This window comes from Carassius auratus, chromosome 20 (assembly GCF_003368295.1).
Source record: "Carassius auratus strain Wakin chromosome 20, ASM336829v1, whole genome shotgun sequence".
NCBI lineage: Eukaryota > Metazoa > Chordata > Actinopteri > Cypriniformes > Cyprinidae > Carassius > Carassius auratus.
This window is the reverse complement of record NC_039262.1, coordinates 28,308,526-28,596,883: the sequence shown is the minus strand read 5'-3', so window position 1 is coordinate 28,596,883 and position 288,358 is coordinate 28,308,526. Positions and strand designations below refer to the sequence as shown.

Genomic DNA, 288,358 nt, shown 5'->3' with positions numbered 1-288,358 from the left:
CCAACTGACTTTATCAGATCAGAGATCAGAGATCGAAAGATCTTACTGAGAATTACAGAGATTTAGATGATAATGTTACTGTTTCGTTTGACGTTACCATTGTGGAGATCAGTGTTTCTTTTAGCACCCCTGCTGCCAGTAAATAACAGTAAATAACCTGCTGCCAGTAAATAACAGTTTTTCTACAGTTTCTTGCCGTAAATTAATGGTTGCTAGCAAAAAAAGTGTTTTTCTAAAGTTTTTTGCCGTTAAGTCAAGGAAAAACAGTAATATACTGTAAAATGTAAAAGTCAGATTTACCAAATGAAAAAAAAGTTAATTTAACCAAAAAAAAAAATATGCAAACTCATACACTGATAATGAGAGTAAATACTGAACTCGACTGTATTAATGTATTAATGACTGTATTAATGTCTGTTTGCACAAGAGAGATCTGTTAGTTTAATGTAGTTTTGTAGTTCACCATTGTGCTGGAGAGTAGAGCCTGTGCTTCAGTCAATGATGAGCCACAAATTCTGATCTTCTGCTGCTTTATATTAAGACAGTAAATGTGGAGTCGCTGATACAGTGGTGATCTCTGTGTTAAGTACGTCAGCACATACATGTGTGCTATAGCTGACAATGAGCCGCAGTGATTTGAGTAAAAGTCATGTATTTACTTACTTTATTTCTGCACATTAAGTGTTTGCATCTTTATATTAAGAAATACTCCTTCTCAGTGGAATTAAATTAAGTAAGTTCATAGTACTAACATCGTAAGAATGCTAGTTTTTAAACTCAAACTGTTTGAAGCAGTGGGAGTGGAGTTAATTTCCATGGTAGAATTTATGGTAAAATACTGTTAAAAAAAAAAAAAATAAGAGTGGTAAATTAATGGTTGAAAGCTGTAAATTAACAGTACTTTACTGGCGCCCCTGCTGCCAGTAAATTACTGTTATTTAACGGCACAATTTTTTACAGTGCACATAGACTGCTTGTGGTCACAGTCTTTGTATTACCAGTGGACAGAAGGGCAGTTAGTGGTCACATAGGCGGTGAGAGTGACAGATGGGCTGTTTGTGTTGACACAGGTGATCATTGGGACAGACAGGGCCGGTGTGAGATTCTGTTTCGCCTCTTCCGTGGCGCGGAATTCAAGCAGCGGATACTCATCTGTCAATCATTCGCTCTGAAAGAGAGGAGATGCATTTTACGATTGGAGATTTCTTCACAAAATTGTTTTGTTTGAACAACATACGCTGCCAAACTCCCAACAAGCAGGTAAAGTGAATTCTGTGTTTCTCTAAAAAAAAAAAAAAACGTACAATTAATTACTTCCCAGATAGCATACATATCCGGGCCTCATCTGGGCCAACTATGGCACATCTGGCTCAGTTCTGGCAGCGGCAGAGGTTATATGGACCATCTCTGGACCACACACATCAAGCCGGTTTTAGTTTGAGTTGTGGCATGCTGTGTGTGGGCCAGATCTGGCCCGTGTGCAACAAACCGGCTTTAGTTTGAGTCGTGGCTTGCTGTGTGTGGGCCAGATCTGGCCCGTGTGCAACAAACCGGCTTTAATTTGAGTCGTGGTTTGCTGTGTGTGGGCCAGATCTGGCCCGTGTGTGACAAACCGGCTTTAATTTGAGTCGTGGCTTGCTGTGTGTGGGCCAGATCTGGCCCGTGTGTGACAAACCGGCTTTAATTTGAGTCGTGGCTTGCTGTGTGTGGGCCAGATCTGGCCCGTGTGTGACAAACCGGCTTTAATTTGAGTGGTGGCTTGCTGTGTGTGGGCCAGATCTGGCCCGTGTGTGACAAACCGGTTCTAGGTTGAGTTCTGGCTTGTTGTATGTGGGCCAGATATGGCCTATACCAGGTGACCAGATGTGCCATTTTCTGAAGACACGTCCTGGCAGATCACCTTTCTTTACCAGTCAGTGGTTCTAAAACTATTTTGAGTACTGGACGCCCATAATATTTTAGGACACGTAATATAAATACATACACACATTTATTTGACCTACACGGACCTGTTATGAAGCTGCAATGTAATTCGATTTTTTTACATTTTTGTACCATGTCCTCTGGTGTGACACCATGTGCTTTGAACTTTTTTGGAACCACTACAAATTTTTTATGCTTTGTTGTGCATTAATATGACACCCCTAAATTATATATATATATTTTTTAATTAAAAAATGCATGTTAAGCTACATAATCCTAGAAAATTTTGCAAATGTGTCTTGCTTGCCACTAATGACAGGTAAGCTTGGAATAGCAAGGTCATTAATTGACAGAAAAGGCTGAAACGTCCTTTGGTGTAATAAAAAAAAAGTCCTCCATTGTAACACCTGTACTGTCACACCACATAAAAAATCATTTTAAATAATTAAATAATATTTGTTTAACTCCTTTTTTATACTTTTAATTGCAATAATTACATTCATTAAATTAAGCTCTAATCATCCAAAAAAAAAAAAAAAAAATTATGAATCTTTAGAATATATGAAAATTTCACTTTTTAATAAAAAAAGTTACAAAAAAATGAACTTTTTTCATAATATTCACATTTCTTCAATATGCACCTTACACACACACACACACACACACACACACACACACACACACACATATATATATATATATAAATATATATATACACACACACACACATACATACATATATGAGTGTTCGTAAAAGCAACAATACAAAATCTTAAACTATAAAAGTGCCACTTTGTCCCACTATTATGTGCAGGCCTGGCATTTTGCACTGGGCTATAGAACTACAAAATGAATTTTAAATTAGCAATATCATAACTGAATGACATTTTGAATTGTGTAGTGATCTTATTCTATCCACCAAGCAATTGTATTCAATTCAATTCAATTCAATTCAAATTTATTTGTATAGCGCTTTTTACAAAATAAATCGTTACAAAGCAACTTTACAGAAAATTATGTTTCTACAATATTTAGTAGTAGCTAGTAGTTTGTGCACATTTGACAGGATTTTAGAAAAAATAATAATAATAATAATACAAGACGTAGTCAGCTAGACGATGAACTATCAATATTATTAATTAAGTTATTATATGATTCAGTCACACATTTAGCAATAATTGTTAGTTCTGTTTGTTGATTCAAGGTTAGCATCATCTGAGGTCCTCTGAGGGTCAGCATCATCTCTTCTCAGGTGTTCTGGATTCAGACTGGAGCTTGTTTAAATCCTAGTTACCACGGGATGTAAATCCCGTGGCGAAACATAGAAACAAAATACAGACATCATTAGCATAGCTGCTGATCCAACAAAGTAAAATTAGTTTAACCCAAGCTAATGAATAAAAATGCAACTTTGAACAGATGCAACTACACTCTTTGCAATTGTATGTGAATGTGTGAGACTTATGGTCATGGTTATAGGGAAATAACAAGAAGAACAAAGTGCAGTAAACGGTAAAACTGTTTGCACTACAAACCAGTTCGTTCATAATTAAGACAATACATTAAAAATAACATAGTAAGATACAGCAGTTTGCAACAGTACAGCAGTTTGTACAGCTAATATAGCTGGAATGACACAGAGAGCCAGACACATTAAATGTACAAATGTCCGCGCCCCCTCTTACAGAAAAAAATAAGGGGCATATGTTTATTCATATGTTTATTTATGTAACGTAAGCGTGTGACTTTTAATTCGTGACGTGCTTTCATGGGCGTGCGCGCGGACCGGATGGAGTTGCCATGGAAACGGAGCGCAACACTGCAAATGTCACGAGGAAACACCCCGTTTCTCGCTGATTTCACTGTTTTCAGGTGAGTTAAGTCCATAAAATCACACAAATATTACTTATAACTGTTGTTGACACTTCTCTTACTTGTATTTGACTCGCTTCTGTTGTTTATTTACTTTATAGGAATGGTTTAATGTCTTCGAAAAGTCCGTTAGCATTTCTACCGTTTTCAGACGACGTATCGTCAGGTATGATAACTCTATTGTGCTCTTATTTATTAAAGTTTGGGCTTTTAATCAAATCTTCATCTGTAGATGATAGCTTTTGACTGTTTTGTTGGTAATCTTTCAATGGATGATTGGAAATTGCTTAATTTATTTATTAACATTTACACTTTACTGTTTATCGATGACGTCACGTAACGTTATCAAGGAGCGCGAAAATTGGCAGAAAACTAAAGTTGTTTTGATCTTTTATGGTAAACATAAAACTGTTCTGCGATTTCAAGAGTGACAAAATAAACCTTCTACAACAGAAGGGAGTGTCCAGGATTTTAATATTTCTGAAGGGAGCTGCTGGCAGAGATGTAGGAAGCGCTGAAAAGGTTAAGTAATCTAATATGCATGTTTTTCACAACATATATCGCAATGAATTTGTTATTTTATTCATTTATTTTTTGCATTTCACCTGCTCTAGCTGTTTCCATCTAATAAACCTGGAACTGCAGACTAAATATTGTTGGCTCTGTGTCAAATTGCTTGTTTTGTTCCTAGATTCTCCAGTGCTGATGGCCTGCTGCATCCAGCAGAGTCGGAGTGAACCTACTGTAAGACAACATCTCCAAGATGCTATTGACCACAAGACTAGTACAGTAAGTCAAACCTCAAATATACAGTACACTAGTGTTCAAAAGCTTGAAGTTGATACAATTTGAAATAATTATCTTCTGCTCACCTCTGTAGTAATTATTTGATTAAAATATGTAAAAAGAGTAATATTGTGAAATATTATTACAATTTAAAATAGCTGTTTTCTATGTGAATACATTATAAACTAATTTATTCCGGTGATGTGCAGCTGTATTTTCAGCATCATTCCTCCAGTCTTCAGTGTCACATGGATCCCTCAGAAATGCTGATTTGCTGCTCAAGAAACTTATTATCAGCGTTGAAACAGTTGTGCTGCTTCATTTTTTTTGTGGAAACCGTGATGCACTTTATTTTTCAGAATTCACAGATGAATACAAAGTTCAAAAGACCTGCATTTATTTATCCATTTATGCAGACACTTTTATCCAAAGCGACTTACAGTGCATTCAGGCTATCAGTTTTTACATATCATGTGTTCCCGGGGAATCGAACCCCCAACCTTGGGTTTGCTTGCTTGCTAACACAGTGCTCTACCAGTTGAGCCACAGGAAGACTATTTGAAACAGATGATTTTGAACAATTTGATGCATGTAACAGCAACATTCAAATGTTTGGAGTCTATGTAACAACGAATCCAACAAAAAAAAATTCAGCACATCTGTATTTTAACATTGATCATAATCAGAAATGTTTCTTGAGCAGTAAATCATCATATTAGAATGATTTCTGAAGATGTTTCACTGAAGACTGGAGTAATGATGCTCAAAATTCAGCTTTGATCAAAGGAATAAATTACATTTTAACAATATTCACATAGAAAAGAGTTGTTTTGAATTGTAATAGTCACAGTGTTACTATTTTACTGTAATTTGATTCAATAAATGGAGCCGTGGTGAGCATAAGAGATTATTTATAAAGGCATAAAATATTTTACAGACCCCAAACTCTTGAATGGTTGTGTAAATTACAGTTATGATGTTCCTCCCAGTTAAATTTTATTAAAATGTATTAAATGTTACTCTGGCATATGCAGTCCATTTTATAGAGACTGTGTCTGTTCCCCAAAAAAAGACAACAAATAATATGTTTATTAAGGGATCTAGAAAAATTATTTCAGTTTAAACCTACTAGATTAAAAATAGTACTCAATGTACTCCATTGATGAAATAGTAAAAAGTGCACATTGCCTGAAATGATATGAACAGCAGCTATGCTAATCTTTCTCCCTTTGCCTTCCTGTTTCTGCAGATGTCCATCCCAGGGTTATTAGGCACATGACTTGCAGGACGTGTGAGGACTTCAGATGATACCAGTACTCAAAAGACCTTAGATGATGGCAACTATAGATGGACATTCAAACTACCGCCACTGCAAAAAAGGTAATGTTAATTTGAAAGAGCTGTCTCACAGTATCAAGGGCTCCCTTATCAGTTCTGCTTTCAGTACTGGAGAGTAAAATATTTATTTTTTTTTTTTTATGTTTTTTGTTTGTTTTTATTAGTACATATACGTTATCTTGCACATTTTATCTCCCCAACAGATTCTAATTTGAAAGAAGTTTATAATGCATGTTCGCTACTCCCAATTATTCTGGATGAATTACATATTCTTTTGTGTCTAGAAAGGGTAAATACGGGCCATATCTAACCCAGAAGTCAGCCACAACTGGGACGGATCTGGGCCACATCTCAGAAATGGCATGGTTGACATCTGGGCCAGGTGTCGCCTATGCCATTTGTGAGATGCGGCATGGATCTGGTACAGTTGTGGCTGACTTCTGTCAGACAGACTCAGGTTGAGTCATCGCCGTCATTCCGCGCGGTATGTGGGCCAGAAGAATATGGGAGATGTGGGCCAGAACTGGGCCACATGTCATTTGCTATCTGGGACATCTCCCATATTCTTCTGGCCCACATACCGCGCGGAATGACGGCGATGACTCAACCTGAGTCTGGCTGACATATGTCAGCCACAACTGAACCAGATCTGGGCCACATCTCAGAAATGGTGTGGGTGACATCTGGGCCAGATCTGGCCCAGTTTTGTCTGACAGAAGTCAGCCACAACTGTACCAGATCCATGCCGCATCTCACAAATGGCATAGGCGACACCTGGCCCAGATGTCAACCATGCCATTTCTGAGATGTGGCCCAGATCCGTCCCAGTTGTGGCTGACTTCTGGGTTAGATATGGCCCGTATTTACCCTTTCTAGACACAAAAGAATATGTAATTCATCCAGAATAAAGAAAACACTCATGTAAACTGCTTTATTAAAATATAAAAATTAGACAAATAAATATACATACATGAATACAACTGCATGTATAGATATAAAACAAATACATTTACATTATTACAAAATAAAAAATACAGATAAATATTTATAAATATAGTTAAATACACATTAACATTACATTTACATTTAGCAGACACTTTTCTGTCCAAAGCAACTTACAAATTAGGACAATGGAAGCAATCAAAATCAACAAAAGAGCAATGATATACAGGTGCTGGTCATATAATTAGAATATCATCAACAAGTTGATTTATTTCACTAATTCCATTCAAAAAGTGAAACTTGTATATTATATTTATTCATTACACACAGACTGATACATTTCAAATGTTTATTTCTTTTAATTTTGACGTTTATAACTGACAGCTAAGGAAAATCCCAAATTCAGCCGCGGCAGAGAGGAGAGAGTATGAGAAACATTCAGATACACAGCCTGATTCAGTCTTCTGAATTGGGAGTAGCGAACATGCATTATAAACTTCTTTCAAATTAGAATCTGTTGGGGAGATAAAATGTGCAAGATAACGTATATGTACTAATAAAAACAAACAAAAAACATTAAAAAAATAAATAAATATTTTACTCTCCAGTACTGAAAGCAGAACTGATAAGGGAGCCCTTGATACTGTGAGACAGCTCTTTCAAATTAACATTACCTTTTTTGCAGTGGCGGTAGTTTGTATGTCCATCTATAGTTGCCATCATCTAAGGTCTTTTGAGTACTGGTATCATCTGAAGTCCTCACACGTCCTGCAAGTCATGTGCCTAATAACCCTGGGATGGACATCTGCAGAAACAGGAAGGCAAAGGGAGAAAGATTAGCATAGCTGCTGTTCATATCATTTCAGGCAATGTGCACTTTTTACTATTTCATCAATGGAGTACATTGAGTACTATTTTTAATCTAGTAGGTTTAAACTGAAATAATTTTTCTAGATCCCTTAATAAACATATTATTTGTTGTCTTTTTTTGGGGAACAGACACAGTCTCTATAAAATGGACTGCATATGCCAGAGTAACATTTAATACATTTTAATAAAATTTAACTGGGAGGAACATCATAACTGTAATTTACACAACCATTCAAGAGTTTGGGGTCTGTAAAATATTTTATGCCTTTATAAATAATCTCTTATGCTCACCACGGCTCCATTTATTGAATCAAATTACAGTAAAATAGTAACACTGTGACTATTACAATTCAAAACAACTCTTTTCTATGTGAATATTGTTAAAATGTAATTTATTCCTTTGATCAAAGCTGAATTTTGAGCATCATTACTCCAGTCTTCAGTGAAACATCTTCAGAAATCATTCTAATATGATGATTTACTGCTCAAGAAACATTTCTGATTATGATCAATGTTAAAATACAGATGTGCTGAATTTTTTTTTGTTGGATTCGTTGTTACATAGACTCCAAACATTTGAATGTTGCTGTTACATGCATCAAATTGTTCAAAATCATCTGTTTCAAATAGTCTTCCTGTGGCTCAACTGGTAGAGCACTGTGTTAGCAAGCAAGCAAACCCAAGGTTGGGGGTTCGATTCCCCGGGAACACATGATATGTAAAAACTGATAGCCTGAATGCACTGTAAGTCGCTTTGGATAAAAGTGTCTGCATAAATGGATAAATAAATGCAGGTCTTTTGAACTTTGTATTCATCTGTGAATTCTGAAAAATAAAGTGCATCACGGTTTCCACAAAAAAAATGAAGCAGCACAACTGTTTCAACGCTGATAATAAGTTTCTTGAGCAGCAAATCAGCATTTCTGAGGGATCCATGTGACACTGAAGACTGGAGGAATGATGCTGAAAATACAGCTGCACATCACCGGAATAAATTAGTTTATAATGTATTCACATAGAAAACAGCTATTTTAAATTGTAATAATATTTCACAATATTACTCTTTTTACATATTTTAATCAAATAATTACTACAGAGGTGAGCAGAAGATAATTATTTCAAATTGTATCAACTTCAAGCTTTTGAACACTAGTGTACTGTATATTTGAGGTTTGACTTACTGTACTAGTCTTGTGGTCAATAGCATCTTGGAGATGTTGTCTTACAGTAGGTTCACTCCGACTCTGCTGGATGCAGCAGGCCATCAGCACTGGAGAATCTAGGAACAAAACAAGCAATTTGACACAGAGCCAACAATATTTAGTCTGCAGTTCCAGGTTTATTAGATGGAAACAGCTAGAGCAGGTGAAATGCAAAAAATAAATGAATAAAATAACAAATTCATTGCGATATATGTTGTGAAAAACATGCATATTAGATTACTTAACCTTTTCAGCGCTTCCTACATCTCTGCCAGCAGCTCCCTTCAGAAATATTAAAATCCTGGACACTCCCTTCTGTTGTAGAAGGTTTATTTTGTCACTCTTGAAATCGCAGAACAGTTTTATGTTTACCATAAAAGATCAAAACAACTTTAGTTTTCTGCCAATTTTCGCGCTCCTTGATAACGTTACGTGACGTCATCGATAAACAGTAAAGTGTAAATGTTAATAAATAAATTAAGCAATTTCCAATCATCCATTGAAAGATTACCAACAAAACAGTCAAAAGCTATCATCTACAGATGAAGATTTGATTAAAAGCCCAAACTTTAATAAATAAGAGCACAATAGAGTTATCATACCTGACGATACGTCGTCTGAAAACGGTAGAAATGCTAACGGACTTTTCGAAGACATTAAACCATTCCTATAAAGTAAATAAACAACAGAAGCGAGTCAAATACAAGTAAGAGAAGTGTCAACAACAGTTATAAGTAATATTTGTGTGATTTTATGGACTTAACTCACCTGAAAACAGTGAAATCAGCGAGAAACGGGGTGTTTCCTCGTGACATTTGCAGTGTTGCGCTCCGTTTCCATGGCAACTCCATCCGGTCCGCGCGCACGCCCATGAAAGCACGTCACGAATTAAAAGTCACACGCTTACGTTACATAAATAAACATATGAATAAACATATGCCCCTTATTTTTTTCTGTAAGAGGGGGCGCGGACATTTGTACATTTAATGTGTCTGGCTCTCTGTGTCATTCCAGCTATATTAGCTGTACAAACTGCTGTACTGTTGCAAACTGCTGTATCTTACTATGTTATTTTTAATGTATTGTCTTAATTATGAACGAACTGGTTTGTAGTGCAAACAGTTTTACCGTTTACTGCACTTTGTTCTTCTTGTTATTTCCCTATAACCATGACCATAAGTCTCACACATTCACATACAATTGCAAAGAGTGTAGTTGCATCTGTTCAAAGTTGCATTTTTATTCATTAGCTTGGGTTAAACTAATTTTACTTTGTTGGATCAGCAGCTATGCTAATGATGTCTGTATTTTGTTTCTATGTTTCGCCACGGGATTTACATCCCATGGTAACTAGGATTTAAACAAGCTCCAGTCTGAATCCAGAACACCTGAGAAGAGATGATGCTGACCCTCAGAGGACCTCAGATGATGCTAACCTTGAATCAACAAACAGAACTAACAATTATTGCTAAATGTGTGACTGAATCATATAATAACTTAATTAATAATATTGATAGTTCATCGTCTAGCTGACTACGTCTTGTATTATTATTATTATTATTTTTTCTAAAATCCTGTCAAATGTGCACAAACTACTAGCTACTACTAAATATTGTAGAAACATAATTTTCTGTAAAGTTGCTTTGTAACGATTTATTTTGTAAAAAGCGCTATACAAATAAATTTGAATTGAATTGAATTGAATTGAATACAATTGCTTGGTGGATAGAATAAGATCACTACACAATTCAAAATGTCATTCAGTTATGATATTGCTAATTTAAAATTCATTTTGTAGTTCTATAGCCCAGTGCAAAATGCCAGGCCTGCACATAATAGTGGGACAAAGTGGCACTTTTATAGTTTAAGATTTTGTATTGTTGCTTTTACGAACACTCATATATGTATGTATGTGTGTGTGTGTGTATATATATATTTATATATATATATATATGTGTGTGTGTGTGTGTGTGTGTAAGGTGCATATTGAAGAAATGTGAATATTATGAAAAAAGTTCATTTTTTTGTAACTTTTTTTATTAAAAAGTGAAATTTTCATATATTCTAAAGATTCATAATTTTTTTTTTTTTTTTTTGGATGATTAGAGCTTAATTTAATGAATGTAATTATTGCAATTAAAAGTATAAAAAAGGAGTTAAACAAATATTATTTAATTATTTAAAATGATTTTTTATGTGGTGTGACAGTACAGGTGTTACAATGGAGGACTTTTTTTTTATTACACCAAAGGACGTTTCAGCCTTTTCTGTCAATTAATGACCTTGCTATTCCAAGCTTACCTGTCATTAGTGGCAAGCAAGACACATTTGCAAAATTTTCTAGGATTATGTAGCTTAACATGCATTTTTTAATTAAAAAATATATATATATAATTTAGGGGTGTCATATTAATGCACAACAAAGCATAAAAAATTTGTAGTGGTTCCAAAAAAGTTCAAAGCACATGGTGTCACACCAGAGGACATGGTACAAAAATGTAAAAAAATCGAATTACATTGCAGCTTCATAACAGGTCCGTGTAGGTCAAATAAATGTGTGTATGTATTTATATTACGTGTCCTAAAATATTATGGGCGTCCAGTACTCAAAATAGTTTTAGAACCACTGACTGGTAAAGAAAGGTGATCTGCCAGGACGTGTCTTCAGAAAATGGCACATCTGGTCACCTGGTATAGGCCATATCTGGCCCACATACAACAAGCCAGAACTCAACCTAGAACCGGTTTGTCACACACGGGCCAGATCTGGCCCACACACAGCAAGCCACCACTCAAATTAAAGCCGGTTTGTCACACACGGGCCAGATCTGGCCCACACACAGCAAGCCACGACTCAAATTAAAGCCGGTTTGTCACACACGGGCCAGATCTGGCCCACACACAGCAAGCCACGACTCAAATTAAAGCCGGTTTGTCACACACGGGCCAGATCTGGCCCACACACAGCAAACCACGACTCAAATTAAAGCCGGTTTGTTGCACACGGGCCAGATCTGGCCCACACACAGCAAACCACGACTCAAATTAAAGCCGGTTTGTTGCACACGGGCCAGATCTGGCCCACACACAGCATGCCACAACTCAAACTAAAACCGGCTTGATGTGTGTGGGCCAGAGATGGTCCATATAACCTCTGCCGCTGCCAGAACTGAGCCAGATGTGCCATAGTTGGCCCAGATGAGGCCCGGATATGTATGCTATCTGGGGTGGGCCAGAACTGGGCCACATGTCATTTGCTATCTGGGTTATTATATTATCATATAATCATATTTATGTGATTAATTATAGCAACTGTTTTGAATGTTATGTGATTTTCAAGACTTTAGTGCATATATATATATATATATATATATATATATATATATATATTAAAATAACTATTTCCTATTTTAAATTAACTTTATTACTGTGATTTAAAGCTGAATTCTTCAGCATCATTTATGTGATCATATGATCCAGAAATCATTATCTATGATTATTTGCTCACAAAACATTTCTTAGTGTAATCAATGTTGATATTATCATTGTCACTATAATGATGAAAGCACATTATTTTCAGAAGGTTGACGTGATGCTGAAGACTGGAGTATTAATTCTGAAAATTCAGCTTTTCATAACAGGAATAAATTACAATGATTAGAAAATATATTCAAATGTAAAAAAAAAAATTAATTGTACAAATAAAATATTTCCATTTAAATATAATATTACAATGGTATATATATATATATATATATATATATATATATATATATATATATATATATATATATATATATATATATATATATAATGAATTATAAAATACATTTGATATATTTAATTGGAATCTATATTTCAGGAATGTTTAGATGATGCATGCTCTGTCAAGACCCATCCTCCACAGAGTAGGTCACCCTAAAGAAGGTCTCAGTCCACCAAAACATCACACCAGACACTTTGTCAGTGGAGGATCAAAGGTCAGAAGGGTTTCTTACAGATGCAGGTAAATAAATAATTCATACAGGCACTTATGTGTGTAAACTCTCTGTCTCATATGTGCACACAACACCAAGACATTATATTTCAATAAAGTAATCCTGTTCATCTTCCGTAGAACATCACACCATCGGCCATAACATCGGCCCTCGTTCAGCTCACACTGGACCCCTCAGAACGGCTGGTCCTTGTGTTGGACCATAGATGGACAGATCTGTTGAGAATTGCCCGTGAACATCTCTTGGCAACGCACCATAGGAGCAAGGATCTTCTTAAACAGGTCCAAGGCTTGTTTTTTTTCTGTGTTTTCCACAATGTTAAATTGTATTATTATTAATATTATTGTAGCTGTTGTTGTTTAATCTACAATTTTAAATTATTTAATTGATTTCCATTTGTTAAATAAAACATCAGAAGTATTGGCCTTTTTTACACTGTACTTTAGTGTGTTAATTAATTCTATCGACTCTGTATTGTTATTTTATCTTGCTCAGTTTTGTAAACACTAAATGTTGGTAATGGCTATTATTAAACTAATAAAATAAATATTTTATTTAAAATACTCTACCAATCAAATGTTTTTCAGCAGTAAGATTTGTAATGTTTTTTGAGAAGTCTTTTCTGTTCACCAAGCATGCCTTTATTTTATCCAAAGTACAGCAAAAATAGTAGCATTTTAAACATTCTTACTATTTTAAATCAGCTGCTTTCTATTTCAATTCAATTCAATTCAAGTTTATTTGTATATCGCTTTTTACAATACAAATCGTTACAAAGCAACTTTACAGAAAATTATGTTTCTACAATATTTAGTAGTAGCTTATAAGTGGTGACTGTCAGTTTGTGCACGTTTGACAGGATTTTTAGAAAAATTAATACAAGTAGTCGTACGTAGTCAGCCAGACTATGAACATTATTAATATTATTAATAATTAATAATATAATTATTATGCAGTCACACTTGTAGCAATATTTGTTAGTTCTGTTGTTGATTCAGGGTTAGCATCATCTGGGGTCCTCTGAGGGTCAGCATCATCTCTTCTCAGGTGTTCTGGATCCAGACTGGAGCTTGTGTAAATCCTAGTTACCACAGGATGAAGATCCCAGCAGAAACAGAGAAACAAATAGAGACATCATTAGCATAGCTGCTGATCCAACAAAGTAAAATTAATTAGTTTAATCAGATAAAGAATAATAATGCACTCACAATTTAAGAGACACATTATTTGAATGCTTGGCAAAAGAGTTGCGTTTTTAATCTAGAGTTAAACAGAGAGAGTGTGTCTGAACCTTTTTCATCTTTATCATCACTTTTAATCAATTTAAATCATCCTTGCTAAGAACAAGGCATTAATTTCTGTCATTTCTTTCCCCCCAAAAGAATGGTATAATCTATATTGTTAAGAAAGCTTTTTAACAATGCAGATCTTTGGATCTTTCTATTTAAAGAATCCCTGGGGGGTTTAAAATATTGATGATGATAGTAATAATAATAATAATAATAATAATAATAATAATAATAATTTTTTCTTGAGCAGTAAATCATATTATTCTGATTTCTGAAGATTATGTGACACTGAAGACTGGAGGAATGATGCTGAAAATACAGCGGAGCATCACAGAAATAAAATACATTTTACTATATATTCAAATAGAAAGCAGTTATTTTAACTAGTAAAAATATTTCAACAATATAATTGCTTTTACTGTATTTTGGATCAAATAAAGGCAGGCTTGGTGAGAATTAAAAATCTTACTGTTCAAAAACATTTAACTGGTAGTCTAATATTTTTTTTCTGTGTTCTCGACAACTTTAGATTTTATTATTGTTCTTGTTGTTGAATCTATACATTTAAATCGTTTGATGTATTTCAATGTGTTAATTAAAATACTATAAGCATTTGGCCTTGTTTGATCTGTATTGAACTGTGTGTTAAGTTTTTTTTTTTTTTTTTTTGATTAAAACATGTATACATGTTGTTGATTTTCTTTTCTTTTTTCTTTTTATTGATATTACATTTTATTGACTTGCTCAGATATGTAAACACTGAATGTTATAACTGTTACTATTAAACATACATAATTATTTAATGTAAAACATATTTTTATAGTTTTTTTTCTGTTCTCCACATCTTTATTTGTATTATATTTGTTGGTGTTGTTTAATAATCTATGGTTATTTTATGTATATTTATTTAATTATTATATATTTTGGTTAATTTTTCTTTTCATTTTTAAGTATATTACTCTTTTATAAATAAAATGAAAAACTTACTTTTTTGTTTTATATATATGGGTTTTCTGTACACATTTATACAAATATAAATATATGTCTCTTTAAAAACAAAGGCCTGAACCATTATCAAAATGTTATTTTTAATTATTTAATTTTTTTCTATATTTAAAATAACTATTCCCTATTATAATGTACGTTTATTAAGATTGTTGAACATTTTGTACATCCTACAAAAGAACAGTTATTACAAGATTTATTTTAGTTGTTCACAAAGTTCGTTTATTATATGTTAATCATACTATGAAAAAACGAATACAAACTCATTTTATGGTATTTGTGGCCGAGACGGGATTCAAACCTCTAATGCTGTGTATTTTACTCGTCCCGCCTCCCGGGAATTTCCTTCGTTCCTATTGGCTAGTCAGCGCTCTACACCTATCCGCGAGGACTGGCCCCCACGCGTGAGGCAAACATGATAACCACTTCACTACAGAAACCCACATCCCAAAAGAAGTCCGAAATCACTCATAGGCTGTCTTTGGTCACAGTCCTTACATTACCAGTGGGCAGATTGGTTGTTGGTGGTCACATAGGCGATGAGGGGGATGGATAGGCTGTTAGTGGTCACATAGGTAATAAGGGGGATGGAAAGTCTGTTTGTGGTCACAGTCTTTAGATTAACAGTGGACATATAGGCTGTTGGGGGTCACATAGCCTCATGAACAGTTAAATGTTCCCCACTTATGCTTATGCAAAAAAAGTGCAACATCCTTATATTTATTTGTTACCCCTCCATCCTAGTACATCCCTGCATCTTTTTCAATCCTATCCCATTATCATTTATAGCACAATTGTTTATACACTTATTTATTTGGCTAAATTTTTTTTTTTTTTTTGTCTGTGTGTTGGTGTCTCTGTGTACTGGAAGCTTATGTCACTAAAACAAATTCCTTGTATGCGCAAACATACTTGGCAATAAAGCTCTTTCTGATTCTGATTCTGATAGGCAGTGAAAGGGACAGAGAGGCTGTTTGTGGTGACACAGGTGATAAGGGGCACTTTTAGGCTGTCTGTGGTCACATTCTTTAGTTTACCAGTGGGCATATAGGCTGTTTGTGGTGACACAGGTGATCATGGGGGACTTATAGGGTGCTTTTGGTCACAGTCTTTATATTAACAGTGGGCAGATGGTGGCCAAATAGGCAGTGATAGGAACAGATAGACTGTTTCTGATCGTACAGGTGATCAGGGAGAAATAAATTCTGTTCGTGGTCACAGTCTTTAGATTACCAGTGGACATGCAGGCTGTTGGTGGTCACATAGATGGTGATAGGGACTGATAGGCTGTTTGTGCTCACATAGGTGATCGGGGGACAAAAGGACTGCTTGTGGCCAACAATAAACCTGTTCAGGTTAATCCTCTCCTCCACCAGAAGAACATAGAGGTGTTAAACCCTCCGAATTCCCCTGACCACAGACAGCCTGTGTATAAAAATGGGATAGATTGCAGGTTGTACGTCCTAGAACTGTGACATTCCAAGCCTGCGTGGCTCCTGTAGTCTACACTGAAGACATAGAGCGCCCTCTCGCGGCTGTAGACAGTAATGTTTTCTCTTGGTTCTTGGTTCTAAATAAATGCGACTTATAGTCCAGTGCGTCTTATATATGTTTTTTTCCTCATCATGACTTATTTTTGGACTGATGCAACTTATACTCAGGTGCGACTTATAGTCCAAAAAATACGGTTGTTTCATTTAATACTTAACTTTATCCTGATGCTTCTGCATGTTTTTATCTACAGATGTTTTCTTGGAATCAAAACACGCACTGGATACAAGATAGAGGCAAAACAAGTGGAAAGTTCTCAAAGAAGAGGGAAAACCCTCATGTGTGTGCTCATCTCAGAAGGTTGTTGGACTTTAAGTTTGTATTTATTAAATTGTCTTTTGCGGGAATATTCTTATTTTAATATAACATAAGCTCAAACAACAGAATTTGTGATATAATGTTGATTCCAGCATTTTATTTGAATCCTTTTCTTTAAAACAATTTATACCAAAATTATACAAATTCTGTTGATTGACCTTGATTTTTATAGAAAGTTAATGTTCTACTCTGAATATGGCTTTTTTTTTATTTTACAGATATTTGTAGTTATTTTTTGATGCTATGTTATTTTTATGATAAGATTTTAACTGTTAAGACTGAAAATTTTATTTTACCAGTAAAAGCCTTGTCTTTCTGCCAGTTTAAATAGATACTTATTTGCAACATTGTTGACTTTTTAGTAATTTCAAAGTGTATTAAGATAATGATAATGCAATTATATCAGTATTTTAGTAGTTTACTGTTAAAATTATTCTTTCAGCAGTTTCATTGTTAAATTATTACAACATCATCTTGGATTTAGGGGTATTTACAGGATTTTATTGGCAACTTTTGTTGCCAGGTAAGTACTGTAATTGAACGAGAAATTAAAAAATTAAAAGTGCGGTAAAAACTACAAGTTTAATTCAATGTTACTGTAAAAAATACTACAAATTACTATTTCACATATAGCAATTGACCCATACTCGGAATTCATGCTCTGCATTTAAACCAACACAGGGCAGCCAATTATGCTGAGGGTTTGGTGCCTTGCTCAAAGGTACCTCAGTCATGGTATTGAAGGTGGAGGGAGCACTGTACTGAGAGCACTGACCTACTATCCCTTCTGGTTTGAGACTTGAAAAATCACTGTCTGGGGCTCCCGAAGATTGCCTTTTATTCAGAATTTTGGAAAATTTTCATCAAATTAAAAAATCACTCTCGGGGGTAAGTAAAATTTTTTTTTTTTTACATTAAATTCAGTTTTGATTTGAAAAGTTTTTTGTAATATGCTAAAATACATTTGTTGCCATATGGCAACTATATGCAAATATGGAAACGTCCTGGTGCATTCAACCTAATGGAGTCCCATTGACTTATTGTCAGGAATCATACGACAGAATCCAGTAGTGAGTAGTAATAAGGTTTATTGAAACAGTAAACCAAACAGAATTGCTGGCAGACCAACACGGGCACCAAGCAGGTCCTAGGAAACACGACAACTGCAGTGTAGACTCCAAGCAGGGCAAACCAGAAATGTGATGTGCTGCGACGATCCTCAAACATAGGCAGACCACAGTTCAAGCAGACATATAAGCTGGATCTCAGAGCAAACCAAGAGCGGAACCAGAACTGACCAGAACTGCACAGAACAGAGATCACTATAGAGACAGCAAACCAAATGGTCTGACACTGAACCTAGTGACACAGCCTCAGCACTCTCAGAGGGTCCTACCTGGCGATTGTAAGCATCGATAAGGGAATGATCCAATATGTCCCGGGCAGGAACCCAACACCGTAACCCTCCCAGTCCACCAACTACTGGAATCCACATCCCCTCCAGGATACAATTAACCAAATAGGATGGTTCCCCGTCTATGATTTGCGGCGGTGGGGGAGCTGGGACAGGCGGATTAATAGTCGAACGAAAAACTGGCTTGATTTTAGATACGTGGAATGCGGGGTGAATTTTCCGGGATGCCGGAGGGAGTTTGAGGCGGACCGTCACCGGACTAAGGATCTTGGTGATGGTAAACGGGCCGATAAATTTAGGAGCTAATTTTCTACAAACGGAGCGTAGACGGAAGGTTTTGACCGGTGGCGATCGATCTGGACCTTAGTTGGCAAACCCACCTGGAGAAGGGTCTCCCTGGCCATTCTACAGATGTCTCTGCACCCCTGGATGAATTCATGAGCAGAGGTGACGGTGACTTCAGATGCCAGACTAGGAAAAATTGTTGGCTGGTACCCTAAACTACACTCAAATGGAGAATGGCCCGTGGACGACACTGGTAATGAGTTATGCGCATACTCAACCCATGAGATATGCTTACTCCAAGAGGAGGGATTCTGTGACTCTAAACATCGCAACATCTTGGTTGGCCCGCTCAGTCTGACCGTTGCTCTGGGGATGAAACCCAGAAGAAAGACTGACATTCACCCCCCATTCAACCGACAAAACTCTCTCCAAAATTTGGATGTAAACTGGGGACCCCTGTCAGAGACCACGTCTGTCGGGAGGCCATGGATACGAAACACGTGGTCTATGACAGCAACTGCTGTCTCTCTGGCTGATGGTAATTTGGGCAGAGGGATAAAATGCGCAGCCTTCGAGACCCTGTCCACCACAGTTAAAACCACTGTGTTACCCTGTGAGGCAGGGAGACCTGTAATGAAATCTAGCGCAATATGTGACAAGGGTCTCGAAGGAACTCAACAACGGTTGAGGGGAGCCCAGCAGGAAGGCGAGTGGAAGACTTACAACTGGCACAGATGGAGCAGGCCAATACAAAACGACGAGTGTCACGAGCCATAGTTTGCCACCAGAACCATTGCTTAATGAGAAAAATGTTACGATTGACTCCTGGATGACACACCAGCTTGGAACAATGACCCCACCGAATGACGTTGGACCTCAATTTCTCTGGCACAAATAAACGACCCGGTGGACATCCGGGTGTTGGCACTACCGCATCTAAGGCCATGCGGACCTTCGACTCGATCTCCCAGGTCAACATTGTATAGCCGCACTGGGTGTACATATGATTGATTATGAAAAATAGCTCAATTGGGGACTTCCGGGTTTCGTTATGAGTGAGTAGCACGCACTTCACGACGGCTCCGTAAAAAATAAATATAACATTGTCAGAACATCTCTTCAGCAATTGTGAACATTGATAAAATTATAGTCTCGCATCCTAGAAGCTACTAGACGACTTTAGGATTTAATTTGTTCAGTTTTCTAAACATGCCGGGCAAATCTCGGAAAACCACAGACCAGGCCGCAAAACCTCCGGCACTAATGTTGAAGAAGCGCCCGAAGAAGATGCTTCAGATGCGGGTAGTGCAGTCATCCTCAACGCGATCTCGTCCCTTCGCGCGGAACTTCTTTCAATCAAATCAGACATTGGAGAAATAATAGACTCAAAGATCGAACAACTCGCTGTCGCTATCAGAGGAGAACTTTCGGCATTTAAAAACGAGGCCAGCACGGCAATCTCGGAGATTAAAGTAACTATGGACGATATGGACGATCACTCTGCGAAATTAGTAAATCTGGAAAGTTATGCTTCCACTTCTTCTGACACAGTGGCTAAGTTGGAACAAGATCTGGGAAAGCTAAAGCGTACAGTGGAACAACTTACAGAAAAATGCACTGACCTAGAAAGCCGCAGCAGAAGACAAAATATCCGTATACTGAACATTAAAGAGGGCGCTGAATCCGGAATAAAGCCTAGAGATTTCGTTGCCCGACTCCTCGCAGAGGTCCTATCCTTAGAGAAACCCCCGCACGTAGACCGAGCCCACCGAGCTCTACGCACCCGTTCTGGAAATGATGAACCACCCCGAGCCTTCATTTTGCGCTTGCATTATGTCCACGAGATGGAAGAAATAATGCAAAAGGCGGCCAAGATGCAGCAGATTCTCTTCAGAGGTGAAAGAATTAATATCTTTCCGGACTTTCCGCCTGCTGTGGTAAAGCGACGCGCACTTTTTAAACGCGCGAGGGAGTTGCTGAAGGATAAACCCGGAGTCAAATACGGACTGCAATACCCCGCTAAACTGAGGGTCTCGCACAACGGTAAAGAATTCTATTTCACCGATCCAGACAAAGCAGTCAAGTTCGCCGAAAGCAACTTTGGAATTTCAGAACCAGTGTAAAGGATATCGTTGGACTGAGTCAAAGTAAGATCATAATAATGTGAATGCTGGTGAGCTTCATTCAGCATCGACTCTTTATATGACTGTTCACATAACTCTTGGTGTCATGTTATATTGAGATGCTCCCCTTGTACTCCTTATTACGGAGCTGTGTTGATACGAGTTTTTGGAAGTTTAAGGTTTGATATTTTTTTGAAGGTATTTGCTAGATTTTTTCCTTATTTTATTATATAATTTGTTGTTATATTTTACTTCTTGTGTAATTCCGTATCGCACCGCGTGTTCTAGTTAGTCGGTTAGATGGCGGGATTATTGTTTATGTTTTGGGGAACGTGGGATGGGAGCCTGTTTAAAATAATCCAAGGTTCTAAACAAGCAGTGAAGATGATTGATCTCATTTTTAATCAAGCAAAATAACTACTCAAAGTAACAGAAAAGGTCTTAAATGTATTTCATGGAATGTTAAAGGATTAAATCACCCGGTTAAGAGAAGCAAAATATTATCACATCTAAAATCTCTCTCATCAGATATAATTTTTCTGCAGGAAACTCATCTCAAAGTGGACTCTAAAGACAAATTAAAAGGTAGCTGGATAGGACAGATATATCAATCTAATTATTCGGTTAAATCTAGGGGGGTTGCTATTTTATTAAGAAAAGGAATTCCATTTAAACAAAATGCTTTGAAAACCGATAGGGAGGGTCATTACATTATTCTATCTGGTGAGATTTATGGTTTCCCGATTACGTTAATAAATGTCTATGGTCCAAATAATGACGAACCAGACTTTTTTAGGAAGGTATTTTCTCTTATCCCCAAATTGTCCCAAACAAATCTTGTTATAGGAGGGGACTTTAATTGTGTCTTTGACGCTTATCTCGATAGATCATCGCTCAAAATTCCTTCACAGTCTAATTCAAGAAATTTTTTGAATGCTTTTGTTAATAATTATAGTTTGATAGATATATGGAGACTTATGCACCCTACTGATAGAGATTATACGTTTCACTCACATGTACATAATGTATACACCCATATTGATTTTTTTTTAGTAGACAACAATCTTATTTCCAATATCCTAAACTCTAAAATTCACGATATACTGATTTCAGATCATGCCCCAGTTTCATTTGAAGTTGTTTTTGACCAAACATCTTTTACCCGACCTCTATGGAGGATGGACCCTCAGTTAATTGATGACCCCAAGTTCATTGATTTCATGAGTTTACAATTGGAAATATTTTTCAATAGCAACGATAAGCCAGATACATCATCAGGTTTGCTCTGGGAAACATTAAAAGCATTTATTAGAGGTTGTGTTATATCATACCAAGGATCCCGGAATAAATTATACAAAACAAAATTAATTGGTTTAGCAAATCAAATTCATCAGCTAGACTTTGAAAATGCACTAAACCCCTCGTTAGACACTTATAAGAAAATTTTACAATTAAGGTATGAATATAATAATATAGTCTCTACTAAAATTAATAGAACTTTTCATTTTATTAAACAAAAATACTTTGAATTTGGAGAGAGGCCCCATAAATTACTAGCCAGACAATTGCGTAAAATAGATAGTGAAAGGACAATTAATAAAATAAAGACCAAAGGAGGGACGCACTTTATTGCATCGAAAGATATAAACCAATGTTTCAAGGATTTTTACTCAAAGTTATACTCTTCAAACACTGATTTGGACCCTCAGGTAATGGATACTTTTTTACGTAAATGTAATCTCCCCAGGCTATCTCCAGAAGATAAGGCATCTCTTAATAAAGATATTTCTTTAGAGGAACTAAAGAACACTATAAATACTTTGAAGAGTGGCAAAACCCCCGGTCCTGACGGACTGCCAGTCGAACTATATAAAAAATTCACCGACACTCTTACTCCATATTTGCTTAAAACTTTTCAACAAGCGTTAACAACTGGACTACCACCAACCTTTTCTGAAGCTATTATCACAGTAATCCCTAAAAAAGGTAAAAATCCTGAAGAAGTCGAGGCATATAGACCTATCTCCCTTCTCAATGTTGATCAAAAAGTATTATCTAAAACTCTTGCTAATAGACTCTGCAAATTAATTAATAAACTGGTTAACACAGATCAGAATGGATTCATTCCAGGAAGAAGCACTATGCATAATATTAGACGATTATTTAATATAATTTATCATCCTAAGGCAGTCCGAGACAATTTGGTTGTGATCTCATTAGATGCCGAAAAGGCGTTTGACCGAGTAGAGTGGCCTTACTTGTTCGCTGTCCTTGAGAAATTTGATATGGGAGATGAGTTTATAACCTGGATTAAAATTTTATACAGTAGTCCAGCAGCACGGGTTTTAACAAATAAAACAATTTCAGATTCTTTCTCTCTTCAAAGAGGAACCAGACAGGGCTGTCCCCTCTCACCCCTTCTGTTTGCGTTGTGTAGAACCCCTTGCAGAAACCATTCGTTCTAACTCTTGCATACATGGCTTCAGTACTTCAAATACCATTAATAAAATATCGCTGTATGCAGATGATATTTTGCTTTATATTACTCAACCACAAGTAAGCCTTCCTGTTATACTCAAGACCATCACTACCTTTGGGAAATTTTCTGGCTTTAAAGTTAACTTGGAAAAAAGTGAACTCATGCCCATTGGTTTGAAGGATTTATCCTTAATACATTCTTCCCCATTTAAAGTTTCCAAGGAAAAAATTGTATACTTGGGAATTGTGGTTACTTATAAATATTCTCTGCTCTTCAAATCTAATTTCAACCCCTTGCTGTCCAAGTTACAAAACTGTATACACTACTGGAGGACTCTCCCGATCTCCCTAATGGGCAGAATAAATGCAATAAAAATGATATTTCTTCCTCAAATATTATATTTATTTCGTAATATTCCAATACTTTTGCCAAAGTCCTTTTTTAAACGCCTAGATTCGATTATTCTTCCCTTTCTTTGGAATTATAAGAGTCACAGAATCAAAAAAGTTCATCTTTGTAAATCTAAACATGAGGGGGGTTTAGCCCTTCCAGACTTTCGCCTTTATTATTGGGCCACTCATTTACAAGTTTTTTCATTATGGTTGGAACAGTCTGCTGTTGCCCCGGATTGGCTCCAGATAGAGCGGGATTACTGCCATCCTTATGATCTTGGAGCAGTGTTACTCTCCCCAGTGATATTAGACCAAGCAGCAGTTAATAATATTGTCATAAAAAGTCAGTTACGCGTTTGGAGACAGATGAGAGAATACCTTAAGATAAAATCTCTCTCTCTTTTAATTCCAATTGCAAATAACCCCTCATTCCCCCCTTCAAAGTTGGATACAACCTTTACTCAATGGAAGGAATTGGGTATATGCACAATCAAGGACCTTTATCTTGAGGGGGCTTTAGCTTCCTTTATGCAACTACAACAGAAATATAATCTCCCAAAAAAATCATTTTTTCAGATTTTTACAAATAAGGAATTACCTACGTACATATAAAGTTTCCCTAGACGAGGCCCCTCCCTCAGTCATTGATGATTGTCTTATACAGTTCAGAGGAAACAAATGTCAGCTATCTTTAATTTATGGAAGGTTACTAGCAGTTACTTCCCCTTCTACAAAGTTGATCAGAGAGGAATGGGAGCGAGAGTTGGAATCTCTGAGGAGGTTTGGCAGAGTGGCTTGGAGGATATTGATAAACAATCGGTCAACACTAGACTATGCCTCATTCAATTTAAGGTTCTACATAGATTACACTTCTCTAAAAAGAAATTACATAGGATTTTTCCCAATATCTCTCCTATTTGTGATAAATGTAAAAGAGAGGATGCTGATTTGGCTCATAGTTTTATTTTCTGTCATAAAATACAGGGATTCTGGTGTGAGCTATTTAAAGTGCTTTCAGATATTCTTAATGTGAACTTGGCTCCAGACCCTGTGCTCATTATATTAGGGCATTCTAATTATATATCTTCATTGAACAGTGCTCAACAGAAATTCCTTACATATTGTTTGATAACAGCCAAGAAATTGTTATTACTGTTTTGGAAAAAGGTTAATCCTCCCGCAATCAAACTATGGCTTGAGGAACTGATATCTACTCTGCACTTGGAACGAACCAGATATCTTTTAAAAGGCAACATTAAACAATTTCACAAGATTTGGGACCCTTTCTTCTGTTACCTCAAAAGTAATTCTATTCCTTAATTCAATGTATTGTAAATTAAAAGTTATTTTGAATCTCACTGTATTGTATATTAACAGGCTTGGGATGGGGTGTTACAATTTTTTTTTTTTTTTTTTTTTTTTGTGCATATAAGAAAATTAATCCAGGATCATGTGATTATTGTAAGGTTTTTCTGATAATCGAATAAAATTTATTTGACAAAAAAAAAAAAAATAGCTCAATTGCATATATCAATAACTCATTACAGGGCACTGTAATTTACTCATTAATATGTCAATATTCCATTCTTCATATCAATTATGGTGATATCTCTTACTGTAAATTACCGCAAATCAAACAGTGGTTTGTCCAGCAAACGGCCGTAAGATTAACTTAGCAATTTTCAATAAAGTTTTCACTTCTTATAATTCAAGGAAAAATATTCTCTGGCCATGAAAACATTATCCTATCATTATGATGAATTGAGTTACTCAAAGTAAAGCTTGTAGCTAGATCAGGCCTTTCATTGACTCGTAATGTGAGTGTGTTAGACAAAGGCAATCATGAATATATATTGGTCTTTAATAATTAAACTAATAATACATCAAACTACAAATCACACAGAGTAAATACGCGTATGACAATACAGACAGTAAACTTTGTACAAGACATAGCGGAATCCAAATGAGGGAGAGAGAGAGAGAATGAATGAGAGAGAAAGGGCGAGAAAGAAGTGAGAGGGAGAGAGAGAGCGTGATCATAGACTAAGTTATGCAAACTTACAGACAGTAACCCTTGAAAGACAACAACGAATCAAATCATAGACAAACTTTAAGCAGCATTTAAATCTCCATAGAGAATGATACTTGCACATGTCTCTTGTGATGCTTTGTGCGCTGGAGCAGCATGAGCGTGGTCTCTGTGGCTAGGCGGGTTCTCTCGTGTCTTCCGGGGCTGCTGCGGAATTGCGCGGTATTTGAAAGGTCCAACAAAGCAATGTTTCAGAATTCGTCTTCCTTTTGTGGAGAGGCGAATAGTTGAATAAACTTAGTAAAGAAAATAATCAAAAACATTGATAGGAGAGCACCCCAAGGCCAGGCAGAGGGATGAGAAGAAGTGCGGAAGCGAAGAGCTAAGAGGATCGAAGAGCAAGAGGGCAAGAGAGCGAGGAACTTCCTGGGTCAGCTCTTATGGCTTGAAATGGTTCACGCCCCTGTTCGCATGTACAACCAATGAACGTACGTGATCTGAAGCGGGAAAAAGTTCCTTTGTCTCTGTGGAAACACCCACCCTAATAAATTAGGGCTTATCAGATTTCAACAGGGATATTCTAGCAAATTCGTAATTCCAGATTAATACATTTTTTCATTAATTTCCTTTATATAAGTGAAAAGCATGTCAAAGCATGACGATTAAACAGATCCCAAAAATAACATATATAAATGATCAAAACATGAAGTTACATTCAAATGCAGAATTACACACATTTAAAGTTTGATTAATACAAGATAAAACTGCAGATAATCCAATTTATAAGGGGAAACATCTACTGCACAAAAAGGCAATACTTAATGCATTTAGAATACATTTGAGTACATTTTACTATTCTCTTTTCTAGGAGTTAGCTTTCCTATCCTGTTTCCCATTGGGATCATAAAGTTTTATGAGCTGCTAAGGGGGTAGAGTTACACACAGATTCTATTTGAGAACATTCATCCCAAAAATATTTCCCATTTACCAGTCAGCAACTTATAGTTCTCGCATAATAAGGATTAACCATTTTATGCAATACACAAACATGTTCAAAATACATTTTATCAAGGACTTACATAAAGAGCTTAAATAAAAGGAGTGTTTTAGGAAAAGTGTTTAGGAATGTGGGGGTTTCGTGTCTCCTTTGATCGTGCTCACGTCTGGAATTTCTTGTCGTAAATAATTTAAACCCAGCCAGGCTGGCGCCAGGCCAGGCATTTAGTGTAAAAAGGTTTCATTTTATATGCCTGAATTCAACTCATGAATCGATGACCTGCATTGAAACTGACATGTTACAATTGAAACCACACAATTATGTGGAACGATGGACTCGGGAGAAACCGGGCATTCAGATTGGTCAAAAATGCAGGACAATGCATCAGGTTTGATGTTCTTGGAACCTGGACGATAGGAAATGGAAAAATCGAACTGACCGAAAAAAGTGCCCACCGAGCCTGCCTAGAGTTAAGTGGTTTGGATCTGATGTATTCAAGGTTTTTGTGGTCGGTCCAAACAATGAAAGGTACCCTCGAACCCTCCAACCAATGCAACACTCCTCCAAGGCTAACTTGACTGCCAACAACTCTCTATTACCAATGTCGTAATTACGTTCAGCGGAAGACAAACAATGAGAATAATAAGTGCACGGATGAACCTTGCCGTCCACAGAGGAGAGCTGGGAGAGAACCGCACCTACCCCCACCTCTGACGCGTCGACCTCCACCACAAACTGATGAGAGGAATCAGGAGCAACAAGAATGGGGGCTGAAACAAAGCAGTTCTTGAGTTTAGAGAATGCAACATCAGCTGCACTAGACCACCTTAAAGTCGTCATGGTGGAGGTCAAGGCTGTCAGAGGCACGGCTAGTTGGCTATAGATGCGAATAAAACGCCGGTAAAAATTGGCAAAGCCCAGAAACCTCTGCTGGGCCTTCCGGGAATCTGGAGTTGGTCAATTAACCACTGCCTGAATCTTGTCGGGATCCATGCGCACCCCCTCAGATGACACAATATATCCTTAAAAAGGAACAGACTGTGCATGAAAAGCACATTTCTCTGCCTTGACAAAAAGCCCATTCTCCAACAGCCTCTGAAGCACTCGTCTGACGTGTTCCTGGAGACTAAGAAAAAAATCAATATGTCATCCAGTTAAACATATATGAATTGATCAACTATGTCTCTCAGCACATCGTTAACGAGTGCCTGGAAAACCGCGGGGGAGTTGGAAAGACCGAAAGGCATAACCAAGTATTCAAAGTGTCCCCCGGCGGTATTAAACGTGGTTTTCCACTCATCCCCCTTCCTGATGCGGACCAAATGATAGACTTTACGTAGATCTAACTTGGTGAACCAAGAAGCACCCTGCAGCCTCTCGAAAGCTGAAGACATCAGCGGCAAAGGATAAGAATTCTTTACCGTGATGCTGTTGAACCCTCGGTAATCAATACCGTCTTTCTTGCACCCTGCAGGAGAAGAGGAAGGACGGATGAGTTTAGCTGCCAGAGAATCAGAAATATATTTCTCCATGGCCTCCCTCTCCGGAGTGGAAAGAGTATAATCTGCCCTTAGGCGGAGACGTACCTGGCAATAAGTCTATAGCAAAGTCATAAGGACGGTGCGGAGGAAGAGAAGCAGCTCAGGACTTACTAAACACTTCCTACAGGTCGAGGTACTCCCCGGGCACGTTAGACCGATCCGCATGCTCATCCTGCAACACAGAACAAGACACAGAAGAACACCCAGACACCAAACAAGATGCATGACAGTTCTCACTCAAAGACATGGCAGAGTTCTGATGCCAGTTTATGTGAGGGTTGTGCAGTGTGAGCCAGGGATGTCCTAACACCACAGGAGACAATGCAGAGTCAATGAGGAGAAAGTGAATCTCCTCAACGTGGTTACACGACGTGATCAGACTCACCGGTCCGGTGGAGTGGGTGACCGATGACAGGAGTTGTCCACCCAGTGCGTTAACTGAGATGGGGTGAGTGCCGGGAATTATAAGTACTCCTAGACAAAGTGCCAGGTCACGGTCCATAAAACTCCCCTCAGCCCCAGATTCCACCAGAGCCTCACATCGATGATAAGAGGAGGCCCACTGCAGTCTTACTGGAAGGAGCATCGCTTCACGACAGGATTCATCCTAGGATATGCCACCCATCAGTAACCTCGGTTCTACTGACGGGTATTGGCTTTTACCGGGCACTTAGATGCAAAGTGACACCCGGCTCCACAGTATAGGCACAGTCCTTGCGCTCTTCTGCGCTCCTTCTCCTCCCGGGAGAAATGTACTCTGCACACCTGCATGGGTTCCGGATTTTCTCGACCTCGCTGCACCCGAAGACTTCGACGTTGCAACCTTGTGTCTACTCTGATAGCTAGATCAATCAATCCATCCAAAGTTGCAGGTAACTCCAGAGTGTATATCTCATTTTGGATTCGGTCGGCCAACCCATGCAAAAACATGTCCCACTGCGCCTCGCTGATCCACTTACACTCTGCAGCTAGTGTCCAGAATTCAATGGAATAGTCAGTAACTGAACTGTGGTCCTGACATATATCTGCCAACACTACAAAACTTTCTTGAGCTCGGTGCTAAAAGTCTGGAAAGACTCTAAACAGTCATGTTCCTGCTCCCAAACAGTGGTTCCCCACAGCGCTGCTCTTCCAGATAGTAGGGTAATGACAAAAGCCACTTTAGATTCCTCAGTGGAAAATGATGAGCGCTGTAGAGAAAAAAACAAAGACCATTTTGTCAAAAATGATCGACATAGATGTGGCTCACCAGCATAGGCAGCAGGAGAAGGCAGACGGGGCTCCGGATTGTAGGCGGGACGATCAGTGGGGGGAACAGCGGGTGGTGGATTAGGCGCAGTGGGCACGTGGGCAGGCTCGACTCTAAGATGTTGCAACTGCTTGGTTAATTCAGATACCTGTACCACCAAGGCCTGTATTGCTTGACCAGAAGCCATGATCTGTTCGTCTTGTCGATCAAAACGCGCATTATTATTAGTGGTTATTTATCTAAAACAACCAAACAAGTCAAAACCCAGATTTAAAACAAAATACATCAGACAAGATGCTTGTCAAATCTATGATGTACTTTACAACTAACTACAATTTAAAAAATTGAGACTGTTACTGACAGAGAGTTAAACAAAAGAAAAAAAGATCTCACAGCAAAGTGATAACGTATCTCCGTTGAGTCATCCTCACAGCACCTATGACAAACTTAGAATGAGGCTCGGGAATGCCCTGGAAAAAAACACGCCTCCAGCACTAGAGACTGCCCTGCTGTAGGCGTGATAGCAGCATCAAATAGATTTAAATGTTAAAATAATTAAACTAAGTAGTTTTTAATAAATAGACATCAGTCCTTAATTAGTGAAAACTTTATATCCGTTTAAACATAAGACCAATCTTTACTTTTTAAAGAGGTAGCTCTATACGATTTTTATTTACTTTTAGTCTTAAAAAAAAAACGTAGTCGAAAAAGCCTTATTTGTTTTTAATTTATTAAGTTAATTTCTCTAATCTACGACTAGTCTAAATCTCGACTATCTCCGTGATATATCTTTTATTTTTGTCAAGCTTAATTTCTCAAGCTATGTCAATTAACACACAAACACACACACACATACAAACACACTTTCCTTCTGGCAAGTTTGTGTCGTGTTATCTAGTAAATAAAACACATATGTAATGAAAAATACTCGGTTTAACAATATAGCAGGAAAGAGATGTCATCTCAACCACTGAAACGCGAATATGTCCGGCATCTGGTGTCTTTGTGATTACTGGCGCCTGCATATCAGTTAGACATCAAGCGGTTGTAAAAACATCTAATGGGTTTTGAAATGCTTGTAACTGGCTTATGAAATAAACTAATTTCAGAGGATGTTACAAACATGTAGTTAAAAGTATCCCCATTTAACAATATAGCAGGGAAGAAATATCTCGTCTCAAGTTGTGCATCGAAACGTGACTGTGTCCGGCATCTGGTGTTGTCATTTAACCGCCAAAAACCCATCCACTCATACACCCAATGTTTGTTTTACCAAGACAGAGGTTGGTGTATGTATATATATATATATATATATATATATATATATATATATATATATATATATATATATATATATAGTACAATTCAAATTTATTGTAATTACATTTATTTTTCAAGCATCAATGCAAGCATCAATGCAGGACTCAACACACAGACACACACACACTTATGAGATTTTTAATTTAAGACTTTGACTTATTGACTTTTGACTTATTAAGATCTTTGTAAGATGAAATAACTTTGAAATGCAAATGATTCGCAATACTTTGCGGGAGACACACTACACAGATATCATCGCATTGATTTTGGAGTTATTAAAACTCCGTGCATTTCAAACAGTCGAAGTTAATGGCGTATCTAACAGTCAAGATGAAAGGCCATCTTTACGCACCAGGATATGTGATAAAGGCCAGACGGTGTCTGGCGCAGATCATACCGGTAACAGATACATTCAGTCAAGTTGTAAAAATAATATACATAAATCAACGTGTATGAGTATTAAAGGTTTATGTTATTAGGGTCTCCTCTACTGAAGTTTATTATATTTTAGAGTTGTTCTCAAGAGACGCCCACAGGGCTACCCAGCCTTTAAAAACTAAAATTTTTGTCATGCTCGTTATCTGCAAATTATCTTCAAGCCGTGCTACGTTACAAAACCAACAATAAACGAAACAATGGCAGACAACTACCAGGGTGAGATTTTTATATAAATGATTTAAATATATTTTAAAGTTAATATTTGTTTAATGTCTCATGGATGATTTCTAGGTGGTTTTGAGAATCAGAATTTCGATGAAAGTTTGGAACAGATCCTTGAAGAGTTATGTGAGTATTTTCCAATTTTATTTTATTAATTCAATGTCTATGTGGCGAGGGGGGCATGGTTTAGCGGAATCTGCAACAAGAGAGAGACGAGGGAGCAGAGCGAGGCGTAAGTAGGTCAAGTGCAAATAACGAACACGTGTGTTTGATTGCAGTAATTGGCGTGGAGAGACCGGATATAAGCCGAGTCACCGCAGAGAGAGAGAGAGAGAGACACACTGGGACCTCGTGCTGCGCTAGGAAGACTCATCAGTGAATTCTGAGTTATTGAATGTGATTGTGCAGTATTATACTGATTATTCCAAGAGGGCATCGCTATTTATTTGTATATGCAAAATAAACGAGCTTCCCAGCAACAAGCCGACCCCTGTCTTCTTCCTTCCAACTAAGACTGTGTTGAACCTTGTTACACTGGTGCCGAAACCCGGGAAGGAAGAAGATCGTCCGCCACCATGCAATCTCCGTCAGGTACGCCATTTGCGGACATCATCCAGTCGCTCGCTGGTCTTCATCAGGAACAACACCAACACATGCTGGCGATCAAGGAGGAGCAGGACAAATGCTTCGAGGCGCTCCTCCGGGCCCAGCATGAAGACCGCGAGCTGTTCCGGAGCTGGGTAGACCGAGAGGTCCGGGCCACACCCTCGTTCAAAGACAGTACATCTCTGCCGCTCAACAAGATGGTGCCTCATGACGATCCGGACGCCTTCTTGGATCTGTTTGAAAAGTCGGCAGAGACTCGAGGGTGGCCCTCTGCAGACTGGCCCATGCGGCTCATTCCCCTGCTGTCCGGAGAAGCGCAGGTAGCCGCTCACCAACTGCCAGTCCAAAACCTCCTGGTCTACCAGGGCCTCAAGCGTGCCATCCTCCAGCGGGTCGGTCGGACCCCGGAGCAACATCACCAGAGGTTCAGGACTCTGACCCTGGAAGAGTCAGGCCGGCCCTTCGTGATGGCACAGCAGCTCCGGGACTCCTGCCACAAGTGGTTGATGGCCGACAGTAGCGACATGATCAATCGTGGGGTACTGGAGCAGTTCGTGGCCAAGCTGCCGAGGAAGATGGCGCAGTGGGTCCAGTGACACCGCCTGACGTCGCTGAACCAGGCCGTCCAGCTGGCGGAAGACCAAATGTTGGCGTGTCCAGGGGTCGGCGACCCCTAACCATCTGCCTCTCTCTCTCCCTCTCTCTCTCCTCCCCTCCCCTCTCTTTCTCCAAATCTGTCCCTCTCCCTAGGTCCCGTGGAGGGCTTCCGCCGAAGCTAGCCCCGAGGTGGAGGATGGGTTACGGGGGCGAACCAACAGCGGGGCCCAGGGCTCCTCCCAGGGGAGGGAGTTCGCCCACGGGATCCTTTCCCCAAGCCACGCCTTCTCTGCTCTCTCCTCGCCAATCGCTTGACCCACTTCCTGCCGCCAGGGCGGCGGTAAAGTCTGGGCCGGCCTGTTGGTGCTGCGGGGACCCAGGGCATTTTATTGAAAGGTGTCCATTGATGGAAGTGGGGATGTTGATCCGGGTCCCCGACGCGCCAAAGGCTGCCCTCGATCAAGCTGGCCTATACCAAATACCAGTGAGTATCAAGGGGGGTACATATCAGGCTTTGGTGGATTCAGGATGTAACCAATCCTCCATCCATCAAAGTCTGATTCATCCGAGGGCATTGGATAGTAGCCGCAATGGTTAAGGTTCGGTGTGTACATGGGGAAGTGGTGAATTATCCTATTTTGCCTGTGGATATTAAATTTAGGGGAGAAAAGCATAGAATAGAGGTGGCAGTTAATCCGCACCTCAGGCATCCGATAATGTTGGGTACGAATTGGCCCGCGTTTAATAAATTATTGGGGTATTTGTGTTCGGATGTCTCTTGGGGGAAATGAGAGAAGGATAGAGTAGCGGTTGCGCAGGTGGGAGAGGCTGAACCAGAACCTCTGGAGCCTGTTGCAGGGGAACCGAGTGCTCGAGCGGAACATCCTCCCTGAGTGCAATGATTTTCCCCTGGAACAGTCCCGTGATGAAACGCTGAAAAATGCCTTTGATCAGGTTCGTTCGATCAACGGGCAGCTTCTACACCCTGACCAACCGCTCTCTTATCCTTATTTTTCAATTTTAAAAGATAAGTTGTATCGGGTGATCCAAGACGCCCAGACAAAGCAAGATACAACCCAGTTATTAATACCTAGATGCTAATGCTTTTCCAGGCGGCTCATTGTAATCCAATGGCCGGGCATTTAGGGCAAGCGGCTACACTAAACCGTCTCATGGCCCGCTTCTTCCGTTTATGTCACGTACTGTTCGCGAGCTTTACGAGTTATTGGACATTAGATCGATTCGAACAAGCGTCTATAACCCACATACAGACGGACTGGTCGAACGATTTAATCGCACATTAAAATCCATGATTCGTAAGTTCATTCAGGAAGATGCCAAAAATTGGGATAAGTGGCTATAACCCCTCTTGTTCGCTGTACGGGAGGTCCCGCAAGCCTCCACGGGGTTTTCCCCCTTCGAGCTTCTTTATGGGCGTCAGCCCCGCGGGGTCCTTGACGTCCTTAAAGAAACTTGGGAAGACAGACCTTCTAGTAGTAAAAATGAAATTCAATATGTCATGGACCTGAGAACAAAACTCCACACGTTGGGGTGGCTGTCAATGGAGAATTTGTTGCAGCCTCAAGACAAACAGAGTCGGTTGTACAACGGGGGGCTAGACTACGTCAATTTGCACCGGGAGATAAAGTGCTTGTATTACTCCCTACGTCTAGTTCAAAGTTACTCGCGAAGTGGCAAGGACCCTTTGAGGTCACACGGCGAGTTGGGGATCTTAACTATGAGGTAGCTCGAACGGATAGGGGCGGGGCACATCAAATATATCACCTCAACCTACTAAAAAAATGGTCTGAGGCTGAACCAGTGACGCTGGCGACGGTAGTGAGTGGGGAGGAGGATCTCGGTCCAGAAGTGAGTTCAAAATCCCAATCTCTCGCTCTGGCCCCTGGAGGAGACCACCTCTCGCCCTCGCAGCTCACTGATATAAAGTCCATTCAAGCAGATTTTGCTGATGTGTTCTCGCCCCTGCCAAGTCGAATGGATCTCATTCAGCACCATGTTGAGAACGAGCCGGGCGTGGTAGTTCGCAGCCGGCCGTATAGATTACGCAAACATAAAAAAAGTGGTTCAAGGGGAGTTAGAGGCAATGCTAGAAATGGGAGTAATAGAAGAGTCCAACAGTGACTGGGCGAGCCCGATAGTCTTAGTGCCTAAAACAGATGGCTCCGTGCGGTTCTGTGTGGATTATAGAAAGGTGAATGCTGTGTCGAAATTCGACGCATATCCAATGCCCAAGGTGGACGAATTGCTTGATCGACTAGGCACTGCTCGCTTTTATTCGACGCTGGACTTAACTAAGGGTTATTGGCATATCCCCTTGTCTCCCATGACCAAAGAAAAAACAGCTTTCACCACGCCGTTCGGTTTACACCAATTCGTTACTCTCCCGTTTGGGTTGTTCGGGGCTCCAGCCACTTTTCACCGTCTGAAGGACAAAATTCTCCGTCCGCATGCTGCATATGCCGCCGCCTACCTGGATGACATCATCATCTACAGTGGGGATTGGCAGCAACATATGCAGCATTTGCGAGCGGTCCTGAAGACGCTGAGGAGGGCTGGGCTTACGGCTAATCCGAAGAAGTGTGCAATTGGGCGGGTGGAAGTAAGATATCTGGGTTTCCACTTGGGTCATGGACAGGTGCGTCCCCAAATAGATAAGACTGCAGCAGTTGCAACGTGTCCAAGGCCTAAGACCAAAAAGGAGGTTAGACAGTTCCTGGGGCTGGCAGGTTATTATAGAAGGTTTGTACCTAATTTTTCGGATACTGCTAGCCTGCTGACTGATTTAACTAAAAAGGAGGCACCAGATACAGTCCAGTGGACGGAGCAGTGTCAGCAGGCTTTCATCCAGATAAAGGCTGCTCTGTGTGGTGGACCGCTCCTGAATGCTCCTAACTTTTCTCTCCCCTTTATCTTGCAGACAGACGCATCGAACAGAGGGTTGGGCGCAGTCCTGTCCCAGGAGGTAGAGGGGGAAGAACGGCCGGTGCTGTACATCAGTCGGAAGCTCTCTAAGAGAGAGACGATGTACAGCAACCATAGAAAAAGAGTGTCTGGCGATCTGATGGGCTGTTCTTACCCTCTGGTATTACCTCCTGGGGTGGGAGTTCACCGTCTGTTCGGACCACGCTCCCCTGCAGTGGCCCCAGCGCATGAAAGATACCAACGCGCGGATCACCCGGTGGTATCTCACTTTACAACCTTTTAAATTTCGGGTGATCCACAGGCCGGGTGTACAGATGGCTGTGGCTGACTTCCTCTCCAGGATGGGGGGGGGGGGAGGCTGCAGGCCTCGGGCGGTGGGGGTACGTGGTGAGGGGGGGCGTGGTTTAGCGGAATCTGCAACGGGAGAGAGATGAGGGAGCAGAGCGAGGCGTAAGTAGGTCAAGTGCAAATAACGAACACGTGTGTTTGATTGCAGTAATTGGCATGAAGAGACCGGATATAAGCCGAGTCACCACAGAAAGAGAGAGAGAGAGAGAGAGAGACACGCTGGGACCTCGTGCTGCGCTAGGAAGACTCATCAGTGAATTCTGAGTTATTGACTGTGATTTTGCAGTATTATACTGATTATTCCAAGAGGGCATCATTATTTATTTGTATATGCAAAATAAATGAGTGTCCCAGCAACAAGCCTTGTTACAGTCTATTAATAACGTCAATAACTTTGCTACCATTCTTACAGTTGATGAGGACGTGTTGTTTGACTGTGATGAATCCGGAGCTGTTAATAATGGTAAGGCTTTTTCTCAATAAGTTAAAAATGAAGTTTCACATAACATGCTTGCCAGATAGAGAATAATAATGAAATGTTTTTTTTTTTTTGATAGACGAGCAAGCTGTTGTCAACAATCAAGCGCTGATAATTCCTCCAGAAAGCGTTGCACAAGAGGTTGTGATTAGTGCCGAATCACAACACGATCTAGGACACGTCACGAATCCCGCCCCCACCGATGCTCTGGCTCCCGAAGGAGCTTCTCACAATCTCCTAGATGTCTCAAGCGTTTCCACCGAAGTTAACGATTCGTTTAGGCTGTGCCACTCGGGAGGGTCAGGGGGTAAAACGTTTGATGTTACGGAGTGGGAAACGGACGATATTCCAACCACCAGTCGTTTAAGGACTTCGGAGAATAACGGTATGTATTAAAGCAGAAAAAACTTGCATTCAACAAAATAATAATAAAACCTTTATCTACATTTACAGAGCAAGGATATGACTAACAGCCTAGACCGATTCTATGGTGAGCGCCTGGGATCATGCGTCTTTTAATGATTCGGCAAGCGAGGATGAGACGGAAGAGTTACCTAACGAAAATCCTCAAGAGCTGTTCCGTGAACGTGATTTAAATAGAAGGCTTGATTATGATATGCTTCACCATGTTAATCGACAGTTTGGTGTAATTAAGAAAGTTACAAGAGACTGTTTAATGTAGAATGCCTTTATTTTGAAGGTGTGTGTTTTATTTTGTAATTTAGATTTCCTGTGAGTGAGATCATTTCCTGTTGTGCTTTGTTGCAGTCATGTTGAGCAAGCACATGTTGTAGTTAATCCCATCTCTATCAATCCATCTTTTGTTTGTTCATGGGGCATCGTCAGTGAGTATATTTAATTTAATAACTTAAGACCCAATTAAGGAGTAATATATTATTTGTTTTTTGCTGAATATTTTTTTGTTTACTTATTTGTATTTTGTTATGTGTTTGTTATTTCAGTTTTACCTTTTCTTCATTAAAATTACCTGCCAAGTACAACACATCGCCTGTTCATTGGAGGAAAACTTTTTGAAGGAACGAGTTTAGCTTGCTGTTTCATGTTAGATGAGAACAGTAAAGTAAAATGACGTCCTCTGAGAAGAAGATGGTTTCAGAGAAAGAACCTCAGTCTCAAGTTTCAATGAATGAGACCCCAAAAATACAAAACAATATGAAGAACGCTGATGCAAAATCACACACGTCATCTAGTGCAAGTCAATCTACACGTTCTCACCGATCTGTGGTCAGCGTGGCAGCTGCTACGGCATGGGCAGAGGCGGAAGCACCAAAAGCCAGAGCCTCCTTTATCAGATGGGAAATGAACATTTAAATCGTAAAACCTCGTCTAGAGGCAGAATTAGATGCGCTCAGGCAGGAAGCAGAAGCAGAGGCAGCTATAACGAAGGCCATTGTCATGGAAAATGCTGCTGTCGAATTAAGCTCTCACGGGAGCCAGCGGGACATTGAGTCATTACCATCGCAAAGTCCAAAAGACAAAGTGAGTGAATATGTGGAAAGGCACTCACAAAGGGATGAATCTCACCCAGATGAGCAGTTTGATATAAGCCAACAGAGGCCATCTGCCCTGTTAACGTTGGATAAAGAAGACGGATCCATTTGTAAAGCATTTGAGACCCTCAGTCTTAAACCACACCACTCTTATGGAGATTGTGAGATGCCAAAACACTCAAGCCCACATCAGGCACATCTCCATCACTCTGAGTTATGTCAGCCAGATAGCTACCAACATACCCCTAAGCTAAATAGCCAGCAGCGTTCCAGTCAGCAATTCCAAAGCCTAGATCAAAAAATCAAAGTTGAAGAAAGGCAACAAGTTGATACTTCCGATCATAAAAAGCAGCAAGTGTTCAGCCACTATACTCCTAATCCCTCTTCTAGTCAGGACCTAAATAGCAATACATCAGACTTGGCTAAGTTCTTAATAAGAAGTCAGCTGGTTTCAGGGGGTTTAACCAAATTTGATGATCGGCCAGAAAACTTCCTTGGCTGGAAGTCAACATTTATAAGTGTCGTGAAGGGACTTGATATCTCTGCCCACAAACAAATTGACCTGCTCATAAAATGGCTAGGTCCAGAATCGAGTTATCTGGCTCGCAGGATGAAAGCTGCCAATGTCCGTCAACCATTGGTGGGTCTCAACCTCATTTGGAAAAGACTGGATGAACTTTATGGAGCTCCAGAAGCCATAGAGAAGGCTTTGTTCGCAAAACTGGACAACTTCCCAAGAATAGGCAACCGTGATAACCACAGACTTCGAGAACTTGGGGATTTACTGTGTGAACTTGAAGCTGCTAAGGAGGATGGTTATCTCCAAGGATTAGCTTATCTGGACACAATTGTAGAAAAATTGCCCTTCCATTTACAGGATAACTGGATGACAGAATGGATGGATGACATCAAAATATAAGGAAGATCACAGGGTACATTTCCCACCATTTTCAGTCTTTTCTGATTTTGTAAGGAGACAAGCCAGGATAAGAAACGATACAAGTTTTTATGTGACCAATACAGTTGCACCAGCCCTGAGAAAGGAGAGAATGGGGAATCTCAATTACAAGAATCCTGTTTCTGTGCACAAGACAAGTGTGAGCAACGAGGGAACGACTACTGATAGAGAGGGGAACCAAACAGAAGACGTGAACATGCTTTGTCCCATACATAAAAAACCACATGCACTTAAGAAGTGCAAGAGCTTTCGAGCTATGCTCTTGGATGACAGAAAGAAATTCCTCAGGGATAAGGGAGTGTGTTTTCGCTGCTGTGCTTCAGTCTCCCATCAGGCCAAGGACTGTGGCGCTTCTATAAAATGCGCAGAGTGTGGAGGTGAACGTCATGTGACTGCTATGCACTTTGGCCTTGCTCCAAGAGAGTCAAAGGATCTGATATCTTACAAGGAGCAAAAAGGTTCCAAAGAAAAGAGCCCTTCCAAGGTTCATGGTGGGGAGCCAGTCACCACACCCAATGATGAACAAATCCTAGCGTCTAAACCACTGTGTACACAAGTTCGTGGTAAAGGCTTCAGAGCAAAGTCATGCTCGAAAATATGTCTGGTTAATGTTTATCCTGAAGGTCAACCAGAGAAGAGTAAAAGGATGTATGTGATCTTAGATGATCAGAGTAATGTCTCATTGGCCAAGACAGAATTTTTTGACGCCTTCCAAATACAAGGACCACGAATTCCATACATCCTGACTACATGTGCTGGAGTTGTCAAGGTGACCGGTAGAAGAGCTCATGGTTTCATGGTTGAGGCACTCACAGGAGAGCTAAAGCCCTATTCGGACGGGACTAGTTTTCTAAACTACGTTTGAGTTTCGATTCTTACCACCTGACGTCTGTGATTTTCATGTACCAATTCGGACGGGACTAACATCTCCGTGTTTATTACAGAGGTGGGAGGGTCTGATTTGTGCATCTGGGCGTCACAGTGACTACGTTTACATGCAGCCAATAACCCATTCAAAACCGGGATATTAGCAATAACCCGGTCATGCACGGCCATGTAAACACCGGCAAAAACCCGGATATGCTCAAAAACCCGGATATGCTTTTTAAAAACCGGGATATTATACCTGGGGTACCCCTTTTCTAACCCGGATATTTGGTCTTGTAAACGCGTTTCGGCATATCCCCATCAAAATGTGTGTTCTGCGCATGTTCTATTCGCAAGGAATCTTGGTCTTTTGAGTCTTTGGATACAGGAAGAAGAATCGGAAATGACGCATATTGCGTATTACGTCCAGACGCTAACCGTGCGTCGCTGTTTACATCGGGATACTGGCGACCGATTACACATTCCATGTATACAGGAGTAACTCTCTCTGCTCACGCATGTAAACGGGTTATCCCGAATGTTTCAGAAACCCAAATAGTGACCTTAACCCGACCATAACCCGAATTTTAACAGCATGTAAACGTAGTCAGTGATCATGTGCTTTGTATGCGTGCATTGCATTCATTCAGAATGATTGCCATTAGTTAAATTACACAATAAATACTAAATGGCTAGTATAGGAAAACCATGTTAATGTGTGGTTCCTTTAGTTTAACTTGTTTTCAATTTTTTTATTATTAAATGTAATTAAAACATTATGTAACTGAGTACATAAATGAACGTGAGTAAGCTTACCTGATGCTGATATTACAATAGCAGGTATTAACAGTTTACTTGATCTTGCTCTTGATTTTAAATTTTTTTTTTTTTTTTATTATTATTATTTCTTTGCCGGTAAGCAAACATATCAAACATGCGCGCGGTAAGAGCATCTACGGTAATTCACGTTGGCCAAAACACACAAGGAAACGCGTTGTGAAATAAAATATCACCGGCTATTACAGACATTCGCATTCGGACGGGATTAGTTTTCTCAGAGGATCACTGAGTTTGCTGAAAAACAGTAGGTAATTTGCTCTGGAATTATCACAGAGGTTGTGTGAGAAAAACACAGACGTGGCAGATTCAGACGGGAGTAAAATCACCAAGTACGTCTATGAAACACATATTTCTCTAACGACCCCCTACAAAACATACAAAAGTATGCATAGGGTCCAATCCCACAAAGAGCCTCAGAAGTATATCTCAGAAGTATACACCAGATGTGAGTGACATTAGAGGTTGTGGGCATAGACAAGTCCAAACAGGAGGTTTTCTACAGGTTTGGCACACCTTTGACCATGGGCTGTCCTTCTACTGTGATAATCCCAATCGTGTTTGGCTGATGGCACGTGTATATTTTCAGTGGGGGACTGCCAAGCTCAGCGTGCACCTCTGTTTCATCATGACTCTATTGGGGAGACAAAAAAGAATCAAGAGTTTGGTCAGAAAAACAGGTATTGAGATGAATATAGCAGACTGTTAGAAGACAGATAAGACACAAAGTCAAAGTTGTACTTTTTAGTTGCTTAAGGTGATGGATATTAGATGGATACTTTGACTAGAGCATGTGACCAGAGTGAAGTCTACCATGACAATGTCATAGAGTGTTGGTACTATACTATCATGATCTACTAGCATGGGTGTTGTCTTTTCTGGTTCAAAGGATACATTACAATAAAACAATGCAATTTTCCTTGCCTGTACCTTATTGGTCATCACATTACTGTATTAAATATATTTCAAGAACAAAGTAATTACCCCATATCATCACAATAACATACAGACAGAAATTAGATAAGTAGCTTTAAGCCCAGTACATACATAGTGGACACTGATGAGGTCTTCCTTTCCCTCCCACATGTAATCAGTCAGGCATCTCAGTACCACTTCTCTTCTTTTCTCCACATAGCCAGACGGATCCTGTCAACAAGTAAAATCTGATCAAAATTCACTGCCTGATGACAGTATCACAAATCAGAGAACCTCTGTATTTCAACCATGCAATTGATGTAAAAGGTTGTACTATACATACACCACTACCACTGTACTGTACAAGATCTCACACTATCACCAGCATCTCACAAAATTGAGATTTAACTGACCATGTAGGCTGTATTTATCAGTATGAATCAAGCTTCTATTAGTGCAGTAGTAGAAGGAGGCAGAAAGGTGATCATATCTGCCTTCTATTGGTGGTTGGTACATAAAACCTACTTCAGAAATGTAATTGTATGGAGCCAACACTATTGTTTGCAATTTTACCTATGTTTTACTTACCTGGGAATAATTATAGCTTTAACTGTATCTATTCTGAAGTTTTTCTTACCTGTATCTGAAGTCTGAAGACCCCAGGTAACAAAAACGCTTGGTTACCTAAAGACCAGAAAAAATATGCATGTTAGAATAAGTTTAAAAACCAGTGTTAAATGTAAAATATTTAAGTAACAGGTTAAAAATAGTTTTATGGTTTTGAGCCAGTGCTATCAAATGCGCTTACAACTCTGCTGCTGATAACACGAGGACCCCACGACAGCTGCATGCCCCACAGGAGACTGTGTTATTAAGATGAAATTAAATAAGTCAAGTCACCTTATTTACAGTACACAGCACTTTGAAATATATATATATATATATATATATATATATATATATATATATATAAACCTACATTATAAGAGGAGTTCTGACCTTCGTCAAAAAAGTCTTCTTTGTTGCCTTTTTCTCTATCACACTTTAGAAAACATTATATATCACTTGAAAACATAGAATCTCAAAATTCATCCTTTGAAACCCATTTTAAATTCATCTACCATGAAAATTGTACATTAAAATCATGTTACAAAATGTTTTCAGTCGTGAATTATAGGTTTGGATCATGCACTTTCAAGTCTATGTTCAAAAATGTGAATGGCAGTTAACAGGGTAAGTTAAAGCTAACTAGTGATATTAAGAAAAGTGATATTATTGGTAAAATTAAAGCCAAAGTAGTCTTAAAACATAATAGGCATTACTAAAGCACTTGTTTAATTTCATATTAACAACACGGTCTTAACTGCTGTCTTCTGATCGTTGAATACAAGACTTCACTGCTTGGCACTGTGTAGCCAACTTAGCTTGCCATGTGTGCAGGATAGCTAGCTATACAGTACAATTTGCAAACCTTACATTAGCTTCCTAGTTGAGGGAACGATTTTGCGTGACTTTACATCACCAATAAATTGCCAAAACTTGCACATCTTACCGTGTTAATCAGTCTGTGAAATTTAGATCCGCTGCAGCTTTCAAACAGTTAAAGTGCCGAGGAAGCATCTGCCTTGGAAAGTCCCCGCCAGTGAAAAAGGGATAAATCCAACTTAATTTTTATGTGTTTTTGATTTCAAATATTTAAGTTTGATGAACACACATGCCACATCCACAGCTGCTCAAATAAATTGTGTATGTCAACTCACTTTTATAGCATTTCTTGTACACAACAAACTCATACAAAAAGCTACCCAAATAAATTGCTATTGTTTTATTTAAAATATATTGTTTTGAAAAAAGTGATGTATTTTAAGTAAAGAGGAAGTATATTTATACTTTTTAGTATAAAACAAATAAAATAAACTAGATTACAACTATTTAAAATATATAAAACCTACTGTGTGGGTGTAGCACTTTTTACAGTGTGTAAAACTAGTCATGTCTGAATAGGGCTTAAGAATCCCCCTTCCAACTCTAATAGAGTGTAATAATGTCCCAAACAGTCGAGCAGAAATCCCAACCCCAGAAGCAGCGTACCACCACAGCCACATGCGATCTATGGTTGACCAAATACCTGCTCTCAATGACGCTGCAGACATCTTGCTCCTGTTAGGGAGGGACATTCTGAACGAGGTCTTGCTTCAGGGGCCCAATCTCAACAATGGTCTTCTGGGAGTTCTTCTAAGGTTCAGGAAGGAACCAGTAGCCATAACTGCGGACGTTAGGCAAATGTTTTATTGCTTTCTGGTCCAGGAAGAGCATCGAGATGTTTTGCGCTTTACAACATAAAGCTCCAGAAGATCACATCAAACAAGGTCGATGTTATAAATGCCTTTCCTAAATAAGATCGAGCCAGGGGCATGGAGATTCTGGACCTTGCAAGGTCTTAATCATCTGAACATCAGTCACACCTATTCTACATGTTCACTGACCAGGGCCAAAGCTACAGAGCTATGCGTCTTTTCTGACGCCTCGGTAAAGGCCATTGCAGCAGTTGCCTACTTAAAGATGGAAAATGATAAATGTCACACAGAAGTCCGTTTCGTACGTGGCCTCTGGCAGAGCTTACCATCCCGAGACTAGAACTCTGTGCTGCAGTGTTGGCCATAGAAATTGCAGACCAGATCAGAGAGGAAATAGGGCTTAAGTTGGACAGGATCACATTCTTCACAGACAGTAAGGTTGTGTTGGCATATATAACTAATGAATCTCGAAGGTTCTACGTATATGTGAATAACCGTGTGCAATGCATCAGACAGTCCAGCCATCCAAGTCAGTGGAGATATGTAGCCACCGAAAACAATCCAGCCGATCTCGGCTCAAGATATGTGCTTGCAAGTCAGTTGCAAGGAACCAGTTGGTTGATGGGACCGAGATTTTTATTGGAACCTGAGGAGTCATCAACGGACATTATGGCCTTTGAACTGGTCAATCCAGACTCGGATGTGGAACTTCGCCCAAAAGTCACAGCGCTTTCGACAAAGGTCTCAGGAGAACAACTGGACACCAAGCATTTTGAACGCTTTTCGTCATGGAGTCGAGTGACAAGAGCTGTAGCTCGACTGTTACATGTGGCACGAAGCCTACTCAAACCAGCGCATGATGCAGAATGTGTTGGATGGCACTACTGCAAGACAGGCATTACAAGTGCTGAGTTAACCAAGGCAGAACACGTCATCATAAAGAGTGTGCAATGCGAGGTTTACGCAGAAGAGTTGACATGCCTTGAAAGCAAACAAGACTTACCTGGTAGTAGTCCTCTAAAGAAGTTACATCCTGTGAGGGACAAAGAGGGTCTGCTACGTGTAGGAGGGCGCATTACCCATTCAAACCTACCTGCGGATGAGACTCATCCCATTCTTATCCCTGGCAAGCATCATCTTGCTGTATTACTTATTCGCCATCACCACGAACAGGTTAAACACCAGGAAAGGCATTTCACAGAAGGCGCTGTGCGTGGAAGTGGCCTATGGATAGTGGGAGCAAAACGAGCCATCAACAGCCTTATATACAAATGTGTGACATGCAGAAAATTGCGTGGCAGGTTGGAATAGCAGCAGATGGCGGACCATTTACCTATGTAGGGCTGGATGTGTTTGGGCCTTGGGAAGTCGTAGCACGTCGGACCAGAGGTGGAAGTGCCAACAGCAAAAGGTGGGCGATATTGTTAACTTGTATGTCCACTAGAGCTGTCCATTTGGAGGTGATTGAGTCGATGACTGCTTCAAGCTGCATAAATGCCCTCTGCAGGTTTTTCTCGATCAGGGGACCAGCAAAGCAGATTAGGTCATATCACGGGACAAATTTTGTTGGGGCTACCAACACGTTAAAGCTTTCCCCAGACGCTCAAGAGGACAGTGTCAATGCATACCTACTCAGTCAAAAGTGCACATGGGTCTTTAACCCCACCGCATGCATCTAACATGGGAGGCAATTGGGAGCGCATGATAGGAACAGCACGGCATATCCTGGATTCAATGTTGCTCCAAGAAGGGAGGTCGAAGATTACCCATGAAGTCCTTTGCACATTGATGGCAGAAGTAATGGCCATAATTAACTCTAGACCATTGATTCCAGTCTCCTCAGACCCGGAAGTGCCTCTAATACTTACTCCAGTAATGCTGCTTACGCAGATTATTGGGACTCCACCAATTCCTTTTGGGAACTTCTCGAATGTCAATCTATTGAAACAGGAATGGAAGAGAGTTCAGGCATTAGCAGACATGTTCTGGGCAAGATGGAGGCTTGAGTACTTGAATACACTTCAGATCAGACAAAAGTGGCATACCAAAAAGCCAAATCTCAAGGATGGAGACATAGTGCTGCTAAAGAACAAACAAGCAAGAAGGCATGAATGGTCAATGGGAGTAATAGCAAAGGCTTTTCAGAGTGATGATGTTAGGAAAGTGGAAGTAAAGGTGGCCTCCCACCAACACCCCAGGACTTACCTGAGTCCAGTCTCTGAGGTCGTTCTACTCTTGGAGTCAGAGGTGGTTTAGGTTAAAATATATATGGCCTCTTACAGATGCCAGGCGGGGAGTGCAGTGTAATTAAGAAAGTTACAAGAGACTGTTTAATGTAGAATGCCTTTATTTTGAAGGTGTGTGTTTTATTTTGTAATTTAGATTTCCTGTGAGTGAGATCATTTCCTGTTGTGCTTTGTTGCAGTCATGTTGAGGAAGCACATGTTGTAGTTAATGCCATCTCTATCAATCCATCTTTTGTTTGTTCATGGGGCATCGTCAGTGAGTATATTTCATTTAATAACTTAAGACCCAATTAAGGAGTAATATATTATTTGTTTTGTGTTTACTTATTTGTGTTTTGTTATGTGTTTGTTATTTCAGTTTTACCTTTTCTTCATTAAAATTACCTGCCAAGAACAACACATCCCCTGTTCATTGGAGGAAAACTTTTTGAAGGAACGAGTTTAGCTTGCTGTTTCATGTTAGATGAGAACAGTAAAGACAGTTTGGCACACTTTTCGATTTGAGCGGTAAAGCATTGTCCTATCGGGGTGCAGAAGAGATCGTTGGTAGTGCACAAAGTGATGTGGTGTCGATTTTGAGGAACATCATAGAGTGTCAACAACAGCTCAATGAATCCTTGCGTCACGCGGCTGAATTTTGGAGAAGTTGCCACGAACAGCTATATGGTGAATTTCGACAGTTTCAACAGCGCATGAGCGGGGTACTGGGAGAAATACATCAGGGACATGTTGAACAAAATTTATCTATTCATGCTCTTACTCTGATCACAGAACGTTTAAATCTAATGCAAAGAATGTTATCAGATTTGTACCAGCGTGATCGCCCTTGATATGTATTATATTGTTGTTTTTTATTATTATTATTATTATCATTAATTTAAAATGTTGTTTTATTTATTTTTTTGGCTTCTATTCGTTATTACCACCAAAAACTTTTTACATTATTGTTTGTTATTTCTTACATGTATTATTGTTTTGTTCTTGGTAGTGAATTATCATTATCATTAGTTTCTTTCATTTATTAATATTTGATTTTGTTTGTTGTTGTCATTGATTTATACCTTATTGCATGTTATTGTTTCCCATATTGGGTGTTGTTTTACTTGCGGAGAAAATATGTTTTGAATTCATACCTGCTGTATGTTTCTGTTTTTTTTTTTCATCTGATTATGTTGCATTGTTAATCGGTGTTGGTGTTTTCAGGATTGTGCACGCTCGTCTTTAAAATTTTAAAAAGGTGTGTTTTTCAATTTAAAATAAATAAAATAATAATAATTCAAAATGAGTAGTAAAAGATGTCATGATGATTTACATACCCACACTCCAGAAGATGATCAGAGACCATTAGGACCCAGATATGATTTTCAAAACAATACAAAACAGTTACATGAAATTATTAACAATCATTTACAGATGTTACCGCCTAATCCTCTTAACATGATAGATAGATTACATGAGCTTATAGACGAACAACACAAATGGTTGGGTGCCGCTATAGAAAGCGATGATCAGGTTGGTGCAGGACCTTCTAATAACATCACCATTAATCCGTTGCCATTTTGTCCATTATTATTATTATTGTCATTATACGATCTTGATAGAGCACTGGTCACAACATCGCTAGCTATATTTCTAGCACCAGTTTTTAGATGTGGTTTTACTATACTAAAACCTCTTTTCAACAGCGGTAGTGCTGTCCTAAAAAGAGATTTGAAGATGCCACCTATGCCTGCTCCGTACATAACAGGAACGCCCGCGTATCCTGGTAACCCGTTACCCGCCAGGTTCCTGTAGTATGTAACATATCACTCGGGGTCCATAGTTGCGTAATAGTTTTGCTAAAACTAAAACTTATTTCACTTGTCTGAAGTGAAGTTTAGCCGCAACTTTACCATAAGTGAAACGCACGTGTTTGTTCTGATTGTCTTTAACCTCAATGCAGATATCTGTAATATTAGATTTATTCACAGGTACGTAATGCGGCTTGTCGAATCTAACACTGACGCTATCATTAGATGTACCGTCTATATGTACAGTTCTCAGTAGCGGTATATACAAATCACCTGCTGATTGATATTCGATGATATCACTGTATATGTACATGCTATAAAATGCACCTCTTATGTCAGCTTGATGCGGTGCGTATGTGACGACAGGTGCGCCGTCAGAACTATTTTCGGGTTGCTGTTTTGCAGTTCCTAGAGACACACCAGACTTTAATCCTAGAATAATAGCCAACTTCCCATAAAATATCAAAGATGTGTTTGTCGGTGGTTTTAGAAATATCCTGTTTTTGATGTGATCGTAACCAAGTGTGACTTTCGGTGGAAGGTTGGCGTTGATTTCTCTAACCAGAAATAGTACATCTTCATAATAACCCGGTTTTCACGTATTGCACACTTTAGATACATTTTGTAGATTTTTTTCTTTTATGTAGATAATCACATTACTGTCCTCTTCGTAATGCCTCTCATCATATCCCAGTATATTAGGGTCGGTGTTAATAATAAAGGCGGCATCCTCCTCTTTAAATGTATACCAGGAAATAGGATAATAAAATTAGATTAAACCGACTTCCCATTGACTTCTTGCTAGTCTCGTTTTGTAATTTGAGATACGATTGTCAGGGTAAACATCCATAGATGCATTACAAGGTAGCGTGATATAAAAGCCGCCCTCACTCATGGTGTAGTTTTTCACAAATGCTACTTATGACACCTCCGGTTGTAACTTTAATGGATTCTGTATGTCCACGATCTCCTTTTCTGGTAACCATGAGGAAAACTTAGTAGGCCAGCCCAGCCACTTGACAAGACAAAGCACTTTGCGACCACTCTTTTTTCGATCTAAAATCTTTTCTATTTTAAACACAATGGTTCACAATGATTTTTTGTAATTCTTTTTCATAAAAGCAACCGTCGATAACATCACCGTCATAATCTTGTAGTCTGTACACTGGAGGGTTTCGTAGTATACGAGTGGCTATAGTGAAATATTCCTCAGTGTAATTCTGTTCATAACCCTTCGAAAATAACCCTCTAACTTTTGAAACTCTAACTACATCTCCTATTTTATACTTAAAGACAGGTGTTCCTTTACGTAACTTTCCATGCAGATAATTGAACACATCTGTCTCATTTTCTTTATTAACGTCCAACGGTCGCATTTTAATACTTTTGTGATAACTGGCGTTATATCCTTCTATAAGATATTGTAAGATATTGTAGTAATGCTTTGAATTGATAGCTGTTCAAAAACGAGCCATTTTCGATCTAAATGTGCGATTAAATCGCTCCACACAAGATGATTTTACATCACTTGCTGTAGCAAAATGATGTATGTTATACTTTTTCATCAGTTGTTGGAAATGTTTGTTGAAAAATTCTGTACCTTTATCGGTCTTTAATTTTTGAGGTATACGGTTTTCTTTGAGTATAGAGATGAATGCTTTAGTTACCTCTGCACCTGACTTATTCTTCACCAGATGCACCCAAGCATACTTGCTAAAAACATCAATACATGTCAGTAAAAATTTTGATACCATCATTTACTTTCAAATATGCAGACATGTCAACAAGATCTGCTTGAAACTGTACACTGTAAAAAGTGAACCTCAACTTATTTAAGTTTCCTCAACTTAAATAATTATATTTTCTCAACTTAATTTAGGTCAAACACACAAGACTCAAATTGCTTTGGAGATATTTATTACCATTAATTCATTTATACGTTAACAGTGTTTTCCATATTACAAACTTATTGCACTGCATATTGCACTGCATATTTTTATAAAAATAAATATAAAAAGTGGTTATGCCCTTAAATGAGCCACCTAAAAACAATTAAAGTGATTGTTCAATCAAAATTTTTTCAAGTTGTTCCAAACCTGTATGAGTTTCTTTCTTCTGCTGAACATGATGTGTTGAAAAATGTTGGTAACCAGACAGTTAACCGTACCCATCAACTTCCAGCAGGAAAATAAAAGATTGAAAGTCAATGGGTACAGTCAACTGTCTGGTTGCCAACATCTTTTGTGTTCAGCATAAGAAAGAAACTCATACAGGTTTGGAAAAACTTAAACAATTTTTGGGTGAACTATCCCTTTAATATTTTTAAAATAGAACCACATAAGTGCATTTATAAGTGCTTTAGAACAGCTTACAGGTAGTGCCCTAAACTGAGCCATGTTTATATATATATATATATATATATACAGTATTGTTCAAAATAATAGCAGTACAATATGACTAACCAGAATAATCAAGGTTTTTAGTATATTTTTTATTGCTACGTGGCAAACAAGTTACCAGTAGGTTCAGTAGATTGTCAGAAAACAAACAAGACCCAGCATTCATGATATGCACGCTCTTAAGGCTGTGCAATTGGGCAATTAGTTGAAAGGGGTGTGTTCAAAAAAATAGCAGTGTCTACCTTTGACTGTACAAACTCAAAACTATTTTGTACAAACATTTTTTTTTTCTGGGATTTAGCAATCCTGTGAATCACTAAACTAATATTTAGTTGTATGACCACAGTTTTTTAAAACTGCTTGACATCTGTGTGGCATGGAGTCATCCAACTTGTGGCACCTCTCAGCTGTTATTCCACTCCATGATTCTTTAACAACATTCCACAATTCATTCATATTTCTTGGTTTTGCTTCAGAAACAGCATTTTTGATATTACCCCACAAGTTCTCAATTGGATTAAGGTCTGGAGATTGGGCTGGCCACTCCATAACATTAATTTTGTTGGTTTGGAACCAAGACTTTGCCCGTTTACTAGTGTGTTTTGGGTCATTGTCTTGTTGAAACAACCATTTCAAGGGCATGTCCTCTTCAGCATAGGGCAACGTGACCTCTTCAAGTATTTTAACATATGCAAACTGATCCATGATCCCTGGTATGCGATAAATAGGCCCAACACCATAGTAGGAGAAACATGCCCATATCATGATGCTTGCACCTCCATGCTTCACTGTCTTCACTGTGTACTGTGGCTTGAATTCAGAGTTTGGGGGTCGTCTCACAAACTGCCTGTGGCCCTTGGACCCAAAAAGAACAATTTTACTCTCATCAGTCCACAAAATGTTCCTCCATTTCTCTTTAGGCCAGTTGATGTGTTCTTTGGCAAATTGTAACCTCTTCTGCACATGCCTTTTTTTAACAGAGGGACTTTGCGGGGGATTCTTGAAAATAGATTAGCTTCACACAGACGTCTTCTAACTGTCACAGTACTTACAGGTAACTCCAGACTGTCTTTGATCATCCTGGAGGTGATCATTGGCTGAGCCTTTGCCATTCTGGTTATTCTTCTATCCATTTTGATGGTTGTCTTCCGTTTTCTTCCACGTCTCTCTGGTTTTGCTCTCCATTTTAAGGCATTGGAGATCATTTTAGCTGAACAGCCTATCATTTTTTGCACCTCTTTATAGGTTTTCCCCTCTCTAATCAACTTTTTAATCAAAGTACGCTGTTCTTCTGAACAATGTCTTTAACGACCCATTTTCCTCAGCTTTCAAATGCATGTTCAACAAGTGTTGGCTTCATCCTTAAATAGGGGCCACCTGATTCACACCTGTTTCTTCACAAAATTGATGACCTCAGTGATTGAATGCCACACTGCTATTTTTTTGAACACACCCCTTTCAACTAATTCAACTAATTGCCCAATTGCACAGCCTTAAGAGCGTGCATATCATGAATGCTGGGTCTCATTTGTTTTCTGAGAATCTACTGAACCTACTGGTAACTTGTTTGCCACGTAGCAATAAAAAAATATACGAAAACCTTGATTATTCTGGTTAGTCACATTGTACTGCTATTATTTTGAACAATACTGTATATAAGGGCTGCACGATGTGTCGTTTAAGCATCGATATCGCAATGTACGAATTCACAATAGTCACATTGCAGGATGTGCGATGTAGGCTGTCGTAGTTGATCCGTTATTAACTGTACGGCCCTTGACGAATGTGATTGGCAGATTAATTTCACAGCAGTTTTAAAATGTTAAGTCCTGTGAGTTTAACAGGACAGAGAGAGACAGAGCGCGAGAGCCCCGGCCGCACGCTCACCATCTTCAAACAACACGAGCGCCGTCTTGCTCTCTCTCCCTCGCACATATTAACCAATTAACACAATGTTGTCAATGTGTAAATCATTTAAAATGAGAATGTAACTGTGCTCACCCCATTTTTGTTTGTAAGAAAAAATTTGATTAGATTTCATACCACAATATATATCCCAGAAAAATAAAATATCGCAATGTATTTTTTTCCCAATATTGTTCAGCCCTAATATTTATTATACATATATACATATATTATATATATTTATATATATATATATATATATATATATATATATATATATATATATATATATAAAACCTTAAACCGCTCATGGAAAATGTTTTGACAGCTTAGTTATAGGTAATTAGCCTTTCACCAATGTTAAAGGAACAAATCAACTACAGATTTGAACAACTACACACTAGACATATGAATGAACAAATAGATAGTCTTACAATAAGAATACATGCCATTCAACTAAAAAAGAGACATTGTTTCAAACACATGCACATTCAAACATTACTGCAAGTTAACTGTAGTCTCCCGAAAAGACTTTGAAATTTTGGTGTCATCTTGTGCTGATCGAGCTGCAAGAGAACTTTCTGGAATACCTCGAATGTAAAAAAGTGTTTTTTGATAAGCCAGATTGATGATTTATATCATTCCGAGAAGCAAGGCACAAGCTGATGTGGACGAAGACAGTTCATTAAGAACTTTAACACCCTTGATGACGACACCTATGTCAGCCTGTGGTTCGTGATGTTCTCCCTCCTCCTTCCGAATAACATACACCGCCATGGTGAGCTGCTCCAGCTCACCCTCACAATCATCTGCTGGTTCTCCTAAAGTAGTGTACATTATTATTATCATTATTACTACATTTTTCATTCATAACTACAAAACACATTTTGTACTTTTTGAAAATCTAAATACAATTTGTGTACTTTCAACTCACAAGATACTCCTTAAGGATTTCCCCCCAGGAAAACGATGAGGGCCTTCAGGACACACTCTCTTTTCATGTGAATGTTTTCAGTCTGTGATAAAGCAATCGATAACAATTAGATTTACACCCTAATATATATAATCATTCTTGATTAAAGGGACACAGTAATTCACCCAAACATTCTAATTTGCTGTTAATTTAGAGGCCATCCAAGATGTATGTAGACTTTTTCTTCATTACAACAGTTTTTTTTTTTGCTGAAACCATAGTCCACTGTGATTTATATAATGCAAGTCAATGGCTAGTCACTTTGAGAGTAAAAAAATAATACTTCTTGCATAGACCGAATCGTTTCACTTCATAAAACCTCAATAAATTGTCAGGACCCACAGGTATTAATTTTGTTTTGCCTGTATGTTTTACTTTTTTTTTTTTTTTTACTTGAATTAATTAAATAAAATAAATTAAAAAAACTTTACTGTTCTACTGAAGAAAAAAAAAGTCACCTACATCTTGGATGGTAAATTAACAGACTTTTTTATTTTATGAGTGAACGATCACTTTTAAATTATCCATTTTGACTGGGTGGTGATGACAATTTCAAATTTCCATGCTATGCAACAAGTATTTAACAACTAAATGTTACTGTAAAACATACTGTGACTAAAATAAGATTGTGTAGTTGATATTAATGTAAAAAACACAGACGTACCTGATGCAATATGTGAAAAATTGCAGCAGTCTTCTCAGGGGTTGCTCCTCCTTTGGAACGGATTACTCTGATTAGTTGACTCATGTATACATCCAACTGTGCAAAGAACATGTCTTCCAGTGGAACATCCATAAGCCTATGTAACTCTGCATTGATCTGAGAAAAAAAAAAAAAAAAAAGTCAAACACAGTTAAACTGCAAATGCAAAATTGTATTATATAATACTATAGAATTTTACCTTATTTCAATACCTCGTAATGTCTGAAAAGCGCAGGCCACCTCGCCCTGAAATTCCTGACACTGAGCTCCTGGTTCACTACCTCCTGTCGTCTGTAAGCAAATGTGAGAGACATTTTCTCCTTGACAACACTTTCATTTTTCCTTTTTTCAGTTAGGGCACTGATCAGGGAATCAGTCAATGGGCTAACTCCCGGGATTTTATCCAGTATTTTAATATTGCCTAAAATATCCAGGTTTTGGCTATTTGTACTGTGCAGATCGTCGTGTAACATACTTGAGAGCTTCGTTTGACTTGAAGCACTGTGGCGCCCTTTGTTTTTTGGGGGGGCGGATTTGTTTGCAGCGATGCTTCAAGTCAATAGAACGAACAAACGCATATTTTAATTGCTTTGAACGTCCCCTCTAGATCTCGCCTTCTCACACGCAGCACCATGATTGGTCGATTATGTACAATATCTGCATGTTATTTGTCAAACTGCTCTGAATTTTTTTATGCATTATTAAAATCATGGCTGGGACGAGTCCTGTATGGTCACCCTAACCCAATGACTTTCATCATCATATTTCTGGGCGAAAAAATGTATAGAAGAATGAATCAGAGCTAACGTTTTCAAAGACAAATAAAAGAACAGACAAACATTACATTAAAATCATACTCAATACTTTAATGCAGGAAATCAAATTCGAGCATTTTATCTCGCTCTCCAAGCACTTCCCGCCCAACGCATTTCCAATATCTCACGTGCAAAGAATTTCACAAACATTAAAACATTTTTCTCTATCATATGTTCAACTAGCATGTCAATAATTTTATATACATCTATCGGATCATATCTTCACAACAACATTACACACACATCGGTTACATAAGTAGAAAGACATAAAATGTTACCTATTTTAAGACTTTCTTCACATTCAGGCATAAGTTCAAGAATATTTTTAACAGTCATTCGTGGGTTATACCTGTTTGTGAGGCACAGAGTTGTCATAACACACCACTCCTCTGACATGCCCCTCACAGCTATGTAGCAACAATGAGTTTTACAGAATAATTAACTCAAATGATATATAGGGAATTTGAATAATTAATCAGGAATATGATTAATTTATATCTCAGATGACAGTTACATTAAATTTGATTGATTATGAAAAATAGCTCAATTGCCTATAACAATAAATAATCACAGGGCACTGTAACTTACTCATTAATATGTCAATATTACATTCTTCATATCAATTATTGTGATATCTCTTACTGTAAATTACTGCAAATCAAACCGTGGTATGTCCAGCAAACCACTGTAGACCAATCAATTTTCAATAAAGTTATCACGCCTTATAATTCAAGGAAAAGTATTCTCTGGCCATGAAAATATTATCCTATCCTTATGATAAATCTAGTTTCTAAATTTAGAGCTTGTAGCTATAGATCAGACATCTCAGTGACTCGTAATGTGAGTGGGGTGGAGTCCAAGCCAATCGTCAGTATATGGGTTTTTAATAATTAAACTAGTAATACATCAAACTACAAATCACACAGAGTAAATATGCGTACGACAATACAAACAGTAAGCTTTATACAATACATAACGAATCCAAATAAAAGAGAGAGAGAGAGAGAGAGAGAAAATAGAATGAGATCACATAAGGAGCTCAGGTATGAAAATCATAGTCAGTAACTTTTGGAAGCCAACAACAAATCAGATCATAACAACACTTTAAAGCAGCATTTAAATCTCCATAGAGAAAGTGATACTTGCAAAAGTGTCCAATGTGAGCGTGGCGTGAGATCGGCGTCGAGCTTGTGAGCTTTGCGCGCTGTTCCCGTTGAAACAGCCATGTGCCATGAAACGGAGGCCATGTGACGCGCGTGCACGCTGCGCTGGCTCTTGGCGTGAGCGTGGAGCACGTGGTCCTTTGTTCTGTCCTCGCGCGGTATTTGAAAGGTTCAACAAACATTGTTCCAGAATTCGTCTTCCTTGCGTGGAGAGGCGAATAGTTGAATAAACTTAGTAAAGAAAAGAACGAAAACGAAAGCTTCTAAAGGAGCCATTATAATGGCTTTTTCTCTCAGCCCCTGTGCTGAGGGGGGGGGGGGCTGAAATGAGCGCGGCACGAGGCCGCGCAGAGGGTCGCACAGGAGAGCAGCGTGTCCGAGAACCAAGAACGAGAAGAAGAGGAAGAGCAGAAGAAGACCTTGTTTGGTCAATTCTTATAGCTTGAAATAGTTCACACCCCTTTTTCGCGTAAACAGCCAATGAAAGTCCGCGATCTGAGGCGGAGGGAAAAGTTCCTTTGTCTCTGTGAAGACAACCCCCCCCCCCCTGGAGATCTAGGGCTTGTCCAAATTCCAGGGATTATTCTAGCAAGTTTGTAATTCAGATTACATACATATTTCATTACTTTGCGCTAGATAAATGGGTCTGTCAGAGCATGACGATTAGAACAAGACTAAACATAATAGATATATGTGATCAAAACATGAAGTTACATTCAAATGTAGAATTACACATATTTAAAGATTTGCTTAACACATGATAACACTGCAGATGTTGGGAAACATCTAAATGTACCAAAAGGGAATACGTAAAACATGTATAAAACATAAAAACAGAAAGTTAATGAATACATTCCATAGAATGCATTGTTCAAAAGAAGCCAGTGATTTGGCTTCTCTCCTGTCCTGTGTGGTCGTAAACTTTTACAACCTGCAAAAGTGGGGGTTGCAGAAACATGGCTCTCTTTGAGAAGGTTAAAGTGAGGAGAGACATTTCCTAAAGTATGAGCTTGCAACTTATACTCTTCACATAATGCTGTTTTATAACAAAGTTCGGGAGGAACAGTCGCAGTTCATTAACCTGATTAACACAAGTGGAGACCAATCAGTAATCAACTCATGACAAGGTATAAATAACAGCAGAACCTATCTCTGTTCATCGACGGTTTTCAGCATCCCTCCTCCACCCCATTTCTCCTCACTTATAGATCCATCTACTCTTACCACAACCGGGGGGAGTACTCTGGGTTCGGGCCACATCCCGAGCTCGGAGCCCTCCACCCGGACAGCACGCCAAATACGCATAAACTTACGGTATTAATATACGTAGATGTGAACTCGTGAAACAAGGATTAACCATTTTATGCAATCCATAAACATATTTAAAATACATATTAATAATAAAATGAAAGTAAGGAACTTATACGAAAGGTTTCCTTTTGAGTATGTTGAAATGTGGTTGGGGGTTTTCATTTCTTCTTTGAAGCTCGCATGGGCATCGTAAATAATTTAAGTCCAGCCAGGCTGGCGCCAGGCCAGGCACTTGGTGCAAAAAGAGTTTCATTTGGAAAATCTGAATTAAACACATGAATCGATGATATGCATATCCGTTACACACTTCCCCCTTTCGTCAGATGAAGTCCCTGTGTGGACATCATCGGACGGCAATCATCAGGATGGGCAGATGACAGGTGAATCGTGATGGTCATGCAGCAGGTGGGTCATGATGACAGGTGGTTCCTGAAGCTGAGGATTCAGCTTGGTGAGGTTCGGTATTGTCTTTGACTTTGCGTCCCTTTTCCGGGGATTCCATCGGAGACCCCCAGCCACAGTTGTCGTGAGTTTGGCTGTAGAGGTTTGCATCTCGTAGAGTATCCTGTATAGGATGAAGGTCACGCCAAGAGTCAGGGCGGGACCACTGACAGTGGAGATGCCCCGTGCAGTGTCGGCAGCAGTCCAGGCTAGGACCGCAGATGACTGGTTCAGAATGGGCTGTCGAGACAGTGCTTGGAGGGCTGTGTCGACAGGAGTAATGTCAATGTGTTGGGTGGTACCTTTCAGTACTTGGTCCAGCAGGTTGGCACGGGTGGCGGTGTCATGCTGGTCGTAGGTCAGCGTAGCTGAGCGCACAGGAGTGTTGACGAGCCATCTGTTACCCACAATCTCTGCTTACGTTTCTGTGACTTGTGTACGAGGCTTGGCTTGGGCAGCGCAGCGCGTATCGCTGACCCAGGGTTGCAGCTCGCAGATTCCTTCAGAGTTGTGTCTGAGGAAGGGTTTGCTAAGGCAGAGATAATGAATGTCTTTGGTTAAAGTACACATGTGCATGTTTGGGGCCAGGTACAGCTGTGTGTCGCCGTCGTGGTAGGCCACCACATTTGGAATGTGTGTTTTGGTGTGGGTGTTGCTCTTCCACATCCTGACACTGACAATGTCTTTAGGTCTGTAGTTGGCTTGACTCGCTGATGAGTTGGTTCAGGAGCACGTTCACTTCTCTCTGTTTGGGGTTTACGTGCCGTAGGAAGGCGCTATCCAGAGAGTTGGCCAGGTGTATTTGTAGCAGGTCAGCTGGCATGGTGATGGCGTAAGACAGCACAGTTAACACAAGGCTTAAAGGTATCATGTACGGTGGGGTTTTACTCGTGGTTAGGCTGTCATTGGAGGAGCTAACCTCCCACAGCATGTCTGTTGTTAATGCTGTAAACAGCTGAGTCTGGGTAAAGTCCTTCTGGAAGACAGTAAACAGTGGTTTCAAGGAGTTTACAGTCTGGTTCGCTGCATTGACACTGGACATAACAATGTTAAACATTCTGGCGGCAGCAGCGGCTCTAAGCAAAGCTCCCGGGAACTGTTTGGAGCGGTGGTGGTGTCCACTTAACTCCATTTGTGTAACAGTCACTTTCTCATGTTGGCTGAACATGTGTTTTACATCGGCCTCAGTGTGAGTGAGGGAGTCCTCTCTCCATCGGAACCTTGTACAGCTGTATTCGGTTACAGTGCTGGGGTAGTGTGCCCTGTCATCGGTAGTCAGGAGTCTCAGCGGTTTTCTCGGTGGCAGCTGTCCTCTCTTTGGCTGACAGCACGGCACGGCAAACCACAGCAGCATCCTGGTACAGATAATAGGGAGCGAGAGAGAGAAAGAGGAGAAAGAAACAAACGAGGGCTGTCTTTGGTTGGACAGGGCAGCCTCTTTGCTTAGTGGGCGGCGACTGGGTTTAGCTCGCCCTCGCCCATGTTTTGCCACATCTTGCTGCTGGCATGACACTTGCTTCAGTGTTTTGTCAGTGGCTCTGGTGCTGCGTGGTGCAGCACATGCTGCGTCATGGAAATATATTGGCAGTATCCCCCTTTTGCTCCGTGGCATTACAAGCCCTGGCATTGTGATTTCAGACGGTGCACAACCCACAATATTGTTCTGGGCACGCAGCATGGTTTGTGTATCATGCAGTGGTCTGGGGCTTTGGTTGTCAGTGACTGTAGACTGGTTGCCAGGGTGGATGGAGGGGTCAGAGAGGTGATAAAGCAAAGTCATTATCGAGGTTTCAGAAGCCCGCATATCCGCTATGTTGGTCTGTGTAGACAACGGAGCCGGCGTAAGCGATTCTGATGTAGGCAGGTTAGCTAGTAAAGTTCTTGTGCTGTGTGTAATCACTTCAACCTTGAATGTGGGTGGGTGGGTTGGGAGTGACCACAGAATGTTGTTTAGTGTGCCAGTTTTGGCAAGGGTGTCAGTGTGATCTTTAAAGTCCTCGTCTAGACTTGGTAACTTCGAGTGTCCTTTTACCTTCTTCCAGTACACGATCACATTGTGTGTTTTTGTGATGTTATCACATTGCTGGAACAGGTGTTGGTGTTTGACATGCTTGTTGTTTGCAAGTGTGAGTCCGAGTTCCACACATTCAGGTGAGGATTGGAAGAAACCCAGCGTGTGGTGTAAGGTTTGACCACCTTGCAGGTTGAGCCGAACAGCGACCCCTTTGGTGTAAGCTGGTACCACCGTACCCTGTTTGTTGACTAAGGTACAGAGGCTTGAACTTGGGCCTGTTGTTAGGGCATTGTACTCATGGCTGGCTGCTGGGGTTCCCGTGACCTCTGTGACCTGACCGTCTGGCTCTGTGGGAGTTCCCGTGACCTCTGCGACCTGACAGTCTGTCTCTAGCAACCTGTGTGGCTGGAGAGAAAGAGGTTCTCGCACTTGAGCAAAGTCTTTTAGCTGTTTGAAGTTCAGAAAAGGGTCAAAGTGTTCTAGCAGGTCTTTGTCGATGAGCAATGTATGAGTGTTCATTGGTGGGACATACATGGGATGTATTAGACTCATCGGAACGAATGTCAGGTGAATGGAAACAACCTGTTCAAACTGGATGTCATCCTGTCTGTACACCTGTACATTCAGTTCATAAGTTTGAGGTGTAAGAGTTCGATCTTGTCTCTTAGCTTCAAATTGGAGTCTTTTGAAAAGGTAAGATGAGATCACCGTCAGGTTTAATCCTGTGTCGATCAGGTCTTCCCTGTTGACTCCTTTTCGGCCCACCCCCTTTTTGACAAGGCTGCCCAGGAATGTTGGCATCAGGGCAGGTGTGACGATCGGTGGTTGGTGAGGACCGGTCTTGTGTAGCTCGCTGCGAAGGCAGGTAGTCAAAACAGCATTTTCTGGTACCTTGTGTTTGTGGTACCTGGTGTGAGGACCTGTGCTGTCTCGTTCAGGGTGTGCAGCTGTTGACTGTGGAGCTTGGGTGTTGTTGTCACTTTGTGCTGTAACAGTTAGCTCTGTGGTCTGTAGATGACGGGCAGTGTTCTGGGTGCTTGGCTCATCTTCCTTGTGAGTTTTCATGTGAAGAAGCACTTTCAGCACCCTCAGGATCTCTGCTGTCTCAGACGTGGCTGCACTGTGTTGCCCTCTGCTGGCTTGGAATGGTATTGACTCTCTGTAAAAATGTCTGTGACTGTGGTGTTGTAGGGCGCCATCTAGGGTTAACTCCAAGCAGTGCTCAGAGACAGAGACTTTGGGTTTTTTCACAGTCTTTTCACAAATAGTCTTTTGCTTGGTGCAAGCTTTGTGGGCTAAGTTCCGTAACTCTTGTGTAGTCCTGTTACGGGGACACGCTGGGACTCTGAGATGAAAACTCCAACTGGCATGTAGGTTTGGGAGGAACAAAGTTTTTAAGTTGACATTCTGTTCCATACCTGGTTCGTTGCATGCTCCGAAGTAGGTGTTTCGTAGCTGACTACAGAAAGTCTGTGGGTTTTCAAATCAGCCCTGTTTGAGGTCCATAGCAATAAGGAGCCCATGGTCTGAGTTTGGATCAGAGAATTCAAGAATCAAAGTCTGTAGCAGTTGCTGGTAGTACGCTTTGACAGTCTCTGGTTGACGATCCAGAAAGCAATGCACATCACGGCTGGCCGTGATTTTTAACAGGTACAATGTGTTCACATCTGTCACGTTGGCGACAGTTTGCAAATGAAAGTCAGTGGCTTGTAAAGAAGCATGAACATCATGTCCTCCTGCAGGATCTGGAATGAATGTAGAGATGCTTCTGGCTAGCTTGTGAAGTTCTCTGTGAGCAGTGCAGGGTTTGGTGACATGCGTTCTCTGGAAGGGTTCTCTTCCCTCCGTTGTTGACAGATGTTCTTGTAAGCTGGCTGGTGATTTCCTTAGAAGGGAGATTACACCCCCTTTTCCAGCTCTGGGTTCTTGGCTGAAAGGGTTGGAGTGGCGGCCCGGGAGAAATTTTGTGGTGTGCGTTTCTCCGATCCAGCCACTCTGTAATCTGTGAGATTGTCTCAGTTCGGTGTGAACAGTGTCAAGTTCATCTTGGAGCTCATCTCTCTGCAGAGTAAGCTTGTTGAATTTAGCTCGGGCCGCTTGCAAGTGTGTTTTGCAGGCCCAGGTTTTATAGTCTCTTTCTTTCAGTTCAGTCTCTGCTCTTTTTAGGAGAGCGTCGCCTTGCTGTAGTTTTTTGTTGAGTTCTTTTCTGGCTTCTCTCTCCAGCTGTTCTCTTTGATCTGTGTCGAGGCGAAGATCTGTGTCGTCCTCTTTCTTTCGCTGGTTCTGGGTCTCGAGGAGGAGCTGATCAAGATGACTCTGGGTTGGGGCCTGGTCCTTTCAGGCCTCCTCCGCGATGTTGCTCCGTTCACTGAGCCGTGCCTGGGCGACGAGGATGTGAACTAGGCTTCCGAAGATCCTGGCGAGTTCTCTGTAGTAGTCACTTTGGTTTGGATCGCGTGCCATCAGTTCATCTAGCTCGGTGTCTAGTTGCTCTGGGTGCTGCAGGTTACTGGCGTCCTTGGGCAGGAAGGGGGTCGTCACTGCTTTCAACCATGTCGAGAGGTTGCCCCCGTGGACTGCTGGACTGGATGCCTGGAACATCCTGATTCTCTGTCGGTGAGAGAAGCACAGCACACACACACAAAAAGACCAATGCAAGTTCGTTCTACATTTAACGAGCTATATTCATACGGGCTGTGCCGTTCATGAGAATTTTGGGGCTGACTGATGCAAACAGTCAGACAGTTAAGTAGCCAATTAACTTGGGTCAACGAAGGACCTGAAATGGAGATTTGACAGGCAGTAGCCTAGCGGGTCGTGTGATGACACTGGCTGCTGGTGGTCGCTCTACTATTTAACTTCGTTGGTGGCTCCCAGGTTACTGTCTCTATGTGAAATGAAAGAAACAAATCACAACAGAACAGAGGGTAGAAAAAGATCAAAGTGAAACACAACACTTGAAATGAGATGAAAACAATAGAAACACAATGTGTTAGTGAGAATGAGGAGGCCTAAGCCTACTGCTAGGTTTTAAGATAGGGCCAACAGGTGAGTGGGCTATCTGGGTTGGAAACCTAGAAATATGGTGTGGCTTAAAGAAGCAAAAGGGTCAGAACACTTAAAATATATCCCGGGGAATATCTAATATTCTGTGGCTTATAATAAGTGGATAGGTTTTATCACTTTTGGTTCACCTGGTTGAATTGAAGTCATTCAGGTGGGAACCAGTGGCTTGGTCAACCTCCCCGGTGCTCCCCAAACACTGAACCGCAGTGTCCCCGGTCCTCCGTTACTCTGGCGTGGCGCCGTCTCGAACGGCTTGTGACTTTTAGCACAACCTTTGGAGTGCCAAAATTTCTGATGTCTCTTGAGACAAGAGGAACACCGGTCGGGCAGCCTTGCTCACTGGAAACCTGAGATGACTGTCCAATCACCGAGGGAGTTCTACAATCAAATACACAAAGGATGAACAAAGGAAACTTAAAGTTAATTAAGGTTTGGTTTGTTTAACATCAATTGAGTAACTATATATGTAGAGAGGAGAGGTAACAGCTTTACCTAATAATAATAAAACAAAACAAAGGAATTATGATAATAATGGTAATTATCAAAATAACCTAAGTCAAAAGAGAGAAGAAAAATAATAAACATCAAATAAAACAGGAATGAAACAAGGGAGAAGGAGTAGCTGGTTTTCACCCCAAGGGGGGGGGGAAGTACTGCTTCTCTGTCTTTAACCTGCTGAGCAGAAAACTTAATTCAAATAAAAAAAATTCAAAACTGGTTTAAATCAAAATTTAAAATAAGCATGTATGAATTAAAAGGAAAATCTGAATAATATCCTATAATAACCATTGATAGCTTGTAAGTTATCATTAATGATCATGAAATTAATCAAACAGTGTGAGATTAATCAAAGAGGGTAAAAGTGGACATTCAATTCAAAACAGAATGGAAAAGACATAGGTCTGTTAGTCGATTTAACAGGAGACTGCCACTAGATGGCTTGCCTTCTAAGTGGGTCAATCAGTGGTTGACCTGAAACATCTAGATTTCCACTATTAAACAATTACATTTTAATTCAAATCATGTTTGAACTAAACTCAAAGTAAATGTAAACAGTCAAAGGCAGGGAACATTCTTTTGTTTCCCTGTAATAATATTCACACGAGCAAAGCTGTAAATGCAAATATTTATCGAGAATTTAGACATCTAATTTAAATACATCAAGGGGAAAGATTAGCAATTAGAGTGCATTATCTGAAACAGCCACGGGATGGCAACTTTGCACTCATGCAAGCTGGAATCAGAAAGCAGGGCGTACCCTGAAATTTTTAACCCACACGTTCCCTCTGGTGTTTAGATAGCGGAACTACAATTTCAATATGACTTAGAAATTATCTGATCGTTTGTCAGGCTGATTTTCTGCATCAAAAATCACAAGTAACAAACCAAAGGTTTTCATATCTGAGGTGCTATATTAACATAGGTTGAAGAAGGATCCGTTCACTTCCAAAACACAACTGTAATAAAAACAGGAATTTTCCAACTGTTGACTCCAATAAACATTTATCAAAATAGCACTTATGATTTAAATGTTTTAGGTTTAAAAATCGGGTAGCTAAGCCAATTTTAGACCAGGAGTTTTTATCGTTTTATTTTTGAATATTACTGTGGTTTACCACAAATTCAATAACGATATTTAATAAGCAAGGCCTTTTTAACTGAATCAGAGGAACATCGCTCAGGTTCAGATTTACATGTTGCAACTATTAAAAGATTTCTTTATCTTTAATTATTCATATTAAAATGTTCTCACTGTAAAAAGATTTTGGTCTTTCTTAACAGGATACTTTTAACATTATACTGCAGTTTACTTTCATTAAAAATAACAGTGACTATACTGTTAAGTTTCTACAAATATCTAGCGCGCTGACTGACCAGCTTTTTGCCTCAGTCAGTTGAGTGAGTTCGCGTCTTGCGACTTATCTCACAAGTAACGTTACATAATTTCATAGCGCACGTGCAGAAATGATTAAAAACCATATACATAGATTGATTGCTCACAAAACGAAGTTTGAAATGCCCGCGTTCCTCCACCAATTCATGTAGCAACAATGAGTTTTACAGAATAATTAACTCAAATGATATATAGGGAATTTGAATAATTAATCAGGAATATGATTAATTTATATCTCAGATGACAGTTACATTAAATTTGATTGATTATGAAAAATAGCTCAATTGCCTATAACAATAAATAATCACAGGGCACTGTAACTTACTCATTAATATGTCAATATTACATTCTTCATATCAATTATTGTGATATCTCTTACTGTAAATTACTGCAAATCAAACCGTGGTATGTCCAGCAAACCACTGTAGACCAATCAATTTTCAATAAAGTTATCACGCCTTATAATTCAAGGAAAAGTATTCTCTGGCCATGAAAATATTATCCTATCCTTATGATAAATCTAGTTTCTAAATTTAGAGCTTGTAGCTATAGATCAGACATCTCAGTGACTCGTAATGTGAGTGGGGTGGAGTCCAAGCCAATCGTCAGTATATGGGTTTTTAATAATTAAACTAGTAATACATCAAACTACAAATCACACAGAGTAAATATGCGTACGACAATACAAACAGTAAGCTTTATACAATACATAACGAATCCAAATAAAAGAGAGAGAGAGAGAGAGAGAGAGAGAGAGAGAAAATAGAATGAGATCACATAAGGAGCTCAGGTATGAAAATCATGCACGTCCTGATTTTGCCAAGTCCGATGTGTTCCTAGGTCAACATATTTTGTTGACCCTGGAACAACATTTTACTCCAAAAATATATTCTTAACCATACCCCTACACCTAAACCTAACCTTAACCATGAGTAATCCCTAAAATCAGAGGAAATGATAGATGAATGACACTGATGTACAAGCAACAAACACTGATTTTAAGCATAAACTTCACAAAATCTATAAACTGGTTCTTCAAATCTGATTGGTCAATCACAATGTTGTTCCAGGGTCAACAACGATGTTGTCCCAGGAACATGTCTCACTTGGTAAAATCAGGTTAGGCGAAAATCATAGTCAGTAACTTTTGGAAGCCAACAACAAATCAGATCATAACAACACTTTAAAGAAGCATTTAAATCTCCATAGAGAAAGTGATACTTGCAAAAGTGTCCAATGTGAGCGTGGCGTGAGATCGGCGTCGAGCTTGTGAGCTTTGCGCGCTGTTCCCGTTGAAACAGCCATGTGCCATGAAACGGAGGCCATGTGACGCGCGTGCACGCTGCGCTGGCTCTTGGCGTGAGCGTGGAGCACGTGGTCCTTTGTTCTGTCCTCGCGCGGTATTTGAAAGGTTCAACAAACATTGTTCCAGAATTCGTCTTCCTTGCGTGGAGAGGCGAATAGTTGAATAAACTTAGTAAAGAAAAGAACGAAAACGAAAGCTTCTAAAGGAGCCATTAAAATGGCTTTTTCTCTCAGCCCCTGTGCTGAGGGGGGGGGGGGGGCTGAAATGAGCGCGGCACGAGGCCACGCAGAGGGTCGCACAGGAGAGCAGCGTGTCTGAGAACCAAGAACGAGAAGAAGAGGAAGAGCAGAAGAAGACCTTGTTTGGTCAATTCTTATAGCTTGAAATAGTTCACACCCCTTTTTCGAGTAAACAGCCAATGAAAGTCCGCGATCTGAGGCGGAGGGAAAAGTTCCTTTGTCTCTGTGAAGACAACCCCCCCCCCCTGGAGATCTAGGGCTTGTCCAAATTCCAGGGATTATTCTAGCAAGTTTGTAATTCAGATTACATACATATTTCATTACTTTGCGCTAGATAAATGGGTCTGTCAGAGCATGACGATTAGAACAAGACTAAACATAATAGATATATGTGATCAAAACATGAAGTTACATTCAAATGTAGAATTACACATATTTAAAGATTTGCTTAACACATGATAACACTGCAGATGTTGGGAAACATCTAAATGTACCAAAAGGGAATACGTAAAACATGTATAAAACATAAAAACAGAAAGTTAATGAATACATTCCATAGAATGCATTGTTCAAAAGAAGCCAGTGACTTGGCTTCTCTCCTGTCCTGTGTGGTCGTAAACTTTTACAACCTGCAAAAGTGGGGGTTGCAGAAACATGGCTCTCTTTGAGAAGGTTAAAGTGAGGAGAGACATTTCCTAAAGTATGAGCTTGCAACTTATACTCTTCACATAACAAGGATTAACCATTTTATGCAATCCATAAACATATTTAAAATACATATTAATAATAAAATGAAAGTAAGGAACTTATACGAAAGGTTTCCTTTTGAGTATGTTGAAATGTGGTTGGGGGTTTTCATTTCTTCTTTGAAGCTCGCATGGGCATCGTAAATAATTTAAGTCCAGCCAGGCTGGCGCCAGGCCAGGCGCTTGGTGCAAAAAGAGTTTCATTTGGAAAATCTGAATTAAACACATGAATCGATGATCTGCATATCCGTTACAGCTAACATTTGTTTTTTTAATTTCATTAAACGTTTATTGTCCACATAACATTTACTCTCATCATCTATAATCTTATACAATAAAAAAAGTTATTTCACTCTTAATTCTTTATTTAAAGATGAGTTTTTCCAGACAGTTTGTGCTGCAGAGGTTACCCATGTCCTCCCCACGGTTAATCAGAATCAGCAGGTGTACTCTTCTTCCAGCTGTCAACAGCGTCGTAAATGGCCTTCTCGTAAGTTTCATCCACAAGTTTCGTCCGGAGTTCTGCCAGACCTTCCACTATGTACATCTCATCTCTGAGCTCGCACAGAACGCCATTGACAACCCCCTGAATTCTTTGCTGATGCGGTGTTAAACCAAACAGTTTCAAGGTTTGTGCCAGAATGAGTTTCAGATCAGGTTTACACAATTTATGCAAGAGTTGTTCAAAACATCCCAGAAAATAGTACGCAGGTGCCTCAAAGAGACATGAATTTTGTGTTTGCGAAGGATGATCGACCTGACATCCGTAACAGTCTTTCTTCTGCTGCTTGTCAACCAGATGTTCCAGAATTATGGCAACAACAGCTTTAATGATCTTATGTCCAATCACCCCGATGCAACCGTCGATGGTGTCCAAGACGTTTTCAGAATTTGCTGTGCCAGATGGACCAGCGTGGGGAGGTGGTGGATTGTACTTTGTGAGGAAGGCGAGGTTATGGTATCCGAGCTCTGTACAGAATTTGTTCATCCAGGCATCTTTGTCCGTCGTTGACCACGGTGCGGATGCGTTGTCATCGCATACATAGTGTGGAGCTGGCGAAGTATTTTCTTGAGTCATGTTGGTGGTGGTGATGTCGCTCGAAGTCTATTTCCACAGAGATTATAGATGGTAGGTGGGGCCACATGAACCACTCTCCGGCTGGCCACACACCATTCAGGGTGTTGTTGTATCTGTCAAACGCCTCGCACCACTTAAACATTTTGTCTATCTTTCCAAATATCTCCTCTAACGCAGGCACGTCTTTCCACTGAAACAAAAATTTTATGTTATAGTATTTAAGATGGTCCTCTTCAGATATTGGCCATGCGCGTTCAGGTAAATCCAGAAGGCAGTCGCTGCAAAGAATATATATATAATCATCAGCATACTTGTTAATGTGATCCCCGAGCACTCTGTAACGCATTCCTGGAGTGACACCGTTCCATTCGCCTATCAATAGAGGATCATCACCTCCATTTTTAAATCACGCCAGACATAATTGTAAAATAAACACCAATCTTTTACTGTGAAAAACAGATCAGGATCCTCGCTCGTGTCGTACGTGACCCTTTCATCACTGTCCACGGTGCTCAGTCTGACCTCGCGGTTGCTCCTGTCAAAATCGTAGCTGCAAATATGATTACCGGATAGATGAAACTCACGCTTAACATTCCACGAACATAAGGTTCGTGGAGGAAATTGGCCAGACACGGACCATGTTTTATCTTCCTCGGTGCCAGCATTAGCTGTTCAATAGATAACTCAACACTCTTCTCAGGAGTTTTAGGTGATGATGTTGTGGCCATTGTTACAGAATAGTTCTCCAATTTTTCCAATTCAAAAAAACACCTTTCGTATTTTGCAACTAGGTGCGGATAAATTAGCTTCAACAAAACCCTCTTTTTAAACACTTTTTACAGCCAAATTGACGCTGCTATCACGCCTCCAACTCTAGAGAGGGGCAGGGCTGTAGGCGTGGTTTATTTCCGGAGCTTTCCCGGGCCTCATTCTAAGTTTCCTGTGCTGTGAGGTCGAACCAACGGAGATGCATTAACACTTTGCTGTGAGATCTTTTTTTCTTTTGTTTAACTCTCTTTCAGTAACAGTCTCGGTTTTTTAAATTGTAGTTAGTGGTAAAGTACAGCATAGATTTGACAAGTATCTTGTCTGATGTATTTTATTTTAAATCCGCGTAAAAAACTACCATCTTTTTTCTTTTGTTTTAAATTTTTCTAACATCGTGACGAGCACCAACTTTTCTGGTTTGTATCCTTACTTTACATTCACTTCTTTTTTTTAGTTTGAGGTAAGGTATAAATGCTATAAAATGCTGTAACCTAGTTTTCTAACTGGTAACAAAAAATCTTTTTTAAATTATAATGCTACAAGCTCTCGCATCTTTTTCAGGTGTTGCTTAACGAAACATATCTGATGTTTCTGATCTGTTTTTGACTTGTTTGGTTGTTTTAGATAAATAACCACTAACCTAGTTTTCTTTTATTTAATTTGTTACAACTTTAACAACGTTTTTACATTGTTTCCATTTCGTATGTGTTTATAACCTTTTTTCTTGAAATGCACTGTGTATTTAAAACCTTAATAAAAACTTCCCTTATGGGAAGGGTGTGTACAAACAGGTGTCCAGAACATATTCCTTTTATGACCCTCATCAATCAAATTTTTGGAGACAAGGGACCCTGGATCCTCTCTAACAGAGACAGCAAATCAAACGATCTGACACTGAACCTGACTGACACAGCCCTACATATAGGGCTAATAAATGAGACACACCTGCAACTGATCTGATTGCTCATCAGCACAGCTGCTCACAAAATGAGCAAGCAAACCTGCGAACCTTGACACTTACATAGCATGAAACTACTCTGAGACTATGTTTACAAATTTAGCTTATATTTTAAAGGTAAAAACATTATAATTTTTATTATTTTGTAATTTAAGCTAGATCCTGTCTGCAGAAACCGCACAGACCACTGGCCCTTGCATGCATCTGAGAAGGGCAGATGCAAAATGCGAGGATGCAAGGGCATTGTGAGAAGCAAGTGCTCCAAGTGTGCAGTTTTCCTCTGCTTCACTGCAGAGAGGAACTGCTTTGTTGACTTTCACAAGGCATGAAGAGAATGAAATGAAATGAAACTAATGAATAATGTATTTCAGTGAGACAGGTTCCAGGTTCCAGGTTCGTGGTTGACTACGTTTACATGCTGTTAAAATTCGGGTTATGGTCGGGTTAAGGTCACTATTTGGGTTTCTGAAACATTCGGGATAACCCGTTTACATGCGTGAGCAGAGAGAGTTACTCCTGTATACATGGAATGTGTAATCAGTCGCCAAATATCCCGATGTAAACAGCGACGCACGGTTAGCGTCTGGACGTAATACGCAATATGCGTCATTTCCGATTCTTCTTCCTGTATCCAAAGACTCAAAAGACCAAGATTCCTTGCGAATAGAACATGTGCAGAACACACATTTTGATTGGGATATGCCGAAACGCGTTTACAAGACCAAATATTCGGGTTAGAAAAGGGGTACCCCAGGTATAATATCATATGAGCATATCCGGGTTTTTGCCGGTGTTTACATGGCCGTGCACGATCGGGTTATTGCTAATATCCTGGTTTTGAACGGGTTATTGGCTGCATGTAAACGTAGTCGTTGTTATTACCAGACATTTCAGATAATTGTTGAAATTATATAACGTTTTCACTGTATAAATGTTTGTTTAAACATTTCACTAAGTATGAGATGGATTTGTTGAGTATTGTTTTAAATAAAATTAGTTTTTTGAAATATTTTTTGATTTTATGGTACTTTCCACAATTGCATATTGTTGATCCATATGATCCATATGGCAACAATTTACCAACGACCCCCCTTTAAACTTGAAAAAAAAAAAAAAAAAAGATATATCTGTTATTTAGCTAATTTTAAGAAATGAAAACATGCAAAACATTTTTTACCATGTCTAAGTAATCTTTCATGCAATAGATGGCTAACCATTTGCCCACAACTTCCCCCAAGAAGAGATTTAGAAATTAAATTATAATTTTTGAAATGATTATGATCAAATATCCCTACAGAGAAATCACATTCAAAACCTTTGGAAATATTCACACATAATGTATAGCTGCACATAATCACAGTTGTTTAAACCAATGGTCATCAAGTGTTGTCGCCTGCCAGGTGTTTCCCATCACGCCTGAAGTCATTAAGGGTATCCGATCTCCCATTTTTTGTTTTTGTTAGCAATGATTTCTGTAAGGGTGAAAAGGAAACTATTTTTCGTTCATTTTTTTGTTCATTGTGTACATATAAAAATATGTTTGATTATATGGAGCCTTTTATAAAGATTAAAGTAACATTTATCTGCAGGCACGTGCACAGGTAGGGCTCAACCTGTGCAGAGCACATGCCCTTTTTGCCCTTACACTCCGAAGTGCCCTTTTTTTGGTGGTGTTTTTTTTTAATTTTTTTATCAATGCTATTGGTCACCCTTTACGTCTGTCTGTCCTTTTTACAAATATTTAGCAAATGAAAGTTCTTAAAACGAGCTTGTGTAAATCTTATTCGATCCTCAAGCTGTCAGTAAGCTGATAACTCCGCCCCCTCTATATTCATTGAATCAACTGCAGTTCCACAGCAGCCGCACAGTAGACAACAGCTGAGCTGAACAAAGTTTTGCGAAGGGTAAATAAATATCTTGTTGTTTGCGTAAGTACTACTAAACACTAGGTCTATAAAGGCTCATATTTTATTTATTTGATGTCTGACTGACTGACTGACTGACTGAGACATGTGGGACGTCGCCTGAGGGAGAGAGGGCTAGCATTTGCCATCTAGTCATAGCCGATACATACCAACACTTAAATAGCCTGTGCATACAGTAGCATTTCATCTTTTATAAAATGCGATTTTTCCCAAATGTATTTTACCACAGGAAAAACTGAGCGCTCCGTCTATATAGCTACAAATCTAGTTTGTAACCTGTAGATGAAAATGTAATGTGATGCCGGCAGTGGCAGGCGACGTCGCCGTTTTAATGACGGCCAAAAAAGAAAATCACATTACCACACATTCGCTGGTCAAAAACGATATATTGATAAGTAATACAACAACATATAATGTTTTTACCATCGGGAAATCATAACAGGTGCGCCCCCCGGTGTTTCGTACTGGAACTTACACAAAGCGACGAGTGATCCTCGTCATCTACATAACATATTTTTCTAAGAAATTTCTGTTTTGATTTATGATTGCTGATACACTTAATTAATTAACATTAAGGCTAATCATGTTATGGTATACTCTCTGTATAAAATGTAGTAAAACATGGTTTTACTACAGTAATGTAGTAGTAACTAAATTTTTTTTTTTACAGAAGATCACTGTGAAATCTTTATATTTTATCATGCAGAATGTAATTCATGATTCATTCCAAGGCTTCATTTATTTGATCCAAAATACAGCAAAAACAGTAATATTGTGTAATATTTTTACAATTTTAAATCACTGTTTTCTATTTGAATATATTTTAAAATGTAATTTATTTTTATTATCAAAGCTGAATTTTCAGCATCATTACTCCAGTTCAGATCTCTTCAGTGTCACGTGATCCTTCAGAAATGCTTTTCACTGCAACTGTACTTTTCACACTATTTTTTTTTTTTTTTTTTTCATTGCTGGCTTATTTTAGGGAAAGTGTAGTGAATAAGAGACCTTCAAGAGACCAACATCCCTGGTCCACCACAGTATCAAATTTTTGCCAGGTAGGCGGATGTTGGATATGTTATAGTAACGGTATGGCTATAGTCTCTTATAATCTTGAATTTAGTTGGACATAATTACTTAAATTATATTTCAAAAAAGTTTGTCAAAAATACTTGACTCATTGATCACCTTCCCCTCTTCTCAATGTCATAATCATGTTAACCAAATAATACAAATTAGCTTATAAAACCAAACAGAATAGCTAAAAATGAGAATATATATAATTTTTTTCTTTGCAAAGTTCATAAAAAAGTGCATAAAGTTCAATAAAAAAAGATTTTGGTTTCTGTTTGGTTTTATAAGCTAATTATTTGGTTAACATGTTTATGTATGATTCAAGTATTTTTTTTCTCTATAAATGCAATTTAAAAAAAGAGGGAGTACACAAGAGCTGTTGTAATTAGGTTTAAAGAAGCCCTTAAAACCCTGTTTATTTATATTATCTAATATTATTATTATGGTTATTAATCATGAATAAATCTAAAGCTTTTGAGACTATTATTTTGTGTTAATTGAATTTGTCATGAAGATGTGACCATGTCTTCCTTTTATGCAGGCTTATTAAATAATCTTGATATAAAAAAGGGAGGGGGAGCCCTTTTTCAGTTTCAGCACATGCCCCTCAAAAGGTCTGTGCACGGCCCTGTTTATCTGCAGTTGTGTGGTATTGATGTAATAATGCACTTAAATGATCATGGATTTGATCAGGATTGCTATTGTATAAAGTGAGGCCCTTTTTATTTTTTTATTTTTTTTTTATTTCTGTTACTGTCCTCTGGCACGGTTTCATTTATTAATGTTTAGGCTATCGTTTTTTGTTTTACATTTGAATATTTCTCATGGTGCAGTTCTGATGTAAGTCATTAACAGCAACAATAATAAGAATAAAGAAGTCAGCGCTGTCAGAGGATTCTACTTGGTGGTTCTGCAGAGATTTTGCTCATCTCAAACAAATTCTCTCTCTCACCTGACTCAAAAGACTAAAAGGAACGATGGTGATACAGTGTTCGTTCCTGATAACGCTACGCAATGCTCACTAGACAGCACACATGTCTGCAAGATGCTCCTTGAGGTTTTGTGCTCTTCAAAATGTTTGATTTTAAACTCTGATATGATGTTTTCATAACCATTCCGAAACACGGTGACAGTACATTGTCTGTGTGGAATTGATCATTGTTGTAATATAGTTAATTAAGCCATTTAAAACGAACAATGCAATATTGCATAAAAATAAGAATGTCCGTTTTTAATTAATGGTGTCTTTAAGCTGTCTCGCAACAAGCGGTTTTCTGCTCTGAAAGTACACATTACGGATCGTGAGGGCAATAGTCAACCCGATCTGGCAACCCTGGGAAGCACTTTGTGTGTTTTCCCACATGTGGGAGTCACATGAAATTGGACACCTTCCTCAGCGCACGGGACGCTCGACGATTGATTGAGGCAAGAATATATTTGCTCTGTACACAGAACACAGAGAAAAACGTTGCGCAGATCTAATGTCCTTAAAGCACGGCAATAAAACCGAAGCCTGAAGTTTAACTCGCGGATCTTTGCGCTGCTCTCCTTCAGTGAGCATCAGCTTGAGCGAGAACCTGCGGCTCTCCTCCCACTGCACTCCGGTAATGGCACAAACGGCTTGTTTCTTCTGCTGATGTGATGTCGCTCAGAGTTGACAGATCAAATGTTTTATGTACGTTCTGTAGACGTCTTCGGTTTCTGTGCGCGTTATTGTGGAGTTGGGTTTCTGTTTCGTGACCCAAAAGTGGTTGCGATATTTATACAGGTTCTGTATTTTCTGTTAGTGCACGTTTTATGTGAAGTAAATAATAGATAATCGGTGCAATTCTGCAGAAATGTTTGCATTTGTCTGCTACTGGAATGTCACCGCTTTTCGTATCTTGCGCGATTTAAGGAACTAAGATGGTATATAGAGGAGATGTTATGTATTTGGCATCTAAATCTATATTATATTCTTAATATTGCAACAGTGTTAGTCATTTGAGATTTTGTTTGCAGAGATGTCACCCTTTTTTCTTAGCGTGGTTAAGTTAGTTTTAGGTTTTATATTCGCTGGATATTCGCCTAGGTTTGCTTTAGGGACCGTCTGCAAATTTACTTCTCTCTACAAAACGAAGCCCAATAATTAATACAAATTATGTTTCCAACGCCACAGTAAATGCCTTCTGGGCAAACTAACAGAAAATATTTAACCAACATGTCGGCTACAGACAATATCTCCCTTACTGTATGTACAGTACGCACAAATTATTTTCTTTAAAAAATTACCATAATTCACCATAATGTTTTTATTGTTTTATTTTATTTTTTTATGTTCCATAGGTTGTATGTTTGTAGTTACAAGACTGACTTACTATATTTGCGAGGTTGTAAATATCAGCCTAACTGTACATGCAGTACATAATCTTCAAAAACCATGACTGTAATTGACCAAAAGGATTTTATCTCGTTCCAAAGGCTGTTGTACATAATAGACTGATTTACTGTAGGTGAAATTTCCCATTTCTATCGTACTGTACGCACAGTAAATAATTATTCTTTGAAAACAATTTGTGGTTTGCAGGGACTCTTATAGTTTTTATACTAGCTAAACAATTTTCCATCACCCTACACCAACACTACACCTAAAGGGAAGTTAGGAAGTTAGGAAGTTGTGGCCTAGTGGTTAGAGAGTTTGACTCCTAACCCTAGGGTTGTGGGCTCGAGTCTGAGGCTGGCAATACTACGACTTAGGTGCTCTTGAACAAGGCACCGAACCCCAACTGCTCCCCAGGTGCTGCAACATGAATGGCTGCCCACTGCTCTGGGTGTGTGTTCACTGCTGTGTGTGTGTGCACTTTGGATGGGATAAATGCAGAGAACAAATTCTGAGTATGGGTCACCATACTTGGCTGAATGTCACATTGACTATACCTACCCCCTCACAGAAAACTAATGGCAACTTTTGAATTTCAGAAAACACCGTTTTGTTAGTTTTTTTTTTTAAGCCTTTTGTTTTACTGGCACACAGGAAGTTTCCTCATGTGGTTTTACTAACAAAGTTCGGGAGAAGCACGATCAGATAATCATCCAATTTGGCACAGGTGCATCTCGTTTAGCTAATCATCTTATAGCTCGCAAGCGTATATATATCCAGTCTTCCTACCTCCTGTCCCACGACAGTTTTTCGGCATCCACTCGTCCGCCAGATGTCGGAACTCGAACTCTTCCCTTCAGACAACGAGCTAGAAGCTCCCCAGCAAGCCACCGGCTCTAAAGCAGCTTCCTCTGCTGACCCCATGGCACCTCCTTCTCAACCGGGATGCAGCGCCGAGCCCGAGGCCTCAGCGCGCGGGCGAAGACGAAATAGGCCGGATTCGCACACACCTCGAAGTCTCCGTTCACCTCCTCCATCGAGACAGCCAATCCAATCACCATCAACATCACATGCATCGGCTTCACCATCCATCCCACCCATTGGAAAATGGACCGTCGCAGGATTAAGACAAGCGCTGTCAAATTCGGATGTCAGGTTTTCTCGCAACATGAGCAAAGCTCAACTCTATGAGCTTTATAGCACACTAGGAAATAATCCACCTACCTCCAAAAAGGTAACCAAAGCCCACAGGTCTAATCAACGTGTCACACAAATGTCATCTTCTTCCAGCTCAAGTTCCGGCTCCCCCCAAGCGTCAAGACATAGCAGATCATCAGCAGGTCGGGGCCACGCCCCAAACTCGGCCGCTCCTCCCATCGCACTGCCTCCCTCTTCACAACCTATCTCTGCAGCTCCTTCAGCTGCCTCGCCGCATGCAACAGTGCCTACGGGCGCGAATTTCCAACCTCCACTGCTTTCCACTTTACCTTCGGCTGCAAAGACTAGCGCGAGGCTGCCTCCGCTAGCCGCTCAAGCTCAGCCTCCTTACTTTTACCCCTCCACTTTTTCTTTCCCCCACCAATGGCCAGCAGCCCCAGTTGCAGACACCCAAGCTGGGAATCCTCAGCTAGCAACACAAGCAGGCTGGCCTCCTTCCTCCTTTCCATCTTCCTCTTTCTCTCCTTACGGGCTTCCCCAGGCACCGGGGTTCAATCCATGCGTGAGGATGCCTCCGCAAACGGGTGCAACCCCTCCCTTATTTCCGCCTTTCTCCTTCTATCCTTCGCCCTACGGGCCGACCCCAGCTCCAGGGGATAATCCGTGCGTGAGGATGCCTCCGCAAACGGTTATGGCCCCTCCTCATCTTCCTTCCAACTCCTCTACCCAAGCTAAACCGCAGTATACTCTATTCACAGCGACCCCTCTACATACTACACACTACATATACATTTTCAATCTCCCATCTCCAATTCAACCTTATCAGGCTCTCGTCTCTTATATCCAGTTCAGGAACGCCCAATCCAAATCCGCACTGGACCCTCTCTTTGTCGACGACTCCAACCATCCCGTTACACGTTTTTGGTTCCAAAAACATTTAAAGCTCATACTTACGCAATCAGGCTTTCACGCAGAAAATTTTTCCAGCCACTCATTCCGCATTGGGGCAGCAACTACAGCAGCTCAGAAAGGACTCTCCCAAAATCAAATACAGGCTCTGGGTCGTTGGTCATCAGAAGCTTTCAAAAGTTACATCAGGTACAATCAAAGCCACATAAAGGCAGCCCATGCAGCCCTGATCAGCTGATAGATTTAAAAAAAAAAAAAAAAAAAAAAAAAAAATGGATGTAAGTGCAATTACCTATTTTGATTCATTCAAAAAAAAAAAAAAAATTCCTCCTCAAATCATGTTGCGTACTTGAATAATAGAAGCCTCTCAGTTATCGTTTCTTCGGCCAAAGTAAGGGCCCTCCAGCCATCGTAACAATCTCCTTGCCTATTTCAGCATCGGACAGGGCTCTCCCTTCCGGTGCAGCTGGGCAGTGGCTCCCTTCGGTCGCAGTGTGAGCCTTTTCATCTGTCATTGAGTTGCGCTGCGCGCTCAGCGGCAGATGGGGGTATCCCTCCCGGTGCAGCAGAGCCACAGGCCCCCTTCGGTCGTTGTGACAGCCCTCCATCCGATGCATCAAATTAAGCCGCTTATACAATCGCAAGGGGGACTCTCCCTTCCGGTGCAGCAGAGCCGCAGCTCCCTTCGGACGCAGCGAGAGTCCCTCCATCAGTCGCGTTTTCTTGCCTACTCCGTATCGGACGGGGCTCCCCTACCGGTGCAGCAGACCCACGGCTCCCTTCGGTCGCAGGGTGAACCCCCCGTCTGAGTTATGTTGCATGCTCAAGGGCGGACCGGGATCTCCCTCCCGGGGGAACACAGCCGCTGGCTCCCTTCGGTCGCAGCAGGAGCCCTCCATCCGATACATCAAACCGTGCCTCGAATCTTCTTGCCTATTCTGCATCTGATGGGGCTCTCCCTTCCGGTGCAGCAGACCCACGGCTCCCTTCGGTAGCAGGGTGAACCCCCCGTCTGAGTTATGTTGCATGCTCAAGGGCGGACAGGGTTCTCCCTCCCGGGGGAATAGAGCTGCTGGCTCCCTTCGGTCGCAGTGAGAGCCCTCCATCAGACGCATCAAGCCATGCCTCGCATCGCAAGGGGGACTCGCCTTTCCGGTGCAGCAGAGCCGCAGCTCCCTTCGGACGCAGCAAAAGTCCCTCCAACAGTCGTATTCTAGTTAGCGTCAATCAGGGCTCTCCCCTCCGGGGCAGCACTCCTGCTGCAGAGTTGCGAACCCCCTACGGAGGCTGGGAGAACCCTCAGAGGCAAAAAACCGTGCCTCCATAAACCCGCAATGGGGGACTCCCCCTTCCGGTGCAGCAGAGCCGCAGCTCCCTTCGGATGCAGCGGGAGTCCCTCCAACAGTCGCGTTTTTTTGCCTTCTCAGCATCGGACTAGGGCTCCTCTTCCGGTGCAGCAGACCCACAGCTCCCTTCGGTCGCAGTGTGAACCCCCCATCTGAGTTATGTTGCATGCTCCACGATGGCTAGGGATCTCCCTCCCGATGGGGTACAGCCGCTGGCTCCCTTCGGTTGCATTAGGAGCCCTTCATCCGACGCGCCAAACCACGTCTCGAATCTCATTGCCTATTTAGCATCTGACGGGGCTCTCCCTTCTGGTGCAGCAGACCCACGGCTCCCTTCGGTCGCAGTGTTAACCCCCCGTCCGAGTTATGTTGCATACTCTATGGCGGCCAGGGATCTCCCTCCCGATGGGATACAGTCGCTGGCTCCCTTCAGTCGCAGTGAGAGCCCTCCATCAGATGCAACAAACCGCGCCTCGTACTCAGCCGCAAGAGGGACTCTCCCTTCCGGTGCAGCAGAGCCGCAGCTCCCTTCGGAGGCAGCAAGAGTCCCTCATTTCTTGATATCTGGCATCGTGCTCCTCCCATAAGCGGCACGGAGGGCTCGCCGGTAAGACGTTGCGAGCCGCAGCTCTCGTCGAACACTGCACGGCTCTCCAGGTCGCTCTGCATTTTCTTCCCAACACGCATATTTTGGGGGGCAACTAAATTTTATCTCTCTGGCTGCTGTCCTATGGCTTTAAGCTTCTTTTGGGGAGTTATTTGGGTTCGGGCTATGCTCCGGGCCCGGACCCCTCCCCCAGGACAGCACGCCAAAATATGCCTACTATTTGCCTTCAGATTAGATGTAAGGGTGAACTCGTGAAATGTGGTTTTACTAACAAAGTTCGGGAGAAGCACGATCAGATAATCATCCAATTTGGCACAGGTGCATCTCGTTTAGCTAATCATCTTATAGCTCGCAAGCGTATATATATCCAGTCTTCCTACCTCCTGTCCCACGACAGTTTTTCGGCAACCCTCCTCCACCCCAACTCCTCACTTCTAATCTATTTATCCCAAATTGGGATGGGGGGAGTTATTTGGGTTCGGGCTATGCTCCGGGCCCGGACCCCTCCCCCAGGACAGCACGCCAAAATATGCCTACTATTTGCCTTCAGATTAGATGTAAGGGTGAACTCGTGAAATAACCCATGTTTATGTTGTAGTAACCATGACATTATACACATTTGTGTTCTCATAAACCATATATACCAGTACACACAAATAAATAAATAATAAATGAATAAATATGAATATAAATATAAATAATCTATTGTAGAATTAAAAAAACAACAACAAGGAGCATACTACAAGCTTTAGAACATGAAAAAAGTGAATTAGGTGAATTTTTTTATTGAAAATATTTGTGTGCTGTACAAGCAGTAAATGTGTTATTGTGAAAATGTAACCTTTAGTAAGTCAGTCTGGTCCCTACGAATGTACAGCAACCTTTGGAAAAAAACACTTGGTAAATGTCAGTATTTTTTTCTAAGAATAATTATGCACTGTTTGTACAGTAATGGAGATATTGACAAAATTTTACTTGTATTAAGTCAGTCTTGTAACTAGGAATATACTACAGCCTTTGAAACATGAAAAAAAAAAAACCTCTTGGTGATGATTTTGGTAATTGATTTTCAGATTTTATATTTAGGAATATGTACTGTATGTACAGTAAGGGAGATATTGGAAAAAGTTAAACTGTAGTAAGTTACTTGAAACTACAAGCATACCACAACCTATGAAACATAAAAAACCCTTTTGGTCAATTACAGTAAATGTATTGGATAATTAATTATGTTCTATATGTACAGTAAGGGTGATATTGGCAAACTTTCACCTGTTGTAAGTCAGTCTTGTCACTAAGAATCAGTGATGCGCAGGTCAATATATAAACAACCCGCACCCGACCGACGTTTTCAATTTACCTGCCGGCAACTCGGACCGCAAAAAAATAAATTTTGTTTTTTTTTACCCGACCCGCTTCCTGACCAGCATTTTTAAAAAGTAGTAAATGCGTCGCCCCTTTATATTAATTGAATTACTTAAATATCCAGGATAATAAGGGTTATGACCACACACATAAGACTTGCTACAAAGAACCGGTTTAAGTAATGATTATTAATGCAATTAGCAAGGAGACATTAAATTGTTTAGTAATAAACTGGTGTTTTCTGTGTCGCTGCTAAGATGAAGTTGACGATGCGGACTCGCCATGAACTCCAGAGAGAAATGCACATTTCATATGGATTACTTAATCAGAGAGTAGCCTATTTATTTTGGTTGGAATATTTTCGTTTAAAATAGACATTTCAAGCTTTCTGTAATATATTACCTATATTCCTTTTAAAACCCACCAACTAAAAGATTAAGACACTACCTGACCAAATTATCACCCAAAGTTTCTACAGCTTTTTTCTTAGCTATTTCAGAATCTCTAAAAGTTACTGGGGCTAACTTGTTACTGCAGTCGAACAATATGAATGTGTGTGATGTACGGCATGATAAATGCTCGTCACTTCTGCTGCCGAAACTTTGTCAGCCTGTGGGTCATTTGGTTTATTGAAAAACGATTGCACTGATTTGCATGTTTCTTGATGACATGCTTTTTTCTGTGGTAGGCTACTCACATGCACCATGTGGCTTCACATTGTATTCTCCACCATGTCCCACAGAAAAACTGCTTTTGAATAAAATGCAAAAAGCTCTCTTTGCTCTCTCTTTGTATGTTGCGGTCCATTCGCTATTAAAAGCTTAGCTAATAAGGGAAAAAATTTTATTTCATAGTTGTGATTACCTGCATTCTGGTGCATTTTAGGACACCCATGTCCCTTGCTTATAGCTCAAACCAGTCAATACCAATGGTCTAAAAAGACAATATTAATTGAACTGCCATGTAGAAATCAACAGTTTCACAGGTAATGATAATGAACAAGTTGCAAGTTTATTATGCTCCGTGTCCAGATAGAAAAAGTGCAAACGCATAACAATAAATTATAATAGGGAATACAACAATCTAGTTCTTTAATCAATCCCCAACTGTAGACTACATATCTTTAAAAGTTCACTGTAGACAAATTGGATAACAGTCTGTGTTGATACTAGAGAAAGAGAGAAGGCTCTCAAAGAAAGGGTGGGACAACATCCTTGAAGAACACCAAGTATGAGAAGAGAGAAGATTTCAACATTTTAACTATTATGGAAACACAGTAATCCAGCTCAGAACTTCAAAACAAAAAAAGCAAACATACGGTTACATTTCATATTGAGATCACTATTTTAATTGCAAATGTGTGTGAAATATGATGTGTGTGAGTGAGTGAGAGACTGAGTGAGTAAGAGAATGACAGCATAAAAATGAATAATACGCTATATTTACAATGTAATCCAAATAATTTCTAAAAGGTTTCTCTTATACAAAAAAGAGAGACACAGACATCAAGAATCAGCCTGTGAATCTCAACAATGGTGACAATTATAAAGCATGTTGCAGTGCATTCTGTGCCCAGAATGCACTGCAACATGCTTTATAACATCATAAAATGGATTACATTGTGAAAGTTAAAAATATTACGCCGTACAAGGCCAGTGCTGCTATAATTACTAAAGTTAAACTAACTCAGAAGTTAATTAACTCTGCTCGTTAACATCAGGTGTCTTCAATGTTGGCAATAAAAAATAAAGAATTTTTAATTCAGATATTTGTGTTTAAAAAAATGTATACATTTTATTCATTTTAAATGGTTAACTTTTAAGGAATTAATTTAATGACTAAATTATATTTTTTTTATTTAATCAATAATATTGATTGTAATCTGTCGGAGAGATAGATGGGAGGGTGAGAGAGAAAGAGAGAGAGTAAAGAGTAGAGGGAGACTAACACATGGTGTCTGTGACAGTTAGATTTGTGTATGAGAGAAGTAGATGGAGTGAATGTGTGAGTGAGAGTGAAGGGGATGGAGAACTCTTATTTGTACAGGAACTTTGCTCGTCTGTCTTTCTGAGTGGCAAATCTCTCAATGACCCTTGTGTTGAAATCTGGAATGTCCCATGTGAGTTTTTTCTCTATAGAGAGCATAGCCAGAGCGTTGAGGCGATCTTGTGCCATCGTGTTCCTAAGGAAAGTCTGTATCCTCTTTAAAGTAGAGAAGCACCTCTCTGATTCTGCTGTTGTCATTGGTGTGGTGATGAGGATCTTGAGAAGACTTACAGTTTCGGTGAATGTGTCTTGAAGGTTATTTTCCATTACAACCTGAAAGAGAGCCAGTGCACCACTGCAACCCTGGAAGTCCTCATTTTCATAGATCAGGGACAGTTCTGTTTTAAGTCTGGCTTTGTCCAACATGGGATAGGCATCCACCGTGGTTCCTAGTGCTGAATCCGGGAACTTTCTGCTGTGTTGTGGAAACAAGTCTCCTTGCAACAGAGTGGCACTGATGAGATGATTGGTGAAAGAACACCTCTCCTTGGCATGGCTCATAATGGTATCACATACCTATGCAACGATACATAATTGTAGAAAAATAAGCACAAAACATTAAGTTTTCACATTTCTCAGTTCAACAATACAACAAAATCAGCATATTCACAGCAGTTACAATTTTGTTATGAACAAGTAAGTTTTATTAATTATAATTATAATACACACACTAGCTGTCATTCTCTTATCCACTCAGTCTCTCTCTGTCTCACAAAAACACACACACACACACACTCGCTCGCTCTTTCTCTAAGCTTTATTGGCTGTCTGTGTCATTCTCACACATACACACCATATACACAATAATTAATAAAAGCACAATTGTGAAAAAAAAAAATCATAATTTCTGCATTCTCCAGTAGATAGATATGTCTAATAATTACAATTCAGAATACAAAAATGTTCAAACGAACACGAATACATATAGGCTAATAGAATACAGAAATAGAATTTCTGTTACTGCTTACCTCTATTGCCAGATGCTGTTGCGTTTCTTCTCCCATTGCCCTCTGTTTCTTCAGGGGTGGTTCCTGTACAGGTCCCCTATACTCCTCATCCTCAACTAGAGAAGGAACGGAGTCCCTGATCCAAAATAAGTTTCACAAGTCACTGTCCACCCTGAAATTACTGTATCAGAAACCAATTTGCTGGAGATATAAAAATAATTTTAATAAAATTGTATTAAAATATGTGCTATTGTTGTGTTGGGCCTAGTCAATGTTATCTAGATTCATCACAAATAAATTCACTAGTCTAACATGTTGGTGAAATTGTGATATTTATGATAGGCTGTATTGTACTCAGCCATGTGGATTTATGATTTATTGTTTAGGCTACATAAGCATGTTTTCAGCCAATATGCAAAATCATAGCCTACCTGATGGCCTGAATGCTGTGAGTGAACCTCTGGGTGATCCCTGCGATGAAGACAGAGTCTATGTTCCTCTTCTGCAGATGGTTAAACAGCATGTCTACATGTGGCATGATTTTGTGGAATAACGCCAGGATGAAACAGAAAACCTCATCTTCCAACATTCTCATACAACCCCCGGCCTCTCTCTTCGATATGGCATCAAAGTCTCCTCTGTCTCGAATGGTTTGGAAGCACTTAACCAGTTTGTCTTTGTGCTCGTAAACGGTGTTAACAGCTCGACTGTGGAAGTTCCATCGCGTTGTTGAAGCACCTGGAAGTCTGTGTGCCACCACTTCATCCAGCACTGCCGTTCGTTTGAATGACTTGGAAAAAAATGTAGAAAAACCCCCCTACATCTGAAAAAAACTGGCCGATCTTTGGGATGTGGGATTTTGCCTGCTGCATAATGAGGTTCAACTGATGCGCATAACAGTGAACGTAATATGCACACCCGTAGACGTCTTGCACTTTACGCTGCACTCCACCAGTAGCACCCCTCATCACTGCGGCACCATCATAAGCCTGGGCAATTAATTTTCCCTCTCGTCCCGCAGGAAGGATGGTGCTCAGTCTTTCCAATAATGCAGTGGAAATCGTATCAGCAGTCGCATTTGGAAGCGCGATAAACTCAAAAAAGCGTTCTTGAATGTTGTTGTGGCCATCTATGTACCGTAACACAAGCACAAGCTGACAATGAGTGCATATGTCGGTTGTCTCGTCTGCCTGAATGGCAATATAATCCGACTGTTTCACCTCTTCCAGAATGCGGTCTCTGAGAACTGACAACATGCAGTCTAACAGTTCATTCTGCACGGTTTTCAAAGTGCCTTTAAAAACAGTGGCATTCTCCAGGTGCACGTCCAACTCGCGGTCGATTGAGGCCAAGAGATCAATTAGACCCAGGAAGATGCCAGGGTTTTCTGAGGCTTCACTCTCATCGTGACCATGCAAAGCAAGTTCAAAGGCACCACAAAATTTCACGGCATCAATGATCTTTGACAAAATATGCCGATTCCTGTCCACCTCTTCGTTGTGCCTTCTTATCGCAACGCGGTGTCCCTCATCTAGCTGTGTGGCTATGCTAATTCGGCCTAACATGGCTAGCTTCACAGAGTTGTCCATATGCACTCTTGCCCGTTCGTGTTTCTTAATGTGTTCTGACATATGTTTCAGGTCTGTTACCCCTGTCTGTGTCCACGAGCTATCACAAGCACTTGATTTAAACAGTAAGCAAGGAAAGCAAAAGATTGCATTGGCGTAACCACAGCTAGTAAGCCAAAGCTTTCGATTGAACCAACCTCGGGAAAATGATCTCTTGTAGGTTTTCTCCTTTTCTCGCGCCTGTTGGGTTATATTCACTTCTGGCTTGTCTGGTCCGAGTTCTTTTACAATTAGTTTTTCCGCTAATGTTCTTCTTTCAAATGGATACAGGTGTAGAGATTTAACTGAATTTGGGGCTAGCTCAACTCCCACGACTTCATTAATGCTACTCGACTTCATCGGCGCCTCCATACTGCACTCGTACTCCTCTGAGGTAAATATCCCGTGGTGCAGCAGGTGCACTGCTCTAATCACGGGCGATATTTTCAGAGCCCCCAAACCATAAAATTTGACGACGATGATTGGCAAAATATAAACTTTTTTTGCGTAGCAACAGGGTATCCATTGGCTTAAATTCCAGCACTGTTGGGCTGAGCGAACTGGAGCCCAGGGAAGACAGCCTATTGGCTACTACTACACCAACATGAAGTGAATGCAAATATCATTCTGGAGAGTTCTAAACACATTCTAAAGTAAAACCATTAATAGCATGTCATTAACACAGATTATTTTTCAAAATGAGAGATTTAAAAGCTTATTACTATTAAATAAAAAAATTAATAAAAATAAAAACTGACAGGGAGGTCGGCGCCCCAGCGCCCTCTATGGGCGAGCCGCTGCTGACTGTATGTACATTTAGCATTTGGCAAAATGTCACCTGTATTAAGTCAGTCTGGCCACAAGGTTTGTTATTCAACCTTTGGAACATAAAAAAACCCTTAAGGCGAATTTTTGGTGAAATACAGTAATTGTTTTCTAATATTATGTACTGTATGTACTGTAAGGTTGATATTGGCAAAATTTCACCTGTAGTAAGTCAGCCTTGTAACTACAAACATACTACATCCTTTGGAACATGAAAAAACGCTTTTGGTCAATTACAGTAATTGTTTTTGAAGATTATGTACTGTACATACAGTAAGGGAGATATTGACAAAATTTAAACTGTAGTAAGTCAGTCTTATAACTACAAATGTCCTGCCACTTTTGTAATAATAATAAATAAATAAAAACTTGATGCATTATAGTAATTCTTTAACCAAAATAGCTTGTTTGTACTGTACATAAAGGGAGATATTTTCTGTAGCGACATGTTGGTTAAATATTTTCATTTAGCGAATATCAAACCTAAAACTAACTTTACTGTGCCTTTTTAGCGAATACATAAGAAAGTAAGGTGCACATACATGCATACATACACATGTAGAAAAATCCCAAAAAACATTGATTTAACTTGGATCGTAATTGCAGATTTTAGCAATGTAATGCCATGAATGTAGAATGTAACATTCCATAGCAGAAAACGTGTAGAATGAGCAAAACATAGGCCAATCTAAATAACCCCAGTGCACCAATATTGATCGCCCAGAATGTTCCTATCTTATGACATGGCTAAGTGGGGTCCTTTATCAGCATTACGAATGAACCTGTCCTGTCTCAGAAGTCACTGTAATGATGATGACGATTGCTATTTTACTTTAGTTTTGAAACAGAATGCTGCAACAAAGATATGCAACTTCTCATGTAAGACACAGTCAAAAAAAAAAAAAAAAAAAACTAAGACAAATATTAGAGACAGATGTGGGAACAGAGAGAAAAGGAGGTTTGCTGAGCAGTGAGGTTGGCCTTTTTTTCCCTGGTCTCCATTATCCAGTAGATTTACAGTAATCGGAGTTGCATAGCAGCCACATGAGCTCACAGCGCTGTCCACACTTTGTGCCAAACTGTCAGTGTGCACTTGTATAATCAGAGAGACCAGATAGAGTGCTTTTTAATGACATTTTCAAACTGGCCTCTGTTTGTTTTGCAAGTAGACAGTGGTTACAATGGCAATACAAGCAGAAGTGTATTTGTCAAACTTTTCTTTTGTTTGAGCTTTCTTCTCATAGTAACAATGTGCCAGTATTGCAGTGATGGAGAATAGACCCATTTTTAACTATATTATAATGTTACAACATGCACTATATAAATTAAGATTGTGATCATGTTTAATCAACAGTATGTTCTTTTGTGTATATTTCCTTTAAGGATCAGTGAAGGCATGCTCATTTTGATGCTCTAAACCAGGAATAGGCAATGTCGATCCTGGAGTACCTATGTCCTGCAGACTTCCACCTTGAAAAAAACTCCACTTCTAAACACACACACACACACACTTCTGTAAGCATTTCCCCTTGGGGGAATATCGCTGCTGCCATTTTGAAGTGTGTTCCATGTCGCAAACTGGACAAATTAAGGTAATATGGACAAACCCTCGACCCATCGATTTTTACAGAGGGAGCGAGTCTGTTTCGTATGCACACTTCAGGCCGCTCCATAGAACACAATGCAACTTTTTTCTTTTTTTAACTTTTATAACAGCCCAGACATACCTATTTACATATAGAATACTGCACCAAACTAATTTGTAAGGGGAAAAAGTAAACAACTAACCAACAATATAGTGGATTTGAAGTGTTCAAGGGCTTAGGACGTTAAGTCCATTGCAAGGGTTCTGAAGACCTTGATTAGCTCGTTCAGGTGTGTTTGATTAGGTTTGGAGCTAAACTCACTCCAGGACCAACCTTGCCTATCCCTGCTATAAACAAATGCTAAATATAAAACTAAGTATAATTTATAAAAAATGCATTTAATGACTCAACTATATAGTCTTTAAGGATTAATGCAAATATTTAATATCCTGCAATTCAGGAAAATATTTTATGCTTGTCATGCTAGATAACTTTCCACACCTAAAATAAAAACAAATTTAGCAGCAGTAATAAAGTAAAATATTACTATAAAAAAGTAATATTCTTTTAGCATGTGTCCTTACAAATGAAGGACACTATGAGCAATTAGTATTGAACAGGTATAAACTTTTTTTTTTTTTATATCATATTGTTTTCCTTATTGTTAGTGCCCTGTTAGATTTTTTTAATTGTGTTGGATGTCATGTGGTTTCATGTCTGTTATTAGTTTAAATGTTAATAATTATCATACATCACACATGTAGTCTAACTTTGCAGTTTATACTTAAGTATTTTTATAAGATATGGAATAAAATCACTGTCAAATATAATCGTACGTAATTCAAAACATTTATGTGTAATTTTAATATACTCGTGCGTAATTTAAAACTATTGTACGTAATTCTGTTTTTTGTCAGAGTTGGATTCCAAAATCTACGGCCACGACAGTTTACAGATACGCGATTTTGTGTGTTTTTTAGAGTACAACTCTAAAATGTACGACTGTGACAGTCTACAGACACGCCGCTTGTTTTCACAATAGCTCTGTTACACACACGACATGCGAATTACGACCACGAAATGCGGTGTGCGAAACGACTGTCAAAAATACGTCATCAAGGTCACAGGCATTACTATTCGAGGGAAGATGAATCGATTCAGCGAAGAGTCATACTCTTAATCGCTATTGGCCTATAGATTCATAGAAAGCGATAAATTAAACACATGATCCTATAAAACAAATTTCAATTTATCCAATGTAAAAACAGCGTTAATGATGTAAATAATATTATTTTAAATTATTTTCGAAAGTACCTTCAAAACGGCTTACTGACGTAATCACCACCGCACGTTTAGATCTTAGTTCATCAATAATCAAAAACAGATTGACATTATTTTTGAGAATACAAACGTCTCTTAACACGGTTAGTCGCACTTGATGTTCTTAAGTCAGCTGTATTTGTTAACATTAGTGAACTAAGAAGAACAAACAACGTACAGCTGTATTTTTATAAACTAACAAAGTTTAATAAATACTGTATCAAATGCATTGCTCATAGTTAATGTTAGTTAATACATCAGTCAACAAATTAAACTTTATTGTAAAGTGTTACACTAGAAAACTAGGTTTTGCCTGATAGAGAAAAATTTGTTAAAAAAAAAAAAAAAACTAATAAATTTAAAAATTAGTCTAAAGACTTTAGTACTCTTGTTTTAAGTGACATTAACCAATTAAGCAAACAGACACAGGTTTATCCACTAAAACATTTATTTAGCTTTCAGTTTCAGTCACCAATTCAAGTAAAAAGATAGATAGATAGATAGATAGATAGATAGATAGATAGATAGATAGATAGATAGATAGATCGATAAACCACTCATTCATTAATTCATTCTGTAGTAGCAGTCCATAGAACAGAATCCAGCAAACTCTTTGTCTGAATAGAAAGCTGTGAAGATGCCCTTCTTTCCAAGACCACATTATCTACAGCATCACACATCTGCTGAGCTCCAGCTCCACTCTGTGTCTTCCTCACATCTGGACTGACAGACTTCCAGTCAACCATACCTACACAAGAGAAAAACAAAGGTTGAGAGATTCAAACAAGAAGTAACCAATAAGTAGAATAAAATATCCAATAAAAAAAGAAGCGCAAGTGTCTGAGAGTGCAAGTCTGTAGCCAGACCTTCTCCATTATATTATAATACAACAATACTGCTGACTCTTCACTGAGTAACAAAAGTACATACGCTTCCTGTGCATGGTTTCTAAAAGAATGGAAACAGAAAAAAGTTGACTGGCACTCATCTATACCACAGGTTATGCTAATATTTACATTTATTCATTTAGCAGACGCTTTTGCTTTTATTCAAAGCGACTTACAAATGAGGACAGAGTTGAAGCAATCAAAAACAACAAAAAGAGCAATGATATATAAGAGCTATAACAAGTCTCAGTTAGCTTAACACAGTACACGTAGCAAGGGCTTTTAAAAAATATAATAAATAACAAGAAAACAGATAGAATAGAAAAAGAATAGAGCAAGCTATTTGGTTAATGTGCATGTACCACTCCAACATGTTGGGTTAACTTCAAAAGAGTGAATGTCCTTCGAGTCCACTTTGGGCAATGGTACAGTCAAGGCATGAGGATCTAATACAAGAGGCTAATCATTCAGAGGAAAGTTACTGACAGAGCTCGTCTCCATCTTCTAATGTTGACAATGTGCCTCTGAAGGAAAGTCAGTGTCTTTCTCTGGTGTGGTGGATATGCAATGTTGAAAACAGAATACATCCAGAAGGCTGTTATGAAGCTTCATCAATGGCACATATTTAATTAGATTATGTACCATTTGTCCATGTTAACAAACGATTAATATCTCTGTAATATTGATACTCTCTGTTATTAGTTATAGCTAACGTTAACCCTTAAACACAGGGGTCAAGTTCGGTCCTGGAGGGCCCGTGTCCTTCAGAGTTTAGCTCCGACCTCAGGACCGGCTGGAACAAGTTTGATGACCCCTGCTTAAACATGTCAGATTAAAAAATTATAATAATAATAATTAACTTAACTGAGACGAGGTGTGAGTGGTTTAAAACGTTGGTGGGGCGCATGCGCAATTCGTCGAATCGATTCATCTTCCCTCGAATAGTAATGCCTGTGACCTTGATGACGTATTTTTGACAGCCGTTTCGCACACTGCATTTCGTGGTCGTAATTCGCATGTCGTGTGTGTAACAGAGCTATTGTGAAAACAAGCGGCGTGTCTGTAGACTGTCACAGTCGTACATTTTAGAGTTGTACTCTAAAAAACACACAAAATCGCGTATCTGTAAACTGTCATGGCCGTAGATTTTGGAATCCAACTCTGACAAAAAACAGAATTACGTACAATAGTTTTAAATTACGCACGAGTATATTAAAATTAAAAACAAATGTTTTGAATTACGTACGATTATTTTTGAAAGTGATTTTATTCCATAATAAGACAAACACAGTGAATAATTGTATTTGTATAATTCTGTTTTTCATCATTACAGAAGAAAATCAATAATGGGTCTTTTTGTTTTTCAATGATTGATCGATCTTTAATGTCAATTTAGAAAATAATCAATTACAAGTGTCAATATTTAATAATATTGGTTATTTATTTTTAAATTTGGGGTGATCAGATGGGTTTGTAAAGAATATGATTATTGGCCTACCATACAGCCTTATAAACCTAATACCTTGTAAAACACTAGAGTAAATATGTATTCTGTAGATTGATGCTAATTTTAAAAGGCTTTACACATTTAAAAGTTAGTGATATTATTGTGAAGATTCATCTGAATGGTGTACACTCATGAGATGGAGACCGTACTCATAAATGTTTAATATAAAAAGTTTTAGTGACCTATGTGATTGTGTACTTATACTGCAGTCAGAAGTTCGGTTACACATTCTTTAGCGGTTTATTTTCATTTTGATTATTTTCAGCATTGTACACAGTAAATTTCAGAGTGTTAAATTAACACTGCTCGAAGCATATATGGCACGGCTATTCAAATCTGACCTTGGAGGGCCAATGCTGTTTAGAGTTTGGCTCCAACTCCAGTCAAACACACCTGAGCATGCTAATCAATGGTTTTGAGATAATTAGAAAATCAAAATCACAGCAGGTGACTCTGATCAGGGTTGGAGCCAAACTCTGCACCGCATTGGCCCTCCAGGGCAAGATTTGAGTAACCCTTATATATGGTCCCACTCTAAAAGAGTGTTTGATTAAAACTGAAGCTGTGTTAAAGTTAATGAGATAATTAAGTGATTAATAAAGTGATGATTGAGCATTAGTGATGAACACCTGCTGTTAACAAACAGAATCACTGATGAAAAGAGAGACAAGAACTACAACTGACTTCTACAGAGCCCTGCCCATGCCATGCAAGATAAAAAATAATAAATTGTGCATACGTTTTAATAATTCATTGCCTTAATGTACTAAAATGTGCACACAGTTGTGTTCCCTCAATTTGCTAAATTGTGTGCACGATTTATCAAATCGAGGGAGGGAACCAGTGTTAATTTCGTTGACTAAATATTTTCGTCATTATTTTCGTCACAAATATATTTTTGCGGACGAAAACGAAACGAAAACTAAAATAGAAGGCACTGATGGAGACTAAAACTATGACTAAATTGATTGACATTATCATCAACGAATAAAGGACGAGACGAAAATAGACTGTGACGAAAATCAAATCAGCAGACGGGAGAGATGCGAGGAATGAACAAAAGAACCGGCAAAACGGAACAGGCGAGACTGCATGAGAGAAGAGAACCAATCAGAGCCTGACTCATTGAGACGTGAAGCGAAGGTTTTCAGTTTTTAAATGAGCTCCCGGGAAGACGGCATTCGAAGAGGTGATGTCTAAAAAAGCGACAAAATGTCCACAGCTCACTTCACGTTTGACAACGAACAAAACAAAACAAAGCGTAAAGCACGCGGATCGCTCATTTGTGGCAAGAACACAACCAATTTGAAAAGACATTTACAGACGAGCCACCCGGACATTTTCTCAAATGTAATTTCACAACGATGTTCTTTTGTTTATTGAGCTAAGCAAAATTGGAAGACTGCAGTGCGTAAATGTTGTAGCATTAAATATTACAAACTGAAAAGTACTGTAAAATAGCCCCTTCAAGTTAGATGAGAGCACAATACTAACTACATATTATTATGATACATACATTTGATTAATACTAATGTTTAGTATATTTTATAATGTTCTACTTGTTGACAATATCACAAATATTTCTATATTAGTCATGTGAAACATGAATGTTCACATCCTATCATTATACATACAAATCTAGCAATATTGTTGTATTTAAAACATACAATATTGCTAGACAAACGAATACCTTATAAAATCTTGTTACTTTTTTTTATCCACCTAGCTGCCAACTTATTAAATATTTACTTTAAATGTATGCACTCCTTGTTCAGCTCAGCTGTAAGCTTTAAGGTCCTGGACCTAACTTTATTTTTCTTTTATTGATGGTCAATTGGCAGCTAGTTAATTGTTTACATTATCATGACAGTGTTTGTTGCTGCATAAAAGCTTTTGAATCAAAATAAAGACACAGTTGTGTTGAAATAAAGTTGAATTTGTGTTTTATATATTTTGGTTAAGTTTGTTTCCTATACCAGCTGTAAAAAATTGTCTAGTAAATCTGTTATTGATTTTAGTCTTATTTTAGTCGACTAAAATACCAAGCAATTTTAGTCGACTAAAATACCAAGCAATTTTAGTATTTAAAATAGGACTAAAATTAAAACAAATCAGATGACTAAAACTTGACTAAAACTAAAAAGAATTATAGTCAAAAGACTAAGACTAAAACTAAATTAAAATTTTGTGTCAAAATTAACACTGCGAGGGAACTCATTAGCAAATTGTGTGCACAATTTATAAATCGAGTGAACGAAATAGTAAACTGAGGGAATGCAATAGTAATCGTATGAACATTTTAGTACATTGAGGGAACGAATTAGTAAATCGTGCACATGATTTAGCCCACTATTTCTTCCTGCATGTCATGTGCGGGGCTCCGTAAACTTCAGCCACAGCCTTAATAAAATAAAAGAAGACATTAAATCTCTCAAGATCTCAGCAGAAGATGATTAAACAACTCCACAAACACCATCACCAATTTCATGCATTACTAACCAGTTAGATTATCTAAAACAGAAGTTCTTTATTGTGAATAATTTTTTTTTCTTACATTTTTGTGAATAGTGGTTACTTCAGCTGCATCTTGACATTTGACTTTTTAAATTTAAGTGTCTCTTTGGCTGTCTCAATTTAGTGTATTAAACACATATGTGATGATAAGGATTTTATGATAAAGTCATGTATCTGAGTCTATTATTGCAATTTGTCCAAAACTGTAGTGCATTTATGCTTTTGACGTTGTTGCAGTTTAAAATGACAAAAATAAAAATGCAGCTGCATAATTTATTAATGTTGCAATGCATCTAAATCTCTGTTAATTCTTAATACAAAATTTTTAGACAGATGACAAACAGAAATTCAAACTGTTTAATAATGTGTGTAGTTGGTGATGCTGTTTGTGGAGATGATTCATTGTCTTCTGCCGAGATCTTTAGATATGTTATGTTGTCTTAGGCTACGTCCACACAAAGACAGAGCTTTCCCTATCTTTTTTTTTTTTTTTTCTTGTCTCAAGAAATATCTACGTCCACACGAAACCACAAAACGATGTAGTATACAGCACATGGCACTGTAATTCTGCCACAGAGATACACTAAAAATGGAGAAGAAGACCTAGACTATGCACATAAACATTGCGCGTGATACACAAACGAACATGGAACAATACAATTATTCATGTGTGTTAATATTAATTTATAAAGACAATGATTCAGTGTGTGTTCATGTTTTTGTTGCTGTTACGTGACATAGAGATGTCTGATTGGGGCAAAACATGGGTTAATGATGTATTGTTTCAGAAAATATACGGATTCGCTGTCCACATGAAAACACAAAGGCTCGTTTTCAAATTGATCCATTCTGGGACCCAGTTTAAAAAAAAAATATAGTTTTCAATTTAATTAATTTAACACTGGATTTTACTGTATATTAATAATGAAGTCATCCAAACTGTGAAAGAACATGTATGGATCTATGATCATTAAAAGTTGCTACAGTACATTTAGAGTTGTCATCTGGAATGGCTTTCACTTCACAGGTGTGCCTTGAAAAGTGTTCATTTGTGACATTTCATGCCTTCTTAATGTGCCTTAGACCAGTTGTCTTGAGCAGAGTAAGAGTGGTTACAGAGTCAATAGCCCTATTAGTGCTACTACAACTACTGTACAAATTCATATTATGGCAAGAAACACTCAGTTAAGAAACTAGAAAAGAGAGTCCATCATTACTATAAGATACAAAGGCAGGTCAATCCCAAGAAATCTCAAGAACTTCTAAAAGAAAATCTCAAGTTCAGTCGTCATCAAATGCTATGATGAAACTTGGGGTGCTTCTCAATTCTTATTTGTGCATCCTCGTTTCCTTTCCTCGCTTCCTTTTCTCGTGTCTTAGCTCCACTCTTCAGGATGCGAGAGACGCAAGAAAAAGACGTGAGGATGGAGGACTTGAATCTAGTGAAATGATTAATCCTCGCTCCCTTCAGTGTTACTTCAAAGTGTCATCAGCTGTGATTAAAGGGATCTGCCATTTTGTTGTTAAAGTTTGTTAATTAAGACATTCATAATAAATATGTATAAAGCAAGATGCCCTGTTTGAAATATATGACATGCATGGTTTATTTTAAGTGGAAAGGTAAAATATTTAAAAAAATTATTACAACAGATGTGAAGGGGGAGGAGAATTTATATGTGCGTCACGTTAAGTCGATAAAAGACTTCCGCATTGGATACACCTGTGTATCCTCGCACATTGCTCCTCAGGAAGCGATCCTCGCCTCCTCGTGGTGCAATTAGAAGGCGTTTCTCAATGTCAAGGATACTTCCTTGATAGGACTGATCCTTCCAAGTCACTTCCTTCAGAGGCTAGGCGAGAGTCCTCTTTAGCATTCGGAGAACACGTAAATGGAACAGGCTAGCAAGTGCACGTAATTGCGTCATTACGTCAGTGAAAAGCTCCGTTTGAATAACGCTGTGAATGGTATCATTAAATTACTTTGGACAACTTAACTAGTTATTTATAAAAGAAATGCCGTTGACGCAACCAATTGTTAAATGACAGGTCCGGTTCAGTTAACAATTTGTATTTGTATAATTTACAATATCAATACGGTAGTAATTTGTACTGGCATTTAAACGTCAAACTTTACTTATATTTACTACAGTTATAACAAATGTTTGGTAACGTAAATAAAAACCGTTAACGCTCCGACTACGTTAATGTTCGACATTTGAACTAACATTAGATAGCAAAGCTGCGCGCATAGGATTGTGGGTGATTTGAGAGCGCGAAGACCGCGAAGGATACACATATGCATCCTTTCCTGTGTATGGGATATTTTTCGAACGAAGGACTCAGTCCTTGGTTGAAATTCCGAGGATCCTCGACATTGGAACAGTCCTTCGACGGATGTCAATGACGTAGCATCCTCGAAATACTGGCTTCCGAGGATCCTTCCTTGACATTGAGAAACACAGAGAGAATTGAGCCGTCCTTCAAGATGGCTGTGCTCAATCGGTTTCCGGGTCATATGATGGAGGACGGAGGAGCGAAGAGACGGGGAGGGATATTGAGAAGCACCCTTGCTCTCATGAGGAGCGACCCAGGAAAGGGTGACCAAGAGCTATCTCTGTTGCAAAGGGTAAGTTTTTTAGAACTACCAACTAGGGCTGGGTGATATGGAGCAAAAAATATATATCGATATATTTTGCTATATCTCGATAAACGATATATATATCTCGATATCTTTACAGGACAAATAACCCCCCAAAACCTACTGCAAAAACAAATATGTCAAATATTACATGTTTAGGGGCCTATGAAACATTTTATTTTTTTTCTTCACCATATGTTTTATTGGTACCTAATTTCAGTGTTTTAGCATGTGTAATTATTTAAATGCATAAAAACAACTTAATTAGTTAAAAAACAAAAATCTTAAAATAGCCTTATGTGAAATGTTTTTTTTTCCCCTTCAGAAATTCTGTGTATTTACATTTTTCTGGTTATCAAATGAATGCATACAACATTCATTTAATTGATCTTTTAATTATTTTAAATTAAGCAAACTTTATTTTTTGGTAAACAAAGGGGATTTGCTATTACAAATAAAACATGGAAGAAATGTTGTGTGATTATTCCTTAAAAAAATATGTTCGTTTCATTTTTATAGTAGTAGTGGGCTATGTACATTCTGCTGATCAATAGTGATAGATTTCTGTCAAATACTTTTATTTTGACGGGTTTACCTTTACAGTTCTGTGTATGTGATACTACAGTCTATGATGTGATATTTGACGCTAGTTTTACTTAAATCAAACGTTCAAATGCTCATGAAGTGACTCTCAGTGCAGTTCTGGAGACGTTGTTCATGTGTTCACGTCTTAATTTGTGAGAGGAAAGACGCTGAAATCACCGCGAGCGTCACGTGCGTTTCCGTGTGTTTAATGAATGAAGACGCGCTTCTGCTCCATTCATTAACACAGACACGCAGAACATGCAGGATTCATATTTAAAAAAGAATTTCCGGGTTAATATTTGCAGATATTAGTCCATATCGCGATTTGATGTAAGTGCATGACCTACTTTTGATTAATTCATTAAAAATTTGAAAATTCAGTTTTTATGACTGGATTCCGCGATTCCCTCCGCGTTTTCTGCATCGCGGAAATCATAGGCCCTACAGTAGACATCTGCCTGCCGTTCGCCCTACGCCTTAAAACCGAAGTATCTCCAGATAATGGAGCCAGTTGTCCTTTTTTTTTTTTTTTAAGACTAGTTCTCTACACGCGAGGGGGGAGGGGACAAAAGCAAGGAGGCGGGGGCGAGCACAGCACAGAGAAGGCAAACAAGCAAAGTGGTGGAATCAGAATTAAATATAAACAATATATCAGTATGATATGTCAAAATCCATATCGTGTTTAAAAAAAATATCTCTATATATTTTAAATATCGAGATATCGCCCACCCCTTCTACCAACCTCACCTCAGATTACAGCATAATAATCTGATATATAAATGAGTGTAATAGTTAAAGAGACAAACATAATTCTCCACTGTTCAGGGGAGACTGTATGAGTCAGGCCTTCAGGGCCCTATTGTGGCAAAGAAACCATTATTTCCTAAGACAAGCTACAATCTTGGGCCAAGAAGCACAAGGTTCCTGAAAGTGTACCTAGTGAGACTGACTGAGAGAATGTCACAAGTGTACAAAGCTGTGTAGCAACAATCACTTTCTGGGGAATAATTAACTCAAATGAAGTGAATATTCATGAGTCTATGAATATAACGTGCTTATTGCTTACAAATATTAAATTACCCAAAGAGGGAATATTTAATCATTTAAAGGTAACCTTTACTAGAATTAATATAAGTTACTCTAGACAATCTGTCCATCCAGCGAACTGGAAGCTAGACTTCCTTATCAAAATTCAATAAAAATACCCTTCTTACAAACTCCAAGAAATATTAATCTTCTGATCAGGAAAAAAACAATATTTTCTGTGTCTGTACTACTAAGATTACTGAAAATTAATTCATATAAAACAAAGCTCGTAGCGTAGATCACACGATTCAGGGACTTCGATCTCAATGAGCAATAAAACAATTCAATTCAAGCAAATTATAAGATTTAATAAAAACAGACTAAAGAGTACATAACTACAATTCACACGGAGTAAATATGAGTATATAGCAAAACGAAAATACAATTTAAACAAAGTAAATGAACAAGAATAATAATGAGATAAATGAGAGAGAGAGATAAAGAGAGAGAGAGAGAGAGGGAGAGAAAGTGAAAGTGAAAAGCAATCTCAGCGTGGCAATTTCCAACAGTTAACTTTGCAAGAGACCCCAAGTCATTGAATGATTTCACAAACATGGAATAGCCTAGACAACCTTAAACAGCAATTTTAGTTGCGATATAAGAAAGTACTTGCTTTGATCTGGCTCTTGTGCGTAGCTGCGCTCAAATTGTCCGGTCTGTGCGGCCTCAGCGTGGTTCTTTCCAGAGCAGATGATACGCGAGCTCGATGGTTAACGCGAAGGTAAACTTTGCCAAAAGATGACTAGACTTAAGTTCGTTTGGTTCGTGAAGGCAATTGAACGAAGTCGAATATCAGCAGACAATAAAGAAAAACTAGAATGAAACGAAAAGTAAAGAAGAATAAACGGAGAACTTCTTGAAGTCCGGTTGCAAAGCTGGGAATCCTCTTTTCTCTCTGGCGGAATGCCCAGAATACAGGTTTCCCTGAGCTTTTAAGTAAATCTAGGTTTACACCTATTTGTTTAGTATGAGCCAATGAAGTGTAAACAAACTAAGGCGGGAAAAATCTTCTTTGTTTGTTGATCTCCGCCCACTGGTCTAATTTATGGCGATGTCAAAGTTAAACATTTTTCTTAAGCAAGATCATTCCTCTGAAACAATGCATCTTTTTGTAATTTGCTATCAAGATTCGTTACAGTCGTGTTTTTACGATTATACAGACACCAAGAACTATGATTTTACCAGTCCCGTATCCAAAGGTACAGAGTTATTCTTAACGAAATGCATATAAAGTTTGCATTAAACACACAGTAACATTCATATATTCCACTATGCCGCATACATACATTTGAGCACAAAAAGGGAGACATTAAAATACATTTAGAGGTAGTTTTAGTAAAAGAAGGTCCATGGGCCAGCCAAAATGCTTGTGCCTGTTTTTGAGTGTGTGTGCGTCTCATGAATGTGTGTGCGTCTGTTTCACTGGAATGTGCGATCAAGAAGGGGGGGTGTTTGTCTTCCCTTTTGAAGTTCGATATCGCATCTCTGGATAGTCTCCAAGGTGTTATAACTCTCATCCCCGCCAGGACGTTGCTGTCATGGTGGCGCCCAGAGTGGTGAGTTATGTTGTAAGAGGGTTGTAAAACGAAAGTCCTTGTTTTTTCTTTAACTCACGTTCTGGTCTTTGAGTGTAGAATGTGTCAAAAGGGTCAGGATTCATTAATATGGAACAGATGGTTGAATACCATCCGCTCATTGGTGTTATATTCCCCCTTTGTGGTCGGATGATGCCCTGTGGTCATTATCGGACAACACCCACCACCATGGTCGGATGGCAGGTGAATCCTGACAGTCGGATAGCAGGTGTTTGTTAGGGCTGAGGACTCAACTCGATGAGGTCCTTATCCGTCTCTGGTGTGGTACCTTCCCTTCGGGGTTTCCATCGGAGACCTCCAATCCTAGTTGTCTTGAGTTTAGCTGCAGAGATTCGCATCTCGTTGAGTTTCCTGTATAGGACTAAGGCCACGCCAAGGGTCAGGGTGTGGCCGACGACCATGGAGATACACAGTGCTGTGTCAGCTGCAGTCCAGGCTTGGACAACAGGTGAGGTGTTCGGGATGGGCAATCGAGACAAGGCTTGGAGGGCTGCGTCGACGGGAGCAATGTCAATGAGCTGAGGCCTGCCTTTTTCAATCCACAGTTCCAACTCCAGACCTAGGGTAAAGTTGTAGTTCTTGAAGAAGGATGGGATTTCTAGTTCTGATTGGTACTCTTCACTCGGAAGATGGTATAAGGCCAGATCGTCGAGGTGGAGGATGGCCCCTCGTGGGACTTGAATCCACATGCTCTGGTCAAGCAGATTGACACGGGTGGCTGTGTCATGCTGGTCGTAGGTCAGTGTAGCGGTACGTACTGGAGTGTTAACGAGCCATCTATCACCTACAATCTCAGCTTGCGTCTCAGTGACGTGGCTGCGAGGCTGGGCATCGGCAGGGCAACGCGTGTCGCTGATCATGGGTTGCAACCCGCAGATTCCATCAGTATTGTCTCTGAGAAACGGTTTGCTGGGGCAGAGGTAGTGAATGTCTTTAGTTAGGGTGCACATGTGCAGGTTTGGGGCTAAGTACAGCTGGGTGTTGCTGTCATGGTACGCCACCACCTCAGGGGTACGTATCTTGATACGAGTGTTATCCTTCCAGAACCCCACATTAACAATGTCTTTGAGTCTGTAGATTCGGCTTGACTCTATGATGGGTAAGTTCAGGAGGAAACTCATCTCCTTCTGCTCAGGATCCACGTAAAGGGGAATAGCACTACCTAGAGAGTAGGCAAGGTGGATTTGCATAGGATCAGTGGGTGTGGTGATGGCGGAAGCCAGCACATTTTGCACCAAGCTTAGGGGTATCAGGTATGGTGGAATTCTTCCCATGGCTAGACTGTCGATGGAAGAACTCACTTCCCGTAACATGTCAGTCATTAATGCTGTGACCAGCTGCGTTTGGGCAAAGTCATTCTGGAACACAGTGAACAGCTGTTTCATGGAGTTCATGGTCTGGTTCAAAAGCATGCTGTGGGTGTTGAGAATGACCACCGTTCCTTTCAAAGTCTTTCCAATGGTTTGCAAGGATGCACTCTGTGTAGTGAGTTGCTCTTTTAGCTGTGGAAGTTCAGTCTGAATTTCAGCCACATGCCGTCTCACAGTGGCTATATTTACTGCATTGACACTGGACATACCAATGTTGAACAGAGTTCCAACAGCAGCGGCGGCTCCGAGCAGCGCTCCCAGGAAACGTTTGGGGCGGCGGTTGTGTCCACCTAGTTCCGCCTGGGTAACAGTCATCTTCTCAAGTTGGTTGAGCATGTGCTTGACATCGGCCTCAGCGTGCTGGAGGGAATCCTCTGTCCAACGGGCACCAGCCCAGCTGTACTGGGCTACTGCGCGGGGGTAGTGTGCTCTGTAGACGTTGCGGGGGTCGAGTCGAACGTATACTTTCTGGGTGTACGTCCGACAATTCGTGATCAGGAGTCCTGGTTGCTCTCTCAATACAATGCCCGAGGCAGGACCCGGTGTGATAATGTCTGATGACGGCTGGCCTCTGGTTGACTGGAGGCACAGGATGAGAATCCACAGCAGAATCCTGTTACAGGCCAGAGAGAGAGAGAGAGAGAGAGAGATGGGGAGGAGAATGGAAAAGAGAGAGAGGGAACAGGTCAGTGAGGTTTGTCCCGAGTTGGATGGGACAGTCTTTTCACTTCGATGGCGGCGGTTGGTGTTTAGCTTGCATTGGCCCCTCCCTGTCTTTCTCTGCTAGTGGCCACATGTCTCTTAATCTGGTTACGTTGGACCCATTTGAGAACTGGTTCTCTCGATCCCCGACTTAGCTGGATTTGGTACGCAACTGGGGAGAGTTTGTTCATAATCTCATGAGGTCCCGTCCAGTGTGGCAGGAATTTCTTTGACAGCCGCTGGGGGCCTGTCTGAGTTGGCGGGGTGAAGCGGTAATACAAGACCCTGTCGCCCACATTCAGTTCCTGGTGTGATGCTTTCCGATCATAGTATGCTTTCTGGCCTTCAGGGCTTTTTTGCAGGTGTTGCTGGGCAAAAGCAAACGTTGTTTTCAAGTGTCTATGGAGCTCGTCAAGGTACTGGACTGTGGTGTAAGCAGTGACAAGGTTGGAGTCTCCTGGTTGATACAGCAAGTGTAGTGGCAGGGTCATCTGCCGCCCAGTCATGAGTTCAAAAGGGGACACCCGTGTTGATTCCTGTGGGGTGGCTCTGATGGCCATCAACACAAGGGGTAGTTTCACATCCCAGTCTTTCTGATTAGCAGACACATACTTTTTCAGCATGGCGACCACCGCTCGGTTCGATCTCTCTACCTGGCCGGATGCAATTGGATGGTGGCTGATGTGTAGTTTAGCTTGTACCCCTAGGCATTTCCAGATCTGTTGCATGATCTCGACCGTGAAGTGGGTACCTCTGTCTGAGTTGACTCTCAGTGGCAATCTGAACCGGGAGAAGATATGGTTCATCAGGAGGTATGCAGTGGTTTGGGCAGTGTCATTGGGTGCTGGCAGACACTCTACCCACTTGGTAAACTGGCACACCACCGTGAGGAAGTACTTGTTGCCTCTTGTTGATCTGGGCAGGGGCCCTACCCAGTCGATTTGGAGGTCTGACCACGGGAACGTGATCCCTCTGCGTTGCAGTGGGGCTCTGTGGTTTGGGTTTGCTGGTGTGAACTGGCAGCACACAAGACATTCTCTGACGTACTCTGCCACATCTTGTTGCATGCCGGGCCAAAATGCTACCTGTCTCAGTGTGTCATACGTGGCTCTGGCACCGTGGTGTCCAGCACATGGTGTGTCGTGGGCGTACATTAGCATTACCCCCTTTTGGCATCGTGGCACCACGAGCCGTGGCGATGTGCTGTCATCAGGTGCAAACCACAGAATGTCGTCTTGCACACGTAGCATGTGTCTGGTGTTATACAGGCGTCGGAGGCACGAGTCATCATTGAGCTCAGCTTCAGTGATAGGGTGGTTGGAGGGGTCAGAGAGGTGGTTAAGAATTGTCTTTATGGCAGTGTCAGAGGCTTGCATATCCGCAATGTCGTTGTTGGAGATCTACGGAGTTAGCGATAGCGACTGTGAGGCGGGCACTGCCACAGGTGAAGGTCGTTTGCTGCGGGTTAATACTGCAACATCGGGGCTGGGTGTGGGTTCTGGGGGTGACCACACCTCCCCGTGTAGTGCGCCTGTTTTGGCGAGGGCGTCGGTTTTATCATTTAAGTCTTTGTCCAGCCCTGGTAGCTTAGAGTGTCCTTTTACCTTCTTCCAGTACACAGTCATATTGTGCATTTCGGTGATGTTATCACATTCTTGGAACAGGTGTTGGTGTTTGACTGGCTTGTTGTTTGCCGTTTTGAAACCATTCTGTTTCCAGCCGGTAAGGTGGCACACAAAACTGAGTCTGGCATAGTTAGAGTCTGTACAGATGAGGATTTCTCTGATGTCATGGGCTGATGCGATCTGCAGAGTTATGAGAATGGCTGCTATTTCTGCATATTGTGATGACTGGGGACCTAACTTGAAGTGTTGTGGGGAACACGGCTGGTCGTTGACCCACAGCACTCCTGCACCTGCCTTAAGGATGCCATCGTGGTTGTAGGAGCATCCATCGACGTAGGCTGTGAGCATGCCCTGACACGCATTCTCTTCAAAGTACCTGTGACAGGTCGGTTGTTGCTGTTGGGGTTCTTGCACGCCCATTTCTTCTGCAGATATGTTATCAGAACAGTTTTGGCATGCGGCCAGGCCATTGCCCAGTGCAGACTTGTGATTCTGTGCATACCGTGCCTCAACATTGCGTCCTTGGAGAGCCATTAACCATGTGGCTATGCGTGAATTGGTGACCACGCCATCTCGGATTCGCTGGCTGTTGAGGAACATTACTGGCTGGTGGCAAGTCTCTATGATAACTTTCTGTGCCCCAATGTAATTGGAGAATCGCTGAATGGCCCATACAGTGCAGAGCAGAGCTTTTTCACAGTCTGAGAACTTACACTCTGGTGGAAGCAGTGTCTTGCTGGCATAGGCAACTACTTTCTTGTCTTGATCATGCTGTTGGTACAGGCCAGCACTGAGACATTGGTTGGAGAACCCAGCTTCCAGGTAGAATTCCTTTTGTGGATCGGGGTAAGCAAGACACGGAGCTGTGCATAAATGTCTTTTTAGTAGATGAAGTGACCCCAACTAAGAAAGCCAGAGGTGATGGCGGCAAGGAACCGAAACTCCATCAGTGACAGAAAGGAGAAAAAACCTTGGATGTAGAGGTCTTTTCTAGGTGCTGATCCACCATCTGGTCTGGATACGTACTGGATCCGGGTGACTGCAGTGACCCTCTGATCTGGACACAGACTGGATCTGGTGGCTACGGTGACCTCGGAATAAGAGAGAAACAGACTAATATTAGCGTAGATGCCATTCTTCTAATGATGTAGCAAGTACGGTGTTATGTGAAGTGTTTCCGGTTCCGGTTTACCTAATTAATGCAGCCTAAAATCTTTAATCTTTAATCTAGATTTTATACTCTCAAGAACTACGAACTGTGTCACATAGATACCTGATTGGGCAGATAGCTGGTCAACTGGTAAAAAAAATAGGCACATGTATTTTACTATGGCACAGTAATATAGTAATAATGTACTACTTCTAATTTTTTTTCTGATCATTTGGAATGAGAATTAAAAGAAAAAAAAAAAAACAATCAAATAAAAAAAAAAAAAACCTTGCAAATAAGTTCGTTCAAACATCCATTCAATATCTATTATTTCCTGAATATTACTGATGAACTGATCAAAAATTAGGCTACTGTTCACATGTGTTTTACTACTATATAGTGTAGTAATATAGCAATAATTTAGTACTTTCTCCTGTTTTATTGTTGGCTTCCTCTCTTCCTAATTTGGAATGAGGATTAAAAAACACACACACACAAGCATGCAAATATGTTCAAACATCAATTCAATATCTAATATTTCCTGAAAATTATGAAATTCGAGGTAGTCGCCCATGGTGACGTCATAATATACAAATTAGATTACAGTTTTTTTCAGTCGCTAACAAGCATTTGTCCAAGCAGTTGTCACATTTTCAAAACTCTAAACACAATAAGCACAGCATCTGTCTATTGTGCCCATACCATTCACACATTTCATGTCGTTTTCACACAATATGGAGTCATTGAACACATTTCCACAATGCTTACATTTTCTGAACAGACAAGCTATACCTCCCAAAAAAATGATGGAGCGTTTTTGTAGTATTTACAAATGTTAACACACAACATCCCACAATAGCAAAAACAATGTTCCAAACCTTAGATAGAGTATAAAAACCTCTGCTTCCGCGATGATATCAGTTAAAAAACTATTTATTTTAGCTGATTTATGTTGTGTAAATTGGGCCAACCACAACTGATTCCAATCTGGCTTAGACTCAATGGCGGGGTTATTTTTTTCTATTACATTGACACTTACACAATAAAAGGAGGATTTTGAAGAGTGATATTTTTGGAAACAGAAACAGAAAAAGACAAACACTGTAATGTATGGACGAGGAAGAGTAAGAGCAAGGGGCCCAGAGAGAAGAGCAGGCCCAGTGAGAGGTGCAGTGAGAGGAGCAGGAGCAGTGAGAGGAGCAGGAGCAGTGAGAGGAGCAGGAGCAGTGAGAGGAGCAGGAGCAGGAGCAGTGAGAGGAGCAGGAGCAGTGAGAGGATCAGGAGCAGTGAGAGGTGCAGGAGCAGTGAGAGGATCAGGAGCAGTGAGAGGATCAGGAGCAGTGAGAAGATCAGGAGCAGTGAGAGGAGCAGGAGCAGTGAGAGGAGCATGAGTAGTGAGAGATGCAGGATTAGTGAGAGGAGCAGGAGCAGTGAGAGGAGCAGGAGCAGTGAGAGGATCAGGAGCAGTGAGAGGATCAGGAGCAGTGAGAGGAGCAGGAGCAGTGAGAGGATCAGGAGCAGTGAGAGGTGCAGGAGCAGTGAGAGGAGCAGGAGCAGTGAGAGGAGCATGAGCAGTGAGAGATGCAGGATTAGTGAGAGGAGCAGGAGCAGTGAGAGGAGCAGGAGCAGTGAGAGGATCAGGAGCAGTGAGAGGAGCAGGAGCAGTGAGAGGAGCATGAGCAGTGAGAGATGCAGGATTAGTGAGAGGAGCAGGAGCAGTGAGAGGAGCACGAGCAGTGAGAGGAACAGGAGCAGTGAGAGGAGCAGGAGCAGTGAGAGGAGCAGGAGCAGTGAGAGGAGCAGGAGCAGTGAGAGGTGCAGGAACAGTGAGAGGATCAGGAGCAGTGAGAGGAGCAGGAGCAGTGAGAGGATCAGGAGCAGTGAGAGGTGCAGGAGCAGTGAGAGGAGCAGTGAGAGGAGCATGAGCAGTGAGAGATGCAGGAGCAGTGAGAGGATCAGGAGCAGTGAGAGGAGCAGGAGCAGTGAGAGGAGCAGGAGCAGTGAGAGGATCAGGAGCAGTGAGAGGATCAGGAGCAGTGAGAGGAGCAGGAGCAGTGAGAGGATCAGGAGCAGTGAGAGGATCAGGAGCAGTGAGAGGAGCAGGAGCAGTGAGAGGATCAGGAGCAGTGAGAGGTGCAGGAAAAGTGAGAGGAGCAGGAGCAGTGAGAGGAGCATGAGCAGTGAGAGATGCAGGATTAGTGAGAGGAGCAGGAGCAGTGAGAGGATCAGGAGCAGTGAGAGGATCAGGAGCAGTGAGAGGTGCAGGAGCAGTGAGAGGAGCAGGAGCAGTGAGAGGAGCAGTGAGAGGAGCATGAGCAGTGAGAGGAGCAGGAGCAGTGAGAGGAGCATGAGCAGTGAGAGGAGCAGGAGCAGTGAGAGGTGCAGGAGCAGTGAGAGGATCAGGAGCAGTGAGAGGATCAGGAGCAGTGAGAGGATCAGGAGCAGTGAGAGGTGCAGGAGCAGTGAGAGGAGCATGAGCAGTGAGAGGAGCAGGAGCAGTGAGAGGTGCAGGAGCAGTGAGAGGATCAGGAGCAGTGAGAGGTGCAGGAGTAGTGAGAGGAGCAGGAGCAGTGAGAGGAGCAGGATCAGTGAGAGGAGCAGGAGCAGTGAGAGGTGCAGGAGCAGGAGCAGTGAGAGGACAGGAGCAGTGAGAGGTGCAGGAGCAGGAGCAGTGAGAGATTGTTTTTGCTACATTTTGGACTAGCTGTAGTTTGTTTACTAAACGTGCAGAACAACCACACAATAAAGCATTAAAATAAGCTAACCTTGAGGTCATAAATGCATGGATTAACATTTCTGCATTTGACATTGAGAGCATAGGCCGTAATTTTGATATATTTTTGAGATGGAAAAATGCTGTTTTACAAATGCTAGAAACGTGGCTTTCTAAACAAAGATTGCGATCAAATAGCACACCTAGGTTCCTAACTGATGACGAAGAATTGACAGGGCAGCCATCAAGTCTTAAGGCGGTCGCACACCGGACGAGACGCGCCGCGTCGCGTCGCGCCACATGTAGGACAACTCGAGGTATCGCACACTGGACGCGCACATTCTAAATGCGTGAGCTCAATTTCGCAGCAAGATGGGAGAGTTTTAACTTCATCTATTATTTTAATTTTAAATATATAAAAGCTGAGTTGCTAACGTTAATTAATGAAAAGAATCTGTGTTATTATAATAAGTCTGTTATTGTTTTGTTGTATCTGTTGTCTAGGCAACTGTGCTGCTGAAAACGTAACCAAACACTTTGTAATGTTTTATTTGAATGAAACAAGTGTGCTGTACTTTAATTTCAGTTTCAGTTTATAACATTTGGGTTTTTTAATATAAAACTATGCGGATGGCGCTCTGTGGCGCGGCAGAAATTTGAACAGCGTTCTGAGTCGTAGCTGGGCGCCGCGGACAGACGCCGAATGGCGCCGCCGGTGTGTGTACTCACATAGAGAATAATGTGTTCGAATTTTAAAGACGTGGCGCGACGCGACGCGGCGCTGCGCTTCTCGTCCGGTGTGCGACCCCCTTTAGACAGTGTTCTAGGTTATTACATGCAGAGTTTTTAGGCCCTATAATTAACACCTCTGTTTTTTCTGAATTTAGCAGTAAGACATTACTCATCATTCAGTTTTTATATCGACTATGCATTCCATTAGTTTTTCAAATCGGTGTGTTTCACCGGGCCGTGAAGAAATAAAGAGCTGAGTATCATCAGCATAACAGTGAAAGCTTACACCATGTTTCCTGATGACATCTCCCAAGGGTAACTTATAAAGCGTGAAGAGTAGCGGCCCTAGTGCTGAACCTTGAGGTACTCCATACTGCACTTGTGATCGATATGATACATCTTCATTCACTGCTATGAACTGATGGCGGTCATATAAGTACGATTTAAACCATGCTAATGCACTTTCATTAATGCCAACAAAGTGTTCAAGTCATTCAAAAAGAATGTTGTGATCAATTTTGTCAAACGCAGCACTAAGATCCAATAAAACTTTCAGAGAGACACAACCACGATCAGATAATAAGAGCAGGTCCTTTGCCTTTTAGACACGGCTCATGTTCATAACAGTAATTTTGGGGGGTTGACTCATTTAAAATAATGTAATCATCAGGTTTTAGACAGGTTTCTGTCAAACAGAGCACATCTAGATTATGATCAGTGATCATATTATTTACAAAAAGTGTTTTCGTAGAAAGGGATCTGATATTCAATGAGCCAAGCTTTATCATTTGTTTATCCATATTGCATCTGTTTTTTATTAAAAACAAATTAAATTGTTAATCTTAACTTGGTTTGGACGTTTTTTTTTTGTATTAACAGACACAGTCTCTATAGTGTGATATCTAGGTGAAAGAGTCTACTGAGAATTAACTGACCTCTGTGATGGGAGGCAGCTAGCAGACGGTCGGTTTAGCCAGTCTGTCTGCTTCCTAACCTGGGCCCCAGTTAGTCAAGTATAAACACTAGACTATTTGCCATATTTCTAGAGAGAAGAGTGGTGCCACCCCAGGAGGGATGAAGACCATCTCTCTTCAACAGGTCAGGTCTGCCCCAAAAGCTTGTCCAATTGTCTATGAAACCTATGTTATTCTGTGGGCACCACTTAGACATCCAGCCATTGAGTGATGACAATCTGCTATGCATTTCGTCACCACAGTAAGCAGGGAGGGGACCAGAGCATATTACAGTGTCTGTCATCATGCTTGCAAGCTCACACATGTTATTTTTAGAGATCTTTGACTGGCGAAGTCGAACATCATTAGTGCCGGCATGAATAACAATCTTACTGTATTTACGTTTAGCATTAGCCAGCACTTTTAAATTTGCCAAGATGTCAGGTGCTCTGGCTCCCGGTAAACATTTGACTATGGTGGCTGATATCTGTATATTAACATTCCGTACAAAAGAATCGCCAATAACTAGAGCACTTTCATCAGGTTTCTCAGTGGGTGCATCACTGAGTGGGGAGAACCTGTTTAATGTTTTGATCGGAACAGAAGAGCGGGGGTTTTGACCCACGACTACGCTGCCTCACTGTCACCCAGTTGCCCTGCTGCAGGGGCTCTGTTGCCGGAACCGAGGAATGTACAGGAATCCCTGAGCTAGACGCATCCAAAGCCGTATCTAGAGCCCTAACATTCTTACTGTCCTCAATTAAAGTTTGGATGTGTGTCTCTAATTCTGAAATCTTCTCTGTCAGCCTTACTATTTCCCTGCATTTATCACATGTGAATCCCTCATCTGTGACAGAGATAGATAAACTGTACATGTGGCAAGAGGTGCAAATAACAATAGCAGGAGAAGCCATTACTCACCGTGCTTGATGAAATATTCTTACCTCGGTTGTTTGATGAACTTTTCAAAAACTGGAGCGAGAGAGAGGAGAGAAGAAAAGAAAACAGCGATAGTTTGAATGATAATGCCAATGACAAGTGTATATTAATAAACTCTTTCCAGTTGTTTCCATTTACATTGTAGGGTGTTGTTATTTATGAGAAAGTCAAACAGTACACTTGAAGTGTACATATTACCAGATTATTTGTTAAAATCTAAAAATCTGTATAAATCTAACTAAATATTGTAAAGGTAATTGTATAAATATGACTAATAAAACTTTTGGTCACAGCTTGCCCTGTCTTTCAATTCATCAGCTACGTTTTGTACCTTTTGTTTGTCATTTTGCCAGTGGGTTTTGAATGGAGAACAAGACAATGTATCTGACCACCAATGAGGACAGGGATAACAGCTCATTCTATGAGGAGGGCTATGATGGGATGAATCTTTCAAAACTCAACCTGTGTGAAGAAGGTAAGGATCTTACAGCACTCCAGCTCAGCATCTATCACAGAGCTCATTTCCTATAGTATGTGTACAATACAGCCTTCTTTCATATTATCTTGAAATTGCTGCTGACTCAAACTCTTCATGATCCTCAATCAGACCCTGGAATTTTTGTTATTATGTTGGCTTGGCAACAAGCCAACATACTGTTATGCTATTTAAACTTCTTCTTTTTTTTCTTATTATTATTTTTCTGACAGAAATTCTGTACGCTACTCCTCCTAGGGCTTTAAAGCCACAAGCCCCAAACTCGGCAGACACCTGCGGGATAGAGCGGTGGTGTGTGCTATATATTTTCAGAGTGATCAGACTTAAAGTTTTTTTTAAATTAATTTTTAAATTCATTCCCCATGGACTTACATTGTCTGAGAAAAATTGCGCCCCTACAGTTGCAATGACATTTAGGGGCGGAGTCGGGTTTCGTTTCACTTTTAAACTGGTTAAAAATACTGCTGCTCAGCCCAGGCTGTCTACACGGAGCCGAGAACTAGCGAATTCATTCTTATTTAAGACCTTTTAAAAACGCGATTACACGCAATCCACACGTTAGAACACACCAAGAGCTAAATTCAGATGTTTCTGAACTGTTTAAAGTAATAACATTATATATTCGCGGCAGCCAACTGCTCGCGAGCTGGCGATGTATTTCTCTGAACACTTGAAGTCCACAGAGAATTTACAGCCTTTCACATTAAAACACTGCAGCGAAACGGCACAAAACAATTAGAATAATATATTATATGGTTTTAAAGTAGTTTTGGCCACTGTCACGCTGGTCTTAGCTGGTTTCTAACTGAATCATCATGCTGAACGTCACAGATGAGCTCGCGATTTATTTCTCTGAACACTTGAAGTACACATTTACAGCCTTTCACATTAAAACACTGCAGCGAAACGGCACAAAACAATTAGAAGAATATATTACACATATGAAAATGAGTGTTTATATGTGCTTGTGAGATTTCTCTGTCAGGCTTAACGTCGCAGCAATTGCTCAGCGTTGCATAACATGGTAAAGCAGGGAGCTACACTGAGACCAAAAGGGTCGCATGCATCACTGATTATTTTTGTACCTACTTATGTGTTATGCTATGATTTAATATGACCATTTATTAAAACAGAAATGTGTATTTTAAGAATACGTTTTATAACGTGCTCCGAGCATTCAACACATCAAGTTGGCTTCAGCCCCGCGCTGCGAGAAACTGAACTGAGCAGCTGATGGCGCGTGTGCACGAGAGAGAGCCGCGCGTATCGCGGACAGGGACAGCAACACTGAACAGAGCTGTCGTTCAGGACGTTCACTTCCTCCTGGACCTGAACGAACAAATTCAAATCGCAGTTTAAATAAACAGAAAAAAGAGCGAAAAGCAAAAGAGCTCAATTCAGCAGCGCGGTGTTGTTCAGGGAGCAAGCAGAGACGCGTCTCAAAGTCTTCTTGCTTTTGTACCAACAACAAATACATACAAAATATGTCGAAATACCCGTGTTGGAAAGTGTGTTCGAATAAGTATGTGGTTATGTCTTAAGTGAAAGTAAAGATTTGCAAAAAAAAAAATCGGATGTATATCATCATAATGGATGCGTTTGTCTCTTAAAGGGACCGCGCCTAATTTACTAGCTCTGCTGTCAGTGTCTTTAATGTATGAAAATGAAAGTAAATCACTCACTGCTCTTGACTGAATTACCTTGTAGTACAAGAATTTATCCAAAGTCAATCCAAAAATAAGATAGAATTGTTTTACTAGTGGGTGCAGGCCACTAGTTAAGTGAGTATGGCAAAATATTGATCTGTGAAATATTATACCCACTAATTCTTCATACAGTAGGCTACCAGTGAAATTGATTTAAAAAAATAATAATTAAGGACCTGCCCATGTTTTGCTTAAGTGTTTCTTTCTTTAATTGTTAATGCAACCTTTTCACACCACAGACTGAACCAAATGAAGCATTTCTTGCTTGGTAACTGTTCAACAAAGTATTGATAGTTGTGTAAATATTGTCATACTGACAGTCTGAAGTTTTGGTTGATTCCATTACATATCTTTTTATCAAAGTTATCCGAAATTATCAAGATGAATTTGTTCTGAGTTATTGTCATATATTATTACCAGTTTCTAAACTACAGCAAATAAACTGTGATTATGTGAGAAATGTTGAAGGTGTCTGAATACATTTTGGTTTGATTGTGTATTTTATCTTACAGTGAAGACTATGCAGTGCTATTTTACATTAACAAAAACAAACTTAAAAAAATGTAAACATTATGTAAATAGCACAAATAAATAAATAGAATGAACATACAGTACAAATTAAACAATTTTAAACAGTGTGTAACTGCATCATCTATACAAACCATTGTGCTTGGACCCCTTATGATCTCCTTGATTTAAAATGCATTGTTTCAGTAATCTTGTGTGTCGTTGCCCACAACACGACGGTGGCAGGACTGTGAAATACATACACGAGAAAAATAGGCATGACTTATTTCACATCCAGCTAGACAACCCTGTCATAGCTGTTATCATAGCCCAGGCTTTTTATTAAAAAGAGAAAACAGCAAGGGAGCATGGAAAAAGACTGTTGCAGGTGTATTTTTTTATGGCATTATTATGTGTATTAATTTTGCAGCGGGGCAACTCAATGTTGGGCACACAAGTACTTTGGCTCTTTTGCTCCATGGCCAAGATGGCCAAGCCAACATCAAAGTTAGTTCACTAACTTTTAATTCTAGTTTGTTATTGTTATTTGATATTTTATTATTTCTCATAAAAGTTTTAGAAAATGTCATTGCCCTATAGCTGCAGTCTTACTTGGAAGAAAATAAACTCTTATAATCAGGCACTTAGGCTGCACGGCTCAGGGTAATCAATGTCCTCCCATCTGAGGAATTTAGGGTCTCTTACTATTCTATTGCTTAATCTCATATCTCTGTCACACAAAAGCTCATTGGCAGTCTTGCATGTCCTGGTACTAGACTTTCCTGGATCATAGTTTAACTCTTTGAATTAAAGAACAATACTTCATCTCCATTTGAAAATCTTGTTGAAAACAGTAACAGAAACTATAACATAGCCAGAGGTGTAAAGAGTTCAAATTCCTGAAAACCATCCTTGAGTAAAAGCACATATACCATATACTGCTTGTAATGATAAAATCTCCATATTCATCTGGAAGAAGGAGGCGGGAACCGGCGCACAATCAAACAGAAACTTTAATAATCACAAATAAACACAAAACAGCGCACCAGCCCCTCACGGATGTAAAATATAAAATATTGCCCAGGCCTGGTCCAGGCCTGGTCCAGGCCTGGTCCCCACCGCTCACGGGGACCTGTGGGAACCTGGGGGTAGGACAGAGGCGAGAGAAAATATTTATTCTATATGGAAAAATGCTTTGCGTTTATTCACCACCACAGCTTCTTGTCTCCATTGGCAACATGCACGATTTGTGTCGATTGCAAGTGTTGCAGGTAGCAGAGAGTGCAGGTAGCAATTGCAAGTGACATTGTAATTTAGTTTATTTTTTCTTGTCTTCACCTGCTGACTACTGTAATAAAATGTTGGGAAATTCAAACAAAAAGTTTAAAAAATTCAATAATTTCAATAAAATAAAAAATAAAGACTGCAAGTGCGTTAAGCTTTTTTCCATATAGAATAAACTGTCTACAACTCGTTTATATCACTGTCTTTGTCCATTAAGCTACATTATGTGTTTTATATATAATGATTTTCTAAAGGAGGAAAACGTTTAATGTACAATTTAACGCACTGCGTTCTGTACTCGTCTGCTTGCCTGTACGGAGCTGATCCTTTTAAAATCACTTAATGCATTTCATAATGCACGTTCATATTTGCTGGTCTCTATATATGTTGAGTCAACAACAAGACATATAGACTATGCCTACTAAATTGTCTTTATCATCTTAGTCTGTTATTAGGCCACATTGTGTCCATAGCCATCTGCTTGCCTTGTTGTACATTAAATAATAACTATATCGAATTTGGTCTTGTAATTGAACTTAACGTATCCTAATACATTATGCCATATTAAGTGTTTGTTTTTTTCTAAAGGAGGAAAACGCTTAACGAAAGACTTTGTGTATAGTAGTAGGCCTACTACTTTAGTTTTAATAGTTTAATCACCACCACAGCGTCTTGTCTCCATTGGAAACATGCACGATTTGTGTTGATTGCAAGTGACGTCACAGGTAGCGGAGAGTGCAAGTAGCGACTTGCAAGTGACATTGTAATTTAGTTTCTTTTTTCTTGTCTTCACAACCTGGCTACTGTTGTAAAATGTTGAGTGATTCAAAGAAAAACTTATAAATAAATAGAAAAAAAAAAGACTGCAAGTGACGTCGCTAGCGGAAGCACAAGTGTCTGAGAGTGCAAGTCTGAGAATGCAAGTCTGAGAGTGCAAGTGCAAGTCTGCAGCCAGACCCTTCTCGCACAGGATGCAGTTTAAGTGAAAGGAGACACGTTTTAGGTGCGCACACTCTCTCTGCGCAGAGCAGCATGTATCGGAGCAAGCTCGTCTGGTTTTGTGACAGCGCAAAGGAAATCTGCGTGTGAACAGAGTGATTCGCACTCGTGCAATATTTTAATGTGCTTTCATATTATATTTATGCACTCTCGCTGCTGACTGCATACAAATACTGTATACACACTCATGGCCGCGGGAAGTGGGGGTGCTGGGGGTGCTGCAGCACCCCCTAGTGACGAGAGGGAGATAAAAAAAAATGTAGCCCTATTAAAATATTTGTAACGCGCTTGTAACATTTATTTTTTTTGGCAACAAGTGTGGGATCAGCTTTGACTAGCCAAGCAATTGTAAGTAGTACACTATAGTATTTTTTTAAGGTGGTGGGGATGGAGATGGAGAGTATTATTTCGTTCGTGTGTTCTTTGTGTAATGGTTGTGGAGAACTGTTAAATAACGTTTAAATAGTAGGGCTGGGTATCGATTCAGATGTTCCAGATCGATTCGATTTCGATTCACAAGCTCTCAAATCGATTCTATTTCGATCCTCGATTCGATTTCGATTTTCGATTCTATTTTCTATTAGAGATGTAATCGGGCCTTAAAATATAAGCCCGACACGTCCCGAGCCGACACGTACATTTTGATTGACAGCTTTTTAAGAGCCCGAACCCATTTACAACCCGACAGTATTCAAATGTGCGCAGCACACAGCTCTGCCTTTTGTCAGGAATGAGTCATTTATACATAATTTAACATAATTTATACATGACTAACGTAATAGGCCACTTTGAAGTTTGAACAAAGAAATAAAATAAGTCCTCTGTAACATCGTAACATCTCAGCACTCTATAAATAGCCCTAAGGTATAGGCTCATTTAGCATATAAATAGGCCAACGCACCAATAAAAACAAGTCTTTCTTAAAAAATTTAATTAAGATAAATTATAAATTAAGATGGGTATTTGGCAATAACGAAATGAATTAAGATAAAGGCTCCGCCGAATTTGCTTCGCCATAGCAGCTGACATAATAAAATAATAATGCCAATATTAGCTTATATAGCCTACTCTGTCTACATTATGCATTTAAGACTCAAGTAATATTTAGTTATTATTTGAAAAACATTTACTCACCAAGATTAGGTAAGGCTTAAGTGTTTATGTGGAGGAAAATCACTGAATCCACTGTAGATGGCTTCAGCGCGCTCCTGCGCTCACTGATGGTGCGTCATTATTCACTCATTATTGTCATTATAAACAAGGTCAAAACTTTTCCAAACCTCAGACTTTGCTTTAGTTGCTGGTGCTACCAAAACGTAATCGTCAGAAGCAAGCCTCCGTTTCAACTACTCAGCATACATTTTCGCATCTTTCTCGCGCTAATCGAAACATTATATGACCGCTCATTTACCGCACAAGCCCGAGCCCGGCACGATTAGTTCGATTGGCAATGGGATTCTTCACACTGCCTGAACATGTGCAATTGTGCTTTTGAAGACAACTGACCACGCGCACCTGTCCGCGCGGTTGTCTGCTCAGACTCGGTACACACTCTCCGATGGCGATGTTTACATCAAGCCTGCATAGCGGTCCATAGTGGACTCGAGGACGCAGAAAGTATAAGAGGCTTTAAGATGCAGTCTGTAAGACGCGAACGGGAGCATGACCTGACGCACATTGCAGAAAATGGAACCACTGCTTTAAACTGAATGAATGAATGACAGGTTCGTTGGTAACATCGCACAAGGCAGATAAGAGGGTGACATCTAGTGGAGGAGATTTGTAATTAGATTAACGCTAATCTTACGTTCAATGTATGCGGAAATAAATACGGAAAATAAATTGATTCATGGCCTTTGAGAATCGATTTTGAATCGACCACATTTTAAAAAACGATTAATAGAAAAATCTATTTTTTACCCAGCCCTATTAAATAGTCGGAGATTCCTTGTGGTTTGTGTAAAAAGGTTGGAGATGGAGACAGAAAGCTTTATACTGTGCGTGTGTTCTTTGCGTAATGGATGTGGAGAACTGTGAGATTATTTCCTTGTGGTGTGCGTAAAAAGATTTTGGAGTTAATAGAGTTGCGTGTGACATAAACGTGCAGTGACTCAAGCCAGCTGACCAAATCGATTGCATTGTTTTAGCGTTATTGTGAAGTTTGATTAATATTATATTTTGTTGTAATATTATTTGTTGTATCTAAATGAGTTGCATGTATGTATAGGCTATCTGAAATTGTAATGAAAGTAATTATTTCATTTTTTTCGATTATTAAACTATTATTTAAACTATTATTTTTGATTCTGATTCTGCTTCAGATTAATAGCGCATTGCGCATATCTGAGAACTGATGTCTGTGTGTTTCAGACCCTGGCTGGCTGTGCACTGAAGTGTATATGACAATAAAGTAGTAAATCTCAATGTATATATTTTTAAAATGTATTTTAAATAGGCCTATAGGCTCATAGGTTTTTTGTAAAAAAAAAAAAAAATTCACAGCACCCCCTGTTCAAAATTACTTCCCGCGGCCCTGTACACACTGCAAACACCTGAGGCACCGCTACAATTAATGAGCTCTATGAACAATGCATGGCAAAAAAGAAAAAAAAGTCCCTGTACACGGGATTAATTTTCTTTTATTATTTATTTATTTTTTGCCATAAGTCTATACATTTTGTTACATCTTTACTATAGTGATACTTTTGACTTATGTCTGTTCTAGAGATGTTACAACTTTTTGATAATGCTTGGTGATTGGTTTTCTTTTGGAAATATCTTTCAAATTAATCCTGAATGCATTCATGACTGTAAAAGCATATAGGTGTGTGTCACGATCGCAAAATTGATCAAAGAAATCACGAAATGTGTCTCCGTGGGGATGGGGCCTTAATCTGTATTAGTAAACACTTCTCCTTTGCAGAGATAATCATCCACCTCACAGGTGTGGCATATCAAGATGCTGATACGATAGCATGATTATTGCACAGGTGTGCCTTAGGCTGGCCACAATAAAAAGTCACTTTAAAATGTGCCGTTTTATCATACAACACAATGCTACAGATGTCACAAGTTTTGAGGGAGCGTGCAATTGGCATGCTGACTGCATGGTGGACTACATGTCCACCAGAGCTGTTGCCTGTGAATTGAGTGTTCGTTTCTGTACCATAAGCCATCTCCAAATGTGTTTCAGATAATTTGGTAGTACATTAAACCGATCTCACATCCGCAGACCACATGTAACCTCACCAGCCCAGGACCTCCACATCCAGCATCTTCGAGATCGTCTGAGACCAGCCGCCTGGACAGTTGCTGCAACAATCGGTTTGCATAACCAAATAATTTTTGCACAAACTGTCAGAAACAGTCTCAGGGAAGCTCATCTGCATGATCGTCATCCTCATCGGGGTCTCGACATGACTGCAGTTTGTCATCGTAACCGACTTGAGTGGACAAATTCTCACATTCTATGGCGTCTGGCACTTTGGAGAGGTGTTCTCTTCACGGATGAATCACGATTTTCACTGTTTAGGGCAGATGGCAGACGGCGTGTATGGCATCATGTGGGTGAGCAGTTTGCTGATGTCAATGTTGTCGATCGAGTGGCCCATGGTGGCAGTGGGGTTATGGTATGGGCAGACGTATGTTATTGACAACAAAAACAAGTGCATTTTTATTGATGGAATTTTGAAAGCACAGAGATACTGTGACGAGATCCTGAGGCCCATTGTTGTGCCATCATCCACGACCATCACCTCATGTTGCAAGCATGATAATCAGTGTTGGGCAGTTACTGTAATTTGATTACTTTTTTTAGTAACGGACTAATCTAACGCGTTATAATTTTAAAAATAGTAATTAGAGTATAGTTACAAGCCAAGGTCTCTATATGTTACTGCCGCGTTTCATTGCTGACTGAATGCTTTGTTTTATAATCCAGAATAAAAAAAAACACGGGACGTGATGTTAAACTGTCCATTGTGCCAATGGATGGTATGCACATGAGGTTTGCCTTGATGTTAAGAGTGGCGTGGGAGCTGTACCTCAGATATGGGAAAGATGTAAATTTGGGACACATCATCAGTAGTATGCCTTTGAATCATGGGGTGTTTCGGCCTTTCAATACTAAACACCCTCATCAAAGGTGGCCAGCAACAGGGTGATCAAACCTGAGCTTGTGTCCCATGCCCAATCATGAAAATTGCCTAGTTGTTTAAATGGCGCAGCCCACGGGACTATGCAAGGCAGGAGGCGTCCTCTTCCCTGAGTCAAGCCTAGAGCTGACCGCATACCTTGTTCACCCTCTTCATGGAGGGTTGTGACCTGGGTTCTCAAGTGGGTTATAGAGTGGGGGGGATTAGTGAGTGGGTCATGTTGATGCTCTTTGAGCCCAACAAGGGTCCTTCCTTTTAATCCATATCCACTGGCTGCTTCTTTCGGCCGCTTCAGAGACTGATTTAATTGTCTGTCGCAGAGCCTGTCCATGGATGCCAAGGTCTTTCAGCAGTCTGATGGTAGAAGAAGCCACAAAACCTCTGCATCCCACTTCAACCGGATAGACTTTCGCTTTCCACCCTCGTTGTTGAGCGTCTGCTGCCAGTTCTATATAGCGCAGTTTCTTGCGCTCATAGGCCTCATCCGTTGAATTCTCCCATGGGACTGTAAGCTCTATGATATAAACAGTCTTCAATGAAGGGGACCAGAGAACCAAGTCTGGTCTGAGGGTGGTGACTGCAATCTCAGGTGGAAAGATTAGTTGCTGGCCAATATCAACTAGCATCTTCCAGTCCCGGGCCATGGCTAGCTGTCCAGCTTCTGTTTTGGTAGGGGGATGTTTGGGCTTTTTCTGCCCCTCTCGGATGAAGGTTGGGGCCGTGATGGAATCGATCGCTCTCAGGGGCAGGGAGTTAGTGGTATTCCTCTGGCTCTCAAGAGCTGCTGCCAGACTCTTGAGGACCTGGTTGTGTCTCCAGGTGTAACGACCTTGTGTGAGGCAGGTCTTACAACCGGCCAAGATGTGCTTAAGAGTTGCTGGAGTTGGGCAGAGGGCACAAGTAGGGTCCTCGCCATACCACTGGTTGAGGTTTTTTGGAGATGGGAGCACATCATAGGTGGCTCTGATGATGAAGCTGATGTTGCTTGCCTCCATTTCCCAGAGCTCCCTCCAGCTAAGCTTTCTCCTCTCCAGACCTTCCCACCTCATCCATTGTCCCTGTCTGACAAGAGAGACAGCCTTTGCGCTTCTTTCCGTCTCCTCCTGACGACGAACCTCCTCGACCACCATTTTCCTCCTTTCTGATGTTGAGGCCTTACGCCAAGTTGGCTTACTTGCCGTAAGGCCAAAGCCTCCTCTTCCCAACTGGACATGCCCTACAATGTCACTGTGCTTCAGGGCTGAGGTAGCTTGCTGCACCGCGTCAGATGGTGTCCATTTCCGTCCGGTTACCAGGAGTGGAACGGCATTGCTGATGTTCTGGTCTCTGGAGTCCTTCAAAGTCATCTGGAGTCTCACTTTAGAACACTTGTACTCTTCGGTGAGGCTTGTGATAGGCAGTTCAAGGACCCCTTTGCCATAGAGGCTGATGTTAGTCAGACAGCGTGGGACGCCGAGCCATTTCTTGATGTATGAAGTCATGGTTCGCTCCATCTTCTCCACCGTTGTTATTGGGAGCTCATAAACAGTGAGTGGCCACATTACCTGAGGGAGAAGTCCAAATTGCAGGCACCAGAGCTTGAGCTTCCCTGGCAGTAGGGTACTGTTAATGTCTTCCAGACTATTGGTAATGTCCTGCCTTACTTGCTGCACTTGGTCTTTGTCTCCGAGGCTTGCGTTGTACCATCTACCCAAGCTTTTGACAGGTTGCTCAGAAACTGTTGGTATTGGGTCATCACCAATACAGAACTTCACATTTTTAAGCTGTCCCTTAACTATTGAGATGCTTCGTGACTTGTTCGGTTTGATTTTCATCCGGGCCCACTTGATGTTCTCCTGCAGTTTACCAAGTAGCCGCCTGGTACATGCTGCAGTAGTGGTCAGAGTGGTCATGTCATCCATGTATGCTCGGATAGGTGGAAGGCGGATCCCGTTCTTAGTTCGCTCACCCCCCACCACCCATCTTGAAGCCCTGATGATGACCTCCATGGCCATTGTGAAGGCCAGGGGTGAGATTGTACAGCCTGCCATGATGCCTACTTCTACGCGCTGCCATGATGTTGTAAAGTCGGCTGTTGTAAAGCACAGTTGCAGGTCTTCGAAGTAGGCTTTTACTAAACTAGTGACAGATGATGGAACGTGGAAGAAGTTGAAGGATTCCCAGAGGAGGTTATGGGGAACTGATCCAAAGGCATTAGCCAGGTCAAGGAAGATGACATGGATGTCTCTTTTGTCTTTCTTCGCCGCTTGGATCTGATGCCAGATCATGCTGGTATGCTCCAAGCAACCAGAGAACCCAGGAATGCCGGCCTTCTGTACGGATGTATCAATGTACTTGTTCTTCTCCAGGTAGGTGGACAACCTCCGTGCTATCACGCTGAAAAAGATTTTTCCCTCAACGTTGAGAAGGCAGATTGGCCGGAATTGACCAATGTCTGTCGCATCCTTCTCCTTGGGAATTAGCACCCCTCCAGCCCTTCGCCACCCCTTAGGTATTATTCCCTTCTGCCACACTATCCTCATGAGCCTCCAAAGATAGCGTAGCACATCTGGTGCGTTCTTGTAGAGCTTATACGGTACTCCATTCGGCCCAGGGGCTGATGCTGATCTTGCGCGCCGTACTGTACTCTCTACCTCCTTCCATTTTGGAGGGCCAGTCTCCAGATTGAATTCGGGAGGTTGAATAGGTGGGATGTCATGTGGGATAACTATTTGTTCGTGCCTTTTTGGGTCATGGTTGCCCTTTTCCAGATGTTCTTCCAGTTCCTCCTTGGGAATTTTCAGGATTCCGCTTTTTTCCTTAGCGAAGAGATCTTTAACGAACTTGAAGGGGTTTTTGTAGAACCGTGTTCTTGTGTGTTCCTTCTTCTTGCGAAGTTTCCTCAGGTTCTCTGCTCTTCGCAAGGTTGCCAACCGACACTTGATGTCCCCCTGGAGTAGCATGAGACCCTCTCTCTCTGCATCAGAGGCCTTCTTCCACTGCTTTCTCAGCTGCCTTCTCTCTCTGACCAGAATTTCGATCTCTTGCTGCCTCCTGGATTTGGCTGGTGCTGATATTGCTTTGTTGCTTCTCCTAGCGTTTACTCCAAAGCGCTCTTCTCCATAGTGGTAGATGATGTCAACCATCCTTTCCAGCTTTTTCTCTGCTGTGCCCACTTGTTGCTCCAGGATTTTTGTCAGGTCGTTATTGATTATTTCCCACTCTCTCTTTTCAACAGCTTTGGGCCACTTCACACTCGGTCTGTGCCCTTTGATCTTTTCCTCCTTGGGAGGTCTCTGTGGTTGAGTGGGTTCCTCCACCGGCATTTCTGTGCTTGTATTATCCTCCTCAGGGACACTGGTACTGATGCTCTGCGAACTTTGGTTTTTATCCCGTCGCTGTGCTTCAATCGACTGATTTGACTGGTTGCTTCGTAGGAAGTACTGGTCAATGCGAGGCCCTTGTCTCTGCTCTTTCAAGCACCCTCTCTTTCCTTGGTGGGTCCTCAAGCCCCTGAATGATGTTATTTTCGCCCAGCCACAGGTGCACACTTGAAGAGAATGTCCAGCTGCTGCTGTGGTTGTCTCATGTGCCGTGTTCTTGCTCGTAGTCATGTCCGTTCCTGAGTCTGTAACCATGCTGTCAGTCATTGAGCCATCTTGCGCCCCCGCTCTCGCAGGCTCTGGGGGTATGTTCCTTTGTTCACTTTCTGTAGCATTTAGCGGGTGTCTCCAACAAACTGAAGCAGCGTCGGAGACTGCCGCCATGGGTAGCTAGCCCATGACAGCCCCAGTGGGGACTATTCCCTCCAGTCAGCAGTCTCTCCAAGCTGTCACACAGACTTTCCTATGTTGTCAGCTGTCCTTTCACAGCGGTCACTGGACAAGTCCAGATATTCAGAATAAAAAAAACACGGGACGTGATGTTAAACTGTCCATTGTGCCAATGGATGGTATGCACATGAGGTTTGCCTTGATGTTAAGAGTGGCGTGGGAGCTGTACCTCAGATATGGGAAAGATGTAAATTTGGGACACATCATCAGTAGTATCAGTAGAGATTGTTAAAAGTATGTAGCACACGCACTGTCAACTCAAGTGCCAGTGGATTAGAGACCTTCTCCCGCGAGATCCGACACAACATAGTGAAGCGTGTGGGACAAGACTTGATAGGCGAGTGCAGAGATGTATGTGTGTGCGGGATTTGTGAGAGTATAATGATTCAAGGGACTCCAGTAAAATATAAATATCCAAACATAAAATATCTAAAACAAAATAAATTGTTATTCATCTATTGCAGAAAAGCAACATGAAGTAATATAGAATATAAACAATCAGCACGCGCAAGTGTATGGAGAGTTTCTAATTACAGTAGGTTAGGACACGTGTTTGCAGCATTGAGCAATGCATTGCTGAAATTTTCATGCTAACGTTTCCTCTCATTATAACACACGAATTATAGACATTATAAAATATTAATTATGCATATATTTATTGTGTTATAACAGAGATTTGTGAGATTGCATGAACTGAGATCATAGGCTGAGGGTGAACCAACTCCAGGGTAAGGCTAAAAGCAGCCAAATGTATTAACAGGGTGGCCACCACTAACGAAAGCATGGCCACTCCTTTGGCCACCCCACTCAAGACTGCAGTTCTTGTCCATTTTTTTCTAGAATAGAAATGTATTTATTTAAATGCGGAACCACCGTATCGCTTTAGGCTATGACTGTCACGTTCGGCGTTACAGGAACGAGGCGAGAGAACCAAGTGCAGGTATGTTTCTTTAATAAGGGTAATCCAAACGGGTAAACAAGCCAAGCAGGGTCAAAACCAGAATATCCAAAACAAAACATAAACAGGAAACGAACACAGGGCAAGGCAAGGCAAGACAAGGCAAGATGGACATGTAACGCTCAGACATCAAACAAGGACTCCGTGACAAGGACAGAAACAACCCAGGTATTTAAAGACAGGTGCAAACGATGTAAGTGGAAACAGCTGAAAACAATGAACAGTGACGATAAGGGGAAGTGAGACCTCTAGTGGACACCCAGGGATACACAGACCAGACACTGTGACATTACCCCCCCTCTAAGGAGCAGCTACCAGATGCTCCTCAGACACACCAAACAAACCAAAAAGACCAGGTGGGAGGAGGACTGGAGGAGGTTCAGGGGGAGGGATGGAGGGCCAGACAAACTGAGGGGAACAGACAGAAACATAACCGAACTCAAGTACACAAAACAGAAGTCCATAAGGAACACCATATGGTGCCCACCAGGGCAGAGCAGAAGACCACCACAGCCTTGTGGTCAAGGCCAGAGCCCTCCAGGGCAGAGCGGAAGACCACCACGGCCTTGTGGTCAAAGCCAGAGCCCTCCAGGGCGGAGCGGAAGACCACCACGTCCTTGTGTTCGACGTCGGAGTCCCCCAGGGCGGAGCAGATGACCAGTACGCCCCCATGGTTGAGGCTGGAGTCCCCCAGGACGGAGCAGCAGACCACCCAGTGACTTGACTTGGCTCTGGAGGGTCATCGAACACCTGACTCGACTCCGGAGGGTCCACTGGCACCTGACTCGACTCCGGAGGGTCCACTGGCACCTGACTCGACTCCGGAGGGTCCACTGGCACCTGACTCGACTCCGGAGGGTCCACTGGAACCTGCCTCGACTCCGGAGAGTCCACCGGAACCTGACTCGACTCCGGAGAGTCGACTGGTACCTGACTCGACTCCGGAGAGTCCACGGGAATCTGACTCGACTCCGGAGAGTCCACGGGAACCTGACTCGACTCCGGAGAGTCCATGGGAATCTGACTCGACTCCGGAGAGTCCACCGGAACCTGACTCGACTCCGGAGAGTCCACCGGAACCTGACCTCGACTCTGGAGAGTCCACCGGAACCTGACTACACTCTGGACTGTCTGTGAAGACCTGAGGCGCCTCGGCTTCGGGCACTGCCTCTGGAACGGTCTCGGGCACCGCCTCGGCCTCCGGAACAGCATCGGGCACCGCCTCTGTATCGGGCACCACCTCGGTCTTTGGAACAGCATCGGGCACCACCTCGGCATCGGGCACCACCTCGGCCTCCGGAACAGCCTCAGGCACCACCACTCTGGAACAGCATCGGTCACCGCTTCGACCTCTGGAACAGCATCGAGCACCGCCTCGGTATCGGGCACCGCCTCGGCCTCTGGAACAGCCTCGGGCACCACCTCGGCCCCGGTATCGGGAGCGGCCTCGGGCACAGCATCGGCCTCCGTAACAGTCTCGGGCACCACCACGGGGACGGCAGCGGTCCACTCGGGAACTTCCTCCTGGACGTTCTCCAGGCCTTGAGGAACGGTAGCCGCCTGTCTCCTCGTCCTCCGCCCTCTATGATGGCGAGTCGGTGGCCCCTTGACTGGCGACTCAGCCATTGAGTCGGCCATCTTGTGCGGTGGCGCTGGGTTGGCGGCCATCTTCTGCTGTGGCTCTAAGCTGGTGCCCATCTTGTGCTGTAGGTCTAGGCTGGCGGCCATCTTGGGTTGTGGCGCTGGCTCAGCAGCTTTGACGTGAAAAGTCTTGGGAACTTCTAGGATCTGTGACAGCATGGAGAAATACTCCAAGAATGAGTCAGCGGCCATCTTGAATGTCGGGGCTGAGCTGGTGGCCATCTGGTACTATGGTGTAAGGCTGGCTTCCATCTTGCCTCGTGGTGCGGGGTTGGTGGCCATGGACTGCAGCGGCGCTGGGTTGGCCATCATGGGCAGTGGCGCCACCATGGCGGGCGTGCGCTTCTTCTCACCTCTCCGTCCGCCATGGTGAGACGGTGGCTCTGATCCATTCCATAGAAGCCCTGGATCGAAGGGAGGCCATGGTTGAGAGCGATGCCGAGTCTCCTCTCGACCACTCCCTCCTTGGCGACCTCCCCTGGTCCCCCGGAAAACCACCAGGCGAGTTCCCTCAAAACCGCCTCTCTCCCACTCTGAGGCTGGGGATGAGACATGGGCAGACATACCGCTGGTTCTCTGTGTGACGGATTCCTTTTGTCAGGTTCGGCCTTACAGGAACGGGGCGAGAGAACCAAGTGCAGGTATGTTTCTTTAATAAGGGTAATCCAAACGGTTAAACAAGCCAAGCAGGGTCAAAACCAGAATATCCAAAACAAAACATAAACAGGACACGAACACAGGGCAAGGCAAGGCAAGAGGTGACGGACATGTAACGCTCAGACATCAAACAAGGACTCCGTGACAAGGACAGAAACAACCCAGGTATTTAAAGACAGGTGCAAACGATGTAAGTGGAAACAGCTGAAAACAATGAACAGTGACAATAAGGGGAAGTGAGACCTCTAGTGGACACCCAGGGATACAAAGACCAGACACTGTGGCAATGACCACATCAAATGAGATAATTTTCAGACGCGCACTTGTGCTTCACCTCAGTGCAACGGCGGCACCAGGGGGGTCCTGGGGGGTCTCATGACCCTGCCAAAAAATGCCTTGACCCTCCATTTGACCCCCCACCCTCTTCCTGATTAAATATATATATATATATATATATATATATATATATATATCCGGGATAAATATTTTTTTAAAAATATCTTCAAACTACGCAGAACAATAATAAATAATAATTATTTAGACATTTATTCGTACACTGAACTGATGCTGGAGCTGGTGTTCAGGAGCTGATGATACTGCGCATGTGTGATTCAGTGTGAAGCAGACTGACTCACAGCTCGTCTGAACCAAACTGATTCTTTTGGTGATTGATTCTGAACTGATTCTGTGCTAATGTTATGAGCGCGGGTAAACCGAAGGCTTAAATGAAGGGCAGTCATCACCAATGACATTACATCGAGCACAAAAGAACCGGTGAACCGTTTTTTTTCTCAACTGTTTTTTTATTTTTTTTTATTAGAACTGTCTGAAAGAACCGGCTCACTTCATCACCTGCTCCTTTGCCCCTTAAGTGCCCTTTTGTCAAAGCAAAATTTCAAATTTCCTCAAATTTTTTTTTGTAATAACATTCCCTTTTGTGAATGCCTGCCCACGCCCAATCATAATATTAGTACAATTAATTAATAATAATTTAGCCGTAAATAAATTGACCAACATGATGACATTTCACCTGACGACGACGACCTCATCTGACCGGGATGATTCCTCACGCCGCACACGCATTTTTTAATTGCTAAAGGATATTTTCAACACCGTGGCAGCTGGTAAGTGGTGCTTATTCAGATTTTCTCATTCTCTGAATTATCATAATAAAAATAAAAAACTATTCAGAAATGAATTAAAATATAATTATATTTTAAATGTGACGCTTTTTTTCTTTAATAGCAACAGTGTTTACAACAGCAAGACCACTTTAGCCTGTAAACTCAATAATATCTCTCTGGAAATTCATGTAAAAATATCAATGTAAATAAAAAATGCACAATACACCTGACATCAAAGTGCAGTGTGAAGGATATGAATAACAAATGTAGCCTGTCATTTGTTTACATTGCAAAGGTGTTCAATTTTAGACAACAACAACTACAACAGTAATAATAATATTGATCACTATATTCCAGTGTATCAGTTTTTTATGTTTTGTAACAATATTTAAGGTGGACTTATTGATTAGGTGCAAGAGTAGTAGTGATGGTTAAAATAATAGATTAATGCTGAAATAGTAAATTGAGCCTTGTTCCTAGATGGACAGAGAGTGGAAAGTAATAGATCAAATGAGGAGATGGAGATAGAGGAAAAAAAGAGGGAAATGTAGAGGCACAAGTGAAAGAAAGAGAGCAGGGAACAGCAAGCCAGGAGACAGAGGCTGGTGAGAAAGAGGAAAATGTAGAGGCACAAGTGTTTTCTATAGTTTTTACTATAACCGCTGTTCTTAATTATTCTGTAGAACAGAGAAGAAAAAGCCATCAGGTTGGGACAATTTAAGACATTTCAGTTTCTAATCCCAGAGCTATTATTATTTTAAACTTAAAATTGTCTTCTCTTGTGTTTCTTTTTCAAAACTGCATCAAAGCATTTGCTATTGTATCAATACATAATCATCCATATCGATACGTGAATCAGCAAGGAATGCATCACAATATATTGCTGTATTGATATTTTGAATAGGGCCATTTAAAGCCTTTGTAATGGATATGCAGGTCATCGATTCATGGGTTCTGAACTAATGAATCAGGGTTCGTTGAATCTAAAACAATGCAAACCCAACACTTGTAGATTTTGAATTCAGGCATATAAACACAAGTCTTTCTAAACTAAATGCCTGGCCTGGCTCCAGCCTGGCTGGATTTAAATTATTCACGACACTGGACGAGACATTCCAAAGTCACGTGAGCAGCCTCAAAGGAGAAACGACCACATTCCTACACACACACACACACACACACACACACACACACACACACACACACACACACACACAAACTTTTCTTTATGCTCTTTATGTAAGCCCTTAATAATATGTATTTTTATTAGGTTTGTACTTTGCATAAAATGGTTAATCCTTGTTATGTGAGGAGTATAAGTTGCTAACTTATAAATTGGAAATGTTTCTCCTAACTTTAATGTTCTCAAATAGAATCATGAGTTGTAACCCTACCCCCTTAGCAGCTCATAAAACTTTATGATCCCACTGGGAAACAGAACAGGAAAAAGCCAGCCCACTGGCACCTTCTCTCAATGCATTCTAAACTGGTACCTTTTCTCAATGTATTCTAAAGGTATTAAGTATTGCTTTTTGGTGCATTAGATGTTTTCCATAATCAAAAATTGGAGTATCCACAATTTTATCGTGTGTTAATCTTTAAATGTGTGTAATTCTGCATTGAATGTAACGTTGTGTTTCTATCAGTTATATATGTAATTTTTGGTGTCTTTGGAATTGTCATGTTGTGACCCAACTATCCACCTATTTGAAAGGTGTGTGAAATGTATTAATCTGGAATTACGAACTTGCTAGAATATCACTGCTGAAATCTCATAAGACAGAATTTATTAGAGTGGGTGTTTCCCCAGAGACAATGGAACTTTTGTCACGGTAGGAAATCCATTGTTTCCTCCGTGTCATGTTTTGTGTTTGTATTTGTACTCCCGTAGTCTCCATGTGCTCGTTTGGGTTATTGTTGTCACCTGTGCGTTGATTGTCTCGCTCCAGCTGATCCTCATCTCCACTCAGCTACATATACTCACTCATCTCTCTGTCTGTTGTCAGATCCTCATTCATGTCTCCGCTTCCTAGTTGGATTACCGTCTCCCGTGTTCGTGTGCTGGACTGTGTTCGTGTTGTCGTCTTCGTGTCAGTGTTCCGGTCTGTTCCTGGTTTCATCCATTGACCGTCTTCACCTTCACCATCGACTTCACCATCCAGCTCTTCTCACGCCACCGTAGACCTTCTTTTCCATTGCCTACGTCCTGGACTCTGATATCAATAAACTTCTTCTGATTGCCTGCATTTGCTTCCTCCTCTTTTACGAGCCGTCACAGTAGGATCTGACCATCATGGAAGCAGCAGGCGATCGCTCCCCATCTCATCTGGAGGAATTTCTGCAGAGAGCCGTTGGTCGTATGGATCGCCAAGACAAGGCGATAGATGAGATGGGTCGAGCTTTCCAAGCAATGGTGACGAAGGTGTCCGAGCTCGCTCTCCAGGTTCAACATCAACAACAACCGCCACCCACTGCGCCTCCCACGCCACCCACACCGCCGATCGTCTCCGGGGGGATTTCCCAGTCCGAATCACACCTCCCCATCCCTGAGAAATATGCGGGTGAGCCAGAGTTTTGTCGATCATTTCTGTCTCATTGTTCTCTGCACTTCGCCCTGCAGCCCCGCACGTTTTACACCGAGGAAATGAAGGTGGCATTCGTCTTGTCACTACTGATGGGGAGGGCTGCCCTCTGGGGGACGGCGGTGTGGGAGAACCAAGACAGCTGCTGTGCCTCGTTCCACGCCCTTTCGGAGGAGATGAGACGGGTCTTCGACCGCTCCGTCGCCGGGAGGGAGGCGGCTAGACTTCTCACGGACCTACGTCAGGAAGACAGGTCCAGACGGAGGGGGAGAGCAGTTCTCGCGACCAGACCGGAGGCTCAGCGTCAGCGCTCAGAGGTTGCAGTCAGCCCACCTGGAGATCTTGAACCCATGCAGGTGGGGCGAGCTCGGCTCTCCCGGGAGGAGAGGATCAGGCGGAGATCCCTGGGACTGTGTTTATACTGCGGCAGCCAAGAACATCACATCCAGCGCTGTCCGGTAAAAGACCAAGCCCGATAGTAAAACGGAGGCTACTATCGGGTGGGATCTCTGCCAGGAAGACCTCATCTACATCGACACTCCTTCCGGTGAGTCTACGGTGGTCCACCCACGCACTCGATCATCACGCTTTGTTGGATTCTGGGGCCGAGGGTAGTTTCATGGACTTTAAGTTTGCTAGTAAGCTCAACATTCCTCTCACCTCCCTCAAACACCCCATTGCAGCTTTTGCACTCAACGGACACAGACTGCCAGTCATCACACAGACCACTTTACCTGTTTCTCTCATCACATCTGGCAACCATACGGAGGAGATTTCATTCTTCATCACGGACTCACCTCAATCTCCCATTGTTCTCGGTCACACCTGGCTCCAGAAACACAACCCCAGGATCGATTGGCGCCTCGGATCTGTGGTTAGCTGGAGCGAGGAGTGTCATTTGTCTTGTCTTTTGTCTGCTGGTGTTAATGTTTCTGAGTCTGTGTTTCAGGGGGAAGCAGTGGATTTGGCTAATGTGCCCGCGGAGTACCACGACCTGAAGGAGGTGTTCAGTAAGTCTCGTGCTGATTCTCTTCCTCCTCATCGTCCCTATGACTGTGCGATAGAGTTATTGCCAGGTACTTCTCCGCCTAAGGGCAAGTTATATTCTTTGTCTATTCCAGAGACGGCGGCCATGTAGAAATATATATCCAGTTCTCTAGCAACGGGGTTCATCCGCCCTTCTTCTTCTCCAGCGGGGGCGGGGTTCTTTTTTGTGGGAAAGAAGGACAGATCCTTGCGACCTTGCATTGACTACCGAGGGCTGAACAATATAACGGTAAAGAATACCTATCCTTTGCCGCTTATGTCTTCAGCTTTTGAGAGGTTGCAGGGAGCGTCCGTTTTCACTAAATTGGACTTACGTAATGCTTATCATTTGGTCCGCATCAGGGAGGGGGATGAGTGGAAGACTGCCTTTAACACCCCTAGAGGCCATTTTGAGTACTGCGTGATGCCTTTCGGGCTAACAAACTCGCCGGCAGTCTTCCAAGCACTCGTTAATGACGTGTTGCGAGACATGGTCGATCTGTTCATATATGTTTACCTGGATGACATATTGATTTTTTCTTCGTCTCTCCAGGAACACATGCAACACGTACGACGAGTGCTTCTGCGGTTGCTAGAGAATGGATTTTTTGTCAAGGCGGAGAAATGCGTTTTTCATGCACAGTCTGTTTCTTTTCTAGGACACATCATTTCGACTGAGGGTGTTCGCATGGATCCTGAGAAAGTTAAGGCTGTGGTAAATTGGCCATCCCCAGAGTCTCGCAAGGCCCTGCAGAGATTTCTGGGCTTCGCCAATTTTTACCGGTTTTTCATTCGCAATTTCAGCCAACTAGCCGCTCCTCTGACCGCCTTGACCTCCCCTAGTTTGACGAGCAGGTGGTCAGACGCAGCCGAGGCTGCGTTTGCCAAACTGAGAAGCTGCTTTGTTTCAGCTCCCATTCTCGTCACTCCTGATCGCTCACGTCAATTCATAGTGGAGGTCGACGCGTCAGAGGTGGGGGTAGGAGCAGTGTTGTCCCAACGCGCATCCTCAGACGGAAAGGTGCATCCTTGTGCGTATTATTCTCACCGTTTATCTCCTGCGGAAGTTAATTATGACAATCGAGAGTTGTTGGCAGTCAAACTTGCACTGGAAGAATGGCGTCACTGGCTTGAAGGGTCGGGTGTACCTTTCATTGTATGGACGGACCATAAGAATCTCGAATACATTAGAACCGCCAAAAGACTTAACTCCAGGCAGGCTCGGTGGGCATTGTTTTTCGGTCGTTTCGATTTTACACTTTCTTACCGGCCGGGTTCCAAAAACATCAAACCCGATGCTTTATCCCGTCTTTTTGAGCGTTCCGATCGTACTGCTACTCCCGAGCCCATTTTACCGGGGACCATCATTATCTCCGCGCTCAGATGGGAGGTCGAATCAAAGGTGTTGACTGCCTTAGAAGGGGTAACGCCCCCGGCTCGTTGCCCACCGAACCGATTGTTTGTGCCGGAGGGGTTACGGTCAGACGTTCTCCAGTGGGGTCATTGTTCCAGTGTTGCTTGTCACCCAGGGGTTAGTAGAACTAGGTTTCTAGTCAAGCAACGATTTTGGTGGCCTGGTATGGCTCGTGACGTCCACGACTTCGTCTTGGCTTGTTCAGTTTGCGCTATTGGGACTTCCAATGGACCTCCAGATGGGTTACTCTTACCGCTGTCTGTCCCTTCGAGACCCTGGTCCCACATTTCGCTAGATTTCATCCGCCCTCCCGCCCTCTAAGGGCAATACGGTGATTTTAACCGTAGTGGACCGGTTCTCGAAGGCGACTCATTTTATTCCCTTGCCCAAATTACCATCAGCCAAGGAAACAGCGGTAGCTGTCATTGACCACGTCTTCCGTATACATGGCCTTCCGACAGACGTGGTTTCTGACAGGGGTCCCCAATTTGTGTCCAAATTTTGGCGAGAGTTTTGTAAATTGTTAGGAGCGACTGTTAGTCTTTCTTCCGGGTTCCATCCCCAGAGCAATGGTCAAACCGAGCGAGCCAATCAGGATGTCGAAAGGGTTTTGCGATGTTTGGCTTCCAATAATCCTTCGTCCTGGTGTCAGCAACTCTCAATTGTGGAGTACGCACACAGTTCTTTGCCAGTGTCATCTACGGGCATGTCTCCATTTAAGTGTAGTTTAGGGTACCAACCACCTAATTTTGTCAGTACGGAATCCGAGGTTTCGGTCCCCTCCGCACACGCACTAGTCCAGAGGTGTCACCGCACCTGGACCAGAGCTCGCAGAGCTCTGCTCCAGGCTAGGTCGCGCACCAAGGCTAAGGCCGATCGCCACCGGTCGAAGCCTCCCCGTTACGTCGTCGGTCAAAGAGTGTGGCTTTCAACCCAGAATATTCCTATGCGTTCCGTTTCGAATAAGCTTGCTCCTAAATTTATTGGCCCGTTTTCTGTTACCAAAATCATTAATCCGGTAACAGTGCGTCTTAGCCTTCCTCCGGCGTACAGGAGGGTTCATCCCGTGTTCCATGTGTCCAAAATTAAACCGGTGATTTTTTCCCGTCTTAACCCGCCTGCCCCGGTTCCCCCCCCCCGCCTCGTATCGTTAATGGGGAAACCACATATTTGGTTAATCGTATTCTGGACTCTAGACGGAGGGGACGCGGATTTCAGTACTTGGTGGATTGGGAAGGTTACGGTCCGGAGGAGAGAAGGTGGGTTCCTGCTCGGGACATACTGGATCACCGCCTTATTGATGATTACAATCTACAGGTAAAGCAGGCTGGGAACGTCAGGTGACGTCCTAGGGGAGGGGGTACTGTCACGGTAGGAAATCCATTGTTTCCTCCGTGTCATGTTTTGTGTTTGTATTTGTACTCCCGTAGTCTCTATGTGCTCGTTTGGGTTATTGTTGTCACCTGTGCATTGATTGTCTCGCTCCAGCTGATCCTCATCTCCACTCAGCTACATATACTCACTCATCTCTCTGTCTGTTGTCAGATCCTCATTCATGTCTCCGCTTCCTAGTTGGATTACTGTCTCCCGTGTTCGTGTGCTGGACTGTGTTCGTGTTGTCGTCTTCGTGTCAGTGTTCCGGTCTGTTCCTGGTTTCATCCATTGACCGTCTTCACCTTCACCATCGACTTCACCATCCAGCTCTTCTCACGCCACCGTAGACCTTCTTTTCCATTGCCTACATCCTGGACTCTGATATCAATAAACTTCTTCTGATTGCCTGCATTTGCTTCCTCCTCTTTTAGGAGCCGTCACAACTTTTTCCCGCTTCAGATCGCGGACGTTCATTGGTTGTTCACGCGAACAGAGGCGTGAACTATTCAAGCCATAAGAGCTGACCCAGGAAGTTCCTCCCCCTCTTCTCCTCTTCTCCTTTTCACTTCTCCTGTGGTCCCAGTCTGGTCCCTCTCAGCACGGCGGCTGAGAGAACAGTCGTTCTCATGGCTCCTTCGGGAGCTTTCATCTCAGTTGTTTTCGTTTCTTTTCCTTACTAAGTTTATTCACCTATTCGCCTCTCCACATGAGGAAGACGAATTCTGAAACATTGCTTTGTTGGACCTTTCAAATACAGCGCGAATCCGCAGCAACCCCCTGAAGACACGAAAGAACAAAGGACGCCACTCACACTGTTCACACGCACGCTGTTCTGTCGAGTCCCAAATTGCTTTTGCCTAACACGCTCCGTTATGAGTCAATGAAATGTCTGATCTTTAGCTACAAGCTTTGACTTTCAGTAACTAAATTTCATAATGATAGGATAATGTTTTCATGGCCAGAGAATATTTTTCCTTGAATAATAAGAAGTGATAACTTTATTGAAAATTGATAAGTTAATCTTACGGCCGTTTGCTGGACAAACCACTGTTTGATTTGCGGTAATTTACAGTAAGAGATATCACTATAATTGATATGAAAAATGGAATATTGACATATTAATGAGTAAATTACAGTGCCTTGTAATGAGTTATTGATATATGCAATTGAGCTATTTTTCATCTTCAATAATTTGAATGTAACTGTCATATGAGATATATACAGTCATGCCCACAAATATTGGCACCCTTGGCAAATATGATCAAAAAAGGCTGTGAAAATTCATCTGAATTGTTAATCCTTTTTACTTTTTATTTAAAAAAATTCACAAGAATGTATCCTTTCATTGGATAATAAGAATTTAAAATGGGGGGAAATATTATGAAATAAATGTTTTTCTCTAATACACATTGGCCACAATTAAGGACACCCTTTTATTAAATTATTTTTTAAACCTCCATTTGCCAGTTTAACAGCTCAAAACTGTCTCCTATAATGCCTGATGAGGTTAGAGAACACCTGACAAGAGATCAGAGACCATTCCTTCATCCAGAATCACTCCAGACCCTTCAGATTCCCAGCTTCTCCTCTTCAGTTCACTCCTCTCATTTTCTGTAGGGTTCAGGTCAGAGGACTGGAATGGCTCTAGCAGAAGTTTGGTTTTGAGCTCAGTGACCCATTTCGGTGTTGTTTTTGAGGTTTGTGTTTGGATTATTGTGCGGTTGAATGATCCAAACATGGCCCATTATAAGATTTCTAACAGAGTCAGTCACTTTTTGATTTTTTATCTGTTGGTATTTGATAGAATCCATGATGCCATGTGTCTACACAAGATGTCCAGGACCTCCAGCAGAAATATAGGCCCACAACATCAAAAATACAGCTGTATATTTCATTGTACACATGGGGTACATTTTATCCCTGTTTTCACCAAACCCATCTTGAGTGTTTACTGCTAAAAAGCTCATTTTTAGTTTAATCTGATCATAGAAGCCAGTCCCATTTTAAGTTCCAGTCGTGTCTGATAACTGAATATGCTTTAGTTTGTTTTTGGATGAGCTAGGAAATTTTTCTTGAAACCCTCCCAAACAACATGTGTTGATGTAGGTTCTGTTTGACAATTTTTTTAAAGGTTTTCTGAACCAGAAACTCAACTATTTTCTGCAATTCTCCAGCTGTGATCCTTGGAGAGTCTTTAGCCACTCAAACTGACCTCCTCACCATGCATTAGGACGATATAGACACACGTCCTCTTCCAGGCAGTTTTCTAACATTTTCTGTTGATTGGAAATTCTTAATTATTGTCCTGATGGAGGAAATGGGAATTGTCTAAATAAAAAATCAAAAGGATTAACAATGCAGATGAATTTTCACAGCCTTTTTTTATCATATTTGCCAAGGGTGCCAATATGTATGGGCATGACTGTAGATTAATCATATTCCTGATTAATTATTCAAATTCCCTATATATCATTTGAGTTAATTATTATGTACAACCCAGTGCGGCTACACCTCCATTTGCCCCTTTTATACTTTGAGCACCTGCCCCTCCAAAGGTCTCTGCATGGCCCTGCTCGAACGGAGTGTCAGCCATTTGTGGATTAATGCTTATTGGTGACACGAACCATTTAAAGGATGAATTTTGAGATTTTATGTTTTCAAGTGATATATAACTTCTAAAATGTGATAGAGAAAAAGGCAACAAGGAAGTCTTTTTTTTAAATAAAGGTAAAAACTCCTTTTGTAATGTAGATTTCTCAGGGTGCACTCTTGTCATAAATTAATCTATTACTTTTCCTACATAATTTTTAACAATAATACCTTTCCATCGATATATAGTTTTTCAAGATTAGATTAGATTTGATTGTAATATAGTATAGTCAACGTAGGCGTCCCGTATACGGGACGGGGTGACATTTAACAGGTTGAAGTGCCAACCCTTTAAAGTTTGAGCATATTGTTTGCAAACTGCAATTGATTAATTAATTAAAAACAAAGTAGTTGATATGCTTTGTTGTTTTTGTTGTTTAGTAGCAGTAATATGCCGTTATTAGCATGTCCAGTTATTTGTTGGTTTTCATTAGACCCCCCATTGCCCCCCCAATCAAAATTGTCTGGAGCTGCCTCAGCGTCAGGCGTGAATCGAACGAGCATGGAAAAGCTACAGCAGCCAAATGAGCTTCAGTAGAACAACTGTGAACTGTGGGTCTGATGAGATATTGTTAGACTATTTGTCAGTAAAACACACTTCCCTGTCCCATCAGCCATTTTACTGTGCTCACAGTGCACACTCTTCAACAGTACACAGATATGTGGCGCACGCTCTATATCACTTTAAGCATAGGCTACATACCTCGTTCTGTCATCAGCTAAGTCATGAAATCACCAAAAAGGTGATTAAAACTGCAAACTGCATGTACACAGCACACAAGAACATCTCTCAAATGCATATATTAAAATATATTCTGCAATTCCAGATTAGCCTACCATATAAGGCAAAGATGATATGTATTTTTTTTTTTTTTTTGTAATTTAATGCACAAATAAATGTGAGCACAGTGAACTTATACTAGAAAATATGCTAAAATTAAAACATTTAAATGCATAACATTTTGCATTTATGACTGTTGACCGGCGTTTTTCAAATTCTATCATCACTAAGCATGCCTCATCCAGGAGTATGCAATGTTGGAGAGCAAGCATTTGGGAGTTTCTAGAAGCTGAATAGACAATAAAGCTATAGTGAGCCCCTTTATTAAAATACCTGAAGGTGAGGAATAATAAAAAAAATTGTCATATTCACCCAGTATTGCTTGACCTAATTTAGAAATATCTCAATTACAGTTAAGTAGAAATTAATTGTGCTCAGTGTTTTAGGTACTTAAACAGTTAAGTACATTATAATCAAACATATTTTTATATTGAAATAATGGAGATTTATGTGCTACCCCAGACTGGTTGCTGACCCTCCCTGGCCACCCCATACAAACATCCTGGCTCCACTACTGTGTATTTAACATCATAAGCACGTCTTTTTTGGCAAGAACCAGACATTGGTGTCATGTAGGGTAAATCATTTTTTTTTTAATGGGACATAATTTTTATTTAATAATAACGTCAGAAATGTATATGTGTATGTTTCCTTTCCACGATTATTTCAAACAGCAAATAAATTATATATAGGTGACTATCACTAACATTGATGTATTGCGAGTTTAAGCACTTTATTCTGTTAAGTTATTCTTATTAGTTTAAGTTATTCTTATAGTTATTGTTTGGCAGATTTTCTCAAAAAAACAAAACAAAACTATCGTTATAATCATTAAAGCTGTATAAATTGTGAAATAAATCTCTTACTTTGTTCATACATCTGCGCTTTGTTGTTTATGATGAGGGAATTCGCAAGAGTCCAGAATTCAGTCATTAAATGTGCACATGCTCAACAAAACTGATGAGTTTCAACGAGGACTCATCTGAACGCTTCTGTTTTGCTATTGCATTCCTAATTTCAACAGAATTTTGTGTGATTGGTTAAAATGTGAAGCACTGTAAAAACGCCTAAAATAAAATATGGCGCAACAAGAGAAGATCTTAATTTAATGCTGTATTCGACACGGTCTATTCATATTCACTTTGTTAGCAACAGATGTAATAGATAATATTTGTTTGTGCAGGTACGTTTTTTGTCCAATTAAGTGGTATTTTGTCCCAAGTCCCCATACGTGGCCGCAGCCTTACACACGCTCCGCCTACAACTGAGATGCCTTTTAGAGATTATAAATGGAGCGCTCTTTGCTTGTATTCTGCTAAACCATGCATGCAGCAGCCACTTGCTTTAGTTAAAAATCATAGTGTTCTGTGAATATTGATGCTTTAATAACAATTTTTATCAGGAACATGTATGTATTTCACAAATTTCATAGAGGAAAAAGTAATGTAACTAGTAATGTAACTAATTACTCTTGAAATAAAGTAATCAGAACAGTAACGTGATTACTTTTAAAAGGAGTAATCAGTAATCAGTAATTTGATTACATTTTCAGAATAACTTGCCCAACACTGGCAGTCAGCATTTGAAACCCTCCCATTTTGGCGAGCTGAACTACCATTTGTTCAGGTTTTCAGAAGAAACATAAGTGTGTTAAATGCAACGCTCATTCCCTTATCTCAGGGAACTGATGTTACATTAGTAACCGGGGGCGTTATTTGTAGAGTTATTTTACTGATTAATAGATTAACTCACTTCTTAACTGATCAACATTATAAAGTTACTGGACTGAATTAAATCAACATTTAACAGATTCAAGCTGAATAACAACACTACTCTCTTCATTTGAGATGATTATTACTGAATTGTTCATCTTTACACAGTTAAATTAAATAAACATTTTATAGATATTTCATATTAAATCATCTTGAGTTTCACTCTAAACCAGGGGTAGGCAAGTTAGTTCCTAGAAAGCTGCAGTCCTGCAGAGTTCAGCTCCATCCCTGAAAAAAAAACCTTTACCTGCCTGTAGCCTTAGTAATCCTGAAGACATTGAGGAGCTTATTCTGGTGTGTTTGATTAGGGTTGAATCTGAACTCTGCAGGACTGCGGCTCTCTAGGACCGAATTTGCCTACCTCTGCTCTAAACTGTATTTACCTTCCTAGTTCCTGATTTAAAATCTGTGTTTCTTTTATAGACTTTGTGTTGATGCGTTTTTATCTTTCACAGTAGGTTCAGCAAAGGGCAGGAGAAAAACTAATAATTGCTGTTGTCAATTGGATTCCTTCTCTGCAATCAAATATGCCATTGTGTCCCTTTATATTCTGGTACTGCTCACCATATTTGGCCTCTCCATAGCAGGTAGGCATGTTTTATTTTTCTCTCGTTGTCATTGTCTCTGTCTTAAACCTTACATATTTGTTGGGCCGAATGCTTTTCCACATGTTGGTCTCATTATTTGACATTTAGCTTTAACATAATTTTATACTTTATTTAACTCATTATTTATTCTAATCAGGCAGACTGGTTCTTTCTTAACCCTTGTGGATTGTTCAAATTGACTACCCTTTCGGTATGTTCTGGATGAAAACATCCACTCAATTAAACTGCTGTAAAAATGTATCACATTCATATTTAATTTAAATTTTTTTTTTTGCATAAATCTGTTAATCAACTTCAGTCCTGATCAAAACTACCAAATGCTTTTTAAAAATCCAAGATTTTAACTCTTTAATTGCCAAGTTCATAAATTATGTCACTGATTTGGGGTGGGGGGGGGGGGTTGGGGGGCACACAAAATTACTTATTTTCAATTTAAAAGTAATTGTGGCTGGATTTTTTTTTTTTTTATAACAGTCTTGGGCATGTCAAAGATTGGTAGCAACATTGGCTTTGATGCATTTTTAGTTTTTGCGCAGCATTAAATTTAAAAATTTTCTCCACAATTTGTTGTTGGTGGCTGTTTTTGCCCCATTGACTTCCATTATAACTAAATTTTTTGATTGCAAAGCCATGACACCATATAATCATGCATTCTTGATTGTTTGTGGTTTTCCCTTTTGGGAAGAGGCAAAATTTATTATTTTTACAGTCGATCACTAGGTGGGACCATTAACCCTTTAGATAGGCCTGTGCAAAAAAAAGGTTAGTTTTCTGACTTGTATATGAAGCTATATGGAGTATAACAGCATATTATATTATGTGTGTATGTGTGTGTGTGTGTGTGAGAAAGAGAGCGAGAATGCGTGTGAGAGAGACCTTTGTGCACTTACCTTGATGTATTTAAAAAACAAAACAATGTACACCTCAGCTCTCAGAAATACATGGAGTAAACAAAAGTGTATTTATGCACCTTCTGCCTTTTAATGATGGTGAAAGTATTCGGTTGTTAAGTGATGACGTAAGAAGCGCTGTTTCCGAGTCCAGGCCTCAACTCGCTTCAGTTGAAAATACGACCTCAGCAGCTGTTTATGAGCACTGTTTATTCATATTGATAATTTAAGTTACGATATACACTACAGTCTCCGTGCTCACAGCGTCCCAAACACAAATAATTTTTATATATATTTTTTTATATTTATATTTTCATTGTCTGGCTATCTGGGACTTCGGTATGGAGTTAAAGGTTAATATTATAACTTTTTCGCTAGTATTCTATCACATTGTGAGTTTATATTAGCACCTTTTGTTGTTTTCTCGTGGTAACTGATGGAAACGTTTGGACACGGAAGCGCTGCTACGTGACGTCAGACGTCAGGGGAAGTCGTGGCCTAATGGTTAGAGGGTTGGACTCCCAATCGAAGGGTTGTGGGTTCTAGTCTCGGGCCGGACGGAATTGTGGGTGGGGGGAGTGCATGTACAGTTCTCTCTCCACCTTCAATACCACGACTTAGGTGCCCTTGAGCAAGGCATCGAACCCCCAACTGCTCCCCGGGCGCCGCAGCATAAATGGCTGCCCACTGCTCCGGGTGTGTGCTCACAGTGTGTGTGTGTGTTCACTGCTCTGTGTGTGTGCATTTCGGATGGGTTAAATGCAGAGCACAAATTCTGAGTATGGGTCACCATACTTGGCTGAATGTCACTTCACTTCACTTCACTTAACTGGCGAATAGACTAAACAAAAGCAAAGTATGTGGATTTAAACAATTGCATGCCATCGTGCTGGTCATGTAATGGTGAGAAGAGCAGCAAGCAACACGAGAAAGGGCTTGACTTGTACCAAAGTTTTAGAAATGATTATGTAGCTTGACCCCTCCAGCGAGCTGCAGCTTATTTGAAGTTGGTATTGCATTTTGGTTCATAATACATTATGTTCATAAATTTGATGCAAAGTAGATTTTTTTTTACAGGATTTTAAGGTTTTAAACTGGATTTACTATCAAGAAAAGATGAGCATTTCACATATAGGCCATCTGTACTTTTCACCATCAAAAGGCAGCAGGTGCATAAACACACTTCTTTTTTTATTGTTTACTCCATGTAGTTCTGAGAGCATGAGGTGCATATTTGGATTTTTCAGATACTGTACATCAAGGTAAGTGCACAAAGGTCTCTCTCACACCCCCCATGCCCAAGACTGTGATAAAAGGTAAAAAAAAAAAAAATCCAGTCCACAATCACTTCTTATATTGAAAATATGTAATTGTGTGTGTTTTTTTCCCCAAATCAGTGACATTGTTTATAAACTTGGTCATTAAAGAGTTAAAATCTTGGAATTTTTTTAACATTTAGAAGTTTTGATCAGGACTGAGGTTGATTAATAGGTTTATGCAAACAAAAATTGAAAAAAATATTTATCTGATACATTTTTACAGCAGTCTAATTTAGTGGATGTTTTCATCCACAAACTTACCGAAAGGGTAATGAATTTGCCCACAGTGTACCGTTGAGTTTTTGAAAATTTCAATTTCAAGCATTTTCCCTAAAGATTTGTCACCAAAAATCATTGCATTAGCTCAAACACAGAGAAAGTTGTGGCCAAAATAAGACTCAACTTTACCCCCTAGTGGACGAAAACGTCCCCAACAATGCATAAGGGTTAAAATAAATACACAAAAAATACAATATTAAAGTGAAAAAAAGTGACGTGACACACGCACACACACACACGCTGCGGGGCCCAGGGAGCAGTTGGGGGTTCGACGCCTTGCTCAAGGGCACCTAAGTCGACGCTAACCGTCAGGCCACAACTTCCCCTTAAATATTTAGACTTATTTGATTAAAAAAAGTTCTATGTATTTTTGGCAATATAATTGAATGAGTTTTGACATGGAATGAATTTTTTTAATTAAATGGATTATAATAGCTCCACTTGCAATGTTAGTCAATATGCTAGTCATTTAATTGCTGTTTTTGTTACTGTAGATTTAATATGTCAATGGCATCACATGTGAAATAGTGTTTGAGAAACCTTGTGACAGTAATGTAACAGTAACATAACTTCTGCAGGTGTTATAAGAAATAGACAAATTTATATATATATATAAATATCAAATCAAATCAAAATTTATTTATAGAGCACTTTTTAAAAATGACTATTGTTTTCCAAAGTGATGTACAAGCATGATCAAAGTAAAATAATTTTACACATAACAAACAATAACACTAACCAAATACATAAACATCTGCCATGCTGCATTAAATGCCAGAGCATAAAAATAAGATTTAAGACTGGATTTTAAAAAAAACAAGTGATTGGCACTGTCTAACATATAGAGGCAAGTTATTCCAAAGCTTTGTGGATGCAAAAGAAAAAGCCTGGTCACCCCTGCTTTTCAGTCTTGTTTGAGGTACAACATAGAGTAAGCAGTCAGCAGACCTAAGTGCTCTTGATGAATCATGCGGTTGTATTAAATCAGAAAGCTAACTTGGTCCATTTAATGACTTATAAACTAAAACTGAAACCTTTAAAATCAATTCTAAAACAAACAGGAAGCAAATGAAGAGAAGCCAATATTGGTGTAATTTGTTTGTGCTTGCGTGTCCCTTTTAACAGATGAGCAACAGCATTTTCTACCATCTGTAAATGTGTCAGGATCATGGACTTGTTTCTACGTGTGTTTTCCCAGCTACTATTGTGGTTTAACCCTGTGCTTTAACCATTAACCCTCTGAGGTCTAGAGTGTTTTGGTGCATGGAGAAGTTTTTACATTTGTGTTTTTTTTCAGTTGCTTCTAAACATATACATGGCTAAAGTCTGAAAACACTGTATTCAGTACAAACTGGGCAACAATGATATGTAAATAGCATGCATGTACTTGATATTGTGTTTTTGAGAAAACATACATGTTTAGTGAAAAACTACAATTTTGAAGTCACTGAAATAAGGTCATAAAACACATACAAAGCGTTTGTTCACAAGACTTTCAAACCTTAATCTTTTAGCATAGAATTTTTGCTTCAAAACGGTGTGATCAAAACGGTGCGAAAATAATCTTTTTTAATCCCTCAAATAAAACAATAGATTGATTAAACTTTTCTAAGACACTTTTTGTCTCAAATGGGTATATGCGAGGAGGCATGAATGACCATGTTTATTAGTGTCATTTACACCTGAGAAGACAAAGGCCTGCATAATGAGCCTTTCAGTCAGATGTGTGGCTGAGAGGTAAGAGTTACAAGAAAGAATGTAAGTACAAAATAAATGTATGTATTTCTATGGTTGTAGTTTACTTAGAATATATTTATCCCACAAAATAACTTGAGATTCACTTGCAAGTTCAGTTAAACAGTTTATTAGGAACAATCAAAACAGACTTTCGAAGCTGAATTTTTAGCATCATCACATGTGATCCTTCAGAAATCATTCTAATATTCTGATTTTCTACTCAAAAAATATTTATTATTATTATTGTAATTATTATTATTATTATTAACATTGAAAAGATCTGAGTATAATTTATTCATTTTTTGATTAATAGAAAGTTCAGAAGAACAGCATTGTTTGTAACATGATTATTGTATTTATCATTACGTGTGTGCTAAATAAAAGTTTTAATTTCTATATATACTGACTCCAAGCTTTTGAATGGTATATTGTATATTGTTACTCTTGGAGTAAAGGTGCGGACACACTAGCCTTTGAAAGTGCGAAATTATTTCGGACGCTGCTGTGAATATGGGTGGGAGCAAGATATAAAGGTTTCCCCTTAGTTATCACAACATGGCTTAATCTGTGCTTTTACTGTTTATTTGGCAATGGCGTCGAAAGCGTCTTATTATATTGTACTCTGTCCCTCTCTCTCTATAAATATATACACACTAAACAAAAAAAAAATATAGAATGTGTTCTCATTCAAATGTGCCATCTGTTCCTGTTTCCATTGACACTGCGAACCATGCAGCTTCTTTTTTTATTATCTTTTAAATATGTATTATATAAAATAGGATGCTGCCCTACGGCTAAAATTAGTACTTCATTTTTTAAAATCTGTACAGAGAGGTCACGCAGTGACGTATCGATAATCTACTGGTCACACGACTTGAATGAAACTTTATGTATTTTGGATCAAATAAATGCAGGCTTGGTGAGCAGAAGAAAATTCTTTACAAAAACATGAAAATTCTTACTGTTCAGAAGATTTTGACTGGTATTGTGTCATGCTGAAATATATAAATGATCAAATTCCCCATGATTAGTATTATTATCATAGTATTATCATTATATTTTTATTATCATTAAAACCATATTAGATTACTGTGATGTTGAACAAATGCAATAAATGATAATGAGCATAATATTGACAGCTTTGTACCGCCAGTCTGACAAGTGGGTCTGTGACCAGTAGGGTTAATGGGCCAGATGGCTGCTTGCCTGTGCTGGATTACCTTGACCCCTGTTGCAAAGTTGTGTGTATTTGCTGCATTGATTATGTGCTTTTGTTGCTGAGGTGTTTTTCCTGTTGTCATACTGTACTCCCAAAGGAGCATTGTCTGGGTGTTGGTTTCTTCTCCTCACTTCCCCAATGTTATGCTGTACCCTTCTTCCCTCGTACTGTATTTTGTTGCCTTGTACCCAAATGTGCATTGACAATAAAGTTGAATCTAATCTAAGATAGATAGTACACATAGGCGTACACTTTATTGGCTGAATAACTGGCGCAAAGATGACGCATTAGCTCAGTCTGCAGGTAGAGATGAAAGCGGCAAGAGAAAAGGTGAAGACTGGGGAGCAACGGCGCTGTTTTTGGTAAAACATGATGATGACTTCATTAAGTGTTGTTTTATAGAAAACTCTTTTCAAAAAGAGTTTTCGTTTTGTATAAATTGTATCTTAATTTAATACTTAACAGTGTTCCTGTAGCTCAATTGGTAGAGCATTGCGCTATTAAGCGCACGGTTGGGTTCGATTCCGCGGGAATACATGATAGATAAAAGATAAAAGCATCTGCTAAAAGCATAAATTTAATTTTAATTTTAATTTTGATCAATGTTTTATCAATCAATTGCCCATATTTAATAAATAAGAAGCAAATATATAGCAGACAATGTAATAAGGCACCGGCATGATCACTTGCATTGCATTTGAGAAATATAGGCTATATATTACAAAAAGCTTGAAATGTCTACTTTTAAATGAAAATATTAAAACTACAATAAATAGGCTACTCTCTGATTATGTAATCCATATGAAATTAAATGTCCGCATTGTCAACTTCATCTTTGCAGTGACACAGAAAACACTAGTTTATGACTAAACAATTAAATGTCTCCTTGCTAATTTAGACACATTAATAATCATTACTTTAACAGGATCTTTGTGGCAAGCTTTATGCGTGCTGTCATAACGCTTATTATTGTGTAGGCTATAGCCTATTTAGTAATTAAATTAATAGAAAGGGGCGATTTGTCCACGAATGGCTTAAATGAACAACTACTAGTCAACTAGAAAAAAAAAAAATTGTCTATGGCAGCCCATATTCCAAATATATTCAAACCAGCAGGCCATTCTGGGTTGAGCAAGCACCCAACGGAATGAGTGAGCCAGGGATGTAGTGGAGGCTAAACGCACGTAAACGCCATTTACGCACCTCCCAAAATCGGAAATAGCATTTACCCACCTCCAAAGTGCGTTTATCCACCTCTAAATTGAGTTTATCCACCTCTAAATAGCCTACAGTTCCTATGACATTTTTAAATTAAGCATATGTCGTTTTAGTTTCATATTGTTCATTTTTAGTTTCATAGGTTGTTTGTTGTTAAAGATGAAGTCTTTCATATTGCGCTGCAACTTGTCAGTGTTGACCAATTGCTTGCGGTGTTGCCAGTAGTAGTGGGAAGTTCGGATCATTTTACTGACTTGGATATTTGAGTCTCGTTCAGCAAAATGAACTAATCTTTTCTCTTCCCGTCTCTATTGAACTAACAGGAAGAATAAAAAACTCGGACCTCACCTGTCGATTCAGAACATATATGTTGTGTTATCCGCATGTGTAGTCAACACAAAATGAACGAATCATTCTCTTAGACAACTGCACTAAACAAGGCAGAAATATTTATAAGCGATGTAAAAGACTGTGCACGCTAAACATTAAGGTTACCATAGTAAACATGGTAAATATGACAGCTTGGATAAATCAGACGTAAGCTTTTTATTCTCTATCACAATTGTGTATTTATTAAGTAACATTTTATCTGTCGTCTCGTTTCGTGATTTTAGCTCCACGTTGCATATCATCAAAATATAATAATGATTTTTGTTCGGGAGCTTTTATAAAAATAGAGAGTCTGCACTGCTGATCATTTCGGAAAGATAACAGCTATAACACCAGCATTAAACACTTTTTTAAATAAATCAAGCTCAAAACTCTCTTTCAGTCAGCAGCGAGTCTTTGAAATAACTTGATCCAATGTGTAGGCCTATTATAATCACCATACAAGGCAGAAATATTTATAAGCGATGCAAAAGTCTGTGCAAGCTAGGCATTAACATTACCATAGTAAACATGGTAAATATGACCTTTGAGGAAATCAGACGTCAGCTTCGTATTCTCCTGTATTTTAGTAATGTATATCATCTGTTACAAGCCTCATCTCTAGAGTTTAGCTCATGTCATAAAAACAATATAATAGCCTAATGTTTTTGTTAGGGAGCTTTTATAAAAATAGAGATATAATCATTCATTCTAAATGTGAAGGCTACTGTGGCTAATAAACAGAAACAGACTCGACTGAATAAGCAGGCTATTTTCATAAGCGTTAAAAATAAATAAATAAAATAGAAATAAGTGTATTTATGTGTGATTAATTTTGAGTCCTGATAAATTAAATCAATAGCTTATGATCAATGTATCACTTATTCTACATTGATGCTTTTGAATGTGAATATATAACAAAGCATGCAAACAAACGGCCGCTTTTATCATCTTCGTTTTGTGATCGCGCATGTTCCAGTTACTTTTTCTGATAACTTCTCTTTGTTGGTGAAATAATGAGTTTGCATGACGTTGTTCTGAGAGGCGTGTAAAGGGCGTGTTTTAGTGATGTGCAGCGGAGCTTCAGGGTCCACTGTGGAAACCCTGCGCTATTCTGGCCTCGGTGTTACTGGCCTGAGGCTATGAGCCCCGCCCGGCCCGCTTTAAGCCCTGGCTCACACTGGCCCGAAATGCGGCTATTGATACCAGAAACAGGCTCCGCCTTCACTCCTGAATAAAGTATTTCAGTATGTTTGAAATGTTATGTTCATAACATAGCATATAAAATAATAATAAAAATTAAAAAAAATAACAGGAGAGTTTCAAAGTGGCTTAAGATATGTGTAAACTTTTTCCCTATATCACATGCCAAACTAATCTTTAATTGCTGCTTTCTGCTGTGAAAATTTTGTTTGTGATGAAAATAACATCTTTGTCAGTTATTTTATCTAAACAGATCGATTAACTTCAAGATTTCAAAATCAGATAGCATGCTGATAATGTAGCACTGTAGGATTACATTTGTTTGAACGCATTATGAAAGCGATTGAGTGTGAATCTGTTTAAATCATGCTTTAACCCGAAAATAATCAGTAAAAGAAACAGAATAACTCTTAACATCCCGCTCGACTTTTGCAGTCAACCTTCTGATCAAGCTAAATATGTTGGCTGTTGGCATGAATTTTACTCGTGATAAGAAGCTTATATTCAAGTGTTTGTGCAAAAATTATTAATGTGCATTAATGACAGGGAGGCGCCGTCTCATCACTTTAATTTTTCATGATAATGAATGTATAATTTTTTAAATAACATAATATCGTGGTGTCTCACATAGGTACATTAAAAATATAGCTACAGAAAGCTTGAAATGTTTTTAAACGAAAAGAAATAAGAATGTTGCATTTCTCTCGTCGGAGAGAGCCAGCACTGTGAATATAACCAAAACAACAGTCCTATATAAACCGGTTCAGCAAGTGAAAGCCTCATAAGACACTGTCCATATGAAAGAGCAATTCACACCTTTATCTCGATCCCACAAGCCATGAATAACTATCCAAAACCCAACCCCCTCCAGCTGAACAGAATTCGGTCCGTGTTTTGTCTCTGAGGGACGGTGTGTTACTGGGCTGAAACATGCCTGCACTACACTTCATAATTTTCTCGCAGCCCATATTATTATTTTCACAAGACCATAATGATAATAACGAATCATCAATTAATAATTAATCATTATTTTACGAAAATCATTGTTATTTGTGATCGTGGATGTTTGAAAATTCAGGAAAAATGTCAGGAAAATTCTAAAGGAAGGAAGACGTATATCATTGAGCTAATGCTGTTAAAGAGAGAGAGAAGTCTAGGACTAATCTTAAACTTGGAGCTCATTATATTGAAGTACAAATCCAAACACCAGAAACTTTATGCATTTTATGAATAATGAAATGTTATGAAAATTATGCATTTTATTTATTCACATGCTGTATGGTTGAAATAATATTTTAGTACACAACTTTAAGTTCCGTTGTTTAAAAAAAATGCTTTATTGGCTAATGTTTTTTATTGACGGATTGCACAGGTTCGAGTAGCAATGAGCTTCTTCACTCTGCCTGGCTGCACATCTGCAATTTTGCTTTTGATGCCAACTGACCACGCGCACCTGTCCAGCGCGGTCGTCTGTTAGAGCCTCTGCACACACTCTCCAATCACGCCTACCTAGCGGATATAGCGGACTCGCGAACGCAGAAAGTTTGACAGAGGGTTTAAGATGCAGGCTTGCATGACCTGACGCGCAACATTTCAGAAAATGTGCGTTCACAAATGTAGCCTATTTTGACCAAAATATGGAAAAGCACTTTTGAATTTAATAATATGAGGTTCTCTCTTGAGATATTTTTCCATTTATCTGAACTTCTTCAAGTGAGTTGCAGGGCAAAAAATAAAAAAATAAAAAAATAAATAAAACGAAAATCCAGCACTTTTCCTTCAATACTGATACTGCGACTATTGACAGTTTGTACATGTTCATTCGCTGGCATTTTTTGAATTTCTTTTTTTCTCCCTTAAAAAACAAATTTGTCCATTCTGATGCGCAATTTTACCTTACAGGCAATTTACCTAATGGCTGTTGATGACTATTTGAATTGAATTCTGCCAAAGTGCGCGCTTGTATGTGTTAGTTAAATGCTTATGCCAGTGCTCATGTCTGAAAAATAATATATGAAGAAGAAAAAAAATCACGTAAAAACATTAGGATATAGCCTATATTTCATTAGTTGCATATTTTTTTAAAAATTGATGTAAACAATACAATTTTACAAACTGATAAAGTTTTTTTTTTTTCTTTTTTTTTAAGCATGTTGTGCAGACCGCATTAGAATTCTTGACCTGCCGCAGGTTGAGAACCACTGCTTTATATCAAACATTTTTAAATCGTCCACAGCTGAGCTTTGCAGGAGGCTGATCTGGGCCAGATCGCGTGAAGTGAATGTAATGAACAAAGTCGTTTTCAGATGCAATGAAAAAAAAAACCCCATGGATAACCTAGATTAGTCCCAGGCTCTGTTCTGAAGTAAAATTATTATAATTAGTACTGTTAACCAAGAGTAACACATTTTAACGGATTAATCGCCTATTTTCATTTGCTGAATGTTTTCTTTATTTTTTATTTTTTTAAACACACTAAAAATAAAGATTGTCAGAGGAAAAAAAATATATGAGTCGTGTATAGGTTTCATTTTAACGGATCAATCACCTATTTCGTTTGCTGTATTTTTTTTTTTTTTTTTTTTTTTTTGAGAGGAAAAAAATAGGCTATAGGCTCAATCGGGAGAAATCAAACGTTTCCATATTTGTGATGTTGCCCATTTGAAGCTTAACTAGGCTATTATTCATGAGGTAAATAGGCTGTGTGCGTTTCAGTATTGATGAAAAAAAAAATCATAATTAACAATATGTCAAAGTGCTCACGCCGAATGTCTGGTGAACGACTGCTGTTTCCATTATGTGCGTGAGGCACCAGCACGATCAGCTGAAACAAATAATACTTAATTTTTGGTCACACATAAGGCATAATTAAAAAATGCTGGTAGTTTGAAAAATCAAGAATAATAACTAATACTAATTATTGCTAAATGCTGGACCGTTCCCATTTCGCTCTGCATATGGAACCTGAAGATTTTTTTTAAACCAGGAATGAATCGAAATGAAAATGAAATGAAAACATTTAGCTTATATATATATATATATATATATATATATATATATATATATATATATATATATATATATATATATATATTTAGGCCTTATATTTATTTACTGTTTAATAAAAATAGCATGCATATGATCCTTTGTGTTAAGGTCTTCTTTTAATTTTTGTTTAGTAGACTGTAGTCTAAGACTATCCAACATTTTAAAAATTAACAAATTGTAAAAAAAAAAAAAAGTTTTTTTTAAATGTTACAATGTTATATCATAATGTTATTGTTGTTTTACTTCCTTCTTTTATCTCATTTTACAATTACATTCATTTCGCAATCCTTCCCTTTGCGCCACCTGGCGGTAGTTTCATGAATGATTTTAACACGCGACTGAATTACCGCGGCGGTAAGCGACAGAAAGGCTGGCCACCTACTGTAATTCTGCCCTCCACTTGCGACCTGTTCGTACTGGGGCTTTGGTGTTCTGCACAGATGGGTCAGATGAATCCGTTAGCTCTAAGACAAGCCTCGCCTTCTCCTGTCTGTAGCCCAACAGAATCGACCTCAGTGGCAGTTGGAGTGCATTCCTCCCAAATAGGCCAACACTGGAGAGGCTCCGGGGTAACAATAACATTTCTATTCATTTTACACTGATTTATGCGATCTGAAGAACTAAAACAGCTAACAGAGCTAGCGATTACTCTCCTTTTATTGATTCGCATCAGCTATGACATCAGTGCAATATCATTAGTTTGTAAAGCTGTCAATCATCTCATGTGAACCACATGACCAAAAGGATGTCCTTCTGCAATTAAGCTGTCTGTGTCATTGCAGTCTGTGTCATTGATAAAATATATGAAAGACAAAAGTAAAAAAAATATCTTTGAGTTGTGGACAAAACGAGACATTTGACATTTGAGTGATTTGAGGTCGGGTGTAATATTTTCTATTTCTTTTTTTGCGGTCCGAGTTGTGGGTGGGTTAGTTGAAAACGTCAGACAGGTGCGGGTTGTTTATACATTGACCCACGCATCACTGCTACACATGGACAGAGCACACAAGCTTGCACATAATGTAGCCAACAGATCCTGCGCATAATCAAAACAAAAGGTGGCTACTTTGAAGAAGTTAGAATATGACATATTTTCAGTTGTTCCACACTTTTTTGTTATGTATATAATTCCATATATAATTCCACATGTGTTAATTCATAGTTTTGATGCCTTCAGTGTGAATCTACAATTGTCATAGTCATGAAAATAAAGAAAACCCTTTGAATGAGAAGGTGTGTCCAAACTTTTGTTCTGTACTGTGTGTGTGTGTGTGTGTATATATATATATATATATATATATATATATATATATATATATATATATACACACATAGTTCAATACAATACAATTCGATACAATAGTTCTGGGTCAATCACAGCACTACCACGGGGAGAAAATAGTACACAGGAAGAAAGCAATCAACAAATAACTGACTGAAAATTGCAATTGGTACCTGCAGCTATAAATAAACTTCTCCTTATGCTACAATGCATGTATTTTACATTTAATATAAATTCTGAACAAAACTGATTTTTCAGGCATAGTGAAATAATTTAGCTGCGGAGCTGTGTTTCTGATCAGTGGAGTGAGGAGTGGCATGGGGAGCGGGAAATGGTGAACCAGGAGCGGAGTGATTTTTGAATGCTTGAAGCACGGAGGGGAAATTGTTGCCACTCCACTCCGCTCACATATCTGGTGCAAGACGTGAATTTAAATATCCGTGTGTGAAGATGTTGTGCAGCGCAAATCCTTGAATGAATGTTCCGAAGTGAGGTAAACTTCAAGAGAGTAGGGAGCAAGGAACACTGTATAGAGCTCACTTATAATGAGCTGATTATCTGAATCAGGTGTGTTAACAAAGAGAGATGTGTGAAATATACAGAGCTTGGGGGAGCAAGGACTGGAATTGAGAACTGCTGACCTAAATAAAGTGTTCTTAATAGCAATGCTGCTGTGATCGCGGAGGTTTTTAAGCAATTCTAATTTTGACATATAACTCTTTATTTAAAGGCTGAAATGTGAGGTTTACCTTTTTATTAAACTTTTTCAAAGCTTGATTTAAACATTTTCATTAGATATCTCAATCTTGAAATCTTGAATTCTATTAAACTGTTGTCAGTCAAGTTATAATTTAAAATCCACACTTCATTGATAATGTTATTGTTTTAGTGAGTATCCAAACAAAAAGTCATTTTGTTTGTTGATTTTTAAATATAAAACTCGGTTAAGTGACTTGTGTATGTACTTTATAACATCTCCAGCACATTATAACAATACCGTGATAATACTGATAGCCATTTTGTCACTATAATCATGATAACGTGAAAAAATGTTTGAGGGAGGCCTGATTAATATCAACATAGAGGTCATTAAAATAGTCAAGGTAGGTTAAGATAAAGGCATCTATGAACAAAAATCATTTCAAAATCATTAAAAGACAAAAAAGACTTGACTTTTGATAACTGGAATGCAAAACAATGCATAACAATGGAACGAGATGCCACATTTCCTAAAAATGGATCTTAATATAAGTAGAAATAATGAGAATAAGATAAGACCGAGAATGGAACCCTGAGGGACACCACATTAGAGAGATGCAGAGGATGACATAAAATCCCCATGGCAGACTGAAAAACTTCTGACAGATTAATATGATCTAAACCACTCAAATTCAGTTCCCCTAACTCCAAAGCAATGCTCCAATGGAGAAATCAGGATGTCATGGTCTACAGTGTCAAATGCAGCCATAAGATCCAGGAGCCAGTAGCTAGTAACAGGTCATTGTAAACTTTCAAGAGGGCCATTTCAGTGCTGTGAAGTGATTTCAAACCAGACAAAAATACTTCCTGCAAACCATTTTGACTTTAAAAAGACTGAAATTGTGTAAAAACAACCTTCTCTAATATTTTTTAAAGGTACTGATGTTTTTGGTCTAAAATTATCAAGAATTGAGGTATCCAAATTTGATTTCTTAATCTATGGATCCACTATTGCATGTTTGAAATTTAGAGGTACAACTCCAGAGGCAAGAGTACTATTTATGATTTCCTTGATTTTAGGTCCAATGGTTTCAGTATTTTTTATTTTTTTAATTGAGAATTATATCTATGCAACAGGCAGATGGTTTAAATTTAGCTAGGTGTCTATCAAAAAAGAATGTGACACAGGCACAAACTGGTTAAAAAGAGCAGAGCACACAACAGTGATAGAAGAATCAACAGAATGAAGTGAAATATGTGCTCTAACAACAGCAATCTTCTCAACAATTTAAAAAAAAGGTTTTACACATCTCAAAAGTTGAGAAAACAACTTGTTCTCAACAAGTTGATTGAGGAGTATTCAAAGCAGCATTAATTGCACCAAAAATAACACACACACACATACACACAAATCTTTAATTAATGGCTTAGAGGGAAAAAAACATTTGGATATTAAAATCTTAGTCTTTAAAAGGCAAGGCAAGGCAATTTTATTTATATAGCACATTTCGTACACAATGGTAATTCAAAGTGCTTTACATAAAATAAAGTAAAATAATCATGAATAAAAATAATAAAAATAAAACAAGCAATTTTAAAACTTTTAAAATGATTAAAACATTTACTTAAAATGAATTTAAAAACAGTTAGAAAATGATTTTACATTAAAAAAAAACAGTGAAAATATAGTGCAATCAGTTCGGACATTGTACAGTGCTCATTCAATAAATGCACAGCTAAACAGATGGGTTTTGAGTCTAGACTTAAATGTGACTAGTGTTTTAGCACATCTGAAGCTGATTCCAACTGTTGGCGGCATAATAACTAAAGATGTTATGTTACCCTTTTTCTCTTCACGATACCGATTCCGATACCTGGGCTAAGGGTATCGGCCGATACCGAGTACTGATCCGATACCTGGGTGTGTACAGTAGGTGGCCAGCCTAATTTGGCATTACTGTAACTGTAATTCAGTAGCGTGTTAAAATCATTCTTAATGTTTTCATTTCATTTTCATTTCGGTTCATTCTTGGTTTAAAAAAAATCTTCAGGATTCATATACAGAGTGAAATGAAAACGGTCCAGCATTTAGCAATAATTACTGTTAACACTGTTATTATTCCTGATTTTTCAAACTACCAACACTTTGCATTTTTGAATTACGCCTTATGTTTGACCAAAAATTAAGTATTATTTGTTTCAGCTGTTTGATCACGCTGGTGCCTGGTGCACATATTCACTGGAAACAGCAGTCGTTCACCAGACATTCAGCCTTAGCACTTTGACATATGGTTAATTAACTGAATTATTTTTTCATCGATACTGAAACACGAGTGAATTCCACAGCCTATTTACCTCATGAATAATAGTTAAGCTTCAAATGGGCAAAATCACGAATATGGAAACGTTTGGATTTCTCCCGAAGGAGAAAGCCCAACCTTACCTTATGCTTAGCTTTAAATTATTATTATTATTATTATTATTTTATTACTAACCCTATATTATTATATACTGCAATTATATTTATCCATTCGAATTATATATTTTTAATTCTTGTTTTTTTATGATAAATTTGTTAAATTTAAAGGATTTGTTATAAAGTTAAGGGAAAAATAAAAAATAAAAACATGCAGCAAATGAAAATAGGTGATTAATCAGTTAAAATGAAACCTATACACAACTCTTTTTTTCTGACAAACTTAATTTATTTTTAAGCGTGGTAAAAATAAATAAATAAATAAATAAATAAAATATCCAGCAAATGAAAATAGGAGATTAATCCGTTAAAATTTGTTACTCTGGGTTAAAAATAATTATAATTAACAGAGCCAGCGCCTAATCTAGGCTATCCAGGTTTTTTTTTTCTTTTTCATTGCATCTGAAAATGACTTCGTTCATCACATTCACTTCACGCGCTCTAGCGCAGATCAGCAATGCTCAGCTGTGGACGATTTAAAAATGTTTGATATAAAGGTTGCTGTGCCATTTTATACATGAATTGTTCATTTAAAAAAATAAATATTGTTAGTTCTAATTATATTGTTAACACAAGTTCATTTAAGCTATTTAATGTGCACTTTGACATTTTTACCATGTTTTACTTATAAACTCCTTGAGAATGTAAAGGTAGTTTAATAGTATTTAAATTCAAGTCTAAAAAAAGTTTTAATTGCGTAATTTTTTTAAAATTAATTAATAACACCTTATCGTGTTTATTCTTGTATAAAATACGTGTTTATTCTTTAAGAAAATAAGGGAAAAAATAAGGGATGATCCGAATATTTGTTTTGCTATTTACTATTATGTAGGCTACAATTATTCAAAAAAATAAAATAAAATAATGTCATTAAAAAATACCATTGGTCTCATCATGATCAATAAGTTGTATTCGCCTCAATCTGATTCAGTACTGCAGTCAAACTACAGACAGTGAAGCCTGTGCTGTGAGGCGGGAACAGAGGATTCCGCTTGGTCTTAAAGCCTTCCGCAAACACCCACTATCACAAATAACAATGATTTTCATAAAATAATGATTAATTATTAATTGATGATCTGTTATTATCATTATGGTCTTGTGAAAATAATAATAGGGGCTGTGAGAAAATAATGATTACAAAGAGTAGTGCTGCTGAGTGCAGGCATGTTTCAGCCCAGTAACACACCATTCTTCACAGCCAAAAAACAGACCGAATTCAGTTCAGCTAGAGGGGGTTGGGTTTTTGGGGGTATAATGTATGACTTGTCGGGGTCGAGATAAAGGTGTGAATTGCTCTTTCATATGGACAGTGTATTATGAGGCTTTCACTTGCTGAACTGGTTTACATAGGACTGTTATTTTGGTTATAGACTAAAAAATGGTCTGCGCCCATGTAAGATTTTTCTAGTTCTAGTAGTTTGTTTGTTATATTCAACTATTCAGAGGTTTATATTAAATTTACATAATCAAATCTTAATATATTCCGCGCTCAAGCACATGCATTAAGTTTGCCACAAAGCACATGCAGAAGTAGCCTAATAATTGTGAAAAATTAGACATTTTAATTATTCATTAATAAACAAATGTTTTCTTGTCTGCTGCAAGATGAAATTGACAGTGCTGGCTCTCTCCGACGAGAGAAATGCAACATTCACAGATTACACAATTCTTTTTAGTTTAAAAAACATTTCAAGCTTTCTGTAGATATATTTTTTATGTATGTGAGACACCACGATATTATGTTAATAAAAAAAAAATTATAATTTCATTATCAGGAAAAAATTAAAGTGATGATTATTATTATTATTTGTTTTTTTATTACTAATACTTGAATATGAATGTCGTGGTTGTTGCTGCTCACAGACTGCGAGTGAGAGAGACATTTCACCTGACGAAATGAAGACGATCGCTGCAGCACAAGCACAGCACATCCGCCAAAAATAAACCTGCAGGAATGCTCGTTGATTGACTCGCCAAACTTTACTTTTGTAGGTCGCATGGCAGTAAATAATATGATAATATGACCATGCAGTCAATACAGATATTTAATAAAAACTTTAAAACAAGCAGGGCTGTAAAATAAAACAGTAAAAAACGCACGCCTGTTCTACACCGCACACAAGTGTAACAATCCAACAAAAGACAGCAGAACACAGTGATGGACACACTGGACATGATCCCCATCATTGAACTGATGCTTGTTCTGTCTGTGATGAAATGTTCTGACACTGTGTTCATATGATTTGACAATATAGTGTGATGTCATCAAGTTTAGACACACTTTTCTCTGTGGGGCATGTATGACTACTCTCGTGTCTGGTGTAGACACAGACAGTGACTGCTCTATTTACAAATAAGTTCTATAAGAAAAAAAAAAAAAAAAAACTAAAGCAGCGGCATAATGAGATGGAAATACAGACAAGAAAATATATTAACAGGTTTAAAAATAAAGGTCTATCCAGCATTAAGGTAATAAAATTACTGTTTTTTTAATCATCTTGTTGCAGTTCTAAATTTGACTGCTAAATGAATGATAAAGAACTATATTAAAACTTGTTTTGTAAAATTTCTTCATCATCTGAATATTTATTAAAAAATCGGTTTAAATCATAAATCATTTTTCTAAAATAAAATAAAAATCTGGGATTTTTTTTTTAGGCCATATGTTATTGCCCAACTTTAAAAGCAAGTAAAGAAGGCTCCCTTTAAAATCACTTAAGTTGTCAATTACTAAAGCTCTTTTTTAAATTGTGTGAATTTTGTTGATTATAATGATAGCACTTGAGTTTAATCGTGAGGACGTTTTATTAATACGTCCATTCTTTATAGTTTCAAAGATTTAATTGTGCAGGTTTAATTTTTTTCGTTTCTTGTTTTAGGCAAATTAGGCCTAAATTATGGGAATTAAATTATTAGTGGTGGGCATAGATTAATTTTTTTAATCTAGATTAATCTCACTGTGATCTTTAAATTAATCTAGATTATAATGGCTCATTCAAATTCTGCCAAAGTCATTCAGAATATGTGTGTTACCCAAATAAAATTGACAAACATTAAGTCTTTGAGAAGGGGTTTATCAAGCTAGGTGGTGCATTCAAAAAGGGGCTCGTCTCCTGTTTCCAAAATGCATCACAAAGTGCTTGAAAAAAATGTAAACTAATTCCACATTGCACAATTTGAAAACAACCTTACACCTGTTTCACACATACTCTGTCTGCTTTGCGTATGCTTTGCATATTTTTTTATGCACCCATGTTAACGTATTCCAGTTGCGTTCCAGGAGCGTGGCGTCTGCAGCAGTGCAGCGATCGTTTATGTACCGAGTAGCGAACTGCAAATGCGTCCTGTGTGAAAGCACATAGAGTCTGTGCTGCACCACATACGTAACGCACACGGACTGCATACGCACTGCAGACAGAGGATGTGTGAAACAGGCGTGAGCAGGACCGTAGCTCGGGTCAGCGGGGACCCGGTGAAGGTTGTACAAGTGGGCCCTGTTTGAAATTGTTTAATTTGTATGTTTGTTTATTTTTATTTATTTGTGCTATTTACACAATGCTTAAGTTTTTAACCCTCTCATGGTCTTCGTTTCCTGTCCAGAGACCCCAGACAATAACATTTAATTTTGTAACAAGATAATAGCTTTTTTTTTTTTTTACAAATGTAATTTTACTCTGTTTGTTAATGTTTTTACTCAACATTTGTGCAGTTTTTGGAGGATTTATGATATCTTTTAAATTTCTATAAATAAATACATTAATATTTATTTAAATAGGCTTTTTACAAAAAAAAACAGCATTTGATGTAAAATTCATTTTATAAAAGACCCAGATTACTAACTTTCATTCATGGGGATAACATGGATAATTTTAAATGATTTAATATAACATTTATACCCATTTTTTGGAAAATGCAGTTTTAAAATAAAAATAAAAATCACTTTAACCAATAGATGGCTATAGAGCAGCACTATATGCTATTTGCTATTTGACTACCTGAAAGATATCGTTTCACAAGTTGGATTCAGTTGGATTCATATCTAAATATTATAAAATCACAATTATAACAAAAATAAAATATTTTTTGTCAAAGTTTAGTATTTTTTTACTGAAAAAACCCAGTTTTCCAATAATGTTACATTACAATGCATTGCAGGCAGTAAGCATGGTAAACCGCATGACCTCTGTAGACAGGGTTGGAGCAGGTTTGTGTGTGTGTGCTAAATAGTTTTGTCTCATCCTGTCATTTCTCTCTCACCCCCTCTTTGGTGGTTCTGCATTTTGCATGGTTATTTTGAAATTATTATAAGAGAGCAGTTGTTTTATATTCTCACAAGTGTGTGTGTGTGTGTGTGTACACATTGTCGGTGTCAGTGTCACCACTTTATATTTGTGTTGGTTCTGCATTTTGGATCATTATATTTGACCAATGATAAGAGAACAGTTTTTTTAGTCTCAAAAATGTAGTCCTCTATATATGTGTGTGTGTGTGTGTGTGTGTACGCGTGTTGTGAGCAATATAATTTAGCATTGTGGATGTTTTTTGCATTGGTGGAAGTGTGCCACTTTATTTGTGCCATTTCTGTCGATTTTTTCTGCGTTGTTTCTGATTTTGATGATGAATTTAGTCTTCGTTTGATTCAGAAGACCACGAGTGTCACAAATTTTGTCACGCTAACATAAAAACAGATATCATTCCAATTTTTTTTTTTATTTTTTTTTTGTAGATCTAGAAAGTGTTGAGAGCCGTAGAAGGTTTCATACCATTTGGACAAATTTGAGCAAAAGTCATTTTGGGTCAAAAAGACCCCGAAGACCATCTGAGGGTTAAGTTTGTAGGTGTCAAGGTACAGAAACCAAATAATTAAATGTAAAATAGCACTGGATAGTCTTCAATGTAAAAATGAAATATACAATCAAACCTACATTTATTCAGTTTTGCTATATATATCAAATGATATCTGGTGTCTGAATAATTTTTGGTTTGACTGTTAAAACTACAAAGTAATTCAGTCAAGAGCAGTGAGTGATTTCTTTCATTTTCTTGGATTAACATTACAGCAGCCAGTAGCTAAATTAGCCGTGGTCACTTTAAGAGACGATGAACGCATCCAATATAATACACATCCCATTTTTTCCTCAACTGTTTACTTTCACTTAACTGACAGTTTTTTCTAGCATACTTTCCAAGGTGGATATTTTGACTATTTTGTATGTATTTGTCTTCACAAGAGCAAATTCGATGTTCAAGTGTTTTGAGACGCCTTTCTCTGCGTGAGCCCTCAACACCAGAACACCGTGAGTACCGAATTGGGCTCTTTCACATCTTTTTGTTTGTATTTGTTCGTTCAGGTGCAGGAAGGACTTCGAGGAGAACTTTGCAGAAGAGAGCTCGCTTCCCTTTTAGTCGGTCACGTTCAAAGTTACGAATGGGATGTTGCCCGAGAGCCCAATCACCTTCGAGTGGTACAAAACAAGCCAATGGTACACAAAGTACCTTGGTCTGCGGGATTTGCATCGCGAGCTCCGCCCCGCATAGCGGGTATATAAGAAGCAACGCAAGCAACTCGCATTCAAGCTTTCGCTTCGGAGCCGAGCACATCTCTTGTTACAAGCAAGAGCTGGTGTTGGTGTGACAGCGCGATTCAGCGGTTCGTCTGGGTTTCCTGCGACAGCTCCCGCGTTCCCCTGAGCGCTTCAACACCTCTGAAAGAGCTAATATCTTTCACAAAAGAGATACGGGCCGATTTGTGTTTTTTTAAAGATGTCATTTCACCCGTGTGTTTTTGGTGCGGTCGATACATCGCTCCTCATGACGGCCACAATTGCTGTGTCACGTGTGTCACTGGCTCGGTTCCTCAGCGAAGACTTGAATGCAAGTTCCTCACGTTGCTCCTTATATACCCCCTCTGCGGGGCGGAGCTCGCAATGCAAATCCCGCAGACCAAGGTACTTTGTGTACCATTGGCTCATTTTGTACCACTCGAAGGTGACAAGAGCCCATTCATAACATCTCCATTCCCTCCTTCAGGGAACGAGGGTTACATACTTAACCAAGACGTCCAGTGTCACTGTCCGTGATACGCGGCTCTCGATCTCTCTCGTGCGCACCGAACACAGCGCGTGAGTAACCAGCTACTCTGTTCAGCTTTTCCGCGTCTTGTCTTTTGATGCTTTAATGTTTAAATTAACAAGCAGTAATAATAATAATAATTCCTTACATTTATATAGCGCTTTTCTAGACACTCAAATCGCTTACATAGTCACGGGGTTTCTCCTCATCCACCACCAGTGTGCAGCATCCACCTGGATGATGCGACGGCAGCCATATTGCACCAGAACGCCCACCACACACCAGCTTACTGGTGGAGAGGAGACAGAGTGATGAAGCCAATCAGTAGATATGGGGATTTTTAGGAGGCCATGATGGTCAGAGGCCAATGGGCGAATTGAGCCAGGATGCCGAGGTCACACCTCTACTCTTTTCAAAAGACATCCTGGGATTTTTAATGACCAAAGAGAGTCAGGACCTCGGTTTAACGTCTCATCCGAAGGACAGTGCTTGTTGACAGTATAGTGTCCCCATCACTACACTGGGGCGCTAGGACCCACACAGACCACAGGGTGAGCACCCCCTGCTGCCCTCACTAGCACCTCTTCCAGCAGCAACCTCGTTTTCTCAGGAGGTCTCCCATCCAGGTACTGACCAGGCTCAGCCCTGCTTAGTTTCAGTGGGCAACCGGTCTTGGGCTCCAGGGTGATATGGCTGCCGGCATAAGTAAGGCTTAAAAACACGTGAAAAAGATAAGCTTTCATGACGATGCGCAGCAGTGGCCTGTCAACTGTCCTGAGCATCTTTTTAGGCTGGCCTCAGCTAGTTGTTTTTATAAAATATCAAGGTGAAAGTCATCATAGCTTGCTTAGTATAGACCCAGCTCCCAACCCAACTTTGATCAAGTCAAGTCACCTTTATTTATATAGCGCTTTAAACAAAATACATTGCGTCAAAGCAACTGAACAACATTCATTAGGAAAACAGTGTGTCAATAATCCAAAATGATAGTTAAAGGCAGTTCATCATTGGATTCAGTGATGTAATCTCTGTTCAGTTAAATAGTGTCTGTGCATTTATTTGCAATTAAGTCAATGATATCGCTGTAGATGAAGTGACCCCAACTAAGCAAGCCAAAGGCGGCAGTGGCAAGGAACCGAAACTCCATCGTTGACAGAATGGAGAAAAAAACCTTGGGAGAAACCAGGCTCAGTTGGGGTCAGTTCACCTCTGACCAGACGAAACCAGTAGTTCAATTCCAGGCTGCAGCAAAGTCAGATTGTGCAGAAGAATCATCTGTTTCCTGTGGTCTTGTCCTGGTGCTCCTCTGAGACAAGGTCTTTACAGGGGATCTGTATCTGGGGCTCTAGTTGTCCTGGTCTCCGCTGTCTTTCAGGGATGTAGAGGTCCTTTCTAGGTGCTGATCCACCATCTGGTCTGGATACGTACTGGATCCGGGCGACTGCAGTGACCCTCTGATCTGGACACAGACTGGATTTGGTGGCTACGGTGACCTCAGAATAAGAGAGAAACAGAATAATATTAGCGTAGATGCCATTCTTCTAACGATGTAGCAAGTACATAGGGTGTTATGGGAAGTGTTTCCGGTTCCGGTTTACCTAATTAATGCAGCCTAAAAATCTTTTAATGGATTTTGATATTAAAAAGCATATTAGTATGTTATGTGAAAGCCAGGTTAAAGAGATGGGTCTTTAATCTAGATTTAAACTGCAAGAGTGTGTCTGCCTCCCGAACAATGTTAGGTAGGTTATTCCAGAGTTTTTCTAAGCGTTTGCAATACATTCTGAGCAGCGAAGAAGAAATGTGCAGCAGTTAGACAAAGCTAGCGGTCATAATTAGGTCTTGTTTAAGAAAATGGTATCAGGTTGGTTTATGGGTTCATGTACTCACCGATGCCAGTGCCAGAATTTGTTGTGATATCGGTGATATTTCCGATAGTAGTATCGGTATCGGAACAACTCTAATAGTAACTAAAGGCGGACTCCTCTTGTTTTGTGTGAACCCTTGGTATTTCTAACTGACTCGATCCTTGTGATCTGAGTGCTCTGTTAGGTTTGTATTCAGTGTACATATCTGCAATAAATTTCGGTCCTAGGTCATTTAGTGACTTATATATGAGTAAAAGTACTTTAAAATCAATCCTAAATGTAACTGGAAGCCAGTGTAAGAACCTGAGGACTGGTGTGGTATGATCCGATTTTCTGGTTCTAGTCAGAAAATCCTGGCAGCAGTGTTCTGGATGAGCTGCAGCTGTCTAATGGTCTTTTTGGGAAGGCCGGTGAGGAGCCCATTACAATAGTCCACCCCGCTGGTGATAAAGGCATGAACTAGTTTCTCCAAGTCTTGACTGGAAACAAAACATCTAATTCTTGCAATGTTTTTTAAATGATAGTATGCTGATTTAGTTACTGCTTTGACATGACTACTGAAACTAAGGTCTGTCTCCAGAATCATACCAAGATTCCTGACTTGATTTTTAGTTGTTTGACCCCTAGAGTCAATGTATGCATTTCCAAATGCAATGACTTCAGTTTTTTCCTTATTTAACTGAAGAAAGTTCTGGCATATCCAACTATTAATTAAAACCGAATCTTTGGCATAATTCCAGCCAAAAATTCTGAAAAGTCATCAGTAAAGTATTTACTGTATTTGGGTGGAAGATAAATCACAGCACACAGCACATAACAGCAATCTAGCATTTACCATACTCACCAATACGGTTGCATTGTTTTTGAGCCTGAGTGCAATTGTCCATCTCTACACTCCCTCACTGGCCTTCACTTACATTGCTTGTGTCATTATGGTGGAACTTTTCTTTAAGGAGAAAAGTGTTTTCACTAACAATAATAATAATAATAATAATAATAATAATAATAATAATAATAATATAAGGGAAACAGGTCAATTTAGCTCAAAGGGAATCATTTAATAATTTAAAGGGAATTTGAACAGAATCACTGTTTCACGGCTGATCACTGCGATTCACTGAACGAGCCGTTTAAAATCAAATCTGCGCTGGATACTAATATCCAAACTATAGTGAAAACACTATCAATTAGCAGAGTAACAAGATCGGCAGTTTAAGACATTAACTTGTAAGCACAAAACACAAGATACTTCTCTTTTCAATATGAATAAGGCTTTATTAGATAAATCTAAGACATATAAACTAATCTAACACATAAACGCACGCACACACACATTCACACAAGTTGCAGGAAGGTCGAAAGTTAGGGAAAGATGAGTTTAAGAGAATGGAAATATGGAATCCCAAGTTTACAGCAAAACGTTAAATTGCATAGACATGAACAACCATCAATCACGTAATTAACCCTTGCATTGAGTTCCTCAGTGAGGTTAAAATTATATTAGATACACCAGCAAAGGTCACAGTCTGGAGATAAAGTTACTTGCGTCTCCCGTGAAAGAGTCCAGGTGAAAGGGCTATCCCGAGGTCGTTGATTGGCTGGAAGTTCAGTCGCTGAAGTGACGTCTTGGGGAGACCATGCTTGGGCGTTGGCTGAAGCTGGAGTTGTGTGGCTGGTTGGAGTTGAAACGCACAGACGAGGTCGACGTTACAAAACTTAACTCAGAACACGAAACTCTCAAACGGAAAAGAAAAGAAATAAAGTTTGACGAGACAAGGTTGTGTTCCTTCTCATCGTGGCTAAGTAGCAGCAGGCAGGCACGCTGGAACCGCGCTCAAAGAACAGTGATGACTACTCAGCATGGCTAGAAGCTACAAGCTAGCAGAAGCATAGCTAGAGACTAGAAACAGACATGGCTAATAGCAGCATAGCTGGAGACAAAAAACAGACTAAAAGCCGACTAAAAGCTAGATTTCATCGTGTCCAAAGTATTTAAAGTGGCCTGTTGGCCACACCTCAAATGTTGTCTTGACCAATCAGATATTGTCTTGGCTCGGGGGTATCATAAATCATTTGTTTATCTTACCAAGCATGTGGTCCAAATTTTCCTGCTCTGGCAGGGTTTCATTTTGGACATGATTCCTATAACACGAATACGATACATGGGACAAATAAATTATTGTCAGAACTAATTCAAGCAAGCAGATTGGATCACAGACATACCAAACACAATTACAAATCGTTAAGCTATGCCATAGTTATAAAAAAAAAACATACACAATAAGTGATTATAACATGGTAGTCAAATGTGTGGGTTACACACATTTCTATTCATTTATAAGTCTTTTTGAGTTCATTCTGGTCCATATATCTGTACAAAAGAAGTTTATTTGCCATTCTCTGACAAAGGGATGTTCTGTGAAGACAGAGGTTTAAAGCCCTTCCCCCCTTTAGGAATTTCAGTCTGGTTCTGCTGGGTGGGGGAAGTCAATGGAAGTATTTAACTTGATCTCATGGGTTTACATGTGATGTCCAGCGTTGCATTTCAATTACGAACAACACATTTGGCACCAAATTTCTCTTCTTTGAATTGAAATTGTAAATAATTGTTCTAGTGGTGTTAATGTTGAAGCTGTTGTGTGAACAAGTTGGTTGGTCATCTTGCTTGGTTCTTGTGGCACTAGAACTGATTTATGACTTCCTGAGGAATTCGGCTCTCGTGTTTCAAATGCACACAGCTTTGATAGACTCTTTAATTTGTCTGGTTCGACTCATTTCTGTTACAATAATAATACATTTTATTTATAACATCTCACTCCCAATTAAAATACAAAGATACAACATAAAACAGCAAAATAAATTACATCAAAACTCTAAACAATAGCTTAATTGTGATTAGCTTTTTTTCTGACTTACGGCTTCACTACCATTCTGACGTTCTTTTCTCAGATTTTTCTAAGATTTTTACTTCAGCAGCACAGTGCTCAAATAACAGACCCCCTATACATCCCGAGAACAGATTTGACTTCTAATCTAATAATCATCCATATGGGGAAAAATGATATTTGGAAAGAGCAGTCAGAACTCCTTAAGGAGGACTCTAAAAAAACTTCAAATACTCAAAGTTCAGTCATTCATTTATGGACCACTCCCAGCAAGGGGAACAAATATGTTTTCACAGTTGCTTGGGCTGAACACATGGCTACAAAGATCTTGTAATATAAAAGGAGTGAATTTTGTTGAAAACTTCAATCATTTCTGGGGCCATAGACAATTGTTTAAACCGGATAGCCTCCATCCAAACAAACGTGGTGCTCAAGTGCTTAAGGATTAAATGTTTACTTTTCCCTCCACCATCCTTCAGCAGATTGTGTCAATTCATTCAGCAGACACACACCAGGTCAGAGTCATTATGTGGTTGACACATAATAATAATAATAATAATAATAATAATAATAATAATAATAAATTATATTTATATAGCGCTTTTTCTAGGCACTCAAAGTGCTTTACATATTCAGGGGGTATCTCCTCATCCACCACCTGGATGATGCGACGGCAGCCATATTGTGCCAGAACGCCCACCACACACCAGCTTACTGATGGAGAGGAGAGTGATGAAGCCAATCAGCAGATATGGGGATTGTTAGGAAGCCATGATGGTTGGAGGCCAATGGGCAGATTTAGCCAGGATGCCGAGGTCACACAGCTACTCCACAAGGACACTGACAACACCATGCAGCCAAAACAAGCATTGCTGATGGACACTCTCCCGGCTGAGCCCTGCCCACAGAGCTCCTCACAGACAGACTGTGATGTATCGAAACAGCTACAAGACTCAGCACCCAAGGACACCTTTCTGGAAAACAGCCAGGGAAGACACGAAAACATATCACAGTCACTGGGAACACCAGAGACACAGCCCCGCTCAACGGATACATTATCCCTCTCTCTATCATCTCCACTTCTGTGCTTCTCACAGAAAATGGAGGAATTGGTGTATGCTGGGACTAAACTCTTCCCAGCATACGCCATGAATCTTCTGAATCTCAACAGTTTATACCAAGTGTAGAGGAACAAGCTGAAACTGATCACCACACTGATTGATGGCACAAACATGGAGCGAGACCCAAAGGAACACGAGATATCAGATTGTCACAAGTTTCTCATATAGCTGCAGTAGCTTCCTCTACCCCAGATTCAACTATGACAAGGCTTGTAAATACCTGTATTCTAACTCCCCCTATGCATCTTGAGAACAGATTTGAAGCATTAATGAATGTGAGGAAGGAATCCCCAAATAGGATTTAACATGGATCGGATCAGCCAGCATCTAGCATTGCTACTAACAGGTGCTCAAGGATGAGCAAACAGCAGCATTTAGCTCAGAGCGCAGCCGAGCCAAGGACTCTGATAGTGGGTGACTCTATTATCAGAAACATTATTAGCAGGTAACAAAAACATGCTGCCTTCCTCAAGCAGTGGTCTCTTATGTGAACAAGGAACTTCAGAACATTCTGATGAAGCACAAGACTGCAAATCAAATCATCATCCATGTGGGGAAGAATGATATTCGGAAAGAGCAGTCAGAACTCCTTAAGAAGGACTTCATTGAACTCTTTGAAACACTTCGAGGACTCAAAGTTAAGTCGTTCATCAGTGGACCACTCCCAGCAAGCAAATATGTTTTCATGGTTGCTTGGGCTGAACAAATGGCTACAAAGATCTTGTCATATAAAAGGAGTGAATTTCATTGACAACTTAAATCTTTATTGATATAATGTAATATTCACATAGTTAATGCAGAAAACAAAACTACAAAATAAATGATAACGGTTCTAAACACGTTTCACCTGATTCAGCATGTGCATGGACCCACACACAAAGGTGGACACTGTGACGTTCGTGTACCAGAGAAACACAAGGAGAGGGAGAGATCCAATTACGTTTTATTAACAAAAAGGGTAATCCAAAACAAACAGTCCAAGGAGACAAACAAAACAAAAGAGGGAACCGGAAGGAACGAAACGGGAACTCTGAGGACGAGATAGAAAGGGTAAGTCTCGGGAGACGAGAACATTGGTAACACAAATGGTAAGGACTCCATTCAAACAACAGGGAAAGACAGGTATTTATATGGAGACTAATGACAGTAGATTGCTTGCACCTGGTGCAATTAATTGGAGTGCAATTACTGTGAAGACAGGACCAGACTAGAGGAATTATAGTGCCTATGGTGAAGTGTCTAAGGAGAAGTGAGCTCACTAGTGGACACCCAGGAAAACAGAGACTGACAGCGTGACATTACCCTCTACTGCACGGAGCAGCTGCCAGATGCTCCACCTGAAACCAAGGGAAAACCAACAGATAAAGAAACTAGGAGGGAGGTGGAGCGGCGGAGGACTAGGGGGAGGGATGGAGGGCCAGAAAACATGATACACAGAGACAGGAGAACCGGGTAGAATAGGGAAACAGAGACAAAACAACCAGGTAAAAAGGTGAAATAGAGACAAGACAACCAGGTAAAATGGGGAGACAGAGACAAGACAACCAGATAAAATGGGGAGAAAAGAGAAGTGTAACACAAAACAAGGAGTCCAGGTGGGTGGTGGACCTGCGGAGGATCAGGGGGAGGGATGGAGGGCCAGGTCCAAAGAAGGATTCAAAGCTTATTTCATTAACAACACTATTCCTAATGTCTGGAAATCGGAAACCACGGATGACAAAGTGGATGAGATGGTGAATACTGTTGCACACTTTGAAGACATTTTAAGATCTGAGTTGACCACGATGCGGAACCAGTTTGCTTCTCACATGTCATTTCTTCAATCGCTATGCTCCGAAATGGATCGTCTTACAGGGGAGATGAGATAACAAAAGAAAGTTTTTGCAGATCACAATAGGCGAGTAGCAGTGCTCGAGCAACAGATTGTTGATTTACAGGATCGCAATAGGTGCTGCAATCTGCGTCTGGTTGGATTGTCTGAAGGGTCCGAAAAGGACGACCCTATGGGCTTTTTGAAAAGATCCCTACCGGCATGGCTCCCATCTCTGGCAGGCAAAGAGATTGAAGTGGAACGAGCGCATCGCGTGTACACCAGGCCCTCCTCAGATCGCGCTAAACCATGGGTTTTCATCTTTAAATTGTTGCGGTACACGGACAGGGAGTTCATTTTGCGGGCCGCCAGACTTCACGCCCCGGTGAAGATATCCGATGGAGCAACGCTGTCTTTCTTTCCAGATTTTTCGCCGGCCACCACAAAAAGAAGAAGTGCATTTGCGCCAGTAAGAAAGGAAATGAGAGAGGCAGGCATCCAGAATTTTTTTCTCTATCCTGCAACGCTGAAGGTCATTCTCAATCAGGGTTATTCTAAATTGTTATACTCTCCAGAAGAAGCAAGAGTGTTTTTAGATCCCATTCATCCATCAACTCTCACTGAACTTCAGCTGGGAGCTTATTATCTAATCGGAGAAGAGATGCTCTCAGGCGACTGTGTCTTTCACTGTTTGCTCTAATATTTACTTCTGAACTTATAGTTACTATATAGTTTCATTGAGCATACAGTGTCGCTTACTGATTATGGTGGTATAATATTTATGGTCTAGTTGTATTCCTTCTCTCTTGTTTTAATTAATTAATTTAATTATAATTTTAATTTTAATTTTAATTTTAATTTTAATTTTAATTTTAATTTTATTTTTTATTTATTTATTTATTTTCAACAGAGATACTACCTAGTCAAAGTGTGCATTTGGGGCCAATGTTGGTTCTTCTGTAATGTGCAGGTTTTTGTTGACGCCACGGATCATATTAAGGGGTCCTGGCAGATCAAGGTTTTTTCTTGGTTTGGTCTGCCATAGTTCATGGAAATGTGTTAAAATATTTTTGAAAACTGACGGGAAGGGTGGGGGTGGAGGGTGGTTTGATGGTAGACTCAACTAGTTTTGTTTTCAAATTTGTATTTTGTCTTATTATGCAGTAATGCTGTTTGATACCTATGACTGACCTTAATATTCTAAGTTGTAATATTAATGGCCTAAATGGCCCCGTACATGTTTTCTGGATTTTTTTGCGAAGGAGAAAGATTGATATAATGTTAGTTCAAGAATCCCATTTGAAAGAGGAGGATGTACACAGGTGTAATAATACATTTTATGAAGTGGTATCTCATTCATCCTCGGATGGTAAAACCAAGGGTGTTCTAATATTGGTGCGGAGGACTTTAAATATTACTATTTTGGTTAAAGGTTGTGATACGGACGGTAGAATAACACATATAAAAACAATAGTGGAGAAAAGGAATATTGTATTTATTTCAGTTTATGCCCCTTGTACTCATGAACCTACTTTTTTCTCTATTTTGTCTTCCTATCTTTTAAAATGTTCAGATTTGGAAATTGTATTAGGTGCAGACACGAATTCTGTAATGTCCCATATCCTAGATAGATCTGGACCAAAGGAATCACATTCTCAAGCCTTTTTTTCTGACAAACTTAGGCAATTTATAACCTTGTCATCATTGGTGGATAGTTGGCGTTTACTAAATCCTTCTGCTAAGTCTTTCACTTTCTTTTCTGCTACTCATAAATCCTATTCGCGAATTGACCATGTTTTCATTTCTACTTCTTTCTCTTCAGCTGTTTGTGATGCCGATATCTGTTCCTTATCTTTGTCTGATCATGATGGAAATTTGTGCAGATTATCTTTGATCCCTTGACCGTCTCGTGTGACTAGATGGCGATTTAACCCTAAGCTGTTAGATGAAAACTTTTGTAGTCAATTCAGGAATAATTTTGCTGAGTTTATTGAAATTAACCAAGCCTCAGTGGATGATCCGCGAACACTTTGTAATGCTGTTAAAGGATTTATATGGAATAACTCAATTTCATATGCCTCTTTTCTTCAGAAAAATGGACATAAAAAGATTTGGAATCACAAAAGAATTGTAATCACAGCTCCAGAATCTGACTAGAGACAATCAGCGTTGTTTCTCAGACAGTACACTCAGCAAAATCATGGCGGTTAGATCCGAGCTTAATTCATTACTGAGATCAATAGCAGAATTCCTGATTCAAAGATGCAGGCAGAATTATTATTTTCAAGGAAGTAGACCAAGCCACCTTTTAGCTTTAAGAATACGCAACAGTGAAAAGTTTGCTAATATTTCAGCAGTGAAATCCCAATCCGGGCTTATTGTGACAGATCCAAAAGACATTAATATTTATTTTCATTCTTTTTACTCTAACCTCTATACATCTTCTGCTGTTGGTGACCCTGACTCTTTTGCATCTTTTCTGTCCAACCTTGATTTACTAGGCTGTCAGATTTGGACTCTGATTCCCTGGCTGAACCGGTTATCCTTCAAGAGCTGGAGTCAGCAGTTCGATCTATGAACAAGGGGAAAACCCCAGGTTTAGATGGTATTCCTGTAGAATTCACCCATCTATTACTATAGCTGTGATTTCTCTCTTGTCAAAAAAGATAAGGATCTGACTTCATGTTCTAGTTACCGGCCACTCTCTTTGATACGGACTGATGTTAAATTATATGCTAAGGTACTATCTCGTCGTCTAGAGAAATATATGAACAGGCTAGTTCACCGTGACCAAACATGGTTCATTAAACCTCGCTCCGCTTCAGATAACTTACGCAGGTTATATCATATTATTAATTCAACTAATAGTTCATCCTCCCCTTGTTCAGTATTACCTCTAGATGCAATGAAAGCTTTCGACCAGCTAGAATGGAACTACAGTACAGACCAAAAGTTTGGACACACCTTTTGAGTTTTCTTTATTTTCATGACTATGAAAATTGGTGAGTCACACTGAAGGCATCAAAACTATGAATTAACACACATAACAAAAAAGTGTGAAACAACTGAAAATATGTCATATTGTAGGTTCTTCAAAGTAGCCACCTTTTGCTTTGATTACTGCTTTGCACACTCTTGGCATTCTCTTGATGAGCTTCAAGAGGTAGTCACCTGAAATGGTTTTGACTTCACATGTGTGCCCTGTCAGGTTTAATAAGTGTGATTTCTTGACTTATAAATGGGGTTGGGGCCATCAGTTGTGTTGTGCAGACGTCAGGTGGATACACAGCTGATAGTTCTACTGAATAGACTATTAGAATTTGTATTATGGGAAGAAAAAAGCAGCTAAGTACAGGAAAACGAGTGGCCATCATTACTTTAAGAAAAGAAGGTCAGTTAGTCCAGAAAATTGGGAAAACTTTGATAGTGTCCCCAAGTCCAGTCACAAAAACAATCAAGCGCTTCAAAGAAACTGGCTCACATGCGGACCGCCCCAGGAAATGAAGCCCAAGAGTCACCTCTGCTGCGGAGGATAAGTTCATTCGAGTTACCAGCCTCAGAAATTGCAGGTTAACAGCAGCTCAGATTAGAGACCAGGTCAATGGCACACAGAGTTCTAGCAGCAGACACATCTCTAGAACAACTGTTAAGAGGAGACTGTGTGAATCAGGCCTTCATGGTAGAATATCTGCTAGGAAACCACTGCTAAAGAAAGGCAACAAGCAGAAGAGACTTGTTTGGGCTAAATTACACAAGAAATGGACATTAGACCAGTGAAATCTGTGCTTTTGTCTGATAAGTCCAAATTTGAGATCTTTGGTTCCAACCACCGTGTCTTTGTGCGGTACATGCCTGGTTCCCACCGTGAAGCATGGAGAAGGAGGTGTGATGGTGTGGGGGTGCTTTGCTGGTGACACTGTTGAGAATTTATTCAAAAAGGCATACTAAACCAGCATGACTTCCACAGTATCTTGCGGCGGCATGCTATTCCACCCGGTTTGCGTTTAGTTGGACCATCATTTATTTTTCAACAGGACAATGACCCCAAACACACCTCCAGGCTGTGTAAGGGATATTTGACCAAGAAGGAGAGTGATGGGGTGCTGCACCAGAAGACCTGGCCTCCACAGTAACTGGACCTGAACCCAGTCGAGATGGTTTGGGGTGAGCAGAGTGCTAAGCATCTCTGGGAACTCCTTCAAGACTGTTGGAAGACCATTTCAAGTGACTACCTCTTGAAGCTCATCAAGAGAATGCCAAGAGTGTGCAAAGCAGTAATCAAACCAAAAGGTGGCTACTTTGAAGAACCTAAAATATGACATATTTTCAGTTGTTTCACACATTTTTGTTATGTATATAATTCCATGTGTTAATTCATAGTTTTGATGCCTTCGTGTGAATCTACAAGTTTCATAGTCATGAAATATAAAGAAAAATCGTTGAATGAGACGGTGTGTCCAAACTTTTGGTCTGTACTGTATATATGGGCAGTTCTACAGCATCTGGGTCTAGGATCAAGTTTCATAAACATGATAAAAGTTCTGTACGCCAATCCAGCAGTCTCTGTTCTCACAGGTTCTGTCTGCTCTAACCCATTCTTTATACATAGAGGTACTTGTCAGGGTTTGCCCACTTTCTCGTCTGTTATTTGCCTTATCCTTGGAACCCTTAGCTCAAGCGGCCCGACTATCTGAAACTATTTCTCCCATAAGTATAAAGAATACTCATCATCTTCAATAAACAGAGGACTTAATTTTGGTGGATGATAAACAATAAGAACAGAGGAGGCACATTTAACTCTAAAAGCAATACCCTCAAACGATGTTAAACTAGTAGTGGCAAGATCTATAGATAACAGCAAGGCCTCCTCATTTCCTGGTTAGCTGTGGTCTTTCGATGTACATATAATCAGATGGAGTTGTCAAATTAAGATTTAGAAAGTCATTTTGCTGATGCCAAGTTCCACAAATACAGAATAAATCAACTTTTTTGTCCAAGATGATATCTTAAATAAGTACAGTATTATTGTTCAGTGAACAAGCATTAAAATGTGTGAAGTTAAAAGAATCAATTAGAGCTTAACTCCAATGCCAGTTGTATAAAAGCTCCGCCACGACCCTCTGTGACAATACTTTGGTCAACCCAGGAGTTTAATCGACCGTAAAGTACTTTGAACACAAATTTCTGGAGGCAGTTCATGTTTCAATGAGAGGAGTTCAGAAGGAGAGTACCTTATCATGTCAGGATCCAAGTTCTGAAGGATCCACTCACTACAAATTCCAGTCATAGTAGAAATGAAGATGAAAATGGTTACCAAGCAGATGTGCTTGACAGAAGCTATAGATCCAGCATGTTACATGTAGTAATAACCAAGTATGTCAACACTCATCACCATAGATGGAGTACACAATCCAAAACATGAAGCAAGTTCAAGCTCCGGTCAGACTCACAGGAACTGAGGGCTCCAACGCAGTAGTTGTGAATGATGGCAAGCCATAAATCAAAGTACTTGTACACAGTAAAATCCAAATTCACAAGGTGGCCAAAGTCATACACAGTGATGCAAAACAATGTGTAAAATAGTCAAATATACAATTGTTTTTAAAACAAACAACCAATCAAAACAAAAAACTGGATGAAGAAGCAGCAGCCACAATGCGGCAACATTCTCTTTTTCTGGAAAAAAAAGGAAAATTAATAGACAGTTTGATAGATTAATCACTTATGCAACACAGCAATTTTCATTTAATTGTGCTGCACATATCAGAACATTATTACAGAGGCAGATGAAGCTAATGGATTTGCAGCTTTACTCACAAACTACTGTTCATTAATATAGTAAGGACTATACCCATTCTAAACCTAAACTTCACTAATGTAGTTACCTTGTAACCCAGTACTCTCTCAGGAGAGTACATTTTAAGTGCACATACTGTAAAATAAAATGCAACCCAAATAATGTAATTCCCATTTAATGGACAGTGAATTGTTTAAAGGAAGACAAATGCTGACTGTTCTTATATTGTCCTTTACCCTGACCTTTGCAGCACAGGCAAAATTTAATCAAACCCACAGCAGGACTCCAAGACCAGGTTTCAGTGCGTATATGTGGGGTGACCCACAACAAACCCAGGAGACCATATGAGACCATTTAGGTATTTCCCTAGCATGTACAGATTATTTTGTTATTGTTCACTAAAGTTCTACACAGCTAGCATCCATTTCCATAGTAACTCCTGCGTTCAGCACCCAGTTTCTGTGTTTACGGTGGGCAAGTGTGAGGTTTTACCTCAATGTCGACTGATCTAACTAGAACCACATTTTTTTGGAACTGCAAATAAGCAATGTTTGGTTAAATCATTTCAGAGCTTAGAGAACATAATCTCCGGAATATCTCTGTTTGCTGAATTATTACCTATTGTGCATCTCTGTGTATTTATTGCCTTCACTGCATTTGAGCCATGAATTTTTATATTTTTTAGATACACAGTGTTTTTTTTTACCCAGTGCAACTCAACAGACAACAATTTTGCAATAACATAGCAACATTGTGTTGATAAATGTATTTACAGTACATTCTCATTTTATTTTCTGTAGTACTTCTGTAGTTCGGCATTCAGTGCACCAAGAAAAAAAAATTGGCTCCGTGCTTTATCTATTCTTGTAGCTATCCCTTACGAAAATTAACCATGGTTTTACTACAAATAAAACCAAAAAACCATGGTTACTGTAGTTAAACCATGGTAACCACAAATTAACCATGGTTTTGCTATATTAACCATAGTTTAACCATGGTATTTGTAGTAAATCTGTGGTTTTACAAATGGCAGTCAATACGCCAAAAAACCATGGGTTACTACAGTTTTACTATACTAAAACCATGGTTATTTTTCGTAAGGGATGCTGATGCTAGCCAGAACTGCTGTACTCAGATTTAGCATGAATGTTTTTATTTCTTTTAAAATGAACTTGTTATTGTCACAAGCCATGCAAAAGAAGAAACAAAAAATAGGAAACAGGGTTACCTTTGCTTGCTATGCGAAAAGTGCAAATGTATTTCTGGGAAAGCTTTTTTGATTCAACCCGGAGGGGCAGGTTCTTGGTGGCTAACCAGACTCTTTGACCAGCTCAGAAATTAGGGGCCATCCGGTGGAGAACTGACATTCAAAGGGGTTATGGTCCAGTGGCCGAGGACTGGAGGGTGTTATGGGCATATGCAGCCCACATGATGTAGGTAGCCCAAGAGGTGGGGTTATTGACTGCCATACACTGCAGAGTGGTCTCCAGATCCTGGTTAATCTGTTCCATCTGGCCAATTAGAATCTGGATGGAACTCAGATGATAGGCTGACCGTGGCCCCATCACTTTCCCTGGCTACACACTGGGAAAGCCTCCACATATACCTTCTCATCCTCCTTGATGCACAGGCAAAAAAAATGCAGCTGGAGGAAGTCAAGAGTGCAAGCTTTTCCTGGATAGCATGTCAAGGGAGACTCATGACCCCACTTCAAGATTGAGGAACATACAGGCATCCCAGGAGACCATCTCCTGGATCTGGCTCTTGGGCTTGAGCCTCTTGCACCACCCTTTCCAGTTCTCACTGAAAGGGTGCAACAATTCTAGACCTATGAAGAATCAATGCCAAAGGCTTCTCCTATGTCTCAGGAGAGTAGGCTTGGGGCAGAGCATCTGGATTGACATTCTTGGTGCTGGGTCTGTAAGACAGGAGAAACTGAAATTGATAAAAAAAAACAAGGACCATTAAACAGGCCGAGGGTTCAGCCGCTTGGCCTGCTGGAGATATTCCAGTTTCTTGCTGTCAATGAGAACCTAGAAAGAGTGCTGAGCCCCCTCAAGCCAGTGTCGCCACTCCTCCAAGGCAAGTTTCACCACGAGCATCTCTCGATCCCCAATGTGGTAGTTGCGCTCGGCATCCAACAGGCGTCGAGACATGAAGGCACAAGGGTGTAGTTTTCCATCCTCCCCCCATTGTGACAGAATGGCCCCTACACCCACCTCCGAGGAGTCCACCTCCATCACGAAAAGTCTTTCTGGGTCGGAGATATTAGAGAATGGGAGTGGAAGTGAAGCATTGTTTAAGCTCCTTGAAGGCCCCACTGCCTCTGGAACCCAGTGAATCTTGATTCCTCCTCCCTTGGTCAGCACATTCAAGGGAGCCACCACAAAACTGAAGTTCATAATGAACCTCCTATAGAAGTTTGTGAAGCTGATGAAATGTTGAACTTCCTTGACTTTGGTGGAAATAGGCCAGTTGAGGACAGCTTAGGGTCCATCTCCACGTAGCCAGGAGTGATGATGAACCTGAAAATCTGAGCCTTGGTAACATGAAACTCATCCTTCTCAGGCTTCACGTAGAGATGATTGTCAAGGAGTCTCTGGAGGACCCTGCTGATATGCCCCTCATGCTCCTCCAATGACCCCGAGAAAATGAGGATATCGTCAAGATATAAAGACTGTATTATCTGTGTTTGGAAAACAGCTGGGCTTTTGGTGAGCCCGAACTGCATCACCAGATACTCATAGTTGCCTGTGGGGGTGTTGAAGGCCGTCTTCCATTCATCCCCCTGTCGGATCTGCACAAGATGGTAAGCGAGTCGCAGGGACTGAGTTGCCTCTGTTACTCTGCCCAGTTCTATAGGTCTTCTATCAAATGCCATAACTGTCTGGAGATGATGAAGGAGGTGGGTAGAGATCCCAAGATCCTTAGCTAAAGATAGATCCAGCACCGGAATCAATCATAGCCTGGACCAGATGTTGGTGGCCCTCCCAGGACAGAGTAACTGGAACAGCTAGGACATCATTAGTATGAGGAGCTCTAATTTTCCCCATCAAAGCACTATCCTCTGTTCTCTTGGGCGATTTTTCCGGCAGATGGCCATCGCAATGAGGGACTCGAGATCAGCAGTTGGTTCGCAACTGGCTAACTCATCTTTAAGGGGCTCGGACAACCCTCCCTGAAAGCAGTCCATCAACACCTAATTGTTCCATCCGCTTCTTGCCGTGATAGTCCAAAACTCAACGGCGAAATCTGCAGTGGTGTGGGAGCCTTGATTGAGAGTAAGCAGGCACTTGGAAGCTTCCCGACAACTGACAGGATGACCAAACACTCGCTTGAACTCTTCTTAAAAGGCAGCGTAGGATTCACAACAGGCATCCTAGGATTGCACACCGCGGAGGCATAGTAGGCAAAGCAAGGGAAGTTTATTTATATAGCACATTTCGTACACAATGGTAATTCAAAGTGCTTTACATAAAAGAAAGTAAAATAATCATGAAGAAAAATAATAGCAAAAAGAAAACAAACAATTTTAAAACTTAAAAAAAAATGATTAAAACATTTAAAAACAGTTAGAAAATGATTTTACATAAAAAATAAAATAAAATTAAACAGTGAAAATATAGTGCAATCAGTTGCACTATAAATCTTGCAGTGTTTTACTGCACAGTGCTCAGTCAATAAATGCACAGCCAAAAAGATCCATTTTGAGTTTAGATTTAAATTTGACTAGTGTTTTAGCACATCTGATCTCTTCTGGAAGCTGATTCCAACTGCGGGCAGCATAGTAACTAAAGGCGGACGCCCCTTGTTTTGTGGTAACCCTTGGTATTTCTAACTGACTTGATCCTAGTGATCTGAGTGCTCTGTGCTCAGTGAACATATCTGCAATATATTTCGGTCCTAGGTCATTTAGTGACTTATAAACGAGTAAAAGTACTTTAAAATCAATCCTAAATGTAACTGGAAGCCAGTGAAAGGACCTGAGGACTGGTGTGATATGCTCAGATTTTCTGGTTCTAGTCAGAATCCCTGGCAGCAGCGTTCTGGATGAGCTGCAGCTGTCTAATGGTCTTTTTGGGAAGGCCAGTGAGGAGCCCATTACAATAGTCCACCCTGCTGGTGATAAAGGCATGAACAAGTTTCTCCAAGTCTTGACTGGAAACAAAACATCTAATTCTTGCAATGTTTTTTAAATGATAGTATGCTGATTTAGTTACTGCTTTGACATGACTACTGAAACTAAGGTCGGTCTCCAGAATCACACCAAAATTCCTGACTTGATTTTTAGTTGTTTGACCCCTAGAGTCAAGGTATACATTCACCTTGAACACTTCATCTTTGTTTCCAAATGCAATGACTTCAGTTTTTTCCTTATTTAACTGAAGATAGTTCTGGCACATCCAACTATTAATTTCATCAATGCATTGGCAGAGGGAGTCAGTGGGGCTGTAGTCATTTGGAGAAAAGGCTAGGTAAATCTGGGTATCATCAGCATAGCTGTGGTAGGCAATTTGGTTCTTTCACATTATTTGACTTAGTGGAAGCATATACAGGCTAAACAAGAGCGGTGCAAGAATTGAGCCTTGTGGGACTCCGCATGTCATGGACGTCCACTTAGACTTATGCTCTCCTATACTCACATAATAGCCTCTCCCTTCTTAGTATGATCTGAACCATTTGAGTACCATTCCAGAAAACCCGACCCAGTTTTCCAGTCTTTCTAGTAGTATGTTATAATCGACAGTGTCAAACGCAGCACTGAGATCTAGCAATACCAGCACTGATATTTTGCAAGAGTCACAATTTAAGCGAATATCCTTTATTATCTTAATGAGTGCTGTCTCTGTGCTGTGATGCGGTCGAAAACCAGATTGAAAATTGTCCAGGTATCCATTTGAGTTTAAGTATTTGTTCAGCTGATTAAAAACTACCTTTTCTATAATTTTGCCTATAAAAGAAGGATTAGATATTGGTCTAAAATTGCTCAAAATTGTGTTATCAAGATTGGTGTTTTTCAGGAGGGGCTTAACAACTGCAGTTTTTAGGGAGTTTGGAAACGTCCCAGAAAGAAGTGAGGCATTCACCACTTCTAAGAGATCTGCTTTTAAGCAGTCAAGTACACTTTTGAAAAAAGATGTGGGAAGTGTGTCAAGACAACAGGTTGACGATTTTAGTTGCTGCACTATGTCTTCCAGAATTTTGCTATCAATTGTTTCAAAAATAGACATAGTATCTTTTTGATATTTTGGGCCGAATCTGTCTGACCTCGGCATTACTTGAGGATGTGCTAATGGCCTTCCTGATATTTATGATCGTCTCAGAAAAGAAAGAAGCAAACTCATTGCATTTGCTGTCTGAGAGCATATCACTGGGAAACTGATATGCTGACTTGGGGGGTTTGTCAGTCTCTCAACAGTGGCAAAAAGAGTACGAGTGTTATTTAAATTACTGTTTATAAGGTTTGAGAAGAAATTCTGTCTAGCTGTGGCTAGTTTCACACCAAAAGCATGAAGGCTGTGTTTATAGATGCTATAGTGAATTTCAAGTTTCGTCTTCCTCCACATCCGCTCTGCTTTTCTGCATTGTCTTTTCATAGTCTGAACTGCTGTTGATCTTCTCCAAACTGATTTCTGTCTGTTTGTTTTCTTACTGACTATTATTGGTGCAATATCACCAATAACATTCTTAACATTTGAGTTGAAGGAATCAAGGAGAATATCAACAGAGTCTGCAGAAATGCTTGGTGTTAAAGATATAGCCTCCATAAATAGTACACTTGTGTTCTCGTTTATGCATCTCCTTCTGACAGAGAAAGATCTAGATTCAGTGGTAGCAGAGATCAATATATCAAAGAAAATACAGAAGTGATCAGATGCGCAGAGTGCTATGTCCTTAGTAACAATGGATGAAATGTTTAGACCCCTACTGATGATTAGATCCATAGTGTGTCCACCTTTGTGTGTGGGTCCATGCACATGCTGAATCAGGTCAAAAGTGTTTAGAACCGTTATCATTTGTTTTGTAGTTTTGTTTTCTGCATTATCTATGTGAATATTAAAATCCCCTGCAATTGCAAAACAGTCAAACTCTGAGGAAATTATTGATAAAATTTCTGTGACCTCTTCAACAAAGGCTGGAGAGTATTTTGGAGGCCTGTAAATAATAATAAACAGAATGCATGGAGCACCTTTCAGCACAATCCCTAGATATTCAGAAGACAAGTACTGACCAAATGACACTTGCTTGCATTGATAGACATCTTTAAATAGAGCAGCTACACCCCCACCTCTCCTAAGAGTCCTGCAGACACTCATGTAAGTGAAGTTAGGAGGGGCTGCTTCATTTAGGATTGTTGCACTGCAGCTGTCTTCTAGCCATGTTTCATTTAGAAACATAAAATCCAGATTGTTTGTGGTTATAAAGTCATTGATTAGAAATGATTTATTATATTTATTATTATTTATTGATTAGAAATGATTTATTTTTTAGTGAGCGAATGTTTAAAAATGCTAACTTGATGGCAGTGCTTTGTGTCTTTACATCAATCTTCGTTTGATGCATAATAGGCCGCAGATTAGATGAGTTTGCCCTACAGGCACACTGGGTTCCCGCTTGTTCTGTAAGCATTTGTGAATATTGCTGCTATTATAGCGGGGACCCGACACATATCACTGACAGCTGCTATCAGTTGTTTTTGGTTCACCTTCAGCAGATTGAGGGTTTGGGCCCTGGCGTTGTGGCAGCGGTCGGAGAGTTCTCATAGGAACAGGGCCCACAGGCTTTGGTGGTTGGGGGGCCCGCCATTTTTATGTTGATATCTGTGGGCTAGCAGCGAATGAGTGGGAGAGTTTAGTCCCAACATACACCAATTCCTCCATTTTCTGTGAGAAGCACAGAAGTGGAGATGCTGGAGAGAGGGATAATGTGTCTGGTGAGATGGGCTGTGTCTCTGGTGTTTCCGGTGGCTGTGATGTGTTGTCCTGGCTTCCCTGGCTGTTTTCCAGAAAGTCGTCCTTGGGTGGTGAATCTTGTAGCTGTTTTGATACATCACAGTCAGTCTGTGAGGAGCTCTGTGGGCAGGGCTCAGCAGGCATAGTGTCTATCAGCAGTGATTGTTTTGGCTGCATGGTGTTATCAGTGTCCTTGTGGGATATTTCAACCACATGATGGCTCGGACGTGGTGTGTGTGTGCTGAATGGATTGACACAGTCTGCTGAAGGATGACGAAGGGAGAAGTAGATATTGTCCTTAAACACTCTTGCACCAAGTTTGTTTGGGTGGAGGCCATCCGGTTAAAACAATTGTCTATGGCCCCAGAAAAGATTGAAGTTGTCAATGAAATTTACTCCTTTTATATTACAAGATTTTTGTAGCCATGTGTTCAGCCCAAGCAACCGTGAAAACATATTTGTTCCCCTTGCTGGGAGTGGTCAACTGATGAACGACTTAACTTTGAGTCTTTGAAGTGTTTCAAAGAGTTCAATGAAGTCCTTCTTAAGGAGTTCTGACTGCTCTTTCCGAATATCATTCTTTCCCACATGGATGATGATATGATTCGCAGTCTTGTGCTTCATCAGAATGTTCTGAAGTTCCTTGTTCACATCAGAGACCGTTGCTTGAGGAAGGCAGCATGTTGTTGTAGTCCTGCTACGGATGTTTCTGATAACAGAATCACCCACTATCAGAGTCCTGGGCTCGGCTGCGCTCTGAGCTGAAAGCCGCTGTCTGCTCGTCCTTGAGCGTCTGTTAGTAGTGATGTTAGCTGCTGGCTGATCAGATCCATGTTTAAATACATTTGGGGATTCCTCACCCACATTTATTAATGCTTGAAATCTGTTCTCCAGATGTATAGGGGTGGTAGAATACCAGTATTTGAAGCCTTGTCATAGTCGAATCTGGGGTAGAGGAAGCTATGGCAGCAATACGAGAAACTCGTGACAATCTGATATTTCGTGTTCCTTTGGGTCTCGCTCCCTGTTTGTGCCATCGATTAGTGTGGCGATCAGTTTCGGCTTGTTCCTCTACACTTGGCATAAACTGATGAGATTCAGAAGATTCATGGGACTCACCGGCTGTATGCTGAGGGGGTCCATGACGACGGTCTGCTAAGTGTTCCGTCTGTTTTGGAAGTCCAGAAAGTAACAAAAGTGTTTCAAGAATCACAATCCTTTGTAGACGTTTGCAGCAGTTCGTGCAACAAGTAGATCCAACAGGAGGCATTTTCTCTCTCTTCTGTTTGAATGTAGGCAGTTTTTTATGCCGTCACAGGAATGTAAGCTGTTAGCAGTGGGAGACAAAGTCTTCTTTTTGTAGTATTATTCCAGTCCTAATGTTTTTAGTTTTAGCGTTTGTGCCAAAAATCTGTTGTTTGAGCACTGTGCTGAAGTAAAAATCTTAGAAAAATAAGAGAAAAGTACAGAAATAAGAAGCAAAGCGCAGAGCAGTAAGGTAGAACGTCCGAACGGTAGCAAAGCCGGTAGTAGAGCATCTTGTTTGAGAGAAGGGTAATTATGTAAGCAATCTTGGAGCAGTCTGTGGGAAAACTTGAAGGTTGAAGGCTGAATATCAGGGAGTATATGGTATGGAAACCCTGGCAGGATCAAGGGCTTGGGATGTGGTTAGGCTCTGCAACTGAAGTAGGCCTGTTGCCACTTTGGGGTGAAACAGAGGGAGTAGAAGTCCCCGGGGAGCCATTCAAGGGGCTGGCAGATGGAACCCACCATATCGGCCAGGAGTTGAGAGTGTTTGGTCATTAGCTTCTCATGATGGCTGATAGCACTTTCAAGGCACTGGAAAGATGATTAGTGTTCAGCAATCACTGCCAACAGGTCCTTGTAGGTACATGGCTGACTCAGAAGCCAGGCTTGAACTCAGGTCTCTGGTGTGGTGGGTAAGAGATCTACAAAAGTTTTTTATTCTCATACTGAGGAATTAACCACAGCAAAGGCAATGGAAAAACCAAATGAGAAAATAGAATTTCCACAAGCATTTTTTAGTCGCAAAAGACTAAAAGTAGACTGCCATCCTCCAGGCTGCCCAGGAGAGCAGTAAATTACCACAACCTACACATGAACGCATAAGATTCAAATGAGTAATGATTACATAGGGGAGAGTTGGTTGAGTATTTCTAATTGTTGTTTGAAATGTATTAGTTTTTCTGAAAAAATCCTGTCATATGCACACAAACTGACAGTCACCACTTATAAGCTACTACTAAATATTGTAGAAACGTAATTTTCGTAATTTGTATTGTAAAAAGCGCAGTACAAATAAACTTGAATTGAAAAACTTGAATTTAATTAATGTCCAGAAAGAACAATTTACACCACTCTATAAAATCTGTCAGTACAGGACCATGATCAAGATCCTTACTGTTTAAAAGGGAAAGAAATCACTGACTCATCCGCAAACTTGATGATATGATGCCTCTCCAATTGTGTTTGACACTCATTAATGTAAAGAACAAATAAAAGAGGTGAAAGAACACATACTTCTGGTGACCCAGATGACGAAAAAAGTATGTCAGATAAAACCTTGTTTACTCTCACACGTTAAGACCTATGAGTTAAATAATCTGTCAGCCAACTTTTCAGCCCAGAATCAATATTAAATCCTATTTAACCTTTCTGCTAAGATATGAGGCTGGATACAGCTAAAGGCAGATGAAAAATCGATAAAAACAAATTGCACAAAAGTCTTTGCACCTTCAAGATGTGCTAAAATCATGTTTAATAGAATACTTATCACATCATCAACACCCCTAACAGACCTGTAGGCAAACTGAAACATAACATAAATTTTGTTGAACCATGGTCAAAAGCTTATCCTTCACAACCTTCCCAAATGTTTCCATAATCAAAGAGGAAAGTGCTTCTGGCCTGTACTAATTTAAACACTTTGGTAAATTATTCTTAGGCACAGGTACAATAATAGTTTCTTTCCAGAGATGAGGAACCTTATGAAGGTTCAGTGACATCCTAAAAATATATATTTTTTTAATAATACGGCATCCAATACATTCAGGGCCCGGACTTTTCCTCTCTTTAACACCCCTTGAAAAGTTTTAAGAATATCTCCATATCAACACTTGTGCTCTTTTGCTCAAAGGAAGCTTTTCTAAAAGTTTTCAATTCCTGACTAAAATTATGAAGATTAAAACCTTTATCCTTGTAATTAAGCCTCGCTAATTTAAGATCCTTCTTAAAGGGTCGTGAAACCCCCCTGTTTCAGAGGTGCTTTTTGAAGAACTTTCTGAAAAGGACCGTTGCTGGTGTGGGGGTACACCACATAATGATCTGACATACCTAAGGGAGCTCTACAAAAGATTGAAATGCTCCTTTCACAGATCCATAGCAAAGATCAAGACATTTCTTATAACGTCTAAAACAGGTTGCATACTGATAAAAACCACTCAAGGACTTCCCCATTTTACAATGATTAAAATTCCCAAGTTTTTGCAACAATTCTAGTTGCCTTTCAACATTAGCCTTCAGGTGAATATAAACAAGCAGTACAAACAGCTGTGGGAACTATCTTGGTAAATAATAGGGTTGTAGGGAAACAGATAAAAGATTGATGTGAGGTGACAATAAGTTCAGAAAAGGACCACTTTGGCAAGTTACTTGAGTTTATTGAACACAATTTATCTTTGGTGGTATGGTTCTTTATGGTGAACCTTATAGACTTATACGGTGGGTACTGTAGGTTCGGGCCATTCCTGAGTACAGAGCCCTTCCCCGGACAGCACACCAAATATGCATTACAATACTTCTGCAAATTATATGCAAGTAGAGTTGTCAAAAGACCCGGTACTTCTGTACCAAGTCGGTACTAAAAAAATGAAAATGTCACGGTACCAGATTTCTTTGAGTACCGGTGGTACCGAGTACCCAGTCAACCCGGTTCTTGACGAATACAGCACTATGATTTCTGTGAAGCGGAAATGTGGATGGAATCTCAAAATCCAGTCAATGAAAATGAAACTTACATTTTCCAATGAAGCCGATTGTTACAAAGACATACACAGTCTAAGATACTACAGTGAAAACAGCTGTTGCCGCCTTCTAATTAGTACAGCCAATAGCCTACAGCAGGGAAATTGCTCAAATCAAAACTACAGTTCTTATGAGGAAAATGAAGAACAACAAATGATGGAGTAAGAAATGTTTAGTTACACTGAATTGTCTATATGATATGCAACATTATTAACTCCTTTCGCATCAGTTTCACAATATGTTCTAAAATTGTGCCCTGGTTAATGTATGCACTCTAGAAATGTACTCTTTCACACAGTAACAACAGACACCAGATCTTGTTTTTCTTTTTCCAGACAAAGCATTAGTTCAGTTGCCTCTTTGGTCTGTGCTCTACGCCACTCAGTTTTAGAAAGGTGCCAACATGGACCAGTTGCATGAAAACATGTTCTCATCCTTGAAAAGTGGAATATAAATATATATGTTTCAGTTTTGGCTATGTTTTCGGTTGTCCTTTATGTAAGTGCATAGTGTAAACTCTTGCTCTTAAAGCAATATCCCTGTGTTAAAACACTAGACTGCAGATTCATTCAGTGTTTTTGTATTAAATGCTGGGCAGCACAGTTGAATGAGTCATTCACAGCACAAGCCATGACATCATTCATCTGTTTGCTTGAAATGTAATATGAGCAATGGGGGAGAAAGATCTAGAAGTGAAGGAAAACAGAGGTGGGGGGAAATTAAGTGCCTTTTTGAAATGCAGTGTTTTAGAACATGACTCATACTACCTAAATTTCTCCCACACATACTGAACATGTTGTTAGCAGCAATTCAGGCATTTCATGAAGTGATTGAACTAGACTGATTCAATATAACACATGCAAGGACACTGCATGAGTTACTTTAAAACCCTCTGGAGTCTAATGGTATTTTTGGGGCCTGGAGAAGTTTTGGCATGCCCTGACATTTGTGCTTTTTTCAGTTTCTTATAAATATCTAAATGGCTAAAGTCTTGTCTCACTGTAATCAGCACAAACTGGGCTATAATATGTGAGCTACTTGTATGTACATGATTGTGTTTCTGAGGGAAAAAAAAGTTATGCGTGGTTAGTGAAAAACAAAAAATGTTTAATCACTTGAATAAGGCGATAAAACACATACAGAACATTGGTTCCCGTGACTTTTGAGAACTGGAGCTTGTAGCCTAGAATTTTTCTTTCTAAATGATGTGAAAATCATCTTTACTCACTCACAGAAAACAATAAAATTTTCTAAGACACTATTTGTTGGTAAAAGTCATATGTGAGTAGTCATCAACTATCATGAATATCAATGTGATTTACACCTGAGAAGACAAAGACCTGCATAATGAGCTGCAAAATGAGTTGCATAATGAGCTGCATAATGAGCCTTTCAGTCAGCTGTGTCACTGTGAGGGAAGAGTTACAAGAAAGAATGTGAGGACAAAATAAACATATATAATTTTATTTTTGTAGTTAATTAGAATATACAGTATTTAATTATCCCACAACATAATTTAATATTCACTTGAGTGCAGATAATCAGTTTATTAGGAACAATCAAAGCTGATTTTCAAACAGATTTTTTTGCATCATTACTCCAGTCACACAATCCTTCAGAAATCTTTTTAACAATCTGATTTTCTAAAAAAAAAAATAATAATAATAAAAATATTATTATTAATGTAAATAAAATTTCTTATTATTAATGTTGAAAAGAGCTGAGAATATTCAAATCTCAAATCCTCAAACCACATCACATCTTTTTTGGGTAAATTATGTCTTATTCCTCTTATTTTAAAGCAAACATTAAATAAAAAAAAAATGGAACAGTCTCACTGTGTTGTCTTCTGTTGTGTGGGCGTATTCAAGCGGCACGCTTCAGTGAAACATTAGAATATGAATAGAGCGTTCAGCGCTGGGGCGTGGTCACATATAGATATAATGAAGAGACATGTGAAAAACGGACATCACGTTGTTTTCATATGATTACTTTATCACAGAATATTTGTTTTCGGCAGCACTTGTTTAGTTTAAAAGTAGACATGACAGGCTTTCTATAGATATCTCTCTCATGTCTCTTCGTTGAGAATTCTCAGAGTTACAGTTCATTTTATTTACGCGTTTGTAAATGAAGATCAGTGCAGACAAAGGCTGCAGACAGCACACCTTATGTTTATTTTATGTTTATAAGTTATGTTTATTTTATAAATGCACAAAGTTTTGTTGTTAAAATGTCTGTATACAAAAAAAGTAGACCCTTTACAGATTCGATTGATGTATTGCTCTTATCTGTACGATTAAAACTGAAAGTGTAAGTGTAATTTAAGATATTTTCTGGGTTATCAGGAGAAATGCCTCATAAAGCGCATATGCATTAATCAACTCTAGATGGTTATTGCAGGGCTGCTGCAGGACCTTTAAGAGCCAAACAAATGCAGGACGTACATTAATAAATATTTTCTATATTTAATACAATCACACCTGTGTGATTTAAATCATTCAGCGTGTCATATACAGGTAGACTCTTAAAAAGGTAGCTAGCTAGTGGACTTATCTATCTGAGAGAATAATTGGTTCAAATAGTTTCATCTCATTGAACATTTGTAATGTAATTGCTGTTATTATTGCGTCATCTAAATTTTCACATCTGTTAATGTTACTGGTGCTATTGTTATCATGTAGTTGCACTCAATCTGTACATGTTACTGCATTATTGTTTTTTTTCACATAAGTTACTGTACTGTACATTGGAATGTATAGATATCATATACTATATTTCTACTCTATCCTCATATATATATATATATTAGGGGTGTAACGATACGCGTATTCGTATTGAACCGTTCGGTACGACGCTTTCGGTTCGGTACGCGGTACGCATTATGCATACCGAACGGTTCGTTGGACTAATTAATTATATTTGGAAAAAAAAAGAGAAATATAATGATATGCGTTCAACAAGGTAGCCCAATAACCCAAACGACGTAACAGGCAACGCCCCTGACACTCCCGAAGAAGAAAAAAACACCAACTTATGTTTATGTTAGGCTACTCAGCAGGCGCTCGCTCACTCAGTACGCGCTGAAGGCTCGTTGCAAAATGGCCAATGCGTTTAACAGACTAGAAAAAGAAGATGACTCTCAAACATATTGTTTGAGATGCATGATTCCATCTATGAGCTGCTCGATCAGAGTGACATGAGAGCCCCTCCTTAGAACATTATTTGTAAATCCATGTTATTTTAAGTGTGCACGTGAAGTCTTTGCACACTTTCTGAAATCCACACTGTGGTAAGTTTGCACACTACACTAGTGCTCTGCATTCTTTCTAAAATCCTATATAGTGAGGGCTTCGCGCGGTTGCTTCATTGCTTTAAAAAAAAAAAAAACACCAGCGTGAATACTTGAAACATGTCAACTCATTTACGCCGACATCACCTTATTGTGTCAGTATCTGGGAAAAGACGAAAAAAAGGAGAAACATGCACGCAACAAACTATGCCTGCAGCATTTAGACACCAGTATTATAGCTTACAGGGAATCCAAAGTGCACCCAAACACCAGACCTGTTGGTTATTTTAGGATCTTATATTTCTGGTCTGTTAAATGCATTAGACATTTTGCAATGAGCCTTCAGCGCGTGCTGAGTGAGCGAGCGCCTTAGGGTCCGTTCACATATCGCTCCTAAAAACGCGTGGAAAACGCTAAGCACGTCTTTCTCCTCCTTTCCAAAGCGCTCCGGCAGAAGCGCTCATGAGGCGTCTGTCTTTGCTAAGCAACAATGACGTGCTCTCTCCATGAGACGCGGAAATTTCAGCAAAGGATAAATGGATTTGCAGCTCTAAAAATCGCTTGCAGTAGCTCTGCTACTAAATTTATTTCAAAATTGCAATCCATATACAACTATGATCAGCTGTTCCTTCATCTTGGCTGAGTTTTCAACGTTGTTATGGGAAAGGATGAAGCTGATTGGTTAGTTCTTGTCACATGACCCGCGGTGCGCTTGCGGCATTCTGAAAAGTTGAGATGTTTTTGCATTTTGCTGTATCTAAAACGTATCGAACCGAACCGAACCGTGACATCAGTGTATCGTATCGAACCGAACCGTGAATTTTGTGAACCGTTACACCCCTAATATATATATATATATATATATATATATATATATATATATATATATGACAATGAACGCTTTGAATCCTTGAATATAATAAGTGTGTATTATAACCAATCATACACAATACTACTGAGCTTATAAATGCATGGAATAATCAAAGGTGTTCTGATGAGTCATCACTAAAATGCAGATGTTTTCTTTATTCGCTCACTGACTGAATACCTCTTTCTGGTGATTTCTCTCATCAGAAACGTCATTTAACAGTTACATTTTAATAATTTAGTTGACACTCTTATCTAAAGCGACTTACAAATGAGAACAATAGAAGCAATCAGACCATGCCGTGACAAGTCTCAGTTAAGCCTCTTTCACACTGCACTTCGGACCCGCAATATTTCCGGAACATTGCCGGGTCGCCTTCTGTGTGAAAGCAACCACGTCCCGGAATTGATTACCGAATTGAAACCGGGTCGGGGACCTAGTAACATTGCGGGGTTCGACCCGGGACGAGCGCTGTGTGAACAAAAGCCAGATCTAATTCTGTATCGAAGTGATAACGCGCGACTCTTTTACCGGCTGTTTTGAAGGAAGATAAACGTTCGCGATGAAAACATATGTGCAAACTGTAATGAAGCAGAGATCTGTTAGTTCCTCACTTTCCGCGCTGACGCCGAGATCGTTCGCTTGCTTCAGTGAAAGTATAACGTGCCTAACGTTTTCAACTCATACATTACACGTCACGCGCTGATGTCACGTGCCATTACAGGATCTTCAAGGGTTGTGTGTGAAAGCACGCACATATACCGGGTCATCACTGGCAGTGTGAAAGTGCCAAATCTAGCGACCAGGGAACAATTACAGGAACACTTTACCCCTGTATTTGCCGGAATGGCAGTGTGAAAGGGGCTTTAGTCTAGAACAGAACACATAGCTATACAACAAAGTGCAAATGTGTGTACATATATGTAAGATTTTAATTGCATGTGTAAACTGTGTAAGTGATTTTAATAGTAGTTTTTGAGAGTGTCTGAAGTAGATTTTCAGTGTAAGTGATTTTAATAGTAGTTTTTGAGACTGTCTGAAGTAGATTTTCGGGGACAATAAAATTGTTATCAGTAGCCCAACTTGCAATGTTTTTTTTTTTTCACTTTAATTTTCTATGTTTTATTCACATTAAATATAAACTCAGTCATATAAAAAATATGTTATGGTATCACATCCATATCTGTTGTCACATGACATCCCCCTCACCCACCCAATTTGTGCTCCCTCAAAAATAATGAGTGCATAATGCCCCTGAAATCAGGTAAGGAAAATCACAATACTGGCAAAACTCCATATGGTTGTCACAGAGTGCTCAGGCTCATTCCCCAGCCTATCACAGCGCACCCCATCTCCTGAGTTTTAATCACCGGCACCTGTTGGTAATTCACTCACCCATCAACCACCGCATATAAGCATGCACCTCAGTCTCACTAGTTGTCCGATCTTGTGACTACACAGTTGAATCTGCCTCTGGTCTAGTTACTAGCATCGACTTAACAGTCTACCTACCTCCTCTCCAGCGAGTATCTCCTCTTCTCCAGCGAGTATGTCCTTTTCTCCAGTGAATATCTCCTCAGATCTCCTGCCAAGAATACTCCTACATAGTCACTGAGGTGTGTGCCCCTATCACCCTATCTGTCTGCCTTTCAGTTCTCCTCTAAGACATAAGAGATCAACCACGCATTCCTATCTCCGTGATGGATCTGCTCACCTGGTGATCTTCCCTTCATTCTCATTGCTCTCTTGTTTAAGTAAATAATTCCAGTTCATACTAATCTTCTGTTTCAGAGTCTGCATGTTACAGAAGATCGGATCGTGAACAGAACTACAGAATGAGCAAACCGGACCGATTCCAGGAGCTCAGATTCATCCATCGGTGTGAAATTATACAATCTCAAACAAGGCAAAATGACCATTCACCAGTACTCTCTTCAGTTTAGAACCCAAGCCGCTGCCAGTAGATGCAATGAGGCCTCACCACTCACCACTTTCCATCAGGAATTGGAACCAAAACTCTGACTCCAGCTGGGTTTTTACAGTGACTCTTATGTCTTTGAACGAACTTGCTATAAGATGTTCCAACCGGGTTCAATCCAATCCCACCAGCCAATCCCATTCCCTGTTACCGTTGACTGAACCCCATAACCCTCCTGAAACCGGCCATGAACCCATGCAAAACGGACACCTATCGAATAACCAGCTGAGTAGCAGAGAAGGCTGACCCAGGGTCTATGTTATACTGCGGCTCAAGTGTGCATATGATCCTGGCCTGCCCACTTCATCCTCCACACCCGGTGGTGAGTTTCATTAAACCATCTCCCATAGAGATGAATCCACTCACTACTATTGCTCAACTTACTGCTGCCAATGTTACCATTTTCCTAGACTCTGGGTCAGCGGGAAACTTAATCTCCAGAAACCTCTGCTGCCAACTCCATCTGTCGACGACTGCCACCAAAACCCTCTTCCAGGTCATGACAGTCATTGGAAACCCATTAAATCGTCAGCATTTAGTCACAGCGTGGGTCCCGTGCATCTGACCTTGAGGTTGCTACATCAAGAATCCATCTATTTCTTGGTCCTGGAGCGTTCCACGGCAGAAATCATTTTGGGGCGTCCTTGGCTGGTGCAGCATAACCAAATCCTTTCTTGGTCCAAGGGAGAAATCTAATGGTAGGGTGACAAATGTACGCCCAGTGGTGAGTTTCATTAAACAATCTCGCATAGAGATGAATCCACTCACTACTATTGCTCAACTTACTGCTGCCAATGTTACCATTCTCCTCGACTCTGGGTCAGCGCGAAACTTCATCTCCGGAAACCTCTGCTGCCAACTCCATCTGTCGACGACTGCCACCAAAACCCTCTACCAGGTCGTGACAATCACTGGAAACCCATTAAATAGTCAGCATTCAGTCACAGCGTGGGTCCCGTGCAGCTGACCTTGGGGTTGCTACATCAAGAATCCATCTGTTTCTTGGTCCTGGAGTGTTCCACGGCAGAAATCATTTTGGGTCATCCTTGGCTGGTGCAGCATAACCAAATCCTTTCTTGGTTCAATGCAGAAATCTAATGGTGGGGTGACAAATGTTTTCCTGAGTGCTTCCCTAATCTTCCTGTTCCTCCTGTAAAGAACCCTGAAACCCTCGCTGTAAACACCACATCCATTAAAAGTTCTCCTGAGAAGCGCTCAGTAGAAATACCGCCATGTTTTGAAGAATTCCTCAATGTATTCTGTCCCCAAAAAGCACCCCAATTGTCACCTCACCATCCATGGGATTGTGTGATTGATCTCATTCCTGGTGAGCCAGTGCCCTGTGTTAAGATTTATCATTGCTCGAACAGAAGGCCATGGAGGAGTATGTGGAGGAGGCCCTCAAACAAGGCTATATAGTCCCATCCACCTCACCTGTCATGTCAAGTTTCTTCTTTGTGGCAAAGAAGTATGGAGGCTTTAGGCCCTGCATTGACTACCGGGCACTGAATAACATAACCATCAAGTTCTGTTATCATCTTCCCCTCATCCCAGCCGCTCTGGAACAACTCTGTGGAGCCACCAACTTCACCAAGTTAGATCTTCTCAGTGCATATAACATCATCTGAATCCACAAGGGAGATGAGTGAAAGACAGGAAGATAGAGGCAATCTCATCCTGGCCATGACCCACCACCATCAAAGAGCTTCAACGCTTTCTGGGATTCAGCAATTTCTACTGACATTTCATAAGGAATTACAGCACCATCACCAGCCCTATAACCAATCTTCTTCAAGGAAAGTCCAAGTCTCTGTCCTGGACACCAGCTGCCACTAAAGCCTTTGCTACGCTTAAAGAAGATTTCACCAGTGGACCACTCCTTGTTTACCCTATCCCAGAGATCCCATTCGTGGTTGAAGTCGATGCCTCGACAACAGGAGTGGGAGCAGTTCTCTCTCAGCGGCAGTGGAATTCACCTAGACTCCATCCATGTGCAGCCTTCTCCCAAAAACTCAGCCCAGCGGAGAAGTATTATGGCATCGATAACCACAAACTTTTGGCAATCAAACTGGCGTTAGAGGAGTGGAGACATTGGTTAGAGGGAGCAGCTCACCCTTTTGTCTTATTAAACGATCACAAGAATTTACAATACCTCCGAGAAGCAATAAGCCTGAATCCCCACCAGACTAGATGGGCCTTATTTTTCACCAGGTTTGAATTCACCGTTTCCTATAAACCTGGTTCCTGCAATATCAAAGCCGACACCTTGTCCCCTATCCATGCCTCAGAGGAGGCCGTAGACGAACCAGAAAAGATAATCCCCACTCATCTTATCTCCAGACCCATCCAGTGGATATTGCTGCCAGTCACCACTGAGAACACTCCCGCCACTCCACCGGGCTGCCCCCCTGGATGCCGATATGTGCCACAAAACAGCGCACTCCTCTCATTCACACCACACACTCTTCCTTGGGCACTGGCCACCCCGGGACTGATGCCACTCTCTCACTGCTGAAGGAAGGCTTCTGGTGGCCCAACATGGCTAAAGATGGTAGAAAGTTTGTGCAAGGTTGTCCTGAGTGTGCCATTTCCAAGAGCTCCCGTCACCTCCCTGCCAGCAAATTGTACCCCTTAGCCATACCCAACCGTCCCTGGTCTTACCTAGGAGTTGACTTCATCACCAACCTACCACCCTCTGACTGTGTCTGTTCCCTGAACTAGGAAATACAAAAACGTCCAAACCAAGTTAAGAGTAACAATTTAATTGAGGTTCAACAAATAAAAAACAGATGCAATACAGATAAACAAATGATAAAGCTTGGCTTATTGAATATCAGATCTCTTTCTACGAAAACACTTTTTGTAAATAATATGATTACTGATCATAATCTAGATGTGCTGTTTGACAGAAACCTGGCTAAAACCTGATGATTACATTATTTTAAATGAGTCCACCCCAAAGATTACTGTTATAATCATGAGCCACGTCCAAAAGGGGGCAGGCTTCAAGTAAAAGTCATTTGAAATAATGGTGCTTCATATAACATTACCCAGAAAAACAAATGTTAATAATAAATCCCCTGTGATGTTTGTACTGGCTACTGTATACAGGCCACCAGGGCACCATACAGACTTTATTAAAGAATTTGCTGATTTTACATTCCGAGTTAGTGATGTTGACAGTGTTGAAATTATGCAGCCAAGTGATGATATCTCAGATCATTATTTAGTTTTGTTCTCAGGAAGCATCCAACTTCTTGTATTTTACGTTCAGTTTGACCATTAGATTGGGGGTGATAACCAGAGGACAGACTTATGGTCACACCTAGGAGTTTGAAGAATGACTTCTATACATGGGATATAAATTGTGGCCCACGATCAGATACAATGTCTTCTGATAAGCCATACTGTCTGAAGACCCAGTTGAATATAAGTTCAGCTGTCTCCAGAGCGGTGGGTAGACCCTTGAGGGGAATGAGGCGAGAGAACTTGGAGAATCGATAGATTATGACTAGTATACAGGTATTACCATCAGAGGGTCAAGTCAAGTCACCTTTATTTATATAGCTTAAACAAAATACATTGCGTCAAAGCAACTGAACAACATTCATTAGGAAAACAGTGTGTCAATAATGCAAAATGATAGTTAAAGGCAGTTCATCATTGAATTCAGGAATGTCATCTCTGTTCAGTTTAAATAGTGTCTGTGCATTTATTTGCAATCAAGTCAACGATATCGCTGTAGATGAAGTGACCCCAACTAAGCAAGCCAGAGGAGACAGTGGCAAGGAACCGAAACTCCATCGGTTACAGAATGGAGAAAAAAAAACCTTGGGAGAAACCAGGCTCAGTTGGGGTCAGTTCTCCTCTGACCAGACGAAACCAGTAGTTCAATTCCAGGCTGCAGCAAAGTCAGATTGTGTAGAAGAATCATCTGTTTCCTGTGGTCTTGTCCTGGTGCTCCTCTGAGACAAGGTCTTTACAGGGGATCTGTATCTGGGCTCTAGTTGTCCTGGTCTCCGCTGTCTTTCAGGGCAGTAGAGGTCCTTTCTAGGTGCTGATCCACCATCTGGTCTGGATACGTACTGGATCCGGGTGACTGCAGTGACCCTCTGATCTGGATACAGACTGGATCTGGTGGATATGGTGACCTCGGAATAAGAGAGAAACAGACAAATATTAGCGTAGATGCCATACCAAAAGTATGTTTTTTAATGTTTTGAAAGAAGTCTCTTCTGCTTACCAAGCCAGCATTTATTAGAACCAAAGTACAGCAAAAGCAGTAATATTTTGAAATATTTAACTATTTAAAACAACTGTTTTCTATTTGAATATATTTGATGTGTATGTTATATAAATGTAATGTATTCCTGTGATCAAAGATGTATTTTCAGCATCATTCCTCCAGTCTTCAGTGTCACATTAATCAGAAATCATTCTTAATATGCCGATTTGCTGACTATCAATATTTAAAACAGATGAGTACATTTTTTTCAGCATTCTTTGATGAATAGAAGGAACCACAGATCAACATCTATGTGAAATAAAAAGCTTTGGTAAAACATCATTCATTCATATATATATATATATATATATATATATATATATATATATATATAAATTATAGAAATTAATTCTTTTATTTAGCAAGGACTCTTTAAATTGATCAAAAGTGATGATATTCATCAAAGAAATCAGAAAATAAATCTAATCTGCTGTTTTCAACATTATCACAATAAGAGTTTTTTTTTTTTTTTTTTTTAGCAGCAGCAAATCAGTATATCAGAATTATTTCTGAAGGATCGTGTGACTGGAGTAATGAAAATCTCAATAAATTACATTTTAAAATATATTCAAATAGAAAACTGCTATTTTAAATATGCTAATAAAAATATTTCAAAATGTCACTGATTTGCAGTACTTGGATCAAATAAATGTAGGCTTGGTGAACAGAAGAGACTTCTTAAAACATTAACAAGCTCACAGTTCAAAAACTTTTGACTGGTAGTGGATACTATAGGCAAATTAAATATTATTTATCACATGCTGGAGATTTTTTTGGACTTGGAAAAAACAAACCAAAAACAAATGTTTTCATACAGCAATAGCTGGACACTGTTGTCCATATTAGGAGTTTCCAGGTATGACTTTCTGCACGAGAGCGCCCTCCGGCTTTGAGTATGAATGAAACACACACACACACACACACACACACACACACTGCCGGAGAGTTTAGCGCTCCGTGATGTTCATTTCGCCTTCTGAGTCCGAAAAAAACATCAGGTCATGCGCAAACTATCCTGTCTCTTTGAGTTTAAATCTTTATTTATACACACTAGCTCTTGAAAATCTCTATACGAACACACCTGCCGAAAAAGTGCGGGGGACGAATTTCCGTGATGAATAAAGTGGGGGACGCGTCCCCCGCGTAATCTACGCCACTGAATCTAGATTTAAACTGCGTTTAAAGTGTGTCTGCCTCCCGAACAATGTTAGGTAGGTTATTCCAGAGTTTGGGCGCCAAATAGGAAAAGTATCTGCCGCCTGCAGTTGATTTTGATATTCTAGGTATTATCAAATTGCCTGAGTTTTGAGAACGTAGCGGACGTAGAGGATTATAATGTAAAAGGAGCTCACTCAAATACTGAGGTGCTAAACCATTCAGGGCTTTATAAGTAATAAGCAATATTTTAAAATCTATACGATGTTTGATAGGGAGGCAGTGCAGTGTGGACAGGACCGGGCTAATATGGTCATACTTCCTGGTTCTAGTAAGAAATCTTGCTGCTGCATTTTGGACTAGCTGTAGTGTGTTTACTAAGCGTGCAGAACAACTACCCAATAAAGCTTTACAATAGTCTAACCTTGAGGTCATAAATGCATGGATTAACATTTCTGCATTTGACATTGAGAGCATAGGCCGTAATTTAGATATATTTGTTAAAATGGTATGTTCAAAAAAAACAAAGTGTTCAAGTCTATGCAAAAGAATGTTGTGGTCAATTGTGTCAAACGCAGCACTAAGATCCAATAAAACTACTAGAGAGATACACCCACGATCAGATGATAAGAGCAGATCATTTGTAACTCTAAGGAGAGCAGTCTCAGTATTATGATACGGTCTAAATCCTGACTGGAAATCCTCACATATACCTTTTTTCTCTAAGAAAGAATATAACTGTGAGGATACCACCTTTTCTAGTATCTTGGACAGAAAAGGGAGATTTGAGATTGGTCTATAGTTAACTAGTTCTTTGGGGTCAAGTTGTGTTTTTTTTTTTTGATGAGAGGGTTAATAACAGCAGTTTACATCAAGGCACTTGAAGCAGCTCACCCTCTCTACAGGGGTCCCGATGATCATAAGAGGAGTATAGGGCCACTGCTGTCTCTTCCTGAAGTCCACAATCAGCTCACATTCATAAAGAGACAATTGTCCTGGCACCATGATGTGAGTTTCTCTACCAAGTATGTGGCTTCATTATTGTTGGAAATGAGGCCCAGAACCACAGTACCATCAGCAAATTTGATAATAAATGTGGAGCTGTGGGAAGACACACAGTTATGTCTGGTCCTACGTTCAGGGTGATGGAGTTGGAGGTGAACAGACCTACTTTCACCACTTGAGGTCTGCCGGTGAGGAAATCAAGAATCCAGTTGCAGAGTGAAGAATTCAGGCCGAGGCATGTGTTGTTTTTTTATAAGTTTCTGAAAGACCTTATCCTGTGTGCTGACGAACATGCAATATATTTTTACAGAGGTCTCAATTGGACATTTTTTTCCGTTTGGTGAAATATTGATTTGGATTTCTCTGGGCAATGGGCTCAGTAACTGATTCTAACATTTTCAGCGACATTCTAATTTGGATATCTATTAGACATTGCTGTTTTATTGCATTGTAGACTCTACATACTGGTGCTGATTTTTACGCCACATTTTTTAAGTTTACATTGATTTGATAAGGTCATAGGTTTTACATCCTATGACACTTTCTATAATTTAGTAAAATAGTTCTTGGTGCCAAATTGAGTCAAACGCTTTTTTAAAGTCAATAAAGCATCCATATGTTTTACCTTTATCTTTGTTAACATGTTTTTCAATTAGAGTATGTTATGTATAGATGTGGTCAGATCTGATATGATACGGTAATTTGGGAAAAATCCAATTCTGCTCAGTACATTGTGTGTGGTGATGAAGTCTAATTGTCAAGCATTTATTAAGCTACAGAATAACTTTCGCAGGTTGCTGCTCACACGGTGAGCATCATTTCACTAAGTACAACATGTTCCTGGATCAACATCCTTGTTGATCCTGGAACAACATTACAATCAACCAATCAGAATTGAGATATAACTTTTCAGGAAATATCTGTTTTAGGCTTTTGATCAGGATTAGGTGCTTCTTCACTTGTTAATCAGCAGCTATCATTTCCCACTGATCTGCATTTCACACATTCACTTACCACTCCTGTAAGGCTGGCCAAACTCACATCCACATCTATCACCATCAGCACTGGCGCTCCCCAGGGATGTGTTCTCTCCCCACTGCTCTTCTTTCTCTACATGAATTACTGCACTTCAATGGACCCCATCTGTCAAGCTCCTGAAATTTGCAGATGACACTACAGTCATCAACCTCATTAAGGGATGGATTCGAGTGCAGAACCTGATTTTACCAAGTGAGAAATGTTCCTGGGATAACATCTTTGTTGACCCTGGAACAACATTGTGATTAACCAATCAGATTTGAAGAACAAGTTTATAGATTTTGTGAAGTTTACGCTTACAATCACTGTTAGGTGCTTGTACATCAGTGTAATTCATCTATCATTTACTCTGATTTCAAGGATCACTCATGGTTAAGGTTAGGTTTAGATGCAGGGATATGGTCAAGACTACATTTTTTGAGTAAAATGTTGTTCCAGTGTCAACAAAATATGTTGACCTAGGAACACATCTAACTCAGCAATATCAGGACGTGTGATTCGAGTCTGCTTACAGAAAGGAGGTTGAGCAGCTGACAGTCTGGTGCAGTTTTAAACACATGGAGCTAAACACTATCAGAACAGTGGAGATGATCGTGGACTTCAGGAGAAATCCCCCTGCTCTCCCCCCACTCACCATCATGAACAGCACTGTGACTGCAGTGGAGTCATTCAGGTTCCTGGGCACCACCTTCTCTCAGGACCTGAAGTGGGAAACTGAGGACATTGCAAAAAAGGCCCAGCAGAATTTGTACTTACTTTGCCAGCTGAGGAAATTCAACCTGCCACAGGAGCTACTTAAACAGTTCTACTCTGCCATCATTGAATCTGTCCTGTGTTCATCCATAACTGTCTGGTTTGGTTCAGCTACCAAATCAGACATCAAGAGACCACAACGGACAGTCAGGACTGCTGAGAGAATTACTGATGTCCCTCTGCTCAGCCTCCAAGATCTTTACATCTCCAGAGTGAGGAAAAGGGCTTAAAAAAAGACCCTTGAACCCCTCACACCCAGCCCATTCTCCCTTTGAACTGTTGCCTTCTGGTCAGCGCTACAGAGCACTGACCACCAGAACAGCCAGGCACATTACTGTTTTTTTCCTGCAGGCTTTATTCAACCTGAACAATTAATCTTCAAAAATATACATTATCCATCACAATTAACATAGTTATCTGACATATTTATATTAAATTGAACACTTTGTAAAAACATATCTGCATTTCTACAATTCTACATTTATCTAAACAATTTTTTTTCTGTACATCTATTTCTGTATTTTTAGTACATTATTTAGGCACATTGTTTTTTTTTATATTTTTTATATATATGTTAGTGTTATATTGCATCCCTACTGTGTTATTTCTATGTATGTCTCCATTTTAATGTATGTCTACTATATCTGTACTTTCTTCTTCACTGGAAGCTCCTGTCATCAAGTCAAATTCATTGTGTGTGTAAACATACTTGCTAATAAAACTCTTCTTATTCTGATTCTGATTATTTGTTCTCCTGAGTCTCTTCCTTGTCAGACTGTGTTGAGTGATGGTGGGATGATTTCTCTATAGTTGGGTGGGCAGTGGGTGATTTTGTCTGCCCTTCTCCATGTCTCCTGTAGAAGTATAATATCAGTGGCCTGGAAACAGTCTTTTTCCTTGTATGAACTTCCCCTTGGACTCCAAGAGAATGCCAATATCAGCCTTTGTTTTCACTGGCTGTTTCTCAGCTGGGGTTATAGCTGTACTGTTTTTCGGAGGGGTCTCTGGGTTTGGGGGCTGCAGGTGTTTCTGCTTCTAGACTCCTCCCTCTCTCTCTGGTGCGAGAGCCTGTCTGTGCATTGAGCATGTACACAAATCTAGACAATAACAACAATAACTTTAGAAGACTATTTAAATGTTAAGGTAGTATCATCTCGCATAAAATAGTATGTTAGGTTAGGTTGTGAGGTCAATGCTACTATAGTGAAAAATAAATATACTTAATTGTATTTAAAATATATTTATTTCATGTAAAGTATTCTATAAATAGACTGACATGTCTATATAAACTGAAAATGCATTCTAAATGTAGTTATTTCATGCTTTCATCAAGCACAAACTTAGTGCACTACAAATTCATTTGTAAAATACTATACTTTTTACAAATGCATTTGGGGATGAAATATATAAATTTATATTTAATAAAGTACACTGACTGGGTTCTTAATTCCATCTACTACGTTTAAAACTTGTTAAAATTGATTTTCACACATACTTACTCTATATAAACTAATTTGGACGTAACTTTTGAAAGAGGACACCACTTCATAACCCCAATGACATGTCCTTGCTCACTCATCCCAACAACTAGAGTCAATAGGGGATGAATGAAGCAACACATCTTGCATTGTATGTTGTAATATAATTTAAGTTGTGGGCGTTCTCACCTAAGACTATGGCACAAAAAGCAATATAACATACTGTGTATTGATATTTGTTTGTTCTTTCACCTCTTCAAAATGTCTCAAGTATTTTAATAATGTTATTTTAACATCGACCCTAAATATAGTCTACAATATGTTCAGTGAAGGAGGCTTGATAAATCAGTGTCTACTCACCTTATATTTCTCTGAAGCTCTGAAATTCACCAACAGTCAGTTTTGCTGTACTTCTGCTAAACATCTGAACTCAGTAGATTGCAAATTATTGGGAAAATCTGTGTTTCAGATTTGGCACATTTTTTTCAGAAGAAACCTTTAGAGCCTAGAAACTCATTGCAGCTAAAGGCTAAATTAAATGTGAGAATGATTAAATTATTTTAAGATGATGCTGTGTAATTTATTTATTTATTTATTTTTTTTAAGATGAGACTTTCTTTTTTTGGGCAAACCAAAGAAAATGTGAGGTATATTTATTGAAACATCCAGTATGTTTCTCCTAACAGGTGCTCTAAGTGTAGAGTTTACAAACACAACTTTTGCCTACAGCACAAATGCATCAATGGGTGATTTGCAAATAAAACACATTGATTTGTTAAACACTGAAGTAACACTTCAGTAATTTATTGTAGTTATGATTAAATGTACAATACAATACACTGTATTTGAGTTATACTTGAGTATAAAAGTAGTATGGATAAAAAAAAAAAATGTTTTGAGTTGCAAACAATTATAATCATAATTCATAAAGATGCAGTACTTTGTGTAGTTATGAACTTTACTTTTTCAATAATTTAACCACATGCCAAATAGTTTCAATTTTGCATGGTTGTAAAGTAGCTTTACATTTATATATGACCTTAGACTAACAAAAAAAAAAAAAAAAAAAAAAAAGCCTCAGGAGCACCTTAGAAGACCTTACAAGATTTATTTCCTTTTGATTAGTAATATGCATTGCTAAGAACTTCATTTTGACAACTTTAAAGGGATAGTTCATTTTCAAATAAAATTTTGGTATGTTTTAGCTTACTTCAAGGACATCCAAGATGTATGTGTCTTTGTTTCCGTAGTACTTTCCATTTTGATATTTTGATAGAGGGACCCAATGGCACGCTGTCAATAGAGTGAGTAATGTGTTGTATTTGTATTATTATCGCAACGATTATAGGGTGCATTATAAACCAATTCATTAATTACAATTACTGCATTGTATTTCAGACAGTGCAGACAATGAAACAATGAGTAAACAATGAGTGACGTACACACGCGAGAGATCACTTCCAGCGATTGCACAGACTAAGCCAGAGCGCGCACGCACGTCACATCAGGACGCACACGCGCCCTCAGATCACTTGGATGTGGTTGTGTATAAGATGTAAAAACTATATAAATACAGTTCTTTTATCTCACGCAAACCGCTCATTTCGTGTCTTAAGTCATCAATGTGTACTTACGATGGGGAATTGTTTAATTTGGACTTCTCTGTGCATGCTCTTTTTTTTTTTTTTTTTGCAGTTTTCAAGTTTCATATAGCTGCATTTCAGCCAAATGGTGTCCTATCCTAACAAACCATACATCGACAGAAAGCTTATTTATTCAGCTTTCAGATGATGTATATGACCCTTATGACTTTTGTGGTTCAAGGTAACATATACTTATATACAACATCTAGTCAAGGATTTGAAATGGTGAAAGAAATTCATGAACTTGATCAGAAGGTTTATTACTTTAATATATTCCCAATACTCTCCAATGCACCTCTACTGACACACTTTCTTTCCATTAACAGTTCTTTATTGTCCCGACTGCAGAACTAACAACGACAACATTGCACTTGGCAATGTACAGACCTTCAGGCTGTCAAAATATTATGATTTATTAAGCAAATTATTTAAATTATTCTGTCCAGCAATCAAAACTACACAAAAAGTTAAAATGTAAAATAAATCCAAAGACGTTAACTACATGAAAAGTGACAAAAGTATTAAAACAATTTAAATAAATCCACTACCAAACCGCTAAAACATTTAAAGGGGGGGGGGGGGTGAAATGCTATTTCATGCATACTGAGTTTTTTACACTGTTAAAGAGTTGGATTCCCATGCTAAACATGGACAAAGTTTCAAAAATAAAGTTGTACGTTTGAAGGAGTATTTTTGCTCCAAAAAAAACTCTTCCGGTTTGTCACAAGTTTCGGAAAGTTTTTTTCGAGTATGGCTCTGTGTGACGTTAGATGGAGTGGAATTTCCTTAAATTGGGTCCTGACGCACGTCTGCCGGAAGAGCGTGCGCTCCCGTATAGCAGAGCACTGAGAGCACAACAGACTTCACTGATCAGAGCGAGAGCGTCGCCAAATGTCACAAAAGGAATGTGTTTTTGGTTGCCAGGGCAAGACAACCCTGCACAGATTACCTAAAGAGAAACAGCATTAAGGGACCAGTGGATGGAGTTTATTTTTACAGAGCATCAACGGAGTTGTGCAAGTGTTTTTGTTTGTTCCCTGCATTTCGAAGATGCTTGTTTTACAAACAAGGTCCAGTTTGACGCCGGATTTGCACATCGTTTATTTCTTAAGGATGATGCAATCCCAAGGAAAAAGGGTCACGATCGTGTGTTGGAACCGCATGCGGTGAGTAAAACTGCTTCAAATATCTCTGGGTTGTTAACTTAGCTATCGGCGAGTAAGCACATCAAGTAAACAACATGCGATGTTGGCATCAAACTGCACTTTCCACATGTACACCTTAAAAAAAAAAAAAGACGACATAAAGTGGAAATTAGTCATTTTCCAAAACCGCTAAGCAAATATATACAGTTTCAGTACATACCACATAGAGACGCTGTTGCTGCTGCTGCTCTTGTTCAATTTCAGCCTCTGGATCTGATTCTGGATCATAAATATACGCTGAATCTGACTGTTAGCCATGGTTTGTTTTGGTTGGTTTTGTCCTCACGTAATGTCACAGCTTCCACATGCTCTCAACACAAAAGCCTACTCGCGCTCGTGATTCTTTAGCTCCGCCCACACGTCACGCCTCCAGTCGGTCGTGTTTTTCCGGGAAAAATCGGTACAGACTATCTTTCTCTTATAAATATACTAAAACTAAAGACTTTTTGGAGTTATGAAGGATGCAGTACTACTCTATAGGTACTCAAGATTAACAGGAGATTGAGTGAAAACGAGCATTTCACCCCCCCTTTAATTGCATTTTATATTAACATTTGTGCAGCGCAGTGAGAGTCGAAGCATGCAGAGACAATGGGCAGATATGTTACAGTTGGGTTTATTCCTTCTGCATGCACTGAAACATAAGCAGTTCTGTACATTCACATTCTTTCACCAACTAACAGAACTGTCTGTGTTTTAGTGCATGTACAAGAACTATTGTTATGTCGGATTATCCAGTTGTTTTCTGCAGAGTTAGTGACAGATCATGTCAGATAAAAGGGAAGCAAAACATTCTGCAGATGATATTAAATGTTGTATCCGCTGACTTTGTAACAGCTTCAAGTTTAACACTTTCGTGTTCTACATGTTTATTTCCACGCACCACTTACTGCGCCTATATTTAGACTTTTTGGTGATTCACAGTCTTTAAGTCCATATAATTTGTGCTGTCACTGATAGAAAAAAAACTGTTTACTTATAGTAGTATTTGTAACATTACAGAAAGACTGCAAAGTAACTGCAGTTTATCACAGCACATGTCTGCTTTGGTGGTGCTTAAAGTGAGTGCACAGGTGTGGCAGCGACCCAGGTTTGAATCCAGTCTGCAGAGTTTCCCTCAGCCAATGTTAAAATGTCTGTGTCCAGTGTTCCACTGATGTTCTCTGGATAATTGAGTTGACTTGTATGCTTGGGTTACGGAGCCCCGCACATGGCATGCAGGAAAAAAAAAATAGGCTAAATCGTGCACACAATTTACTAATTAATTCTCTCGATTTATATATCATGTACACAATTTAGCAAATCGAGGGAATGAATCAGTAAATCGTGCCTATATATTTTTTTTTTTTTTCTTGAATGTTATGTGAGGGGCTCCATATTGGGGTGTTAGTAAAGGCCATTTTGTTTATAAAGGTTTATTTATTGTATAAGAAGCACACAATAATTGTCCCAATAGCAAACTCCAAGTTTACTTGGAATGCTATTGCAATATTTTTTAAAGTAAGGGAATAGTATAACCTCAGTTTGTTATTAGTAAAATATTAATGTATGTTCAATACTCTTACAGTTTAACTGAATTGTAATTATAATGTCACCAAACATATTTGAAGTTTATGCTGAATGAATACTGCATTTCAAAAATGAAATAAAACAAAGGATATTTAAAGGTACTTAAATACAATTGGAATAGTTCCACTTTAGCACAAACAAGTATATTTAATACAACTTCAGTTTATTTACTTTAATACAACTTCGAAATTAGTTGTCTCAATTTAGCAGACTTTAAGTATACCAATTTATAGTGTCTCTCACATTAATTTGGTTATACTAAAGTACAGTATACAGTATACATATGAATAAATGTACTTATACAATAAGTACAGTAATGTAGTGTATACAATTTTAGTTAGTTATCTAAGTAGTTATCTAAGTTTAGTGCAAGTTATGTATTAGTTTGGTTGCAGTGATTAAACTGTGCCCAGGTAAGTAGAGTTGTGGGATTTGTTTCATGAATGTCAATATAAAATAACTATTTTTTTTTTTTTTTTTTACTTTTCACCTTTTCCAGTATCAAAATCCCATGCATCCTCAAAGAGGGAAGAGGCACTGCTGGAGAATGTGACTCGTCTGGGGGAGCACTCTGAGACCTTGCAGAGATCTCTTAGCCAATTGCCCTCCCAAAGTGACCTTCTGGAGAACATCTGGAAGCTTGAGAGCCTCTTCCATAATCATAGCGAACAGCTGTTGCTGTTAGGTAACCGCCAAAATATGCAGCAAAAGAGTCTAGAAAGTTATTTATACTAACTTGATAGTCAAACATGTTTTTAATAACTCTAATTACATCTACTAATTTATTTTGCAGTATATAGAGGAAATTGTCTTCTTTTTATATAGGGTACAGTATGCAAAAACTTATTTGTTAATATTAGTTTGTAAAAAAAAAAAAAAAAAAAAAAAAATACCACTACAGAAGGGGCTAAGGACAGTCAGTCTAGAGTCTAAATGTAAGTCTCACTTCATCAAGAAATATTAACTCTAGGATTTGAAGCATGTTTTTCTCCAGCTGTATGCTGCAATTACATTTCATTGAAAATATGTAGTATACAATGAGATGTGGGGTCATGTTGTTAAGCCTGCATTAAGAACCGGAAATATATGTATGTATATATATATATATATATATATATATATATATATATATATATATATATATATATATATATATATATATATTCAGTATTGGATTCCCACTAGGATTACAGATTACACACTAATTGTCAATATTCCAGTTGTATTGTATTTGTATATGTTTGGAACGTGCAATTTAGATGACGACAATGCTTGAAAGGAGCATACATTTAAATGGGTGGTTTACTGCGATTTCACTTTTTTAATATCAGTGCACTGTAAATACATTTCTGTAGAATTTACAGTATATTACTAAAAAGATGCCAAAAAAATCCTTTAAAATCATTCTAATTGCTGTAAAATAGATTACAGTATAATACAGCGAAACAAATTACAGTTAATTGCTGCATGTGAAATGCACAATGTAAAAAAATTTGCTGTTAAATATCAGTAATCTACTGGAAGCAGGATTGCCTGTTATGTACCTTTAATTCACATCTCATCATGTTTCAAATTCATAAAGGGACAGTACTGTGAACGTATTTTATTTCAATCCACTGAGAGAAAAAATATGTCTTGAAGTAATGTAAAAGTAATGTAACTAAAAACATGACTTTAACTCAAATCGTTGTACTTCACTGTTACATAGTACACGTATGTGATGAAGTACTTAACACAGAGATCATCACTGTATTAACATTAACTCCACATTTACTGTCTTTATATAAAGCAGCAGAACATCAGTGTTTGTGGCTCATCATTGACTGAAGCACAGACTCTACTCTCCAGCACAATGGTGAACCACAAAACTACATTAAACTAACAGTTAAGTATTTACCCTCATTATCAGTTCATGACTTTGCATAAAGTTTTTTCTATGGACCTTCACCAATATTTCAGTGAAAATAACTTGTTAATAACACGGTTGCCAATAAATAGCTGTTTTTCTGCTGTTGCTGTAAATTATTTGCAGTTTATTACTGTAAAATTACATTTAATGCTGTTTTTTTTTCATCTTCCATCTTGACCTAAAGTTTTAAGCGAACACTTATAATGTGCACACTACAGAGTGTTAAGCCGAGTTCAGACTGCACGATTTTAGCCCAGTTTTTGACTCGCTGACAGGTTTTGAGAAAATCACAGGCAAATTGGTGCTCGTTAATGTGAGTGACAACCCTGCAGTGTGAATGAGCAAGGACGCGATCTGAGAGAATTGCCGACAAGTCGCTGACGCCCGTGACATATTTGGCATGCTAAATATCTGGACCTGTCTGCGATTCAAAATCATGCTGTTTAAAAAGTGTTCTGAATGAAAACTACATACGCGATGATCGATAGCCAATGAGAGAGCAAGATACAGAGCAGTAGAGTTTGGAGAGGAGTTATAGACCACAATATCAGCAAGAATGGCTTCTTTTCTTTTTCTCGTTGTCTCTGTAAATCAGCGCAAAGGAAATTGGTATTGCAAGCTTCTTGCGGGCTACTATTTTTAATAAAAATCCCAGTCTCAGGTGAGAACTCTGGTCTTATGCATGATATTGCATTGTTTCCTTGTCACATCTCATCGTAGTTTGCGTGCCAGACAGAGTTGTCGGCAATCCTTCATATTGTAAAGTCATGGGTCAAGGCATATTCTGGCAAACTGTTTACCAAATGGCAAAGCAATCTGTAGTACACACCACTACCAACACGCAATGGGTAACTCACAAAGCACAATGTTCCTCCATGTTTTCAGCACAATACCATAGTGTTTCGACTCATGTTTTGAGCTTGTTGGCTGGAGTATAAAAGAACCCCCAAGAGCTGCAGTCCAGGGTGAGAGGCTGAGGTGTTCCATCCTTGCAACTGCCATCTTCCAGTTCCAGTGTTGTGATTTAAGCTCTTGTTTAAACTCTTGTCTACCTAAGTGTTTGTTGATTTCTTCACCTATAGTGTAAAAGTGAAGTTATTGAGAGTAGCAGAGTGTCTCAGTTTTTTGTTTAACTGCTTAAGTGCAAGTGGAATATTATCTTGTAGGGAGGTGGATGTCATTTATTTTAGAAATTACCCTTTCTTTTGATAGGTAAGTTAATACTTAAAACCTTAGAGAAACTTTTGTTTATTGTTTTGGCCTTTCCTCTCCTGAAGCCTTACGTATCTTTTTTTCCATTCTGTTAAATAAAATACCTCTGTTTGTTTGCTCAAACTGGTGTTACTGAGCTTTCTTGTGTGTCAGCCCTGGAACTTGAAGATGGCAGTCTCTCTCCACAGTTTATATGTCACACCCCTTTCATCCCTAGATCTTTTTTTAAAGGGGTACGTAACACATTCAGAAATGCACATGCATCTTCAAGAAACATCCAAAAACACATCTCTTCCATCTTTATTCACCCTCGAACTCTAGTACTCTCTATTTAAACTACAAACCCGATTCCAGAAAAGTTGGGACACTGTACAAATTGTGAATTAAAATAGAATGCAATGATGGGGAAGTTTCAAATGTCAATATTTTATTCAGAATACAACATATATGACATATCAGATGTTTAAACTGAGAAAATGTATCATTTTAAGGGAAAAATCTGTTGATTTTAAATTGAATGGCATCAACACATCTCAAAAAAGATTTGTCAATTATTCCATTCCCTTTTTACTCACAATTTGTACAGTGTTCCAACTTTTTTGGAATCGGGTTTGTATATATATTTTTTTTTATTATTATTAAAAACAAAAAAAACAAACACTTGACCCTCTGGCACTCTTCATTCATTTTCTAAATGTTAGTTTTTCTATTAAAAAAAAAAAAAATGAAACAAACCTAAACTTCAACACTAGCTTTCTGTATTCTTTTCTAAATTCTATTTACTTGTTTTCTTTGCATTAACACATTAATTAATTAACGGAAACGAACAGGGATGTCCTCACCACACACAACACGAAGATTGCCATGCCATCAACAGCTGAAATGGACATACTGCAGAGGTTGGAAATGCTACTGGTGTCATGACTTAGGTCTGTGTTGCTGTATTTTTGTCTTGTTGTCTGTGTGTCCAGTCTCAGAACACATGGGTTTTGTTTTGACAGCTCATGTGTTCTGCTGTCAGTGTTTCTTCCCCCTCCCACTCATTACCCTTAATTGCCTGTGTTCCGTCACACCTGTAGCCACTCCTTCATCATTAGCTCTCCTCTATTTCAGTTCCTCTCGTGCTCTGTCTTTTGTCAGACCGTTGTGATTGTTTTGTGCTTCGAGTGTGATCGTCTTGTCTTGTCTTGTCTTGTCCTGTCCGCTTAGTCCTGCCTTGTCAAGTTTTAGGCTCCAGGTGTTTTTTGGATTTGTGTTTTTTCCCTCTGGAACTGTTCCTGTCAGTTTAGACTGGTTCTGCCTCCGGTCCCTTCATCACCTTTCTGTTGGATCTTCTGAGACCTGACCCCAGCTCCTCTCTGCACTCTGTCCTTCCATTCAGGGATTTTGGTGAGCCTTTGACGTTGTGTCCCAAGGATTCCCAGCTCAGTGTGACTTTGACGTTGCGTCCCCGATGACGCTCTGGTAGATGTGATTTGACGTTGCGTCACAGAAGACGCTTTGACTGGTCTCCGCAGAGAGGTTTCTTTTGCTCTGCTCTGTGGAGTAGTCATTCTTTTGTTTTTCCTGTTTGCCCAGTGAGGGCTAAATAAACTGTTACCTGCAACTGAGTCATGCGTTTCCCTGACAACTGGAGCCCTGCAGGTATATTTTACGTCATATATATATATATATATATATATATATATAATTAATAATCTACTTAAAATTTCCACCATACCAAAACACGTGTTAGCGTTATTTCAAAGGTAGGGGTGTAACGGTTCACAAAATTCACGGTTCGGTTCGATACGATACACTGATGTCACGGTTCGGTTCGGTTCGATACGTTTTAGATACAGCAAAATGTAAAAACATCTCAACTTTTCAGAATGCCGCAAGCGCACCGCGGGTCATGTGACAAGAACTAACCAATCAGCTTCATCCTTTCCCGTAACAACGTTGAGAGCTCAGCCAAGATGAAGGAACAGCTGATCATAGTTGTATATGGATTGCAATTTTGAAATAAATTCAGTAGCAGAGCTACTGCAAGCGATTTTTAGAGCTGCAAATCCATTTATCCTTTGCTGAAATTTCCGCGTCTCATGGAGAGAGCACGTCATTGTTGCTTAGCAAAGACAGACGCCTCAGGAGAAAGACGCGCTTAGCGTTTTCCATGCGTTTTTAGGCACGATATGTGAACGGCCCCTAAGGCGCTCGCTCACTCAGCACGCGCTGAAGGCTCGTTGCAAAATGTCTAATGCATTTAACAGACCAGAAATATAAGATCCTAAAATAACCAACAGGTCTGGTGTTTGGGTTGGATTCCCTGTAAGCTATAGTGTCTAAATGCTGCAGGGATAGTTTGCTGCGTGCATGTTTCTCCTTTTTTTCGTCTTTTCCCAGATAGTACTGACGCATATATCCCAGATATTCCTGCTGGTTTTTTTTTTTTTTTTTTTTTGTAATCCCGCTGGTGTACCCTGTCATGTTGCAGATGCGACATACCGTTGTTTTTTTTATCCACCACTCTCTTGCCATCACCATTATAGCTTAAAGGGAATCCAAAGTGCACCCAAACACCAGACCTGTTGGTTATTGGAGGATCTTCTCATTTCTAGTCTGTTAAACGCATTGGCTATTTTGCAACGAGCCTTCAGCGTGTACTGAGTGAGCGAGCGCCTGCTGAGTAGCCTAACATAAACATATAAGATGGTGTTTTTTTCTTCTTCGGGAGTGTCAGGGGCGTTGCCTGTTACGTTGTTTGGGTTATTGGGCTACCTTGTTGAACGCATATCATTATATTTCTTTCTCTCTCTTTTTTTTCAAATATAATTAATTACTCCAACGAACCGTTCGGTATACATAATGCGTACCGCGTACCGAACCGAAAGCGTCGTACCGAACGGTTCAATACGAATACGCGTATCGTTACACCCCTATTCAAAGGACATTTAAACCATAGCCAAAGTTTTCTTATATTGTTATGTTGTTATTGGACATAACTATGCAGGTGATCCCTAATAAAATTGTGTTCTTATCCCCGCAATGAATAGCCTACACAGAAGTGACTGCATATTGGATAGCCTACAGTATTATAATGTTCCAAATATAAATGTTCATGCTCCGCTTTAACACTGGGTTTTGTTATAGGCCTAAACAATTATTTGACTGAAACTTGTCTATTAATATCTGTTTGCATGAACTTTAACTCTAAGATCAAAAATATTGTAATTGTTCCCCCGCCTTATATTTCTCAAACCTCGTACTTTTCTATGGTATCATGCTGAAAACACGGAGGAACTTTGTGCTTTGAGAGTGACCCATCGCGTGTTGGTAGTGACGTGTACCACAGATTGCTTTGCCAATTGCAAACGTGATTGATAAACAGTTTGCCAGAATATACCCTGACCGTCATGCAGTGTGAAACCTTCTGCCGCCGATCCATCGTGCAGTGTGAACACAGCAGTGACTGAATGCATGACAAGATAGTCATGCAGTGTGAAAAGAACAGTGACCCGACTACTTTGACAATCGTACAGTCTGAACTCCGCTTTAGAGTAATATTGAATCAGTGAAGTTAATGAGATAATTCTGTGATTAAGTGCTGATTGAGCATTAGTGATGAACAGCTGCTGTTAACAAACAGAATCAGTGAAGAAAAGAGAAACACAAGAACTACAACTGACTTCAGACACCACAGCCTTAGATGAAATCAACTGAAATAAAAGGCAACATTAAATCTCTTAAGATCTGATTAAACAAACTTTATAAATGGCATCACCAGCTTCACATTGCATGAATACAAATTGAGAATTAAGAGAGATTTAGGTGTTGTTGTTTTTGGGCACTACCATGATGGTGCAGTGTTTGCTTTAGAATTAGAATACTTTATTGTCATTGTACACAAGAGACAATGAAATTGCAGAGCTTCTGCGTAAGGTGCGTTGTACATAATATACAAAATAAAATAAAAAGAAATATACATGATACAAAAGAGATGTACAATTAAAAAGTTTAAGCTAAGACGAGAATGAAATAGAAATAATTGTTTGTGTCTAAAAATAGATTAATATTAAGTGACAGCTTGTTAAAATGATTATTGCACTGATATGAGGTAAACTTCTGGCTCCTAGTAAAATTATTACATAGTATTACTAGCATTACACAGTGCACTGAAGGAATAGATATAAAATAAATGGGAAAAAAATTAAATAAAAACATAAAAACATTACACTAAAAGATATTGAAGATATTGCACTAAAATATATTGCTAAACTGTTCTGAGGGAATAAGATATAGAAAAACATTGCATAATTGCACAGAAATGTGGCCTAGTGGTTAGTGAGCTTGACTCTTAACCCTCGGGTTGTGGGTTCGAGTCTCGGGCCTGCAATACCACGACTGAGGTGCCCTTGAGGAAGGCACCGAACCCACCAACTGCTCCCCAGGCATAAATGGCTGCCCACTGCTCTGGGTGTGTGTTCACAGCTGTGTGTGCACTTTGGATGCGTTAAATGCAAAGCACCAATTCTGAGTATGGGGCACCATAATTGGCTGAATGTCATGTCACTAATTTTGTGTGTGTGTGTGTGAGAGACATTATAGCTCTGGTCCTGTTTGTCCATGGTCTTATGCACCTGTAGTGCCTGCCGGAGGGCAACAGGTGGGAACCAGGGTGAGACTGTTCTTTTTCAGTGTTCTGAGCTCTGTTGAGGCAGCGGGAGTTGTAAAGGTCCTTCAGAGAGGAAAGAGGGCAGCCAATGATCCTCTGCGTGGTGTTGATGATCCGCTGTATTCCTTTTCTCTCTGCCTTAGTAAAGCTGCCATACCATACTATGATACAGTTTGTCAGCAGGCTCTCCACTGCAGACCGATAGAAAGTCTCCAGCAGCTTCTTATTCAAGTTGTTCTACTTCAGCATTCTTAGGAAGTGAAGGTGCTGCTGTTCCTTCTTGATGACTGCCATGGTGTTGGCTGACCATGTGAAATCTGCTGAGATGATTTTGCTGAGGAATTTGAATGTCTGAACCCTCTCTATGCAGTCTCCATTGATGTATGGAGTGGGATCTGCCCTGTGGCTTCTAAAGTCAAGGATTTTTTGGTAGTGTTAAATGTCAGGTTGTTGGCTGAACACCACTTTGATAGTCTCAGAATCTCATCTCTATAGGCAGTCTCATCCCTCTTTAGTTGGGCTCTTGAACCTTAACTGTATAACATTAACTTTTGTTTGTCTGCCACAGCCATGTGTTTTTGAACACATTTGTTGTGGCAAAAGAATGACCAAGGCAAAAATTTTATAATTGATTATGCTTTTGTAATGACATCGTCTTTAAACACTAGGTTTCCTAATCTTGTCCATTGATTCTCATGTAACAATGTTCTAATATTAAATTAGAGTGAAATAATAAACAGTATTTTATGAAATATTTTTAAGCACATCACTCACTACAAAAAAAAAAAAGAAGAAAAAAGTTTAGTCCATAAAGGCTATAAAACACGCACATCAAGTATCAGTGTATGAATCTAAACAATGGTCAAGTCAAGTCACCTTTATATAGTGCTTTAAACAAAAAAAGATTGTGTCAAAGCAACTGAACAACGTTAGTTAGAAAAACAGTGTGTCAATAATGCAAAATGACAGTTAAAGGCTGTTCATAATTGAATTCAGTGATGTCATCATCTCAGTCCAGTTTAAATTGTATCTGTGCAATAATTTGCAATCAAGTCAATGATATCATTGTTAATGAGTGAAGTGACCCCAACTAAGCAAGCCAGAGGTGACAGCGGCAAGGAACCGAAACTCCATCTGTGACGGAATGGAGAAAAAAACCTTGGGAGAAACCAGGCTCAGTTGGGGTCAGTTCTCCTCTGACCAGATGAAACCAGTAGTTCAATTCCAGACTGCAGCAAAGTCAGATTGTGCAGAAGAATCATCTGTTTCCTGTGGTCTTGTCCTGGTGGTCGTCTGAGACAAGGTCTTTACAGGGGATCTGTATCTGGGCTCTAGTTGTCCTGGTCTCCGCTGTCTTTCAGGGATGTAGAGGTCCTTTCTAGGTGCTGATCCACCATCTGGTCTGGATACGTACTGGATCCGGGTGACTGCAGTGACCCTCTGATCTGGACACAGACTGGATCTGGTGGCTACGGTGACCTCGGAATAAGAGAGAAACAGACTAATATTAGCGTAGATGCCATTCTTCTAATGATGTAGTAAGAAAATCATGTGTTATGTGAAGTGTTCCTGGTCACAGTTTACCTAATTAATGCAGCCTAAAAATCCTTTAACGGATTTGGATATTAAAATTAGAATGTTATGTGTAAGCCAGGTTAAAGAGTAAGAAGGTCATCACTTCCGGTGGAGAGAACGCTGGCATGTTTGGTTGCCGCTTCTCCACTCTGCAATTTTAATTGTTTTTTATTTTTCATTGTTTATTTATTTATTATTATACGTTATTGTTGGATTCCATCCTTTGGTTGTGCTACCACATTCCTGACTGGTTTCGGACACACTCACGCTGTGCCTGGATTTTTCACTCCTGTGTGCTCACCCTGCTCGTGTAACCGTGCTTCAGAAGATCTGTTTTATTACAACGCTTTTGGATTTACTCGGACATTTTAGACTGGATCTAACGGTGTCCTGTGTAGCAGTCTCTGATTTTAGGCTCATCACTACATCTTTGTCCTTATTTTGACATTGCTATGTGGATCTGTCTGCTATCTGCTGTCATCTGTATTTTGCCAGTGACTGGGCTCTGTGGAGAGCGGATCCTCAAACACCCGGACCACGCTATGATAAGGTACTCTCTGCCTGAACTGCTTTCACAGAAACACCAGTTGGGGCTCAATATACGTGTTTGTGAAACTTTACGATCACTTCACCTTCTACGTCGGCCTAAATATGTTCATAGGGGTTCACAGCGGAATTTTAACATCACAGGGACTGACATTAAGGTCTTATGTTCCCGTCCCGCATGTACTGATATTAAACAAAACATCTCTCGTGGTGTTTGCCCTGCAAACTTATGTTATCCACAACAAGTGTCTACAACATACTCTGATAAAGTACGCCCTGATTCCATCAGGTTTGCCCATCTCAATGTACGCTCTTTAAACAAAAAGTCTGATTTACTCTATGACATCATCTTGGATAAAAAACTTGATGTCTTCTGTATTTCTGAAACTTGGCACCAACAGAATGACTTTTTAAATCTTAATTTATGTACTCCACCGGGATATAGATATCTTGACAAATCCAGAGCAACTGGAAAAGGCGGTGGCCTTGCTGTTGTGTACAGTTCTGTTGTCTCTGTAACTGAAATTGTTGTTCCTTCTGTTTTATCGTTTGAGAGTATTGTTTTTAAAATTAGCGGTGCTTCTCCTGTTCTGATCTTGTTTATCTATCGGCCACCAAAGAGTAACCCTCTGTTCTTTGATGAACTCACAGAGCTAATTGCATTTGTGAATCCCCTTTGTCCATCTATGATTCTTATTGGAGATATTAACATTCATGTTGACAATCCCAGTTGTAATCATACTGCTAATTTGATGGAGATTCTAGACTGTTTTAACCTGATACAGCATGTCAAATTTCCAACTCATGGAAAAGGTCATACACTGGATTTAGTATGTACAGCTGGTGCTGATATAAATCAGCTTGAAGGTAAAGATTTGTGTATTAGTGACCATAAGCTCTTGATTTTATCTTATCTGTTTCTCTGCAAAAACTACAAAAGAGGGTTATTAGTTTTAGGAATCTTAAAAATATCGATCTTAATCAATTTTCATGTATGATAAATGACAGTTCTGCAGGAAATACTGTTGATCATTATAATTCAATTTTATCATCAACTCTAGATGTGCTGGCCCCCAAGAAGGAACGTGTTGTTTCATTTTTGAAATCATCACCCTGGTTTACTACTGAGCTCAGGGTTCTAAAAGCAAAAAATAGTCAGTTGGAACGACAATTTAAAAAATCAGGGCTCACTGTCCATAAACTTATGTATGATGAGCAATTGGTTCAGTACAGCGATGCCCTCAAAATAGCAAGAACTGAATACTACTCTCAGATCATTAATGATGGTACTGCTAATCCAAATAAGATGTTTAAAGTAATCAACAAACTTCATAAACCTTCCAATTCACTTATTTGTTCCACTGTGCAGCAGTGCAATACGTTTTTGAATTTTTTTGCTGAAAAAATTGATAATATTTATCAGTCTATTACTTGTGCCTCTCTAAGTGCACCTCCTGAGATTCAGCCTTTAAATTGTCCGTCTACTTGGTTCTCTAGTTTTGAAACGGTCACCATTGATTACATTTCCAAATTAATTATGACTATGAGTTCCTCTACCTGTACCTTGGATCCTATTCCAACTCATGTTCTCAAAGAGTGTCTGCCAGCTATCAGTCCTCTCATTTTGAACATTGTTAATACTTCCATTACCACTGGACTTGTTCCTCAAGCCCTTAAGGTTGCCTCCATCACACCAGTTCTCAAAAAGCCTGGGTGTGATGTGTCTGATCTGTCTAATTACAGGCCAATATCTAATGGGCCTAGATATTGGCCTGTTGGGGAAGTCGTGGCCTAATGGTTAGAGGGTTGGACTCCCAATCGAAGGGTTATGAGTTCTAGTCTCGGGCCGGACGGAATTGTGGGTGGGGGTAGTGCATGAACAGCTCTCTCTCCACCTTCAATACCATGACTTAGGTGCCCTTGAGCAAGGCATCGAACCCCCAACTGCTCCCCAGGTGCCGCAGCATAAATGGCTGCCCACTGCTCCGGGTGTGTGCTCACAGTGTGTGTGTGTGTGTTCACTGCTCTGTGTGTGTGCATTTCGGATGGGTTAAATGCAGAGCACAAATTCTGAGTATGGGTCACCATACTTGGCTGAATGTCATTTCACTTTCATCTTCCTTTTTTGGGGAAGGTTTTGGAACGTGTTGTTGTGTCACAACTTCATTCACACTTGTCCATGAACGAGCTTTTAGAACCTTTTCAATCTGGGTTTCGTTCTGGACATAGTACTGAGACTGCCTTGGTCCGAGTTATAAACGATCTCCTCGTCTCTGCTGACTCTGGTGCCCTTACTATCTTGGTGCTCTTAGATTTGAGTGCAGCCTTCGACACGGTGTGTCACTCTATACTGCTTGAGAGACTCGAGACCTGGCTTGGTATTTCTGGAACAGTGTTGGAGTGGTTTAAATCTTACCTGACTGATCGTACCCAGTTTGTTATTTTAGAAAATAATAAATCTAACGTTGGACAGGTGTGTCATGGTGTTCCTCAGGGGTCTGTCCTTGGCCCGATACTTTTTAATATTTACATGCTTCCTTTAGGGCAGATTATCAGAAAGTATGGTCTCGGGTACCACTTCTATGCTGATGATACACAGATTTATATTAGCACAAAAACTATCACAGGTGTATCAGAAACCCTTTCTGACTGTCTCCAGGAAATTAAATTATGGATGTACCAGAATTTTCTTAAATTAAATGGTACAAAGTCCGAGGTTCTTTTAGTTGGTACCCCTGCAGCTACCTGTAATGGTAAAACATTTAATTTGGAGATTGAAAACAATCTACTGTCTGCATCACCACAAGTACGTAACCTTGGAGTAATTTTTGATTCTCACTTGACACTTGAAGCACATATCAAGAGCATTTCAAAATCTGCATTTTTCCATCTAAGGAATATTGCTAGGATCAGGTCCTTTCTTTCATTACCTGATGCTGAAAGGCTTGTCCATGCACTTGTGACCTCTAGGCTTGATTATTGTAATGCCCTTTATCTTGGGCTACCAGCAAAATATATTAAGTGCCTGCAACATATACAGAATTCAGCTGCTCGTGTTCTTACACATACTCCTTTTCGTCACCATATCTCTGGGGTGCTTAGGAACCTGCATTGGCTCCCGGTCCATGACCGTATTGATTTTAAAACTCTTATCTTAACGTATAAAGCTGTACATGGAATTGCACCATCATATATATGTGATTTACTTACATTATATATGCCCTCTCGATCTCTCCGTTCTGCCAAATCTCTTCTACTTAAACAGCCTTCTTGTAGACTGAAAACAATGGGTGAAAGAGCCTTCTCTGTGTCCGCCCCCAGATTGTGGAATGCACTTCCTTCAACTGTTAGGAATGCACCAACACTAACAAGTTTCAAGAAACAGTTAAAAACCCATCTTTTTAAGATGTCTGTGTCCTAATTGGTGACACTCAATGTATATTCTGTTATACTTCTTGTTGTTTTCTTTTTCTTTTTTAATGTATTTTTAATGTATTTATTTTTGCACTGTACTTGTAGCGCTTTGGGTATAAGAAAAGCGCAATATAAATAAAATGTATAATTTTTTTACTATTATTATTATTAAGAGATGGGTCTTTAATCTAGATTTAAACTGCAAGAGTGTGTCTGCCTCCCAAACAATGTTAGGTAGGTTATTTCAGAGTTTAGGTGCTAAACAGGAAAAGGATCTGCCGCCCGCAGTTGATTTTGATATTCTAGGTATTGTCAAATTGCCTTAGTTTTGAGAACACAGCCGATGTGAAGGATCATAATTTAACAAGAGCTCATTCAAATACTGAGGTGCCGAACCATTCAGGGCTTTATAAGTAATAAGCAAGATTTTAAAATCTATATGATGTTTGATAGGGAGCCAGTGCAGTGTGGACAGGACCGGGCTAATATGGTCATACTTCCTGGTTCTATTAAGAACTCTAGCTGCTTCATTTTGGACTAACTGTAGTTTGTTTACTAAGCGTGCAGAACAACCACCCAATAAACCATTACAATAACCTTGAGGTCATAAATGCATGGATTAACATTTCTGCATTTGACATTGAGAGCATAGGTCAAAATTTAGATATATTTTTGAGATTGAAAAATGCAGTTTTACAAATGCTAGAAACATGGCTTTCTAAGGAAAGATTGCAATCAAATTGCATGCCTAGGTTCCTAACTGATGGTGAAGAATTGACAGAGCAGCCATCAAGTCTTAGACAGTGTTCTAGGTTATTACATGCAGAGTTTCTAGGTCCTGTAATTAACTCCTCTCTTTTTTCAGCATAACAGTAAACGCTAAAACATTTGTTCGTAATGATAACTCCCAAGGATGACATGTAAAGTGTGAAGAATAATGGCCCTAGTACTGTGCCTTGAGGTACTTCATACTGCACTTGTGATCGATATGATACCTCTTCATTCACTGCTACGAATTGATGGCGGTCATTTAAGTACGTTTTAAACCATGCTAATGCACTTCCATTGATGCCAACAAAGTTTTCTAGTCTATTCAAGAGAGTGTTGTGGTCAATAGTGTTGAATGCAGCACTAAGATCCAAAAGCACTAATAGAGAACATAACTCTGAACTTAACAATACAAGCTACTAAAACTCTAGACAAAAACAAAAGCGCATAGTAAGAATTAAATAAATAAGTGGACAATTCAGCTGCATGATTTATTCAAGCCGCAATGGATGCTGGGAGTTATGGTTGAGTTTTGTACTCTGCTGATACCCAGCATGCCTGCATGCATAGGCATGAAGCTTTAAATTGGCATGATTGTTGAGCTTCATATGCTGATTCTTGATGTCGCTGTGTGTCTAATTGATACTGAAGTTCCAAAAATTATATGAGCATATTTTATTTATTTGTTTGATCTGTCACATTAGTTTGTCATCTTTTAGTATCACAGATATAAAAAGTGCTTTACAAACACAGCAAAAAAAAAGAAAGAAATGAAGTCAGATTATAATGTGTATAATGTGAGTTGTTTAATCATCCTCTGATGTTTTATTTCAGTTGATTTCATCTAAAGCTGTGGTTTAAGTCTTTTTTTTTTTCATTTCTCGCTCTTTCCATCAGCGATTCTGCTTGTTAACAGCAGCTGTTCATCAGTGCCTGAATTATTCAGTGACTATATTACTAAACTCATGTAGGGAATATTGAATGAGGGAGTGTCAACTCTGAGCGCTGTAACTTCACAGTACTGCAGATGTCTACTTTCTCGAAAACAACAGATATTACCCAGAATGCATTGTTTTCTACGGGATTTTACTGTTTTAATGAAAAAGCAGGTTACTCTCAGAATATGTTGTTTTTTTAACAGCAATTTTTTTGTACAGTGTGTAATGTTGCTGTTTGAGCATAAATAATATCTGCAAAGTTTCAGCAGTGAAAGTTCAGTGCAAATGGAGATATCGTCTTTTAAAATTCTTGTGTGAAAATACAGTGTGGCTGGCACTCCCTCTGAGTTAAAACAAAACCAATATAGGGTCCACCCAAAACCAAGGACCCAAAACCTGTACGAGTTCAGGTTCGGGTTCATATTTTAAACAGTCAGTCAGGTCCCAGTTCTGTGCGTAATCCTCGAGTCAATCTGTGAAAGCCGCGGGCATGATTAGAGCCAGTCTGCCCTGATGATGATGAATCATGGAAGTGCTGTGCGTGTGTTTTTGTAACTTGCAAAATTGGAAAATTAAAGTAAGAATGTGCAAGCTGAGAAATAAGGTGAAAAAATAAATAATAATTATACACAAACACCAACTTAACTGTCAGATTCAGAGCGGTCATCTTAAAGGGGGGGTGAAATGCTCGTTCTCACTCAATATCCTGTTAATCTTGAGTACCTATAGAGTAGTACTGCATCCTTCATAACTCCAAAAAGTTAGTTTTATTATATTTATAAGAGAAAGATAGTCTGTACCGTTTTTCCCAGAAAAACACGAGCGCCTGGAGGCGTGACGTGTGGGCGGAGCTAAAGAATCACGAGCACCAGTAGGCTTTTGCGTTGAGAGCGTTTGGAAGCTGTGACTTTACCGTGAGGAAAAAAACATCCAAAACAAACCATGGCTAACAGTCAGATTCAGCCGTATATTTATGGTCCAGAATCAGATCCAGAGGCTGAAATTTAACAAGAGCAGCAGCAACGATGTCTCTATGTGGTATGTATTGAAACTGTATATATTTGCTTAGCGGTTTTGGAAAATGACTAAGTTCCACTTTGTCGTCTTTTTTTTTTTTTTAAGGTGTACATGTGGAAAGTGCAGTTTGCAAAAAAAAGTTGTTTACTTTATGTTCTTACGCGCCGATAGCTAAGTTAACAACACAGAGATATTTGAAGCAGTTTTACTCACCGCATGCGGTTCCAACACACGATTGTAACCCTTTTTCCTTGGGATTGCATCATCCTTAAGAAATAAACGATACGCAAATCCATCGTCAAACTGGGCCTTGTTTGTAAAACAAGCGTCTTCGAAATGCAGGGAACAAACAAAAACACTTGCACAACTCCGTTGATGCTCTGTAAAAACAAACTCCGTCCACTGGTCCCTTAATGCTGTTTTTTTCTGGGTAATCTGTGCAGATTTTTTTTTTAATGCATTTTTTAAATGCATAGAATGCAATGCATACATCAAAAATGAACATTTAATTATTACCCATTGTTTCTCTGTCTGTACTTGTACTGTTAACAATGACAATAGTGTTGACAGATGAATTAAGTGCATTTAAGTGCCATTCAGTTGGGGTTTTAAATAAAGCATTTACTGAGATGCACATTAAACATTAAACACATAAAACATTAATTAAATTTATCTTTTAATTATTGAAAATTAAGCAAACTTAACTTTTTGGTAAACAAAGGGGATTTACTATTAAAAATAAAACATTGAAGAAATGTTGTGTGATTAAACCTTAAAAATAATGTTAGAATTTTTTTTTTTTTTTTTGTAGTAGGGTATGTACATTCTGCTGAACAATAGTAATACATATCTGGCAAATACTTGTCTTTAAACTAAACCAGACTTTTATTTTGATGGGTTGACGTAACTTTACAGTTCTGTGTATGTGATGTGACACTAGTTTTACTCAAGTCAAACGGTCAAATGCACATGAAGTGATTGTCAGAGCAGTTCTGGAGATGTTGTTCATGTGTTCATGTCCTTATTTAGTGAGACAGCAGACGCTGAAATCACTGTGAGCATCACGTGCGCTTCAGTGTGTGTGATAAAGGAAGTCGCTTTTCTGCTCCATTCATGAACAGACACGCAGAACATGCAGGATTAATATTTAAATAAACTGTTCCAGCTTTTTTTTTTACAAATATTAGTCTATATCATGATTTGATGTAAGTGCAATGACCTATTTTTGATTAATTCATTCAAAATTTGGCAAATTCCTTGCCATTCCGTGTTAAACTGTAACATCCATTTTTATGATTGGATTCCGCAATTCCCTCCGCGTTTTCTGCATCGCGGAAATCATAGGGCCCTAGTTGTGGTGTGCCAGCTCTATATTGCAATGGACACATGCCACAACATTCTCTTTACGTTTGCCCGCAAGGTTTACTCGAGGATTCGTTTCAGCCCTAGTTAATAGTATACACATGTGGCTTTTGGGCTGTGTTTTCCAACATAATTTGAAAACATAGGGACGATCAACCACTAGGTGGGTTTAGTGAGAAGGGAAAATGAATAAAGACCAATCAGGGACTGATACAGCTAGATCGTCTGATTTGATCAAGTACTCCTCGCTCCAGACTCCGTAGCGTGGTGACGTCACATATGTATGTGTATGTGTTTACCACACGTGCGCAGTAACATATATGTATTTACTGTAAACACGCATGTGCGTCGTACTGACTGGCGTTAATGCCATAGACAGTAAAAGAAATGGACACAGCGACCCCATTGGATTCAACGGAGACAAGTGAAGTCAGTTAGAAGCACGCACTTCCTGGGGGTCAAGCGTACTGCGCAGACTCAAATTGAGCTTGATGAACTAAATGTCACGTGAGCAACCTGTAAGTCTTCTAATCGCTGTGCCAAGAGAAATCTGAATCACCCACCGAATCTTGCAGATGTTGTTGAATAATTTTGTCCCGTTGCTTTTATGGACTCTCTATGGGCTTTTCCCTTGACTTTATACCTCCATGTCCACCTGATCACCTCATAGACCGTAAAAGATTGTCTGCAAGTTTCTCCTCCTGTCCATACGGTAATTTCTATACTGTGCGACAGAGAGTCGCAGGTTATGATGCAATCGTTAGCCTATTTTTTACAAAAACCAGGGTGTCCGTGTGCCATGTTCACTGACCCAGTGCCTCCGCTGCAGTGAGATATTTAAAGACTGGCCACCTGGGTATGGGAGGAATGGCAGGCGGGGACCTTTCGTGTGTGGGGCGAACGTGAAAACCACTACACTACAGAAACCCATGGTCAGGTTTAGGGAAGAAGGCTGCTAATTTTACATTAAGTAAGAAAGAAAGTTTAATTTTCACAACTGTAAATTAACTTGTTAATAGCAATTAGCTGTGGAGCCTGTGCCGATCAGGTCCAAATGTGAGTCTTTAGTTTTCCAGCCGGGCCCTGGTAATACATTTATGGCACTTCTCGTTTCTGCACAGGTCTGTGTCCAATAGGGGTTGTATGACTACTGATTTCTGATAGACGATTGCTCATTAAAAAATACTCAAGTTACTCGACTACTTGTGGTTCATTACTCATGGTAAATGAAAAGACATGAAATAGTTCTTATCAATAAACTCTTATTTATTCATAGCCAAATGCAGCAATTATTTAAATTGTCAAAACTTTATATTTATGACATTACATATTTACATTTTCATGTACCAGCCAGTATTTGTATCTTTATCTGTGTTTGTATCTGTAACAATCACTAAATTATTTGTATCTGCATTCGGATAAAACCAGGTGGATCGCTGTACAGTCACTATAGACCATTATGACTATGACTATCATTGAACAAGTATACCATATTAAACTAAAATAATTATTCATTTCTAAAAATATATCTATCTTGCAAGTATAGAGATGTCATGACAAACTTTTAGTTATCATTTGAACACGAATGAATTAATTCAATGCACACATTTTCATTACGCAGAAGTCCTTAAGCGAGTCCTGTTTTTTTACTTCACTAAACAAATGTGGATGTGCCACACAAACCAGCAAAATAAAAAGATGCAAACCTGGAACAAATAGAAAATGTATCTGTATCTGTAAGTTGATTATTAGCCTACTCTTGAGAGAGAACTGGTTTGGTTTTTGAGAGACTAGTAGCCGAATTTCCACTGTCGGGTCAGTGTGAGCCAGGGCTTTTAACGGGCCGTCCAGGCTAATGCCGCGTTTCCACCGAAATTAACCGGAACATTTGTACCAGGAACTTTTTTTCCCAGGAACGTTTTTCCCCCCAGACCTGTTGCTTTCTGCGTTTCCACCACGGTGTAAAGTACCGGGTAAATTAGGCAAATAGACTGGTGACGTAGGTCTGTGCATTTCTCAATACAAAGTACCGTGGATTTAAAAAAAAAAAAAAAGGTACGCTGATTTTGGACGTGCATCATCGGTAGTTAGTTCTGACTTCGTGCATTCAACTGGGGAGTGTGATGTCAGCGACGACGCGAATCCTGTAATTTTCCTCTCTTTATATTTACAATAAAACGAAATAGGATATAAAATACCACTGCCTCCTTTGGTTTTCATTTAAGCATAATAACAGCTGCAGAAATGTACTTAGTTCAGGGATATGTGTATATGCAACCATTACAATGAATATTATATAAATTTGCCTTTTTTATTTTCATTTTAACATATAGATCAATTGAATACAGACCAAAGAAAACCTGTTAGATTTACCCCGCAGCTGAATTATGTTATGTTTAACCACTAAAGAGACATCGGAGCCAGCGGCACATATCAGAAGATCTAGCAGAGATGAGGCTGCTCTCTGCGGATACATGAGGACTGAGCTCCCGCTGATCGAGTGGAGCTCACCGTCTACGAGATCGGCGAAACACATTTTTAAATAGGCGCTGTCTTTATAAATAAACCATAGATTTGAGTTTTAAACAACTACATTCTCGCCTGAAATACTTTTAAAATGACATTTCATGACACAATAACAGTAATATTTTGAAAATGTTGATCCGAATAAATGGTGGTTGAACTCAACCAATGCTGCGTGAACTCAACCAATCAGGATGTTTAGTGCCCAAGTCCCGCCCCCGAAAGTTCCGGAACTTTGAAAAAGTACCACCTCGCCAGCAGGGACTTTCTGAGGGGCATTTTTTTACCCGGAACTTTGTTTAGTTCCTGGTTCCTGCGGTGGAAATACACCAAGTACCAGGCCAAAGTCCCTAGTTCCTGGGTAAAGTTCCTGCGGTGGAAACACGGCTTAATAGTCTCGGGCCAGTAGCACCGAGGCCAGAATAGCGCAGGGTTTACACAGTCAGGGCCTGAAGCTCCGCTGTGCTTCACTAAAACACACCTTTACATGCCTCTCAGGAACAACTTCAGGCAACCTCATCATTTCACCAACAATGAGTAGTTATCAGAAAACTAATAAGAAATAAGTCACTGGAACTAGCGTGATAACAAAACGAAGATGATAAAAACCTCTGTTTGTTTGCATGCTTTGTTAAATATTTAAATCCAAAAGCATCATTGTTTTACTATAAGAAGTGTTATATTTATCATAATGAATAAATTTATCAGGATGGAAAATTAGTCACACAGAAATAAAATGTTATGAACATAGTCTCCTATTCAGTCGAGTCTGTTTCTGTTTATTTGAAGTCACAGTCGCCTTTACATCACATTTAGAAAGAATAATAATTTATATATTTTTATAAAAGCTCCCGAACAAAAATTAGACGAGACTTATGACGGATAAAATATGTTTTTTTATGTTATTTTACACAATTACACATGCTTGATGTACTTCTTTTCTTTTGTACACAGTAATACTGTATTCACACGACAAATGCTTACAGTAAAAAAAAAGAAAAATCAGTTTTAATCTTGCCATCGTATTAACCGTGAAATTTACCGTCTGGTACCTAAATGTAGTTTATGAAAGAAGACCTTTAGGTTTTTAATAACTATTTGTATATGATCTATCAAAAAATATTATATTATGGTAAAGCTGTTTGCAACGTTGTTTGCTTGTTATTTTGTGATACTTTGAATGCAGTGCTTCATTTTGGCATCTCGCATTTTGTGTGTGTAATTCTTGGATTTGTGTGTTAAATATAATTTTTTTTTTTTTTAATTAAAAAAAGTAAAGGTTTTGAAAATGTAAGTAGAACTGTAAATCATATTGACACCCACTGTTGTAATATCATATTGAGGGACCACTGTTTTTTTCCACAGATTCTTTTTTTCAGGCAATGTAGTTTTCGTACCTTTTGGCTGTAGTAGACAATAGCATAGTTCCAAATTACAAAATGAGCTGAAGCAACAGTTCCTGAACATTTTGTCACAACATTATTTCATAATCATCCTTTTGCTTTCATTTTTCAAATGGAAGTTAACTTTATAATTTAGTGTTGAGTCTTAATGAACTATTTTAGTTGTCAGAATAAATTGAACAGTGGGTTCGTACTTTTTAGCATACTTCTCATGAAACTGCATTAGAAGGCTAAGGGCAAAAGGAGTGTCCCTTTCTGATGTTAAATTTATGGGAGGACAGTATTTAATTGAAATGATTTACTAAGGTTTGCAGTAGTCACTTTACTAGTAAAAAAGCATCTTCACCAATTTTTCACTTGACAAACCTGCTCTTGGTACACTGCATTAGTGATTATGGATGTGAGTTTCGTCTGCCATTTTTAAACTGTGCGTTGTCAGTAGATCATCCGCAGAACTATCTGCGTTTTTATGGGATTGAGGTCCACTCTAATTTGCCCTGTTTAGTAAATTTGGACAGATTCAAGGTAACACTTTAGATTAAGCTACGTTCCCAAACCTGTCCTGGAGTACCCCCAACACTGCACGTTTTCTTTATCTCCCTAATTAAACACATCTGATTCAACTCATCATCTCCTTATAACATGGGTTAATGAGCTGATGAGTTGAATCAGATGTGTTTAATTAGGGAGATAAAGAAAACGTGCAGTGTTGGGGGTACTCCAGGACAGGTTTGGGAACCACTGAGCTACACTATACACTATTAACTTGTTGCTTAGTAGCATGTATATTACTAGCATATTGGCTATTTATTAGTACTCACAAAGCACGTGTTAATGCTTTATTCTGCATGACCATATTCTGGATCCCTTAAGCGTAACCAATGCCCAAACATAACATTCTATAACATGCTACCTTTCTTACTATAAATAAGCAGTAATTAGGAGCAAAACTCTTTTCATTAATGTGAAATACTTGTAAGTGATGATGATTTGTTATATGGGAGAAGAGTTTTTTCTTTAAAAAACTAAGTTAAATTGAATTCATACAATGTGTTTTTAATTATTAGTTGTTTAAATGCTTTATGATACATTAAACAACGGAAAATCTGGAATGATTTTAACTAAATTTTAAAATGTAAAACAATAAATGATATTACATTCTGCACTACTTCTTGGTCACTTAAAGAATAAGACATTTTGTGACATTGACTGGGTTAATTGCTTTGTACACATAGACACACTTTCTTGCTTGCAATGAAGCACACAAATTGCTCTTTGAAAAAAAAAATCTTACTGTTTCTCTGTCAAAATGAGATTGAGCATGTCATGAAATTACACTCAAAAAAAAAAAAAAAAAATTAATTGGATGAACATGATTTAATCATGCCACCTATATTCCATCTAAACCAAGTTAAGTCAACCAACCTTTATCATGTTATTTGAACATAAAATAGATGTGTTGGTTAAACATGATATTATCATTTCCATTAAACTCATTTGCTTTTTTTTTTTTTTTTGTTACATGTTCATTCTTAATTTAGTGAGATAAGTTTGACTGTAGGATTTAATGTCAATAACACCAAATCAATCAATCAGAGTGCAACTGCTCAATACAATTTATCATACAGACTTTTTTGTGATTATAGTTTATCAAACATATCACAAACTAATTTGAAATGCAATATAACATTTCAAACCATTTGTTTATTTGTTTGTTTTGTTTTAAAATATATTGGAACAAGTTCATTGACTCAAACTTGACAACTTATTACTCATTTCTATCTAATGGTGCTACACTTCTGCAAGAGGCTGACAGAGCAACAATTACCCATAATACACTGCAAAATCCTAAGCCAATGAGATGCCAGTCTGTATTGTTTTTTTAATCTGTTACTTTTATGCAACAATGTTATGTTGGCTGAACAAATAATTTTGAAGTAAAGCTGACAACACACACTATTTTGTTGAATGAACTAGATTAAATTAAGTTCACATTGTTAAATTAATTTTTTTAAGTAATCACAACATGAACAGATTAAGTAAAATTGGAAAAGGTGAAAGGAGTGTTGAATGCTGGTAATATAACAAAACAACTTGTAATTACACTTATCCATTTGGCAGATGCTTGTAACGCATCTTACTCACTTTATATTAAGTGTCTTTAACTAATTTGTACCAACATTTCAATTAATAATTGCTTTTAATTAAAGTGTTGACCCTGCCCCATTTTTTGAACAAAGCTTACATCACATCAACATAAAATTAGTTTACATGTGCAAGTGTGATTAATACTGTCCTCACACTTCTGTTACTAACTTGAGCAGGGCGTCTGGCACAAGGCTTGGAGCGTGACATCAAAGATTTGCAGGCCTTCTCTGAACACACCACAGACTCTGTGGCTCAACTCTGGGACCATCTGGCCATGATCAGCCACTCCAGCCAGAGGAACAGCAGCAGACTGGGAGAAGAATTAGCCTTTGCTGCTGGCTCTATTCGAAGCCAAGATGCAATTTTAAAGACAATGGTGGTAAAAGTAGAAACACTACAGGAGCGTCTGGAGGAGGTGGGATGGACAGTACAGACATTAAACCATTCGCTTAGTGGAGATGTCAGTCTGCACCAGGTGAAAATCTGTGAACTGCAGGAGAAGATTGGGAATGTGTCTCATGACACCACAAGCATGAGGATCACACAGTTACACCTGGAAGAGCAGCTCAGGAATGAGATCGAAGTGCTGAATGTCATCACCAAAGATCTGAGGCTAAAAGCATGGGAGCAATCCGTGGCACTCCAAAACTTAACTGTATTACAAGGTATGTTTTGTTCCTTTTTAATGTTTCAATTATAAAATTTTACTAAAATCAAAAGCAGATCACTGTTTGCTTTAGTTGGGCTCTTGGCCTTTGACCTATGTCTTAGTTTTTTTTCAGGCTGTTATAACTATGTGTTTCTGAAACACAAAAGCTAAGAGACAATTTGATCAGTAGTTGTAGTGTACAGTTGCTGGTCATATAATTAGAATATCATCAAAGAGTTGATTTATTTCACTAATTCCATTCAAAAAGTGAAACTTGTATATTATATTCATTCATTACACACAGATTACATTACACAAAGGTGCCAAGTCCTGTTGGAGAATGAAATCTGCATCTCCATAAAGTTGGTAAAACTTGGTAAAGCATGAAGTGCTCTAAAACTTTCTGGTAAATGTCTGTGTTGACCTTGGACCTCAGAAAATACAGTGGACCAACACCAGCAGATGACATGGCACCCAAAACCATCACTGACTGTGGAAACTTTACACTGGACCTCAAGCAACGTGGATTGTGTGCCTCTCCTCTCTTCCTCCAGACTTTGGGACTTTGGGAAAATTTACTTTCATCAGAGAACATAACTGTGGACCACTCAGCATCAGTCCAGTCCTTTTTGTCTTTAGACGCTTCTGACGCGGTCTGTTGTTCAAGAGTGTCTTGACACAAGGAATGTGAAGCTGAAACCCATGTCTTGCATACGTCTGTGTGTAGAGGTTCTTGAAGCACTGGCTCCAGCTGCAGTCCACTCTTTGTGAATCTCCCCCACATTTTTGAATGGGTTTTGTTTCACAATCCTCTCCAGGGTGCGGATATCCCTATTGCCTGTTAACTTTTTCTACCACATCTTTTCCTTCCCTTCGCCTCTCTATTAATGTGCTTGGACACAGAGCTCTGTGAACAGCCAGCCTCTTTTGCAATGACCTTTTGTGTGTTGCCCTCCTTGTGCAAGGTATCAATGATCGTGTTTTGGAGAACTGTCAGGTCAGCAGTCTTCCCCATGATTGTGTAGCCTACAGAACTAGACTGAGAGACCATTTAAAGGCTTTGCAGGTGTTTTGAGTTAATTAGCTGATTAGAGTGTGTCTTCAATATTGAACCTTTTCACAATATTCTAGTCTTCTGAGATACTGTGGGATTTTCCTTAGTTGTCAGTTATAATGATCAAAATGAAAAGAAATAAACATTTGAAATATATCAGTCTATGTTGAATGAATTAATATACAAGTTTCACTTTTTGAATGGAATTAGTGAAATCAACTTTTTGATGATATTCTAATTATATGACCAGCACCTGTATTTATGATGACAATCATCAATTGATGGCTGAAGTCAGTTGTAGTTCTTTTCTCTCTTTTCTTCAGGGATTCTGTTTGTTAACAGCAGGTGTTCATCACTAATGCCTAATTATCACTTAATTAATCAGTTAATTATTAATTGCAACGTTTTAAAACTTACATGGTTTAAGCCAAGGCAGTGTTTTTACTCAAATGGTTACGTTAAGTGACTTGTCAGGTTATACAGTGTATGTACTGTATTTATGTGTCTGTGTGTGTGTATTCCTGGTATTCACTACAGGATGAGGACCAGATGTCCCAGAAGGTATAGTAATGCCGTTATATTTCTATTGTAGGAAAAATTTTGGTGAGGGTTAGGTTTAGGTGTATGGTTAGGGAAAGGGGATAGATAATACTGTTTAAAAACCAATACACCCATGGAGCTCCCTGTGTGTGTGTGTAATGCAATGTTTTGATGAGTACACAAAAGGGAAAGAAACAGCTCAAAGTTACGCAATACACAGTTGAGAATGTTTGTTAATTACAGCAGCATGAGTTAAAGCTGCACATACAGGAAACAAGTGTCTGCCAGTTAAATAGTGCATGTACTGTAAAAGTGATTCAAAAATAAAAAGAAATGGCTCTTTTTGATGGCCAATGAAAATAAGCTATAATAATTAACACATTAACTTGATTTTGAGACATTTAACAGAAATTATTACTCTACCACCAGTGGGGAATTAATAAACAACTGTCATTAACAAGCAGTTCTATACTGTTGAAACAACGGAAATGCAACTTGCAAGTTAATTTCTGCAGGGATGCATCACACTATCGTGGTTCAGCAGTGTTTGATTGTATGGGAAACTTTCTCTGCATATGTGTTCTCTAACATACTTTCTTGACTGCCCTGATGATTCACCGGTGTGATTTGATATTTTTTTGCTGTTGAAATCGAGGGATTTATCATAAAATATCCTCTTCTAAACTTCCACAATCAGTGTCTGCTGTGTGACTTCAACAGTGTGTAATATTCAGTATACGAGGAGTGGAACTTCCAGTGTCCAATGACATTTAAGATTGTATGAATTATTATTATTATTTTATTTTTTTTATGTGTATTTAATTTATTCTATAGCTAATGCATGTGTGTTTCTAGGAATCATGCTGGTTTGTGTTATTGTAAAGGAAAAAAATCAATTACACGGTCTTACTTTCTGGTTTTGTGATTGGTTTTTTTTTTGGGGGGGGGGGGGGGGTTGCAGGTTTTACTAACTTTGTTTGTAATGTTCAGACATGTTTTAGTCTTATGTGCTAATTTTGATGTTGAGAATGAGTGATGATGTCATACTGGCCAGGTGCCAGTTCTTGAACATGAGATGTTAGAGATAGTTTGCGGTAACTGCAGGTTGGAGTGATGTACATGCAACAAAACTCAGTGAAAGTAATGGATAAAACAACCTCTTACAAACCAATTGTAATGCAATCTGTACTGTAATCTGACATAAGACAAGTCAATGTGTTTTCTAGAAACACAATAAAAAAAACACTAATTCAATAATAATAATAATAATAAAACATTTAAATTAATAATTTAAGTAATAATTTATAGTTGTATTATTATTGCTATAATTACTGTTATTATTGACATGTTCCAAGTAGAGCTTATCCTCTCAAAATTGTCTTTGTGTAAACCTCACTCATAAAAAGTTAAAAGGTCATGCTTTTTTAGAGTATGTAGAGTATGTTACAAGTACCACAGGGACATAGTTTTTACATTTTTAGCATAAACACTATCATACCAATTTTTACCAATGTCTCTCTATGGCGCTGAAACCTACAAATGTCTGGGTTCCTCCTCATGCAACTGATACTCGACTATTATTGGCTCATCTCCGTTCGAGAGCAGGGGCTTACCGATAGATCAATTGGTTGAGTCAGTGTTGCTGTGACGAGCTGCTTGTGATGCTCAAACAAACATTTGAAAGCATTACAGAGTAACAGTTCAGCGGAAATCAACTTGTGAATGTAATACTTATAATCATGGGACAGAGTAATATAGCATGAAAAAAAGAAACAACACATCATTTTTAAAGATCTAAGTAAAAGTCATTTTATTCAAATGTCTCCACAGAAGACCTCCTTCCATTGATACTCCACACACACACACACACACACACACACACTCACTCCAAAGAGCTGTGTAAACGTGTCCGGGATTATACAAATAAGACTAAACAAAAGGAACAGAGTCTGCTAGTCTAGGTGATAATAAAGAAGTCTGTTGTTGGGTGAATCAAGAGCCTGTAATTAAACTTTTTCAGTTTTGTGTTCAATTTTTAAATGTTGTTTATCTGCTTTTCAGGGCCAGCAGGACCAAAGGGTGAGAAAGGTGATGTGGGGCCCCTAGGACCAGCTGGACTTCCTGGTCTGACAGGAATAAGAGGTCTAGCACAACCAAAATACATTACCACCAGCAACTGACTGAGCACTGATATTATAGCTACTCCTTCAGTTATATCTCTTCGCCTTATGCTCAGTCACAGTCTATAGCAACATTCGGACAGTAATTGTTATTTTCAAATTCAATTTTTTTTTTCCTGTAGCTCAATTGGTATCGCATTGCGATATGAAGTGCAAGGTTGGGGGTTCGATTCCCTGGGAGCACATGATAGGAAGAAATTGATAGCCTGAATGCACTACTGTAAGTCGCTTTGGATAAAATCGTCGGTTAAATGCATAAATTTAGTTAAATTTTCAGTATTCACAGGGGGTAGTTGGTGATTTTATTGTCATCTGAATCCACATCTCTTATTTTAAAACAAGAAATCCTTTAAAAATGTTAATGTTTAAATCCTTCCTGACCACTGTTGAGCAACGTACAGTAACTGTTGTACTTTGCTGTAATTTGCATGTGTATTAATTTCTGAAATGATGGAAAATTTTTACAAGAGTAATACTTCAGAACTGCTTCACCACAGTGACAGGAAGCAGGAAGAGAAGAAAAGCAGGCAAATGCTTAAAATGAGACTTTATAATGGCAGCAGCAGGTATGCAATACAATTTTTTAAATATGTATTATATACAGTTAAGTTAATAACTATATTATGTGTAATCATATACAACTCTAGTGTGTATATTCTCCTACTTTTAAACAAATAAATAATAAATAGGTTTATATATTATGAAATATGCTTGGAATAACAAGCATACATATTTTAATACATTTGAGACAAGGATAAGTATACCTTTGGAAATAATATTCCTTTTATTTACAGCAGACAATTATGCGAATGCCCACATGAGCAGTGCATTCACGGTTTCATAGGATCACATAACTCGCTTCTCCACTATGAATAAACTATGACCAAGGTGGCATGTAAATGTATTTTTACAGATGTCCACATGAGAAACATTCACTGTCCGAATAAGGCTTAACATGAACATTCACACATCCACAAGATCATTCACATGTATACACACAGCACAACAGCTCATCTTGACTCAAATAAAGTTATATGTCTTCTTTAAGAGCATTGGGGAGTATATATCATGATTTTTTTGTCTTTGTCAGGTTTGCCAGGAGAAAAGGGCATGCAAGGTCCTCGGGGACTGACAGGACAAAGTGGTCAAGATGGACACAATGGAGAAAAAGGAGATACTGGGCCTGAAGGACCCAAAGGTTAGACCTACTGGCCTGGCATTCATAACACAGTATTCTTTAGCATTGTGCTTTTTTAGTTTGTTTGTTTTAAATGTAATCAATATTTTTGTGTAAATTTTACTTAATTTTTTTTTCATGTTATTTTACTCATCTCATTTGATTTATTCTAATTTATTCTAATGTCTTAAATGTAATCAGTAATATTTTATTGATTAAATAAAGTGAATAATTTTTTACAGAGTAGTTACAAAGTTACTTATAGTTTTGTAGAATGTATAAATTTGACTATCAAAATAAAGTGTAACCCCTGATTTGGTTTGATGTCATAGGAGTTTGTTCTTCGATTTCACTTGAAGTATCTCAGGGCCTTTAATCTTTTCACTCTCTCTCATTGTTTGAGGTAGGAAAAAACAGAGGCATTTTGCCTGGCTTTCGGCAGTGCACGAGATATATTGATATTACTCCTCGAGGTGAAAAGCGGTCTCACGATAACAGTATAAAATTGATTTTGTGGTAAAACCTTTGATACTGCTTGCATTATATCGCTCGCTTTTTGGTGCATTTGCTGTTTGTTTGGGTTTCCAATCATGTGCATTTGGGTAAGCATGTAAAGTCTGATGGACTTTGGGTTGTGCTGTTATCATTTACAAGTGTGGAGTCTAAAACTCAGCCGCTCGGGACATAAACGCTTCCTCTGCATATACTGTGAGTTTGGGTTGCTGGAAAACAGTGCATGTTATTACTCACTATATGTGTAACGTAAATCCTTTACAAACCTGTCAACACAGGAGAACACATAAACATATTTCTATATTTGTTGTACATTCTGATTTCAAAATAAAAAGTTTCTGAGTTTGCATGTGGCCAAATATCAAAATGAAATGGATTTAATCGTTGTTGAGTCACGCTGTAAAGTGAAACATCACCGGGCTTTTGGCAACCTCTGCAGGTATTTGTTATAATACATAATGTACTTAAGTGGGTTATTTTCATATTATGTATCTATATTACATTATGTATTTTAATAGTGTAGTTTAATAAATGTGTTTACTTGGTTTTGATACTATATTTGAACAAATTATCATCTCATCATCAGTTTAATATATACATATGCACTCGTACCTAAGACGGTTTTCACTGAGGTCTATTTTTATGCTAAATATATCAGATAACTTCACTATCAGAATAATCAGTAGATAACATGATTACCAAAATAATCATTAGTTACTGCTCTAGATTATAAAAAAAAAAAAAAAAAAAAAAAAATTGCTTTTTGTGATTAACCCTCTGGAGTCGACAAACGCGGATAAGCGTTTTGTGGCATCTTCTCCTGATAACACCTAAAATAACTTAAATTACACTTTTAGTTTTGATACAGAGAAGAGCAATACACCAATGGAATCTGTAAAGGGTCTACTTTTATTGAAACCATATGAAAACAACGTAATGTCCAGTCTTTCATGTCTTCATTATTTCATGCTTTCATTATATCTAATGCGACCACGTCCATGTGCTGAGTGCACTAAAGATATTATAATGTTTCACGTGAAGCACACAGTGTTTAACCACCCACACAGAAAACAAGCTATATGTACCTAAAAAAAATAACATTTTAAAAAGTTTTTCATGAATTTTACTGTTCGCTTCGCACCACAAAGCACAAGCAGAAGTAGCCTAATAATTGTGAAAAAGGAGACATTTTAATTATTTATTAATAAACAAATGTTTTCTTGTCGGATGCAAGATGAAATTCACAGTGCTTCACAGAAATGCAACCTTCACAAATTACATAATGCTTTCGTTTTGAGTTGATTCATTTTAAAGTAGACATTTCAAGCTTTCTGTAGATATATTCCTCATGTATGTGAGACACCCCAACTTTAAGTTATTTTATTATCAGGAAAAAATTAAAGTGATCAAGAGGGCGCCTCTATGTCATGCATGCCAATTAATGATTTTCGCACAAACATTTGAATATGAATAATCGTGGAGTGATTTGCCGGTGGGTGGGTCTAGGCACCCTGGCTCTGCTGAATTATTTTATCCCCGATGGGGATAAAAACATCCTGCAAACCCGCTCTGGCATCCCAATCTGAATAATTAGTGAATAATTTTGCAACGCAATGGTTTAACTGATATTTGGAGTTTCAAAAAATGTGTTGTGTTCTTTGCACGCTTTTTCTATATAATTTGTTGTTTGAATAACAGTGGACATTAAATCATTACATTGAATAGATCTTAAGTAGACCTACATTGTTTTTATTAAACTGAGATCACACTAAATACAGTTTCTATCATATTAACACCATTTAATAAACCTTTTTTATTCACAAATTGTATCATGTGAATAATAATTGCATGTTGTTTTATTGAAGGAATTTTTAAATATAAATTAAAATATAGGCCTAATATCTGAGAATATTGACATTTTGCATATAAATCCATGTAGCCTAGCTTACTAAAATAGGCTACCACTTTTTTTCAATATCATAATATTTTATATATATATATATATATATATATATATATATATATATATATATATATATATATATATATATATATATATATATACACATTTCTTTAGAATAATACACTGTAAAAAAAAAAAAAAAAAAAAAAAAAAGTTTCGTCAACTTAAAAAAATAAGGCAACTTATTGAAAGTGCTTTTTTGAGTAACCTTAACAAACGGTGAATAAAGTCCACCCAACTTAATAACTAAATATCACAAGTTGTCTCAACATAAATAGTTATGTTAACCTAAAAAATATTAGAACACAATATTTTTTGTTTACTGAACACAAGGCCTATTATCTATATTATAAGCATATCAATCAATCAATCAATCACCTTTATTTATATAGTGCTTTAAACAAAATACATTGCGCCAAAGCACTGAACAACATTCATTTGGAAAACAGTGTCTCAATAATGCAAAATGATAGTTAAAGGCAGTTCATCATTGAATTCAGTTATGTCATCTCTGTTCAGTTGAAATAGTGTCTGTTTTAATTTGCAATCAAGTCAACGATATCGCTGTAGATGAAGTGACCCCAACTAAGCAAGCCAGAGGCGACAGCGGCAAGGAACCGAAACTCCATCGGTGACGGAATGGAGAAAAAAACCTTGGGAGAAACCAGGCTCAGTTGGGAGGCCAGTTCTCCTCTGACCAGACGAAACCAGTAGTTCAATTCCAGACTGCAGCAAAGTCAGATTATGCAGAAGAATCATCTGTTTCCTGTGGTCTTGTCCTGGTGCTCCTCTGAGACAAGGTCTTTACAGGGGATCTGTATCTGGGCTCTAGTTGTCCTGGTCTCCGCTGTCTTTCAGGGATGTAGAGGTCCTTTCTAGGTGCTGATCCACCATCTGGTCTGGATACGTACTGGATCCGGGCGACTGCAGTGACCCTCTGATCTGGACACAGACTGGATCTGGTGGCCACGGTGACCTCGGAACAAGAGAGAAACAGACAAATATTAGCGTAGATGCCATTCTTCTAATGATGTAGAAAGTACGGTATTATGTGAAGTGTTTCATATAAAGTATATGTATATGTATATTCAACATATAAAGCGTGAAGAGTAGCGGCCCTAGAACTGAGCCTTGAGGTACTCCATACTGTATCGCTGGCGCCGATACAGGATGGCTGCCTCCGTGACGAGCTCCGCATATGTTTTTGTGTTTTTGTTAGTTTGTCCTGTCTTTAGTTATATTCCTGCCATCAGTTTCACCAGGGAAGAACTGCTGAACATTCGGCAGAACGCACCACAAGATGTTTTTCCGGATTTCAATTATTCAGACGTTTTACTGAACGTTGTTATCGGAGGAGCGGCGGCGCTGATCAAGCGCTTCAGGACGCGCAGACGGGGGAAGCGAGCGGGAGCGCTCGTCAGACTCAGGAAGCGCGGATTTCGAACGCCGTTGCCTAGCATCCATCTGGCAAATCTCCGCTCTCTACCCAACAAAACGGACGAACTCCTTCTGCTTTCTCGGACTAATAAGGATTTCACACACTCTGCTGCTCTGTGTTTCACGGAAACCTGGCTGAATGACACCATACCGGACAGCGCGCTCCATCTGCCGGGCTTTCAGCTGTTTAGAGCGGATCGCGAATCAGAATCCACTGGAAAATCGCGCGGCGGCGGGACATGCTTTTACATCAATGAACGGTGGTGTACAGATGTAACTGTGTTAAAGAAGACGTGCTGCTCAAATCTCGAAACACACTTCATTAACTGCAAGCCGTTCTATTCGCCGCGGGAGTTTCACTCGTTCATTCTGGTCAGTGTTTACATCCATCCCCAAGCGCATGTGAGCTCAGCTTTACAGAAACTTGCTGATCAGATCACAGAGACAGAACAACAACACCCGGACTGTTTTAATCATTCTCGGGGACTTTAATAAAGCCAATCTGTCCCGTGAACTGCCAAAATACAGACAGCATGTTACATGTCCCACAAGAGACAGTAATATATTGGATCACTGTTACACCACAATAAAGGATGCATTTCACTCTGTTCCACGAGCAGCTTTGGGACGTTCTGATCACCTTCTGGTTCATCTTATACCGTCCTACAGGCAGAAACTAAAATCAGCTAAACCTGTATCAAGGACTGTAAAAAGATGGACTAATGAAGCAGAGCAGGATTTACAATCTTGTTTTGACCTCACTGATTGGAGTGTTTTTGAAGCTGCTGCCACCGATCTGGATGAACTCACAGAGACCGTAACATCATATATCAGTTTCTGTGAGGATATGTGTATTCCTACAAAGACTCAACTAATTTACAATAATGACAAACCGTGGTTCACTGCAAAACTCAGACAGCTCCGTCAGGCCAAAGAAGATGCTTACGTGAAGGGGGACAATGTCTTGTATAAACAGGCTAAATACACATTGGAAAAGGAGATCAAAGTTAAGGACTCAGTTCACTTCCAACGACTCCGCATCAGTGTGGAAAAGTCTAAAGAACATCACCAATTACAAGACACCACCCCCCAGCACCGTAGAGAATCAACGACTGGCAGACGATCTGAACGAGTTTTACTGCAGGTTTGAAAGAACACCCATCACCTGCCCTGAACGCCTCCCCACACAACCATTCACACCCTTCACAACTCCTGCAACCAGCCCTGAATGCCTCTCCAAACTACCGTTCACACCATTAACAGCTCATGCAACCCATCCTGAACACCTCTCCAATCAAGCACTCTCACCATTCTCACCTCCTGCATCCCCCCTCTCACCCACACCTGCAATTCAGATCAGCGAGGATGCGGTGCGCCAGGTCTTCCGGAAGCAGAAAAGGAAAAAAGCACCAGGCCCAGATTGTGTTACACCAGCCTGTCTGAAATCCTGTGCTGACCAGCTGGCCCCCATCTTCACACAGATCTTCAACAGATCGCTGGAGCTGTGCGAAGTCCCTTCATGCCTCAAACGTTCCACCATCATCCCCATCCCTAAGAAACCCAAAATTACAGGACTAAATGACTACAGGCCTGTGGCTCTAACGTCTGTAGTCATGAAGTCATTTGAAAAACTGGTGCTGGCCCACCTGAAGGACATCACTGGGCCCTTGCTGGATCCTCTTCAGTTTGCCTACAGAGCAAACAGGTCTGTGGACGATGCAGTAAACATTGGACTGCATTATGTTCTGCAACACCTAGACAGACTATGTGAGGATCCTGTTTGTGGACTTCAGCTCGGCCTTCAACACGATCATCCCAAACCTCCTCCTGCCCAAACTAAATCAGCTCTCCGTGCCCACCTCCATCTGTCAGTGGATCAACAGCTTCCTGACAGACAGGCAGCAGCTAGTGAGGTTGGGAAAATACACATCCAGCACCCGTACAATCAGCACCGGAGCTCCCCAGGGCTGTGTTCTCTCCCCACTGCTCTTCTCCCTCTACACCAACGATTGCACATCTAAGGACCCCTCTGTCAAGCTCCTGAAGTTTGCAGATGACACCACACTCATCGGCCTCATTCAGGACGGTGACGAGTCTGCTTACAGACAGGAGGTAAAAGAGCTGGCTGTCTGGTGCAGTCTCAACAACCTGGAGCTTAACACCCTCAAAACAGTGGAGATGATCGTGGACTTCAGGAGAGACCCCCCTGCACTCCCCCCACTCACCATCATGAACAGCACTGTGACTGCAGTGGAGTCATTCAGGTTCCTGGGAACCACCATCTCTCAGGACCTGAAGTGGGACATTCACATTGACTCCATCGTAAAAAAGGCCCAGCAGAGGTTGTACTTTCTCCGCCAGCTGAGGAAGTTTAACCTGCCACAGGAGCTGCTGAAACAGTTCTACTCCACCATCATTGAATCCATCCTCTGCACTTCAGTAACTGTCTGGTTCAGCTCAGCTTCTAAATCTGACCTCAGAAGACTACAGAGAGTAGTCCGGACTGCTGAGCGAATCATTGGTACAACCCTCCCTTCTATTCAAGAACTGTACTTATCCAGAGTGAGAAAAAGGGCTGTCAAAATCACTCTGGACCCCTTACATCCAGCACACTCCCTCTTTGAACTGTTGCCATCTGGTCGACGCTACAGAGCACTGAGCACTAGAACGACCAGACACAGGACCAGTTTCTTCCCTCAGGCAATCCATCTTATGAACAGCTGATAATAATGGCGAACACATTACACTTTATATTTATATACACACACTTTATTTATCTGACACACATACTTAGTATACACTTAAATTTTGCACACAATATATATGTACATACATAACTTCACTTTGTAATATACCTGCCTACAATTGTCATTTGTATATTGTCATTCACTTTCTACATATTTGTATTTTTTATTCTTTTATTATGTGTTTTATGTTCTGTCGCTGTCATTCTGTTGTACTGCGGAGCTTCTGTCACGAAAACAAATTCCTCGTATGTGTAAATATACCTGGCAATAAAGCTCATTCTGATTCTGATTCTGATTCTGATCGATATGATACATCTTCATTCACTGCTACGAACTGATGGAGGTCATATAAGTACGATTTAAACCATGCTAATGCACTTCCACTGATGCCAACAAAGTGTTCAAGTCTATGCAAAAGAATGTTGTGGTCAATTGTGTCAAACGCAGCACTAAGATCCAATAAAACTAATAGAGAGATACACCCACGATCAGATGATAAGAGCAGATCATTTGTAACTCTAAGGAGAGCAGTTTCAGTACTATGATACGGTCTAAATCCTGACTGGAAATCCTCACATATACCATTTTTCTCTAAGAAGGAATATAATTGTGAGGATACCACCTTTTCTAGTATCTTGGACAGAAAAGGGAGATTCGAGATTGGTCTATAATTAACTAGTTCTCTGGGGTCAAGTTGTGGCTTTTTTATGAGAGGCTTAATAACAGCCAGTTTGAAGGTTTTGGGGACATGTCCTAATAACAATGAAGAATTAATAATAGTCAGAAGAGGACCTATGACTTCTGGAAGCACCTCTTTTAAGAGCTTAGATGGTATAGGGTCTAACATACATGTTGTAAGTTTAGATGATTTAACAAGTTTATAAAATTCTTCCTCTCCTATAGTAGAGAATGAGTGGAACTGTTCCTCAGGGGGTCTATAGTGCACTGTCTGATGCCAAACTGTAGCTGACGGCTGAATGGTTGCAATTTTATCTCTAATAGTATCGATTTTAGAAGTAAAGTAGTTCATAAAGTCATTACTGCTGTGGTGTTGGGAAATGTCAACACTTGTTGAGGCTTTATTTTTCGTTAATTTAGCCACTGTATTGAATAAATACCTGGGGTTATGTTTGTTTTCTTCTATAAGAGAAGAAAAGTAATCAGATCTAGCAGTTTTTAATGCTTTTCTGTAGGATATGCTACTTTCCCGCCAAGCAATACGAAATACCTCTAGTTTTGTTTTCCTCCAGCTGCGCTCCATTTTTCGGGCTGCTCTCTTTAGGGTGCGAGTATGCTCATTATACCATGGTGTCAAACTGTTTTCCTTAACCTTCCTTAAGCGTAAAGGAGCAACTGTATTTAAAGTGCTAGAAAAGAGAGAGTCCATAGTTTCTGTTACATCATCAAGTTGTTCTGAGGTTTTGGATATGCTAAGGAATTCGGATACATCAGGAAGATAACTTAAAAAGCAGTCTTTTGTGGTAGAAGTGATGGTTCTTCGATACTTGTAACAAGAAGTAGAATTTACAATTTTGGCTATATGAAGTTTGCACAGAACTAAATAATGATCTGAGATATCATCACTTGGTTGAATAATTTCAACACTATCAACATCAATTCCATGTGACAGTATTAAATCTAGAGTATGATTTCGACAATGAGTAGGTCCTGAAACATGTTGTCTAACACCAATAGAGTTCAGAATGTCTATAAATGCTGATCCCAATACATCTTTTTCATTATCAACATGGATATTAAAATCACCAACTATTAAGACTTTATCTGCAGACAGAACTAACTCGGATGTAAAATCACCAAACTCTTTAATAAAGTCTGTATGGTGCCCTGGTGGCCTGTATACAGTAGCCAGTACAAACATCACAGGGGATTTATCATTAACATTGGTTTCTCTGGATAATGTTATATGAAGCACCATTACTTCAAATGAGTTATACTTGAAGCCTGCCCTCTGAGAAATCCTGAAAACGTTATTATAAATTGAAGCAACACCTCCCCCTTTGCCTTTTAGACGCGGCTCGTGTTTATAACAATAATCTTGGGGGGTGGACTCATTTAAAATAATGTAATCATCAGGTTTTAGCCAGGTTTCTGTCAGGCAGAGCACATCTATATTATGATCAGTTATAATATTATTTACAAAAAGTGTTTTCGTAGAAATGGATCTGATATTCAATAAGCCAATCTTTATCATTTGTTTATCCATATTGCATTTGTTTTTTATTTGTTGAACCTCAATTAAATTGTTAACCTTAACTTGGTTTGGACGTTTTTTGTATTTTCTAGTTCGTGGAACAGACACAGTCTCTATAGTGTGATATCTAGGTGAAAGAGTCTCTATGTGCTGAGAATTAACTGACCTCTGTGACGGGAGGCAGCTAGCAGACGGTCGGTTTAGCCAGTCTGTCTGCTTCCTGACCTGGGCCCCAGTTAGTCAAGTATAAACACTAAGACTATTTGCCATATTTCTAGACAGAAGAGTGGCGCCACCCCAGGAGGGATGAAGACCATCTCTTTTAAACAGGTCAGGTCTGCCCCAAAAGCTCGTCCAATTGTCTATATAACCTATGTTATTCTGTGGGCACCACTTAGACATCCAGCCATTGAGTGATGACAATCTGCTATGCATCTCGTCACCACGGTAAGCAGGGAGGGGACCAGAGCATATTACAGTGTCTGACATCGTGCTTGCAAGTTCACACACCTCTTTAAAGTTATTTTTAGTGATCTCCGACTGGCGAAGTCGAACATCATTAGCGCCGGCATGAATAACAATCTTACTGTATTTACGTTTAGCATTAGCCAGCACTTTTAAATTTGCCAAGATGTCAGGCGCTCTGGCTCCCGGTAAACATTTGACTATGGTGGCTGGTGTCTCTATATTCACGTTCCGTACAATAGAATCGCCAATAATCGAAATAGATGAGTCATGTTTTCACAGTGTGAGACAAACAGCTGGGAAAGATCAGTGTGATTTGGCCAAACATGCTGCTGCTTAGCACAGCCCAGCAGAGTGAGCTCTGTGGTCGAGAACGACTGAAATATATAGTATTCATCTTTTTGAATCACTTTCAGATTCAGTTTTAATTTTAATTTGTCACCAAATTGAAAATAATTATTAAACTGAATTAAGTCCAGTGTAATATTAGATTATATTTGTGGAGTTTGTATACTTTTATTAAGTACAGATGAGAGAGGAAAGCATTAGGCAGAGAGGGAGACATAGGAGTGATGAAGGGAATCAAACTCGAGTAGCATGTGCACACTGCCATATTGGCACCTCATTATAAGACTTAAACTTAATTTAGGAAAGTTTCTAGATTATTTTTGTGTGTTTCAGAACCAGTTTTATGAGGGATGTATTTCTTATTTGTTACCAAGTAATTACTGAACTTATAGAAATGTGATAATAGCAGCCATCATCTATAGTAGGCTACAGAGTAACAACTCCATGCTCAGAGGAATATCACAGGTTTCAATTAACACCATGTTTTTGCAGTGGTTGAGTATTGTAGTCAATCATAATGTCTGTTGAGTTCATGAATGCAAATGCTAATCAGATGTGGTTAACTTTGTCAGAACTTGCTCAACTCTCAATCTCAAAATCAATTTTCTTTCAGAGCTCACTGAGATCTCCATGCTCGTGTAAACATGATGTAAATAGTGAATTTAGAGTTTTTATCTGAGTTACTTCTTCAAATAAGTAACAGCTGTTCCTTTGTTTTCCATTTATTGATTGACAGCTCTCCTGTCCCATGTTTAGAGAAATCAGGAGTTGGTGCAGAGGGGTTGTGTGCACTGTGTGAACGTGATCTCACTGTAGTTCTAGACTATATGTCAGCATGCATTTACTCATCTCACCTGCACAAAAACAGATTTGGTTTTCTTCTAAATGAATAAAAACAGTAAAATGCAAACTCAGAATATATTGCAAACCTGCAGTAATTAAACGTTAAAAAAAAAAGAACTCAAATATCCTTTATTTATTTAATTACCATTTTTTAATGTCTTTGCTGTTGACACTTAATGATCCAACTCAAACATACTAATAAGCAAAAATTGCATAATATAAACATAACATTTGTGTTTGTATTGCAGAACTGGTAGTTGTGACTTATAAGTTCATTCTACAGCTCATCACAACTTTGAGAAAGATTTGGTTCCCCATGACCCATTACATTTTTTTAAAGATTATTATTTATTCACCCTCATGTTGTTCCAAAACTATATAATTTTCTAAATTGTGAAGAATTTTGCTGGCCAGTAAACATGACTCTGCTTCATCTGCAGGTGTGAAAGGAGAAAGAGGACAGAAAGGAGAGAAAGGAGAGCGTGGAGACAAAGGAGGGAAAACAGGTGAAGATTTTATTCATGGAGAAAGTAAACATAAATGAACATGCAGCTAGCTAATTTAATATGTTTTCTCTGTTAACATTATAAATCGCTACATTATAACATATAACATGTAAGAATTTTTGTGAAGAATTTTGTTCAAAAGAAAAACAGAAGTAACAATGACCATTTTCAATTCATTGATTCTTCAAAAGTTCATAATGAGATTATTAAAAAATCATATGAATTGAGCAATTTAATCCAGGTTTTCTGAGGAGACTCGAGATCACTTTATATTAGGTCTGCATGATAAATCAAAATGGATAATTAGACTGAAGCTGTGGCTGTCAGTGAAGCTGTGATCTCCATCCGAAGGCCAGAGAAACTCCAAGTGCACCCCACAGAAGAACTAGAGCAGCTGAACAAACAGAAGATATAACCGCTTTCATTGAGTCAACGTGACTAATAAACACACAAATTCAACACTTTATGGTTTATCTGAGTTCGTCTTATTATAATGTTTACATTATAATGAAATGTTTACATAATGCATTAATAATGTCTTTATCACTGCTTAGATTACTATAAAACGTTGTGTGACTTATTCTGTGTGAGAACCCACATCATCTCACAGAACGATTTATTTCAAACACTCTTATTCTCAAGTCAAGTCACCTTTATTTATATAGCGTTTTAAACAAAATACATTGCGTCAAAGCAACTGAACAACATTCATTAGGAGTTAGTAAATCATGAAGTCAATTTGTAGGATGGTAATTTGCCATGGATTAACCATGGGTTTAATCCATGGGGATTTGGAATATAGGTTTATCTAGGTTTACCATATCTATGGTTATTAAACTTAAGCCCCATTCACACCAAGAACCATAACTATAAAGATAACGTTATTAGTGTCCACACCAGAGGGCAATAGGCGCACGCTCATCTGCTCATTATAGCAGGGTGGATTCTGATTGGCTGCCAATGTTTGTATCCTTCATAATTCCAACGATATAGTTTCTCTGTGTCTTTATCATTATAGCTGTGGTGTGGACAGGTCTTAAGAGTCACTCCGATTTTGCTCAACCACATGAATTGCACACAGTCATACCTCAGCAGAAAATCCTGTCATTGCTTTGTGATTGATGACATTTAGCTGATGTGGTGTAAACAGACATTTAGGCCCGATCCCAGTTATACCCCTTAGCCCTTAGTTCATATTAACGGTCATGTTACTCGAAGAAATGTTTGCAAAAAATCACTAATATTTGCTAATGTCATATCATTACAGACTGCTTGATAGTGCCACAGCACATGTCTGATCAAGGCGATAACTGCCGTAGACATTGATGGGGGCTAATCCCCCCAATAATTAGAAATAGCTAAACCATTTTCTCAAATATTGCCTATCCGAGAGTGAGAGAGAGAGAGAGAGAGAGAGAGAGAGAGAGAGATGGAAGTTGCGTGTATTCTTTTAGAATGAATTAGTTATTAGTTGTGTGTCACTTTTTAGAGTGACTTTACTTAAAAACAGCTATTGTATCCTCTCGTCGCTGGAAAATATAATGTAGCGATTCGGTATTTAAACTGTATTTAATAAAAGTCATGGGGCAGCATTGACACGTTTATTTTCTCCTGGATGTATGAGCTGTGCAATTTCCGATATGTGTGTGTGTCAGTAAGCAGCTCATTAATGCAGAACGATAATTAAAGGCTCTAGTGCACACCAGTATATGTGTGTATTTTCTCAAAGTATGTAGTTATAATCACTTGTTCTTATGTGCATATCCTTAATTTTGACATACTGTTGACAAACTTTGATTATACAGTTGTTGAAACAGATGTTGAGGATTTAATTATCGATTGAGGTGCTGATCTACACTAAGTGAATTGCTGCAGGCCTTGTTCCCAGAGACTCTCCGAGCTGACAAAGACTGACATGTCAAAACATCATGCTTAGTCCTCCATCCCATCCTGCAATGTTCTTTTTAAAGCTTTTCACAATTACAGTATATGTAGATACTAGATTTTTTTAAATCCACCTATACTTTTATGCTTTATTATTGTTATGAATTTTACATGTATATATTTCTTGTATGTTCGTATATACAGTATAATCTGCACCACAATTTCTGTGACAATAAGTCAATTAACGCTCATATAAATGGGATTTATTTTTCCATGACTAATTATTTCTCTGTATGCTATTATTCCAACTGATTAACATGAATTTGTGTTTCAGTGGAAGAAACTCTGGTAAGGCTGGTGAACGGCTCTGGGCCTCACGAGGGTCGAGTGGAGGTGTTCCATGAGCTTCGATGGGGGACGGTGTGTGATGATGTCTGGGACATGAAAGATGGAGACGTTGCGTGCAGGATGCTGGGCTACCGTGGCGCCAAAGAAATCCACAAAACAGGCCGGTTTGGACAAGGTCAGAGTGACTCCAAGGCAGTTACAGACATGCTTGCAAAGAGTTACAAAGCAACCAAGAGTGACTGCATTTAGTGCACTATATAGTACTGTGCCCTAAAAGGATTTTTAGTCATTTTGCACAAATCGCCATGCTTGACTTCTTAACTTTCTGTATCTGAGAAAGTAGACACTTTGTGAATTAGAGGTCTGCAAGCCCGTTGGTTACTGATACATTCAGGCTGGACTCATACATGTGTGGCTCATCATTGACTGAAGCACAGACTCTAATCTCCAGCACAATGGTGAACCACAAAAATACATTAAACTACGTTACACTAAAAGAGTTCAGTATTTACTCTCCTTATCATTGTATGGTTTTTTCACAAATATTTCAGTCAAATTAACTTTTTTCAATAGGCAGATCTGACTCTTATGTTTTACAGTATATTGCTGTTTTTATTGCTGTTAAACCCACAACAAAATCCTCATTTTTAAATGAACACTTATAATGTGTGCACACTACAGAGTGTTAGAGGGCTTTTACACTGGGCTCGTTTGCTGCGGTCCGAGCACAAGCGTGATTGTTCCCGGATCCGCCCGCAGCGCTGGTCTGCTTTCACACTCAATTGTTGTATCGAACCCGGGTGCGTTTGCAGTCACCTTACGTCATCGCAAACGCACACTGAAAACGCATGGAGAACACAACGCGACTGAGCATAGTTGTACTTTTTTTTGTTAATTTGGTGCTATTATGCACAGTATAGTAATTGACTTTAATTATTTTAATTATTTAATTTTAATAAATGTAATTTTGACTTTTAGGAGTGTGTTGAGGAAATAATGATATTGACAGTGTTACGCATGCACGGGATACTTTACTCCCTGAACAGTTAGGAAGCAAACGAACTCAGACCCCCTTCTCCAGGTAGTGTTGGGTTCGGTACCCCTGTGCGCACCAGGGTCCGATGACAGCATTCACCTTAGCAATTTTTCATCCGAACTGTGCCCTGTTCTGCACTAAACTGCCAGTGTGAAAGCCCCCTTAGAGTGACACTGAATCAGTGAAGTTAATGAGATAATAATGTGATTAATTGATGATTGAGCATTAGTGATGAACACCTGCTATTAACAAGCAGAATCACTGAAGGAAAGAGAAACACAACTACAACTAACTACAGCCACAGTCTTGAAAAAATGAAATCTCTCAAGGTCTGATTAAACAACTCCTAAATCAGCTTCACATTACTAACCAGACAGTCTTTATTCCCATCAGACGTCTAAAGAAGATTTTTTGCCTGTTGTAAAAATGTGTTATTGAAACTTGTCAACGAAAAAAAAATGGTGTTGTTGTTTATAGATTGCTAAGAACATTCATCTAATTTCTGATACACGGATGCATACTACAAAAGATGCATTAAAAAACATCACTCCCTAAAACAAATCTTTGTTGTGAATCATACACTGCTTCTTGAGGTGTCTGTCTAAATTGCAACAATTGTGACAATACACAAATAAACAGATCAGTTCTGAACATCACAAACATTCTTATGAAACTCAAGACAAAAGCAAAAATGTAAGCACAGATTAAGAATTCAAGAAAATAAGTGGACAATTCAGCGTCTTAATTTATTCCATATACTTAAGTTTTAAGTTTATAAGTTTTGTCGTATGCTGGTACCCAGCATGCATTGTGTCATGAAGCTTTTGATTGTCACCCTTTTTGAGATTCATATGCTGATTTTTGATGTTTCACTTTGCGTGTTAATGACATGGTAGTTAATGTTTTAGACCTAATAACTAAGTTTATGTTCTGGTTACCACATCACTGATTAATCTTACACTGTAAATAACCAGAGAATTAAATCTAGTACACTCATATAGACTCTGAAAGAATCCAGCAGCATTGTAGATCAGTCTTGTACATAATAGGTATTAGAAACAACCACAACGCTTCTGCTATAACAGATTAATCTTAAAGACAGATTTACAGCAATCAAACAAAAACTAATGTTCAGAAGTCAAGGGTCAGTGACCGGTTGCATGAAACTCCTTAAGCTAAGAAATCCCTTAGATATAAGGTTAAGGGTACCCTTAGTGAAACTTGGGTTTCAAGAAAAAACCCTGAGGGTTTCCTTAAGGAACTTAAGGCTGTTATTAAGTTTTTCCCCTTAATTATCTAAGTGTTCCCTTAAGCGTTGCTACAAAGTCCTTAGTGACCATTTCACCTTAATAAATTTAAGGGACTAAAACAGCTCCCTTAAATCAACTTAAACTCAAAATACGATGGCTGATTTAGTGTTAATTGATGAAAGGCTGAAAAAGTATTATTATTATAACCGCTTACGAAAACAATAACTGCCTTTCCGTCCTCTGTCCGGTTTGGTTTACGTTTGTTTGTTTTCTGTTATGTTTGTACTCTCCATAGCACAAATATAATAATACAAGTGTGATTTTAGCAAGGGTTTGGCTTTGTGCTTCGTTATGTTCTGTTTACTGTTAGAGGTAGTAACTATAGCAACCGCAGTGATCTTTGCCGTATGTTGTCAGAAACTACTGTGAAACTCTTAGTATAAACACTTAGGTAAGGGTGACAGTTAAGAGCTTTCTTGCAGCGCTCTTAATGAAATCCCTTACCTTAGGGATATTTTTCCTCTCTCAGGAAAACCCTCACTTCAGGAATTTCATGTATCCGGGTACAGGATCACAACTAAAGCAAACACTAATCTCTGCAATGGTTATGTCAATTGAAACAATAAAATGTCATCATCTAAATAGTTGTAACTCTTAATAAGATCTTCTGTAGACATCTGACAGAAATAAAGTCAGTCTGGTTAGTAATGTGTGAAGCTGGTAAAGCTGTTTGTTGATTGTTTAAATCTTCAGTTGATTTCATCTAAGGCTGTGGCTGAAGTCTTGTTTCTCTTTTTTTTCAGTGATTCTGCTCGTTAATTCACTCATTAGTGTTCATTCTCTCTGTCAGGTGGACTATATTAGTAAACTCATGTAGGGAATAGTGAATGAGTGTGTAGGATGTGATTAGAAACACAGTCGCTGAGGGTTGACTTTGAACACTGTTAATTAACGATAAATAGCAGCAGGCTACTTTCTTGAAAATGACTAATATTACCCAGAATGCACTCTTTGAATGACAAACAGCATGTTACTGTAAAAATTTGGCTGTTTTTTACAGCAATTTCTAACAGTTTACAGTCATGATGGTTTGAGAAGGGTAAACTGACCATAAATATTGATGAGAAGCATGAGATTAATTTTCTCTCTCTTTTAGGCACTGGGTTAATCTGGATGGATGATGTTGCTTGTGCTGGTACTGAAGACGCTATTCACAAGTGTAAATTCTCAGGATGGGGAAAAACCAACTGCGGTCACGTAGAAGATGCAGGCGTGACCTGTAACATATAGCCTGTTTCAAGTCTTCAATATCCTGTAAAATGGACAGTTAAGATGTAAATGTGAATTATTTGCAGGCCCTGAGGAAGCCGTGTCTGTGTCCTTCTTATGAATCAATCTGTGGCAGAGTAACATATCAGCCACAGTCTCAAATCCTACCTGCAAAGAACTACTACCCAAATACTTCAGCCATATCCATCAGATGGGGGAAGAATATCCCACATGCGTTTGCATGTGCGTGCGTGCGTGAGTGCTCTATGCTGCTGCTTTTTCGTAGATTTTTTTTTTTAATCTTTAAACAAAAACCTAGTTGAAGTTTATATTGTGTATAGATATATGCATTTAACTTTCCAAAGAGATTTAAGGACACACACTAGTATATTTTTTATAACTTTTAACTTTTAAAACAGTAAGTATTGTAAGTAGTTCCAAATGTGCCTAAAACATCGATCAAAACAGACATGTCATGGCATGGTCAGCAATTGTATACCTCGGTTAATGGTGAGGACCAATTACAGTCAGTATTAATTGTTCATTTGCTTCATTATAACACTAAAATATCAGTATTGGTTCTCCTTTAACCAGTAAATATTTTTTACTTAATTTAGTGTTGCATAGCATTATCCAATGTGAATGATGCAAATGATTCAATAAAATATATATTCTAAATATCAGTAATCAAATAGTGATTATCTTTAACCAAATAATTGTAAATATATTATATTTAACTTTCAGATGACTATGGGCTTGATGTGCCCAATTTGGATTTTCTAGTGGACACTTTAACCACAAGTTATAAAACAAGACATAGATTTGACACATTTGATAGGTGTGCAGTATTATTTACATAATATTAATTATGTTTTATATTATCCTAAAGAAATGGTGGTTTACTTTGCATCGGAGCATTAAAAGTGGTAGCCTTTTTTAGTGAGCTACACTACATGAATTTATCCCACTGCGCAATGTGCCTTCGGAGTGACGTTTTTTTCATGGTTGAACGGCAAGATGACGTCCAAGTTGGGTCATGGTTGGACGTCCATATAGTGGATCTAGTTTGGACGTCTAATAGATGTTCAGAAAAGGTCATGGACCGATGGACCTGATATATCCGACGTCTATCCGACGTCCAATGTTTGATGGAATATGCAAAATGTAAATTTTCTCACATATTAGTCCTGTATTTTAATTTATATTTTAAAATTCCTTTAATAAAAAATGCATTTTTATCACGCACTATTTTGTTATTCGTTACCTGTTCTTTATTTTTACAGTTAACTTTTTGGGGAAAAGATATTTGTCTGTACACTGATTAAGAATTATGAATCGTAAATCATGAGGCACTGTATAATTTTGCTCTCATTGTTTTGACTTAATTAAAACAAGAAACAAATAAATTAAACATGCACGATTTAACTAAATCCTTGAAACTCTAAATAATGAACTGATTGATAAAACATCCTCACGTTTAAACTCAAGTTCTCTCATTATAATCAACAAAATGCACACAAAGTAAAAAAGAGCTTTATTAATTGACAACTTCAGTGATTTTAAAAGGTGCCTTCTTTACTTGTTTTTATATAATTTAAGTAAAGTAAAAATAAATTAATAAATTGCAGCCCACATTTAAGTGCTGGTGTGTATCATATGTCTTAAAATGCCACAATGCAAGAATTGCGAGGTGCGTGTGATGCCGAGTGCATGCGCAGCCTTTATACTTATTTGTCTACATATTTTATCTTCATTACAAATCTTTTTTGGTAATTTTTGATTATTGCATGTAAAAAAATGATTTACTTTGTAATGCAAATGTTAATTATTATTCATATTCATATTCAAGTGTTTGTGCATGAGAAATATATCTACATAAAGCTACTTTTGTCTGCTTTTAAATGAATCAATTCAAAACGAAATAATTATGTAATCTGTGAAGGTTGCTTTTCTCTCTAAAGGCACATATACTGTGGAGATGAGAGGCAGCACTGTGAATTTAATCTTGTAGCCGACAAGAAAATGTTTTTTTTTTTTTATTAATAAATAATTAAAATTTTGAGGAATATATTAAGGCTTGATTATAGATTTAATCTAAACCTGCGATTTGTTGAATAATGACAAATTAATCTTACGTGGGGGGCAGACCTATTAAATACCCTCAAGACATCTCTGTTAAAGTTTTTAAAGTATTTTATACATGTTCGCATAAATTCTGCTTTCAAAATGGTCCGTAATGGAGAGATGCCTTAACACTGATTTTTCCTCTGACACACAAAAGCTAAAATTGAAATAAAATGTATATTTTATGTTTTGAGAGTGGCCAACCCTTCACTCCAGATATTGTTGCTTCTAGCTTGTGCATTATAAATCACATAAAGTCTACAGAATATATTAGCAGGTCTGTAACGCATGTGTATTTCCTAAATATAAAATAGCCTATAAAACAGTTAATAGACAGATACTTTACTGATGTCTAGACTCTGTTTTGGGATTTATAAAAACATAAAGAGATGGTTCAAAATAATGGTGATGAATAAGATACATTCTGTGAGAATTTATATTTTACACTCTAAAAATATTGTATGGACACAACAAATAAAATTAACGCAACAGTTTGCATCATTTATTTATTTATTTTTGAGTTAAGGCAACTTTCTCTGAAATTAAGTTACTGTATAATAGGCTAACTAATCAACTTTATTGCACTATACAGTAGTCAGCATTTGAAGTGGATCAAAACCTTTTTTCAAAGTTGTCCTAAAACCAAAATGACTAGGCATTTGTCCTAAACCTGTTGTGCAAGTTTGAAACCCTCATAAGACACTATCCATTTGAAAGAGCAAGAAATTCACAACTTTATCTCAACCCCCAAAAGCTATACAGATCTGTACCAAACCCCAACCCCTTCCAGCTGAACTGAATTCAGTTTGTTTTTTGGCAGCGATGAACACTGATTCTTGGAGCCCATATCATTTTTTTCACCAGACCGTAATAAAAACAAATTATCAACCGATAATTAATCATTATTTTTGTGAAAATCATTGTTATTTGTGAACATAGGCATTTGAGGAAGTCTTTAAGAGCAGGCGGAATCCTCTGCCAGCTGCTCCCGCTTCACAGCGAGCGTGACTCGCACTAACTGATGCAGCTTCACCATCCGCAAGTTTTGATTTTACAAAATCAGTTTGAGCTGAATATAACATGAGCCCAACATTTAGCAAGTCAGGAAAACATTCAGTACACCTAAAGGAATTAATTCTGTTAAATAGAGAGTAAAGAAAACACAAGTGTAGGCTATCCTTAAACTTGGATGTCATTTTATTGAAGTACAAATCCAAACACCAGGAGCAGTCGACACTCTCTAAGAGTTCTTTCATTGAAAAGTATGCTTTTTATTTATTCACAGGCTATATGGTTAAAATAATATTACTCATATTATGGTAAAATTTACTCAGGCCGATTAATTTTATTTTATTTTTTTTAATGACAATATTATTATTACCATTATCATTCTTTTTTTTTTAGAATAATTGTAATACATTGTAAAACATAAATGGGTGAAGCAAAACAAATATGATAACTTTTTAACTGCAGGCAGATGCAGGCCTATATTATTGCACATTACAAATATTTGGATCGTCCCTTATTCTGTACCTTATTTTCTTAGCCAGCACCCCACATTATGGGACTCACAGCTGAAAGTGCTCTACCTAACTTATAATTGCAACAATTTCCTACTTCAGTGTGTTACAAACATAATTGTGGTGTCTTTGGAAAGAAGACACTATGGGCTTTACTTTTTATCAACCAGATTTGATAATGCTCAAAAATATTAAAGGTTTTAGACACTGAAGTGCATTGCATTTTTTTTTTACCACACTTAAATGTTTTTTTTTTGTTTGTTTTTTTTTTTTTTAAATAAAATACATGAAATTAGTCCTGGAAATCAATCAAATTCAAATCTGAATAAGATATCATGAAATTCAATTATAAAACGCTAGACAGAAACTTAGACATCATATAAGTGATTTATTTGAGCACTAGAAAAATACAATAAGAATAATTTGAGTAAGAAAAATAAGAATAATAAGAAAAATAAAAAAGATTTAACTTTGTTGGCCAATCACAAACAAACTGGTAATGTAATCGCAACACAATTCTCAAGCTTATGTTCTATCGTATCAAAAGCCTTAAAAAGCTAATAGCAATAGAAGAGAAATCCAGTCCTGGACACATGATCCAAGCAAATAATTTTTAACTCTGATAAGTGCAGTCTCTATGCTTTGATAAGACCTACATTCTGACAGAAATACAGATTGTTGGGCGGACACTATAGTAGTGTATAGGATCCAGCATACCTCTTCTACCCTAGACCGGGAATTCTAACAAATAGCATTTAGATTTTGGATTCTCAGATCTTAGTCAAAAATTTCCCTCGCACAGCTGTGAAAAAGGTCCAACTGCAAAACAAAAAAGTCCAGACTCATTTGAATTCAACACAGGTTTCAGATTTTAAAGTCAGATTCATTTCTTTCATATCTGTGTATACTTATATTTGAAGAGATTACAAAGCAAATAATGTGTTCATAAACGCATGTATTCTTATAACTAAATTCTTCTTCTTATATATTCCTATATATTATAGGGGAAGAAAACCACTCATGGATATACATTTAACAACAGAATTACTGTAAGACATGGTCATCCAGAAAAAGAGCTTCTAAGTCTTTGATGTTTGAAATAAAACAGTGGCTCTTTATTTGTGACTTTCCAGTAATAATCTGAAAGGATTTGGAGGAAAAGGGATTTCAAGGAAGAGAATAGTGGAACTGTTCTACTCAGACAAATACTCCAGACATATGATCAAAGTGTTTTATTTTTTATTATTTTTTAGCTTCAGGCATGCTCTCTCTAAACCAGGGGTGAAGTGTGAAGAATCAGAGGCACTGAACAACACTGCTATACTCCTTTGGTTCTTCATGCTCATATATAATTACACATTGTTGCAAATTAGCTTCTAAAATATGAATTAATTTATATTATATTTAATATATGTAATATTTATATTTAATAATTAAGATAATTATAACTAATTTTAAACCCGTTGGGCAATGAGCACAGTGTAATTTGTTTATTAAATCTGAGAAATGTTCATTTCTGTGGTATGGAAAAAATTAATTTCTTACTATATAGCTCTACTCAGATTGGGGACTTCATAGCAGAAGCAGAGTAAAGAATAAAATAATAGTGGTTATAAAAGTTAGGGAAGTATTTGATCTTTGATTTCATCTTCAGTGAAGATCTTTTAAAGTGAAGTGACATATAGCCAAGTATGGTGACCCATACTCAGAATTCAAGCTCTGCATTTAACACTTCACGATTTCGTAGGGAAGTCATGTGAAGAACCATTTCAGATTGAGTGAGCCAGTGAGGAGTTATACTTTCGGAGGGAATGTTTATGATCCATTCATTCATTCATTAGACTTTATTGTCCACCTTAGTGGAAGATTTTGTCTTTGACTTCTCCGAACAGAAATACATCAATGACACCACATTTAAACTTACATTAAAATACACACAGTTAAGAATACAATACTACCACCATAAACATACAACAACAGAAAATGGAAAGCAGCGCAGCTGATTAAAATAAGATAAGTTTCGGTCTACAATAAACACATTTTTAAAACAATTTCAGTTTAGATTAAGTTCCTGTATGGCATGGGGAATAAAAGATCTCTTAAGATGTTCCGGCTCGCCCGTAGGACCCTGAATCTACGGCCAGGTGGAAGCAATTCTGAGTTTAGTGGGTGTAGGGTGTCTGTTGATATCTGTCGGGCCTTCCTGAGTACCACCTTATCAAATACATCCCCAAGCTGCCTTTGTGACTTGCCAATCACCTTCCCTGCCGTATTAACAATTTTAGAAAGCTTGTTTTTATCTTTCACATTCAGGTTACCATACCAAGCTGTTATGTTAAACTGTAAAATACTTTCTACAAGGCCCCTATATGCCATTCTCAAGAATATGCTGACTGACCTGAAACTCCTCAGTTTTCTAATTAAAAACAATCGCTGATTAGCTCTCTTAAAAATACTCTCTGAGTTAACATTAAAACTTAAAGTGCGATCAATGATTGTACCCAGGTACTTAAAATTTTCAACTACTTCCACAGGCTGGCTGTTAAGTACAACAGGGTTGATGTTACTGGCCCCTCTTGGTTTCGTTTGTATTATAAGTTCTTTTGTTTTAGTCACGCTAATTTCCAATTTAACAGTCTGACACCAATCCTGCAATAAAGTGACTTGACTAAGATAAGCTTCCTCATCTGCTGCATTATTTTCTGTGAGAAGTCCTACCAAGGCCATGTCATCAGAATATTTAAGTAGACTAACATTGGTGCTGTGCACAGTCATATCATTTATATAAATTGAAAACAACAAAGGTGACAACACACAGCCTTGTGGTGCTCCAGTATTTATAACAAGCTCATCTGAGTAGACCCCATTCATTAAGACTCTCTGAGCGCGGTCAGTTAAGAAACTTCTAATCCAGTGAATGAACCCACCATTCAAATTCATCCTATGAAGTTGTTCTAAAAGAATGTCAGTTTGCATAGTATTAAAAGCAGAAGTAAAATCAATAAAAAGAACCCAAGCAAGTGACTTTGGTTGTTGCAAATGTTTAGCTATTTGATTTACAAGAGTAAGAGTTGCATCCTCTGTGCCCCTGTGTGACCTATAGGCAAATTGAAGGGGGTCAAGTTGATTCCCAACAGAAGACATAAGATGAGTACTGACCACTCTCTCCATACACTTAGCTAAGAGTGGAGTGAGTGCCACTGGTCTAAAGTCTCCAAGGGCTATAGCCCTAGAGACTTTAGGCACAGGTATCATTGTGGATTTCTTCCATGAATTTGGAAAAACACCACAATTCAGCAAAGTTTGAAACAGCTGAGTGAGAACCCCTTTAAGCTGCTGAGAACATACCTTTAACACCCTTCCTTGGAGGCCATCAGGCCCAGGGGCTTTGTTTGATCCAATCTTAGAGAGACTCATGGCTACTTCTTCTTCAGAAAGCTGTATATGTTCATAGCTACCAATCTGATCACAGATAATACTACAGCCTATTTTTGGGTCTCTCACATCATATCTTCCATAGAAGATGTTTAAATTATTAAAAAATTTACCACAATCTGCCACGTTTACACTTAATCCCTCCCATGCTTGTTTTGTATTATCTGTACACAATCTTTGTTCAACCTTATTCTTAAAATCTATTTTTGCTGTAAAAACCTTACGTTTAAATTCATTCTCTTTCTCCTTTACTAAATCATTTTCTCCTCTCAAAAATGCAGCCCTTTTCTCATTCAGACACGTTTTAAGATCCTTTGAGAGCCATGGCTTGTTTTTACAAAACACCTCAACTTTCTTAGAGGAGATAACAGTCTCTTCACAAAACTTAATATAGCATGTGATTGTGTCTGTTAATTCGTGATAATCAGATCATGTGTCAAAAAACATGCGCCAATCCGTAGAGTCAAAACAATCTTCGAGCTCCTCCTCTCCATCCTCAGTCCATTGACGTACAGTTCAGGAGTGGTTTTTCACGCCTTACTTTCTGTCTGTATATTGGAAGGAGATGAATGACATTATGATCTGACTTACCAAGAGGAGGACGACTCACTGCTTTATATGCGTCTGGCATGTTACCGAAGCATTGGTCCAGTATGCGAGTAAAGCGAGTGGGCGTGGTGACATACTGCTGCAGAGTGGGTAGATGAGGTGACAGCTGACATGTGTTGAAATCCCCCAAAATAAAAATCGTCTGATCTGCTGATCGGGAGAGAGCAGCATTGAAGCTTTAAGTTATCATTTCCACAGCTTCTTTATTATTAGGCCCTGGAACATAGACAAGGATGAAGGTGATTTGACTGAACTCCCACGGAAGGTAAAATGGCCTGATAGATACAGACAGCAGTTCATATTCTCTAGTGCACACTCTCTTGAACACTTTAAATTGTGATGCCCAGGTGCTATCAATAAACATGCAGAGTCCTCCCCCGATGGATTTTTGAGAAGACACCTTATCACGATCTGCTCTTATAACGGTAAATCGCTCCATGTCAATGCATGTGCTGTCCTCATGAAGCCACGTCTCTGTGAAACAAAGCAAAATACTCCTCCTAAAATCCTCAACAAACCGGAGGCGTGTTGTGATCTCATCCAGTTTATTATTTAATGATCTGACGTTTGACAGAGTTATGATGGGAAGCGGGTGTCTGTTTCATCGCCTTCTCAACCTGTTTCACAGAGTTACAGTTACAGGCATGTATGTGCGTGTGTGTATATATATATATATATATATATATATATATATATATATATATATATATATGTATATATATATACAGGCATGTAACTCTGTATATATATAGTGATGAACAGCTGCTGTTAACAAGCAGAAGGTTGCACTTTATTTTACAGTACGTGTACTTACATGTAGTTATAGTTTACTTACAGTGTATTTATCTAAGAAACTTCTGGTAATACAAGGTAACTACATGGGGTATGGTTAGGTTTAGGGGTAGGTTCAGGGTTAGTACCTAGTTATTACATAGTTATTGAAATTACTATAATAAGTACATAGTATGTACATGAGGAACAGGACTGTGAAATAAAGTGCTATCAAGCAGAATCACTAAAGAAAAGAGAAACACAAGAACTGCCACTGACTCCCATGCCGGAGACCTGGGTTCGAGCCCCGCTCGGAGCGAGTCGTTGCTGCTGCTGCTCTCGTTCAATTTCAGCCTCTTGATCTGATTCTGGATCATAAATATACGCTGAATCTGACTGTTAGCCATGGTTGGTTTTGGATGTTTTTCCCTCAAGGTAATGTCACAGCTTCCAGACGCTCTCAACACAAAAGCCTACTGGCGCTCGTGATTCTTTAGCTCCGCCCACACGTCACGCCTCCAGCCAGTCGTGTTTTTCCGGGAAAAAACGGTACAGACTATCTTTCTCTTATGAATATAATAAAACTAAAGACTTTTTGGAGTTATGAAGGATGCAGTACTACTCTATAGGTACTCAAGATTAACAGGATACTGAGTGAAAACGAGCATTTCACCCCCCCTTTAAACACATACTTGTAAAAAATTATTTTGATTGTAATCAGGCCAGCTGCTGATGACTATCTGATCTCCTGCTTCACAGCACTACGTGCATTGTTAAAGAGCTAACACACAGAGTCCAACTAAAGCAAACACTGATCTCCACTGATTTTAACCAATAAAACATCAACATCTGATCCTCTGTAATTCTCAATAACAGCAGGTGTTCATTACTCCTGCAAAATCATCATTTAAAATCAAATGCCTGCTTTCCTCTTTTATATCACCTCAGTTTTGCCAAATGGGTTACTAACTCTGATTTCACAGGTTGCTTTTTATGTTCATTGGTTGAAGTGACCCCAGTAACATGATATTTATCCCCTGGAATGTGCTTTGAACTGGAAAACCCACCTTAAAATGCAATTTGGCTAGATTTAAGAAAGCAATTTTTTTTTGGGGGGGGGGGGGACCTGGCAACCCTGCTTCACATATATATACACACACACACACAAACACAAGTCCGGTGAGAGAGATCAAAGTCAATAGTTGTGGAACTTGGCTGTCAAGGCTATTTTATACACTTAAACATCTGATGAAGTATTTTTTTTTCTTTCTTTTTAATAGAAATGATGCCAAGGTATTTTCCGATGGGTCCGCTATGTTAACAATAATAATGTTACCTGCTTGAAGGATAGTAATGTCTACAATGGACAACAGATTGAAGTAGTCTATTTTGGCATGGCCTCCCTGCTACAGTAATAGTAGTGAGGCTTTCCTTTGTGTATACTTATCCTTACCAATACAATTTCCCCTTCAAAAATTGCTGAATTGCATTCAAAAATGGTATGTTTATTTCAGAATATTGTTTGTGAATCATCATGGAGGAATTCAAACAGCTGGACAGCCTTTGCATTATAGGGGTGATTCCAGTAGAGAGAGATTTAACCATTGAGCAAAGACTGCCAACCACCAGGGCCAAGCCAGGGGCCACCGTAAAATTAAGTTATTTATATATTTAAACACTAATGCTAAATAATATATTCCAGAATATCAAACACTAATAGCAAAACAAATTCTCTTTCCCAAACTACATCAAAACTGGTGAAATGAGTGATGGGAGAAACAAGGCTTAGTAGCGCTCATTGCTTTGCAAAATGATTCACTGTTTCTAAGTGCTGAAAACCCCACAGGCTGGCGCCATCTGCTGACAAAATGGTGTAAACAAAACGAAAACTCAATCAAAAACATGTATAATTACACCTATTACAAACCAATTGCAAATGATTATGGAAGACCATTACAAATAATGAAATACCAGTAAATGTAAGGTTGGTTAAACTTGACTTTCTTTTATTAATGTACAGTGCTGGTTTTGTGTGTTATTAGGCAAGGGTTGGTAAACTAGGTCAATAAGAAGTTATTAAATATCATTCTCCTTTTTCTGTATCACAAGTAAACTTACTGAAATAAAATAAAAAAAGATCACTGTTATTTTTTTTTTTTTTTTTTTTTTGAGGCACCATGAGTTAGAGTTAATCAATAAATAAGAACCATAGCAGATGAAAGATTAAAATAAGAAAGATAGATTCTATTTACATTGTGCTAAAATAGTAGGATTTTCTCCTAATTATACTACTTATTGCAAATAATTGCAATTATCTGCACCTCAGTATTGTAGTACATTATAAAACAGTATGCAGCAATAACTTAGTGTAAATTATAATTTTAATTCAAATTATTAAATGGATACCAACTTATTGGAACAATAAAGAACCCCTCACAACTTCTTGATTATGTCCTTAATTTTTATTTTAAATAAATGATTTTCTGATGTGACTTGAAAAGGGAGAAAGAAAAACGATTCGAACTCAGGTAGAATGCATCAAATTGTGAACACACATTTTTCCATCTCCACCACTAGAAATGATGACTGCTCTTTATCTGTTGTATATGTTGACTAGCTCAATAAAAATAAGGTGTCATTGAAGTGTAATATTTCAATATACACATTGAAGTTAAGTGCAACAGAACGTTAATAAAATACTACACAGATGTTACAAAAATAAACTCTGTAATTCTGTATAATTTTACCTCAGATGAAGCCTGGTTAAAATAATGGTTGTGTGCTGGATTATTGTAATCAGACTGAAGGCAGGGGATTAGTGGTATGTAGGATTATATTTGAAACCAGTAAGTATTAAAGGGATAGTTGACTCTCAGATTAAATTTTGATATGTTTTAGCTTACCTCAAGGACATCCAACATGTAGGTTTCTCTGTTTCCTCAGCATTTCCCATTTTGATATTTTTAGGTCCAACCGTTCTTGTCTGTGTCTCACATAATGGAGGTCTATGGTCACCACCTCAAAGAGCATGCACAGAGGAGTCAAAATTAAACAATTCCCCATCGTAAGTACACACTGATGACCTAAGACACGAAACGAGCGGTTTGTGTAAGAAAACGAACAGTATTTATATCGTTTTTACCTCTTCCACACAACCACGTCCAACTGATCTGAGTACACGAGTGCTTCCCGATGTGATGTGTGCGCCTCAGCCTCAGAGACAGAGATCTCTTCAAAACTGGTGGTGTTTTAGTAGCAAGTGTTGTGAGATGCCAACAGAAGTGGAGAGCATATGTCACGAATGGAACAACTACAAGACGACGACGAGGACATTGACAGTATCGCATCACACACCTGCCTGACTGAAGATCCTGAGTTTTCTCCACTGTTGAGACCCAGTGTTTTGCACGTTGTTTTTAGTTTGCCACGTATAAACTGGAGGCGACGTCCAATGCCAGAGGGACCCAATGACACGCTGTCAATAGAGTGAGTAATGTGTTGTATTTTTATTATAATCGCAACGATTACAGGGTGCATTATAAACTAATTACAATTACTGCATTATATTACAGTGCAGATTGGTGGCGTAGCATGTGGTAAACAATGAGTGATAAAAAAAAATAATAAATAAAAACAATGAGTGATGTACACGCGTGAGAGAGCACATCCGGGGCTTTCCGCGCTTGCGGAGACTAAAGCCAGAGCGTGCGCGCACGTCACATCGGGAAGCACTCGTGCACTCAGATCAGTTGGACGTGGTTGTGTACAAGAGGTAAAAACGATATAAATACTGTTCGTTTTCTAACACAAACCGTTCGTTTCGTGTCTTAGGTCATCAGTGTGTACTTACGATGGGGAATTGTTTAATTTTGACTCCTCTGTGCATGCTCTTTGAGGTGGTGACCATAGACCTCCATTATGTGAGACACAGACAAGAACGGTTGGACCTAAAAATATCAAAATGGGAAATACTGAGGAAACAAAGAAACCTACATCTTGGATGTCCTTGAGGTAAGCTAAAACATATCAAAATTTAATCTGAGAGTCAACTATCCCTTTAACAGAGGGAGAGTTGCAGCTGGATGGAGAATGAGAGAACTTGAAATCTGGAGGTATTCTTGCTGGATGGGATGACCAGATTTCCCGGTTCGGAGCACACACCTCATGATGGTGAGTAATGGAGGATCAGAGTATGGTAGTACAGAAGAATAGCTGGAGCCACAGGAAGGAGATGGAGGATCACTTGGAGAGAAGATAAGCACAAGAGGTAAGTTTTAACAGGAGTCAATACTAGTACCTTTACAGAGGAATGATCCGCAGAGTAGTCACGAGATCCAACCATGAGAGTGACTGAGGTGTGTGTATTTATGTGGATGTGAGCTGATGGGTTTAACTGGCGTTGAACTTCTGTATAAAGCTGTTACTCTAGCACACTTCCACATGACTGGGACTTTACAAGTAGACATAGATTAATTAAATAGATCACATAATGGAAATGCTAGAAACATGAGAGGCAATCTTAATAAACTTTATCTCCAGACCATCTATACCAACACCACTTCCAGATTTAATTTCGGAGATTGCCTGCTGTACCTTAGTAGGAAGAATTGTGGTAAATGAGAAAGAACTGTTTGCTACATTACTATTTACAGAGTTGGAGTAACAAAAATCAGGTGGACGTAAATTACAAACAGAAGAAAAGTGCTGATTAAAGGCGTCAGCCACAGAAGTTGGATCACTTATATTGTTATTTATTCTTATAAGATTTATTCAACAGGCAATTAAGTTTTTTCCAAAAATGTTTTGTATTTGTAAAATCATTTAATAGTGATTTTTTATAATAGTCAGATTTGGCATTTCTTTTTTTAACAGTACATACATTTCTTAATCGCTTATATTCAATCCAATCTGCCAGATTGGACAGTCTGGAAGCAATTGCAAGTTTACTAATTTAATGAGAAGATAGAGAATGAGTACATAAACAAACAATGACAATGAGACAGCGACACTCCGAGGGGATGGTGAAGAGGTGAGGAATCCGGATGATGACGGCGTGTGGCCGTAGGAGAGGATGGCACAGGAACTGCGGGGAATAGAGCTGAAGGTAAGTGTCTGTGGCTGAGTGAACGTGCGAAGAGTGGATGAGGTTCTGGGGAAACACAGACATCTACTGATGTGACATTTGAACCGAGGCGTCGGAGCTTGCGTCGAGAAAAAAGGGGTGTGCCAGACGAAGCTGCGATTCGAGGCTTGTGTTGTTGACATGGACATCACGTGACTGATGACAAACGAGGCCTCGGTTTGTGTGGAGTGTCGGTTCCGGATAAAGGGGGTTCGAAACTCACGCCACCTTGTGGGTGTTGTCAGGAGTAGATGAATCAGTTGTAGTAGAGTCAGCGAGTCAGAGTTAGAGTTAGATAGTTGTGTCGTCACCGCTATTGTGTCATATATGTGTTAGGATTATTAGATTATATCAGGTTATATTAGCTATAGTATATTGTTATTATTAATTAAAGTAGTTATATTATAGTATTGTTATATTAATTAGATAAGATTTTTTGGATTGCTTTGGTTTTTTGGATTTAGACTGGACTGCTTTTTGATTTGGATTGTCCTTTTGGATTTGTTCGCTTTTTGTGACCTCTTCCTTTTTCCTTGTAATGGAGCCAGCAAGAAAGAGGAAATCCTCCTCTGTCTGGGAGTTTTTTAAATGGTTGGTCACAATAAGGTATGTGTATTATTATTGTTTTACTGTCTTGATCTAATAATAATACTCACTATAAGGCTGTATTATATTTCATGTCTATTCATTTATGTTTCTAGGTGAAATGCTTGCTTTGCCTAAAGAAGCTGACATACAACAATAACACCTCCTCCATGCTCAGGCATCATCGAGCACTGCACGAGCATGCACAGACTACTAACAATCTTTAGCAATCAAATCAAATCAATATTTATCCGAAGTGAATCGGAAGACAAGATCTGAGGATCCACTAGTATATTGGGCTCAACATAAACATCTGTATCCTCATTTATACCAGCTGACACTGACATTTTTATGTTCCCCCGTATCCTCTGTTCCATGCGAAAGGACCTTTTCCAAGGCTGGAGAGGTTCTGTCCAAAAGGAGGAATCGTCTAAGCCCCAACACACTTGAACAAAATATGTTCCTCAATAAAAATAATGTGTGATCCTTCCTTCACCCACCCAGTGTTGCAGTTTGTTCCTTTAAATCCATAGTCCCATGAGCACAACACTGCACTAAAACTAGTAACAGTTTACTTCACAAAACACACCAGAAACAATTCTTAACCTTTCCCATCCCACACTTTTCTGTTGTAATTTGCGTTATTACACTCCCTCCACCATAAGAACTACACTCAACACAGTCTCACTTTTGTTGTTCCTACTGTCACTATCCAAACAATTTATGAATAATGAATGAACTGTGTGTGACAGTTGTCTCTGCACAAGTAAATTCAGACAGAGAAACATATTTTATTTGATACCCAGGCAATGGACAAATGTCTGCTCAGGTCATTGATTCAGTATGCTTTTATTGGTCTGCTATTTCTTTGCACAGTAGCTAGGTGTCACTAGTGAGCAATAATGAATGAAGCTTCAAGTAATGAACCTTTTGGTGAAGCAATGGGCTGCGAGGTCTCAGTGGTTCAGGAAGCCTCATTTTACCATCACTACAGACATCCAAACGCAAACAACACTGAGAGCCAGACGAACAGGGTAACCACATCAAACATTAAACAACGATCTCACAAACACAAGACGTGAGACAAGCCATTATATAGGAGATGAGTAATGAGTGGCAGCTGTTGCTGATACAATTAAAGGAGACGCCCACAACTAATCAGTGCAGACGCAGAACACACAGAATTCACCACAAAGTGTAAACACCCCGAGATCACGGTTTACCAACCGTGACAATCTTTTGTTAAATGGTATTTTTCCCAAGCCTTATCCCTTTGCTTAAATAGATATATTAAATCACCAGCAATCCATGTCTGCCCTTCATGGCAGATGCCCATGGAGCATGTTTATCTATAACTTTTAGCCTCAGTATAATAGAAATTCCAGGCATCATCAACATAAGGAATTAATTCCATCCTGTTCCAGTTAATACATAACAAATCTTGAATAAATGCATCATTATTCATATTTTTAACTTGTCTTACCTTGATTATTTTAGGTGGTAGACGAGGTAACCTTATTTTCCAGATACAAAAGATAACTGAATGGTCACTAAAGCTACACACACATCCACACTCGTTTCTCTAAGCACACACAAACAAGCACAAACTGCCTGGTCCAGAACATTGAAAATAAAAAATAAAAAAGGGAAAAGGGAAACCGACTATCTGCCAATATATACTGAATTTTGTATTTACATCATTTACTTCTTAAATTCCCAATATGAGCAAAACAAAAGAGAGCCCATTCTGGTAACATTATAAAAATAAATTAATCTCACCATACAAATAAGGAGAATATGCTTCAACTTTTTATCAGCAAGGGCTTATAAAACACAATTTGCATAAAGCAAGGTGATAATTAAAGTGATGTCATGTCTCATCTATTCAATTAAAAAAAAAGATCTACAAGCAATTACAAATTACACCATTTTACAAATTACACCATTTTGCAGCAAGTTCCCTCAAATAAAGTCAATAAGTAAAGTCAGTCAGCGTTTTATAGCACCCTGAAGAAAACAGTTCATTGCTGGAGTTTTTAATATATGGATACAATCACCATTATACTCAAGTTTTTTTTTTTTCCCGGGCAAGTCTGAGGATTTTGTGCCTATCAAGGAGACTGAGACACTTCTCCAAAATCACCCTTGGCCTAGCACTATCCTTGGTCCGATGCATTGGAGAGCGGTGAGCCCTCTCTATAACTGGGGGAGTAGTAAAGCTTTCTTTCCCGAATAACTGCTGGATCAGACTGGAAATAAATCCACATATGTCCTTGCCCTCCGATTCCTCGGGAACATGAATAAAGCGCAGGTTATAAAGCCTGTTATGATTCAGATATATTATCCTCGTTTCCACCGACTCTTTGTTCAAGCTCCGATTTATGTTCTCCCAGGTTTGATAGGGAAAGCTTTATTGTGTCGAATTTCATCTGTAGATTGTCCAACTTTACATCAAAATGGGAAACCATTTCAGACTTTAGTTGTTGCAGTGCATCCAAGAGGAATTTGTTTGACGTGGACTGCTCCATTGTTGTACTTGCATAGATCAAAGCTGACTGCTCCATCGTAGAGTTTGCATAAATCAATAATGAGCTATTTGTTTATAGGCTTTCAAATTCAGTAAATACTTATCGCAAAATTAGTTGCAAGCAAATAATTCCATAATTAGCAGACAGTCTGCACCAAAAACTCACATCGCCGCCGCCATCTTGAACCAAGCAAGCGATGCATGCTATGTACCCAAAACCTTCAAACTGGCTGTTATTAAGCCTCTCATCAAAAAAACCACAACTTGACCCCAAAGAACTAGTTAATTAAAGACCAATCTCGAATCTCCCTTTTCTGTCCAAGATACTAGAAAAGGTGGTATCCTCACAATTATATTCCTTCTTAGAGAAAAATGGTATATGTGAGGATTTCCAGTCAGGATTTAGACCGTATCATAGTACTGAGACTGCTCTCCTTAGAGTTACAAATGACCTGCTCTTATCATCTGATCGTAAGAGATACAATGAAGATGTATCATATCGATCACAAGTGCAGTATGGAGTACCTCAAGGCTCAGTACTAGGGCCGCTACTCTTCACTCTTTATATGTTACCCTTGGGAGATATCATCAGGAAACATGGTGTTAGTTTTCACTGTTTTGCTGATGATACGCAGCTCTATATTTCCTCGCAGCCCGGTGAAACACACCAATTTGAAAAACTAATGGAATGCATAGTCGATATAAAAAATTGGATGACGAGTAATTTCTTACTGCTAAATTCAGAAAAAACAGAGGTGTTAATCATAGGGCCTAAAAACTCTGCTTGTAATAAACTAGAACACTGTCTAAGACTTGATGGTTGCTCTGTCAATTCTTCGTCATCAGTTAGGAACCTAGGTGTGCTACTTGATCGCAATCTTTCCTTAGAAAGCCACGTTTCTAGCATTTGTAAAACTGCATTTTTCCATCTCAAAAATATATCTAAATTACGGCCTATGCTCTCAATGTCAAATGCAGAAATGTTAATCCATGCATTTATGACCTCAAGGTTAGATTATTGTAATGCTTTATTGGGTGGTTGTTCTGCACGCTTGGTAAACAAACTACAGCTAGTCCAAAATGCAGCAGCAAGAGTTCTTACTAGAACCAGGAAGTATGACCATATTAGCCCGGTCCTGTCCACACTGCACTGGCTCCCTATCAAACATCGTATAGATTTTAAAATATTGCTTATTACTTATAAAGCCCTGAATGGTTTAGCACCTCAGTATTTGAATGAGCTCCTTTTACATTATACTCCTCTACGTCTGCTACGTTCTCAAAACAATTTGATAATACCTAGAATATCAAAATCAACTGCGGGCGGCAGATCCTTTTCCTATTTGGCGCCTAAACTCTGGAATAACCTACCTAACATTGTTCGGGAGGCAGACACACTCTTGCAGTTTAAATCTAGATTAAAGACCCATCTCTTTAACCTGGCATACACATAACATACTAATATACTTTTAATCCGTTAAAGGATTTTTAGGCTGCATTAATTAGGTAAACCGGAACAGGGAACACTTCACATAACACCGTACTTACTACATCATTAGAAGAATGGCATCTACGCTAATATTTGTCTGTTTCTCTCTTGTTCCGAGGTCACCGTAGCCACCAGATCCAGTCTGTGTCCAGATCAGAGGATCACTACAGTCACCCGGATCCAGTACGTATCCAGACCAGATGGTGGATCAGCACCTAGAAAGGACCTCTACTGCCCTGAAAGACAGCGGAGACCAGGACAACTAAATAGCATACAGAACGTAATTCCACGTTTAAGCCCGATTTATGAATGTGAATATATAATATATGAACTGTCTGACCAAACAATTAAAATGCTAATTATGCAAGAAACCCTTGTGATTTGTTCATCTGAACAACTTAAATAGACTTAAATATTAAATATGATTATGCACACATTATAATAAAGCCAAATCAGTTTTTGTAACAAGTGAATACGCTCGTTGACTTCAGACATAAAACACATGACACTCTTTTTCACCACCTGCTGGCATATTTTGTGTAATACGAAGAAATGATCACTGAACGAATCAGTGAACGATTCTGAATGAATCATTTTGGTGAACGAACTGAAAATTAACAAATCTCTTGAATGAATCATAATTTCCACCACTACCAAAGCTCCCCATGTGATGGGCCAGGCAACATGAGGTTAAGTTCAAGGGGATTGCGTTGAGGATATATCCAGATCTGAGCAATGCCCTTGCTAAGAAGCGTGCCGCGTTTAACCCGGTAAAACAAGTGTTGTATAAGGAGGGCATTCGGTTTCGTCACCTGTACCCTGCACGGCTTAAAGTCACGTTTAAAGAAGAGAGCTTCATCTTCAAGACTCCGGGCGACGCAAATGACTTTTATGAGACAGGTGCTTGCTCAGAAGGAAAAGTGATACATGCAGCAATATTTAAAGGTCAAGAACTTTTCATGTGTCTAACCTCTACATGATCATATATGGCCCATTGCTTCAAACCGAAGAATTTTTCATGTCAAATATATCTGAATTCTGGGAGTCCTTAAGGCCATTTCAGTTTTAGTTTGGCCTGCCTGCAGTTTGCAGGTAACTCGGACAGAATATATCTGAACTCATATGGAAATATGCATATGCATTTTTGTGACTCAAGGAATTTTTTTTTTTCTTTTCTATAGCTATAGACTATATGGTTAAGTCACTACAGTAAGTATTCATTGAACTGCAAAATGTTATTATTTAGTTATGCTTTCTAAGTTTATGGATAAATAAGTGAAGTATCAGAATGGGGAGACATCCACAGGAGAATGAAGTGTTAACAGAGTTAACTCGAGGAGTAAGTCAATGCACTGGAAGCATTGTGTTAAAGGGATGCAGTCTTCTTATGTTGAAGAAGAGGGGGGGGGGGGGGATTAGGTTTTGTAGTTTTTCTTTTGTTAATTGTTGGTTTGACATTTTTGTTGTGAGATTTTGCTTTACACACTTGGTACATATTGGGAGCTTTGGATTAGACTTTACAATTGCATGCAGCAAACGTAATTATGTTGAGAGGAAACAGTTTAATCTCTATGTAATTTCTAACTAAGAGATATGGTATTCTTAAAAATTATTTTTGGAATATATCGGGCTGTAACCACGTAATTAAATGTAAAAAAAAAATTTCCCATATCTCAAACAAAACAAATCTGATATAGCTATGCTGCAAGAAACCCACCTCAGTGCTGAGGAATCTGAGAAATGTGAACGGGATTGGATTGGTCAGGTATACTCAAGCACATTTAATACGAGGAGTAAAGGTGTTGCTATTTTGATCAAGAAAGGCCTAAACTTACAGTCCATAAAACACATAATGACCAAGATGGCAGATGGATAGCCTTAGACTCTAGCCTGGAAGGACAGAAATATAATATAATGAATATCTACGCCCCTAATGTAATGTCTCCAGATTTCTGAAATCTGCAATATTATTAGAAATATTGGCAATTATATCATAATACTAGGTGGTGATTTTAATCAAGTGAGAAATATAGACCTTGATAAGTCTAGTAACAAACCTGCCACTCCAATATTGCACTCATCAATAGACACTATGATGGTTGAATGTGGCTTGATAGATATATGGCGTACACTGCATCCCCTAGAGAAAGAGTTCAGTCTTCTCCCATCCCCATCAGTCATGCTCAAGGATTGACTATCTTCTAATGTCAAAACAACTGGTTCAGTCTGCTTCATTTGGGAATACTGTTCTCTCAGAACATGCTCCAGCAGACGTAGTCATTATGGCCACAAACAATAGGAAAAACACAAGGTGGCGCTTTTTAATTCATTATTGCAAAATGAGACCTCATGTTCCTTTATACTAACAGCAATGGATGAATATTGGTTATATAATGAGGGCTCTGTTTCTGACCCTGGTAAAACATGGGATGCCTTTCTTGAGGGGCAGGTTTATTCAGCACTGTTTGCTACGCAAGCGTTTGAAAAGTGAAAAACTAGGATTGGAAGAAAAAATTAAGTCTCTGAAAAAACAAGACACCTGGGATGGCTTTACATCAGGAGAGACCAGAGCAGTGTCTCCCTGGACAACTTCTCTTCCGTTTCCACCAGGCGTGCAGCTGGGATTGGAAGATAGTTACAGTAGTTACATTTTCTTAACGCTGAAATAAATGATAAGGATACAGCTTTGAGTTTCTGAAATGTAAGCGTTTATCCGTGGTGTGGTGCATTACTATGGGATGTGCCATATTTTCCAGTTTAAATTCAACCTGAAGCCAGAAGAACAGTCCTTGTTAAAATCTAAAGAAAACGCCAGCAAAGGAGACAGTGTTTATTTCTTGTTTCATTTTTTATTTCATTTTTATTTTTATTTTTTACAAATAACTTATCTATTACAAAGACCGTTTTCCCAACTAAGATCATTGATCTTCTCTCCCTTTTCTTTTAAAATCCATAAACAATTAACAGACAAATCTGATTATTTCTTTGGTTTTCTCAAATGTAAGCACAGAGAGTAATGTCTTTGGAGACAAAAATAGCCTCATCTCAGAAACAGAGAGCAGAGCAATAAACATTCTCCACAGCCAAGTTATTTTTAGCCTGGATACCAGAAACCAGCATTTGGAAATTGTGTATTTATTGGTTTTATAAATAACAATCTCATTCAGCTTTTCAATGCACAATTTATGCATTAGCACTCTAATAAGGATGGATGACAAAACATTTGTTTTAGTTCAATCAACTAATAAAGTCACAAAACTGCAACTTTATTACAGTTTAATAATAAAGTTTAAATTCTGTAACATCTGTAAGTTAAGGCACTGTGCATATTGCCACATACCATGATCCGTAACAGAGAACCACATAAAGACTGAAGGCACATCGTGAGATATTTTGCTGCACTCGACTCCTGTGCTTTGGCAATTTACAACACCTGAACCATGAAAGCCAGTGGCGAGTACTCGGTGTGTCAAAGCCCTTGTGAACACAGACCCACCTTACTGCGAATAATGGGAAAAAGCTTCATGAAAGCATGGCAAAGAATCATTCCTTTCGTGGCACAAAGGTATCAGTTCCACTAATAGTAAACCTACATTCCAGTTGTCACATAGGAAAGAGTTTGTTATCGGAGGGCTTTGTGAATTTCCTGTGAACTGCTCTGAGGTCAAGTACCTTGTTAATAAAATCTAGATTTTATTTTAATTTCTCAGTTAAGTTTTGCTGCGTCTGCAGCTCGTACGCTGAATAGAGTGCTTGACAAGAGCTTCTTTTTTATTCAAGGCTACACGGTTTTAGCATCCCTTTAGGTTCTCACAAAAGCTCCATACACATCTGAGAGAAACAAACGAAAACAACAGCATAGAAATAAATGAAGTCTATAAAGCTATACTTACAGGAAATACATGTGAATTCTTGAGAAAGAAATGCTTGTTCTAAAACTATGTACAGTAAAATCTGTGGCGGAGACTCCTCTGTAAACTGTACATCTAAAACATGCAGGGGTTTTTCTTTCTTCTTTTTTGCATTTCATTGATCAAACAAGAGAACTGTTAGTTGAGCAGATTCCTCCCATGATCCTTTGGGAACAGCATGGGCAAAGCAGTCACAATCAGTCCCCATGAAAAGAAGGCACACTGGCATCCAAACCCACACTGTAAACCGTGTGTGGATGTAATAAAAGTGTTAATATCACCGGCAACACCAAGCCTCTTCACGGATCAAGCGGGGGAAATTTCCCTTGATCTCCCACATGACACACACACACACACACTGTACAGACAGAAAGAGCTGTAAACATCATCCAGTCTTCAGTGGACATCACAAGACACACACACACACGGGCCGAGAGGACAGGCGTGGCTCAGAAATGCCGGGGGAATTCACACTCTTCACAGCGGATGAGGGCAGGGTGATTGAGGAAGGTGCAGGCGGTGCAGCTCCACTGAACACCATCATCCTCCTCCGGCTCCGACACGAGTCTGGCGCTCCGGCTGCCCTCTGAAACACACACACACACACACACACAGAGGGATGGTCAGAGCGGAGCGGGGGGCAGACAGAGGGAACAGTGCAGAGACCCACCGGTGGGAGGGACAGGAGGGAGAGACGGGTCTCTCTTCAGCTTGGAGCTGACATTGATCCTGCGCCCTCTCCTGTCGAGATCCACACCTGACCAGCGCACAGATCCAACAGAAGAAGAGGAAAGAGCAAGAGACACATGCAGAGGTATTATTTAAATAACTAGGGCCCCATGAATTCAGTTGTATTTTTCCCAAATTCCGTTTTTTTTGCACTTTACATTTTTTTGCACTCATTTTTAATGGGTAAATTAAATTTCATTAAATTATATTAGTCTAAGCAATGAAAATCATCAAACATACAATTTCATATCAATATATTAAAATTTTTACAAATACTACGTTTAGAGACCTATGAAATATGTTTTATTGTGTCTAATGTCTAATAATTTAAATGCATAAATACAACTTAATTTATTCAAACATATTTTTTAAATAGCCATCAGAAATTATTTTATGTATTAACATTTTTCTGATTATCAAATGAAGGCAGAAACATTAATTTATCTTTGAACTAAAGAAACTTTTTTTTTTTTAAATGAAGTACTAGGAAATTAATAAAAAAAGGAAATATACAACTGTGTTTATGATATGACACTAGATTTACTCAAATGAAATGGTAAATGCTGATGAAGAGACTAGAGCAGTTTTAGAGATGGTTTATATATTTATCCTGATTTAGTGAGATGACAGACGCTGAAATCACCGCGAGCATCACGCAAGCTTCAGTATGTGTGTAGTACACAAAACCATTCGTTCATACTAGTCCATTTAACACTGTCATTTAAGTGTCATCACATACTTCTGATTCATTTGTTTAAAGTTAGCATTTTTTAGCCATTCAGCGTTAATCTGGTGACTGGATTCCACGATTACGTCCGTGTTTTCCACATCGCAGAAATCACAGGGCCCTAAATAACACTGTTTCATGAGAAAAGCAGAAGCTTTTAGGGACAGAAAATGAAATAGAAAAGAGGAAGCAAAAAATGTGCCAAGATCGCGTCAAAAGATTAAAACTAACCTGGTTTCGTAGGACCTTTGGGAGGTTTGGGAGGTACAGGACCCAAGAATCCAAGGTTGTCATAAAAATTGTGAATTGCAATGGGATTGAAGTCTGGTCCTAAAAGTCAGAAGAACAAACGGTCAAACATTTGCAGAGAGCACAAGATGAGCTGCTAGCATTTTAACGTCACTAATGTGTGTGAAAGAAAGGGCACTTTATAACAGCGCTGTGACGGTCGGCGTGTGACGTCACACTCTATAACAATCACAGCACCACGTGTTGTATATGTAATGGTCAGCCTACTAATAGGCACCACAAATTTTGTAGCCAAATTAAACAGAGGCAGTATGAATACACAACTTTGAAATGTAAACAAATATTTATTTAAACTTACAAAAGGGCAATCATCCTAGCCCAATAATATAATTAAACATGGCAAAAAATAGAAGGAACAAAGTCTTAACCAAAAAGAAAAATCCAAATTAATTTCAAATGCAAAATAAGTTTCCAAAAATAACTTCCTTAACAACAAGGTCAATTTCAAAATAACTAAACAAAATACCCACAATACCTACAATACCTACAACCCTCAGGCCACACTCTCCACTGCAGCAACAAACACAGACTACCTTCCAATACAAAGTCATTCACATTTATACTGGTGGCCAGCACCATTACCCCATGGGGAGGGACAAACTCACATACAACACTTTACACATGTTCACCTAAATATACAGCATCTAAAAGAAACATATTGGCATGATGTTATAATTAATAAATCTACTTTGATGTTATTAAATCATTCACATTAAACAGGAAATAACAGCAACAACTCGGCCGCGTTGCCCCTGAAACCCCCTCGCTCAATTAATACATGGTAGATTCCCACCCTAAGCGGAACCGATAAATCCTGCCATTGTTTCCTACCGGGACTCTAAAAATCACGGGACAAATGCTACACGGGAACAATACACATCATTTACAGGTATTCCATTCACTCAGATCAATAATTACAATAAACTCTTATCACTAAACAGTCTCTGTGTGTGTTTGTAAGTATGTGTGTGTATTAAAGTCCATGTTGAATGTGCGGTCTTCCCGTGACCGTCACAGTATACAAGTGTAATAACAGCAAGAGATGTATTTAGACATAAGTCTCTGATAATTCACCAATGACCTCAAACGCCAGACACAGTTTGCTTTAGATTGGCAGGTTTGAGCGCAGGAAAACACAGATGTGTCATGTGTCCTGCCGCGTCCAGTGGAGCGTCACTGATTGTGATGACCTCAACAGTATCTTGTCACGTCACGCCGGTACACAGGGTGTATTTAACTTTCTGATTTGGGCTAATGTATTTATTTTAGTGTTTTGATGGCTGCGTACTCACTGACGTAAGAGCTCAAATAAACACAGGTCTGTTAATAGATGATTAGCCTCTTTTATTATTATTAGTATTTGTGTTGTACATTAAATCATTTAGCAGATGCTTTTATCCAAAGCGACTAACAAATGAGTGCAAGCAATCAAAACTAACAAAAGAGCAATGATATATATAAGTGCTATAACAAGTCTCAGTTAGGTTAACGCATTTTAGTTTTAACACATTTTTTAAATTATATAGGTAATATTAATGGTCAAAATCTGCCACCGTCACAGCCCTACTTCATAATTAATAACTGATAAATACTGCTGCGTGGAGTGTGTGCCAGCATTTCTTCACACAGCAGAGATCTGACTCACACACACACACACACACACACACACGCACACACACACGTCTTCATTTGAATGAGTCAGTCACACAGTCTGAACCAGGCTGACACACCACAGCATCTCTGAATATGGCTGGGTCCAGTTCCTGAGACTTTCATTCCTCTGATTACAGAACGGATCTGTGAGTAGTCTAACTATTTCACTTACTTTATTAATGCAACGGATTACATTTGATTACTGTTCTTAATTTCTAATGTTTTTAACTGTTAATCATTTTGAAACCTGTAAAGCAGGCAAGGGTTAATCTTACAGCAGTGATTACTCCACACTGATTCCTGTCAAGACTTTCACAATCCTTCATCTCTTTAATTAAGATTTGATTTAAAGCACAGCCAGCAAAATCAGACTTCATCACCTCTTTTTACTTTGAGATCTTTCTGAGGTTTAATACTGATTTAAAATGATAAATTATCGTATCGTTTTATAGCTATGATACAGTCAAATATTTGCAAAGGAAACGGGAAAAACTGGAATCTAACAATGCCTTGGGAAAAATAATTATAATCATTTAGAAAACCAGAAATAAAATGGTTATGGAATAAGTATGTGTCCTATTCTGCCTTAACTCCAGGAACACATTGTCTCATATCTCATATTATAAAGCAGGCAATGAACTTTATGAAAGTCCATTAAATCTGATCTGATAATATTCAGATGTAACCCTTTGTGATTGTTGAAAGTTTCTTAAGTAACTGTAAATGAATTGCATTTTATTCTTAGTAACTGTAACAGATTAGTTACATTTATTTCTAATTATATCACACAATTACATGTAACGACTTACTCCCCAAAGTGATATTTGGCAGGGGGAAAAAAACTACATTACTTTAACATATATAAAAACAACACACAAAAGATGAATTTATAGAGCGGAAAACTTTAGTCTATAAACTCAAACATGTCTGCTGTTAAAGACACGAGAGGTGACGGCAGTCGAACTCAAACTACTCCGTCCTTCCAGTCATTCTGTCATCGATCAATTAAGCAGAATTTGCCGTCTGATTTAACTTTGGAAATAGTATGAACTATAATGCCACACACACTTTCCTTTCACATTTTTCCTGAGCAGCAGCAAAGCAAACAGCTGGATGCTGGAAACAGAAGAGAAAGCAAGTGTACGCTCTCTATAGACTCACCTCGTGTCTGAAGGAGGTCAATCTCTTTGGTTAAACAATCAATATCGATCTGTAGAAGTCTGTTCTTACACCGCAACTGCTGCATCTCCTCAATCTACAAAATACATTCAGATAAACATGTCAAGTGTGTAAAAGTGAACTGTGCTGTTCTATATTTAACAGTGTTTGCTTTCTTTGCATCACGTCCAGATAAACTCCCTATATGTGCTCAAGATTACTGACATCTAGAAAAAAAACTTACATAGATTCATTAAATAGATTATTACATACGGAGAGAGAGAGAAAATATCACAACCAATTCCTAAGGAATCATACTCAAACTGTTGTCAGAGCAGATATGCACAGATATAGAGGAAAGTTTTGCTAAAAACGTACAGATGGTATCTGACAGACGGAGTTGGAGCGCTGCATTCGTCTCCGTGTGAGGTCATTCTCCATCTCGTTGACTTCCTCTTTCAGCTTCTCCAGCTTCCTCTTCTTCTGCTCTAACTCGTGCCACAGTCGCTCCATACGAGCTCTCTGATGCACCAGCAGAGCTGCAAACACACACGGACCACGTCAGATACATGTGGAGTGAAACTAATCACACAAAACACGTCTGGAGAACATCCGATCTACTAGAGACTACAAACTGATAAAACAGCTTTCCCATTTTACAACCTCCATGATGTGAAGTATTTGCGAAAACAAGATATTTGACAGAAACACACACCAACCATTAACAGCTTCAACAGTGTGTAATGATCTAGTGATGCCAGAACATGTACAAGCACCGAGGGGTCTCTTTAAAGTAGCAGCAGGCCTCGGAGATGATCCGAGTGATTCCCAGGACTACTCGAGGGATGACGGACATGTGCAGCGCTGGACTCAGACTGCCTCCATCATTAGGTTATATTACACAGACATTAGAGACTTTATAACATTTGTTGGTCATTGATAGTCTGAAAGTTAATACTGTGTATTTATATTTAGAGATTCTAGAGACATTGATCAATGTTCAGTTGTTTTAGAGGAGTCATATGATGCAGTTTTCCTTTCTCATTGTAGACTACAATGCTGGCTGTTCTGAGATTGTAAGTACGTTTACATGATTCAAACGTGACTATAGAGCTTGTTTTAGGTAGTTTCTCGGATCACAAATGCAGACATGGTTTATGTTTACGGGGCACAATGCAATGGAATCTGTAATAAGACATAAGTCATTATAATCAGTAATTATGTCTCTAATGGATGCTATAAATGCCTTGTTTGTAACAGGTTTTATTGGTTTTGTCAGTATGGTTAGGGGCGTAACGTTTCCATCACACTTGAGGTATTCAGCCAATCACATCACACTGGATAGCTGTCCAATCAGAGCACACCTCGCTTTCCAGAACCTGAGCTTTGTGAAAATCGGCATGTTTCAGAAGGAGAAACAGTAATGTGCAGTATGTGCAAAATAATGTGTTTTTTAACCTAAACCGCATAAAACACATTAAACACACCAAATACACAACATAATCTTGTTTTTAGCAGCATCATACGACCCGCTTTTTTGTGCTTTGTAAATAAAAAAAACTTTTTTTATTTTTAATTTAGCTGGTCACTCATTCAACAGACCAATGTGAAATCTGGAAGATTATTTTTTAACTAACAATAGCTTCTCTAATCTTTTTGTATTCTAATTGTTTTCTTTTTTATTACACAATTAACAATAGCAAAAGAGGCTTTGAACACTAGTCTGAGCTATTCTTTTTTTTTTCATCTGTTCTCTTTTTATTATATAATAAAATATTATATAATTGCTACAAGTACTGTGAGAATTGTAATAGCATTTGCCTGTATCATTGCTCTTTCGTTAATTTTGACTGACAAATCAAAGCCGGATGCCTCCCCAGGCCTCGGAGTATTTGTAAGTGGGCGGTCCCTCTGAATCCTGTTTGGTGGGTTTGGGCGGATTACACTGCTCCCCCTCTTCAGGGCTTAATGAACAGTCCCTACTCAGAGCGTAGCTGTCTGTGGATATTATGCTCCAGCTCAAGTCAACTTTGCTCTTTAATATGGCGGTCTGAGGGCAGCTATGTCTGTCTTGGGTTCCCTGACATGGATTGGGGACCCCCTGAGTTTACCCATCTGAGGGTGGTTATATTACAGCCATTGTTATGGCAGGATGGGCTTCCCTGAATACAGCTGTCTGAGGCTAGCCGTGTTCTACTGCAGTTGTTGTGAGCCCTCTCCTGGAGCTAGCTGTCTGAGGATAGCTATGTGCTAGCGACTGCTCCCCTGCCTAGGGTTTCCAATAGCGGTCTCTTGAGCCCTTACCTAGACAGTGCTGTCTCCCCTGCTAGGGTTGTAAGTGGATAGCCCACTCTCTGTGGTCTGGGGGGTTCTGCAGGAATGTTTTGCTGGGTATCTAGGCTAGCTGTGTATGGTTATTCTGGTCTACAAGCCTTCATACAACCTTTAGGGCATAGGTATCTGAGGATCGATTCATATTGTGCTCTATCATTTATTTGTGTTGGTGTAAAATACAAACCCAATTCCAAAAAAGTTGAGACACTGTACAAATGGTGAGTAAAAAAAGGAATGGAATAATTTACAAATCTCATAAACTTCACAATAGAATATAGATAACATATCAAATGTTGAAAGTGACACATTTTGAAATGTCATGCCAAATATTGGCTCATTTTGGATTTCAAGAGAGCTACACATTACAAAAAAGTTGGGACAGGTAGCAATAAGAGGCTGGAAAGGTTAAATGTACATATAAGGAACAGCCGGAGGACCAATTAGCAACTAATTAGGTGACTTGGCAACATGATTGGGTTGATGATTGAGTGGCATTGTTTCTCGGACCCTTAGACAGCACAGCATCTGTCTCCTCAGTCCCCAGATGTTTGCAGACTGTTATAAAAAGAAGAGTGGATGCCACACAGTAGTAAACATGGCCTTGTCCCAACTTCCTTGAGATGTCTTGATGCCATGAAATTTAAAATCAACTTATTGCTCCCTTAAAATTATTAATTTTCTCAGTTTAAACACTTGACATGTCATCTATGTTGTATTCTGAATATAATATATTGAAATTTGAAACTTTCCACATCACTGCATTCTGTTTTTATTCAGTTTGTACAGTGTCCAATTCTACATATGTCTGTTATCTTTCATATGACTATGACCATATATTTTCTATATGTGTCTTGTATGCAACGCTTGTTTTTTTTTATAACAAGAAAAATTTTGACAAATGATAAGCAGTGTAGCATTATTAAACATACAAAGTGCAAGTCTGCCTATAATAGAATCAGACTCAACTGTAGATCACAGTCGGAAGTTATTAACAGCACTTGATGGATTCTTCTAATCATTATAGATTTGTTTGTGTTTCTGGTGTAGAACCAAACTTTAGCTAAATTCAATACTGTATCAATATACAGCAGATGACGTCAAATCCATGAGAGATACATAGAGGAAAAAAGCATTGTTGGTCGGTGCTACCTAGCTTTAATGTCTAGCAACCTAAAAACAGAAAGACCACAAAAGGTAAATATCTTAAAATGTAAAAATATCCTACAAAAAAAATAAAAATAAAATAAAATCACCAAATATTGTGTTAATGGATTCGTTTACTTCCAGAATGAAAATTTCCCAATAGTTTACTCACCCCCGAGTTATCCATGATGTTCATGTCTTTCTTTCTTCAGTCACAACATTTTTTTTTTAGGAAAACATTCCTGTATTTGTATCCATTTAGCGGACTTCAGTGGTGGTCAATGGGTTAAAGCACCAAATTGCAGCTTCAAAAAATTGCTAATTTTATTGTGATGCGCATTATAAGAAATCACCTTGGAAAAGTCACATACAGTTGTTTCTCTCTCTATGTACTCTGGATCAAAACGGTAGGATAGGGTGAAAAACTGATCTTCTCCTCCAGCTTAAAGGGTGTTTGACTTTCTTTGCATGTTCGCTTTGAAAACAGTGGGTCAGTGCTTCCGATGCATGACCTTTCCAACGTGATTACCAAATGCATGAGGACCAGCTAGTGCAAGTTAGTGTTGCACGGTGCACCGATACTTCAAAAGTATCGCGATTCTCTGAAATTAAAAACGTCACGATTCCTAAATTTATTAGTATCGATACTTCAAAGAATGACTGCGTTCCAGATTTGTAAGAGACATATTTCATGAATCATGATGGTGTGTGCAACGCACGCTTTCAGTGCCGCCTTATGGACGTCAGTGTGTTTTCTCCTCATGCACGCAGCAAAAAAACACTACAGAGAGATGCTGCATTAGTGACTTTACTAAACTGATTTGGCTTTACTAAAATGTGTGCATAATCGCATTAAATAGTTTAAATAAGTTGTTCAGATGAACCGAGCACGAGTTTTCATATATAATATTCACATTAATCACATTAATTCAAATTAAACGTGGAGTTAACCTCTTCTGTATGCTAAATATGAAAACGAGCGTATCTGCACAGCACCTATAACTGCGCTTTGTATCTGCTGATTGCTGATTGAGATTTACATGCTTGGCTCACTGACCCCGTCTACTCATTCATTTCGTTCATAAACCAGATGTATCAGTTCAATTCATTCACAAATGAGAAGATCTCTCGATCTCGTTCAGTGAAGGGCGGATTCGTTCACTACATTCAACAAATCACATGCTCCGTCACATCTTGAGTAACTGTGACAGGATGAAACATCTCACAGAGCTGTTCACGAGCTGCGCATGCACTGCTGTGGAGGGAGGAGCTTCAGTGAATGAGAAATATTTGGAATATATATTTCCATATTTTATAATATACTTTATTTGCGGGCTGGGGCGGGCCAAATAAAAACCCGACCCGCGCATCACTAGGCTGCATGTGGGCGCACGAGTGATACTGTGGCCGCTGGTCAACGACTGTAGATAAAGATGATGCTCATTAAAGCTCACTGGCTGAGTTTTCTCCTCTGAAAGAGAAGGTTGCACAACTGACAGAACAAGGTACAATATCTGAGATATTGCTGCTAAATTTTATGTTTTTTTTTGTTTTTTTGTTTTTACTTGAATGCCATTGCTTAAATTGATATTTATCTTTTGACATTTAATCTTCTGAGTTCAGAAACATTGTTTAATATAATCGCTGTTCATATTTTTATTCAAAGTTCAGAATCAAGATAAATGTATTACTCTTATGTTTCTTATGATAACGGAGATAATGCTGCTAAATTTATTCTTTCTTTACCTTGAATGTCATTGCTCTATTTTATTTTTTGTATTTTGATATTTCATATTTTGTTCAAATGTTTAATATATCTGCTGTTCATATGTTCATTTATTAGTGTGTTATATGATTAGAATGTGGTCCCGGTTTTAAAACAAAGCACATCAATGATATTTGAGAATGTATTTTCCCTTTTCAGGAAAAGTATTGAAAAAGTATCGAAAATCGCAATTCTATATAAGGTATCGGTATCGAAACAATAATTTTGATATCGTGACAATACTAGTGCTAGATGAGCATTTGTGGTTAAAAAGCAATTTTTATTATTTTAGAAAATGAGTTATTGTTTGACTAGATAAGACCCTCACTCCTCAGCTGGGATCGCTTAGAGCCCTTTGAAGCTGCAGATTTGGACCTTCAACACGTTGGCCACCATTGAAGTCCACTATATTTAGAAAAATCCTGGAATGTTTTCCTCAACTTCTTCACGACTGAAGACAGACAGACACAACCATCTCGGATGACATGGGGGCGAGTGAATTATCAGGACATTTTGATTCTGGAGTGAACTACTTCTTTAAATCCAAACAGAAGGCATTGAAAAACACAATTAACAAAACACCAGAGCTGGAGAAAGTGCTTGCCCTCATGCGAACATACCTTGTGTGTATGCGGCATCATCCGCACCCATGCTGAGTCTGCGTGGCTCCGAGCTTTTGTCCCGTTGAGATGAGAGCGGGTCAGACTGGTACAGCGGATCCTGCTCCGTGTAATGGTGATCGCCCGGCAGACTGAGCATGTTTGTCGGCTCGAACGTGGGCGATACCACCCCAGGAGACACAGCCGGAGGTTTATTGGGGGAGACAGTGATTTTAAAGGTGTATTTGGTGTTGGGCTGTGTCACCACCACACGAGGAGACGTGGCTGTGCCTCCTGCTCCCACAGAGGGACGGGATTTGGGCGGGTGGTGGTGTATATACGCAGGGCCCATGCTCACCTGACTCCCTAAAGCCCGCAGACCGGCAGAGCCCTGCAGCGTGGGATTGGCTGAGATATAGAGCGTTGGCGGGTTCCTCGCCCCTCCATCATCAGCCGACGCATTCGCAGAGATGTAGAACTTAGGCTGCGAGCGAGGGGTGTTGGGAACGAGGGCACAGTCGTCCGCAGCGGGCGGGGATGGGGAGATGTACACCGTGGGCTGGCTGCGACTCAGCCCAGCGCCGCCGATCGAGATGGGAGTGGAGGAACCCGTGGATGCAGCCAGCGAAGACGACGCAGGACAGGATGAAGATGTGGAGCTACAGGCGGCTCGTGGTGCAGAGCCGGAGCGCAGGAGCGTCGCCTTCGACCCTCCGGACACCCTCTGTGGAGACTCCAGCTTGATCTCAATCTGATTCTTCCGCGGCCCGGTTGAGATGTTCTGGATGTTGTACTGGCTGAAGGAGGACGAGCTGGAGGACGGTGAGGGCGAGGAGGTGGCGGCCTGCAAGGCGACGGCCGAGGGGATGGAGGGCGCCTGGGTGTTGGTGGGCGAGCTGATGGGCATGTAGACGTGTGAGGTCTGGTGCTGGCCGGCGCTCCAGGAGCTCTGGGAGGCTGCGGGGTGGCTGATCTGGTAGATCTGCTGAGCAGGCTGTGAGGTGGGGCTGTACTGAGCCCGGCCCTGCACCTGTCGCGTGGAGCCCGGCTGGGTCACGTACGGCCGGATGTAGATGGAGTTTGGGCTGTTCAGGCCCGACTGAGGCCCTCCGTGGATGTGCAGGGAGGTCGGCGTGTTACGGCCGGTGTTGGGCGCAAGTGTCACTGTGATCGGGTTGAACCGTGGAGTGGGAGGTGGTCCGTGACCTTTGCCCCCGACCTGGTAAAGGCCCAGGTGCTGAGGAGGCTGTGGCTTGCGAGTGGACTCCATGGTGGTGAAGGTGCCAAGGCTTGTGGGTGTGTGTGTCGGCAGGGATGTTGTTTCGGGCTGGTAGAGCTCGGAGAGAGGGGACGGCACGGTCAAAGGCCCATCAATCGCGCTGGGGGTGACAGTCCTGCTGCCATTCATCCTCACTACATCTCGCTGCACTGCATCATGGGCATTCTGAGAGACAGAGGTTGAGCTGGGTCATGTGATTGCGAAGATCTGTCAAACTCTGGCTGCCTTCGCTATACAAGAAACTAGGACTCACCTTGGTCAGGTACTCACAACACGCAGCTAAATTGCTCTTATTCTGGGGAGAGAAGAGAGAGACAAGTCTGTCAGCTTCAGATCGAGTGGATACTGTATATGTGTCACTTTTGCATACAGTTAGTTTCATATGTATTTGGACCAGTAGTTGACACAGTAGGACTCGTCCACAATATCCACTGACCGCACCTCAGACCCAGCGCTAAATCTAGCAACTTTCAGATGCTTTTAGTGGCTTTTTTCCCATATAATATATATATATATATATATATATATATATATATATATATATATATATATATATATATATATATACACACTGACAAACCTAGTGACTTTTGGATAAACCTTAAAGGGTTAGTTCGCCCAAAAATGAAAATTATGTCATTAATAACTCACCCTTATGTTGTACCAAACCAGTAAGATCTCAGTTTATCTCCAGAACACAGTTTAAGATATTTTAGATTTAGTCCGAGATCTCAGTCCCTCCATTGAAGCTGTGTGTACGGTCTACTGTCCATGTCCAGAAAGGTAAGAAAAACATCATCAAAGTAGTTCATGTGACATCAGAGGGTCCGTTAGAATATTCTGAAGCATCGAAAATACATTTTGGTCCAAAAATAGCAAAAACGACGACTTTATTCATCATTGTCTTCTCTTCCGTGTCTGTTGTGTGAGAGAGTTAAAATCAAAGCAGTCTGGATTTCCGGTTCATGAACGAATCATTCAGTTCACCAAATCGAACTGAATCGTTTTAAACGGTTCGCATCTCTAATACGCATTAATCCACAAATGACTTAAACTGTTAACCTTTTTAATGTGGCTGACACTCCCTCTGAGTTCAAACAAACCAATATCCCGGGGTAATCCATTTACTCAAACAGTACACTGACTGAACTGCTGTGAAGAGAGAGCTGAAGATGAACACCGAGCCGAGCCAGATAACGAACAATAGACTGACTCGTTCTCGAGTCAAGAACCATTTCTGTCAGACGTGTCTGATTCGTGAACCGAGGAGCTGATGATACTGCGCATGTGTGATTCAGCGTGAAGCAGACCGACACACAGAGCGTCTGAACTGAACTGATTCTTTTGGTGATGGATTCTGAACTGATTCTGTAATAGTGTTATGGGTGCAGGTAAACCAAAGACTTGAATCAAGGGCAATCATCGCAAATGACGCCATTACATCGAGCGCAAAAGAACTGGTGAACCGTTTTCTTCAAACGGTTTATTGAATCGAACTGTCCGAAAGTACTACTGGTGATCCGAAAACAGATGCAACCGGTTCTGCACTCGTGAACGAGTCAGTGTTTTGTTCGTTATCTGGCTCGGCTCGGTGTTCATCACAGCAGTTCAGTCAATGTACTGTTTGAGTGCATGCATTACTCCGGGATATTGGTTTGTTTGACCTCAGAGGGAGTGTCAGACACATTAAAAAGGTTAACAGTTTAAGTCATTTGTGGATTAATGCGTATTAGAGATGCGAACCGTTTAAAACGATTCAGTTCGATTTGGTGAACTGAATGATTCGTTCATGAACCGGAAATCCAGACTGCTTTGATTTGAACTCTCTCACAATAGACACGGAAGAGAAGACAATGATGAATAAAGTCGTCGTTTTTGCTATTTTTGGACCAAAATGTATTTTTGATGCGTCAAAATATTCTAACGGACCCTCCGATGTCACATGGACTACTTTGATGATGTTTTCTTACCTTTCTGGACATGGACAGTATACCGTACACACAGCTTCAATGGAGGGACTGAGAGCTCTCGGACTAAATCTAAAATATCTTAAACTGTGTTCTGAAGATAAACGGAGGTCTGACGGGTTTGGAACAGCATGAGGGTGAGTTATTAATGACATAAATTTTCATTTTTGGGGTAACTAACCCTTTAACTATGATTCAGTTGGAAGATGTTCTGACTCATTCTGAATGAATCTCTTCCCAAATCGTCTTTTGCTAACATTTTCGTCTCGTTTTTATTGGTTAACGAAAATGTCAGTACATTTACATCATAGTTTTTGGCATTCAAAGAGAATTTTAGTTTGTTATTGTCTTGTTGACGTCTGTGAAATTTGTTTGTTTGACTAAGATTATTTGTCTACAAAATTAACACTGATTTGGACACAGGCACATTTTTTTTATTTTAGCTGCTGAACAAAACATATTCAAGTTACAGTTATATAATGAATAGCAGTTTTTCCACTGGCGAGCTGAAACCGGGCGTGTAGTGCGTGCCAGGGCCAGTCGCGTTTCCTCTGTCACTCCGGGGCTTGATCGTGCCTCGTCGGGGCTTCCTCGGGGCCAACGGCCAGGGTTTTTTGGTCACCATACAAGGCAAAAATATTTATAAGCGATGTAAAAGACTAGTAGTAAACTTGGTAAATGCAACCGCTTGAATAAATCAGACGTCAGCTTCTTATTCTCCATCA

General features: G+C 39.3%; 3 protein-coding genes and 2 long non-coding RNA genes across 9 annotated transcripts in view; 1 reads left to right on the top strand and 4 right to left on the bottom strand.

Moving 5' to 3' along the window:
* Positions 1-7,336: 7,336 nt before the first annotated feature.
* On the bottom strand, positions 7,337-8,957 carry LOC113037874 (uncharacterized). Its single transcript, XR_003274706.1, has 3 exons — positions 8,913-8,957; positions 7,536-7,666; positions 7,337-7,375 (listed from the first exon to the last, which is right to left on the bottom strand). It is a non-coding gene; the product is annotated as an uncharacterized LOC113037874 (long non-coding RNA).
* Positions 8,958-52,920: 43,963 nt separating this feature from the next.
* On the bottom strand, positions 52,921-54,327 carry LOC113037873 (uncharacterized). Its single transcript, XR_003274705.1, has 4 exons — positions 54,169-54,327; positions 53,918-54,073; positions 53,215-53,296; positions 52,921-53,101 (listed from the first exon to the last, which is right to left on the bottom strand). It is a non-coding gene; the product is annotated as an uncharacterized LOC113037873 (long non-coding RNA).
* A 19,795-nt stretch (positions 54,328-74,122) lies between these two features.
* scara5 (scavenger receptor class A, member 5 (putative)) lies at positions 74,123-253,122 on the top strand. Of its 3 annotated transcripts, XM_026195065.1 has the most exons (10): positions 74,123-74,358; positions 110,179-110,300; positions 139,277-139,408; positions 206,487-206,672; positions 229,633-230,121; positions 233,761-233,841; positions 234,970-235,077; positions 246,025-246,090; positions 248,309-248,497; positions 251,765-253,122. In XM_026195065.1, exons 2-10 carry the CDS (start codon positions 110,189-110,191, stop codon positions 251,896-251,898), a joined length of 1,497 nt encoding a protein of 498 aa, XP_026050850.1. In that variant the 5' UTR covers positions 74,123-74,358; positions 110,179-110,188; the 3' UTR covers positions 251,899-253,122. The 3 variants fall into 3 exon arrangements, with proteins under 3 accessions (XP_026050850.1, XP_026050851.1, XP_026050853.1); XM_026195066.1 differs by lacking the exon at positions 139,277-139,408; XM_026195068.1 differs by lacking the exon at positions 206,487-206,672.
* On the bottom strand, positions 80,864-85,795 carry LOC113037722 (uncharacterized). Of its 3 annotated transcripts, XM_026195069.1 has the most exons (3): positions 83,923-85,795; positions 83,513-83,627; positions 80,864-83,060 (listed from the first exon to the last, which is right to left on the bottom strand). In XM_026195069.1, exons 1-3 carry the CDS (start codon positions 84,084-84,086, stop codon positions 82,533-82,535), a joined length of 807 nt encoding a protein of 268 aa, XP_026050854.1. In that variant the 5' UTR covers positions 84,087-85,795; the 3' UTR covers positions 80,864-82,532. The 3 variants fall into 3 exon arrangements, 1 of the variants encoding a protein (XP_026050854.1); XR_003274666.1 differs by having other exon boundaries at positions 83,513-85,795; XR_003274667.1 differs by having other exon boundaries at positions 80,864-83,627.
* Positions 253,123-272,888: 19,766 nt separating the features above from the next.
* Positions 272,889-288,358, bottom strand: part of LOC113037720 (TGF-beta-activated kinase 1 and MAP3K7-binding protein 2-like) — a 41,517-nt gene continuing 26,047 nt past the window's right edge. Inside the window, 6 exon segments of the mRNA XM_026195064.1 lie at positions 272,889-274,556; positions 275,658-275,756; positions 278,550-278,643; positions 278,925-279,085; positions 284,409-285,841; positions 285,843-285,961. Of these exon segments, the coding sequence (XP_026050849.1) occupies positions 274,420-274,556; positions 275,658-275,756; positions 278,550-278,643; positions 278,925-279,085; positions 284,409-285,841; positions 285,843-285,961 (2,043 nt within the window). The 3' untranslated portion in view covers positions 272,889-274,419.

Excerpts from the sequence above, each read along its gene's own strand:
- LOC113037722 (XM_026195069.1), bottom strand. The coding sequence starts at position 84,086 with ATGAGAATGTTGGAAGATGAGGTTTTCTGTTTCATCCTGGCGTTATTC. Across the intron at positions 83,628-83,922 it reads CACAGCATTCAGGCCATCAG|GGACTCCGTTCCTTCTCTAG; the intron begins GTAGGCTATGAT and ends ATTTTGGATCAG. Across the intron at positions 83,061-83,512 it reads AACAGCATCTGGCAATAGAG|GTATGTGATACCATTATGAG; the intron begins GTAAGCAGTAAC and ends ATCGTTGCATAG.
- scara5 (XM_026195065.1), top strand. The coding sequence starts at position 110,189 with ATGGAGAACAAGACAATGTATCTGACCACCAATGAGGACAGGGATAAC. Across the intron at positions 230,122-233,760 it reads AAACTTAACTGTATTACAAG|GGCCAGCAGGACCAAAGGGT; the intron begins GTATGTTTTGTT and ends TCTGCTTTTCAG. Across the intron at positions 246,091-248,308 it reads AGACAAAGGAGGGAAAACAG|TGGAAGAAACTCTGGTAAGG; the intron begins GTGAAGATTTTA and ends TTTGTGTTTCAG.